Here is a 280723-nt window from a genome sequence, read left to right on the forward strand (position 1 = left end):
AGGATGTCCCTTCCTCACAGCAACAAAACACAGTCCCCTATCTGGCTTTCCGTGACTGTCTTCTACCCTGTTTGGGGTGTCTGTTGTAGTGTGTAGCGGTTCCCCCAACAGCCAAACAGCGTTCCTTTGGTATGTCTGGTTGTCCATCACTATGGTGAACATTTGGTTTGTTTCCACGTTTTGGTTATTATAAGTAAGTTTGGGGTAAGCCTCTGCCGTTGTTTTTCCTAGTGAGTGGTAAACCGTGTGTATTCTGTTGAGAACCTGCAGCTTTTCCTAGTGGCTGCGTCACCTCCTATTCCCAAAAGGACGTCTGAGGCCTCCCCCTTCCACAGTCGCACCAAGGTGGCTTTTCCCCCTCCCCCTCCCCCGTCCACTAGCTGGTGTGCACAGAGTTGTGTGTTTCTGGGGTTTTGTGGTTTTTTTCACTTGGGGATTGTGTGTGTGTGTGTGTGTGTGCACGCACGCGCGTGTGTGTGCGCGCACACCATATATGTGTAATATCCGTGGAAGGCAGAGAGTCTGTGGTATCCTCTGGAGTTACAGGTGGTTGTGAGCTGTCTGGCATGGGTGCTGGGAACTGTGTGTAGCACAACTAATGAAAACCCAGAGACAGAAATTGGGGCTCAGCCTCAAGGTCAGAGAAGCAAACCAGGCAGCCACTGGCTCTTACTTTGATCTCAGTCCAAAAATGGCGATCCTACCTCCAGGAATCTCAGAATGAGACTGTGTGTGAGAGCTGTCTCCTCCTGTTTTACGTTCCTCTCTAATGCTGGGATTAAAGGCGTGCACCACTACCATCCAGTTTCTAGGGCAAACTAGTGTGGCCACTGGGATTAAAGGTGTGTGTCACCACTGCCTGGTCTGTAAGGATGACCAGTGGGGCTATTTTACTCTCTGATCTTCAGGCAAGCCAATTTTAATTCGTATGAAAATACAATTGAAATATCACCATCACTGAGCTCGGTGCTCTCACCAGAGCCATCTTGGTCCTGTCCCTTCGGTTTGAGCTGCATCTCCTTGATGCTTCATGACACGCGAGCTTTTCTCATGTCAGGGGCCATCTGTAATCTTCTTAGAGACATGCCCTGTTCTGAACTAGGTTACGTTGTCTTATTATTATAAGAATTCTTTATTCTGAGCCAGGAGTGGTGGCAGACATCTTTGATCCCAGGACTTGGGTTGAGGCAGGATTTTGAGTTCCAGGCTAGTCTGGCTGACACACTGAGACTCTGTCCCAATGAATAAATAGAAATAATAAAACTTGCATACAGTCTGGCTATTAGGACTCACGTGACTTTGACGCATTCTGTAAGATGGTTGCTTTTTAATTTTGATGAGGCACCGTTTGCTCTTTCTTTTGCTGCTGTTTCTGCTGTCACACTGAAAAGCCCCTTGCCTGACCCAAGGTCATTATCTAGGCCTCTGGTTTCCAAGGCAGGATTTCTCTGTGGAACTTGCTCTGTAGAACAGGCTGATTTGAACTCATAGAGATCCGCCCGCCTCTGCCTCCCTAAAGGCATCGCACCTGGCTTATTATTTATCTTAAGGCTTTGTTCCTGGCTGAGTTAACTCGGTCTGTGCTGCGAGGCTGGTAGGTCTGACTTCATTCTTTCATAAGTAGATGTCCCGCTGTCCAGCACAGTAGGTAAGAGGTCACCACGCTTGAGCAACTGAAGCTGGAAGATCAGGACTTCCACGTCCGCCCACCTGTGTAGTAACAAGAAAACCGGAGATCTGAGCCGTGGTGGCGCACACCTTTAACACGAGCACTTGGGAGGCAGAGGCAGGAGGATCTCTGTGAGTTCGAGACCCAGTCTGGTCTACAGAGTGAGTTCCAGGACAGGCTCCAAAGCTACCTAGAGAAAACCTGTCTCGAAACCTCTTCCCTCAAAAAAACCCAAATGAGGGGGAAGAGGGAGGGAGGGAGGAAGGGAGCGAGGGTGGGTAGAAGAGAGAGAGAGAGGGAGAGAAAGAGAATTTTCCCCACCGAAGTATTCTAGCATCCTGGCAGAGCAATGATCTTGAAGAGCCCCGTGGCAGCGGAGGGCACCAGCCTTATAGGCTCCTGTATTCCTGTCGTAGATTTTGAGATCCGGAACTGAGTGCTCCGACTTCATTCTTTTTTTTTCTTTTTTTTTTTTTTTTTTTTTTTTTTTTTTTTTTGGTTTTGGTTTTGGTTTTTCGAGACAGGGTTTCTCTGTGGTTTTGGAGCCTGTCCTGGAACTAGCTCTGTAGACCAGGCTGGTCTCGAACTCACAGAGATCCGCCTGCCTCTGCCTCCCAAGTGCGGGGATTAAAGGCGTGCGCCACCACCGCCCGGCCCGACTTCATTCTTTTATAAAACCATTTGGGCTGTTGTGGGCTCTGGAATTTCCATATGAATTTTAGGACAAGCATCTCGGTTTCTGCAAAGGAGCCAGATGGCGCAGAGCTCTGATGGAGACGGGGACGCAGCCTGTGGATAAAGCGGGAGTGCTGTCCCGCGAGCAAGTGTGCAGGAACCTTCAGACCTAGGAGCTCGGTCTGCTTTCAGCCAAGTCTTACCTTCCCAGGGTATTGGTTTTGTCAAATTTGCTTTTCTCTGTGTGTGTGGTGCACACACAAGGGGCACATCAGCGACTCTTTGTACTGTGAGAAAACACCACGAGCAAGGCAACTTACAGAAGAGCCCACAGTGGCGAGGGAGGTGTGGCTGCAGGAGTGAAAACCGGGAGACCACATCTTCATCCCTCTCAGAAAGCAGAGAAAGAGCCAGGCTGGGGTGGCGCATGCCTTTAATCCCAGCACTCGGGAGGCAGAGGCAGGTGGGTCTCTGTGAGTTCGAGACTAGCCTGGTCTACAAGAGCTAGTTCCAGGACAGGCTCCAAAACCACAGAGAAACCCTGTCTCAAAAAACCAAAAAAAAAGAAAGCAGAGAAAGTAAACAGGAAGTGGGGAGAGAGTATGAACCCAGAGTCCACCTCACAGGAACATTCTTCCACCAGCAAGCTTCCGCCTCCCAGAGCTTCTGCCAGTGCCAGAACAACACGGCCAACCTGGGACCAAGTGTTCAGATATCCAAGCCCACTGGGGGAATTTCTCATTCAAACCACCACAGGGGCCAGGGCGGGACAGCAGTTGTCTTTCCACTGTCTGCGACTTTCAGCCTCACTGCCTCGAGACAAAAGCTCTCCGTTTTGGGAAGCTGTCTGGCCAGTGCCTCTTGGGTTCTACCTGGCTCTGCTGTCCAGCGCAGGGGTTGTAGGTACGCACAACCATGGTTACGTGCTGTTGAGACACAGTCACTCTATGCAGCCCCAACTGTCCTAGGACTCACTGTGTAGACCAGGCTGGCCTCAAACTGAGCTGCTTCTGCATCCCAAATGCTGGCACTGTAGGTGTGTGCTGCTCTGTGCCCCACAGCCCTCCTGAGCTGTTTGGGCCATTCTCATAGCCCTTAGGATTTTCCAGACAGATCATCTGTCTGCAAATAGATCGTCTGAATTCTCCATTTCCAAGTTGGCTGTTTTCTGTTCCCTTTCTGTGCTGTCTGGGGAAACCCCTCTGGTTTTGGGTAGGGCAGCTAGCCCCGTTTCGTCTCTATCCCACTCCCAGGCCAAAGAGAGGAGAAGCAGGTCAGGGCCATTGTACACAGTGCAGAGTTCCTGTGGGCAGGGTGGAGCCAGGGCCGACGGATCCGGTCAGTCTTGGCGATGGATGTTGCACACAGAGCACTCAAGGATGAGGCTGATGGCTTCGGGGTACACGGGTATCAGCTTAGGGGAGTCGGATCTATGATTTAAAGCTAGGAGAGACGCCAGCGGAGTGAGTGACAGCCAACGCTCAAAATGGGGTCACAGCTCCAGTCAGGCCAGCCTGGGTCAACGTTACCAAAACACAGAGGGCCTGTGAGGGTCAGCAGGTGGAGGTGCTGGGTGCCCAGGTGGATCTCTGTGAGTTTGAGGCCAGCCTGGTCTACAGAGTGAGTTCCAGGACAGCCAGGGCTACACAGAGAAACCCTGTCTCAAAACAAACAAGGAAAGCAAGGAAGCAAGGAAGGAAGGAAGGGAGGAAGGGAGGAAGGAAGGACAGACAGACGGACAAGCAAACACTCCTGGGGTGGCTAGGTTGTAACAGACTCCACAGTGTGGCAATCCTGCTGGATTTACAACTCAGATAACCTGTCACACAGAGGATGGAAAACATGCATCAGATTCCAAGGGAAAAGACAGAGTCTGGGCTGCAGAGATGACCCAGCAGTTAAGAGTGCCTGATGCTCTTGCAGAGGACCCAAGGCAGGTGGCTCACAACCTCCTGCAGCCCCAGCTCCAAGGATCTGCCACTCTTCAGTCCTGGCCCTTCTGGTCACTGCAGTCCTGCCCCTGCCCCTCTTAAAAACCAGGACAGCGATGCAGACGTGGAGGTGACGGGTTATCAGCCACTCGACCACGATCACAGCCACCTCACAGAGAGTGGAGGCTGACGCTCCAGACGTCAAAAGGTGGGACTCCTCAACAGACGAACAGAAGCCACGGAGGAGAGAGGAGGGCCCCACAGCTGCAGATGAGGGAGGTCTGTGATCTCGACCTCCCTGTTCAGTTGGGCCCGCGGACAGCTCAGTCTCTAGGTCATTGCTTGCCAAGTGCAAGGGCCTGGGTTTGATCCCCAGAACTCACATTTTGAAATGCCGGACATAGGGGCATGCATTTGTAATCCAAGATCGCTGAATGGGTGAGCACCAGGCCAATGATAGAGTGAGAGACCCTGTCTCAAAAGCCTTTTTTGAGGAAGAACACTCAAAATCATCCTCTGGTTCCCAACATGTACACACATGTGCTTGCACAAACACACTGTTAAAAAAAAAAAAGACTGGGAACTGGAGAGATGGCTCAGTGGTTAAGAGCACTGGCTGCTCTTTCCGAGGGCTTGGGTTCAAATCTCAGCACCCACATGGCAGCTCACAACTGTCTGCAACTCCAAGATCTGACACCCTCACATAGATACACATGCAAGCAAAACACCAATGCACACAAAATTAAAAAATTATAAAAACAAATTATGAAATATGAAAATAGAAATATGAACAAAAAGGCTAAAATTTAGTAAAAGGTATCAGTTTACAAGTTGAATTTGTAAAAATTCAAGAAAAACTGTGAGTCCACACATCGCAGTCAATATGACAGCATCCAAGACGCCCAGTGGCCATGCATAGGAAAGCTACCCCTAAAAGAGAGGCTGGGTGGCTGCAGGGTTTTCATTGGAAACATGGCAGCCAGAAGCCTGCAACAAACTTACAGAGAAGGCACTTCCAAAGCGAAGTGCAATGATGGGGAGACCTTGGAGCCAGGAGGAAGAAAACCCGAGGACCACTGTGCAGCCCCGCCTCAGGCATGCAGGGAATGCGGCCAGAGCAATCTGTATCTTCAGGAAAAGGGAGAACGGAAAAGGCAGCAGTGCCAGGAGCCACCACCCCAAATCCCTGTGAATTCAGGAAACTGAGGCAGAAGGAGCCCAAGATGAAGGCTAGCCTGTGGTCACAGCCAGACTGTCTCAGAAAAGCAAAAAGGAAATCAAAACGTTAAGTGCAGTGGAGAGATCCTCTTCTGTTTAAACAGCAGCGTAAAAAATGTGCATGATGTGACAGCAACAGAGACGCTGTGTCCTGGAACTTGCCTGGCAAACCAGGCTGGCCTTGAACTCATGGAGATCTACCTGCCTCTGCCTCCCGAGTGCTGGGATTAAAGGCATGCACCACTGCTGCCTGGGTAAAAGCCGTGTCTCTGACCCCAATAACTTTTAAAGAGTTAGCCTGTGAGGGTCGTGCATGTGTGTGCACCTTGTAAGAGTGTGTGTGCCGTGCGGAAACACGACCATGGTTTTGGAGGAATATGGAAGAATCTGGACTAGAAAAGCAGTTGAACCCTTGAGCAGGTCTTAACAGGTCACGCAGCTGGGAGTAGCGTGTGCTGTGGGGGCCAGGCTGAGAAGCTCAGAGAGAAGGAAGGATTTTTTTTTTTTAAGACAAGATCTCTCTGTGTAGTGTTAGCCATGCTGGGACTCTCTATGTAGACCAGGTTGGCCTCAAACTCACAGAGATCCCCCTGCCTCTGCCTGTGCTGCTGCCCCTGGATGGAAGCAAAGACGACAACACCTGGACCAGAGGCCAATCTTGTGATATTTTGGCGGAGATTGTGGCTGCTTTTCTGCCCTTGCCCTCAGACGTTGCTGGAGGCTAGATTTACAGTGACAAATGTCTTTGGTGGAGACTTCAAAGCAACCTAACGGTGACTGCCACGCGGTTATTAGCAATCATGGTAAAAAAAAAAAAAAAGAGCAAGCAGGGCAAGAATAAACGGGAGATGCAGTCGAAAGAAGAAAAGGACACCGGGAAATTTAATGCTGGAGCCAAGGCTTGTGCTGAAGGAGATGGAGAACCAAACCCAGGGCAAGGCCCCACCCAGCTAAACTCCAGCTTGTGAAAGGGAAGACTTTAGGAATGAGTAAAAGCTGCTATAATCAGGACCCAAGGGGACCAGTGTCTACCGTCATCCAAGGATCTACGTGTAGAGGGATTGTGGGATCTTCCTCCAGAGTTAAGAGTCACCGAGGCCAGAGGGACTGTGGGATCTTCCTCCGGGGTTAAGAGTCACCGAGGCCAGGCTGCATGCAGCTGGGCACCTGGTACATGAAGATCCTGCGATGTCACTGCATGAAGCAAAGAAAATGAAGTCTGGCTGCATCAAGGCCCCGTGTGAGAGGCATTAGCGCGGAGGGGCACCCACCAAAAGCTGCAGGCAGGAAGAGGAACCAGCTTAAAAGATGTTTCCTCTTTACTAGTGTGAGTTCCAGAACAGGCTCCAAAGCTACAGAAAAACCCTGTCTCGAAAAACAAAGATGGGTTTTGCAGTCACCCAAGCTGGAAGGGAATGTGGGGGCTCTCTAAGCAAGGCTAAGTGCATCGTGTTAGGGCCCCAAGCCCATGGGGGCTGGAGAGTGGCAGTCTGCATGATAATGGCCCCTGTGGGACCACCTATTGGAACACTTGGATCCCAGTTGGTGGAACTGTTAAGGAAGGATTGGGGATGTGGCCTTGTAGGAAGAGGTGTGTCATTGGGGACAGGCCTTGAATTTTCCATTTCCAGAGTGTCCTCTCTACTACTTGTGTTACAAGATGTCAGCTCTCAGCTGGGTGATGGCAGCGCATGCCTTTAATCCCAGCACTCAGGAGGCAGAGGCAGGCTGATCTCTGTGAGTCTGAGGCCAGCCTGGACTACAGAGTGAGTTCCAGGACAGGCTCTAAAGCTACATCTAACCCTAACAAACAAAATAAAACAAAAAGCTGTGAGCTCTCGGATGTTCCTGCCACCAGGCCATCACTCAGCCATCGTGAACTCTAGCCTTCTAAAACAATAAGCCCCATTATTATTATTATTATTATTATTATATTATTATTATTATTATTATTATTAATGACGGAGTCTCATTATTTAGCCCTGGTGTTCTGTAACTCACTCTTGAGACTCAGATTGACTGCTCTGCTTCCCAGGTGCTGAGATTAAAGGTATGTGTCACCCACCACACCTGGCACAAAAGCTTTTGTCGCTTTTGGGTTTCTCTGTGTATCCCTGGCTAACCTTGGAACTCACTTTGTAAACCAGGTTGGCCTTGAACTCACAAAGATCCTCCTGCCTCTGCCTTCTAAGTGCTGGGATTAAAGGCACCACCACCTCCAACAGAGGCAACTTTAAAAAAAAAGCAAGAGGCTAGGTGCTGGTGGCACACACCTTTAATCCCAGCACAGAGGCAGGCGGATCTTTGTGAGTTCGAGGCCAGCCTGGTCTACAGAGCAGAGCGAGTTCCAGGAGGGGCTCCAAAACTACAGAGAAACTGTCTTGAAAAAAAAGAAAAGAGGGGCTGGAGAGACGGCTCAGTGGTTAAGAGCATTGCCTGCTCTTCCAAAGGTCATGAGTTCAATTCCCAGCAACCACATGGTGGCTCACAACCATCTGTAAAGAGGTCTGGCGCCCTCTTCTGGCCTTCAGGCATATACACAGACAGAATATTGTATACATAATAAATAAATAAAAATTAAAAAGAAAAAAGTTGCCTTTGGCATGGTACTTTATCACAGCAATAGAAATAAGTAACTAAGACATCCTATCTTAAAAGAAATAAAAAGTTAAGTGCAGGAAACTGACTTCCACATCAGATGGAGTCATTTAAGGCGAAACCAAGGCTCCAAGAGCCAGCCAAGCAGACACAAATGTAACAGTCTTTGCTACAAAAGCAGCAGGGAGTGGCAGAAATGACAGAGATAGCAGGGCTAGTCCAGGGGGGTGGACAGCAGAAGCAGAGATGACCATCTGCAGCTGGCACTTGCCAAGTTTTGTCACACTGGGTTTAATGACAAGCCAAGGTTTGAGGGGCATTTGACAAGAGTGGAGTCTGGGCTGAGCGTGGTGATACACAGTTTTAACCCAAGCACTGGGGAGGCAAAAACAGGCAGATTCCTGTGGTTCTGAGGATAGCCTGGACTACACTGAGATCCTGTCTCAAAGACAAAAGCAAGCCAGGGGTGGAGAATGGAAGACCAGTCTCTGTTTCAAGAGGACAAGCTTCCCAGGGGTGGGAGGTGGCAGAGGGCCGGCACCAACGGGAGCGACAGGCCAGGGTGAACCATTTGGTTCTCAGTGCACAGGAGACAGTCAGGGGTTCACAGCACGGGCACGTGGGAACAGAAGCCAAGCAGGGACAGGCAGCCGCGGCAAAGCCAGGCAGCCCTCTAGCCAGCTCAGTAGTGAGGCCTGGAGTGAAGTGGCCAGTAGCTTCCCGCTGGGGCAAGCTAGGCCATCGTTGCCAGCACTACTCGAAGGTACGCTCTGGGAGTGTGGTCAGTCTGTGTCTCTGAAGTCTGCAGTGGCAGAAGTCAGCAGAGCTAGTGAGTGCGCAAGCATGGTGAGACTCTAACATAACTTTATTTACAGAGCCTGGGGAAGTGGCTCAGCTGGTAGAGTGCTTGCCTAGCATGCAAAATGAGCTTCATCCCCCAGTCCCTAAGAGCCAGGAGCGCTGGCTCACAGCTGTGTCTAGAGAACCCGATGCCCTTTTCTGGCTTCATGTGGTGCACATACATACATACATACATATAAGCAAAAGGCTCATACCCATAAATAAAATCTTTTAAATATACATTAAAATATATTTTAAAATACGTACAAACAGAACTTCATTTGCAAAGACCGTGGGGGCCCACAAGCAGCCGTGTGGGGCCCCTGGCCTGGCGTCAGCAGAGTCTACCCCTCAACAGTACAGCCTTGGGAATCGTGCGCCGACAACCTGCGTGCAGACACGGACTTGGAGCCCACTCAGCACCGTTTCTCTTTCAAAAGAGGAAGCAGCAGAGAGCAGATGTAGTGATAACGGAGACTTTCAGACCAGACTCCGAACAGCAAATTCCAGGCTGCGCACCGTAAGCGCTGCTCGTGACAAGTCCGAGCCCACAGCCGGTGACTCAGGCCCGGTCACCTAGGAATGAAGCTGCTGTTGTGCCTGTGTGGCCAGAGGCCCTGGGGCCTCGTCGCTGCTGGAACTGGGAGGGAGGGTGGAAACTCCCTTGGCCCCCAGCCTGAGCAGGCCACAAGCATTCCCTTCCTCCTGAGCAGAGCCTTCTCAGGAATGTCTGCCTGAGCCACAGCCCTGCGGGGGACCACTGCAGCCCTGCAGGGACAGCACTTCTGCAAGGACACTGGCCCAGCTCCCTGCTGCTCAGCCTCTGGGAGGCGTCACCCTTGCTCATTTCTGTGATGACTGTTTAAAAATAGTTTATATTGTCCTCATTTTAGCTCAAGAGCACGGGGACTTCTGAGGAGTTGAGAGACAAGAGTGGAGACTGGGCTGGGCGTGGCGGCGCACACTTTTACTTCCAGGGCTAGAGGCAGAGGCAGGTGTAGCTCTGAGTTCAAAGTTAGCCTGGTCCACAGAGCGAGTTCCTGGACAGCCAGAACCATACAGAGACCCTTCCACTAGGCCAGTGCGGCAGTAAAGTAGTGGACATGCTTGCTGTCAAGCCTGAGGCCTTGAGTTCAATGCTTGGGACTCAATGATAGGGGAGAATCAACTCAGACAAGCTGTCCTCTGACCTCCACTAGTTGGGAGTCGGCGGAGTCCCCTGGGGGCCAGCCAGAGCTCCCCTGCTTATAGGGACAATGAGGTTGGAGGACCATGTGCAGGGTGTGGTGACAGCAGCCCCCCAGGTTAGCAATGGCTGTGGTGGGAGGGTGACACCGGGCTACCGCTCTGCTTCTGATGACTGCTGGTCCTCACGCAGGGGCTAGCTGCCGCTGCTCTTTTCCTGACCTCTCCCTGACACTCTTCCACAAGTTCACTCCTGCCGAAGCCACCACGGCTCCAGCCGCCAGGGGCAGACGGCACAACTGTACCTATCGGGAAGAGGTTGTCTACCACCCATCCTCAGGCTCGTGACTTGGGAAAACCCACTTTGTCCTGGGCCGCTATTCCCCTTCCCTGTGAGTAAGGCTTGCCTACTCCACCCCTCAGTCCTGGGTGCTGTCCCCTGGCAGGGATTGACCTGGCTGCTACCTCTCAGCCCTGCCCATGCTAACCTGGGCTCTCACAAGTGTCTGTAAGGAGCAGCTGGGGACTTCTCCCTCACCTGACTCACATGGCTGCGTCAGTGGGCACTGCCAGAGCTGGCTGTCCCGAGGCACGTGACCTGCACGCTCCTTCCCATATGAAGCGCTGGAGTGAAGGCTATGGCTCCTTTCTAAAAAGAGAAGACTCAGTCAGGCGGTGGGGGTGCACGCCTTTAATCCCAGCACTTGGGAGGCAGAGGCAGGCGGATCTCTATTGAGTTTGAGGCCAGCCTGGTCTGCATAGCTAGTTCCAGGACAGTTAAGACTGTTACACGGAGAAACCCTGTCTCAAAAAACAAACAAAAACAAAAAGACTCCTGTCCAGTCCTAAGAGGTCAGCCCTGGACATATGTGCACAGACTCAAAGCTAAGGGACTCGGTGAATTATTTCTATGTGTGTGTACATATACACATTAAATATAAATGTAACAATAACAACAAAGACAAGATCATGAATGTGGGAGGGGGTATGGGTGGCGCTGGGGGGGGTGACTACATTAGGAGTCATGTAGATGCATGTTCACATATGATGTTCTCCATGGGATAAAGTCATCATAACAAACGACACCCGGAGAAGAAGAGGCTGCAAGCCCCTCATTAGCCACCAGGGAGATGGTAAGGAAATCAATGGCTCCACTCCTGGTTATGGTCTAAAACAACGGGGGGGGGGTAAGGTGTGCTGGTAAGGATAGAGGGGACCTGGCAGCCTCAAGGATCCCCAGAGAGGGGAGAATGGCAGCCAGCTCCTTGCGAGTTGAGCACAGAATCTCCACGACAATCAGTTCCGGGCTGAGGATATGGCTTGTCCGGGGAGGGCCTGCACCTCACACATGCGCGCCACCTTCAATCCCAGCTCCTAGCACTTGGGAGGTGGCAACGGGAGGACTGGGAAGCTCAACCACACCACAAGTTCGAGGTCAACTCGGGCTACATGAGACCCTATCTCAAAAACAAAGGGACAACAACCAACCAAAACCCAAGCCAGCAAACACGAAACTCTCGAGGGAAGAGAAAAAACGACTTTGCACTTGGCAGACAGATGGCGGTGGGTACAGGTTATAAACCACTGCCTGTCACTCAAACGGACAGAACTGCACACCTTAAGAGGTGTGCTCGTTTTAGGTGACTTACCCCTCTCCTAAGAAAACAGCATGAGCAGCATTCCCCGGAAGCCCCAGGTTGGTAGGTGCACGAGCTGCCATGTCCCCTCCACAGGCTCTGGCAGGGCCCACTGTGGCAGCCGTCTGCCTCCTCTCTCTTCCTCAGCTGAAGGAAGAAGTTTAACCTTCCTTCTGGAGCCAGGGCAAGCCAAAGGTCGGCGACTGCCTGGATCATTCGCTTCCTAGGTGCAGCCGGTCTCACAAAGTCCACTCTCACCATGCCAGGGCGACTTTCTTTGACGTTCCACCAGGGGGCAGCAAAGGGAACTCTCAGAAGGATGAAGACATTCAGGGAGTCCTCAGCAAGGATCCCTGATGTCTTTCGTAAAACCCAAAGGGATGAGGTCCTAGATAAAAGCAGTCAGGCTGGAAGCCCAGGAACCACTCACGGGCTCTGCTCCAATTGTTCTCATGTCAACAGCGACACAGTGCTCAAGAACACGGACGGACGGACATATGGATACACACACATACACACACACACACACACATACACACACACACATACACACACACACATACACACGGATACACAAACACACACGCACACACACGTCTGAAGAAACAGCCAGGTCACACAGTTCAACTTCAGGGCTCTGGAGATCTGAGCCTGTGTCCTGCCTAAGCCTCTGGAATCCAGAATATGGGGTGTTCTCCTTGGAAACACTGGGAGCCCGGGAAGACAGGGAAACACCACCAAGTTCACCAAGACCGGCTCTGTGACTCAGAAAGCCAACTCCTCAGGCTGAGCAGAAAGGATTTTGTTGGCCTGGGGTGAGCGTTAGCAGTAAATTCCATGGCACATTGGCAGCTCCGCGTTCCTGCCAGCACTGGCTGCAGAGTGACATTTGGAAAGGCTGGACGGCTGACCTTTGGTTGGACGGGGGTGAAATGCTGCGCCTGTCCTTTTGGAGCCATGGTTTCCTGGCAAGGACAGAGTATTCCTCTCATATGGACAGGGGACAGCTAGCGTTCTACAGTCCTCTGTGTCCCAGCCCCGAGAGAAGACACTGCTGGAGACACGACACTGCCAAGCTTAGCACCCAGGACTCTCCCAGTCATCTTTGTCTGACCAGACTTCTGGGTCTGGTGAGGAAGAGGCAGAGGCGGGCAGGGGAACCTGGCCAGTGTCTTAGACGCTCTGCTGCTTCCCTGGGTGCACACCTTCCTCCTGGAGCCGGTTCTGCCTCAGCCCTGGCCAAGGGGAGCTGTGGTTGTGTGCCATGCACTGGGTGCACCCTCGTGTCTCTAAAGTGCTCATGCCAGGGTGTAGTCTTCTGGGTCCCAGACTCGGGGGCAGAGGACACTGGGTAGATACGACATGGCACTGTCCGCCTGAGAGCAGTCCAGTGTTGTGTCAACACACCAGTGAGCTGGACACGTCCTCTACTGAGCCCTAAACCAGGAGGATCCCTTCTGGGTGGGCTGCATCTCCCAGAAAGCAGGAAGAGCCTGGAGGTGGCTTCCATGGGTAAGGGGAGCTCTGAGAGCCCGAGAGATGACTGAAGATTGGCACTGGGGTCCCAGGCCCTGGGCCACAACAGGCCCTGTGGCAGGGCTGTGGCAGAGATGAGTCAGTACTGTCCCAGTCCGCCCCGCCCGCAGCTCCAGGCAGCAGGGGAGGCGCTGGCCTCTGATCAGACACTCCACACGGCTTCCCCCTGTTTACATGGAAACACCAAACATGTTCGAGGGATCTCCTGAGCCCCATGCTGACGCAACATGGTTGCTGTGAGGGGCCCTGACCAGTTGTTCTCAAACCTCCCTAGACTTTGTGTCCTCTGTGTGTGTGTGTGGTCGGGGGTAAGATCCGCTGCAAGAAAATTTCAGATTTCAGAGTTGAAGACAAGATTTCAAAATCTGGCTTTAAATAAACATGGGATTAAAAAAAGAGAGAGCGCGCACGGAGCCTCCAGCAGCCGAAATTAGCAGCAGCCAGCCCTGGGCAGGGAAGCCATCTGTGAGCATGGGAAGCAGTGTGTACATGTCTGGGCTTCTCACTCTGGCAGGACCAGCTGGGGACGGCTGTGCTGCAGTGGGGAAGGACCTGGCGGAACACCCCAGGGCTCCCAGGTTGGGTGTCTTTTGACTTCAGGGTCTGGAAAACAATGTCCTCTGTCACAACCTGAAAACACCTTTAGACCTGTTCGAGGCAACGTAAGAGGCAGAGCAACAAGGAAGCAGAGGGGATGTTTTGTTTGGGGATGAGCGAATCTGTACAGTGATCAGGAAGCAAGGTTTGGTTTTCATCCTACCCCAGGGAAGGTAAGGGACCACTCAGGCCTATGTAGGGCACTCTGCGGAGCAGGAGGGCACAGCCAGGTCTGCCCAGGATAAGCTGCTGCTGCTGCTCCTGCTGCTCCAGCTGGCTTCAGAGTAGTCTTGCCCTGATACCGGAATAGCACTTTTTCAGCTTATTTACCCATTTAGGGCACAACCCCACCACAAGCGGGGTATGTACAGAAGGAACAGGTGTGCCTGACGTGGGGTGGGCTTTCTGTGTTGCCAAGGGCACCCGAATCCCAGCACTCAAGTGTGGTCTTGTGTATGTTTGTGTGACTGCCGGCTGCACCTCCCCACCAACCTCAGGTCCACTCACGGTCCCATCTCTGGACCGCAGTCCTCTGAGCTCACTGGGCCAGCTGCACAAGGGTTCGGTGCAGAGGGCGCCCGCCGCTGCAGCCCGTCACCTGCCGGAGTTATTTAAGTCTGCATTGTCAGTTAATGTATTCTAATAGGCAAGTGGGTGACCGAGCTGGCAGACGCAGGATTGACGCTGGAATGTAACAAGAGGAGAAGCACCCAAGGAAACTTCAAGGCTTGTTTGCGCCCCTGCACTCACCCCCGCGCTACCTCCCACAGGCACCTGGAGTCATGCCGATGTGATGTGCAGATTACATAAGGGGGGTGGTTGCTGGGGAAGCTTCCCCCCCCCATACCAGGGCGACAGGGCAGGGTGGGAGGGTCTATCTCCCACACCTCTGCCTTCCTGGGACTGCCTGTAGGGGAGGCTCTGTGGGAGGTCGCAGTTGTGAATGGAACTTTCTAGTGTGTTTAAGAGGACAGAGGCAGAGTCAGGTAACACTCTGGAAAACCAAAAGACCAGGCTCACACCTCCACCCACCAGGCAAATGCCCCGCCTGGTCCCTTCTTTCCAGCCACACTGTACGTGTGAGCAGAGACAGGACACCAGAAACAGGTGTGCAGGACTCATCTGCCTCCTACAGCAGAACGCAGGACCCACATGGAGGCTAGAGAAGCAAGGTCCGAACCACATCAGGCGGAGAGTAAAGCCGAGGTGCAGTATGGGCGGAGGGAGAGAAGCACTGACATCTGGGAGAGCAGGAGAGCCCAACTGCTTGCCAGACCTCAGCTCTAGCGAGGCAGGGATGGGCCCTGTGCAGAGCCAGCTCCCAGCACCCTCTGACCTGTAGCCCAGGGCCCTGCAAGGTCCTTTGGTCTACATTTCCTCATTCAGAGCAAAGACACTCCACAGCCTCCTCTTTGTTTTCTTCTTTTGAGAGGTCCCAGGGACGAAGCCCAGGGACGAAGCCCAGCGCCTCAGACATCCTAAGTCGGCCAGAGCCGACCCAGCTATTGTTAGTTTGTTGCCTTAGTGTGATACATTTACTCCGATTCCGGGGCCAGGGCTAACACATTAACTAAAGTCCACAGTTCATTTAGAGTTCTCCAGGCTAGATCTCGTGTCCCTGTCCGGGACCCAACAGGACTTCAGGGTACCTTCCATCTTCCTGTCTCCTCAGGCTCCCCAGGGTTGCGGTCTCTCTGCCTTTAGTCACGATGGGGGACAAGGCACCACGGCGAGCACTGGTCAGAGGCCAGGGGTCTACTGTACTGTCCTTGCTGGGCTTGGGAGGGGAAACTGAGGGGGAAGAGCGCCCTGTTCAGGGCAGTGCCAGTCTCTAAAATATCGTGAGTCCTCCACATGGCTCTGTACTCCCTGACTCCTCCCAACACTGCTCAGCACCCTAAGGTCTGCTTTGGGGGATGGGGGAGGGTTGGGGACCTGGCCAGAGCCATGAAGTGTCTGCCCTGCCCCTGCAAGCTGACTGGTTTCTAGAATGAACTCCTTAAACCCAGGCCTTTTCCTCACACTGCACCCACCCCCCTAGCCTGACACGGTCAGGTCTCAACCTGTCCCCATCCACTGTGGCAGGCTATGCCTTTAAGACCAGGTGAAACCCAAGTGATTGCAGCAGAAACAGACTTCCTGCTGGGAGGAGTGAGACTCCCACCTCAAGCTCCCAGCACGGTTGTGCTGATAAAGTTCTAGGCAAGAAGCTGGCCAGCCATTCAGATTGTCCTACAGACAAGAATGCTTCTGTCCTCAGGCCTGGCCCAGGCACCTGCCAAGCAGAATGGAAGAAGTCAACATGGGTGACCGGGGTGTAGAGGGAGAAAAGGAAGGCTTTTTCTGAAGCCCCAGAAGCACAAGCTCCTGTACCTCTCTGTCTCTCCTACTAGAACTTTCTGGTTACCTATTACAAAAGCTTTAGCCTGGGAATGAAAACAGAAGAGTTCTGATTGGGAGAGCCCTCCCTCGGGGAGAGAAAGAGCTGCCAGGTGGGGTAGGGTGGGGGTGGAGAGCTCCCCCTTAAGAGGCACAGATCTCCCACCATCTTTGGAGACCTTAGACAAATGGCTACCCTCCTAAGCCAAGCTCAGCAAAGTGGCTGAAAATGAAGGAGGTGAAGGCAGGGTGACAGCCTGCTGGGGGTCACTTCCCCAAGGGTGGCTTCTGCTGAGCACAGACTCCCAATCCGTGCCTGCCTTGCCAGGAGAACAGCTTGCTTGAAATGCAAAGGCTGTCATCCTGTAATTAAATCTGAGACCCCCCCCCCTTCCTACATGACGCCGGGATGAAGCCACTTATATAACTCAACTAAAAATAAGCTCGTGGAGACATACACACGGGCGCTCCCCACCCCCAGCCCGTCTCCGGCGATGCCCACCCTGAACCGGTGACCCGCGGCACTGTGGATCAGAGGTTGGTCTTGCCTTGGACCCTGGGCTCAGTGTTACACACGCTGACTACAAGGCTCGTGGCACTCAGAGGAGTGGACGCATGGATTATATGTGGATTACATATGGCTAGGGGACTGCCAATTTCTACTCAGGGAGGGCTGACAGTCCCCAAAGAGGAAAGTCAGCAGCATATGGACACTAGTCTGGGCTCTCAGTGACTCTCCAGAGCTTCTCCCATCCACCTCAGAACTTGGACCAGTGAGCCCCATTCCCACCTCAGCACCGTGGGAGGTCTGGGAGGGTATGCTGGCTGGCAGTCGCCACCCGGGCAGTACTTCTCACTATTCCTCTTGGGGAGACGCAGGAAGAGCGGATGACAATGGTTCCACCTTGACGATGGTTTCCTCCACCCCTGATGGACAGAAGTGGGTGCAAGCCCACACACGAGCCATAATTTCCCAGCTGCCAGGCGGCAGAACCTTTAGGAAAGTAAGCAGATTCCCCATCCACCAATGCAGTGGGAAAAGGTCTAAGATGAGATTTGTAATGGTCTTTGGATGAAGAGGAGCCAGGTAACAAGGGGCCTCCTAACTCCACTTGCAGCCAGTGTCCTGGTAGATCTGGACGCCCCGTTTACAGCGTGCCTACCCACTCAGCGATGTGAACTTTGACCGTTGGTGCCCTCACTACTTTCTGCCTGGCTCAGAAAGGCTCCAGGGAACATCGCTGAAGTCTAGACTCGGGCTAGGATCACCCGCTAGAGAGCTAAAGGAAACCTGTCCTTGTAGGCTGGACGTGAAGACAGGTCCTGACTGTCTCCCTCTTGTCCCCGCCCTGCTCCCAAAGTAGTCCTCTCTGTGCCAGCCGTCGGTCACAGTGCACTGAGCTGCAGGCAGGATGCAGGTTCATTTCCACCCAAGTGTCCTCACACCCCTCTTCCCACTGTGGACTCCCATGGAAGTTATCCAGGCCTGAGGCTGTGGGAAAACAGCTGGCTTGAGTCTGTCACCCATGTGAGTGTGGTCCTTGGACAGAACAGGGTGACTGTGGGTAGGTGGTGTAGGGAAAGAGTCTTGGGTTGTTGCAGAAGAAGGGGGGGGGGTAGCCCAGACCATGGGAACTTTTCTGGGGGAGCCCCTTCTCCCTCTCCCAGAGAGACCTCCTGTTTTTCCTGCCAACCTCTGCCTCTCACTCTCCTCTATGGCCCCGATCTTCTGAGGGCAAGCACGGAGGGGCTGCCTCTACCCCTGTGCACCAGCTCCCTGTTGGCCTTCAGATCAGGGAGGGATCAATGTGTGGCGGGATGGAACGGGATAGACCATGCTGGTCTAGATCAACAGATACAGGGAGGGAGGGGCAACTGTGACCAATCAGTTGCAAGAGTCAATGAAAAATTAAAGTTCAAAAATAAAATTTAAGTTGGCTTTCTGCCACTTGCAACCGAAAGAGCCCGAGAAAATAGATACACAGGGATAGAGATTAAAATGACCCAAACAATAAAGAAAAAGAGGACACTAGGGCCAGTGGCTGAAAGAACAGGAAGCCAAATCTCTGTCCTGTGCTTTCTAAATCCCTCCCTGTGCTTCTTACACGTGTAGCAGAGTGAACGGGACCCGTCTGAGTCCCTGCGAACTGTCTGACAGCCGCGCCACGGAGTCCTCTGGGTTGCTGAAGGAGTGGAGTGACCAGCTGTCCAGGAAATGGATGCTGGAGTGTTATGTTTAATTAAAAGGAAACATTCAGCTCTGGTGTTTTACAATGTAAAGCAAATAATTGCTCTATGCTCGCTTAATTTATGTAAATATTTCTCCAAAGGAACTGTGCTGGAACCCCGCGTGCCAACCTGGTCAGTTTCCTCCGCCAAGCCTTCCTGATACCGCCAGCCGCTGGGCTGGGAGGCTCCTCCCCCGGAGCTTCCCACCCCACTCCCGCCCCCACTCCTTTCCCTACCACACCACCCTCCAGGATTCTCTCCACGCCCCACGCGCCCCTCTCCTGGGTCCTCTTCTCAGAATCCTAAACCTCCGTCCAGCGCCTGCCCTCCTGCGCTCAGGATCCTCCCTCTAATTCAGCACCCTCCTCTGTCTCCACCCACTCCCGCCCCGGGAGTCCTCCCTTCCGGAAGACCGTCCGGGGTGACCGCACGCCTCGCCGACTCACCTGCAATAGCACGGGAGACACCGGCGCACTCCTGCGGGACCCTCGCGGGCCTGCAGCCCCGATCGCTGCCTCCCTCCCGAGTGCCCCCCGCACCGCCCACACCCCGAGCTCGCTCCTTCCTGCGCCACCCCGCCCCCGCTTCCCGCCCCCAGCCCGGCTGTCGCTCCGGCCCCCTCAGGCTGCTCCAGGGCCTCGGCGCGCGCCGCGCCTCCGCCTCCCGGCGGCCGGCCAATCGCTGCCCGCAGCCGGCCTCCGAGTCCCGCCTCTATCCCCGCCCTGCGCCCCCGCCTCCGAAACCCACCAATGGGAAGGACGGCGCGGGAGCGGGCCCGGCGGTTACCTAGCAGCGGCTGGGTTGGGCGGGGGCGGACAGCCGGGGGCGGTGATCCGGGCGCGGCGGGGGCGGGGCCCGGGGGCGGGGTCTAAATGGGGTGGGGCCTGAGCGGCTATAAAAGCCATGGCCGCCGGGCGCTGAGCTCTGTGGTCCTGGTCTGCGCGCCTTTTCCTGTAGCTGTGTCCGTCGCCTTCCTTACTGCCGCCTGTTCTCCTTCTTTGGTCTGTGGTGTAGCCGGGACCCAGGACCATGTCGCTTTCACGCTCGGAGGAGATGCACCGGCTCACGGAAAATGTCTACAAGGTGAGTTTCCAGCGCGGCCCCGAGTGCGCCCCTGAGTCTTCAGGCCCGAGCCGGACACCGGCTCCCGGACTGCGGGTGGGGTGGGCCGATCTTCGGTTGGTCACAGGTGGCCGCGCCCGCCCAGGGTCCTTGCGCCCGCCGCGGTCCGCGCAGTCCCCGAGCACGAGTGGGCGCCCCCACCCCGACGGCGCTCGGCCCCCGCGCGCGCGTGCTCCCTCGGTACGCCTGTCTGCCCCGGCGTCCAGAGGGACCGAGCGGCGCGAAGCCTGGGCTGCTCTGCCACCCCGGAGTGAGGGGAAGAGGGAGCGGGGGCGGCGTGGGGGTTGCAGACTGCAGCGGTCCGTAGCCCTGCGCTTGCTTGGCGCGTTGGCACCGTAGGGCTCTCCTAGGCGCTGTTATGCCAGCCTCTGGGCACTTTCTCCTCAACAGGCTTTCCCTTTCCACAACTCCTTTACGGCTGTTAATGGACGTAGCCCCAAGTGGGAGGTCGAGCGCTGGCAGGTTGGATGGGTGGACAGATAATCCATCATCTTATGTAACCGCAGAGGGAGAAGACTAATTGTGTAGGAGGCTGACGCGCCTGCTTTTGCTTCTGATATGTGTTAAGAGTCGCATGCACATTCTCATCTGTGAGATGACAGTTTCTCATAGAACTGCAGAGCCTTCCTCTGGCCCCCTCGACAAGCCCCCTGCTGTCGTGTTATGTCTGTGCCTTGGGTCCAGATGGACGGGCCATTTCCCGTTTCTTCAGTATGGGTTCTCACAGTCCTGGCCCCCCACCTCCAATAACACAGCCTGGGGCTCCCTGATGGCACCAGGCCCACTGCAGTTCCCAGGGACATTTTCTTTTTTTTTTCAAGAGAGAGATCCCTGCCCTGACCGGTCCGTGGCAGTGCTCTTACAAAGCCAGGCATTATTTCAAAACTGTGTCTGAAGGGTCAGCGGAAGGCTTGCGATCAGACTCTGGTTTTTACAGGGAGCTGCTGGTTCATGGCTGAATGAGACCGTGCTCTGCTCCAGGGCAACAGTTTCTGTTTGTAGGAACCAGGCATGGCTGCGCCTTCCTAGGCAGCGGCTTGTGAAACCCCCTTAGCTGTGCTCACTCCGCTGCCGGCAGCAGACGGAAGCTTCTAGGGTGGCCCCTTAGGTGTCGGCTGGAGTCCGGGGGGCAGTTTATACTTTTAATTTATCCTTTAATAAAGGCTTTAAAGTTGTAGCTACGTGGGTCTGGAGGAATCCTGAGGGTGGGTGGAGGGGCTGAAGGAGCTCCAAAGCTGTGTTGGAACCACCAGCAAACGGGATTCAGAGCAGCCTTTGGGTTTTCTGTTTAGTATCCAAAGACTCCGTGGTGTGCTCTGTGGAAGCAAGCACATGCTGTCAGGGGAGTGAGGTTTATTAAATTATTAGTCATTAGTTCCATTACAGTTTGCTCTTTACTGCAGGGGTGAGAGAGAAGTCCTGGTCACAGTCTGCACCTCCCCATTTTTCCTGGTTCTGCACTGGAACCATTAAACAGGAACTTCCCTGTCGAGAATATGCAGGGCGTGAGGAGTAGCTTCACTCTGGAGAATCCCACAGTCCTCCTTAGTAAGACTCCTGCCTGGGCAGTCAGCCTGCACTCCCAGCTCCAGGCTTCCCCCACATGCTGCTGCGGTGGCAGAGAAACTCTCTGGGTCTTGGCCCTCCGGGCAGGCCGTCCAGCAGTGGCTGCAGGCTAGCAGGCTGGGCACTCAGGGTGGACTCCTCGTGGGTCATTTGCTGTTTGGGCAGTGGTTGGCACTCCTTCCGGGTGAACATGTGGCGTGAGATCTTCACAAGCTTTGGAGGTGTGGGCACAGGTAGGATGCAGACGTCCGAAGGACTTTCCTGCCGGGTAAGCCAGTGGCTCTCGTACCCTCTAGGGGCCCAATACTGAGTCTTTGACACCAGTGCTCAGTTCTCATGTTGTGTTTTGTTCCTCAGAACTCCACGGTGTGTGGTGGCGCTGGTACAGGTTGGGCAGCTTTGGCGTGTGGGCCAGGAGATACCCGGCCCACACAGAGGCACAGTCGGGGAAGAGCCAGAGCTGCCAGTGTGCAGCTGTAGGCTGGTCCAGCCAGTCTGCCATGCGTCTTCTCCTGGGACGTGTGGTGACTGACTCCCTGCTCGGGGCTGTTCCTGTGCTGGCAGGACCTCTTGGGAAGGCTGGGACGTGGCTCTGCTCCGTGTCACCCGCATGCAGTTCCACTGTTTGCTTTGGCCCCTGCATCACTTCAGCTGCAGTTCTGAGCGGTGTTTGCCTTGGCAGAGAGAGATGCTTGTCCTTGGCCCTGCTGATTAAGGATTCAAGAATAAAATGTACAGTTTTGATTTTCCTCCTGGAAGAACGCAGTCTTTGACCTCTTTCCTGGTGGCTCAGTTCCCTTGGGAGCTATGTCCTCGGGGAATTTCATGAAAGATGAAGGAAAGAAAAACAGGACAGCTTCATGCTGTTCACCAGGAGCTTATCCGTAGGCCTTTGGGCCCTGTGGAGAAGGGGAGCCCTAGGCAAAGAAGACCTGCCGCCCCTCCCCCCTCATGCACAGGCAACAGAAACTGGAGTCTGACTGGTGTCCACCCTGGGTGGTACCTGGATTGGGCCTAGATTTCCGGAGGCAGGGTCTTCTGCCCAGGTGAAAGAAAGTGTATCTGTGCTCTTCAGAATAAGTCAGGCTAACGCCTCAGAGCCATTTTGGGTCCCTCTGAGTGTACAGAAGTGACTTCTTTAGCAGCTTGATGACACCCTGGTGGGATGAGAAGAGAGGGTCAGATCAGCTAATTTGTTGATGTTTTCGAGACAGGGTCTCACTATGTAGCCCTGGCTGTCCTGGAACTCATATGTAGACCAGGCTGGCCTGGAACTCATAGAGATCCGCCTGCCTCTGCCTCCCCAGTGCTGGGATTAAAGGTGTGTATCGCCATGCCTGACATTTTTCTTTCCAAATTTTTATTTGTGTGCATGCATGTGTGTGTGTGTGTGCGTGTGTGTGCATGCATGTGCCGCACAGCTCCCACGTGGTGGTTAGAGGACAACTTGTGGGAGTGTGTTCTCTCCTACCAAGTGGGCTGTGGCCACGCTCTAGCTGCCAGCTGGTGGTGAGCACCCTCACCTGCTGCACCATCTCGTAGGGTTTGATGTTGGTTTTCTGAGACAAGGTTTCAGGTAGGCTAGACCTGCCTCAGCCTCACTACGCAGCTGAAGATGACCTTGAATTCCTGACTCTCCTACCTCTACCTTCCAGGTGCTAAGATTATAGGCTCGTGCTCTATGCCTGGCTAAGTTTAGTGTTTTCTCAAGGATGATAGCCCATGAGAAGCCCTGGATCCTGGGTAACCCCATGACCCTTGAGGGCGACAATCACTCCTTCAAGAACGGTGCTACATTCTCCTTTGGTTTGCAGCCTGGCAGAAGCTGCTTTTGGTATTGTGGTCCCAGGGCCGTGGGCCTAATGGTTGGAATTGTTCCCAGCGGCTGTCATCTTCTTCACATTGTGGCTATTGGCAGAAAGCTGACCTGGCCACGATGTAGCCGTCCAATGAAGGTAGCAGGTACCGAAAGGTTCCTGGAGCAGTTGAGCTGGCCACTCGTATTATGATTGGTCAGGTCTGGCAGGGAGGAGCCCCCCACCATTCCTCCTAAATCCCTCCTACTTCTCTAGAAGGATGTTTTGGGGGTCCATGGAAGTGTGGGACCATAAGCTCTCCACACACACCGAAGTGGTACTCTTCCCTTGTTTTAAGACGGGCGGGCTGGGTAGTGACCGTGAAGCAGAGTTTCTCAGACACTAACTGCCAGTGCTGTGTTCTTTCCTGTGTGCACACGTGTATTATAGGCACTTCCGGGTCTGGCCTATCAGTGGGGAGGCTGGGTCTGCTCTCACCGAGCAGACCTGTCTGGGCCTGTCCTTTGAGCACTCCCTTCAAGCGTTACCTGTCCTTGCCCACCGCCAGAATCTTAGGGATGGCAGTTCAGATCTTGTCTCCGTTTCAGTTCAGCCAGGGTGACAGAGGCACCATATTGTTTGCCGTACTGACCTCTGAGTTGACCAGCTCTGCAGCCCACGTCCCCAGGCCTTGTCCTGTAGGCCATCCAGAGTGCTAGCTTATGAAGTGCCTAGCTCATTGTTGTGTGCAGTTGGTGTTCACTGGTGGAGGTGACTGTGGTGTTCCAGTGGCATCTGGGCATCGTCATCTTCGTGTCCAGGTTGGCTTGCAAGAGTGCTTGTCTGTGCCTGCCGAGTGGTTGGTCTTTGCTGGAGTAAGTCTTTTGGGGGAAGGTTGACTTACTGTCGCAGCCCCGAGGTCACAGTGAAGGCTGGTGCCGCTCCCAGGCTGTCAACAACAGGAGGGGCTGAGTGGGTGCTGCGGGGGCTCAGGTCTTGCTGCTGTCCTGTTCTTGGGTTGCAGTTTCCGAAGGGCCAGCCCCTGAGGTCTGCACCCTGCCCTCTGGCATAGGGAAAGGGTCTTGCAGGGGAGGGCCTAGCTTCGTGAGGAGGCAAGCCACAGGGAGGCTGAGGGACAGCCCATCTTCTCGCTGATGAGCAAATGTTAGCCCTGCTCTAGAAAGCTAGGTGTCACGGCAGGAGCAGGGAAGGTGTCTCTGCTTAGCCCCTCATGGTCCCCTTTGTGCTAAATATCCTGGACCAGCATTGCCTGTGGCTGTCATTGTGCCGATACCCGGACAGTTGATTGCTGCTGACTAGGTCTGATTCCTGTGCTGGGTCTCAGTTCCCGGTGCTCATACCCAGGGCCTCCCATGCTGCCTTCCTGTCCTGGTCTTCTGCTGAGGCCTCGAGGTAGAGAAGCTTCACTTCCCTGAAAGGCCTGTGCTCAGGGCACCTGGGCAACTGTCAGCTTACCCCGTTTAGCACAGCATTACACGGTACTGTGTTGTGTTCCCTGCCTGCGCCTGGAATAATTACCAACGGGCGTGGACCATTGGCACCTTCCTCCAACCCCTGCCACCCCCTGCTCTGAGTCATCCCCAGCCCAATTGTGTAAGTACAGCTGCATGATGACTGGAGGAGCCTCAACCTGGGGTGGCAGAGAGGTCGAGGGGTACAGCTGCATCCCTGAACCACATGCTAGGAAGCTTCAGCCTGCAGGTCCAGGGGGAGGCTGGCATAGCTAGTCTGAACCACTCCTAAATCCTCCTGCCCGTGCTGTGCACTCGCAAGGCCCAGGCTTGGAAACTCAGGACCCCTTTATCCCTGTGACCAGGGTGACTTATCTCCCTGATATATCCCCAGGGCCCTGGCTGGGTTCTGATGGGAACCCAACAGCAGTTAGGTCTGAGTAAATTTTATTTCTAGGTTCTGAAGAGGTGACATTGGAGCTACCATCTGCCCACACTCAGGGACAGCTCTTCAGCCCTTGGCCTGAGGAGCTTGGGCCCAGCATGTGCCGTTTCCCTGGAGGTGATGACCCAGGTGTGTGGCTGGCAAGACAGGTCAGAACGTTAGCAGCAAAAGTTTTGTCCTGCTGGGTCCTGGAGTCCCTTGAGGTTGCTCCCTTGCCAGAGAGATGAGGAAGTAGAGGGTGGGAAGGGGCAGAGTGGCCAGGGTGGCGTGGAGATGGTGAAGAAGCGGGACATTAGCTGATGGTTTCCAAGGAATCACCTTGAGAACCTGGGGCAAGCCCAGGCTTTGCGTCTGTGTGGGTATCCTGCAGCTGAGCTGCTGCCGGCATTGACAAGAACCCCTTTCTGCCTGCAGCCCACCTTCCAGGCCTAGCTCAGCTCTTCTCTGCCTGCTCCACAGTGGGCTGCCATAAAACGGTGTCTAGTCCTGTGTGACCTGGGCTGTGGCATGAACACTAGGATAATCCTAGGGTCCGTGGATGCTCCAGAGCCCGGTGGAGCCAGTCTTGATGTCCTAGCCTGAGGTGAAGGCCCTGAATCCCATGCCCTCTGGTGGAAAAGGGTGTGAGAAGTTCCACAGAGAATACCCTCTGGTCTAGATACAGGAGACCCCTGAGCAAGCGAGAACATTCTCCTCTGGCTTGGGAATTATTTACTGCAGTGACTGTGTGTGTGTGTGTGTGTGTGTGAGAGAGAGAGAGAGAGAGAGACAGAGACAGAGAGAGAGACAGAGAGAGAGACAGAGAGACAGAGAGAGACAGAGAGACAGACAGACAGAGAGACAGAGACAGACAGAGACAGAGAGACAGAGGGTCTCAGTCTGTATGTCAGGCTAGCACGTCCTACCTCTGCCTGCCTGGGCCTGGGCCACCACTTGGGCCCTGCAGCAGTTCCTTTAGGATTATGTAGGGGCTGAGTATAGAACTCAGAGGCAGATCATTTTCCTAGCATGCTCCAGACCCCACACAGTGCTGGGGGTGGAGGGGTCGGGGAGCTGAACACAGAGATCCACACCCATAATCCCAGTGTTTGGGAGACCAAGGCAGGAGATTCCTGTGAGTTTGAGGCCTGTCTAGGCTACATAATGAGTCCCAAGTCAGCCAGGCTACAGAGTGAGACCCTGCCTCAAAAACAAAACAAAACAAAAACAAAAAACAAACAAACAAACAAAAAAACCCACAACCTGGATGGGGTGTAAATATTAGATTTTTTAATGTTAAGAATTCTCCAAAACTTACTTGCATTTGAGATCAGACCCTTCTGAGCTGCATTTTAGCTTGGGGGTGTCATCATCTGAGGGTCCCCAACACTCACTCCTCAACATTCAGGGGTACTGATAAAACACTTTTGGGGTGGCTCTGGGATTCTCTTTCAAGCTTCCAAGGTGCTACCATTTCTGTTGCTGGTTACTTTCTAGTGTCCAGCCAGCAACTAGGCCTCCTCCTCCTCTTCATGATCTTGGAGCGGCTCGTAGGCTGAGACACGCTCATAGCAGGGGAACGTCAAAGAGGAGTGTGCCGAGTAACCCCCAGCTGCCCCAGCTGCCACGGGTGACGGAACAGTGCCCGTGGAATGGAATGGGATGTTGGGAGGCAGGCGCCCCACCCACAGGAGCCTTAGTCTTCCTGGACCCTCGTCAGGCCAGGTAGAGCCTGCTCCTAACTGTGTAAGCATACGACTACTTACCGCTGGGCTTTTATACTGCGGGAAAGGGAGCTGCAGGCAGAGGTGCCTGGAATGGACCAAACCCCGGTCCCTCTGCACCCTCCCTCTGCGCCCTCCACCCTTCTTCGTCTTTTATAGAGGCTTATGGAGCCTGGCTCTACCCTGGGTGACCATGTCAGGTAGGTGAGGCCTGGTGTCCATCTTTACCCTTGGTAGACCCATCCTGCCCTGGGACTGGAATCTTGGGCTTTGATGACCAGGGTACAGGTATTGGAGTCTTGGGCTGTGGTCAGGCCTGAGTCCCAGCCCTGCTTCAGGAGAGGGCCAGGTGTGTCACCACTCGGTCCTGTGGCTCTGGGCTGTGGAGGCCTCAGCTTTACTGTCTGTGGACTGTCTTGGGTGCCTTCTACTGTTCCCCAGACACAGCTCTCAGAGTCTCATATGCATGCCTGCTGTGTGAGGGAGCATCCCTGGGGTTAGGGTTAGGGCAGCGCTCTTTAACTGGTAGGAGACTGAGCTGGGCTTCAGACTAGACCAGACTTGGGCTCTGGTATCTCAGGAGGTCCTCCACTCCTGTGACCCCACCTTATCACTGCCCACCAGGACCGTCATCCCATGGGACAGAAGGTTTCTCAGAGCTCTGTCGGGGCTTCAGGCAAGGGTGTCAAGCTGATACCTGGGCACCAATGGTCCTGCAATCCTGTCTGTAGCAGCATCTGTCAGGCCTGATCTGAGGGACAGTTCCAAGGGGGTCTGGCTCCAGTGAATCTGGTCCTCGGCCAGCATACTCAAGGGAGAGATGGGCCAGCGAGTGGCCTTGTGTGTTCTCAGACCTCTTCTGTCATCTGAAGTAATGGGAAGACTGACTCCAGCCCCGCCATGCTGGATGTGGGAGTGACCCAGCACTGGCCGGCTCGGTTCTGAAATTGATGACCTGAGCCCAGCAATGGTCCTCAGATAGCCCTAGGAGATGAGACCTCTCCCTGGCCAGCAGACGGACCTGGCTTCCCTGTGTCTTCATATGCCCCCCCCCCCCCCCGCCGTATCTGTATCATGGTCCTTTCTGTAAAGACACCGGCCAGACTGGCCTAGAGCCCTCACTAGGGACCGAGTTTCACCTTAGTGACCTCTTGAAAGACGGTTCAAATTCAGACAGTGGGGCCTAGAGGACAGGCTTAGCGCATGCAGCCATGGCAACATCTGCCTCACAGCTGGAGGGAGTGCCATCGGAGGCTGGCTGTCTCAATCATGGTGACCTGTCTTTCTAGGCTAATTGTATTTCTTGTTCCTGCCAATTTAAGCAAATTGAGGTCCTCAGCTTATGTCACTGAGTCCCCAGGGTATCATGTTGTGATGTCATTATACAGGACCCAATCAGGAATTTGGATCCAGGAACCTGGCATGGTGGTGAATGCTTTTAATTCTAATACTAGGGAGGAAGAGGCAGGAGTAGGATCTATGTAAGTTCAAGACCAGCCTGCTCTATGTAGCAAGTTCAAGGACAACCAGGGCTATGTAGAGAGACCCTGTGAAAAAGCAAAACAAAACAGGAGTTTGGTTTCAGTTTAATAGTTTGCATGTCTCTCCCTACACTAGCCGCCCGTCTTCCTGAGGATAAAGTCTGTGACCCAGACCAGAGTAACCGACTTCGGGAGCTGTCTGTTGGGAAGCTGTGCCTTTGTGGAGGTTGGCATGAGCAGACATTCCTGTCACAGACAGGAAAGACACGGTTAAGCTGTTTGGTCTCACGTCCAGGCTGCTGGAATGATGGGTGTTGACCAGTTCCTGTAGCGGTGGCTGTCACACAGGGGCAGATGGTACGGATCTGGCTTTTGGATTTCCTCAGGCCTGTTGACCAAGCCCCTCTAGCAAAGCTGACCAAGGGTTTCTTTTCATAGGGCCTAGGCGAGGTGCAAGGCTCTGGTGTGGCTTTTGCCTTTGGGAGCCCTAGCCTTAGGAATCTTGTGCAGGAGAGGTCAGTCCTAGAGTACCCAGCAGCTTCCAGAGTCTCCAGAAACAAGCTGGGAAAGAGGGGTTCAGATGTCAGAGATCTCTGAAAGGAGAGAGCAGCTTGGAACAGCTGTGCTCACCTCTTACCAACTCTCAGCAGGAGAGTAGCTTGGAAGCTCTGGGCCCAGTGAGCTCAGACTGTAGGACTCAGTGGTCCTTCTCAGGGCTGTAAGGCCTGCTAAAAGCAGGCTGAGTGTTGTTTGTGCCTGTCCTCAGCCAAGTGTTTGCTGCCGTCTCAGGGGGTCGTTCCTGGGGGACAGTTGGGGCGAGAGGAAGAAGGCCTTCTGGCTCTCCCTGATGCGAGGCCACCGTTCCTATCACACTCTAACACCCTACCAAAGACAGAGTCTCTTTTTTAATTTTGGCAGCTCCTCCAGGGGAACCTGTTGTGTGACATCTGGGTCCCCTTGCAGCTCCTGAAAGGTCCTGGGGTCTGTCCCTCTCTTCTGATGCTTGCCCACCGATGAAGCGCGAATCCTGATTAGTCTTAACAAGAGGGTGAAAGCTGAAAGATCAGAGAAGCAGAACAGCCAGCACCAGAGACTTCTTACCTCTACAAGTACTTAGACTGAATGGAGGAGACCCCGTCTCTACGAATCCTCAGCCTGAATGGGGAGAGTCCAGTCCTCAGCCCGAATGGTTCCAAGTCCTGTTTCCACCCACCTTATATTCCTGTCTCCACCTCCCTAGTGCTGGGATCAAAGGTGTGTGCCACCACTGCCTGGCCTCTATGGTTAACTGGTGGCTTGTGCTCTGATCTCCAGGCAAGCTTTATTTGTCAAAAAATAAACAAAATCTACATCTCCCCCTTTTTGTCTAAACAAAAAGCAAGGGTTTTAACTAACCCAGAAAAACGATATATAATAAGTACAATAACTATATACAAATATATAGGCAATAATTACATTAGCAATGTCTAGTCGATTTGTATTTGACAAATTCAGAGAAATTATTCCATTATCTATCCTGTCTTGGTGAGTCTGAAGTGTTGTACCTAATCCACTGTTTATCCTAACTTGCATTACCAACCCCAAACTATCTTTTTATGTCTGTCAACCTTATATACTTTACACCTCTTTTGTGAGTTTCTTTTCTGAATTTGTTAACAAGTAAAAATATAACTATAAAGTCTTCAACTCCATCAGAGACCTGAGAAGGAAATAATATTACCTGAATAATCAGGAAGTGCAGAGCAAACAACTTCCAAAAATAAGAAATGACAGACATCTGGCTGCCTGGACAGTCACCCAAGGTTCTTCTGCCTACAGACCTAGAATATCTGGCAGACTTTTCTGTGAAGCAGGATATTTGAAGGGCTGTCCCACCTTGTCTTGGCAAAGTCCAGCAGTCCTTTCTTTTCTGTCCTGCCTGTCCATTAGGAGTGCATACTGTCAGCAGTCAAGGCAAAGGCAGTTTCTTGCCCAGTGGCTAATTTTTGCCACAAAGAAAATTAACTCCATATGGAGTTTCTTTGATACCCACCATCTTCTCTGAAGTAAATCGGTGCTGCCAGGAGCAGAGATGTCTCATTGTCGTTAAAAAAAAAAAGAAGAAGAACCAGTGTTCTTACAATATCTTAAATACCATATTCTGTAGATATCTGAAGTGTTTGAAGACTACCTGTCTATCTATAATATATCTCTTTGACCCTGAAGCACCCTAGGGAACTGAAGCTGGCCCTGTGGTTCTGGTAGAATCACTGCTCCCTGAGGAGCAAGGAATCCAGCCCTCTGCTCTGGAACAGTCCTGGCTTCTCTTCCTGCCTCACATGTCCACATCCTGCCGAGGAGACCCTGTGTGCACATGAGTGTTCTCTCTCTCTCTGTATCTCTATTTCTTCTTCTCCTGCCCAGAATGGAGAATGTTTCGGCCACAGCAAACTTCCTTCTGCCTTGGACAGGGCACACTGTTTAGAAGTGAGGCATGTAGGCAGGTGGCCTCTGCTTGGGCTGCCCCGCTCCTGTGTCCGAGACTCCTGTCCCACTTCATGCTCCCTTTCTAGAAGACCTGTTTCCTTCTAGGAACCTGTGTCTTTTTTAAAATCTAAAATAATATATAAATATTTCTACCTTTTTTGACTCTAACTAAGAGAGGCACAGCCCAGGGCCAAGCCTCTGTGCTCGCTGAATACCTGGTGTTGATTTTATTCCCTGGATATGTGACGTCCTAGGCAGGTCTTGCTGGGTCAACCTGCACTGGAGCTACGGGTGTGTGGGGTTCCCTCTCTCCTGGGTAGTGCCTTGGACTGCAGAGCAGATGCCTGCCTTTCTAGTGAGTTAGCTGGGCCTGAGCAGTTTGTAGCGACACACACCTGTAGTCCAGCTCTCAAGAGGCAGAGACGGGGTGAGCTCTCAGTTCCAGGCCGACCTGGACTAATAAGATAAAAAATTCCAATGCCAGGCAGTGGTGGTGCACGCCTTTGATCCCAGCACTGGGGAGGCACAGGCAGGTGGATCTCTGTGAGCTTGAGGCTACCCTGGTCTGCAAAGCAAGTTCCAGGATAAACTAGGGCTGTTACACAGGGAAACCCTGTCTTCAAAAACCAAAAAAAGTTCCAGGCCAGGTAGGGCTACATGATGAAAACTTTTCTTTAAAGAGAGCAGGGGCAAGGCTGTAGTGACCACAGGACACCCTGCCTGTGAAGGGCCAGTGTAAGTTTAGCTGGAGGGCTGATGCTCTTTCGGTGGGCTTCCTGAGGCCCCGGTTCTGTAGGATGTCTCTTGTGGGTTGGCAGGTACTCCAGAGCCTTATGTGGTGTGTGGAAGGTGTTGCTAATAAATACTGATTGAGCAGGTGAATAAGTAAAAGAATTGTGGTTCTAAATATAGTTCCTGGTCCAGGAAAGCTACCCAAGGAGCCTCTGCACAGCCATGGCCTATTTTGGAGCAGGCAGGTCACTGGCATGGGCTTTGAAGGTACTTGTTTATTGAGTAGGATTCTGTCTTGCCGAGAGAGAGAGAGAGAGAGAGAGAGAGAGAGAGAGAGAGAGAGGAGAGAGAGAGAGCGTGCACCTGAGACTTGCCTCTGGGCCACCCAGCCCTGTGCTTGGAGTCCTGGCTTCAGGCTTTCATGAATGGGAGGTTCTTCCTTCCTGGGAATCTTGAGTTTGTTTATTTTTGCAAGATCAAAACTTGCAGCTTCTGCTTTTCTCTTTTGTGCCCCATGTTGTTGATAAGGAAGATGATCTCTTCTCCCTTTGAGTGCTGCACTTAGCACCTTCACAGTCCCAGGCAGGAGCTGGTTCTCCCAGCCAGGCGGGGAGCTGGATGAGGAGGGGCAGGACCCGCCGCCAGGCATGGCGCACCGCGTCAGAATGACTTCTGCATGAACCCTTGAACAATGAGATGGACTTGGGCTCAGAGGGACCCTGACACACACCAGTGTATGTGTGCACCTGTATACACACACTCTGGATGAATTCCCCCCTTGGTGAGCCACTGGATTTCTTTTTTTTTTTTTTTTTTTTTTTTTTTTTTTTGGTTTTTCGAGACAGGGTTTCTCTGTGGCTTTGGAGCCTGTCCTGGAACTAGCTCTTGTAGACCAGGCTGGTCTCGAACTCACAGAGATCCGCCTGCCTCTGCCTCCCGAGTGCTGGGATTAAAGGCGTGCGCCACCACCGCCCGGTGCCACTGGATTTCTTTTTTTTTTTTTTGGTTTTTCGAGACAGGGTTTCTCTGTGTCTTTGGAGCCTGTCCTGGAACTAGCTCTTGTAGACCAGGCTGGTCTCGAACTCACAGAGATCCGCCTGCCTCTGCCTCCCGAGTGCTGGGATTAAAGGCGTGCGCCACCACCGCCCGGCTCCACTGGATTTCTTAAGGTAGCTGAAAGTCAAGTGACCCAAAGAAAGGTTATGACATTGGCCAGGAGCCTGGAAATAAGCCTCCTTCAGCGCAGGCCCACTTTTCCAGGCAGGGCAGGTGTTGCTATGTAGACCTGGAAAGAAACTGGCCCTCCCTCAGGGTGCCAGCCCAATGGCATTCAAGTCCCTGCCACTGCCTCCAGGCCAAGACAGCAGTACCAGTGTGTCCCCAGCTGACTGCCTGCTCTGGAGCAGGTGGAGGCTGTGGCCATGCCTAGGTGTCCCCGCTGGCATTTCACCACCCACACCGGCCAGCTAACTCCCTCTTACATTCCTCCTGCATGAGCTCAGCAGCACTGAGGAAGTGAAACCTTCCGGCTGCCCTCTCTGTCAGAAGACACAACAGGTGCCTCCACGGGCTGCTCTCCTTGGCCTTGGGTGGTTTCTGGGTGTTACTGGGGCTCACAGGACTGATCTGGACTGAGCCTCCTCGTCCTGCCAGGATCCTCAAGGGTCCTAGGTCCAAGCTCTTGGGTCTACTCTAGACTTAGCATCTCCAGCATCTTGCTCATGTCATGTTCCTGTCTGGTTCTCAGGCCCTCTTTGGATTGCACCCTACCCAAGATGCATCCAGTCCCACCTTAATGTCCTGTCCCCATGTCTGCCTCTCTGGTCTCCCCATTCAAGTCCCAACTGTCCTCGGTCACTGCCTGGTGTACAGAACACAGGAATCCAGTCCTGGCAGGAGCCTCCTTCCTCCCTTCCTAGTCAGAGGGTTAAGCAGCAGGGAGGCTCCTAGCCACTTCCTCTTTGACCCTTGACTAAAATCTGCAACCAGGGCCTTCCTAGTGTATCCAGCATGGCCCTGCTCAGATCCTCCCAGCTTCCTGTCCTGTCTTAGAGATGTAGCTACACTCACTTCCTCTCCTCTTAGCCCTGAGCCCTTACTGCACATCTTGGTTTGGCCTGGGGCGTTTTCACTGCCCTCACCTGCCTGCCTCCTCTTCGTCCTGACAGTCTGCCCTCCTGTGCCATCTGCTGGGCCCCTTCTGCCTTCACCCCCTGGTTGCTGAGTGGTCGTGCATGTGGCTTCTGGTCTAGCATGCAGAGGTGGCTGAGAAGGCCACCGACTCTGTGGATCTGGCTGAGAAGTGTGGCTGTTGAGGTTCCTGTGGGCGAGGAGCCCTCCTGGAGGGGCAGGGTGGGTGGTGGCAGCTTAGAACTGGAGCCCTCCTTTCCCCAAGAGTGGGGGAGGGTCTCAATGCCTCTTGGTGAGGGTATCCTGCCGTACCTCAGGGCAGCCAGTGCAGAATGTGTCCAGTGCTGGGTGTTTTGGAGCCCGCACGGGCCCTGGTGTCCTCAAATGTCCTTGTTTGTCATGTTGGTTCTTTACGGGGGTCACAGGTTGGCCTGAGTTGGTGTAAAGCCAGGTGGCGTCCCTTCCTGTTATCCTCAGGAAGCGTGGGCTCCCAGCGTGGCACCCTCCCCGTGGCTTAGGATAGGGTCTGGTGAGGTTTTCTTTCAAAGTTCCTCCTGGGGTCCTCCCTTGACTGGCGTAGGCTGTTGACAGTTTATGGGTATTCCACTAGTAGGATTCTCATTTGGCTGTTGTTTGTGTGCGCCTGTTTCTATGCCGTGTAATTAAAACATTTATTTGGCCTTCACAATGAAAATCTAATTTCTTGAGTCTAAGAACTGCCGATATTGGCACGGGACTGCAGTCCGTCGGGCAAGCAGATCCGGAGCCTGTTGGATTATTCATAGTACGGTCTTTGTAAATCAGGCTGTACGCGGCTCTAATCAGAGCTGATGCTGGTAATTGGTGTATTGAGTTAGGGTGGTGGCATGGGGGGCGTCGCTGAACATTTGTGTGTGGCCGACGGGTGGCTTCCCACGGCTGACTCAGCCCCGCCAGCTGAGTACTGGCGCCTCGGAAGCCATGCCTGTGAGTGCCGCCTGTGCCATGTGGCCCTGCAAAGACCCCTTGTTGCTCTGCAGACAGCTCTCTCTGCAGCAGGCCCCTGCCCGCCCCAGGGTGCAGTGTTCACAGTGGGCAGAGCTGTGGCTTCGACTTGGGGAGATGGGGCAGCGTTTCTGGATCCCATCCAGGCCGAGCCCTCCCAGCTATGGGTGGATGGCGGTGAGGTAACGTTGCTCTCTCTGTTCATTTCCAGACCATCATGGAGCAGTTCAACCCCAGCCTCCGCAACTTCATCGCCATGGGGAAGAACTACGAGAAAGCACTGGCAGGTATAGCTGGCCCCTGGGTCTGAGGCTAGTGCCCTCACTCTGGTCTCCTCTGGGGACTGGTGCGGCGGTGCTGGACCCATGGCTCCCAGGTTCTTCAACACCGTCCACCCCCAGCTCTTGGAGGGAGGGGACTTTGAAACCCACCATTGGTCCTAGCATGCATCAAGAGAGTCACTCTTCCTGGGCCTGACCCTGTGGTCACTGTACCTGTGAAGGCAAGGCTGCGGCAGCCCCCCATCATGTAAAGCATATGCACCATATCCTCTCTCCTACAGCTTCATCGTGCTGTGGCCCCACGTGTGGGATAAGCCCCTTGCTCAGTCACAGGTTTCAAGTTCAAGGCAGCAGATAGAGCTATGTTTAGTGAGCGGGGTCTTGTTTTGCGCCCTGAAGCCGGTGGTCACTTGAGAACTTGATCCTGGTCACACTGTCCGGCTGGAACTGTCAAGCCACCATTGTCCCCTCCTTCTTGCCTTACCCAGTGTGGGAACAAGGACTTTCCCACCGTAGTCAAACAGTCCTGCCAAGTGGCCCCTGTACCGAGTCCTCCCAGGGAACCTGGTCTATTCTATTGTTGGTAGAATAGCTCCGAGGAGGGCTGACCCTATAGTAGGACCATGGCAACAGTCTCCCACATATCCCCAGCCATCACTGAGGCCACGTCAAGGCGAGGTGTGGGAGGAGACCATCCCGTGATCCTGGTCCATTGGAACTCACAGCACAGGCCCAAAGTCCTGAGGGCTGGCCTCAATCTCTCCTGCTCTGAGCCTGGCCTCCCCCAGCCGCTTTCTGTGGGAAGAGGAGTTGACTCTCTGTGCCTGATTGCAACCCCATGGAAGAAGCCTCCGGACGCAGAAGTGCAGCATCGAGACCAACAATGAGGCTTCTGTCCCATGTCCTGAGTGACCCTTTTATCTCCAGGCACAGCACGCGATGCTCCAGTTCTCCCAGCAAGAGAACTTTCTAGGGCCTTGAATGTAACCAGCTGCTTCTGCCCTGCTCTGATTTCGGGTGGACTGTGTCTGGTATATTGGAAGGCTTGGATGGCTGTGTGCCATAATGACACATTCCACAGCAGTGATGTCCCCTTCCAAAGCCGTTCTGTGTGGTGCTTGGTGACCTAGCTGCTAGGAGTCTTTCCTCCTTGGGCAGATTTCAGTGCCCAGGTGTCTCGCGTTTGAGGTGTGGGCTCTCCTTCCCCGTGGATGTCATGGAGTGTAGTCACAGTCCCCTCCCCTTTGATGCTGCCCTCCAGCTCCTGACGCTCAGGCACTGATTTCCTGTCAAGGCTGCCTGTGGGACAGGCTGGATGCTTACTTCCTCTTCCTGTTTTCCCTGATTGTCTAGGCTGGGCTCTGTCTCACAGGCTACCCGCACCGCTCAGCCCCACAGCCTCCAAGTGCCCAACTTCTCCTTTGTTTTTCCTTCCATTTGTTTTAAGAGGTCCGCCCTCCCAGGCAACTGAGACTCCTCCGTCCCCCAGGGATGTGATCTTGTACCACAGAACCAACTGTGTGCACTTAATTGAAAACCATATAAAGTTTGCCCAGCTACCACCCTCTAACAGAGTTGTGTAGGAAACAAATTAGAAATTGTAGTCTGGCTGCTTTCTGTGGCCCTGCTCTCCAGACCTAGGGGCCTCTTCGGTCCTCCCTCCTTTGAGCAGTGGTCGGGGCCCCTCAGGTGAAGGAGTGTGCCAGGCACTCCAAGGAAGTCTAGACCTGACGCTGGGGCTGCGTGTGCTGTCAGCAGCAGCCACTGGGCTGGTGGGAGGAACAGGTGGATGCTGAGCTTTCCACACCCAGAAGCCCCATGGCTACAAAATGCGGCTGTGATGCCTTTAGCCGGCTTTGGAGGGGGCACCTGCTCCTGCTTGGGGCCCTCTCTGAGACAGAGGACAGTGACTGTCTTCCTACTTGGAATCTTCGGATAGACCAGTGGCTGCCTGCCTTCCAGATCCGCCTTGATCTTTCCCAGGGTCTGTAGGTGCTCTGTCTGGTGTAGTACACCGAAAGCTGCACTCCCTCCCCCTCGTCAAGCAGCACATGACAGGGCGCCACGCTCCGCAGTTTTACTTGAATAGCTCTGGGCCTGCACAGTACACTGTGTTCTTACAAATAAAAGGAACCCTCATGATGGCAGTGGAATAGAGTATCAACAAGAAACAGCGGCGTCCGCAGGAACAGTGAAGCTAAAGCACTCCTTGAACTTGTCCAGGCTTAGGTAGGGCTGGGCGCCACTGCCGTCCTTGTCCTTGTCGGCAGCGGCTCTCTCTTGGGTTCCGTGCAGGAGTTAACCCCACTTTCCTCTCTCTGCAGGTGTCACCTTTGCCGCCAAAGGCTATTTCGATGCTCTGGTGAAGATGGGGGAGCTGGCCAGTGAGAGCCAGGGCTCCAAGGAACTTGGTAAGACCTTTGGCTGGGAAGAGGGCCTGGAGGATCTACCCAGGCAGGTCTGGAGAACTGGGTGCCAGGCTGGAAGCTAGCTTTTATCTATTAAATAAGAAAAATAGTTTTAAAACGGCAGAGCTGGTAAGGGTGTTCTCCATGGAAAGTGGCATGTACCGTGAAGCCTTAGAGTCCTGCTGGGAGCTCACCTTGGTGGGCTCGTCTTCCATGAAGGGCTTGGCAAAGCCACACTTAGAGGCACTGGGGCTAAGGCTTAAGTGACAGATGGAGTTGGACTGACGTGGTCACTAACGGCACTGAAGCAAGTGAAAAGGGTGGAGCCCTTGGAGGGTGCACCCGCCCCATCTGCAAACCTCGCAATGCAGGAGACTCGGGAAGCGCCTGAAGGTGGAACTTCCCAGGAGGTCTTTATTCCTATGCCTGCCTGTGTTTTCATGTGCCCAGTGAGGTGACGTTGCAAGCTGGGCTTGGGGGCAGGATGCTGATGTGGCTGAGATCTCTCTTCCCTCACAGGGATGCTGGGCTGTGAGGCAGGCTACAGTGTGCTGGCTTTGTTTATCTGCAGCTCCCAGGCTGTCCTTGGACACTGAGGAAACTAAATTGGCCTAGAACCGCTTAGTTTCTTCTAGCACAGAGGACAAGCTTCTGCATCTGGGCTCCCTGTCCGTGGAGGCCTCCCTACGGGGACCATTCCAGAATGTGATCCCTGTGCCTTGCTAGCAAGGACGCCAGGTAGAGGTGTTCAGAAGGAAGCAGATGGCTGTCCTGGGAGGGCCAGGTTTGGGATCAGTAGCTCCCCTGTACTGACAAGAGGTCTGGGTTATATGGACGGGTCAGGGACCGGATTTCTTTGTGTATGTGTTAATTTCAGCTCAAAGATGTGTCTCTGAGCTTGCCGGCAGAGACCCTGTGTACACAGCTCTGCCTGCTCTGCCCCCCTTGTCCTTTTGTGCCTTTTCCAGCCTCCATAACAGACATTGAAATGGGGGGGAGAGGAGACTGACTGCTCTGGCCAGCTGGTGGCGCTGTTAGGGGCCCTTCTGTCTCTGAGGTGCAGTGCTAACTGAAAGCCTCTACAGGCTGAGAAGTGAGGGTGCAGGGCTGCAGTGGGGGTGCCAGGTGTCAGGTCTGTAGGCTCAGCTCGCTGTTCTCATTGGCCAGTTCTGGGTTTCATGGCCACATGGAGGTCCCACAAAGCTCCTGAACCAAGTTCCAGGCTCATAGGCCTGGGACGTTACCCTTTTTCACAGTCTGGTTTTTTTAATTCCTCAGAGGGCACTGTAGGAGGTTATGTGAGCCATACATGTCTATGTGGAAGGGTCATTTTCTTTTCTGGTTTTTCTTTTCTTTTCTTTTCTTTTCTTTTTTTTTTTTTTTTTTTTTGGTTTTTTCGAGACAGGGTTTCTCTGTAGCTTTGGAGCCTGTCCTGGAACTCGCTCTGTAGACCATGCTGACCTCAAACTCACAGAGATCCACCTGCCTCTGCCTCCCGAGTGCTGGGATAAAGGCGCGCGCCACCACCGCCCCACTTGGAGGGGTCATTTTCTTATTCTGTGCTAGACCACCAAGTGTTTTCTCTGTGGTCACATGGAGGGCGAGAGTGTGGTCAGAGAAAAGCCAGGCACTGGACGCCCTGTAGTGAGCAGTGTGCTCCTGGGGCCGCTGGGAAATGCCAGAATTTCTTGCTGGTGATTGTTGGACTCCTGTGACACGACAGGACTCGGGGAGCAGCAGGGGAGAAAGGCTCAGAGCTCGATCGGAACCAGGGAGCTGCTGTCTGTGTGAGCTCTGCAGTTCCCTGGGGTGACTGGAGAGCATCCTTCCTTGCGTGCTGCAGAGCTGGTCAGCCGGTGCCGGCCTGGCTCAGATCTTCTTTCGGAAACAGGTTTTCTGGTGTGACTCACGTGCCGTACATTTCGCCGCCGAAAGTGAACGGTTTCCTGGGCTTGGTGTGTTGTGAGCTTGTTCCCACTCTCTAGCTCCAACTTCTCCATCACTCCCAGAGAAAACCGTGTCTGTTAACAGCTGCCCACCTGTGGTCCGCCTTTGGATTCGCCTGTCCTGGACGTTTCCTGTAACGAGCTGTCCCGTGTGTGAGCTCACGTCTGACTCTCTGGCAGCCTATGTTTTCGAGGTTCACATGTGGTGGCAGGTGTCATGCTTCTTGACTATAAGCTCTACTGTAGACATGTAGGGCTCACATACGCTGCTATGGAGTCCTGAGGAGTTAAAAAAACTAGACTGTGAAGAAGGGTAGCTTCCCAGACCTACGAGCCTGAACCTTGGTTCAGGAGCTCCCTTGTGGGACCTCCATGTGGCCACCAAACCCAGACCTGGCCACCCCTGCCAATGAGGCCCCACAGTCAAGGCCTTCACCACCCCATTGTGCTTGCCTGCCAGCTGAGCCCACAGGCCTGGGCACACTGTGATACCCGGTAATCCCCACTGCAGACAATATTCCACTGTATGGTGGACCCCGTCTGTTTATCTCCCTCTGGTTCTGGCTGGCATGAACTCCAATCCTCCCACCTCCTTCTCCCAAGTGCTGGTAGTGTTGCGATTACAGGTGGGTGTCGCCACACCTGGCCTGCTCATCTGCTGGTGGAGTGACTTCTGCCCTGATTGCTGTGAATAGCACCGTGTCGAGCGTGAGCGTGAAGTATCCGTGTGGGCTTATATTTCGTTTCTCTCGGGCAGATACCTGGGAGTGGAATTGCAGAGCAAATGGTTGGAGTCTGTGTGAAAGCAGCAGTGCTTTGCTTTAAAAATAAGTCAGCCCTGCTACCCGCCCCCTCCCTGCCCACGTCTCCCACTCAGTCAGCTGCTCCGCTCCATGTGCTGCTTGCTTCCGAGTGTCTAAAAGACAGGTCCGTGCTGTCCCTTCTTAACTTTCCGCCAAGGGATGCTTAGGGCAGAGTTTGCTTTCTGGTGCCATCCTCTACCTTACCCCGTATTACTATTAAAATCTTTGCTAAAATCAATACAGTGTATTATGATAGTCGTAAACGCCCTCTTCCCAGCTGAGACCCACAATCCACTGGGACCGCTCGCTTGCACTGCTTTACGGGGGAATGAGGCATCAGCTGTGCACTTGGGAACATACCGCGAAGAGAGTTTCCTGTGTGCATGATGGCACATCTGTCGGGCCTCCCCCCATCTTCAGGCCACCACTCTGATTGAGGGACTGGTGTCAATGCAGTGCCATCAGGGCATGGCGGGCTTTGTCGTCTGGCCCCCTCGTATGCTCCTAGGTCGCACGCTCGTAGGTCGCGCCATACTGGTAGTCTGGGGTTCCGTACAGCTCATTGTATGCTTGTCTGCTGAGTGCTATTCAGGTTGTCCTGGTTTAGGTCATTCCCCGATTTACATTTCTCTAATTAATGATGTTCATCATCTTTTTCAGGTGCTTATTTGCCGTTTATTTATCTTTAGTAAAATTAAATTCAAGGGCTTATATCCTTTATTTTATTTGGGTGCTTGTCTTTATAATGGGTTCTGGAAGGTTCTCCACAATTTAGATCTTGTGTCAGGGTTTATCTTGAAAACATTGACTCTGAGCCGGGTGTGGTGGCGCACGCCTTTAATCCCAGCACTCTGAAGGCAAAGGCAGGTGGATCTCTTAATTGGAGACCAGCCTGGTCCTACAGAGCAAGTTCCAGGACAGCCAGGGCTGCACAGAGGAAACCCTGTCTTGAAAATAAATAAATATTTTAAAAGATTATTATACTTATTCATTTGGTGAGAAGGGTGAGCTAGTGTGATGGTTCAAAAATCACTTCTAGGAGTTGATTTCTTCTACAAACTGTGTCCCCGAGAGCTGACAGTTTGTCAAGCTTAGTGACATGATATCCTGATGAGTTAGTTATCTTGCTGATCTGGTCTTTCATTTACTTGTCCTACCTGCACCTCTCAGGAGCTAGAATTACAGGAATGCACCAGCAAGCTGGGCCTTCTGGTATTTTTAGGAGGAGAAACAGGTCAATTTTAATTTTGAATTTATTTTCTTTTTTTTTTTAATTTTTATTTATTTATTTATTTATTTATTATGTATACAATATTCTGTCTATGTGTGCCTGCAGGCCAGAAGAGGGCACCAGACCTCATTACAGATGGTTGTGAGCCACCATGTGGTTGCTGGGAATTGAACTCAGGACCTTTGGAAGAGCAGGCAATGCTCTTAACCTCTCAGCCATCTCTCCAGCCCCCTTAATTTTGAATTTAATTGTTAACTTTAGTTTGGTAGCTTATTAATTTTTTAAAAAATTTTGATGATTCATTTTATGTGCATTGGTGTTTTGCCTGCATGTGTATTGTGCGAGGGTGTCAGACCCCCTAGAACTACAGACAGTGGTGAGCTGCCTTGCAGGTGCTGGGAATCGAACCCAGGTCCTCTGGAAGAGCAACCAGTGCTCTTAACTGCTGGGTCATCTCTCCAGCCCCAGCTTATTGATTTTTCTTATAGCAACTTTCTTTTCTCTGGAATACCCCTCACATTTTTTTTTTTTTTTTTTTTTTTTTTTTTTTGGTTTTTCGAGACAGGGTTTCTCTGTGGTTTTGGAGCCTGTCCTGGAACTAGCTCTTGTAGACCAGGCTGGTCTCGAACTCACAGAGATCCGCCTGCTTCTGCCTCCCGAGTGCTGGGATTAAAGGCGTGCGCCACCACCGCCCGGCCTACCCCTCACATTTTTATTGATGTTAATTGATTTGCTCCCCAAATCAATTTGACTGCCCTTGGAATCATTTTTTTTAATATTTATTTATTTATTTATTATGTAGACAATATTCTGTCTGTGTGTATGTCTCCAGGCCAGAAGAGGGCACCAGACCTCATTACAGATGGTTGTGAGCCACCATGTGGTTGCTGGGAATTGAACTCAGGACCTTTGGAAGAGCAGGCGATGCTCTTAACCACTGAGCCATCTCTCCAGCCCCCCTTGGAATCATTTTTGTTGTCCATTCTCTGGGTTCATCCTCCTCCTGTTTCTCCTTTCTCCCTGGAGCCTCTGGTCACCTGGCTTCTCCCCCTGTTCTCGGGACAGCCTGTCTGTTTTGTTCCCGTGTTGCTCCTGGGAGAGTGGTTTTGCTGCTTTCCTGTGTCTCTGTGGCTGGGCTGCTTCCAGGGGGGGAAGGATCTTTGCTATGTTCGAAGCATCACCTCTCAGCTGTAACAGCTTCCAGTGGTGCTGCTGAGTTCCAGGCCGTTTCCCCCTGATTCTGTGTTCTTGGTCCTCACTCCCCGAAAGCTATTAGAGTCTTCCCGGGAGCTCCTAAGTTATCTAGCTGTGCTCAGGGGTGGGGCTGGGAATGGTGACAGTGTCAGTAGTGGGGGTGGTATATGAGCACCCTAGGTGAAGAGGAGTGGGGAGGGGAGCCTGAGCGGGAGGGGAGCAGAGCTTCAGAGAAGCAGGGCCTTGTAGTCCTCCTGCCACGAGCGTCAACCACAGGAAGGTTGATGTGTACAGCCTGCTTTTCTGTTCTAGAGCCCTCAGTATTACTGTCAGCAATGGGTATGTTCGTTTTCACCGCTGTAGAATATTCCACGAATGCAGAATTACTATCCGTTTCTCCGGTCTTCTCTAGGTTATAACTGAGTTTATTCACACTGGATGTTGCTGTTCTGAGCGAGCTGGTTCATGGGAAATGGGAGATAAATGCTCTGTGGCCTTTGGCAGCAGTGCTGTGAAATAGGGCTTGCTTGCTTCCTGGTACCAAAGAGAGGCAGCTCAGTGCTTTTCCTGACCGTGTCTCTCACATGTTTGTAGGCTGTGCTATCAAGTGCATATATGTGCTGGTAAGGTAGACCATGTTATCATGAGATGACCTTCTCTATATCATTTAGTCTTATCTGTAATTTTTTTTTTTCGAGACAGGGTTTCTCTTTGTATCTCTCTCTGTCCTGGAACTCACTCTATAGACTAGGCAGGCTTTGAACTCACAGGGATCCTCCTGCCTCTGCCTCCCAAATACTCAGATTAAAGGCATGCACCACCACCAGACTTGTAGTCTATTTTTAATACCATTTGGTTTTTCTCCTCCTCCTGTCTACAGCTTTGTTCATTTCTGACCACTTGGTCGGCATGTCCAAGACAGACTGATCTAGATATGGAAGGTCCCCATCGAGAGGTAAATCAGAGCCTCAGGGATGTAGTCCCTTCCGGGGTGAAGGGGTCTCAGGTCTGTCCAAGTGTAGAAACACTACCCAGACCATCCTCTATTGTCCCTAATTACTTGTTTACAGGGGTCACTCTTTCTTTTTTGAGACAAAGTTATGCTGTGCTGTCTAGCCTGGTCTTGGACTCCTGGGTGCAAGAGCTCAATCCTCCGTAAACTTTAACCCGTGAAGTAGCTAGGACCAGAGGTGTGCTTCAACCCCCCTGTGAAGTAGCTAGGACCAGAGGTGTGCTTCAACCCACCTGGCTTAGTGATCCAATCTTGGTGGAGCCTATAAAGCCCACTCTTCACTATGGACTTCCTTCCAGGCCTTTCTGGCCCCGGCCCTGGCTGCACAGGGTGGGATTGGTTGTCAAGCATACAGGAGACCTAACCAGGCTAATTCTTTCCGTCCTGCTCTTTCTGGCCAACCCCTACCCCTTTCCTTCCTCCCAGTGCTTCTTGTCTTTGCTCTCCCACATAGGGTGATGGCCAGGGTGAGCTGCCCATGTCTCCAGCTCTGCTCTGGGAAGACAGCCTTGTTAGGATTGTGTAGCATTTCACAGGCAGTGGGCATCTGCCCCTCCCACCCACCCCAGTCCCCTCTGGAACTCTGTGCTTCATTCATTCTTCTCATGGGTCACAAGGGGTCATACGCAGCCCCTCCCCTGCACACACACACACGTAAACACACACACTCGCATGCACACACGCACACACACACGCACACACCAGTCTCTCCAGAGAGTACCCCCTCGTGCTGGACAATGAATGTCCAGGGAGTCGCTCTTGCTTCAGATGGTCCCCTAGAGACACCTCTTTGTTCCTTTTTTTCCCCTTTGGAGTAAGCGAGTGGCCTGGGCAGGGCCTGCCTTTGATCCTCTGTCTCTCTGTACTACAGACTGACCGCCCAGCCAGGGAAGGGCTGGAGACTGCAGACTCACGCAGGGACCATCCTCTCATCTCCACTTGGAGTGTTATTTTTCCCCTGCAGTGAGAAAGTCTGCAGCCTGTAAGAGCTCTGCTTTGATATAGCAGGCTGCTTAGTCAGGACTGGAGGGTAGCTCTGAGTTCTGCATCCTCACAGCCCTTCTGATGCCCTAGCCGGTAGCCACTCACTTGCTGGTCTGTGGTGGCCTCCCCTCTCTGGATCTCCTGTGTCTGTCTCTGTCTCTGTCAGAGATGCCCTGGTGCAAGAAACAACTCTGAGCAGGTGAGCCCCGTGCTTCCCTGTCACTGTGTGTGATCTGTATGTGAGCTTGGTTGCCACTTCTGCTTTCTTGGGATTTTTTGGTACTGGGGCTGACCAGCAACTTGGGATGATGAGAGTATCCATGCAGGTCTGAGCTCCAAGCCATTCATGAGTCTGCGGAGGTATGCACTGTTCCCTTGGCCAGGGAGCCCTGGGTGGTGGCCTAGGGCTGGACAGGTGCACCTGGAGCCAGCAACTCCGCTGTGCATCCGTCGAGCTCCCACAGAGGCTCGTGCTCCTTCGCCCGTGACTGAAATCTGGAATTGGCTAAGATGTGATAGCACCTGCCTCTCTGATCCATAACCCTGCTGTCCGGCAGCTGTAGGGCTGGCGTGGAGGATCCAGAGCAGGCCATAAATGGCCGCATGCCTTCCTTTATTTCTGGGCCTTGGGTGCCCACCATGGCTGTGGCGCTGGTGCTCTGTGTAGGTGGAAGGCATCGTGGAGCCTGTCCCCCACAGTGGACTGTTCACCAGCCTGCTGGACAGCTGTCTGCAGCTCTCCATCCCAAGATGACCGGGGCCTAGAACTGGGCTGGATCTGGCACGGGGAGAAGACCGGAACACTGATGTTCATGGTAGGGTGCGCACACCGGAACAGGTGGGCACGTGCTCAGGTGTTCTGTATGGACTTGGCATTCCATAGCCTTGTGGACTTGGGAAGGTGTGATGTCCGAAGTTAAGCAGTGAGCAAGGGACCCTCATGTCCCTCGTGTGGTCAGGTCTGTTTGAGGCAGTCTCTCCCAAGGCTCTGCGCAGGGCTGTCCCCTGAACTGACTGTTCTTCAACCCCTTGCCTGTCTCTGGAGGCTTCTTCTGTGCTTTGCTTTAAAGGGCTGCTTTGTACCTGCTGGGGCCTGCAGCAGGCTTGTTTGTGATCACAGGGACTTGTGTGCCTCAGCTGGGGCCCTCCTGGCTGCTGAGTCTCAAAAGGCCCAGGGGGAACCAGCAGATGGTCTGTGCTGACCATAGCCTCCAAGTAAGGATGCTTGAAGACAGGCAGCTCCGCCCTGCCTCAGAGTGTGGGCTTGGCTTCCGTCATGGGTCTCTGAGCAATTGTGATGCAGTCATGTCCTGTCTGAAGTGTCCTGTCTTCTCAAGTGGTCTGAGACTGCCCCGAGGCTATAGCGTGGTTGCTTTCCCATATCAGGCTCACTCAGCCAGTTGCACTGTGTGGCCCCAGGCATCCAGCTCTGGAATGGAGGGGGCTCAGACCTTTACCCCAAGAGGCCTTCCAGCTGTCCCCAGCGGCACCTGTTGGCCTAGGTAGTTTTGAAGATGCCAGCTTGTTGGGCTGCCGTGCTTTTTGTGAGGCCGTGAGGTGGTCTGACTGCATCCTGTTACTCCTAGGTCAGGCGGAGCCCACCCACATCTGGTCAGGGAGCTGGAGTATCTCAGCCTTCCACTTCAGAGAAGAGGCTGTGGTCCCAGCCTCTCCTTGGGGCACGTGACAGCAACTGGGTGTGTTACCAGTTGTCAGAACCTCACAGGGCAGGATCCATCTTAGAGACTGCTAAATCCTGAGAGGCACTGTTGGAGGTCTTGATGAAACCCACTCCCTGGGAGCTGTGACTCTTGTCCATCCCTGAGGAGCCTGACTCTTGAGGTCCTGTCTGGGCCAGCTGCCTGTCAAGGTTAGGACAATAAAGGGATGAAGGGCTTGGCAATGCCTGAGATGAGTGGGGCTCCCCTTCCCAGCTAACGACACTTCCTCTCAACTCGACAGTAAAAAATAAGGATCCCAGAGGTCCCTTAGACTCAAGCGAGGGTCCCATGGTTTTTTGTTTTTGTTGTTGTTATTGTTTTGGGGAGGGGGTTTCCAGACAGGGTTTCTCTGTAGCTTTGGAGCCTGTCCTGGAACTAGCTCTTGTAGACCAGGCTGGTCTTGAACTCACGGAGATCTGCCTGCCTCTGCCTCCCGAGTGCAGGGCCCCATGTTTTACCATGCCAAGTACACTGTGGACGTTGCTGGGCAGTTACTGGGCACCTTGACTCAGCTGAGGCTCTGGGGCTGCCAGCAGGGTAGGCTCAGGTGGCCAGACCTCTTGTGTGGCAGCCCTGGCCACCCTGCTGAGAGCCCGGCGGGGCCTCACTGAGGCTGTGGAGAGATTAATAGCAGTCTGAATTCGATTTGCTGAATCCTGGGCAGTGACTATGTGACAGTCAGGGGAGACGCAGCAGGTGTCCGTGTTCTTCAGCTCCTGGGCTGCTGTGTGATGGGAATATCAATGAGGACAGCCGTGTCACCTGGCTGCAGTAGGGCGGGCTTAGAGCCCAGCCTGGGGCCCTGCGAAGACAGCGGGCTTCCTTGCTGGCTCTGCTCCTGCTCTGAGAAGCTTGGCTCTACCAGGGTCCCAGGGTTGCCTAGAGGTGGGGTTCACATTCCCTTCCAGCAGCTCAAAGGCCCCCAGGGACACCCCCGAGCATAAGGCCAAACCCTAAGGACTGAGCTGCCCAGGAGTAACGGCAGCTCTGGGAGCCCCTCGAAGACTCACAGATCTGTGGTCAGCCTTGTGCCCTGAAGTCAAAAACCTGTTTATCACATCCGCTCTGACTCCAGGGAGGGCTAATGAGGGAGAGCACCAGCTGCTCACTTCTCAGTCAGCAGTTGGCACAGGGTGCTCCAGGCGTGGCCAGCAGCCTCTGCCCTTCCCTGGGTCCCCCAGAGCACTGGCTGTCAGGAGTATGGGCACATCAGGCACCTACATACAGACTGCGCTGGAAGAGATGGGCCACTGGATGCAATAAGAAACGTGGGCAGGTACAGAGAGGGTCAGGAGTCTTCTAGTAGCCCTAGATGGCAAACTTAGAACAGGATTCTTCAGGGCCAGTGGCAGGACTGGTCAAGAGTCCAGTCAGAGATGGGAGAGGTCCGGGTAGCCCTGTCCCCTGAAGAGCGGTTGTCACACGGGTTAGGTCATGGACGTCCTGTGCGCAGGAGGGAAGTGAGGTGGCCTCAATCCAAGGGCCTCTGAGATCATAGGTTTCTGTGACATAGTTTAAAGCAGTCTCAAAATAAAATAAAGCAATCAAACAAAAGCACCAAAAGGGGAGGGGGAAGAAGCATCCAGGTGTGGCGGCTCATGCCTGTGATCCCAGCACCGGGGAAGCCGAAGCAGGATGATTATCAAGAGTTTGAGTCTAGCCTAGGGCTCCATGAGTTCCTGTGTCAAAAGACTAAGAGAAGCCAGGCCGTGGTGCACACCTTTAACACCAGCACTTAGGAGGCAGAGGCAGACAGATTTCTGTGAGTTTGAGTCCAGCCTGCTCTACAGAGTGAGTTCCAGGACAGCCAAGGCTACACAGAGAAACCTTGTCTCAAAAAACAAACAAAACTAAAAAGAAAGAGGGCTGGAGAGATGGCTCAGCAGTAAAGAGCACTTGCCATTCTTGCAGAGGACCTGGGTTCAATTCCTGGCATCCACACAGTGACTTCCAACCATCTGGCGATGTTCATGTGTACATATGTGCACATGCAAACAAAACACTCATATATATATACACATATATAAAATATATATTGCATACACATGTGTATATATGCGCACATGCAAACAAAACACTCACATATATATATAAAATATATTGCACACACATGTGTATATATGCCTATATACACACATGTATATATAATATATATAATAAATCTAAAATGTATATAATAAATTAAAAAATTTAACTAAAAGTAACTGGTCCAAACTTTTAATAACCAAAGGCTTTTAATAACTCTGTGGGCTTTTGTTATACTGCCCTTGGTATATGTTGGTATACATTGGAAGCATTTCACCACCTACCTGAGGTCTCATGAGAACAGTCACATCCCTGGAGACTGGGCTGAGTCTTGTCCCAGATAGACTAGCCAGCTGAAATGAGCATGTTGTGGACGATCAACATCCGCACAGTGTCCTAGAATGCCAGCTCCATCTCTTTAGTGTCAGAGGACAAAGATGAAAGGGACACTGGGCACAAGTCGTCAGAGAGGCATGGTCCATGGGACAGCAGCCCTCAGGAAGGCCATCTGCTGGTCTCCACCCGGGGAACTTCTGTCAGATCCGGAGCATAGTTGGATCCCAGGATGGATTTGGGAGATGTTCAGCAGAAGTTTGCAGTGTCTCCGTCTCAAGAGCACGTCTTTCTGCACAGCACACAAACGCTGTGCATCCTTCAGGCTGCTGAGCTTGTGTTGAGTGCGGGTGACCCGGGTGCCTGTCCCTGTCTGCCCTGTGAAGGAAGGAACTTGCTCATATCACCCCAAGCCTGGCCGGTGTGTTTCGGGGTAACACTGAGTGCATTTCTGGTCGCCAGCGCTGGGGTGTTTCCTCAGGACTCCGAGATGGCGCCACACAGGCCTGACAAGCCACATTGCTAACAAGGGTCTTTGGGGATACACTCGTTCCCTTGGATCAGCTGGTTCTCGGGAAATTAGCCCAGAAAGAATGCAATAGACTCTGTTCTAAGCTGCGGGCAAGAGCTTGAGCTCTCATACTGAGGGTGTCAGACAGCTTCCTGACCTGGTGTCTAGTTTGCTTTACTAAAGGAGCTTGGTCACCATGAATAGGAGTGGGAACGTGGCAGCTGCCCTCTGTGGTCCTCACAGACATCAGGTCCAAGAGAAGATAGACAGGACTGAGGACCAGCAGGTCTTGCTAAGATGCTCTCTAGTGAATGGGGCAGGGAGGGGTCCTGATGTTGTTGGAGCTATGATAAGTCTCTGGCCACTCATCTACGTGGGGAGGACATTGGATCAAGTTCCACCATCTTTGTCTGTCTGTGCAACAGCCACATCAGAGAGAGCCTATAGCTGCTTTGTGTACCATGACTCAGAAGCATGTGGTCCATGGCCAACCAGGATGCACTGAAAATTCCCAGATGGGAGCAGTCCCCTGGATGACACTGGACCAGGGGTCTGAGCAGGCAGAATGCAAATAGTGGCCAGTGACTCAGGACAGTGGACACTGGATTGGAGCCTGGGCTTGGCCCTACCTCTCCCTGCTTTTCTCAAAGTCCGAGCACCCATGGTCCAGCTGTTGAGACAACATGGACATCCAGGTGACACTTTGGACTTGTTTTGTTTCAGAACAACATGCCTGTAAGAGCTGCTGTCTGCTGCCATCACCATGGCAACACAGCCATCGATTTTCTCTCGGTCACCCCCTGGCCACATTCCACTCTGGCCTTTCCATAGGTGGAAGAGGAGCTGTACTTCTGAAGAACTGGCGTCTGGAGAGTAGCTGAGGGAAGGCAGGATTAGTAACTGTCCAGGGGGCCCCTTGACTGTCTCACCTCCTGTCCGCCCCTTTCCCGCCCAGCGGTTTTAACAGCATGGTGTCCTGGCAGCCCCCTCTGTCTGTCTTCACCTAATGAGAGCTCTATATCGGGGCCTTGTTCAGGCTATGTTAATTAGCGCTTGGAGGTGCCTTTCTGCTCTGGAAGCCACCAGAATAATTGAACATTGTGGATATTTGCTCCAGAAGGCTCTGGAAGGTGGAGGTGTGCTTACAGCCAAGTTTGAGCAGCTGACCCCTGGCATAGAGCCCCTCTGCCACCGCGGAGGGGATGCCAGATCTGGCTCCTCCCCGAATGACAGGGGTGCCCAGCAGTCGGGCACTGTTGTGCCTGAGTACCCCCTGATGACACTCCACAGCACAAGCGCCCTGCTCTCAGGCTCTCTCCCCCGTTCTGGGGACTGGAGCTCATTCCAGGAGGGCTGAGGCAGCTAGGGTCACCTGAAGGTTACAGACGCCCCCTCTCCAGGCCCTGCAAAGCTCACCTGGTCTGTAGGCTACCAAGAGCCTGTCTCCTGTCTCCACCCTTGAAGGCTTTGCTGAGGATATGGGGAGCATGTCAGGCACTTCCCTGCCAAGGCGGGCCTGAGGGAGGCTGTCCCTCTCCCAGCACAATGCCCATTTGCCACTGTTACAGCTTCCAAGTCAAGCTGTGCTTGTCTTTCCTTCTGGATAAGGTTGGGCTCACAGGGCTCGTTAGCTGCTGGGTCCAGTTTCCTGACCCGGAAGGATCTGACTGATTCGCCATGTTCTGCTGGTCTGCCCCGACACTCCATTTTCCTATGCTTTGCTCCGGGGAGGGCCCAGGGGCAGAGTCCTGATGGTATAAAGAAAACTTAGCTCTCCTTGATTCCCACCGTCTACTGAGGCTCCCCCATGAGGTGCAGATAGAGTGCCTGGTCCAAGGGTCGCACTGAGCTTCACGACACGGGCAGTTCTCCGTAGACTCCACACTGACTGTGTGAGCGTGTCATAGGGTCTAGCTGAAATCCCTGTAACTTTGCCACGACACTCATCCCCGTGGGAGCATGTCAGAGGGCAGTACACAACCTCCTCTAGAAAGAGGGCACCGAGGCACCTGCTGTTTAGAGACCCTGGGGGCTCTTTACTCTTTTTCTCATGCCTCGCCCACTCTGGCTGCTCTGAAGAGGGGACCGCCCAAGGTCCAGCCCTCAGCAGGGGTGCTGTGCCTGTGGTATTGGAGGCAGGTGTCATCCAGCCCCTGCTCACCAGCCTCTTCCCCGAATCAGGAGACCTGGCCCCGGTGACTCTGGCAACCGGGTATAATATCCACTCATTGCTTAGCCACCTGCAGTCTGCCAGGGCCTGCAGCCCTTCCCTATAGGCCCCGTAGTAATTGAGGTCTGTTACTCAAACCACCCTCTTCTTCATGGGAACAGCTTTAGCCAGCAGATGGGCAGTGGATCTTGCTGCTAGGGAAGGTGGTATGCTTGGGAGACCGTGGCCTCACAAGGACCCTTGTTGGGCCACCCCTTTGTGTTTGATGCTAGCTGTCTTCTCATAGTCTTACCCACCCTCTCGTACCATGCCTGGAAGCCTGGGGTGGAGACCGCCTCCCTGTGATCACCTGAGTTTCCTTCTGGAAACAAGTGCCTGGCAGATCTGCTTGGCTGTTGGCCCAGGCCGATGGCACTAGTGAGTCCCGGACTTTGGTAGTGCACATGGAGAGGGATGCATCTCTTGCCTGAGTCCTGGCCTCCCACAGAATGTGCCCAGCCCTGCAGAACAACAGTCCAGTGATGTGCAGCCGCTCACACTGCACCCCGACCACTGCTTTACCGTAGATATCTTCATGGGTCTGGGCTGCGTTGATAGCAAAGTTTGCTTTTGGTCCTGGGGACTAAACTTAAGTCACTGGGCATAGTGACAAGTGCTTATACCCATAGAGCCATCACACTGAACAAGTGTTTCCTTCTAAGGTCTTTTTTGAAAATATTGTGCTCTCTCCATGCAGGATTAGGAGCCCCTCATCTGGGGACTGGGGCGGCCTTGGGTGGTGTCTGCAGGTGTCTGTACTCCATTCCCCGCCTCCTTCAGTCTCTTAGGTTCCTCCTTCCCTGCAGCATCTTGTCGTCTGCACATTATAAGAACACTGTTGTTTCTGAAAGAGAAAAGTAAGGCTGAATGTTTTGAATTTTTATTACATTCTTATTTTTGTGTGCACATAAGCATGCAAGGTGTTTGGGGGGTGCTGTGGAAGGACAAATTGCCAGAGTGTGTCTCCTTGTTCCGTACACCCCCAGGATCAGGCTCAGGCTGTCAGGCTTGATGGCAGCGCCTTTACCTGATGAGCTGTTTAGCTGGCCCAGGACTGAGTGTTTTAAGGCACAGTTGTTACAGAGAGTACAATGTAGGGGACACTCTGGAGTATGAGGTGAGGGCCCTGGCGTGCTATCCTCATAGGCTTGCCCAGCACAGAGCGCAGGCACATGGAGTGCTGGCTTGTCCGCAAGAGCAACAGGAACAGCTGCATCTCTGCTCTGTGGGTTTAAAGGGGACCCGTGGCAACCCTACTGTCAGGACACTGAAGATGTCCTGATGTGGCAAGACGTCCTTGCTCCTAGGACACAAACTGGGATACTGAGCTCGAGGCAGTTACAGTCTCTGCAACTGGCTCAGAAAAATCACATGCACGTGCTTAACGTCAGGAGGAGCACTGAGCAATGGGCGAGCCTTAACACTTGGAATGGAACTGTGGCGAAACCAGCACTGTCCGCTGTACTGTCTCTGTGGCTCTCCCATAGACTCTAGAGGGTGGGGTGGGGAGACCATGTGCCTGCCTCCCAGCCACAGAGCCACAGCATCCCCCCTTTCATCTCCAGGCAGCTTCCCACCATGGGAGCTCCTGGGAGTGGCTGTAGAACCAGCCTACCCAGGATTCACCCACAGCTGCAGCCAATGGTGTGGCTGAGTCTGCACTGCCAGCACTCAGAGTCTGAGGAGACTTCCTGGTGCTTGCCAAGTTCAAGTGGAAGGTGAGGTCTGCTCTATTTAGAACTGGGAAGAGCAGCAAGGCAGGTCCCACTGCTGCTGCCTGAGGCCTCATCAGCCACTGTCAGCCACAGGTATCCCCAGAACCCATGCCCCACCCCATCTCCCATACCACTCCCCAGAACCCGTGCCCCACCCCTCTCCCGTACCGCACCCCCCCCCCCCCCATTCTGTTCCGAGTCTCTATGGCTGGCCTTCCCAGGCTTCTCTGAATGTATCACAGGCCCTCTTACCTATCAGTCCAGATGGTTTTAAGCACCTGAGTTTGGGTGGAGACGCCTGAGGTCTGCCTCTGCATAGGCTGCTCCCTCAAGTCTAATCTTTCCAGAGTTCTGAAGACACCACCTCTGTCACCTGTTCATGTGCATCTGTCATCCCCACAGTACCCGCCACCTCCAGGGCACTGTCTTCCATGTCCAGGGCCCTTCCTCTGACTGGGGCTTGCTCATGATCCTGCGCCCTACACTGCCTCTGCAGGCTGCCCCCCGACTCTCGCCTTCAGCCTTACTGGAGGTATGAGGACTCCCCTGGAAGCCATGTGCCCCTTAGCCCATTTCCTTCTTGTTACGAACTCACTGGGCACCCAGTGGTGCCAGCACTGCTTCTTGAGTGCCACCACGTCCCTCAATTTCCCAGCTGCTAGCCAGCCTCGGGCTCCGCGTGTAGCTGTCAAAGCCTCTGTGCTTTTCTGTCGGGTCTTGGATACTGCCCACGTTGATCTTGAACTCCTGGTCTTAAATGCTCCCCTTTCCTCAGCTCCCCAGGACCAAGCAGTCTGGGTGTGTCACACTGGGTCTGTGTAATTTTGAAATCGGCCTGAAATTAGTTAGGAATAGAAGCAGACGGGACTGAGCCCTAAACCTCAGAATTCCAACATTTGGCCATCCCAGTTCCTGCCAGGCGAGGGCAAGCCAAGATGAATCGAGTGTTACCAGGAGCAAGCCCTTAGTTTACCCTCCGGGAGGATGTGGAGCCTCCAGGGAGAACTGTGTTCTTGGTTTATCTTCAGAATAGTCTAGGAGTAGCCGGGGCAGGGACAAGGACAGGGTTCTTAGGGGAAATCCAGACCAGTTCAAGCCCCTTGGCCACCTTGGCAAGTTCCACCTCTGTGTGGGGAAACCCTCAGTCTTCTAAAGTTCCTCCAGTCTTCAGATGGCCGTTGTCCTGGCAGAGGTGTCATAGTGGCAGAAGTGAGACCCCTAGTCTGCCCATACACTAAGTTCTGGCTGCCGGTACCCTTTCTGGCTGTATACCTGAGAGGGCCTCAAAAACGTGTATCGTGCCTGGCACACTTCCTAGCACTCAGGAGGTAGAAGCAGGTGGATCTCTGAGTTCAAGGCTAGCCTGGTCAACATAGCAAGTTCCATAATAGCCAGATCTACATAGTGAGACCATGTCTCACAACAATGACAAAAGAAGGTATATCACAGGACTGGAGAGCTCACTAAGAGGTTAAGAACACTGGCTGCCCTTCCAGAGCCCCTGCATGGCCACTCACAACCATCTGTAAGTCCAGTTCAGTATATTCAACTGCCAGTTCTGGCCTCCATGGCACCAGACACACCTGTGGTGCACAGATATCTGTATATCTCAACACGCGCGCGCACACAATGTTAAAAAGCATGCAGCAGGAAGACTGATCACATGAGGTCATACTTAGGGCTGTCATGACCCTGTAGGCCTTCCGCCACAGCTGCCCTGGATGCGAACAATTGAGCTGGACAGTTTTGTGTTAATTTAACCCAAGCTCTCAGAGGAGAGAACCCTCTATTGAGAAAACGCCTCCATAGGATTATGCTGTAGGCAAACCTGTGGAGCATTTTCTTAATTAGCGATTGATGAGGGAAGGTCTAGCCCATTGTGGGTGGTGGCAGCCCTGGGCTGGTGGTCCTGGGTTCTATAAGAAAGCAGGCTGAGCAAGCCAGGAAGAGCAAACCAGTAAGCAGCACTCCTCCATGATCTCTGCATCAGCTCCTGCCTCCAGGTCCCTCCCCTTTTAGAGTTCCTGTCCTGAATTCCTTTCATGATGAAACTCAAGGTTAGACTTTGATGATGTGGAAGTGTAAATCAAATAAACCCACAGGTGCTTTTGGTCATATCTCATCACAGCAGTAGTGACCCTAAATACAACAGAAATTGACACCAGGAGTGGGGTTTAGGAAGAGCTCTTACAGAATGACTCCATATATAGGGATTTGTATATATAGAGAGAGGAAGGAGATTTATTAGAATGGCTTACAGGCTGTGGTCCAGTTAGTCCAACAATGGCTACCTACCACTGGAAGGCCCTAGAATCCAAGCTGGATGTCACTGCTGGTCTTCGTATGCCCCAGAATCCTGAAGTCGATGCTAATGTCGGTGAGAGGATGGACTTGCCAGTGAGTGCAAGCAGTCAGGCAGCCTGTTCTTTCCACCCAAAGAATGTTAATTGGCCAAGGAAAGGGAGTCTCCTAGGTGTGGTTGCATACACCTGTGTCCCAGTATTCAGGAGGCAGAGGCAGGAGCATCGGGAGTTCAAGGCTCTCTCTAAGGCTATATAGTGAATTTGCTCCTGACTCCAGCCTGAATGAAATATGTGAAATCTTATCTCCAGAAATCTTTAAAACTGAGGCTTTGGGGTGACATGCAGGGTGACTCAGACCTTTTAGCTGCTTGACTCACTCTACATTGGTAGAGGCTGAGGAGGGTGTGGCCTCCTGCTATGGCTACCTGTGTTTTTCAACTTTATCCCAAATGTGTTGTCTCTGGCACCCACATGTGCTTTTGGGGGGATCTTACCTCCTATGTTCCCCAATACTTGGGGTCCTGGAACCCTCCTGTGTCCAGCTGTCCTAGCCCCAGTGCCACCCTCTTCGGTTACTGCTCCCTCCTTTGATGCACAAAGGCTGACTCACTACCCTGGCATGCCAGGGGCTTCCGTCTCTCTGGGATCTGCCATGCCAGGGCCCTGGGTTGGGCCACCTGCTGCCAGTCACCCCTGCTGATACTCCACTCCCTGGAGAGGTTCATGAGGTGGCAGCTGTAAAGATTTACCTCCCTCATTCACTGTTTGCTCTGGCACATTGGGCCTCGTTCGTTTCCCAATCTGATCCGGTTTTTCAAGTTTGGGGCCCACCTGTGCTGTGGCCCTGGCGCTCTAGGTCCCCAGGAGATGGGGTGGATTCTTCCCGTGGCTGGAGAGGTGGCTCAGTGGTCAAGAGTCCATACTGCTTCTACAGAGGACCCAAGTTTGGTTTTGAGCACCCATGTCAGCAGCTCACAGCAGCCTGTAACTCTAGCCTCAGGGATCTGATGCCCTCATCTGGTCTCCACTCGTGTGCACATACCCCCAACATCATTACAATAAAACATCTTTTTCTAAAAGGAAGCAAGCCTCTTCTTTGTAGCACAGCACACCTGGAAGGATCTTCCTGGGAAAGGAGAGGGTGGGAGATCTTAGAGCCCACAATGAGGGCCCAGCCCTGCTTCTTTCTCTGTCCCTCCTGGCCTGCAGTCCTTCAGATGCAAGAAGTGCACAAGGGCCAATGGACAAAACTTCTCATGGCCTCTGGCAGAAATCAATACCCCTGGCTGCAGACTCCCCCTCTGCCGTGGGGTGCTCGGGGTGGCTAGTTGTGCCTCTCCTGCATGTTGTGCTCATGGTACTCCAGGGGTTAAGTGCTGGCGGCTGTGCATGTTCAGGCCCTACTGCACGTGGCTTCCTGCAGCTGCCTGTAAAATGCAGTTTAAAATTCACCATGTGGGCTGATCTTGCACGGCACCAGCTTGCATCTCTCTCTCTCTCTCTCTCTCTCTCTCTCTCTCTCTCTCTCTCTCTCTCTCATATGCATGCACACATGTACCCTGTTCTTTGCCTTTGCCTAGGTGGGCCCCTGCATGCATACCCACCATATGTGGGGGTGAGGACAGGCTACCCAGCTGGGGCTCTGAACTGAGGGTTCTAGTGGATAAGGACACTGCTCTGTGTCTGAGTGTTGACACATCCCAGATGGAGCAGTAACTGCTGTCCTCTTGGGTCTGACACCCATCAGCAGAACAAAATCCTATGAGACCCTTCACACACCCGTGGGTATCGGGAGTCCCCTGTAAGGATCTGCGGTCTGATCACACCACTCTCTGAGGTTCCTGGACTGGCGTGCACTGCTCTCTGTTTGGTCTTGACATTGACTCGTCATTCTGGCCCTAAAGAATGTGGCCAGAGGAAAGAGCAACAACCTATAAGGAGATCTCTAGCTTGGTCGCCGCTGCCCCATTCCTCCTCGTGTAGACCTCACAGCCATTTTGAGGGGCTGGTCGCACAGGCCAAAGGAAGGGTGAGTGGGCGTAATCCAAAGTGAGAGAGTAAGGCCAGTGCTGCCAGGGACTCAGGTGGGTTCCCCTGCCAGGCCAGACTGCATACCCATCGTGGTTGCGTGCTTTCCCCCTGGGTGTAGTTATAGCTCATTCCCAGGTGTCTGGAATGTTAAGAGCCAGGAGATAGACCCCAGACCCTCTGAGTCATGAAAACATGATCAAGCAAAGCCCAGAGTACTTCTGGGTCCTTCCTTGTCTTGGGGGCAGCGGGTTTCCATCCTATGGAACTTACAGATGCAGAAAAACACAAAGGACCCTAGGACTTGCTACTCGGGGGCTTGTATTTCTTGCTTGCACACTGGTGGCTTCTGGTCTGAGTGTAGAAAGCTCTGTGGCTTTAGGTTTCCCACGAGCCCTGTTCTAAGCATGTGGGACATTGCCCTGGTGACCTGCTGAACGGTCGACATGCCTGGGCACGTGTGCTGGTGGCAACCAAGGCCGTCCCCATGGGGACCGTGCCTGTGGCCCTACCTCTCCCCTGGCCTCATCTATTTATCTCAGCAGCAATAAGGGACCAGGTTCCTTCACAATAAATTCTGTCCCCTTGTGCTCCCCAGTCCCTTCAGGCACAAGGGAGTCCAGGTCCAGAATGGGCCAGGAGTAGGACTTCCGTCCTCTTTAGAGGGGTCTGGCAAACCTGAGGCCACTTGCCCTGACCCTTGGTGTATAAGTTGTCACTGACTTTGTGACCACAGCTTCCTATTGGCCATACACAGTTATGACAGGGATGCAGTTTCTGGGGTGGTCATTGTCCCCTTGCCATAAGTGTTAGGCTTCATGCAGGTCTGTGGTCATACACCCAGGGCGTGGTGCCGGGCAGACGCCTGTGCTGTTTTTACCCCTGGCATCCACGGTACGTTTATCCAGGTGACCCAGGTGGTTTGCTCACAGCTCCCGCCCAGCTGTTATGTTTGCCCTTTGCCCACAAAGGATGACCTGCAGGGCGGTGGTCAGCAAGCGGTGTGGGGCTGGTATGGTGAGTCGTAGATCTGGCCACTGCCCACCCTGCTGACCTGGAGAGTCCTTTGCTACTGACGGTGGCTGGTGTGGCCCCACACGCGATGCTAACTGGTGTAGGAAATCTGTGCAACACCCGATCTTCAGTCAGTGCTCAGTGTCCCTGTGGTCATTGGAATTAAAACAATAGCTCATGGGCAGAAGAGGGTTCCCCAAGAATCTGGCCTCCCCAGACCTGGATGAACTCCCCAGGGGAAACTGATGTCCCAGAGGAAGGCACCCTCCAGCTAAGGCTTCTGTTGTCAGAGGATTTCTTCTGGTTTCCAGTTGGCGACAGTGGATGACAGAGGGACTCCTGGGGAGAAAAGTCCTGCGCCCGGACTTAGCAGCATACACTCCAGCCTCCAGACACAGACATGGGTCTCCTTCTCCGTGTCTGTCCATAGCACCCAGCCAGGGTCCCGGACTTCCCCAAAAGTTACCAGCTAGTTGCCAGGCAGGCAAGTGGAACTAGACTACTGGGTTTCTCTACACAGGAGGAGATGAGAGAGTCTGCCCTGCAGGCAAGATGGCCCCGGGCAGAGAGGGCAGGCAGCCTTGTTGGTCTTGGTTAGAGGCATTGTGTGCCTGACCCGTTCGTTACATGTCTCCTGTGGCCAGCTGAGCATGACTTGGGGTCTCAGGCCCCTGGAAAAAGAAAGGGAGCGGGAAACTTGTGCTCATTTGACAACGGGAGATACATGACAGGTCAAGGGCTCCTAACCACGACCCTTCCGGCTGCCTGCCCGGCCTGAGCCGTCATCCTTAGGTGTGGAGTGGGAGGCAGGTGCCGGGATCTGATTTGCTCATTGTTGGACTTAAAGGAAAGTGTGCGGGGCCCTTGCTCTTCCCTTCTACTTTCTTCTGTTGTGTGCTTGTCAAAAGCAGGAGGTGGTTATTGGCAGCTTAGTGTCGGCTCTGTAGATGGGGCTCAGCTCAGCTGGGCAAACAGACACTAGTCCAGCCTGGAATGTGTGCCCCAGGCAAGTGATGTCCCAGCTAGAAAGGCCCTGGATGGTATTGACTGATGAACCTCTATTGTTTCAGTTTACCCTTCACGTGTAGGCCAAGCCACATCAGTTCCCCGAAGCATTGGTGTCCTGGGGGAACATTTATGGAGCCGTAGCCATGCCCAGTGCTCCGTGGCACGTGAGCCTAGGCCTCTGCCAAGCCGGTCCACAGCACCAGCCCACCAGCTCGGCTGACACCACGGGTCAAAAGGGCACATTCTTCCAGGGCAAGTGGCTCTGAGACCACTTTGTCCTCCTGGGACTCATGCCAGCTGAGGACCCAGGGCCCAGAATGCCTTTCTCATGCAAACTGGCAGTGAGGCCTTGGGTCAGAGAGGGTGGTTTTTCTGTGCCTTGCACAGGAGGTGTGTCTGCTCTGGTGTGTGGCTCAGTACATCACTGGCTGGTGTGAGGTCTGTGTAGGTGCCGTTTGTGATGCACGCGGTTAAAAGCCTGTCTGCACAGGGCCTCCCGCCACATGTCCCTGCCCTATGTGTGTGCTTCCATGTGGACACCTGAACTGCCCATAAGGATGCCAGGCACGCTAACTCAGATTCTAACCCCTCATCATTTTAGACTCTTCTGTTCCTTCTTCCCCTCCCACCGGGCTTTTTTTTTCCAGAAGCTCCTCTGTCTAGAGTCACGGACCTTCTGTGGTGTCCAGTATTTAGTCCTGGTGTAGGCTCAGTGACTGGAAATATCTAACCCACTTTCTTTCCTCCAGGGGACGTCCTCTTCCAGATGGCTGAAGTCCACCGGCAGATCCAGAACCAGCTGGAAGAGACGGTGAGTGTGGCCTCTGGGACCTCCACCTTGGGTTCCAGGAGCAGACATGGGTGAGCAGTTGAGTCCTCAGCTGAAGAGGACCGGCTATGTTCTTTATCTGTGTGTCTATTGGGACTTCCGTAGCTATGCGGTCAACACTCAGAGACAGGAACACAGGTCACATGAGTTACAGTGATCTGCCGGGAAGATGACTGTGTCTTGGGGTCCCGGGAAAAGAAAGGAAATCAGGGCCTCATGCTCGGGTGGCCACGGGGACCTGTGATAGGTCAGCCGTGGAAGGGTCACTAGTGCCTTGATGATAGCCCTAGCCAGGTCCCCGTTCTTGCTGCTCATGGGTGGCAAAGTCAGAGTTTTCTCTCGATTCAGGTTCAGTTCCTTCAGCCCTTACCTGAATGATCCATCAGAGGGAGGGTGGTGGAAATGGGGTGTCCAGGCTTGAAAGACTCCTGTCCCATCCTCACCTTTGGGAGCCTCCTGGCCCCTTGGGGCCTGCATGGTACCGTGTCCAGGCTGGCTCTGCTCCCGTTGCCTGCGGCATGTCTCACAGCTGCCTAACAGTGTTTCCTCCCTGCCTCCAGCTGAAGTCTTTCCACAATGAGCTGCTCACACAGCTGGAACAGAAGGTAGAGCTGGACTCCAGGTACCTGAGTGTAAGTACAGTCTGCGCCGTGCCTGCTGGGCCGCCATTGCCAGGCCTGCCTCTGCCTCTGCCTCTCCTGGGGATCTGTCTCCTAGCTGGACTCCCACCCTAGTGGCCTAGAGAAGAGCCGTGTGCAGCTCCCCTGCCTCTCAGCCTCTCGTCATAAGCCCTTGGCTTGTACCGTAGGACCCGCTGAGTGCCTTGTCTGTGTCTCACTGTCCTTGCCGCTCAGCCCAGGCAAGTCCGGTACCCACCACCCAAGTTTATGGCCTTGCACCTACCGTTAGGGCCAGGGAATGAGGACAGGCTGCTTCCAGGTCTGATTTTGGTCTTGGAGGGTAGGGATCTGCCAGAGGAAGACAAGGAGGAGGCCTGCAGCTGTGGCCCCTGCCTCACTCTGGCCAGCGGGAACCTGCTGTGGCTAGGGAGTGGGGAGGATGGAGGAAGGGGCATCGAGCGGTCTGCAGCACTCACAGGCATCCACGGTTGTGTCGTGGTTCCCCAGGCTGCACTGAAGAAGTACCAGACAGAACAGAGGAGCAAAGGTGATGCCCTGGACAAGTGTCAGGCGGAGCTGAAGAAGCTCCGCAAGAAGAGCCAAGGGAGCAAGAACCCTCAGAAGTACTCGGACAAGGAGCTGCAGGTAGGGCGGCAGCTGCCAGCACACGGGCGCGTAAAACTCCAGGCTGCAGCTGTGGCTTCATGCCCCTTTCTTGGCAAGGAAGAGCTTCCCTATCCGCCCATGAGCTCACTAGGTGTCTGTCAAGGGAGGGGGAAGCCCCCAGGTGTGGCAAGGCAGGGCTGGATTTCTGGAGTGACAGCCTAAGTCCTTGAGCCAGAGGGGTGGTTAACTCAGCAAAGATGTTGGGAAGGTTCTCGGCTACCATGCAGAGGCTCAGGCTAACCCTCCCCTTGACCCCTTTGGATTCCTGCCCAGGAGCCAGACCCCAGACTGCTTTTCTAACCAATCTTTGGTCACCCACTCCAGGCTGGTTAGTCAAGGTCATCTGAGGCAGATGGCCCTGGAGGCTTCCAAGGGCTGGATTCACGGCCATTTTCTCTGCCACTTACATCAGAATCTAGGACAGTGTCCTGAGACTGAGCAGGCCGAGAAACCCCTCACCTACTCTTGCAGGCCTAGCTGCACAGATAAAAAGGTGTACCGCAGGATACCCAGTGTTTGTAGAGGAGCACAGGGCCTGGAGGGAACAAGGTGTGCTCCAAGGCCTGGGGTCCCCACTCTTACCTGTAGCATCAGACAGCACCCACCACCCAGGCACGTTCCTGCCCAAGACATGTGATTTTCCTCTTGTGCCCATAGTGCCCCTGGCATCTCCCCGAGGCCCAGGGGAGTGGGGAGGGCTGAGGATGCCAAGGTGGCCTAGGAGAGTTGTCGCTTAGCACATGCACTCCTGATGGGGAATTTCACAGGCCCATGGGGGATTCTGCCCTGAGTCCATCTGTCCTAAACAAGAGAGCAGACCTGGACAGCACTCTTCACGGGAAGGGGTTGCCATAGCAGGAAGCTTACAGTCCCTGCAACCTGCCACTGCAATCTCACACATACAGCTTTGGCAACAGGATGCCTTCCACCTCAGGCACATTTTCCTGAGTCCCGGGTCTTTGTTTTGATTATCTGTATATGTTTGTGTGTGTGAAGGTACATGTATATACAGGCACACATTCATATATGTGTGTGCAGAGGCCAGAGGACAACCTTAGGTCATTCCTCCTTAGACTCTTTCCGTCTTCTTTCCAAGAGTCTGGCCGACTTGAAGCTTGTCAAGTAGGTTAGGCTGACTGACCAGTGAACCCAGGGATCCACCTGTCTCTGCTCCCCAGTGCTGGGATTACGAGTATAGACCTAGGTTTATTGTGTGTTTTTCAGTGTGGGTTCTGGGGCCCACACTCAGGTCTTCACACTTGCAGGGCCAACACTTTATCGACCTAGTACAGCTCCCAGCCGTGTTTGGTTTTTTGTTTGTTTTTCAAGATAGGGTTTCTTTGTGTAGCCGTGGCTGTCCTGGAACTCACTCTGTAGACCAGGCTGGTCTCAAACTCACAGAGATCCTCCTGCCTCTGCCTCCCGAGTGCTGGGATTAACCAGTGGTATGCACCACTCCCGCCCAGCTTACGTTGTTAGTATTTTTAATGACCCTCTGTGATCCATGGCTGCCTCCAAGGACATGTTCAGGCTGAGGCTGTCACACAGGGGACGCTGTGAGCCTTCTGGGGTTGTTTGTGGACAGCCCCTCAGGTGAGCTGCAGGATTAAGGAACAGATATACATTCATCAGTGTCCAGCTCTTGGTGCCTTTTGTCAGTTTACTCTCAGACGGCCAACAGACATCGCCCTGCTGCCTGAGAGGGGAGCAGGCTCTTCAGTGCTGGTATGGGCTGTGCAGGTGTGGGCCACGCAGGTGCGGGCTGTGCAGGTGGGATGGCTCCTCAGTGCAGGCATGGACCATGCAGGTGTAGGCCATGCAGGTGTGGGCCGTGCAGGTGTGTGCAAGTGGGATGGCTCCTTAGTGCAGGCATGGGCCATACAGGAGGGCTTTCCATCTGTGAGCACACAACCTCGAGGGAACCTTCGAGGCACCAGTTTAGCAGCCCGGTGATGGGCTTATCTTGTTTACCCCCTGGTGACAGCCTTATTTAGACACTAGACACTGTAGAACACACGTAAAACCTATAGTACAATGGGCTTTAGTAGATCGGTAGAACTGTACAACCGTCGCACCAATCTGCAGCAGTTTACCAACCTAAAAAGAAGCCCGTAGCCAGCAGCATCCACCCCCGTGGCCCCCACCCCCACCCATCACCTACGCTCCCCACTCGAGAACACCTACCTGCTTTCTGTCTCTGTGGATCTCCGTGTTCTAGACATCAGCTGCCACTGAGTCACACCGTGTGACTTTGAGTCTGGCTTCTTGCACCGAGCTTGTTTTCAAGGTCTGTCCATGTTGAGCACGAATCAGCCAATCTCCCCTCGCCAAGTCAGTGTTCTCCCATCCACAGTTGAGTGGCCTGCCTTGACAAGGGTGGCGGATCCCTTTTCTTCTCAGCCCACGCTGCCCAGGCAGCCCACGCTGGGGCGAAATCACTGTGAGTTTCCATCTAAGGCTGCAATGTGACTGGGACCTCACTGAGGGTATCCTGAGACTCAGGGAAGGACAGGCTAAGTGTGAAGGCCAGAGCTGCAGTCTCCGTTTCCATCTTATTCAGGTGTGGCTCAGAGGGCTCATCTCCCCCCTTTCTCTCTTGCTTTCCTTTTCTTTCTCTCAGGCCTCCTCTTCCCCACCCCACTAATGTCAACCGTCTCGAGAAAAACTCAGTCCAGTCTCTGCTGTTGGTCACAGAGCCAAGGGTAGAGCTTGTTCCCCTCAGCTGCCTGTGGCTGTGGCTCTGGACTTCTGTATGGCACCGGCAAGGCTTTTTCTTGCAAGTAGAAAGGCCTGCTGACTACTGTATACTCCGGTCCTCAGCGGCTGCCCAGGACTTTCTGGGTGTCTGCTTCCCTTGGGGCTGTAGTGGCCACCTCCCCAGTGGGTCCTGGTTTGACCTGACAGGCTAGGTGGTGGAAGAGACTTGGATATCTTGCCCTGCTTCAGCACTTATGGGCTTTGTGGTTTTGAGCAAGGTGAGGTCTTTCACTTCCTAGCCCCTGAGTCATACCATGTGACTTTGTGCCTGACTTTCTGCTTTCAAGGCCGTCCATGGCTTCCCTACTGTTGATCACGAGATCATCTCTGCACGGCTTTCAAGGCCGTCCATGGTTTCCCTACTGTTGATCATGAGTTCATCGCTCTTTTTCACACACGTGAATCACGGCTCCTACTACCTGTGAGGATGCTGTAGGTACCCAGCATGTTTCCCTGGAACTGCCGCTGCTGTGGGAGGTCATCCTGATCATATGAAGGTGTCTCCTGGTAGACGTGTGTAACCCCAGACTCAGATGCCTACCCCTCAGGCTCCCGCGTCTGAGTACATCAGCTTAGGTCTGACAGGACGAGGTGTTCCTGCCCCTTCTGTAGGTGTCCTCAGAGGTCAGAGCAGATGCTGGTGCACTGGGGAAGGACAGTGACTTCCTACCCAACCTTGGTTGCCTGAGACAGTGAGAGAGCATGGCTCTGGGCTTCAGGCGACTGGAAGGGTGGCCTCCCAGTGAGTCCACTGCAAGCAGGTGCTGTAGCCATGATAGCACCCTGGGCTTGGGTGCCTCCTGGCTTTCTCTCTTGGAGGTGTCTCACGCCAACTTCTTTCTAGTTTCAGCCTTATCCAAGGCCCCCTTTGGCCTGTCCCAGAGCGTGGTTGCATAGAGTTCTGCCAGGCCCTTCTCTGCCCAAGTCCCAAGGGCTCTTACTCGGCTGCCTCTTGACTCCTGTACACGCCCTGTATTCCTCTGGCCCCTCAGTGGATGGCCTGTACTTACCTCGCTGTGTCGGTTTGGATTTACATGAATTGTTGCTGCTGTTGGCAGGCTGTGGGTCGGGGGGCAGGGTATTAGAGATTGAACGCAGCGCCTTATATATGTGAGGCAAGCACTCTGCCTCTAAGCCATATCTGTCTATACACCTGGATCTATAGAGAAGTTGGGTTTTTTTCGGAGGGGGGGAGCTTGCCCACCCTTCAACTCAGGACAGGTCTATGAGCTTGAATTCATCTGCCTCATCTAGCTGTGTACGGGCTGTGCTACCACCAGCCCTGACTGTTTTCCTGATGCCCAAGCAAACAGGCAGGGATGTTGTTGGTGTCTCTCACCTCATACCTTTGAGAGTAGAGAATGTTCGGTGTATGGCTGCCCTGGTTCTTCTGAGTTCAGTGAAGGTGCACTGACTGCCATATTGGAGTATCCTGTCAGCCTTGCTACAGCAAATCAGGCTACTTGAGAACCTTTGCCCCTGGTGCAGGTCCTACCGACTCCCAGTGCTTTGCAAACAGCCAAGGGTCCCGTCTGACTTATGTATAGAGCATGGCTGCCGGCAGCTAAGCAGGAGCTTGAGGCTTTTCGGCATGGCAGCATCTTCCCCTTCAAGGGAAGGAAATATCTGAGCATGTGAGTTGAGCTGAGCTGAACCCCACTCCTCTGCCAGCTCTAGACCCTCCACGGTGGCCCTATCCCTGCTCAGGCCCATCACTCCAGGTTGGCCTCACAAGGGTTGTTGTGGATCTAAAGACTTTAGCCAGGTGTTGATTACTACAGAAAGATCCTTTGCCTCCCACAGTTTCCTGTTTTGTTTTGTTTTGTTTTGTTTTTTTAACTCCTCCAAAGATGCCCCACAAGTGGGTCTAGTAGCTGAGCCCTGGTCAGCTGGGGGCTCAGAGGTCTTTGCTGGCTCCTGTAATGTCATGTCCACTGAACCTCTAGGTGCCTAGTAACATTATCAGAGACGCCCGTGTTCTGCCCTTGGGTGAGGGCAGGATTCTAGTCTTCTAGGGCTGCTGGAACTGCTTCGTAAGCTAACCGGGAAGTGGGACTTGACCCCACGCTCTGGGATGGCCTGAGTGTGTCTTGAGACCACAAGAAACATGGAAACAGAGGCCCTGACCAGGTCCACCTGTTGCTCCAGCCTGGGAAGGGCTTCCCCGCTCCCTTGACATGCCCTCTGTATATCTGAGGTTTCTCCGTTCTGCATGCCCCTCACTGGCTTGGCCAGAGCCAAGCAGGGTCAGACCATGGTAAATCTCAGGTTCAGAAAGTCAAATGTAGGCTAGTGTGGACATCTCCTGTGTGGAAGACATCCTGGGACAGGCACAGAGGCCCAGCTTGGGATCTGTAAGCCTTACCAAAGCCGGGGGCCCAACAACAGCCACTGCTGGAGAAGGGGGTGCTTGTATTTGGCCACCTTGGTCCCAGCAGCCCTGGTCTTGGTATGTGTGTCGCTGGCCTTAGCTTGTGCTTGTTGAGCATGGTTCCCTTCTCCGTCCCTGAGAAGTGAGCAGAATGTCCCAAGACCCGCTTTCACCGATCTACCAGTAGGGTCCCTGGTGTGGTTGGCACCTGGGACACAGCGGACACAGCCCGGCTGCGTATGCATGGTTCTTAGAGTTCTTGGGAACAGGAACTCCCAGGCAAGCCCAAGGCTGTTGGGCATCAGGAACTCACAGAGACAGACCCAAGCCTTCGGGAGTGCTGGCTGGGCACGCAGCCCCACCCTGTGCTGACCTCGCTCATGGCCTCCGGTGAGGCTGGACCATACCAGAAGGGTGGTCACTGAACACAGATGTTGTAGGGGACGGGACTGCTCGGCGCTAGGGAGGTATGAGGTGGCCAGACTCCGGCACGGGGGATGGCGCCTACGGCAGCACTGTCCGGTCTGCAGGTGAGAATTGCTCAGAACTGAACTTGCATGTTGAGAGCGCCAGAGAAAATTAATTTTAATTATAGGTCAGAGAATGGGAGCTCAGAAGCATTTGGGGCACTAACTGGGACGGGTAGTTTTATAAGAAAAGGGGAAGTTCTGAGAGCCCTCGCTCATGGCCTGAGGGACTGCCCTTCCCTCCAACACATTCCGACACCGTAGGATTGCCGCCAGGCATCGGGAAGCACACGTGAGGTAGGAAAGGGGTACGGTGACCATCTCAGCCCCCCTGAGGTGATAGGGGAGAGGTGCCTGGCTCTCTTTTACCTGGCTGGTATCCCCCATCTCCTCCCCCAGGGATGAGGTGGAGGTGAGGGCCATGCTGGCCCAGTAGCCGCAAAGCCTCCGTTAACTCCATAGTGTCGCCCAACCAGCCGGTATCCCGGGACTTTGTATATGCCTCTCTTTCCACTTGTCCCTCACGGGCTCCCTTTCCCCGCACCCAGCAGAGCTGGGTGTGCCGTTGTGTTCAGGCCTTCATTCCTTCTGGTTTTGCCCCATTTGACTCCTCCCCCAATCTAGCTCTTGTTAGAACAAGACAGGCACAGGTCTACAAACGACAGCCTCTGAGAGTGTAGCACGGCCTTTGCTTCTCCTGCTGGGTGACCCTGCCATCCTGTCCCTCAGATGGCGTGTAGGGAAACGGGGATTAGGACACACTTGGGCAGAGCCTGCCGGTGTGCTGCCTTAGGTGTGTGCTGGGCTTGGGCTGGGGGGGGGGGGGGGCAGTTTGTCTTTCCCTACACCCTTGTGCTTACTGAGTACTGAGGGAGACACAGCTGAGACGCAGCTTCGTGCCAAAGCCCCAGAAACCATGTAAGAGCCCAGAGAGAAGCAACTGGCTGTGGGTAGGCCTGACCCCATCCAAGACACTCTGAGACGGGTCTGTCCCTGGGGAAGGCTCTGGAAGCGCTCCTCCACCCGACCCTGTCAGTACAGGGTCCTCCTGTTGGTAGGGAGCATGCCAGGCTCCCTGTCCAGGCCAGCTGACCTTGGTCCTCCCTGAGCTGACGTGGGGAGGTAAGCAGGTACAGGCTAGCTGTGTAAAACGGGGGGAGTGGTCAAGGTCCTGGGTGGGTGCCTGCCTGTGGGGTGGGGTGGGGTGTCCGCAGTACTCCCACAGGGATCCCTGGGTCTAGACACAGGGGCCACTTTGGTGGCTCGACACTCCGGACCTCTCACTCGTGTCCCTCTGTGGGGTTTGTCTGTTCCAGGGGCCTGAGAGAAGGAAACAATTCTTTCTGTTTAAAGGGCTGTATAATTAACAAAGTAAAGATAAAATAACCGCCGCAGAGATCTTCACAGTACAATAGCAGAGGCTGGCCCGCCGGAGTCTGATGTGGCACAGGCCTGTACCCTTGCTCCGGCAGACAGTGGGGAAGTGCAGGCCTGGCACCCAATGTGGCCTCACCCTATAGCATCACATGGTCAGATGAGTACTGCTGCCAGGTCCTGGGGACCACCCCATACCAACACCCATCCCTTGGGGTCTCCCAGGGACAGCCTTGGCCTGTACCACCTGGCTCCATTGACAGGCAGTTTTGAAGACTGAGTTTCTAACACATTAACTTTTGGGGGTGTTTTAGTCACTGCATGGACTAATATGTCCCCATTAGAATAGCTAGTCCCACCATACAGTAGCCCCAACCCTGTCCTCCCATGGTCAGAATCTGCTTGCTCTGTCCACTGCCCTGGATGCCAGGCCTTTCAAACTGGGAAGGCCTTTCCTTGGCTTCTGTTCTCCAGTTGCTTCAGACAACACGGAGTGTCAGCTCCCCAGCACAGCCCGGGGCCCTGAGTTGTCCCCTTGGGAGTCCTGGCCCTAGTGTAACAGGGGGACCAAGCCTCACGAGCTCCTCACGGGCCGTAGGGAACCTTGGGCAGTCCAGGGATCCGACAGTTGTGGGAAAGCCTCAGTGGGTTAGGGTGAACCACAGCAATTTCAGATTTTTCTAGAACATCCATCCCCCCTCTGAGTCACAGGCTGGCTCTGGAGCAGAGGAGACACACTTTCCAATCACTTCTGCCTTCTCAGATTACAGGGCTGCTGTGCCGGGTGACTAAGTGGGAACCGTTCTCTGTGGGTCTCAAATGCTTTCAGCTGGGCGTTTCTATAGTGCCGTCTCCATAGCACCCAGCTAAGCAAGGAGCTGTGCCGCACCGTGGGGCGGGCGGGGACAGCAGGATCCTGGCCACTGTGGGGACAGGCTTAATGCCATTTTAAATGGCCCAATGCCAAGCCATTGGCAGTGCAGGCTGGGGTTGTGTTCTGTCCTCTGTGCTTTCCAGAGAACGTAGAAGTTCCACCACACCAGAGTGCCCCATCCACAACACCAGTAAAGGGACTCGGAGACCTGAAGGGCAGCCACCACCTGTCCCCTGTCCTCTACTGTCTTCCTCACAAAGGGACACTTAACTTGGCCCAGATTTCCAGGATCTTCCACAGTTTTACTGTCTGTGAGGAGTCAGTGGCCTGGAAAAGGAGGTCAGGGAAGTCGGTGGTTATTCCTAGACAGAAGTGGCAGCCACTTGTCACTGGCAGGCTTCGCCCGATGCCTCCTCTCCCAGGTCGGACTGGAGCTGATGATGTCAGCCCAGATGGGCGTGTGGTCCAGGATTCTTCCCTGCCTCCCAGCTGGGAATTCTTCATAGTCCCTCAATGTACTGTTCTGGGGCGGTGTCTCCCCTTTCCTCGAACCAACCCTAGGTGCCCAGGCGTGACCTGTGCGGTTACATTTAATCCTGGGGGTTCATAAGTAAGTGAAAATCTTCAAAGTAAAACAGCGTGCTCTCCTAACTGCCCGGCTGCCAGACCCACTAATGAGGCCGGGCCCCATACCAGTACCCTGCACCCCAGGGAGCCGAATGCTCTGTGTGAAGGTAGTGTGCAGCCTACAAACCCAGAAACCGCCAGTGGTGGGCTGGCTTCAGCCTCAGTTTGGAAGGTGCTGTTCTCGGGGCAGGGAGACCCAGGGGGCCCCGTGGCCTGGTTTATACTGCTGTCCTAGGTGACAGTTCCAAGTGGAGCCTCTTTCTGAAGTCCCTTGGAGAATGAAATGATGCAGATTATCACCAGGCTCTCTCCCTCCCAGCCAGAACCTTAGCTAGATTCTGCTGGGCCCTCCTGGCTACTGTCCTTGAGAAGGCTCTGGAGGAGGGCGGTGGCCCAAGGATCCACCCTAGCCTCAAGGACCTTGGACATTCCTGAGCTGGCCACCAAGCCAGAGAGCCTGCTAGCCTGCAAGTGCTTGTGTCCTGCGCGCGCACGTGTACATGTGTGTGTGTACATGTGTGTGTGTACATGTGTGTGTCCGTGTGTGTGTGTACATGTGTGTGTCCGAGTCTACCTGTCTGTATCCATATCCTTGTGCCTGAGGTCAGATCTTAGAAACTATTCACAGCCTGGTTGAGCCCTGAAGTCCAGAGTGCCCAAGTCCCAGACGGTTGCTGGGCTGGGGCAGAATGAGTGGGACCCAGGAAAGCCAGTGCTGGCCTTGCCCTCCTGGAGAGCAGCCCCCTCCTCCCTGACCCTGGTCATGCCTGACTTCATCTACCCAGCCTTTCCCGAAGCGCAGGAAGGAGCTAGCACCCAGGCTGAGCCTCCTCTAGGGCTCCCTGGAGTCCCTCCCAGCACAGCTCCTCTGGGGGCAACAAGGCTGAATACCCCGCCCCCTACTTCCCAGAGGACCCTGGAGTGCAGGGGAGGTTCAGGGAGCAGGAAGCCCTGGTAGGCGCATGTTGCATAACCAGAGGAAAAGTACTTGACGCTGTGGAGGAGAGAGAGGAGGAACAGAGAGAGGAGGTAATGGCTCCACCATCACAGCAGCAGAACCCACTGTCAGGCAGAAAAGTCGCTGTCACCCGGGATCCTGATCTCCCTTTACAGGGAAAGAAAGTCCCACCCTGCAGACCTGGTGGCTGGGCCCTGCTGCTACTCAGAAGACCAAGACCTATTCTCAGGGCCCACTCAGGCTGGTCCTGCCAGGGGAGAGGGCTGGAGTTTAATGTGGGGCCACAGGGGCAGAAGCTGCAAGTCGTGTGGGTTTGGTGACAAAGGTGTGGCAGGCCTTGACCTTGGAAAGATTCCTGCTGGCTGTTAGGCAGAGTTGGTTCGTTGGCCACTGTGAAGACCAGCCCCCACCCAGCTGGGCTTCCCCCTCTTCTGTCCCTCCAGCTGAGCCCTGTGTGGGGAGATGCTAAGGGAACAGCCTGCTCCAACCCCCTCTGTCGCCCACGGCTCAGCCGCCCACCCATGCTGAGTCAGAGCTCCGAGGTGGCTGTGAGTCAGCTGTGAGCACCCTGGCAGCTCAGGCCTGCCCCCTGCTGGAAGATGGCCATGCCGGGAAGCGCTTCTTCGACAGCTGCTGCTGGGCAGCAGGGCTGGCCCAGCTCTCTGCTCCGGGCTGGTGGAGTTCAGCCTTAGTGGGGCCTCTGCAGGGTGTGCACTGGAGAGGTGTCTCAGCGTTTTGTAATGGACAATTCCGGCTGATACCTGTGTGTGAATAGATCTGTTCTTGGCATTCAGGCAGTTCAATCATCACAGTTGGGTTTAACAGTTCCATGCGCTGCTACAGGGCCTTGGGTGCACACCCTTCCAGCCGGCTGTCCTGGAAAGACCAGTAGAGAAGTTCGAAGGGTGGGCGTGTTCCTTCCAGAGACAAAGCCCTGGACTGGCCTGCCACTGGTGCGTGTGCCTTCCCGTCTCTGGAAGGACTCAAGGAAAACTGGGCCCGGTGTGTGACCTGGGGCTCTAACACCAGCTGCCACAGCTTTTCTCTCAGACGGTGCTTTCCTGATTTCTTTTGCCTATGGCTGACTTTCTTACAGTGTGGCTCTTTGACCAGTACTTTCTTTCGGTGAGGATGGCTTGTATCTACTTTGAGACTTTCTTTCAAATTGTGAACTACACATAACTGATAGAAACCTCTTCTTAGTCATTAAGTCAACAGTTCAGCGGCGGAAGCGCTTTCTTTGATAGGTTGGTCTAAGAATGACAAGGTCCCATGTATCTAGGTGAGCCTCAGACCCCCTGGATAGCTCAGAAGACCTTCAGGAATGTTGAGTATACGGGCAGGCAGCACTACCTACGCCTTTTGTTGTAGGTTTTTGTGTTTTATTTTGTTTTTTTCAAGACAGGGTTTCTCTGTAACTTTGGAGCCTGTCCTGGAACTAGCTTTTGCTTAGACCAGACTGGCCTCGAACTCACAGAGATCCGCCTGCCTCTTCCTCCCGAGCGCTGGGATTAAAGGCATGCACCACCACTGCCTGGCTTAGGGCCACAGCTCTAATCCCTAGCACCCTCACAAATGCCAGGTGACCGTGGCAGCATGTACCTGTAGTCCCAGCACTTGTGGAGAGAGGGTCCCCAGGGCAAGCTAAACCAGTAGAATTGGGGAGCGCCGGGTTCCATGAGAGACCATGCTTCAGTGAATAGGGTATCAAGGAAGACACCAGTGTCAATCTTCTGCTCCATGTGCATGTGTAGGTATTCACATTGTGTGTTTATCAACCCAGAGGTCTGTCACCCGGGTCCTCCACAGGAGACAAGATCCTGGGCCACATGGACAGTCATGCCGAAAGTGGCCTGCAGGCTTAATTGCATAACTAAACCCAAGCAGAATCTGCCTTCAGCTCACCGGCCTGTCCCCTCTGCCCCCAGTACATCGACGCCATCAGCAACAAGCAGGGCGAGCTGGAGAACTACGTGTCTGACGGCTACAAGACAGCACTCACCGAGGAGCGCAGGAGGTTCTGCTTCCTGGTGGAAAAGCAATGTGCTGTGGCCAAGAACTCCGCTGCTTACCACTCCAAGGTGAGCTGATGCCGTGGCTGCATGGTCTCTGCCTGCTCCGTGCAACTGGCCCCATTTGCAGGAGGGAACTAGCTGGTCATGGACCCAGACAGTGTTATTGAGCATCTGAGCTCCCAGAGAAGTCTGTAACACTGGGGCGAGCATCCTTGTACACCTCAACCTGGGGACAGACTTCTAGAGGGAGAATTGCCGGGTCAGAGGGCATGGCATTTTGAAGACCTGCATTAGAAATGGCTGGGCATTTTGGTTGACTGCAATTGACTGCCTGCTAAGGAGAACTCGCAGTGGGATAGGTGTGAGGGCTTCCTGAAGTCACGCCTGGCTTTTCTGCTCCAGTCAAGGTCTGGCTAGACTGGTGGCAGCTTGAGAGGGAGTGCCCCCCGCCCTCCTGGCTTCTGGAAGTGTTCGTTGTTACCTGCTCATCTGAACACCTGGGTGGCCTCTGGGCCGGGGCTCTGATATTGACGACTCCTGGCCTCTGAGGCTGGACCACGTCACCTGACATCCCGACCTGCATGACTTAATGTCTGCCAGCTGCCGTAGTCCCATAGACAGCCATGTCCCACGTGGAACTGGTCACCCTCATCCCACACCGCACCTCCTAGGCAGCTGTAGGTCCCTCCCCTTCACTGCTCCAGGTGGCCTCTTCTGAGCCCAGACTGGTCACATGGGTGTCCTCAGAGTCCCTCCTTGCCCCCACTTTCTCTGGTGCCGTTTAGCACTAGGCTTTTGGTGGGGTTCATGTATTCAGGCATTCCTGGTTTCTCCACAACCCCTGAGAAACCAACCTCTTTCCACTAAGTCGAATGAGGGCCCCTCCTAGACACCCCATGTTCCCTCTCCCTGTTTACAGCCTATCCCATTAGAACACACACACATATTTCCTGGGCCACATTCCAAGACTTAGCCCAGCCTTGCTAAACAAAGCAAGTCCTTGTGAGGAGCTGCCTCCTCCAGGACGGGCTGCCCCGAGCCCCTGGCTATGTGGCCTGGGCCTGGGAGTCAGAGTTCAGAGGCCCAGGACATTCAGAGGGCTGACATAACCCCCTGGGATAGGGAATGTTCAGGTGATAGACTCTTGCTGGAAACATGTTGGGGTGAGTGGAACCCTGTCATTTACTATATCTGTAGGAGATAAACTGGGGTCAGATTGTGTCCCCTGGAACATTCAAGAAAATTCAAAGAGCTTAGTGTGATTACGTAGCCCAGCTAACCAGGGAGACCTGGGTCCTGCCCCGGTGAGGGAAGGTGGTCTAGAAACTGGCACTATACACACTGACGTGTCCTTCCCACACATGACCCTGCCATCTCTGCTCTGGTCCTCAGGGCCTTTGGCACCAGGAAAAGCCCAGAGACTGCTAGAGGCAGGTACACAGCCAGGCCAGGACTGCCCCTGTGTCCTGGGAGACGCGCTGTCTGTGCCTGCTTCCTACTGTGCCCTCAGTCCCCACTTCCCCACTCCCAGAGCTGCTGGCGTTCCAACTGCCTGGTGCAGGGGCCAGCACTGAGCTTTAAGGCTGGCAGCGGCATCTGCGCCCTCTAGTGGGGACCAGACTTTGTGCTGTGGCCGGAAGAAGAGCTCTAACTTCCCTATCTGGGCAGCTGGCCACACGCTGGGCTGCGTACAGGCTCTGAACAGGGGTCTTGATACTTGTCCTAATGGGTAGCAGGGACAGGGGCTGCCTCACCTGTGCCCAGATGCCAGGCACAGTGCACTGCCCATTCAAGCCTTTGAGTCTCTTCAAGTAGACACAAGACCCTAAAGCAGAATTCAGTGTCGTGTCTATGCCCCCTCATCTTCTGTGCATCCTGTACACTCACGAGATAGGCCTTCATGTGCCCCAGAGGCAAGCCAAGCCCGTCTCCCGGCAGGGGCCACCTTTGCACATCTCCACTCTCCTGGCCTGATCATGACTGGGCAGCTCTGTCCTGTCTCCAGTTTTAACCCCCTCACTCCTGCCAGATGGCTCTTTCCTTGACGTTACGTAGTCTTGTCTACAAAGGGCTGGCTGTGTGAGCCCGTCCATTTCCCCCAACAGGCCCCTGAGGAGGCACTTCAAGAACAGGGCCTGCCTCAGTCTGATTCCATGCCTGGTGTCCTCTCGGGGACCTAGCACATAAGTGCTCGCCAGGCCCTTTAGCAGGAATCCCCTTTGAGACACTAGTCCTCGCAGATGGCCTTTGGGGGACCACCGATGAAGGACGGCACTGGGGCTAGGACAGGCCACATGCATGCAAGGTGGTGCTGCTCAGAGAGACACCTCTGGACTGTGCCCCGCTGCAGGAACCCGGGCTGCAACTGACACCCTTCCTGTCCTGTGCCTTCTACTCTAGGGCAAGGAGTTGCTAGCCCAGAAGCTGCCTCTGTGGCAGCAAGCCTGTGCTGACCCCAACAAGATTCCAGACCGTGCCGTCCAGCTGATGCAGCAGATAACCAGCAGCAATGGCTCTATCCTCCCTAGTTCCCTGTCAGCCTCCAAGTCCAACCTGGTCATCTCAGACCCCATTCCTGGAGCCAAACCCTTGCCAGTGCCACCTGAGCTGGCACCATTTGTGGGGGTGAGTCCTGGGCCTTCAAAAGCTTACGGGGGGCGGGGAGTCCCTTTGCCTGGGGTGGCAGCATCTTCTCTAAAGGGCAAGCCCAGTGTGCTGAGCCCAGGCCCCTGTGGTGGGTGCAGGGTACTCCCAAGCTGGCTCCCAGCGACGCCCTGCCCCTGCCTCTTCCTCCAGCGGATGTCTGCTCAGGAGAATGTACCTGTCATGAATGGCGTCGCAGGCCCGGACAGCGAGGACTACAACCCCTGGGCTGACCGCAAGGCTGCCCAGCCCAAATCCCTGTCTCCTCCGCAGTCTCAAAGCAAGCTGAGTGACTCGTACTCCAACACACTCCCCGTGCGCAAGAGCGTGACCCCGAAGAACAGCTATGCCACCAGTAAGGGCCCAAGGGTACTAGGCTGAGAAACCAAGGCTTGTGAGTGCGTGTGCGTGCTCATGACTGTGGGAGTATGTATGTAGGTATATATATGAACACGCGTTTCTGCATGGCATGTATGTGCATATGCCTGTGTGCATGTCTACAGATACCTGTGCACGGGTATGTTACGCATGTGCGAGCATGTAGTGCGTATTGATTGGGACTGTGGCATGGTGGGAGGAGACCAGAGCCCCGTCTGCAGCAGACGGGCTAGAGGGTGGAGGGGGCTTCCATTGGTCATGGGACGGTTCCTGTGTTTGGTCCGTGACGGTTGTGAATGCTTGTACCCCGGCTCCATCTGACGTGAACAGCCCTCTCACGCACACACCCGTCGTCCCGGCAGCTGAGAACAAGACGTTGCCACGTTCGAGCTCCATGGCAGCTGGCCTCGAACGTAATGGCCGCATGCGGGTCAAGGCCATCTTCTCCCACGCGGCCGGCGACAACAGCACTCTGCTGAGCTTCAAGGAAGGCGACCTCATCACGCTGCTAGTTCCCGAGGCCCGTGACGGCTGGCACTACGGCGAGAGCGAGAAGACCAAGATGTGAGCACGGCTGCAGGGGGCGCGGCACCCGGGGGCGGGGCCAAGCCCGGGGCGGGGCCAAGCCCGGGGCGGGGCCAAGCCGGGCCTGTAGGCCTGAATAGCCTGCGGCAATGTCACGAAGTCTTGGCACCACCCAGAGGCGGCCCACGTCACCGGGAAAGCAGTAGTTTTTTTATCTGGGTCTGTCTTTGACCCATATGGCTAAGCAGCTGTGGCCAAATCGAGGCATAAACGGAGCTTTGCTGTGCCCCAGTGGCAGCTGCGTACTGGGCAGGGAGCCTGCGAGAGGTCTCTGAGGAATAGGAAGCTGTGTTGCCTCTGTCCCAGTGGTCTGGAGCTGGACCCATCATGGTAGTGGGCTGTGTGGCGGGTGAGGTACAGGTGGTCAGACCCATGGCTCCACCAAACAGAGCTGCTAGGCTGCCTCACTCTTGGGGCCAGGTGCAGAGCCAGCTCCAGCCACGTCACATCACGGTCTCCCTGGAACCAGTGGGACCCGGGGTCTGACAGCGGTCAGCAGGGGCCACTATGCTGCATCTGGAGAGCCTATAGAATGGATTCTATTCCATATAGAATAGGGCTGTCTCACCTGGGGCCTTTCTTCTAGGCGGGGCTGGTTTCCCTTCTCCTACACTCGGGTCCTGGACAGCGATGGAAGTGACAGGTTGCACATGAGGTGAGTGTACTGGCTAGGCAGGGCCCCTGGGCAACAAACTGGGCAGGGATTCTACGGCGCCATCTCATAGGCCCTGCTCTATGTTTGAGATCATACATGGGAGGGTGTGGATGCTGCGGTGTTAGGGGGTGCTCTGGGGAGTGGGGGTCCCAAGAGCCCTGGGAGCCCTGCGAAGAACAGGTGCAGTGTGGGGCAGTTGTTGGCCCTTCTTGAGTTCGCCACACCTCACTACCTACCTCCGAGAGCAGGGTTGGAGGGCCCCTGAGTCTCCTGACCCTTGGAGAATCCCCACTGCTCTTGGAAAGGTGAATGGCTGCCTGTCACAGGGCTTCCCCAGAAAGCGTTTGGCCATTCCCCCCACACACACACACATCTGTCCACACAGTCCAGGGAAACTCGGCAGGGAGGGGAGACCTAAGAGTGTCACTGGATGCTGACAGCAGCCCAGGGCAGCTGAGCGAGGTCTGGAGAAGGGACGGGTATCTCCAGAGGACACTGGCCAGCCCGAGCCCCTTGTCCCCACAGCCTGCAGCAGGGCAAGAGCAGCAGCACAGGCAACCTTCTGGACAAGGATGACCTGGCCATTCCTCCCCCCGACTACGGCACATCCTCCCGGGCCTTCCCCACTCAGACGGCTGGCACTTTCAAGCAGAGACCCTACAGTGTGGCGGTTCCTGCCTTCTCTCAGGTGAGCCCTGGGGCCTGGCACCTGGTACTAACTGGTGTCTGGGCCTCTCCGCTGACAGGCCTGAGACAGAGGCTCTGTAGCTTGGGATTTTAGCCACACTTCCTACCAGACTTGATGTACTCAGCACCCTTCTGCTCAGTGGGCTTGGCTGACCTGGGGACCTCGGGGCCAGGGGATCAGAGCTTCAAACTCCTTCCCTGAAGGCTGCAGGGTGCTAGGTGTCTCTGCTGCTGTCCAGAGCTTTCTAGTCAGTGGGAAGCCATTGGTGGCTGGTTAAGGCCTCGAGGCCCTGAGGAGGGTCCCTGGCAAACCCCTGTGCAGGTAGCAGTCAGCATGTCCGAGGTGGGTCTGGCTTTGAGTGTAGGACAGACCCGTGGGGCTGGACAGTGGCTCCTACAAACCTGAACCTGGGACTCCTGTGCCAAGGAGATCGGTCTGTTCTAGCCTTGGGCAGAAGGGATAGCAGCTTGTCTGTGGCTCCATCCGGCCCTACCTCTACCTGGACACGGGGAAAGAAAGAGAGCCCACTATGTCCATTTCTTGGGCCACCTGAGGAGCATCATGGTGTCCCAGAATCACACTGTTGACAGTATGACAAGGGTGTGCAGTCACGTGCGAAGCAGAGGAGACCCTCCTTTCTGCTGTACCCACCCTGCCCTAGAGGGACGGGGATGCTTTGGAAGGGCTCCCTCCAGGGAGTCTGCGGTTCAGGCGCTGTGACTGATTTGGGGGTCTAGACAGTAATGTCCTTGGCTGGAGCCTTCGCTTGCATCAGAGCCACGCTGGAGCTGGCGCTCGAAGCATGCAGTGGCAGCGGGGTGTCCAGGTGGAGTAATGGACCTTGGCCAGCCTCTGGGAAGGGATTGGTTCAAGGCTGGGAAAACCAAGGATGGTGCGTCCACCACTGGATGGAGATGGCAGCTCTCTGCAGCTAGTGTTAGTCCGTGCCCAGAGTGTCCCCTCCTGGGCAGGAGACCCAGCCCGGAGCCAGCCCAGGCCTCTGTGAGGTAGGGTGGTAATCCATCCTGTTGCTCACCTTTCTGTCTGCCTCCAAAGTCAGCCCACCAAAGTCCCTGGCTTTGCAGGAATGCGACCCCTCTGACCCCTCTTCACTGTCCCCACAGAAACTATTTCTTGGGGGAGCCCCAGTGCATGGGCGGCATTTGCAGTGATGTCATTAAGTCACCTGTCCCGTAGGTACAGAGAACACACAGTCTACCACTGGCTAGGAGGTGTCCCTGTTAATCTGTGAGGTCACCACGTCCATTTGCTGCTTGGAATAATATTCCCCAGCCACAGTGACTAAAGAGAGGATAGGGAGTGGTGGGGAAGGAGCCGGCTTTCTGGGGACCCCAGCCTGTACCTCAACATGGGCAGAGCCATCTTTATGAGGACTGTGCCGGGGAAACCTTGTCAGTAAGGGCCTGAGTCTTAGTCACTGGGGCCCAGCGTGATTGCTCTGTCTTTGCTCCCCAGGGTCTGGATGACTACGGGGCGCGGTCAGTGAGCAGGTAAGAGGCTTCAGACTTGGTTGGGACTGTGGGTGGGTGACCACGGGCTTGGTTAGAGTAACCTCTCTCTTGGGGCCTGGAAACTGTCGTTTCTTACTTTGGGAACCCAAGGCTTGATCCTGAGCCTGCCACCAGAGTCGGACCCACCCACCCTTCCCGGGTTCCTACCCTGTTCTCTTCTAAGTAGAGCGAGTACATCCTCCATCCTGCCGCTTCTTGGTGTCTGGGCCTGCTCTGTCCATCCCAGCAGGCGAGACAGGGTTGGGGAGGGTCTTCAGCCACCTCTAGACCTTTTCTCCCTAGAACCAGGTAGGCCCGCACTAAGGGCGGGAGCTGCCGTCCCTGGGCACAGCCTGCGGCTGACGGCGGGCATGCGCCTGGGCAGCTGTCCTGTGCTTTGTTCCACAGTGGCAGTGGTACGCTGGTGTCCACAGTGTGAGGACGCTGACCCCGGGCAGCTGCTCTGAAGAGCTCTTCCCCGTCTCCTCCGGTTTCCCTCCTCAGCTCTCGTTGGTTTGTTCCCGGGTTGTTTTCTTTCCCACCCGCTCCTGCCTTTTGGTTGGTGATCCCAGACTCTGAACTCCCCCAGGGTCCATGGTGCTGCTCCCTGCGCCCCCTGTGCTCATGCCCCCAACAGGCGTCCCTAGTCTTGAGCATTAACTGCCAGGCGGGGCCTGCTGGCTGGGTGGCAAAGCAGTGCCCTCACCCGCTGCCCTAGCCCCGTGGTGTTCACGATGCACATCCCTTTTGTAAGGCTGGCTATGAGCCAGGTCTAGAGTTTGAAGAAAAAGAAAAATCTTTAAAAAAAAGAAAAAAAAAGAAAAAAATGAAAAAAAGAAAAACAGGAAAAAAGGACTATATTTTTTTTCCTAAAAACAAAAACAGATATGCATGGACTCTGGTGTACGTACTGTTACTCTGCATCTGACCGCCAGAGTGCTGGCGTCTTCTAGGACAGGAAGGGGCTCAGGGCCCTGCGGGCTCAGGCCTGGGGACCTTGGCCTGCCTCAGGCCCCTTCCAAGGGCTGCACCGAGTAAAGGGGCTTACACGGGCACCCGGGGAGCCTCCTGAGGAAGCTGGCCACTCCTGTGATGGAGGCTGCACCCCCAGCCAGGCCCTGCCCACCCCAAGGCCAGGCACTGGGCCTCTTTCCTTGGCAGATCCGGCTGGGCAGGTATATGTAGAACGGAGTGCGGCGCCCCTACCCAGGGTGGCGTTACCTCGTGCCAGTGCCCTGGCGGAAGCTGGGGACAAGAACAGGTGCTGCCCGGCCACATGCGGACATTCCAAAGACATCGAGACCAACCCCACCCATCCATCCACACACACACTTCTAGGGAATCACCTCTATAACCAGCCTTTGAGGGAGTCACGGCCCTGTTGCCCCTGGGCTGCAGAGGACCAGGGGAGAGGCAGGCCCTGGCCCAGCTCCTCCTAGGCACGCTCATCTTTTGTGTGTCTTGGTGACTTTAGAAACAGGCACACTGGACTCAGTGGCTACTGGTTTTGTCTCTTCACACACTGAATTCTGGGCTGTGGAGCCCAAGGCCCAGCGGGCTCAGCCCTGCACCTGGCAGGAGCCCTTGGGAAGCTGCAGACGCGCCTCTGATGTGGTTAGCAAAACCCTTCCACAAGCCTGCCGAGGACTAGGGCGTGGCTGCTCGAGTCTGCCGCAGCAGCTCAGACACAGACCCTGTTTTATATTTAAGGAAAACACAGCCAGAACTTGGACCTGTGTAAAGAACTTTCTGTGTTGTTCTAATTTTGCTAAAAGTTTCCAATCCAGGGGATTCCATGTGCAATGGATGAATGTAGACACAAACAGCAAACCTGTATGAAGATGTCAAGTGCTAAAAAATATTTTTTTTCCTTTTTCCTTTCCTTTTTTTTAAAAATCCGAACTGTGCCCTGTACTGCAGTCAACTGTTGGAATAAAGGTTTTATTTATTGCACTGAGTTGGTCTGGTGCCTCCTTCCAGCTCCCCGGCATGTGTGGGGGCTGCGTGGACCAGGCCGCACCTCAGTGCACCCCAGCTGGCCGGCTCGATGGCACCCTGGCTGGTGCAGACTCAGCCTGTGCTGGCTCACTCCTGAGCCCCTCCCCTGCTCTGCCCAGCAGGTGGAGTTGTGTCCCCAAGGACTGCAGGTCCCTTCCTGGCAGCCTGCACCTCCTCCACCCAGTGTCCGTCCTGTCTGGCCTTCTGCTTCCCAGGGTCCTTAGACACACGTCCGCTGCTCCAGTTTGACAATAAGCCTTGTGTTTCCTTACAGTGTTGATGTCGAAGTGGCCAGATTTTGAGCTGCCCCTGACTAGAGTTAGTAAGTTGACCTGGTTTTGGGCCCATCTGTCTACACCTGCAGCGGCTATGGCTGGACCCTCTGGCCTGAATCAGGACAGCCTCTGCAGGGGGAATCTGCTGCCTGGCAGGGCCCCGGGGTCTGCAGAGTTGTCTCGCTCTGGGAGCTGGGCCTTCCTTCCGCTGGTTCCCTCCTCGGGCTTGTGGTTCCCCTACCTTCCTTCTGCCTGGAGGCTTGTGGTTCTAACTCTGCCCCGTGACTGCCTTCGCTGCCCGAGACGGAGCTGGCCCACGTCTATCCTCTCCTTCCCTGCTAGGTGCTTCGTCACAATCAAAGGGTGGCCTGGGGGACAGCCTCCCCCAGTCACTGAGCTTGTACCTGGGTGTTCCTGGAGCGTTGTGGGGGGTGGGTATGAGTCCAACTGTTGAGTGCCACAGCTGAACCAAGCCCGGGCCTAGGGTCATGTGGACCTCTGCCTTCTGATCTTTCTTACCTCTTCTGGTTCCCTCCGTCTCCTCACATGGCCACAAGACACTGGCCAGGCCGCCTGTGTCCCTTGGTGCTGGAGAAGGGCCAACGTGGGCCACTTGGGGCAGGGAGGAGGGCACTGCTCCACGTTGCCCACCACGGCGGAGGGAGCTTTTACTCCCTCACCACACCACAGACAGGCGGCATGAGAAGCCGGGACCTGTGTCCCTTAACAGGAGTGGTCATTACCTCCCTGAGAGTCACAGTGGCAGCCAGGCCACTCGGGCAGATGGGAATCTGTGTAGAGTGCGTTCTGTAGTTGAGTTCCGCTGACATTTGCAGAGAGCATGAGATGCCCTTGACTGACTCTGGGCCGGCCACTTCCTCCTGCCTCTAACTGCACACCCAAGATGTTCTCTGGGAGGCCTGCATCTCCTGCCCAGTTAGGGACCATGTCGTCCTCACCTGCAGCGGCATGGGGAAAGGTTCAGGGAGACTGGAGCAGCTCTTCCTGGGACTGGGTCCCGTGTGCACTAGGCCTGGGACTTGGGTGCAATAGACATAGAACAGAATGGATCTGGAGTCTCTGCACAGTGCTGTCACATGGCCCCTGGACATTCCCCGGCCACAGTCCCCTAGCCTTCCAGCGTACCTACTGGGGGGAAGGGGTATTCTGAAGCTACCTGTGGTTGAGGGGTGTCCGTCCACACATAGCCGCACCCTGAATTTAGGACTGTAGGAGGGTTGCTACCACCCTTGGCCTGGTTCTGGGGGTACCCAGTCCTACGTAAGCCCACAGGTATGCGCAGGACTGTTCTTGGCGGCAGCCAGCCTCTCATCCCATGGTTGTTGAGGAAAATCGTGAAAAACAGAGAAGGGGAAGGCAGGCTGTGCTGATGCAGGGAGTCGAGTCTCTCTAGGTTTCTGATCACAGTGTGTTGTTCATGGATGGCTGTCTGCAGAGCTGGGGAGAGAGCTGGCACCAGTGGTTACCCAGCTGGTGTCTCACCATTCTGCCTCAGCCGGTTCCATCCTGCATAAATGCCATTTGTCGTTCCCGGATCCCAGGCCTGGATGCCTGGTCCTCCTTTTCTATTGGTGTAGGCTCTGTTGTCGGGTCCTCCCACTGTTGGCGATAGCCACTGCTGGGCATCCCATGTGCTGGCCATGTCCCCTGCAGGTTAATTTCCCTTGAAAGGAAGTGTGTCCCTGGACACTGCTAACTAGAACATATGCAGAGTAAGACTTTGCCTTGGCTTTTGGCGTCTCTGGATGGTTCTCTGTGCTCTGAACTGCTCCTGTGGCTTTGGGGGAGGAGAGAATAAAGTGTTTAAGAACAGAGAGCCTTTTGGGTGGGGCACTCTGGGTCTGGACTTCCTCTCTGGTCCTAGCTGGTGATGACTCTTTCCATGAGTTAGGATGTGAGCCAGTGGGCAGTCGTCGGGCGTGTTTTGTGAATACCTCAGCCATTCTGCTCAGGCTTGGTCCCACGATAACCCTGCCCTGGGACCTGCTCATTGCTCTGCTCTGTCCCATCCCCTCAACAGAAAGACCTGTCCTCATTCCAAGTCTCCCCAGAGCTGTTGCCTTTGCCCGGCTTGAGAACCCTTCTGTAGAGTGTGGAGTGAGGCAGGGACAGCCTGGCCATGCCGGAGCCTGCAGCTAGCACCCTCCCCACGATGGCAGGGTCCGGTCTCACAGGGAGGGGATGCAGAGTAGAGGAGCCTGGCGTGGGGCGGACCTCAAGCTGCAGGCAGAGCAGATGGTGGCCCCTAACCTCTGGCTCTCGGCAGAGGTGAGCAGCAACAGAGCCCACAGCCAGCAGGGACCTGCCGGCCCACCCCCACCCCCGGGCTCCACCTTTCAAACCTTCACAGCTCGAGTGTTTCAGATCTGTAGAAAATGTAATCTTCAGGAAAATGTAGGGCGAGACTCTACCTATGAGGTCTTCCTGGGGACCCTGAATGGAGAGCCTGCTCGCCCACCCTGGGCTTCTGAGACCCCACCAGGCACAGAGGTGACATTCCAGGTAATGGTTGTAGAGCCAAGCACGCTTCCCTGGAAGTGCAGTCCTGTGCCTCGCGAGTCCCCGTGTTCACACGCCATCCATGCTGTCACTGTGGAGCTTCCTGACCCCTCCCACCTACTGCCCTGCCCTGTTCCCACCTGAGCGGGTCCTCCCAGGCCTGACAGGGACTGCAGGACAGGCTTCTGGGAGGCCCATTCTTGCTCATCTGTTCCATTCCCACTACTTGTCTTGAGTCTTGTCCCCGTGTATCAGCTGTGGCCTGAGGGGCACTCAGGTGGCTCAGCCACCACTCAGGGAGGTGGCTAGTCCCTCGGCAGAGGAAACTGCCACCTGGCCAAGGCAGTGGCCGTGGTGTCCATCCGCAGCCTGTGGAGTCAGGGCGCGTGCGCCTTGTGTCTGTCGTGTCTGCGTGTCTACAGTGTGCCTCCTGCGGCGCCCTGCATGCCTGGGCTGGTTTGTGTGACCCGCTGAGCTGTGTCCTCTGTGCACGGGAGAACCACTCCTTGGGCTCGGCCTGGGGGTGGGGGCTTACTTCCTTAAGGACTTCCAGCCCGAGGTGGGAAGGGAACAGCTGGTCCTCACCATCGTGCCCACTCTGCCACCCAGCGTGGAGCGTGTAAGGTGTCAGTGGGTAGTCACGCTAGGGGCTAACAGGTCTTGAGACGGCACCCAGCTCCGCCTGGCTCCAAGAATAAGCCGTTGGGGTCTAGTACTGGGGGTCTCAGGAGTAGCTTGGTGGCACAGCTTAGCCGAAGCGCCTGTCCAAACTGAACCTGCTCTTCTCTCCCCAGGAATCCCTTCGCCAACGTCCATCTGAAGCCGACAGTGACCAACGACAGATCAGCCCCTCTGCTCAGCTGACGGGCTGCTACTTGTCACCGCTGCGTCCACCACCCACGCCACCCAGGGCAACCGGAGAAGACAGCCCTGCCCCACTCCCTGACAGTGCTTCACGTCAGCCCAGCCTGGGCTGGATCCCAGGTGTTCCTGGGGAGGAGGCTGCCTCAGGAGGTCAAGTCCATGGATGTGCCCCAACAGAGGGCCAGCACTTAAATGGCAGGCATCTATGACCCCACTGTGGAACCTCGAGTGCCTCCAGATGCAGAAGAGGACAGTCTGTCAGCCCGTAGCTGGAAGGGGGCCCACTCCCATGCTGAATTTTTTTTTTATTTTTAATTTTTTAGCCCACATGTGTGTCCGGCCAATAAACATGTACCCACCTGTTGCGGTGTGTTCTCTTAGCCTGGGAGCATGGCCAGGAACAGGGCGGGGCACACCTGCACCCTTATAAGGGTGATTTATCATGAGCATAGCTGTGCTGTTGCACTAGAGGCGAGCCAGGCTGAGCCCAGCTCCCCTCTGCCTCCCCGCTTCAGTTAAAACGCAGGCCCTTATGAGACCACATCAGATCTTTGTCTGGAGCAGTGCGGTGAACTGAGTCCATGGCAGGAGCTCTAGGGTGCAGAGAAGACCCAGGCGGAACCTCTGGAGCCGCCTGCTCACCATGGGCACATGGGCTAGTTCCCCCACAGGGCAAAGCGAAGAGCGGGGAGTCCAGTCCCCTGCCCCCCTCCACCACTGCCGCCTGAGGACAGGCTAGGGTGGGCAGAGGACTACTCTGCAAGGTGCCCTTTCATCTGACCTAAGAGAACCTTCTGGAGGGACAGGAGAGGGCTGAGGGGCAGAAGAACAGAGATGACTGCTGGGTTCCCAGTCTGCCATCCCCCTGGGGGTGTTAGCTACAGACCCAGAAAGAAAACACCGAGCACAAAGGCTGTTTTTTTTTTTCTTAGCTTGGTTTCTCTTAAAAAACAAGGAACAAGAAAATCATTGCACCAGCATCCTAAGCCTCAAACTAAAAACAACAAAAACAAAACCCATTGCCCCGCCCCCAAAGCGACAATACACTTTACAGGTCTTTGGCAACAATAACTTAGAATCACCCCGTCTCCATTCACTCCAGCAAATTACAAAAAATATTCCCTGTGCAGCCCACCCCAGCCCTGTTTTCTCCCAGCCCTGCCTGCAGGCAGGAGCCCCACAGTGGCTGTAGGGTACACCCTATTCTCTGGCCAGGGTATGGGGCAGGGTTCCGCTCTGTGAGGGAGAGTGCCCACACTACCCTGTAGAGGGCATCTCTGGGGCCGTCCGGCTGCAGCCTGGAAGCCTCTGCTAAGCAGCAGGACCTAGGCCCCTATCGGGATGGGCTTCTGCAGACAAAGTGAAGGGGAGCCAGCCACAGACTCTGAGATAAGGGCTTGGAGCCCAGGGGTCCGACCTTGCTCTGAGCAAATCTAGACCCAAGTAAGAAATGTGGGGGACCCAAAAGGGACCTATAGGCTTAAAGCCTTGAAACCTGGCCAAGTGTCCTTTGAACACGAGGCAGGATGTAGCCAACAGGGCATGCAGGCCCTTGGATTGCATGGTCCTGGCCGGAGGCCAATTCACCACCATCAGCCATATAAGGAAGAGTGGCTGCAGGGAGGTGATGGGGGGGCCTGCCCAGGAGTGCAGAGCCACCTAGGGGTCGGGGGCCCTTCTTGAGTGTGCATGTATATGCTTACAGACACCCATAAGCCATCGGGCTTCAGGTATGTCCAGGGGCTAGCAGCAAACCCCAGTGTCCACTCAGGACACATTCTCCCATCAGGTAGCACAGGAGGACCACGGCCCCACACGTCCAGAGCTAGATAGAGGCCTCTCATCCACCTGCTTCTCCAGGAAGCTGTGGGGGGGTCGGTGGTCCCCACTCATTTCCAGTCACCATCCTTGCTGCTGCCCGGACAGGATGGCAGGGGTTCCAGTGACGCCAGCCTCCGAAGGGCGAAACTACCGGGGCCTCAAGCCTCTGTGCATCGGCCCCCAGTGCTTGCTGCTGGGCCTGGTAAAGGGGGCGCTGTGTGAGTACGTGAGGCCGTAACCAGATAGGTTCTCCCACCCCTGCAATCGCCTGGCTCGCCAACAGGCCTGTCCAATGTGGTGGACCTGTGGGTGGGCAGGAGATGGACCCATTTCTCTTCCCCATGTCACCCTGATCCAGAGCCGGCGATGCTTAGCAAATGCCCCCCCCCCGAGTCCTTGAACAAAGGGAACTGAGGCCCAAACAAAGAGAGCATGGTCAGTGTCATGTAGTCACCTCCCCGTGCCAGGGCTGAGGGTGACAGGTCCTTCTCTCAAGGCTGCCTACCACAGCCAGGACTACTGGGGAAGAGGTATGCGTGGGCAGGGGGAGTCGGCAAAAAGAGCTTGTCAAAACTGGGTAAGGGGAACCTGGCAGAGAGGAGCCTGCCTTGGTGCGGGAAGTGGAGGGGGCTCATGACTGGATAGTGTTGGCTATGGCACCACCACTTGGGCACAGTCCCGATAGGGACACCTAGCAAGAACCTCAAACCAGAGGTAAGCCAGTGGATTAATGACCACCATGCTCGGATTGGTCTTGTAAGTTGTGGGAGGCCAGGGTGGGGCTGAGAAGAGCAGAGCAAGGGTAGACTGGGTGGGCGGTGGGCAGCCTGCTGTGGAGGGTAGACTGGGCAGAGGGTGGGCAGCCTGCTGTGGAGGGTAGACTGGGCAGAGGGTGGGCATCCTGCTGTGGAGGGTAGACTGGGCAGAGGGTGGGCATCCTGCTGTGGAGGGTAGACTGGGCAGAGGGTGGGCAGCCCTCTGTGGAAGGTAGACTGGGCAGAGGGTGGGCAGCCTGCTGTGGAGGGTAGACTGGGCAGAGGGTGGGCAGGTCCTGGGACCTAGGAGGCCGTAGGCCAAGTGCACCTGGACACAGTGTCTGCCCAAAGGCCAGAAACCAAACACCGTTAAGAGGGCAATGTCCAGCAGACCAGGGGCCACCAAATCTCCCCCTGCCGACGCCCCTTATGGATGCCCAACCACAATGTCCCTCTGCTCCACCTCAGCCCCGCCACACTCACCTCCCACCGACTGGGCCTCCGAGTCGGATACGTGAGTGATGGAGAAGCGGGAGGCAGGCGTGGGAGACACGGTGAACCGTGAGAAGGGCGCAGCTGGCGTGGTGGGCGCGGCCAGGACGGGGTCCACTGGGTCCAGTGCAGTCACCAAGGCAGCCTTGCCAGGCACCAGTGGGAACTCATCATCCCATTCGAGCCTACTGCCTGCAAGTCAGGTCCCAGCGTTACTTTCACTGCATCGCCTCCCAGCCCCCACTTCAGGTGACATCACATTCTGAACCCAGCCCTCGCGTGACAGTGATGTCACCATCTGGCCCCCAACACCTGCTCACCCTGTTCAGGAGTGGAGCTGTCGGGCAAGTGGTCAGCCCGCCGCGGCAGGCCCGGGGCACTGGGTGAGCCGGGGCTACCCTCCGGGAACGTGGGGAGTGAATCCTTCGTGTTGGGGAAGGGCTCCCCAGTCTCTCGGGTGGGGCTCTCCTGGAGGGGCAGAGCACCGTGTGACTTGGGCTGCCCACCCTCTCCCAGCCCCGTGCATACCCGCGGCAACAGCCCACCTGGTCGAAGAGGTAGACCGTGACGTCATCAAAGAAGGACACGGCCTTCTTCTTGCGCTCCAGGTCCTCGCAGAAGGCCTCAGACAGGAGGCTGGGCATCTTCAGCAAGCTGCGCAGATTGCGGGCGCTCTGACTCTCAGCCACGACCACAGGCACCGCGAGTGGCTCCTCCTCACTGTCCTCGCTGGGCTCCTGGATGCTGTAGCATCGAAGCTCCTCTTCAGATTCATCACTGTCCTCACTGCCCTCCTCTTCCTCCTCTGGCCGGCCCTCCAAAGCCCCTGGACGGCCAGGTAGGGCCAGACAGAGTGGGGATCTGGGCACGCTAGGACTTCCCATTCTCCCAAGCGGGGCTGGCCCTGGGGGGTCCTGGGGCTCCACGCCATTGCCTTCTGAGCTCAGTGGGACTGAGGCCAGCAGGAAGCGTTTGGAATGACTAGAGCTGGGTCCAGGCTGCCCCTCGACTGGGCCTTGAGCCCCAAGAGGCTCTGGCCTGGGGCCATCCGGCAAGGACTCCTCCTGCTGCTGTGGTGGGGGCAGCACCTCCCTGGGGTTAGTAGCTGGGGCCTCCCTGGGCACCTCAGGCCCGGGAAAAGCCTGCCCAGACTGATGCCCTGAACTAGGTGGGCTCTTTAGGTCTTGCTCCTTTTGGGAGTCCTGGACCCCACCGCGCTTCTCAGGGCCAAAGGTGGGTTCAGACTCAGCATCCAGGTCCGAGAAGTAGGCAGAGTCTCGGTAGGGGTTCTTCTTGCTGAGGCCACCAAGGGAGACAGAGAGCAAAGTCTCGGGCCCTGGGCTCTCACCCTCTGAGGCTAGTTCCCCAAAGGCCTCAGGCTCGCTCGCCTCATGGGCCTCTTTGAGCACAAACTCTGGAGACCCATAGTTCTCTGTATCATAGCCACTGTCTGCGGCACGGGGCTGCCCGGCATGGGGACAAGCAGCTAATGGGCTCAAGACCTCACAGCCACCATCGCTGGCTGAGGACGGGATGTCCAGAGAGTCCAGCGAATCAGGGGTCCCCACCTGCTTCTGCAGACAGCGCAAGGCTGGTACTATGCCTGGCTTCTCAGCGTGAAGGCCATCACTGGACAAGTCGGTGAAGACTCCCGACGTAGCCTCGGTAGCGTCCTCGTCACTGCTGGGTGCCTCCTGCCCCAGAGAACTGCCGCAGCTGTCCAGACTAAGGGCTGGCTTAGGGACAGTCACCCAGCTGCCAGCAGCGGGTGTGGGAGAGGCAGGCAGGATGTGGGGAGCACTTGCCTCCTCTGAAGGAAGTGAGGCTCCTTCGTGAGATGGGGAGGGGACAGAAGGAAGGGATAGCTGGGATTCAGCAGAGGCCTCGGCCTCCTGGGCAAGTCTGGGTTCCAGCTGCGGGCTCTCACCCCCACCTACAGCTGCCTCTGTCCAGGGGCGTGTGGCCAGACAAGCAGCAGGTGCCAGGCCTTTGGCAGGACACAGAGGGAGCAGGCTGTAGCAGCGGCTTGACTCCTGACCGGGAGAGGCTGCTACCACAAGCCCAGGCAGAAATTCTCTGGGATCCTCCTGGGACAGAGGGTGGCCCAGCTCAGGGGAGGCCCGTGGGGTCTGCTCTAGGCTGGAACAGTCGTCCCTGTAGCTGTCTGTGAAGCTGCTCACATAGCCGGGATCCCAAGATTCTGGGTCTCGGCTGCCGCTGTTATTGTTGGCTGAAACATTGGAGCTCCAGTGTCCGCGGTGAGCAGCCCTCCCGGCCTTCTCCTCCTCCAGCTCCTCGTCGCTGGGGGATGGCTGGGCCTCAGGACTCCCAGAGGGAGAGGCACTCAATGGCTCATCAAAGAAGGGTGGGCAGAAGGTAGCCACACCCCAGTCTATGTCTTCAGTCGGCAACATCGGGGTCCCAGGAGAGGGTGAGCGTGAGTGGCTGGGCGGTTCTTGCCTCCTACACGAATGGTGGTCACAGGAGCCCCACAGGCCCCCAGAGGGAGGTGCGTGGCCCAGCAGTGGCTCCATAACGAGAGAAGTGGCGGTGCTGTCCTCGGAGTTGTTATCCTGGTCAGTGCCAGCTTCGGGACTGGGAGCACAGCCAGCACAGTCCGGGTCATGGCCAGCAGCAGGTACTGCCCCTTCAAGGCGGATGAAGTACTCGCTACCCACCGAGGGGCTGTGGGCGCTGAGCACAGGCACCACTCCCGGGGGTGAGCTGTCGGGTGCACACAACTCCTGCAGGCGCGCCGCGGAGTCTGGGCTCGAAACGCCGCCCCCTGGGGGTGGGAACGCCTCCGCGCCACAGCCCGCCTCCCACTTGTACTCGAAGTTGAGGCCGTGGCTTGTCTCGGTTACTGTCAGCACGTCGTCACCGTCCACGTGGAAGCCGTCACTGGTGAACTGCTCCAGCAGCGGGAAAGACGAGGCAGCGGCGAGCTCCGCGGCGGCAGCTGCCGCGCCAGTGGAACCTGACCCCAGGCCCGTGCTGCCGCTGGGCCGCAGGGAGCGCCAGCGCCGCTCAAACTCCTCCTCCAACTCCGTGGTGCCCTTGGCGCACAAGTAAGACAGCAGTAGATGAACCTCTTCAGCCGTGGGCCTCTGCTCCGGCTGCAGCCAGCAGAATTGCATCACTTCGTACCTGCCGGGAGGCCTTCATAGGTGGCCCTGGCCACATCCACGGGCACACTGGCCAGAAGTATAACCTGCCCTCCTGGGATACTCGGGTCCCCCATGCGCGGGGTGCTTTGGGGGCAGTTAAGGCAATCTCCCAAGGCGGACCTAGCAGCCCGGGAAGGGGTCTGGGGTACGGTATCTCCCTGCCTGTTTAGGCTACAGAGACCCAGAAGCCATGGAGAGGTGGACCAACCAGCCGCAAGCTGTAGCCCCTCTTCCTGCCTGTTCAGGGGGGTGGGGTCCTCACCAGCGATCAGATAGACTCAGCTGCAGCTGGGGCTTGGGCAGCTTAAGCTGCTGCTCTCGGACGGCGTAAGCCAGCACCTGCCGGTCCGAGTGCTGGGGATACGGCTGCGCACCCAACTCGAAGAGCTCCCAGATGGTCACACCCAGGGACCTGCAAGGGTAGCCACAGTAGGTCAGGCTGAGCACAGCTGCGCAGGATCCCTGAACACTTGCCTTCAGGCCAGTCCCCCCCCCCCCCCCCGTAGCTGCTCCCTCTAGGGGCACAGGTGCAAGTTAAGGCCCTGTATCCCGTAAGGACACAGGGCCTACGACAGTATCTCATGATGGGTCTCTAACCTAACATGCACCTTGGCCCCGGTATTGGTGAGTGTCTGTTGGTCCTGTCTTGAAGGCCCCACATCCTTGACTGCCCCGGCCGCCTCAGGAACCCACCGGGAACTAGTAGTCCCTGAGTGACCTCACAAGGCCACATGGTGGCAGACGTGAGTATGCTTTCCCTGGGTTCCAGCCTGTCCCTAGCCAGAGAAGGAAGGGGAGTGTTGAAGCATCCGGGCAGGCGGCATCTCAGGCCCCCACCCCCTGCAGCCAGGCCTGCACTCACCACACATTGCTGGCCTTGGTCTGGTCGACCACCAGCAGGTTGCCATGCACCTCGTCCACCAGCTCTGGCGCAATCCAGCGCAGAGGAACCCACAGCTGGTCGGCAGTCACGAGGTAGTCTTCCTGCAACGCCCAGGGACAGGGACGGGATGGGGTTAACTCCGCTTGGCGGCCACCCCTGCTCGCAGGCTCCATCTGCCCTCACTTACCCGGTATTTGCAGTGTGACAAACCATAGTCGCCGACCTTCACCGTCAGGTCAGCTGTTAGCAGGCAGTTCCTCAGGGCCAGGTCGCTGCAGGGTGGGAGGCAACGTCAGCCAAGCCAGCAAAGCCCGCCGGCCTGGGGGTGTCCAGCACTGCGGGTCCTTTACCCACAGCTGTGTGGTTGGCTCCGGGCAGGAAGGAATGTCTGAGGAGCCACCGGCTTGTGCTCAAGCTCTGACTTTATACCCCACACTGGCTATTTTGGGAGGCCTGCGTGGACGGCACTTTGAACGTGGCAATGCACATGAAAACATAATGCTCAAAGAGGCTCAAGGACCCCCAGCAAGTTGCTGCCTGACCAACAGTAGAACTCAGCCCCTTCTACCCTTTTCCTGGTTCTGTGTGTCTGTAGTGCCCTTCCAGGACCACCACCCTTCCAAACCCACTACACCATCACCCGAATCCTCAGGAGGTTAGAATTCACAGGGAACTCGAGGCCTAGAGTGTCACAGCGGGTCCTGCAACTGTCAGAGCCCATGTTCTAGAGTGTAGGCCTGCCCTGTTACACGGAAGTGGAACTCGGGTCTAGAACAGGCTGGGCCACAAAGCAGCCAACCAGGACTTCCTCCAACTCGGTGGCAAGCCTGGGATGCCAGCTTTTATCCTCTTGCTGGTCAGGAGGCCATGTGAGTGTTCGAGGCACAGGAGAACAGAGTGGTATGGGATGTGCCTGCCTCGGCCACACTGCTGCAATGCAGAGGGTCTCTGGGTAAAGATGGAGCCATCCTGGTCTGCCTCGACCCTAGGTGGACTATGCCAGGGGACAGCTGAGGGCGGGGAGGCCTGGGTCCCTGCATTTGGACGGGGCCGGGGGGCTAGACAGGAGGTGGGGCAGGGGCGGGACATGGCGCGGGGCAGGAGACGGGGGCGGGACCGGGCCGGGGAGTGGGCGGGGCAAGGGCGGGGCGGGGCAGGAGGCTGGCAGCTGCCCTCTTCAACAAAATCACTGATGCTGGAGTCAGCTGAGTCATCACTCAGCACCAGGATATTGTTGGGGAGGACGGCCTGTGCAGCGTCGGGGCTGGCAAGGCCACTCGTCCATCGCCACTTCTTCCAGCACGTGTCCCCCGGCTCATGGGAGGCTGGGCAGCCTGGCCAGAGGCAGGGCAGAGCCACCCCTCCCACTGCAGGGCGGGTCCAGCCACTCCCTTTACGAGGTGAGGCCCAAGTGTGACTGACCGTGATAGGAGACAATACGGATTCCTTCATTTAATTGTCTACAAAGTGAGTTTCAAACTCCAGGCTTTTCCACTGTTACTCATTTTTTTTTTTTTTTGAGGCAGGGTCTTCTCTACTCAGCCCCGGCTGTCTTGAAACGCAGTCTGTAGATCAGACTGGACTTAAACTCATAGAGATCCGCCTACCTCTGCCTCCGGAGTGCTGGGATTAGTGTGAGTCACCACGCCCAGCTAGTTTTCACAGTTTTAAGAATTATAAAAGTCCTTACAGAGTGGCCATTGGATGTTATGTAGATGACCTTTTCAGCTCATGAGGCCTGGGGGACCAGGGCTTGGTGACCATGGTCTGTGTGGTCTCACTAGCCCTCACCTGTGTACGTAATTGTGACGATGTAGATGCAAGACCCCACAGGCCACCTCACACGCCATGCGCTGCAAGGTCAGGGGATCAGGGGCCATGGACTCTGTCACCCGGCAGCTCCGAAGGTAACCTTTGAGGTCCCCCTGCCGAGAGAGCACACAGTGACCTGCTAGCAGTCGGTCACCACCAGTACACGGCAACCCACCCCTGAGAGAACCAGGGTCTGGTGGCCTGAGCATCAGCTGGTATCCCGAGCACTCACAGCCATTTCAGCAGAGCCTATATCCCAACTCCGCCACAGCGGCCTCAAGACAGCAGCCTCAGCTTGCACAAAACTGCACATAAAGGGACCCAAGGGCAAGGAGAAGACCCAGGGCCTGAGGGTAAAGAGAAAACCCCAGGATCTGTGTGAGCCCAGTGGCTGGCTCTCATGCTGAACTACCAAGCCCCGACAGGGTTGCCCCTGCTGCAGTTGGAGGCTCATCCTTGCTAAGCAGGCCTCCTCAGAGAGTGCAGGGCTGGAGCTACTAGACAGAGCACTTTGACAGAACGGGAGAGGAGCCCTGCTCAAAAAGGCCTCCCACTTTCCTTCAGGACAACTGCCTCCCACGGACTGCCACTCACCAACGGACAGAACTCCATAACCAGCAGGTAGGGGGTCACCTCAGCACACTGGGCCAGACACTGAAGCAGGTTGCCGTGCTGCAGGGCCCTGGAAGAGCCCCAGACATTCGAGTTAGAAGGCAGGAAGGGGAACAAGCCAACAACTCTCCCCTTCCCACGACCGCCCAGTTCTCCCACCGTGCTGGTCCCCAACGCCCACCCACCTGTAGGGCTGTGCCTCCTCCAGGAACTGCATCTGCTCCTGCACACTGGCGCTGGCCTTCAGCTCCTTCACCACCACCTGCGTGCCGCTGACACCCGAGTGGACCTCCCCCAAGAACACCTGCCAGATGGGACCGGCATCACAGGGGCCCCTTCCAGTCTCCATAGGAAAGGCCATTTGACTCCTAGTGCCTCAGATGCAGCCAGGGTTCCACCGAAACCTCTGGCTGGGACACTCAGCCCAGGTCCACCTCAAGTCTCCCACTTTTCCCACTCTTTGGGGTTCACAGTGAGGAAGGAGTACTTGGGTGCACAGTCCAGTTAGGGGTGTGTGTGAGAATAGCCCCTCCCCAGGGGACTCCCAGGAGAAGCAAGCCCACACCATGCTGTTCCCACCACCCTGAGTTACACTTACCTTCCCAAACCAGCCGTGGCCAATCTCCTTTAGGTACAGGAGGCTGTGCCGGCCCAGGTCCGTGGACTTGAGAAGTTGCACTATATTAGAATGGGAGACTCAGGAACTACTACTTAGCCACTGCTACCTCTCCTTACCAGGCTGTCCGGAGCCCCGGGAACTACCCCAAGCCCCCAGTTAGGGAGGCTCTGCAAACTTGGAGGCCGCATTTGCAGGTTGCCATCGAGGGCCGGTGTCTCTCGGGCTCTGCAGTGATTGCTATGAGCAGAGTCATAGATCTCAATCCGCATCCAGGCATACTTCTGACCAATCCCGGGGAAGGGTACTCAGAGCCACCGGGATAAGTCAAGCCCAGACGGCAGGGCCTGGAAGGCAGTTTTGGGTGAGGCAAGAAGCTGGTACTGAGGTCCGGGAGGACACCAGAGTGGCCCACCCCCCACCCCTGCCACAGGCTGGCATCCAAACACCAGCCACACCAAAGGCGCCTTTGTTGGGGGCTGCTTGGCACAGCCCTGTACGGGACACACTGGGCCTATTCTCCCTGCAGGCCAGGCTGAGTGAAGTCAGTGGAGAAGAAGGGTCAGTGTGGGCAGCAAGGAAAGGGCCAGGGCTCATTGTACCCACTCATGCCCCCTCAGATTCCCTGAATTCTGCTCCCACGCCAATAGCCCAGAAGGCCAGCATTGGAGCTGTTGGGAGGACCCAAGAAAAGTGGGCAGCCCTCAGGGACATTCCTCAGGGAATGTCGGCTTCATGCCCAATTCATGGGAGAGTCTCACTGGGCCCTGTGTCCCGGGACTAGCGCACTGACCCCAGTCTTTCTGGATGCCTGCCTTCCACCCTGGGGCTCTCTAGGACCTTGGTTATCCCTGGGCAGGTTCAGGGTCCGGACAATGGATACCAGGACAACCACGGGGGCGGAAGAATGTTTGCACGTTAGGAGATAGAGGCAGGGGTGAAGGCTCAGGCGGCTTCACCCATCCTCACTCTAGCCTTCCCCCAACTTGAGAGAAGATGCCCCCGCCAAACCACAAAGCTGAACAATGGAGAAAGCATGACCTCTCCTGGGCCCCTGTCCACCCCTGTCCTCTCTCTCCCAGGAGTGGGGCCAGCTAGGATCTGTGGGGTCTCTCCAGGCCCAGTGCAGGGGTGGCAATACTTCATGCCAGCCTCTGGCTCCCCACTCACTCCTAGCAGTGTCTACAGTTAGGCGACACCAAGGCCTCTGGGAAGGTCCAGGCCCCTGCGTGGCCAAGCCTGCCTGCCTCTTAGGAGATGCTAGGGATGGCTGCGGGCCTCCGAATCAGCAGGTAAATGTGTTCAGGCCCTCCATGCTGCATCCTGTCTGACTTTTGAGCTCTCCCCCGTGAGACTCAATGGGATGGGACACTGAGCATGCAGCCTTGGGCCAGGCTGGTAGCCGGAGGGTCTAAGTCTCCGTTGGCTCCCTAGCCCTTGATGGAGGCTGGGCCCCTGATGGAAAGAATCTGGGGGGCTGGCCCAGGGTGGAGGTGGGGAGAGTGACCCACTTGTCACATACAGTAATGAGACCTTGGGGCCAGCAGCACTCTCTGCTTAAATCCCATCTCAGTATCCCTGGAGCCACCAGATGGACAGCAAGGGACAGCCCTTGGCTGAAACTTCCGGCTCGAAAAGCCCGAGAGCTGACTGCTGTAGAGGTAGCCATAGTCCCAAGAGACCACGCCTTGACCAGGACAGAACTGGGGTTCTAGAACCCCATTTACCTGTCACCTCTAGAGCTTGGAGGAGGGAGGGGCCAGCCTAGGGGGAGAGACTCTGGGAGGAAGGCAAATGGGAGAGGCAGGCAGAGGGCAAAGAGGCCATAGGATGGGGCCATGCCTACACTAGCCCTCTAGGTGGGACCAGACCCCTCCTGTTGTTCATGTGCCCTTTGCTGTGTGGGCAGTCCCCATCCAGCAGGCACAATGAGGCTATGTCCCTCTAGGGTTGGGCACGAGGGAGCAGGAGTCTAGGGTAAGTATCCGGGAAACAGCAGAGAAAAGCAAATAATCCCAGAACTAGAGTGCTGGGCCACCTGCCCCCAGTTACTGTCCCCTCGCATAGCAGTCCCTTGGGTGAGAAATGACAGGCACAAGGCTACTCTCAAGCCTGCTGACAGCTGACCACCAGATCCAGAAGGGGATCTGGATCTAACACAGCCAGCCTGAGATGCTGCCAAGGAGGCCTCGACCGCATACACCCCTTGTGTCCCCATCCCCCACCGTATCCACTGCCAGAACTGAGTTCTCAGGCTTCCACAGCCTGTGGACTCCAAGACACAATGGGGGGGAGGGAGACAGGTCCACTTACCTGAGCGACCCGGCTGCTTGGCCATGGGCAAGGAGACCTCCGTGAGGGGCAAGACATACACATCCGGGCCGTTCTGCGCAGCTGCGGCCGGGGAGCCCTGCTCCGAGAAGTCGGCCACATACTCGTCCCCCTCAGCATTCTCAAACTCCTGCAGGTTGGACCAGCACAGGGGGGCGATCAGGCACCACAGCGGGTCAGGGGTGGCGGGACAGGGCGTAAAGGCTCATTTCTGGGAGCTCAACAGGACTAACACAGAGCTAGGCCAGGTGCGTGCTTCTGTCTGATGGCCTCTGCACACCTGTTCAAGTAACTAATGCTCCTACCCTAGCTGTCACAGGGAGCAAGGGACCCAGGGACACGTTCACCATCCCTGTCTCTACTACCTGCCTCACCCCACGGTACCACCCTTACCACCACCAGTGCCCCAGATCCCCTAAAAGCCTGCTGTTGGGTACCCCGGAGGCTACTCTGAGGACAGGCTGCTATTCTGAAGAACAGAGATCACCCCACCCCCACTGCGTCTGGAGCAAGGTCCAAACAGGGTTAGTCTAGGATGGGCCGCAGCCTAGTTTCAAGCAAGGACAGGATTAGTGGCAGAACACTTGCCGAGAACCACAAACAAACAAAACCAAAACCAAAACAGGGATAGAGCGGAACAAGGCCAGCCTGTCCCCGGCACTGGGCCGCAAGCCCTGCCCAGGTGGGGAACTGAGGATCTGAGGGTTGAGGGCCGGGCACTGACTAGAGCCTGTTACCCACTCCAGGTCACATCCTGTGGACAAGCAGACAAACATACCCTGGGGACCTCTTCTTTTTCTAGGTCATTTGTCTTGCTATGTTTCTGGTGGCAAGCCCAGGTCGGCGCTTTGGGTGGCAGCTCTCCCTCCCCAGAGCCTAGAAGACCTCCTTAGAATTTCCTCTGGTCCCACACACCCAAGCCTGAGATGACCACTTGCCCCTCTGCGTTTGTTCTGGCTCCAGCCATTACCTTCCCTTGCTGGAGATCCAGCCAAGCCAGCTGGGCTCCCCCAGCACAGCGGGCAATCAGGTAACACAGAGTGAGCATAGGGGCTGCCAGCCCCTGCCCAGAACACCTCCGGCAGGGAGCCCGCTGTGGACGCAGGAGACGGTGATTCTGCACTGGTGCTGGAATGTTCTGGGCACCATGTTCCCGAGGAGGTGAGAAGGGCACGGGTAGGAGGGGCTGCCGCTAGCCCTTGTGTGGGGCCTTGTTCTCAGTGCCCCAGGAGGGGCTTACTACACAATGGCCACCAAAGCCGCTCCCTGGGTTCCCATTCCCACCCCCACAAGGTCCTCTAGGAAGGCAATTCTCCTTGATTGTCCAGTCTGTGGTCAGGAGACTGTCCCCTGGGGTAGGGGGCACCAGGGCAGTGCAGACCTGCAGCCTCTGGGAGCCACCACGCTGCCATTCAAGTACTCAACTCCCCTGCTTGGCTGGGGGCCTGTGCTACAAAGGGGTAACAGCATTTAGTGCAGGGTACCCAGTAGGAGGTGTCCCCCAATACACAAGCCTTCCTTCTGCCTTGACCTCTGCAGTGTGGAAACCCCACCTCCTGACCTGCCCAGCGTGGGTGCGGGAATGCCAAGGGCTCTGGCCAGGCCTCCGTGTGCTGACAGGCAAGGCTGTAGCCCTCACAGGCCGGGGTGGCGCCTACTCTGGGGGTCAGCTCTGTGCTTTCTGTCCTGTCTTCCTTGTTGAGAGCCACAGGGTGACAGGAGTGGCCACAGAGCTGGACAGATGAGGGATGCCCCTGGGCCTCTGTCGCTGGAGTGGAGGCCTCAGCTGTGGCGTCTGGCTGAGGAGTCTAGTCCTGGGGAGGCCTTCAGGGGACACGCCACAGACAAGATGGCGGCTGGAGCTACAAACAGGTGCCCTTGTCTCTGGATCCTGATGGATGCTCTCTGAGCAGAAGATGCCCAAGTTAGGGAGCTCCCAGATGATGGTCTGGGTTCTGGGGAAGGGGGTCTGTGTGGCTTTGCTTTCCCTGTGACTCACTGAGAGTCTCCTCGCTGCCAGAGAGAGCACTGTTGAGAGCCCTTAAAGGCTCCTTATGGTCACTTCAGCCTCCCTGGACACAGACAGGCCCGAATGCTGGAATGCGACAGTGTGGGGCCATGTCTACAAAGGGGGGTCCCTAAATGGAGGGCAGGGGATAGGGTCCCAGGATCCCCCAGAAGAGGGGCTATGGGATACCATCCCAGGGATGCCCCTGGATGAAAGGGAGCCGGGTGGTGGGTGGGTCCTGCGCCCTCCTCACCTTGAACCCAATGCCGCCCTTCTTACAGCACAGGCAAGCCAGCATGAGGACGATGACAGTGAAGAGCCCCGAGAAGGACACAGCAACCACTGCAAGGGACGACGACCAGGACAGCTCACTGAGCGGGGCACCGTCTGCAAGGAAGTAGAACACACGCCTCCTTTCAGCTCAGCACGTGACCCCATGCTCCAACCCTGCACCTGGACAAGGCCTCACACTAAGGGACGGAGGAATGGCCTTGTTAGCCAGAGCCTACTGTCCTAGCGAAGTGGCCAGGGTGAGCTCAGCTCCCAGTTCCAAGGTTCATGGACACCTCTCTGCTACAGCAGGGTCTTAGGTCATAGGAAGACTCACTATTGGGGCTGGAGAGATGGCTCAGCAGTTAAGAGCGCTGACTGCTCTTCCAGAGGACCTGGTTCAATACCCTAGCCACCTACATGGTGGCTTGGAACCACCCCAACTCCAGTCCTAGGGGATCCAATGCCCCATCTGGATTTCACTGGCAGCAGGCACACACATGGTACACAGACGCGCACTCAGGCAAAAACATCTGCACACACAGAAATTTTATTTAAAAAAATAAGATCTGCACTCATGTCTCTACCTGCTGGACCCGCACTCGTGTCTCCACCTGCTGGATCTGCACTCGTGTCTCCACCTGCTGCACCTGCACTCGTGTCTCCACCTGCTGCACCTGCACTCGTGTCTCCACCTGCTGCACCTGCACTCGTGTCTCCACCTGCTGCACCTGCACTCGTGTCTCCACCTGCTGGACCTGCACTCGTGTCTCCACCTGCTGCACCTGCACTCGTGTCTCCACCTGCTGCACCTGCACTCGTGTCTCCACCTGCTGCACCTGCACTCGTGTCTCCACCTGCTGCACCTGCACTCGTGTCTCCACCTGCTGGACCTGCACTCGTGTCTCCACCTGCTGCACTCGTGTCTCCACCTGCTGGACCTGCACTCGTGTCTCCACCTGCTGCACCTGCACTCGTGTCTCCACCTGCTGCACCTGCACTCGTGTCTCCACCTGCTGCACCTGCACTCGTGTCTCCACCTGCTGCACTCGTGTCTCCACCTGCTGCACTCATGTCTCCACCTGCTGCACCTGCACTCGTGTCTCCACCTGCTGGACCTGCACTAGTGTCTCCACCTGCTGCACCTGCACTCGTGTCTCCACCTGCTGCACCTGCACTCGTGTCTCCACCTGCTGCACCTGCACTCGTGTCTCCACCTGCTGCACCTGCACTCGTGTCTCCACCTGCTGCACTCGTGTCTCCACCTGCTGCACCTGCACTCGTGTCTCCACCTGCTGCACCTGCACTCGTGTCTCCACCTGCTGCACCTGCACTCGTGTCTCCACCTGCTGCACCTGTACTCGTGTCTCCACCTGCTGGACCTGCACTCGTGTCTCCACCTGCTGCACCTGTACTCGTGTCTCCACCTGCTGCACTTGTGTCTCCACCTGCTGGACCTGCACTCGTGTCTCCACCTGCTGCACTCGTGTCTCCACCTGCTGCACCTGCACTCGTGTCTCCACCTGCTGGACCCACTCCACCACTCGGCCCTCTTTGGGGCTGAAGCACACCAAGGGCCCAGGCAGGCAAGGAGATCAAGGAGCTGGTTCTCGAAGGTGCAGGGAGCCTGCTAGCACTGAGAGTGTCCCTGCTTCAGCTGGGCAGTAGAGCGCCCCGTATTCAAACCTCTGCTTGTCCCCCAAGTCCCGTGGTGCTGGTTCCAACTGGAGGAGCCTTCTTTACCCCTGATGCCAATAAACCACCACATTCAGATGGGGAAACCGAGGTGTTTAGGACAGCAGAACATGACTCCCCAACCCCTCACTGTTGGGCTCCCAAACTGGGGCTCCTTAGCAGACTACGGCAGGGGGCACCAGCTGTGGTGACTACACCTGGCTTCTGGGGCCAGCCCAGTGTGTCCGCTGGACGGCTCTGCCTCCCGGGCCTGCCCTTCCTTACCACACAGACTCTGAGTCACCCTCTATCCCCAAAGACCTTCTCTATCCATGGGTTCTCATTAAACCCTTAGCACTTGGGAGAACCACGGCTCAGCAAAGGGGAGGGCTCTCTGCTTCTGCCAGGGATTTTGGCAGATTTTGGCGGATTGACAAGGCATCTGGGAGGGCTGCCTGGAGGAAGAGTGAACCTGAGGGCCAAGAGGCCTACAAACACAGGCTAGAACTTCTACTTGGGAGCCCGTGAGTACTTCCCACTCTACACCCAGAGATGAGAGAGTCCTTGTGAACTGGAGTAGAGGCCAGGCAGGGCTAAGGAACAAGGGGACGGGGCAGCCACCAAAGCAGAGTGTGGTAACGACATGGCAGGGTAAACAGGAGCTAAAAATCCACAGAAGGCAGCTACTCTCAAAAGATCAGTTCCATATCCTGAATCAATGATCTTCCCGTGGCCTTGACATGCAGGGTTTCTGGGCATTCCTGCGTGTGTGTGCCTTGAACATGTGTGTGCCTTGCATACATGTGGCCCTGTATGTATGTGTGAGAACTACCCCCATACCACGCAAACGGCACTGTGTGCTCGCTCACATGTGTAGAATCCACAACAGGGGGGATACATGAGTGAGTGTGCTGTGTTCCTTCTGCGGACCATGCCGTTGCCATGGTGAGCCATCTCTTCTCTCTCCATCTGATGCTGCTATGGTACCAGCACGCTCCCCCCCCCCACACCCACTGCACTCATGGGCCCACCAATGGCCCCAAGGCCTGGGGCTGGTCTCCTAGTCTTCAGAAGCCCATCTGGTATCTCAGCTCGCCCCCTGCTAACTCCCTGGGTTGCGTGGGCATATGCCAGGTAGAAGCAGCCTTGGAAGGGGTTAAGCTCAACTTCCCTTGCAACCTTGCCCTGGCCCCGCATCAGGGCCACTGGCCTTTCTGTGGGTCCCTTCTGACCTCCAGCAGGTCAGGGCCACAGAGGGGTGTGGCAAGGTGCTGGTTGTTAAGAAGCACTTGGTGGGCATGCCTGGGCAGCACGGAGGCCCTTATGCACTAGATAAGCACTAAGGGGACCAGAACATTCCTTCAAAAAAGGAAGGCATAACCCTGCAGCTGGCACCCAGTGTGGGGCTCAGCTCTCAGAGAAGGTAGGAAAATTTGTCTCTAAATAAAAGCGGGGGCGGTGGTGGCGCACGCCTTTAATCCCAGCACTTGGGAGGCAGAGGCAGGCAGATCTCTGTGAGTTCGAGACCAACCTGGTCTACAAGAGCTAGTTCCAGGACAGGCTCCAAAACCACAGAGAAACCCTGTCTCAAAAAACCAAAAAATAAATAAATAAATAAAAGCAGGGGGTAGGAGTTCAGTCTCTCACCCAAGCAGTCGGGGACAGTGAGAGTCAAATAGTATGGTTCCTTCTCAATCCTTGAGGCAAAGCATTTTAGACAGTTACTGAGATGTTCGTTAAGACCCAAAGGAGGAGACGCTCAGAGCCAAGGTTCCGCGGCTCTGTACAGAAGTGACTGTGAATTCAGTCTTTGTGTTGAAACTGGAAACACGTGGGCACTGATGCAAAAACAGCCCTTGAAACGGGGGATAAAATCAGTCAGGTGTGGTGGTGCACGCCTTTAATCCCAGCATTAGGGAGGCAGAGGCAGATGGGTCTCTGTGAGTTGGAGTTCAGCCTGGTCTACAGAGGCAGCTACAAGCAGGATAACTAAAGCTACATAGAGAAACTCTGTATCAGAAAAAAAAAAGAGGGGGTGTCAAATCCCTATCAATTATTTTGCAAGATAGGTTACAGTAATGCATTACTTGACTGAGCCCTCTCAGGAAGATCAGAAAAGAAAATGTCCCTGCCATACCCGTCTTGGCAGGCCTCAGCAGGGCAGAGCTCAGAGCCCTCCAAGCTCCCAGGGAGGCCCTGTTCTGCCAACTCTGCTTCTTCCAATCTGAGAGGCAGAAATGGGTCTTCAAAAACCAAATTCCTCGGTCTGTCTAAATTCAGGTGGCAGCTTATTTGGGTGGACTGAGGAGGACAGAATCTCCCAGTCATGATGGGTAGCTTCGGAGCCGCAGTGTGCATATCCTCACCCATACGGGGTTACCCTGAAGGAAGACCTCGCGAGGCTCCACATGAACTGACTTCGCATATGAATTAGCACATGAAGGACGGAGAGGCATGGAGAATGGGACGCTGCAGAGGTCTGTGGATGTGGAGGGGTGGAGTGGGGGGATGGAAACATTTGGGGTGAGGCCCTCGAGAAGGGAGTCCAGCAAACGGAAGTAGGAACGAGTGGGACGTGAGTAGCTTGCAGATAGAAACGGAAGAAAGGTTCGGCATCTCTGCAATGAATCCTGCCCTAAAACTGGGTTTTTCTGATTCTGAAGTTTTCACCTAAACTTAGTTATGGTATGGCCTGAGAATCCATTACATCAGACTGCCTGTGAACTGTAGTAAACTAGAACCTTCCAGCACGCTCTTCTTCCACGGAGCTATTATACTTGTGATAAAGTTCACGATTTTGTTTCCTTTGGCTGGTATGCACAACTGTTTTCTCCTTCGGGATTTTCCATGATTCTTTCTTGGGTACTTCTAAGTATCCTGACATAGTAGGAGAGCCTTCTCGGGCTCAGAATTAAAATTGCCCTGAATTTGGAAGATCCCAGATCATAAGTAAATAGCCTTAGGTTTAAACCTTTAGAGGTTAATGACCATTGTGAATTTTAAAAGTTTGTCTGCTGTTTAGTTTCGTGCTTGCCGTTGGTCTGACATAAACGATCGGACTCTGGCAGAAGCTAGAGGGGCTCACGAGGGCCTGGCCTCTATAAGGCACATTTTACACAGTACTCCAGCTCCCGTGCATACAGTGATCCTCACATCAGCTTGACGTCGGGAGCCAGGGTGTAAGCGTCTGGGGCCTTCTTTGCCGTCAGGTATCTAGAGACACGTGATGCAGTAAACTCGCACGGTGCTGCTCCTAACCCTGACTCCTCCCCCCTCCCTGGCTAGCTGCAGAGCGTGGCCCCAAGCGTGACATGGACCCCTGGGCGGGGGTGGGGGGACTCCAGGAAAATGTCATTGTGTCACATCTGGAACCTGGCTTTGTCAAATAGCTCTCTATGCATTCCCTTTCTAGAACCCCTCCCCCATTACAATTACAAGCTGACAATGGCCCTATGTATCTGAGCACGACTTAGAGAATTTTGCAATTTATGGAATATTAATTATGTTCCTGAAATTCCTTACAATCCACAGGGTCAAGCTATTGTGGAACGACACCATCCGATACTTAAACAGGATTTTAGAAATAAAAAAAGGGTATAGATTCCACCTAAATCCCCACAGGCTAGGCTACGTCTAGCCATGCCAACTTTAAAGAATAATGCTTCTTCTACTGCCCCAAAGCATTTTGCCCTAAAGGGGACATGGCCGAACACGCATGTTAAACAGACAGATATAAGAACTAATCAATGGAAAAGGCCTGATGTTCTAACATCCGAGTGAGGTTATGTTTGTCTTTTTCCAGAAAATGAACTCAGTCTCAGATGGCTCCCACTCTGACGCATCGAACCAGGATGGCATCCCAGAGACCACCGCACAGATGAAGTGTCTGGAGGTACAAGGCAAACCCATCAAGACGAGATGTCCCAAGAGGAAGAGTAAGCCGGCAACTTGCGGAGAAGGCAGGGACACAGTACTACTGACCGAGAAATAATTGTTACCTTTACTGACTATGTTACGTGCTAATTCTCAACTTTTCGATGCAGAATCCGAAGGCGTTGTGTGTGTGAGGGGGGATAAAAGCTGCACCTTATTATTATTATTATTATTACATATACCATATTCTGTCTACATGTATGCCTGCAGGCCAGAAGAGGGCACCAGACCTCATTACAGATGGTTGTGAGCCACCATGTGGTTGCTGGGAATTGAACTCAGGACCTTTGGAAGAGCAGGCAGTTATGGGCAACATGGAGGTCCTTGTGCTCACAGATAGGCACTGGGGGAACCAAGAATGTTAACCACTCAGGGTTGTTCCTTCAAAGGAAGGGAGGCATAACCTGTCATCCACCCAGAAGCTTGGGAGCAGATGTGGTTAATGGCCTGGTGACCTCTGCGCTACCTGTGTGGCTGAGACCACAGCAGATTGTCCCCCAGACCCTTATCACGAGCTTGTCAATCTATAGAACCCATCCTCATGGACGATGTCACGTGTACTTTACAATGTACTCATGCTTTCAGCTTTACTGTGTACATGGATTTCTTTAATTATCACCAGGACAATTTTCACTAAACCGCACCACTTAAATATGCCTAATGTAAGTCAGGTGGTGGTGGCTCGCGCCTTTAATCCCAGCACTCAGGAGGCAGAGGTAGGTGGATCTCTGCGAGTTTGAGGCCAGCTTGGTCTACAGAGCAAGTTCCAGGACGGCCAGGGATGTTACACAAAGAAACCCTGTCTTGAAAAACTGGCAAACAAACAAACAAACAACAAAAAATATGCCTAAAATAAACTACTTGGGGTCAGACTCTAGGAGTTTGAACCAACACCAGCTGCTCAGCCATGCTGAACTGAACTCGCTTCTTGTGTCCTGCAGATCATCACTCCACTGGCTATGGTGGTCACAGAGACTCCACACAGGCCTGTCCTTTGTGCAGTGCCCAAGTCCCTGAGGGTGATAGGCAGGATAAGGAGGCAACCAAACAGGCTGGCAGGAACCACATGGCCAGGGAGAGTCTGTTTTATTGTTTTTGTTTTTTGTTTTTCGAGACAAGGTTTCTCTGTGTAGCCCTGGCTGTCCTGGAACTCGCTCTGTAGAGCAGGCTGGCCTCAGACTCAGAGATCTGCCTGCCTCTGCCTCCCGAGTGCTAGGATTAAAAGTGTGCGCCACCACCACCCAACAGCCAGGGATTGAACTCTCAAATCTACACGTGTGCCTGGGTTTCTGAAGCCCTGCTCCTTCAGGGAAGCCCCAGAGACCCACACCCGGAACACATGGAAGTCAGGAGACCTAGCCAGAGTCACCCCCAATCCAGCCATCCCCACAGACACCCCATCCTCCATGCCCCATCTCAGCGCTTAGCTGATGGTGTTTCCCAAGTCAGGAATCGGTACCCTCCAATAGTGCTCAGGGGGGAGGATGTGGCTTCACAGGGCCACGTCCACACGGCAGCAGGACCTGACTATGGGGGTGAGTGTCCCAAACACTTCATCCAGTTCCTACCAGACTCAGCTACTTGCACCCAAATCTTCCACTGCTCGGATTCCCCGGGGCATCCATGTCACTGTTAGTCCCGTAGCTCCGAGGTGGCCTCCACTAGGGAGCTGGCCACCCCCTTCACTCTGCTTGTCTCGGCCCTCAGAGCACGAGTTCTCTCTCCTGCCATGGGCGTCCCCCTCACAGCTTCCTAGACTTTCAGGGAACTGAACCATGTTGAGATAATGACTGGCTTTGTGTCTCACAATGCCCAGATTTGGTACAAGTGCACCTGCGGTTGGCAGAGCCAACTGCAAAGCTGCCCACCCGCTCCTCCCACAGCCTCCAGGGTGGCCCTTGCACTCTTCCGTGCCAGCCAATGGAAGTGACTTTAACCTTCTGACCCCAGTTGTCAGGGCAGCCAATGAAAAAAACACAGAGGCCCTTGCAGCTGGTTTCCACCTCAGGGGAGAAAAGTCTCCCAGGCAAGCCAGAGGTAGCGCTTGCCTCCGATCTCCTTCGCCTGCCAGGTGACACAGGACAGGCCACAAGGGGAGGAGAAGGTACCCATAAACAGGCAGGCGTGCCTTGCTAGCAGGGCAGGTCCACGGGGGCCCTGACTGGACCATGGCTTCAGGCGATGCTCAGAATGTGATGGGTAAGGCTGGCCGGCAGCCAGCGCTGATGTGGGTGGTGTGGCCTTCCCCCCACCTTTCTTTTGTAGGCTGGGCAGACGCTCTGTGATGCTGCTACCTGGAAGGTTCTGGGCCAAACGGTTTGCCTTTCAGACCACATGCGTGTTAGCTTGACCAGACTGGCCCCTCGTGTGTGCTCAGTCACCATCCTATTCCGGGAGCAGCTGAGATGCAAGGGGAAGAAGGACAGGCCAAGGCCATGGGGAAAGGCCAGGGAGATGCCTGCAGTATAGTTGGAGCCCCTGAGAGGGAGCACAGCTTTGGCCTGGTTCTGCCTTCCCGGGTCTATCCGACATGCTCCTGCCCCTACCCATGCATCCATGCCCAAACTCACAGCTACACTTTTGAGTAACCTACAGTCCAAAATATCTGGGGGCCAGGAGGCCACCCAGGTCTCCTCATTGCACAGACCCAATTTAGGTCACAGCCGATACCCACTCCTGCCACCAGGTGGCGATGCCTGGACATTTTACAGTAACGGGTGAGTGGGGTCAAGAGCCTCTCAACTACTTGGCAGGGGTGTGGAGGAACCCGGAGGCCGCCTTGGGCCGGATGCAACCCCGGTATCTAATGTGTGGGCAGACCAGAGAGTGGCCTGCGGGAGGGCAGGGGTCAAGGACAGGAGCTTGGAGTGCATCCTGGCACAGAGTACTTCTTAGGCAGCTGGGAGGTGACTCTGCCAGTTGGGGCCACCTGCGTGGTCACCTGCTCCGTGTAGTCATCTGTCACACCAGATGCCTTCAGGCCCCCCATTCCACAGCCATCAAACACCCTGGACCTGGTTCTCAGACACTGCCTTCAGAAGAGCAGGGATAGCCAAGACCCCACAGAGTGGTGGATGGCACCCAGAGCCCGGTCCCTTCCCTGACCGGCTCCCTCTGAGGGCCCCCGGGGAGGGGCAGTACTCCCAGGCCTGCGGGGCCCAGGGGTTGCTGGCAGGTGCTGTCTGCTCACCAAGCCCAGTGACTTCACCATGCATGACCAGGGAAAGGTGTTTAGGGCAACCTCAACCCAATAAAGCCGTGGCGCCTCCAAGAAGCCACCTGTGGTCTCAGGGTCCTGGGTCACTGTGGTCTCAGGGTCCTGGGTCACTGTGGTTGTGTCCTCCATCCATTCCAGGGGCCAGCCCCTGAAGAAATGTGTGTAAAAGGCTGCTTGACCACTGGTCTCCACGTCTTTTCTCAGATGACAGAGAGGCTCCTGGTCAGAGCGGAGATCAATACCCGAATACCCACCTGTCCTCTACAGGATGGGATGAGCTCACTCCAGCAAATGCCATTCTACCCGGGGCCCACCAGCCAGGATGTCCTGCCAGGCTAGAAGGGCAGGCGGAGCAGAAGTTGGTGCCGGAGCCCAGTATAGGTCAGGACTGCCACCTCCCACCACGAGGCCCTTAGATCAGCCTCCTCTCCAGATGGAGGATCCTGTCTTACCAGGGTTGCTGAGTAAGCAATAAAAACATGTCACCTTTGGTGTCACCTGGGCCTGACCTCTACCCCAGTTTCCCCATACTGGAAAGCCCTGTTGCCTTACCTGAGAGCAAGGCTTACATCAGTCCCCTGTGTCCTGGACAAGTTCAGATGAGAGGATAGGCACTCCCCAACCCCTCTTCAGTGCAGCCCCCGATGGTGGGGGAGGGGCTTGGCTTGGGGCCTGAGCCCTGAGCCCCAAGAGCAAGGGGTTGTGCCCTTTTCCAGGGCCCTGTGACTCACGTCTGCTCAGCACCACATGAAGGATTAGCCAGACACACACGGGCCACATGCTTAGAGCTGGGGACCTGGATACCACCACTACCTTGTATGGTCTGTCTAAACTTGGTCTGTTTGCCCTGAGATCTCCCAGAGTAAGCACCCCACAGATATTCACACATGAAGATAGCAAGAACGTAGAGCTGGAGGACTTGGTCACCCACCCACAGATGCGGGCATACATTCTGGGCACTTTGTCCAGGGTGCCCCAGACAGGTTACCTAGCCTGCCACATCTCTGCCTGGTTTATTCCCAGGACCACATCTACCAAGGGTGTTCTTTGCATCAGAGAATCCTCTGTGGAAGATCCAAGTCCACTCCTTGCAGGCCTGTAGCGGGCCACCTGCACATTAGGCTTCATCAGGGAGGGACCCAAGAAGAGGAGGCTGGCCTGGTAGCCTCTGTGGAAAGGCAAGGCTTTCAAAATTGGAATCTCGCCTCCATGGTCCTTTGATGGAGGAAGGTCATTGGCTAATAAAGGAACTGCCTTGGCCCATTTTATTGGTTAGAGGATAGGTGGGAGGTGTAAACAGAACAGAACGCTGGGAGGAAGAGGAAGTGAGCTCAGTCTCCACAGCTCTCCTCTCGGGAGCAGACGCCTGAGAGAGACCCCATGCCCTGCTCCCGGGATGAAGCTCCGACCCAGGATGGACATAGGCTAGAATCTTCCCGGTAAGCGCACCTTGGGGTGCTACACACAGATGATTAGAAATGGGCTAAATTAATATGTGAGAATTAGCCTAGAAGAGAATGGGCCAAGCAGTGTTTAAATGAATACAGTTTGTGTGTTGTTATTTTGGGCATAAGCTAGCCATGCGGGCGGCTGGGGTTCTGGGGACGCAGCCCCGCCGCTCCTATTACTACAGTCCTTGACCTTCAGGGTCTGCAGGAGAACCTGGTCATCAGGCAGAGCCGTGAGCTTCCGGTACAGTGTGAGCCCTCTAGCCTGGCCTTCCTAGGCAGGGCAAGCCTAGAGTGGGCACCAGCCAGGCCTGGGAGGCCAAAGTACGCTCCCTCCAGTCACGCACTCCCCTCATGCCAGAGCAGGTGCCGGGGAGCCACCACAGAAAAGAGCACCTTGGAGCTCTGGGGTCCCTTGGAAGTGTCTGATGACATCCATGTTACCTACTCAGAGACAGAGGGCTACCCCTCCACATGAGGTGAATTACAGGGAGTTGGCCCCGGTAACTTGGAACTCGCTGTGCTTAAGAGAAGACTACTCTCCAAAATTCAGAGATCTGTCTTCCTCAGGGACACGAAACTTCCCCACAGTGATAGGGGTTCCCATCTGTGCTGATGAAGGCTTCACTTCAGTAATACAGACTCCCCTCCAGGGACACGAGACTCCCCTCCTTGGACACGAGACTCCCCTCCTGGAACACCAAACCCTCTCCTGGGACCTGAGACTCCCCTCCTGGACACGAGACTCCCCTCCTGGACACAAGACTCCCCTCCAGGGACACCAAACCCCCTCCTGGGACACCAGGCTCCCCTCCAGGGACACAAGGCTCCCCTCCTGGGACACCAGGCCCCCCTCTAGGTATACAAGGCTTCCTTCCTGGGACACCAGGCTCCCCTTCTGGACACGAGACTCCCCTCCTGGACACAAGACTCCCTTCCTGGACACGAGGTTCCCCTCCTGGACACGAGACTCCTCTCCAGGGACACAAGGTACCCTCCAGGGACACCAGGCTCCCCTCCAATGACACCAGGCTCCCCTCCGATGACACCAGGTCCCCTCCTGGAACACGGGACTCCCCTTCAATGACTGGAGTGTCCCCTCCAGGGGTATGGGACCACCCTCAAGTGACATGAGGACCCTCATCAATGGTGCAGGGCTTCCCCTCCTTTCTGCCTGGTGTGGCCTTAGTAACTAGGGTCCCCTGACACAGACTCGGCCTGGACCACACCTACAGTATCCCTCTAAGTGCCCCATGTGGATAAGTAAAGTAGGAGGTGAGAGATGGAGCTCAAGGGGTTGGGGTTCCTGGCAAGAGGGTGTCCACAAGGTCACCCTCAGGGCTCATGGGGGACCCCAGGGAGTGCTGCTGCAGTCTGTGGGCTGCAGAGGACGGGAGGACAGGGGTCAGCATCCCGCACACTCAGTGTGCCCATAGGTGGGCGGCAGAGGACGGGAGGACAGGGGTCAGCATCCCACACACTCAGTGTGCCCATAGGTGGGCTGCAGAGGACGGGAGGACAGCAGTCAGCATCCTGCACACTCACTGTGCCCATAGGCGGGCTGCAGAGGTGGCCAGTCACAGGAGTCTATACCCTTTAAAAAGGAAGGAAGCAAGGGATAAGACAGGGTGCTTGCAGGCTACGCTTCAAGGGGATCTAACAGGGAACAGACACAATCCGGCTGGAGCAGAGAACCAGCACTTGGTGGGACAACGGCGGTGGAAGCTCCTATACCTGAACTGTACAGCACGTCTCCACAGATCACAGGAAAGAGGGAATACTGGAGTCAGTGTACAGGTGTTCGGCAGCTCTGGGGATGAACCCAGGGCCTCTGCAGGCTCACTGACTGCTAAACCACTGAGCCACACCTTGGCCCAGCTTCCTCAAGGAAGGTAGAATGTGAAATTAAATATCACAGAAGCAAAACACACACACACATGCAAAGGATGCTGGATTTTTCTTTCTTTCTTTTCTTCTTTCTTTTTTTTTCTTAAAAAAAATAAAAGACACCTGTAATCCCTATACTGGAAAGGCAGATACAGGAGGGTCTGCTGGCTAACCAGCCTAACCAAATTGGTGAGCGTCAGGTCCAGTGAGACCTTGTCTCAAAACTAACTGTTGAGCAATTGAAGAAGACACCTCATGTCAATTTCTGGCTTCCATACACACGTGTGCATACATACATGTGCACATAAACATGAACATGTATATGCAACACAATAACTGAAAACACTTAACTGAAGTAGCCACAACCAAAGATATAAAAAGCAGGATGATTCAACACAGTGACCATCAAAATCCCAGCAAAATTCTTCACAGACCTCAAAAGAACGGTACTCAACTTCATATGGAAAAGTAAAAAACCCAGGAAAGCCCAAACAATCCTGAACAATAAAAGAACTTCTGGAGGCATCACAATCCCTGACTTCAAACTCTACTACAGAGCTACAGTACTGAAAACAGCCTGGTATTGGCATAAGAACAGACAGGAGGTCCAATGGAACCGAATAGAAGACCCAGATATCAATCCACACATCTTCAAACACCTTATCTTTGACAAAAAAGCAAAAAGTATCAAATGGAAAAAAAGAAAGCATATTTAAGAAGTGGTACTGGCATAACTGGATATCAACATGTAGAAGAATGAAAATAGACCCATATCTATCACCATGCACAAAACTCAAGTCCAAATAGATCAAACACCTCAACACGAAGCCAGCCACACTGAACCTTATAGAAGAGAAAGTGGGAAGTACACTTGAACACATTGGCACAGGGAACCACTTCCTAAATATAACCCCAGTAGCACAGACACTGAGAGAAACAATAAATGGGACCTCCTAAAACTGAAAAGCTTCTGTAAAGCAAAGGACATGGTCAACAAGACAAAACGACAGCCTATAGAATGGGAAAATATCTTCACTAACTCCACATCAGACAGAAGTCTGATCTCCAAAATATACACAGAACTCAAGAAATTGGACACCAAAAGATCACATAATCCAATTTTTTTTTAAAAAAATGGAGTACAGACCTAAACAGATAACTCTCAACAGAAGAATCTAAAATGGCTGAAAGACACTTAAGGAAATGTTCAACATCCTTAGTCATCAGAGAAATGCAAATCAAAACAACTCTGAGATTCCATCTTACACCTGTAAGAATGGCCAAGATCAAAAACACTGATGACAACTTATGCTGGAGAGGCTGTGGGGAAAAGGGAACACTTCTGCATTGCTGGTGGGAATGCAAGCTGGTACAACCCCTTTGGATGTCAGTGTGACAATTTCACCTTCCTCAAGACCCAGTAATACCACTTTTGGGTATATATCCAAAGGATGCTCAATCATGCCACAAGGACATGTGCTCAACTATGTTCATAGCAGCATTGTTTGTCATAGCCAGAACCTGGAAACAACCTAAATGCCCCTTGACCGAAGAATGGATAAGGAAAATGTGGTACATTTACATAATGGAGTACTACACAGCAGAAAAAAATGACATCTTGAATTTTGCAGGAAAATGGATGGAGCTAGAAAACATTATTTTGAGTGATGTAACCCAGACACAGATAGACAACTATCACATGTACTCACTCATAGGTGGCTTTTAAACATAAAGCAAAAAAAGCCAGCCTACAAACCACAATCCCAGAGAATTTAGACAACAATGACGACACTAAGAGAGACTTACATAGATCTAATCTACATGGGAAGTAGAAAGTAGAAAAAGACAAGATCTCCCGAGTAAACTGGGAGCATGGGGACCTTGGGGGAGGGTTGAAGGAGGGAGGGGAGAGGCATGGAGGGAAGCAGAGAAAAATGTAGAGCTCAATAAAAAAGAACAAGTCACCCAAATCTCCCAGAACAAAGGCCACACTTACACAGATGCTGTTATGGGGACTCTCTTCCTGGAGGAACAAAAGTCACCCCTGACCTAGGGACTTGGAGTATGTGGCAGTGCCACTGTGGGGTTCCAAGGGCACAACATCCCTAACTGTCAGTGAAGCTAGGCTCCAGCCCACTTCCACCTGGAGTGAGACCCGGGAGCCCCAGACATCTGAGGACCCAGACCCCAACCCCACTCTCCCCAGTGATGCAAAGGGAACCTCAAACAGGAAGAAAGCAGCAGCCAAAGCAGACACAAGACTGAGCCAGAAGACGCAGGCAGCAGACGTCCTAGGTGTCCAGGACCAAGGCCAGGGCCCAGTGTATGTCCCAGAAGCCCCTTCTTGTGCCTGCTGTAATGTATTAAAAGTCAGGAGTCTTAGGCAGAGGAGAGAGGAGGAAGGAAGTCCTTCCCCCGGGTGGGAAGAGTTCCTGCTCAAGTAGGGACACAGAAACTAGTTCAGCACCACTGTGTCCCCTACAGCATGAGCCCCACAGTATCCTACAGCATCAGCACCACTGTGTCCCCTACAGCATCAGCACCACTGTGTCCCCTACAGCATGAGCCCCACAGTGTCCTACAGCATCAGCACCACTGTGTCCCCTACAGCATCAGCACCACTGTGTCCCCTACAGCATCAGCACCACTGTGTCTCCTACAGCATCAGCACCACTGTGTCCCCTAAGCATCAGCCCTACTGTGTCCCCTACAGCATCAGCACCACTGTGTCCCCTATAGCGTGAGCCCCACAGTGTCCTACAGCATCAGCACCACTGTGTCCCCTACAGCATGAGCCCCACTGTGTCCCCTACAGCACGAGATCCACTGTGTCCCCTACAGCATCAGCCCTACTGTGTCCCCTACAACATGAGCCCCACAGTGTCCTACAGCATCAGCCCCACTGTGTCCCCTACAGCATCAGCCCCACTGTGTCCCCTACAGCATCAGCCCCACTGTGTCCCCTACAGCATCAGCCCTATTGTGTCCCCTACAGCATGAGCCCCACAGTGTCCTACAGCATCAGCACCACTGTGTCCCCTACAGCATCAGCCCCACTGTGTCCCCTACAGCATCAGCCCCACTGTGTCCCCTACAGCATCAGCCCTATTGTGTCCCCTACAGCATGAGCCCCACAGTGTCCTACAGCATCAGCACCACTGTGTCCCCTACAGCATCAGCCCCACTGTGTCCCCTACAGCATCAGCCCCACTGTGTCCCCTACAGCATCAGCCCTATTGTGTCCCCTACAGCATGAGCCCCACAGTGTCCTACAGCATCAGCACCACTGTGTCCCCTACAGCATCAGCACCACTGTGTCCCCTACAGCATCAGCCCTACTGTGTCCCCTACAGCATCAGCACCACTGTGTCCCCTACAGCATCAGCCCTACTGTGTCCCCTACAGCATCAGCACCACTGTGTCCCCTACAGCATCAGCCCTACTGTGTCCCCTACAGCATCAGCACCACTGTGTTCTCCTACAGCATCAGCACCACTGTGTCCCCTACAGCATCACACCACTGTGTCCCCTACAGCATCAGCACCACTGTGTCCCCTACAGCATCAGCACCACTGTGTTCTCCTACAGCATCAGCACCACTGTGTTCTCCTACAGCATCAGCACCACTGTGTCCCCTACAGCATCAGCACCACTGTGTCCCCTACAGCATCAGCACCACTGTGTCCCCTACAGCATCAGCACCACTGTGTTCTCCTACAGCATCAGCACCACTGTGTCCCCTACAGCATCAGCACCACTGTGTCCCCTACAGCATCAGCACCACTGTGTTCTCCTACAGCATCAGCACCACTGTGTCCCCTACAGCATCACACCACTGTGTCCCCTACAGCATCAGCACCACTGTGTCCCCTAAGCATCAGCACCACTGTGTTCTCCTACAGCATCAGCACCACTGTGTCCCCTAAGCATCAGCACCACTGTGTCCCCTACAGCATCAGCACCACTGTGTCCCCTACAGCATCAGCACCACTGTGTCCCCTAAGCATCAGCACCACTGTGTTCTCCTACAGCATCAGCACCACTGTGTCCCCTAAGCATCAGCCCTACTGTGTCCCCTACAGCGTGAGCCCCAGTGTCCTACAACATCAGCACCACTGTGTTCTCCTACAGCATCAGCACCACTGTGTCCCCTACAGCATCAGCACCACTGTGTTCTCCTATAGCATCAGCACCACTGTGTTCTCCTACAGCATCAGCACCACTGTGTTCTCCTACAGCATCAGCACCACTGTGTCCGCTAAGCATCAGCCCTACTGCGTCCCCTACAGAGTGAGCCCCACAGTGTCCTACAACATCAGCACCACTGTGTTCTCCTACAGCATTAGCTCTTTGGTTCCTTGTTCTTGGTCCTGATGGCCAACAGGACTCAGGTCCTCTCCACAGGACATCCCAGGCTCAGAGCAGAGATGCCCAGAATGTTTTCCCAGCATCATGGGCCTTTCCTAGGCTCTCCTTCTGCCCTGACTACCAATAGGGGGTAACTGAGGCAGATGTAGCAAGGTGTAGATGTCCCCCAGAAGGTAAGATAGTATTTGAGGGGCCTGTGAGAGAAGACTGTGCCATCAAAGGCCAAAGACTTTTTGTTTGGTTGGTTGGTTGCTTTTTCCAGACAAGGTTTGTCTGTAGCTTTGGAGGCTGTCCTGGAACTAGCTCCCTGCCTCTGCCTCCCGAGTGCTGGGATTAAAAGTGTGTGCCAACCCCGCCAGGTAGATCAAAGACTTTTAATACTGTCCGGTGCCTCCCCGGCGCAGGCTCTCACACGAAATGCTGGGCAGTGAGCAGGCTGCTGGGTGGGGAGCTTGAGTTACAGCACAACCTCTCCTAAATAGCAGCACACTGGTCCAATGGCTACAAAGTTGCAGTATTCTGCCAAATGAGGTGCAAATAAGCACAAAGTATCCTTAGACCACAGCCCACCGCCTTAAGGACCACCCCTCTGCAGACAGACCGGCAGTCAGGCTTCCAAGCAAACAGTCGGGTGAGGAGGGGCTGCAGGAGACAGACACAGCTTGGCAGGGCTACAGGGACAGCTGGTTGGCAGGTGGATACAAGAAAAAAGACGACATGAACGCCTGACCTGGTTCTTTGTTTCCAGACCATGGATCAGCTCCAGGAGGGCAGGTTATTTGGAAGACCGGTGTTGGCACCCTCTCTGCCATCCATGTGAACATGGAATAATATGATCATCTGCACATAGAAGCCCAAGAGAGCAGTTTGGGACGGGGAGGGTGGAAGGGTTCTGGGGGGCACTCACTCCTCCGTCCTCACACTTGCAGTCAGATGCATGGACACATATGCACTTACACGGATACACATGTGTACCCAGCAGCTACACACGTGCTCACCGCCCCCATCCCTGGGTCATCATGCACTTGTGCTCACATAGATGTTCACAACACGCTTACATTCCCTCATGCATACACAGGCACACAGTACCTGTGCTCCACAGGCACACACACTCTCACAGACATACATGTGTGCACAGGTGTTCACATGAGCACTCCCCCAACAGACCTCCTCACAGGGCTCCCCTGGGAGTGCTCACACACACACACACACACACACGTATTCTCGTCCTAAGGTCTCCATGAAGCACTCATTGGGGTCAGCACCCCCCCTCTCTACTTTTGGACTGGATACAGCATCCACTCATTGCGGGGACCCCCACAGGGTCTCCTAGCAATCTCCTTCGAGACCCCAATGCCTGCCTTCCCGGACCCTCCAGAGGTCACCTTGGAATCAAGTCTACCAAGAGGACCAGGAACAGATAGAAGTTCCAGGGCATGCCGCTCACAGGTGACGTCACCTCCACTGACAGATATCAAAGCCAAAGCCAAGTCTGACCTTCCAGCTGTCACCCCTTTCTCTAGTTTCTCAGGGCCCACCCCCAGGCAAGTCCAAGGTGGAGTGGTTTTCAGCATATCCCTGTGCCCCACATCCCAAATCCCCGACAGCCACCCAGCTCAGGTCACATAAGGTCCCCATAGCTCCATTCCCAAGCAGTTCCCTGTTCCACACACGCCAACTTCAGCTTTCTGACACACACCCCTTGGCCTGATCACACCCCTGGTCATCTTGGAACTCTCTAATTCTCACACGTGAGATGCCCAACCTAAGCCGTGGTAGGCCAAGAGAGACCCAGCTGGACTGAAAAACCCACCGAATACACGGCTTTGGCTATGTTCGGACAGGACTTGTAAGGAAAAAAAAACAAAACAGATGGACACAGACAGCAGTTCCAGCTCCTGAGCAGTGGCCACAGCGCCACCCTCGGTAACAGGAGGCGCTGGGTAGAGAATGAGGCAGCTCCATGCCAGCAGGACGGGCAGGAGAAGGCCTGTGTGGGCAGGACAGGCTAAGGGCAGTAGCGGGTCATCTCTTCCTGTCATCCGCCCTCATGAGCCAAGAAGTGCCCCTCAGCTTAGTGAATGCAGCTTCAGGATAGACAATGACCGGTACCCACTGGTCCCGGGAAGTGATTAGCAGAGTGGTCAGTGAGGCTCCCTAGAACAAAGAGGGTAAGTGTGCCAGTGTCCGGAGCAAACACTCCCACCGTGGCCATCAGGCTGGCCAGAGGTACCCACCCTGCCTTACACTGCACTGCAGCCGTCAGACAGATCAGGATGACAAGGAGGTGGACAGGTCAGGATGACAAGGAAGTGGACAGATCAGGATGACAAGGAAGTGGACAGGTCAGGATGACAAGGAGGTGGACAGGTCAGGATGACAAGGAGGTAGACAGTCAGGATGACAAGGAAGTAGACAGGCCAGCAGCTGTCACCATGCACACAACTGAGGAAGGCGAACCAAACCTACAGATGTGTCCCCAAAGCAACCAAGGTTTTGTGGAACCCACACAGAACCACGGGGTAGACTCCACACGGCCACGGGGTAGACTCCACACAGAACCACGGGGTAGACTCCACACAGGGCCACGGGGTAGACTCCACACAGAACCATGGGGTAGACTCCACACAGGGCCATGGAGTGGAATCCTCACAGGGCCACGGGGTGGAATCCTCACAGGGCCACGGGGTAGACTCCACACAGGGCCACGGGGTGGAATCCTCACAGGGCCACGGGGTAGACTCCACACAGGGCCACGGGGTAGACTCCACACAGGGCCACAGGGTAGACTCCACACAGAACCACGGGGTAGACTCCACACGGCCACGGGGTAGACTCCACACCCACGGGGTAGACTCCACACGGCCACGGGGTAGACTCCACACAGGGCCACGGGGTAGAATCCTCACAGGGCCACAGGGTAGACTCCACACAGGGCCACGGGGTGGAATCCTCACAGGGCCACGGGGTAGACTCCACACAGGGCCACGGGGTGGAATCCTCACAGGGCCACGGGGTAGACTCCACACAGGGCCACGGGGTGGAATCCTCACAGGGCCATGGGGTAGCCAGGCAGCCTTGGAGAGGCTCTCAGTGACTAGAGAGACCTTCTGTAGGGGTAGGGCGAGCCACAGAACAGTATCAAGGTCAGCTCCTGTGGTATGTCCTCATCAGAAACAGACCAGGGAGGCCAAGTGACACAGGACATGGGACTATGCTGTCATGAGATGGACAGGAATGGCAGGGTGGTAAGAGGAAATGGGGAGTCATGACCATCAGGGTGTTGGGTGATTACTAAGGAGACAAAATGTCCAAAATGAGCTAAAGTAAAGACCGCACAACTCTAAAAATACTAAAAGCCTTGAATTCTGTGTTCTCACAGATGAATGTACGGTATGCAAATGAAGTCACAGTAAAAGGGAGGGAGGGGCAAGCAGACGTAAGTGGAACACGCTAGTGGGGGGGAGAAGGGAGGGAGAAAGGGAAAGAGGGAATGAAGGAAGTGGGGTGTCTCTCCAGAATACTCACAGGAGTGCCACAAGAGACGGCCCAAAGTGGACAGAATCCAACGCTAACCTCCAGAGCAGCCGCCTCTGGTGCTCTGTTCCTAAGGTGTGGCTGACCTACAGAGGCCTGGGGCAGCCAGAACGTGGCTCCGTGGGGCAGGCCGAGGGGGCTGCCAGGGCCTAGAGTGTGGCCTAGTGGCTGTGTCCAGCTGGACCAAAGCCACAGAACCTCATCAACACCTAAGCATGCGTGCACCATTTAGCAATAGGTGGGGAGCTCAAGGAAATCCCGCATGTGGTGTCCACGAATAGCCCCGTATCTCCAGTTGACAAATCAAAGAACCACGGAAGCCCTCCTGCCTAGGTCAGCCCACTCAGGTACCCTTGCTGCTGCTCGGAGCGAGGCACGAGCTGCGGGATCGGCTGGGTGCTGGGAGGGATTGGCTGGGTGCAGGGGAAAGGGAATGCACCTGGCTACTGTCAATTTCGGGACCAGATTGCAGCTCAGAGATGAGTTCCCAATGGGCACACACCATTCCTAGGGTCCCCCCTAAGGGCCACAGAGAGTGGAGGAGAAGCTTAGGAAATAAGACACATGGGAAGGCAGAAGTCCCAGTGAGCAATGGACCCTATGTCAGCCTTGCAAAGATAAAGGACAGCAGCGTCCACGGATATCCACAGACCTCAACGCTCAGCCTCGGTGCCCAGCCTGGGAGCCTGGCTCCCCATCCCATCAGACTCACAAAGCAAGCAGGTGAGCCCTACAGGAGACCCAAAACCAGCTGGTCAGGGCTACCAAGTCATGTCCCCAAGTCAGTAGGCCATTGACAAGAGGAGACCTTCCCAGGGACCCGGGTGGGTAAACAGTGCTGGACTCTGTCCCGTAGAGAAGGTGGTGGCTCATGCAAACCTTGGGGCGGTGGTATAGGGAGAGGCAAGGCCATCCCCATTGCGAAAGGTGCCTGCTTCGTCTCATCTACCTGTGACCGATGACACGGACTGCCCAGCCCACCGACTACAGAGGCCTTGCCCACTCTGGGGACTGCTCAGGACTTCTGGTAGGGTCCTTGCTGGACCTGAGTTCTGATGAACTATGTGTCCTCCCTCCACCCCCAGTCCAACAGGGATAGAGTAGCCAGAGCCCTCCGGCGTCCCCACATACCGGCTGCGGTGCTGCTCCTGTGAGGTCCCAGCTTTGCTCCGCCCACAGTGGCCTTCTTGAGAACTCCAAACGCCACCCCACTCAAGTCCCAGCCCCTGACCCTAGCTCTGGCTCTGGCCCTGACGGAAGTAGGCAGGGGATGCCACGTGACTTAACCTTCTGTGGCAGTCCTCAGGCAGCCATCCACCCAGACAGTCAGCCTGGGAACTGGCTCCGGCCTCAGCCACTGCCCTCATTTCCTCTGCTGGCTTCCTGAGCTGGGGGTGGGGAAGGCCACAGCCACTGGTCCCATTGCCACTAGTTCCTCTGTGACAGGCAGGCAAGGCCCAGACTACGGGGACCTGAAATCAGAGCCCCAACAGGCACGATGACCCAGATTATCACACGACAAGAATACGGGGTGACACAGGGGTCTCCCCACCATAGACATAGCCTTCAGCCTACCTGGGAACAGACATCAGAACCACTGTCTTTTGAACAATAAGAGCGGGTCCCCTTATGGTCTGCCTCGGGCTTCCGTCCAGTCGCCCCTAGTCCGTCCCTGTCCCAATAGCCATGAAAGAAAGGCAGGTGGCCACAGTCCTGGGAGGAGGGCCTGGCAGAGCACTGGGCACAGCCCACCCTCAGGAAGTACTCCATGAGTCCAGGACAGGTGCCAGAGACATCAAGGATGTTAGCCACCAGGACCCACCACGTATACGCAGATGGGTGGCCGACTGAGGGCTTGCCAGCTCCTCCTTGGTCCCTGGGCCTGAGGGGCACTATACCTAAATTCTTTGGCTGCCTGGGTAAAGATCCCAAACTGGTGGCTTCTGTGGGAATGGTTCTTTCCTGGCCCCGAACAAGTCTGGCAGTGGCAGGTGTTCGGTGAGGACCGGGCAAGGCCTTGCTGGTTCTTCCAGCTTGGGGTCGGAGCCCTCTGCTTGTAGTGCTTTTGTTTGACTCCAGTACCTCTCCCCACACCCCTCATTTCTGTGTCCTCTTAGCAGGATATCTGCCACTGGATTTAGGGCTCACCCCATTCTGAGGTTCGGGGGGGTCATAGTCCCAGTGATACCTCTCAAGTGAGCACACACTTGTAGAACGCTTGAGACAGGACAGTGAAGCTCAGGCAAAGAACCCTGTGTCCTGCAGATCGGGAGCTCACACCCACAAGACTCCCCCACGGAAGTGCCTGCACACTGTATGTGCACACAAGGTACATGTGTGCAGGTACACTTGGACATGGACACGCTTAGGTCCTGCCAGTCCGACTATGCCCGTCTCATTCGCCATGTGGGAGGTGCGTGTTGCAGGTATGTTTGTGTCCATGTCTGTGTGTGCCAGGGAATATTGGGGAGAGCAGCAGAAACCCCACATGTCTCCTGCCCCTGCCCCTGCCCCAGGGTTCTGTGACCGCCCTCTGGTGGTTTCGCTGAACTGCTTCCAGAGAAGCAGCCTGTATATAGCCAGCACGCCACCTCTCAGACCGGTCACCCCTAACCTACAGGCTTTAATGGCTCATCAAGAAGAGGTCATACTGAGGTAGGGTTGGCCTTAAATCTAGGCCCATAGCTTCCTGTCACGGGGCCCACAGGCAGGGTGACAAGCCAGAGACAGCACCCTGGACCCTACATTCAGCTGCTATGAAGGCCTGGCTAGTCTGTGCCTTCAACCAGGTCCGTTGACGGATCAGGTTTGTCACTCAGTGAGTCACAACTTTCCATATTCCAAGTCCATCTGTGAGCCAGGGACTAGTGCTCCTGGGGACCCCCTGGCTCGTTTTCAGGGCCGCCTTTGTCGCAAGTCCCAAGTACACCCATCCACATGCCACTCAGATCCAGGTCTTCTGCCACAGTCACTATGAGCCCAGGAATGCCAGTCCCGTACCCTGTCCCATGTGGACACCAAGGAAACAACATCCCAGAAGGGCACAGCCAGGGTCTTCATTCGGAGCCCACCGTGGGGTAAAGACTTGAGCAGGGACCAGGATGTAGGCTGAGAGGCTGGAGACAGCAAGCAGCGGCCACCGTGCAGGGTAAGCGGGCAATGGCAGACAGCGGAGTGGGACAGCCATGCCTTCTCTGAGCTTCTGCAAGCTGCCAGGGTGGCTGCCAGCTCCATACCCCCCGCCTCAGACAGGAAGCCGGCAGAGGCCGCCCTGACCAGCCTTGCCCGATGCCCAGTACTCCACAGCACCACGTGGACCCACCTTACAGATAAGCAAACTAAGGACCAGAGAGGGTCAGACATCAGGGAGTGAGCAAATAGTGTGGGGGGACACTAGGGCTCCCCCAGCCCCAGCGTGGGAGGGCAGTCCCAAAGTATCATGGGAGTGCAGGTTCCTCCAAGGGAAGCACCTCACTGGAGTCCCTACACCACTGCTAAGGGCCCTGGCCACTAGCGACACTAGCGACGGTACCAGGCCCCAGCAAACATCCCTGGCCTATATTAGCTCCCTTAGCTGCTCCAGGCACACTGAGGAGGAGAGTGAGAAACAAGGTCAGTCCCCTGCCTCAGTGCAACCTGACTGCCATTCACTCGAGGTCATCAGCTCCTACCCCTTCCAGCTGCTCTTGTCCTCCGTGACCCCCTGTGGCCCCTTTTCCTTGACTATCATGCTCTGTCTGCCTGGAAAGCGGTCTCAGAGAGACTTAAGGAATGGCCGAAGAGCACACAGCCAAGAGGCCACTGGGTAGGGTCTGCCAAGAAATCCTTCATGGTCACCCACATCCTGGGTGACAGGGAATGGGGCACAGAGTCAGACTTCACAGCAGGCCCGTTTGGGCGCTTGTCCGGCCATGACACCCCACGATTATGTTCAGCCCCAGCAACCTGTCCTGTCCAGGGACAGGGTGGCTGTGTAGCGAGGGGCCCAGCATGCTAACAGCTGCCACTTCAAGCTTGCCTGCCTACTACGATGCTTGCAGACCTGGCCATAGGTGCAAAGGCTCCTTAGGGGACTGTCGGGGAGCACTGGACAACCCATAAGCACACTCTTCGACCACACAAACATGAGCCTTCCTTTGAACTTTGGTGGCTCTAACAACATCAGCTAGACCATCTCTCTCTCCCTACTGTGAAGAGGGAGAAAAGCCATTCAGCTTCTGCGGGTACAGGGGCCTTCGGGCACCAATTATGCCCATACTTCCTCACCCTCACAAATGGCTCACCAGGTTCCTCCTCCAACCCAGACCCAGACATAGGTATCACCATCCCATCTTCCAAAAGGGGAAGCAGAAGCCCAGAGAAGCAGACACAGGGACTCTGATGGCAGAGAGTGGCTCGTGAGCACAGTCTTTCCCTCCAGCACCCAGGTCTGGCTTTGCTCCCCACTAAGTCCCCCATCGCCACCATCCAAGCCCTCGGGGCAGCAAAGGCACCATGCCCACGGGCACACAGCTCTCACGTCCCGCTAGATCATTACACCAACACACTGTAATTACACAGATCAACTGCGCAAGAGCTGCCTGCAGTCCTGCCGGCGCTCCGAGGTGGGGGAGGGGCGCTTCTGTCCTGGGTACCCCGGAGGAGGAAGGGGGAAGGGGTGACAAGCCACCGGGGCGAGTCCGGACAGATGGGAGGATGCAGGGCTTTCTCCCTCCCTCCTGTCAGCAGCCTAGGCCCCACCCCTATCCAAACAGCTCCAGGGCCACCTGTCTGGAGTCTGGAAGGACCAAGTGCTGGGTAAGGCTTGCCATGGGGGACATCCTGGAGCCCTGATGCTGGGGATATCTGTCCCTAAAGGGGGTCTGGGCCTGAAGCTGCTGCTCAAGGCCATCTCCACTCCTGCTGTAGTTTCAGTGGGTCACAATCACTGCTGCTAGCTAGGTTCTGTGCCTTTGGTTGGACAGTAAATGATGACCTTCAAGCCCCTTGAGTCAGCCAGGAAGTCACTTCTGAGCAAGGGACCTGACAGCCCTAACTAAGCCCAGTAGGCAGCGCCTATCAGCCCCCCTCCCTAGGAGCAAATGCCTTCAGATGGAGTCCTGCCCAGGGGACCCGGTGCATCACAGCTCACACTGGCCCCACTCCAGGAGGGAGACCCAGGAGAGCCATCACGTGTGAGCTGGGCTTTGTTTGGGCTGTGCAGCCCAAGCCAAAGCCCTGGGGGGGACATGTGGGTGGGACTAGCTACCCTCCCACTCAGGACAAGCAAACAGAATACTGGTTAGAGACAGCTGCCACAGCCCCCTCTGCCCTCCACAGCTGTCCACCCTGTTCGGGCAACCGTGGTAAACACATTATCCCTGTGTCCACAAGCCAGGTGGAGCAAGAGGCCCACCCCCAGGTCCTGTGCGGCCAGCTGGTCGGTACCACCTCTCCAGAGGGGGATCTCAGGTGGGCTCATGTTAGGGGTCTTCATTGACCCCCCCCCACACCCACCACAAGCTGCCGGGGCGGGGGTGGGGGACTGGCTGGACAGGGATTTGCAGAAACCAGCGCAGGTTTGGGAAGGGGCCTTTTGCAGCAAACCATGGACCAGCAAGCTCCCACAGTGGGCCTGGGCTCCTACCCTGCCTTGCAGAACACCCCTCACCTCCCCAGGGCCCTGAGTCCTGGCAACCTCTCTCCGGGACACCTGGGGCCAACACAGGCCCTCTTGTCCCAGTTACCTGCGCCAGGGAGGCATCCAAAGAGACAGGGGCTGATGCTGCCAGCCAGAGCTGAAGGGGCCGGCTGTGCAGAGGGTCTGGCCCCAAGGCCTGCCCACCTCCGGAGACCTGTAGTGGGTCCTCGCCGGTCCCTGTTCTTCTGCGGGGACTCAGGGCAGAGAAAGGGTTAATTTCCAGGCAAAATGGGAAACCGTGGCTCCAGCAGCATCATGTCGGCAGTGGGAAGACAGGTGGGGGGGCAGCTGCAGCCGCAAGGCCGCCTCCGAGGGCGCCGCGCGGACTCACCCGGGTCGAAGTGGGAGCTGAAGGCGAAGCTGGGGTTGAAGAAGGACGACGACATGGCCAGGGCCAGCAGCGCGATGGGCATTCCCGGGGCCGGCGTTGCGCTCAGGCTCAGAACGCCCGCGGCCTGGGCCAGCGTCCCGGCATCATCGCCCAGCGGCCTCCGCAGGTGCGGAGCGCACGGTCCCCCGCTCCTAGCGCCCCCAGCCACCGCCGCAGCGCGGGCACCAGTGGGGGCGGCGACAGACGAGGCGCCTCCGCCCGCCGCCGCGGCGCCGCGGGGCTCCGGCTGGTGCAGTCCGAAAACACGCGGGAGCGCGCGCGAGGTGGGGGGGACAGAGTGGAAGGGGGGATGGAGGAGGGGGTACGAGGGTTCTGGGGGTACGGAGCCGGGACAAAGCAGGGAAGGGGCATGCAGGTCGTGGACAATGGGGGAAGGAAAGGGGTCTCAGAGGCAGGGGGGCTATGGGATGAGGGGGATGCAGATTGAGGGCACAGAGGCTGGGGACAAGGAGTGGGGAACAGAGGCAGGGGAGGGGCGTGGGTCGTGGGACACTAAGTGATGGGAGGGGGCAGGCAGGATGAAGGCTGAGCGGCACGGAGGCGGGGGTTAGGAGTGCACAGATGATGAGGCTATAGAGAGGGATGAAGGCTGGGAGCACAGGGACTGGGGAGAATGAGAGGGGTCAGAGGCAGAAAGAGGGGCATACAGGTTGTGGGACACTAAAGGATGTAGGGGCCCGAGGCTGATGCTGCGGGATCTGTGGAGCCCAGAGTGGAGACACAAGCACAGAAGGGACTCGCAGGTCCCAGCAGACGAAGGGTGTGGGCGGAGGGAAGGGGTTTGTAGGCCCGGGCTACCGGGATGGAGACGAAGGCACAGAGAGGGGAGGGACACTGAAGTGTTGAGATGCAGGCAGTGGGGGGCACTGAAGCTGTGGGGACCCGAAGGGGTCGGCACGGAAGTGGGTGGTGGGTGGGGGGTTGGAGCAGGGAACTGCGGCAGAGGCGGGAAGCATGAAGGTCGGAGGTCGGAGGTCTCAGGGGCCTGAGATGGAGATCCAGCCCTGGATGAGGGGGAGACTGGAAGCCTGCCAGGCATGGACGCTGTGGGCGTCTCAAGAGGTCACTGAGGTCGTGGGGATTGTCACAGAGGCCAAGAGTCATGGAGGAGGTTATGGACAGGAGTGGAATGGAGGTGCGGAGCCGGGGTCCTGCTGAGTAGCGGAGGGTGCACGGAGATAGACGGGGGCACCCAGGAGCTTGGGGACACCGGGTCACTCGCAGGTTTGGGGGGGGGGGTGGCTTGTCGGGAGGCGCTTGAGCTGGTGGAGGCGGGGGAAGCTGTTTTTGTACTAACCGCCTGCGGCTGTGCCACGCTGCGACGAACGGCCGCCCCCACCCCCACAGATCGGCCAGGGCGCTTGGAGCGGGCGGCGGCGCCGGGCACGGACGCTGCTGTGCCCTGCGCCCCTCCTCTTCCCGCCGCAGCGCCATCTTGCAGCGTTGCGACGCAGCTGCGGGCCTTGCAGCAAGTAGGCGGAGGCACGAAGAGGGGCTGTCACCTGCAGCTCTGGGGTCTTGGACAGTCATACGGTCACTCATTCATCCAATCTCGGGCCAGTTACAGAGACCCTTGGGGTCCACAGTTGAAGAGCAAGGGGATTATGCTATCTGGAAGCCTGAGAGAGTGGAGTGTTTGAGCAGAGGGTCCGCAGCGACCCGAGCAGCAGAATGGTTAGGGTCAGCAGAGTCAGAGAGATCAGGGTCCACCCTGCTTTTTCCAACATGACGCTTTTGAAATTTGGGGTAGTCATCTCTGCCCATGTTGTCAACCAGTGAAGCAACCCAGCTCAGCTGGAGGGCCAGCGGGCTTTGGGGTTGGCCTTGAGTTTATGGCTGAGTTTGTGGTCCTTTTGGAATCCCATGGAAAAGTGGTCGAGGCAGCCCCGGTATTCTTGGAGTCGCCAATGATCATCGGTTCATGAACTAGTTTCATCCCAGGTTGGGGGGACGGGCAAGCAAGCACCTCTAGATAAGAGGACCTTGCTGTGTGGCTCTTCCCTGTTCCTTGGCCAGGGTTGCCGTGGAGTTCCCACACGCTTCAGTGTGTATACTCTGATGTCAGAGGACATTCTGTAGTTCCGCCCCCAATCAAGGGAGGATGCGATCCCTAGAAGCAGCTGACCTCAAGAGCGTGGCCTGGCAGGGGCCAGGCTTATGGGAGAGGTAGCAGACACATCTAGGAAGGAAGGCAGAGAGGAGGCCCTGGAGAAGAAGGCTGGGCTGAGAAAGAGGGGGATGAGCAGGTTAGGAGCCTTCAGCGAGAGGGCGAGGCTAGATCTAAAAGACGGTGAGGTAATGAGGCCCCCCACCTCAGAGAAAAATTGGGGTGGGGACCCCAAAACCTAGCAGTCATGTCCATGCAGTTACATCACACTGTCCAGTCAGACTTGAAACGCTGACGTGTGCTGTCCCAATGGGGATGAGCCACAAAAACAGGCTACTCGGTGAGGAGGCCAGTCAGAAGGTCAGAGGGCTGTGGTTCTGTTTACAGGAACAAATGTCCAAAGCAGCCTGGTCCACAGAGACCAGCTGCAGGCGGGGATTGCCGTAATCCCCAGAGAGGGGAAGTGCGGGGTGACCACGAGGCTCCTGTGGAGCTGAAGACAAATGTGCTGGACTTGGGTAAAAGTGGCAGCTACAAGCCCAACGAACCCACCGACCAGCACGACCCAACCAAAGGTGGAGGCATCGACAAAGCCCCACCCAACTGTCAACTCTAAAAAGATTCTCCATTATTTATTGTGTGTGTGCACACGGGTATGCCTATCATGGCGCACACGTACAGGTCAGAGAACGGCTTTTGGGAGTCACTTCTCTCCTTTCTTCTGTGGGTTTCTGGGATCAAACTCGGGTCAGCAGGACCGGAGGCAAGTGCCTTTACCCACTGAGTCATCTTGCCATCCCTGAATTACAGACTTTAGAGCGGTGGTGACGCACACTGTCAATCCCAGCATTCATGAGGCAGAGGGAGGTGGATCCCTGAGTTCAAGAGGGAGTGAGGTCCAGGATTGCTAGGGCTACACAGAGAGACCCAGTCTGGAAAGACAAAACGACAAAGTGTTCGACAAAGTGTTCTTCATGTATTTTTGAAACAGGGTGTTGGGGAGCCCAGACTGGACACAAGCCAATGTTAATCTTATTTTTTTATTATATATATATATGTGTGTGTATAAAATATTATATATGTTATATATAATATAGCATATTAATGATTTAATTATAATATAATCTTTATATAATTATATAAAAGTCTATATATAATATATGATATAATAGACATATATAATATATGTGTTATGTATGACATATTATATGTAATAATTTAATTATAGTAATATAATTTTTATATGATATATAATCATATATATATATAAATCTATAGATAGAGAGAGATAGGTTTCTCTGTGTATCCCTGACAGACCTGGAACTCTCTGTAGAACAGGTTGGCCTCTACTCTAGAGATTCAGCTGCTTCTGCCTTCAGAATGCTGGATTAAAGGTGTGTGCCACCACCTCCTCCACCACCACCACCACAGCCTGGCTTGACCTTGAACTTTTGATCCTTGTGCCCTTACTTCTAGAAGTGTTGGGATGACAGGCAGTGACAGCTCTTTGCCCAGGACAGTGGCAGTGAGTCTGAGGTTTTGACATCTTAGTAAAGTTGGTAGGAACCTAGGGATAGAGTGATTATGTCCCAATGCAGTATTCTAGGAGGCCATTTTTATGTTAAAGGACATAAAAAAACAAGACAAGTGAAATATTCCATTTTTTAGTAACTGCAAGAACAGAGAGACAGCTGAGCCCCCAGAGCCTGAGACTACGGCCACCAACAAGAATCCACTGCACCTTCATCCTGGCCATTCTGAGCAGAAGGCACGTGCTAAAGACAGCATGGGAGGCCTAGTGTTCTCGGTCACCTTTCCAGACCTTCTAGGCCCCATGGTCCCATCCCAGTGGAAAGAAGTCCTTTCTTAGCATAGGATCCAAACCGTCCTGCATCCTGCCTTCCTCCTGCCCTGGGATGCTCCACCAGGGTCCCCTGAGGCCAACTGAGACCACGGTGCTCAGCGGGGAGGCATGGACGGGGAAAAGAAGGCATGGAGAAGGAGCATGGGGAAGAGGGTGTCCCAAAAGTGTCCTGGGGCTGCCAGAGAGAAAGGACACAATGGTGGCTTGGGGCCACAGGACTCATCTTTCCAAGTCTCAAATTGAGGTGTCAGGAGGACCACACTCTTTCCAAGGGCTTCTGGCCAGGGTCCTTGTTCTCCTAGAATTCAGCTGTTCCTTCTTTGGCTGGAGGTCTCAGTGTGGCACCAACCTCTGCCTCTGAGGTTATTGGATTTAGAGAGTACTTTAGACTGACCTCTCCCCACCCCACTCTGTGTGTGTATGTATATGTAAGTGTGTATAGTACAGAAGTACTTAGGATCAAAACCCAAGGGCCTTTTGCTTTCTATGCAGATGCTTGGCCACTCAGCTGCTCTCTGGGCACGCTGAGTATTTAAACCCCAACACATTAGCATTTCTGTGTGGTTGCTAGGCTCCCCGAGGGAGCAGACAAACCTGTGTGCTGGATAAAGTGGACACAGTGGACATCCCATGCCTGGAAGGTCCACACCCCACCATGGGCACCTCCAGGCACATCGCGGACTCAACGAGTGAACCTCCTGAGAGCACAGAGAGAAACTGAGGCACTGCAACATGTACAATGCAAGATGACCCCAGCCCACTGCTGATGCTGACACCACGGGGTCCCAGCCCACTGCTGATGCTGATACCGTGGGGTCCCAGCCCACTCCTGATGCCGACACCATGAGGCATAGCCTCTAGGAGGACAAGAAGGATGCACGGTGACCATTGCACTCATATTGTCCCTGTCTTTGGGGAGGGGACTGTCTTTGTCCCAACATTCTCAGAGATGGCCCTCAGTCCTGGAAAAAGCCTCACCTATCACAGAAGCTGGTGTCCAAGAAGCTGGTGGCATGGCCAAAGAGACACCAGATGGCAGGTACAGCCTGCCAAAGGTGCGAAGACTCCTTAGCCTCTCCAGGAAGGTAAAGCCCTTGCTCAGAGCTCAGAGCTAGGCAGGAGCCAGAGGACAGCTCCCTAGGAAAGAGCTTGTTCCCCTTCCAGTAGGGCAGGCTGCTGGGGACACTGGTGTCGGGGGACAGACTGCATCGGCTGCTCCAGAAGAGAGCGTGTACAGTATGAGCTCCTTAACAGCTTCCCCAGGGGGACAGGGAAATAACAGTCTGGTGTTTCCACTGCTGTGGGCCAAGGCCAAGCAGTGACCAAAGGAGCATCTTCAGCAATAGTGACACTAGAGACCCGTAAGAGTCAGGCCAGCAGGGCTGGGCTGGGCGTGGTGGCACACACCTCTAATCCCAGCACTTGGGATGCAGAGGCAGACGGAGCTCTGAGTTCGAGGCCAGCCTGGTTTACAAAGTGAGTTCCGGGACAGCCAGAGCTATGAAGAGAAACCCTATCTTGAGGGAGGTCAAGGCTAGCTTTAGGACCCTTGAAGGGCTGCCTGGTGCCTGTCTCTTGCCTCCCCTCCCTGAGATCATTTCCTCCCTGGCATTCTTGGCCAGGCCAGGTGCTGCTCCTAAATCTTCCCCTGGGGACACTTGTTTCTTTGACTTTTGTTTTCCTGAAGACATCAGCCTAGTTGTTGGAGAGCCCTGAGAAGACAGAGGCTGAGGGCTTGCTGCAAATTCAAGCTGAGACTATTCTACAGAGCGAGTTCCAGACTACCCAGGGCTAATAGCAAAACCCTGTCCCTGTGAACAAGAATAAATAAAAGAAAGAGCTGGAGGTGTCATTCAGCTGGTTAAGAGCTTGCCTAGTACTGATAAGGACGCCGGTCCCATCCCCGGTACCTTGTAAATCAAGCATGGTGCTGCATACAGGCCAGCCTAAACTAGAATAAAATAATAAAAGGAAATAAAAGCATCCCTTCCCACTCTGCATGCTATGTGGTGAAACCCACATAACATAAAATTAACCATCTCAAGGCAGAGAAACTAGCAGTTCCTAGTATTTACACACTCAAACTATTGTGTGACCATCACCACTGCCCCTGCAGAGCCGTCCTCTCCTCCCAGAAGGGAACTGTCCCTGGAGAAAACCCATGGCCCATCCCCCTCCCTGAGCCCCACGCAGCTGTGACCCCTGCCTGGTCCCTGTGGATCTGCCTATTCTGGACATTACTTAAAAATAGAGTACTATAGCGTGTTGTGTTTCCTGCCTGGCTCCTTCACTCGGCACGGAATTCCCAAGGCTCTGCCACATGACGGTGCATGGCGGACTGACTCCTTCCGCAGTTGAATTGGGCTGTACGGGTTTGTGTGTCTCCGAGGCAGCTGCTGGTGCCTGGGGAGGACGAAGCGTGTGAACCTGTGAGATGGAAGCAAGGCTGGCAGCTCTGCACCAGGTGACGCGTAGAAACGAACACGATGGGGAGGGTGCCACCTCGTAACTTTGCAGATCGCAAGTGACCTGTGCAAAGATCAGTGAGGTGTTTGGGCGGTGGTGGCGCAAACTCTTAATCCCAGCACTGGGAGGCAGAGGCAGGCAGAGCTCTGTGAGTTCAAAGCCAGCCTGGTCTACAAGAGCTAGTTCCAGAATGGGCTCCAAAGCTACAGAGAAACCTTGTCTCGGAAAAAAAATAAAAATCACTCTGAGGCTTAATTTTTTTTTGTTTTGTTTTTAGAGAGACAGGGTTTCTCTGTAGCTTTGGAGCCCATCCTGAAACTTGCTCTGTAGACCAGTCTGGCTTTGAACTCACAGAGATCCGCCTGCCTTTGCCTCCCGAGTGCTGGGATTAAAGAAGCGTGCCACCACTACCCCCTGGCTGCTCTGAGGCTTAATATTAATTACATACACTTTGGCCCATTAGCTCAGGCTTCTCATTAACTAACTCTTACATCTTAAATTAACCCATTTCTATGATTTTATACTTTACCATGAGGCTAATGATTTGTTACTCTCGCTTCTTGGGTGGTTATATGATGTAGGGTGACTTGGTTTCAATCTCCGAGGTCTCACTAGTGTCAGTCCCCAGTTAACCCCAGAGGAGCACTGACAAGTTGTCCATACTCCACTAAATAGCCCCACGCCTATGCTCACCTACGCAAGCAATCCTACTTAAACTCAACTCAACGGGTGATTAAAAAAATAAATAAAAGGGGCTGGAGCGATGACTCAGTGGTTAAGAGCTTTGCCTGCTCTTCCGAAGGTCCTGAGTTCAATTCCCAGCAACCACATGTGCTCGCAACCATCTGTAATGAGATCTGGTGCCCTCTTCTGACCTGCAGGGATACATGCAGACAGAACCCTGAATACATAATAAATAAATAAATCTTTACAATAAAATAAAATAAAAAGGTTGGGCATTGGTGGTGCACACCTTTAATCTCAGCACACAGGAGGCAGAGGCAGTTGAATCTCTGTGAGTTCGAGGCCAGCCTGGTCTACAGCGTGAGCTCCAGGACAGCCAGGGCTACACAGAGAAACCCTGTCTCAAAACAAAGAAAGACATAAAGAAGGCCAGGGGAATGTTGGGAAGAAAGGGTAGGAGAGTAGAAGAGGGTAAGAGAGAGAACAGAGGGGATGATCCTGGTCAAAATACATTATACAAATGTATGGAACTGTCAGGGTCTAAATTAAAATCATAAAATAAATATTTTAAATTAAAAATAAACAGAATAAGACAAAATGGGCAAGGACTAGAATCGCCTTGAACCAGAAAGATTGGGAAATGCTGGAAGCAGACAAATGCCTGGAAGTACAGCAAAGTCACCCAGCACCTTCAGCCACGAGGGAACAGCAAATGTGACCAAACATCCCACCTCGTACCCACCAGGCAGAGTCTACCACACCCAGGAAATAACCAGTGTGGGCAAGCCACGGACAACCGAGCTCTTGTGTACTGCTGGTGAGATGTGAACTGGTGTGGCCGGTGTGGAAAAGAACACCAACCTCTCCAGACACTAAAGTTTGGACCCCTAAACCATCAGCAGTCCCATTATCTCGTAACAGAAATGGGCTCCAAGAAATGCCCGCTGCCTTGTTCCTAGAGCCAAAAGGTGCAGAAAATCTCAACGCTGTCCACGCAGTGGACTCTCACCTGGCCTTAAAAACAATGCTGAGGGTTGGGGGTCTCGCTCTCTTCATAGCAAACACGAAACCCTGGGGCAGTGCTCAGCTTGGCATAAAGGGAAAAGACAAACTCACAACAAAAACCAATTATGGAATTGTTTGGTTCTAGAGAAAATGTTCAGTAGTTGGGAACATTTGCGGCTCTTCCAAAGGACCGCATTCCCAGCACCTGCGCCAGGTGATCCCGTCATTCACAGCCACCTGTAACTCCAATTCCAGAGGGTCCCACGCCCTCATCTGGCTTCCAAAGGCACCAACATAAATACAACTGAAGTCTTTCAAACAGTTCTGACACACACTACAACATAAATAAATCTGGGGATGTTATGACAAATGAAATCCCAGCCACAGATGGGTAAATGCCATACATCTCCCTAAGGTGTGTGTGGGTCCCCGGAATTGTCAGGTTCATAGACAGGGAGTTAAACAGGTTTCTAGGTCCCAGGGGAAGGGTGAAGAGTACAGTATTCAACAGGGACAGACTATTCATGTGGAAAGGGAGAGGGCTCTAGGATGGGCGTTGGCTGGCGGTGGCTACGCAGCGCTGTGAATGAGCTCAATGTCATGGTCTAAAAGGAAGATTCGTCATGCCTCTAACCCCAGCGCTCAGGAGGCAGAGGCAGGTGGATCTCTATGAGTTCAAGGCCAACCTGGTCTACAGAGCAAGTTCCAGGGCAGCTAGGACAGTTACACAGAGAAACCCTGTCTCGATAAACCAAAAAAAAGAAGGAGGAGGAGGAGGAAGAAGAAAAAGAAGAGAAGGAGGAGGAGGAGGAAAAAAGGAGGAGGAGAAAGAGGAAGTAAATGGATTGTACCCAGCCTAGCAGGAGTGAAGACATTGATATTCTAAAGAGACATCTGAGTCCTTCCCCTTGGGTGTCAGAGTATGGAACAAGAAATCCCAGGGGACTGGAATTCCCCAGGAATCTCACTCTGGGAGAGGGAAGGGATGAAGCCTGTGGCAGCTAGGAGAGGCCGTCTGGACTTCTGCAGCAGAACCTGGAGCTGAGACAGTGATGATGGACCACACCTTGGGTACCACCTAGCTACGTGTGACTCTGGCCTCACTGACACCTAAACCTTGCATTCCTGCTATGACAGGGAAGTTGCTCAACTCTCGGCAAAGTGAGCTGCGGGGACAAGCTGATGTCCCCTACCCTGCTCTGAACTGTTTTTGAAGTCTTCACTGCAGCTCTGGGTGGCTCCCTTCCCCACTTAAATGTGACTAGGCCGGGCCTCAGTCTCCTCGGGCACCCGAGATGGGGCTTGTTTTCTTACCTTCCTGCAAGAGTGACCACAGAGGCTGCCTGGGGGCTGCTGTGAGTGTCGCTGAGGCCTAGGTGGACATTCCTTGTCCTCTGCTGTGGTCATATGCGTCCTTCTTTAGTAACTACGGAACCCTTAGACCACAGCTCGGTAGTCACCCATGAGCCAGGGTCCTCTGAAGGAAAGCCACGCTCCTCCGAGGACACAGCCCTGTCAGCTCAGAGTGACCACCAACAGGTGCCAGGCTCTGTGCAGGGTGAAGTGATCCAGAAGATGAGTAACTGGTGCTCACAGACAGCCAGGGGAGAGAGTGTGGCTGAACTAATCTCTGTATAGTCTGGGGTTCTCACGGAATTGCTGCTGAGGATTTGTGGAGTGACTGGCAGGCTCTGGAACCAGCCAGCTCTGATGGTGCCAGCTGACGGGGGACAGAAGGGAAAGGAGGGGCTTCCTAGGTACAGAGAGAGGCATGGGGATCTGGGAAGGATCTGGGGCTATTTGCAGGTGGGGAGCCAGTGAAAGTCCACCCAGGCCTGGTTGCTGGACCCCAGGTCCTGGACCCCATTGCCAGCACCATGGGAGAAGGGGCACCCAGGCAGCAGTCCAATGGAAAGTGGGCAGAGAACCAACACAACCCAGGAGCACCAGGCACTCCAGTGACAGGACATCAATTCCTGGTCTAGCTACCTCCGTACAAGGGACATGTCTCATGGCAGACAGGCATTCCTGCCTGCAGAAGAGACCTCTGACATTCGAGAGTCCTCACTGACCACACGTCCTTAACTCTCAAGGGAGAATTTGACCCTTGGAGCTGTGTACCAACCTGTCCCCATCCCCCAACCAATTTCAGGTCTGTTGGTCACTACCTTCTCACTCCTTCCCCAGGCCACGCCCAGGGTTAGGAAGTAGGACCCCATCCTAGAGCCATATCAGGAGACTGGAGATGGCTGCTCACCTGTTATTGCCCCATTAGGGCAGGGCAGACAAGGACTGCTCACCCCAATGAAGATGGTTTTAGCCGTGGGCACATCCTCAGACACGAGATACCATAGTCCCATGCCTCAACTTGACCCTGCCCAATGGGGAGGGTCCCTATCCTTGGCCCCAGGTCCAGTGCCACCCACCAGGCTGCCCTGTAGTGGGTAGGAGGTTGGCGCCAGGTGACCAGAGCCTACAGCGTCCTTCAGTTACTTCAAGTGCCCTGAGTATATGCAGACATTCCAGGCCTCTGGAGAGCATCACCCAAAAGACCTTCTAGACCCTGGACAGGGACAAGGGTGTTTGATTGGGTGGAATGAGATCAGGTAACCGTGGTAGCAGAGCCCAGGGTCTGCCCAGGCAGCTGCCATGCCTGCCCCCTTTTATGCCTGTCTATCCCTTACTACTGACCTGACGGTCTGGAGGGGGTGAGCCAAACAGCTTCAGGGTGAAGGCCTTGCCTGGATGGAGTCTCACAGCAGCTAACGGACAGGAGAAAGACTCTCAGGGATGCGGAATGGTGCAGGTTTTCCCTAGCCTGGTTTCTGAGCAGGGGAAGTTGGCTTTGCAGGCCTGGGAAGGTCTGTTGGGGCAGAGCCAGCATGGGAATCTCCGTGGCTGCCGAGATCTGGCTCATGTTGCAAATGCCTTCATGCTGGCCACAAACCTAAGGGGCTGTTAGGGACCTACTTGGGGCATATGAAGCGGCCATGAGCAAAAAGTCCCCAGGGTGCCCTACCCAGCTGTGGCCCATCCCTGCCTGCCTGGCCCAGTAAATGCCATTATCTCAACTTGCAAGGTTTAAAATAAAGGCAGCTGGGGTCTGGGAGATGGCTCAATGGTTAAGAGCACTGGCTGCTTTTTCAGAGGACCTGGGTTCAATTCCAGCAGCCCATAGCTGTCTGTAGCTCTAGTTCTAAGGGGTCCAACACCTCCATACAGCCACACAGACAGGCAAAACCACCAGTTTTTTGAGACAGGGTTTCTCTGAAGCTTTGAAGCCTGTCCTGGAAATAGCTCTTATAGAACAGGCTGGTCTCGAACTCACAGAGATCCGCCTGCCTCTGCCTCCCAAGTGCTGGGATTAAAGGCGTGCGCCACCACCACCATCAGGCTAAGATAAATGTTTTAAAAGTCAGCTGACCGTGGGGTCTACTCAGGCTTTCAGCTGTTCCATGCCTCAGTTTCCCTACTGAGAAGTTGGAGGTGATTTCAGGGCACCTTTTCAGAAGGGTCTGGTACAGTGGCTTTGGTAGGATAGGTGCCAACAAGTGCAGCCTCAGAGGCCAAGCGGCGTGTGGCCGCCAGGTAGTTGGCTTCTGGACTCTTAGGCCTGGCAAGACCCTGGCATCCAGTCCTTGGGCCTCTGATCCACTCACACTCGGCCCCGCAGTGGGCTCTGTCTTGTGGCAGGAACACCACCTCTAGGCTGACGGTTCCTAGACAGGAGCCTGTCCACTCTGGCTGTCCAGAAGCAGCAGGTACACAGCTTCTCTCCTCCGAACTGAGGAGCTGGAATCAGGAAGGCCACAGATGTCTCAATGCAGTGAATTAGCCGGGCCTTGGGGACACAGGGTGTAAGAATCGCACTATGATCCGAAACTGTAGCTTATTCTTTTATTTTCCTCTTTGCATGTGTCTGTGTGTGTGGTATGGTTGCTTGTAAACGTGTTCACACACATGTACGTGCAAGTGTGGTTGCACATACAAGCATGGATGCGGAGGCACAACGCTGATGGGGTCTTCCCTGGTCACTGCCTGCGCTCTTCTCTAATGCAGGATTTCTTAACTGAAACCAGAGCTCCTTGATACGGCTCGTCCTGCCAGCCACCTTTCCGAACGCTAATCACAAGCCCTGTGCCCAGCCCATGGCTGTGTTTTAACACCCCTCCTCCCCGTAAATGTGTGTGCGCGCGCACGAGTGTGTGTAACAGTGTACATGTGAAGGTTCTCTTCCGCCTTTCCGTGGTGTTCCGGTTAGTTTATATCAACTGACGTGAGCTAGAGTCACTGGAGAGACGGGAGCCTCAGCTAAGACAACTCCTCCACAAGATCAGCTGGAGGCAGTCTGCAGGGCATTTCCTTGATTAGTGATGACAGGAGAGGACCCAGCCATTGTGGGTGGCGCCGCCCCACACAGCCCCTGGGCTCCTCGAGAAAGCTGGCTGAGCAACCATGGGAGCAGGTCGGCAAGCAGAACCCCTCCATGGTCCCTGCTTCAGTTCCAGCCTCCAGGTCCCTGCCCTGTCTGAGTTCCTGTCCTGACTGTCTTTTGAGGACCCGTGTGGGAATGGAGGCTGAATTAACCCTTCCCTACCCACATTGTTTTTGGTCACGGTGTTTCGGCGGCAGTAGTCAGTCCAACTGAGACATTTGGGTTTGGGGGTTGAACTCAGGCTGGTAGGCTTCTGTGACAAGCCTTTTACCTGTTAAGCCACCTCGCCAACCAAACCAGAACCACACGCAAGTCAGAATCAGGCTGCAGCCTCTGAGGCACCCTGAGGCTGGCCTCTGTTTCCCCCTGTACCCAGGCCCTCAAGTACTACCTGTGCCCTGAACTCACATCTGCCTCCAGATTGTGGGCACAGCCTCACCCTGGTCCTGCCTCTCCCTTCTGGTCTGAACCCCTGAGCTGAGGGCCCTGGAGCCCACATACTGAGCTACAAGGAGACGGGGTGTGGGGATATGATACCACACCGGCACAGAGCAGGCCAGGGGCTCGGTCAGCAGGTGGCCCTTCGTAGAGCAGCTGTGGACTCGTCAGGTCCGCACAGGTAGCAGCTTCTAGGAAACAGCAGAGTGGATTGGTAGCCAGCTAAAGCTACTATACACTCCACAGAGCCTTCCAGGGCTCTGGCCCAGGGCCATGCCGGTTTGTGAAGGCGTTGGTGCAGTGAGGCCTGCTCACAAGACCCTGGCCACGCCAAGGCTCTAGGATTCTGCCTCCCGTGTGTGGGCCGAAGTCTTCCCAACTGTGTGGGCAGGCCACTTAGGTTGGGAAGGAACAACAGCCCACCAAGCAAGGTAAAAGGTACCGAGAAGTTCTGGGGTCCCAACACCCTCATGGGTGGCTCACAACTGTCTGTAACTCCAGTTCAAGGGGGGTCCTATGCTTTCTTCTAGTCTCTGCAGGTATCAGGCACACTGGTAGGACACAGACATACATGGAGGTAAAACACACACACATAAACTTTTTAAATGAATAAATAAATATTAAAAAAGAAACTGCCAGGTGGTGGTGGCGCACGCCTTTAATCCCAGCACTCAGGAGGCAGAGGCAGGCGGATCTCTGTGAGTTCGAGGCCATCCTGGTCTACAAGAGCTAGTTCCAAGACAGGCTCCAAAGCTACAGAGAAACCCTGTCTCAAAACCAAACAAAACAACAGCTGAGGTTTCTGGAGTGGGCTAGAGACACAGCTCCTTCCAGGTGAGTCCGCTACACTCTGGAGAGGTCACGGGGGGGGGAACACATGGCCACTGCCTGCTGGGGACTGGCGCTGAGAGCAGAGAGGCTGGCTGCAGGCCACTTTCCTGCCAGCTTGGACAGGTGGGACAGGGAGAGGTGAGAGTCAGAGCTAGTCCTACGGCTACGAAAGGGGGCTCTTTGGGGTCTCCAGTTCCTTGCCCCCCAAACCCAACCCAGTAGAAAAAGACAAACAGGTGACACGAAACATTAAAAAAAAAACCTAAAAAACTAACTTATTTTACTATAAAACAGCTGCAGGACGCTGACAGTGGCGTCCTGAGCCCCGGAGTTCCATGGAGGGGAGGGGTGGGCCTCTCACGCCAGCCGCTGCTCTACCCTTAGCCCTGGACACCAGCTGCAGGGCTGAGCGTCTGCTCAGGTCTGGGTTTCCGTCCCAAGGGTGGTGTCATTTAGCATTCAAGGACGGCCGTCTGTGTTGCTCCAGCAGCTCTTCGAGGTGGTTGACCCGCTTCACAGCAGCCTGCGACACAGTCCAGTCAGGCCCTGGATGCCCCCACCCCAGGCTAGACCATCACAGACCCAAGGAGGGACCCACCTCATGCTGCTTCCGGAGACTGTTCACGGCCTCCTCCTTCCTCGCGAGAGCTATCTTCACCCTGTGATGATGTGCAGTCCCAGGTCAGCCTGGGGGCTGTCTCCTACCGCTTGGTCTCAGCCCTGCTGACCCTGACCTGAGCAGCCGGCCCTGGGCCACTGTCTCCAGGAGAACCAATGCTAAAGTGGCCCTAGGAGGGGGCTGGGCATGGCGCCGCGCAGACCAAGACAGATGAGAAGTCACCTCATGGCTCTGCCTTACTCTCTGTTGGTCACGTAGGCAGGCAGCCTCAGAAGGACTGAGAGTCTGGGTGCTCCAGCCAAGACCCTGCCCACCTCCCTGGAGAGGTACATGTGGGCCCTTGAACTAAGTGACACTCGGGCGGAGGACACCCAGCGTTCCTGAGCACAAAGCTATGTCTACGTAATGCGGGAGACAGTGTCAGGACTTCAGATAGAAAGCCGCGTGACTGCTCCCACCGTAACTGCTCCCCGTGTCCTTACCTGAAGTCCTGACCACCCACCTCTGATGAACCTCATCTAGCTCCATCTGCTGGTGGGCACGCAGCTCAGCAAGCTCCGCTCTCAGCCTCTGGTTCTCCTCCTGGGAGGCTGCCAGCTGGTCTGTGAACTCCTGCCGGACCACCTGAGCCAGGCTGGCCCGTTCACTGCACATCTGTGTGTTCACCTGGACGGCAGGGGAGGCTGTGATCGGGCTGCAGGGACGGAGGGCTCATGGAGAAGGGGCCTGAGGCTACTCACCGCCCGCACGTCTTCCAGCTCCTTCTCCTTCTGCCGCACTAGGGACTGCAGGCGCTCCTTCTCCCCTTCGGCCTCCCCAAGGCGCCCTTTCAGCTCCGTGCACCGTTCCTGGAGTCTCCGCTCGGACTGTTCCAACTCGGAGAGCTCCACTTCATACTTGTCCCGCACACGCTTCACACTGGCAGGCGGAGGCAGGTGGCGGTATGAGGATGAACTGCAGCTCCCACAGTCCAGCTCCGGCCCTCCCCATCGGCGGAACCAAAGGCAGGAGGCAGCTCACCGGCTCTCGGCGGCCCGCTCGCTCTCCTCCTTGGCCAGCGTCATGTCAGCCTCCAGCCGGTGGATGACCAGCTCAATCTCCTGGTCTCGGCCTTTTCGGATCTCCTCCTTCAGCTCCCGCTCCCTGGTCAGCAGCCACGCTTCCTGCGGGACACACAGCGGTGAGAGAATCCGCCACCAGGACAGAGGCAGAACAGCCTCGCGGGCTCTAGGGAATGGTCCCTGCTTTGAGCCACAGGGAAATAAATACACCCATAGGTCAGGGGTGAAGGACTCCAGGCTGCCTAGACCCCCAGAGGGCAGCATCATGTCTTCAGGACCTCCTGGGAGCACAGAGGCATGGGATAGCCTTGGCTAAGGAGGCTGTTCCTCTCTCTCAGGTAACTGGAGTCCGAGACAACTACTACTACTGCCTGCTAGACAGGCCGAGCCAAGGTGGCAAACCTGCCCTGTGGCCAAGAGGCACAGGGTCTTAAGGGCACAGGTGGGGTGACTCCTGGAGAGAGGGACACGTCCTCTCAGGTCCCATTTCCTCCTGTTCTGCTTCTAACCTTCCTGGATCCCTATGTAGGCAGCGGGCAGCATGGCACAGCTGGGGATGAACCACCATGCCCCCCAAGCAGTTAGGAGTGACCCCCAGAAGCCAGCGCCCAGAGGGCCCTGAACAGCAGCCCACCCTGGCTGGTCCTACCTCCTTCTTGGTGCAGTTGGCTACCCACGCCTGTCTCTCAGCTTCCAGCTGGTCCTTCAGGGCTTTCAGCTCCATCTGGAGGGGACAGGCTGTCAGCTGACTGAGGGCCACTCCAGGACCCTGGTCACCCTGCTGAGGGGTCGGGCAGAAGGGACCCGTCCTCCACTGGAGGCCAGCTCGCTAACCTGGTGCCTCTGCTCTTGCTCCTCCCGGCTCCTCTCAAACTCGGCTCTCAGGGCTCGCGTTAGCGTGGCGCTGCTCTCCTCCAGCTCTGCCCGCTGCCTGCAGGCCAGTGCGTCAGGGAACAACGGGCCATTGTAAGAGGGGTTGGGCAGGTCAGGGGCAGCTGAAAGAACAGCCCGCAGTGGTACCTGGCTGCCTGCTGGCCCAGTCTCTCCTTCTCTTCCGCCACCTCGTTGTAGAGCCGCCGCCGCTGCTGCTCCAGGGCCCGATGCTCCTGCTCCAGGTGCTGCTCAAACCTGCAGGATGGTGAGGATGCTTACACCCACAGTGGGCGGCCATGGGAGTCAGCGTCTGCAGTTGGGGGGCTGCAGCCCCCTTCAGCTGCAGTCTCATTCAAGGCTGTGAAAAGGCCTCAGCCGGTGGCTCGCTGTGTTCCACACACTGGCCTGGCTCTGCTTAGTTCCACTCTCGGAGGAGAGCCAGGGACCAACCAGAGACTTGATCCGAGCAAGCCCCTGCCATGGCTGGTACCCTTGTCCTTCCCGAAAGTGGGAGAGCACAGGTCAGCCAGACGTGTTTCGAGGGCCAGTAGGTCACGTGGGAGGAGCCAGGCTGGAGGCACAGACAGTGGAGGAGGGGTCGTATACTGCTCACTGGTCCCTCGGCCACCAAGCCCAAGCTGGACATCACAGCCTGGTCACACCTTAGGAGGTGAACCCTCGGGCTGAGAAAAGGAGGCAGCAGAGCAGCCTACCCATCACCCACACATCACCCACACGTCACTCTGGGCTCAGCTCAGCAAGTCCGGCTATCTGAGTTTCATGTGACCCCATGAGGGAACCTCACAGCATTGGCCTGGTAGGTGGGCTGCATGAGTTCTACCCAGGCTGCTGCTGCCCGCGGGAAACTCCAGTGCCCTCCTACCGCTGCTGGGCGCGCTCCCGCTCCTGCTTGCCCAGCGCCTCCTTCTCCCGCTCCAGATGCTCCCGCAGCTCTTCTGCCTGGCGCAGGTGGCGCTGTGCAGCCTGCTCATCTCTCTGCAGCAGCTCGGCCTCGTGCAGGCCCCTGAGCCTCCGCACCTCCTGCTTGTGCTTCGCAATGAGTTTCTGGATCTCGGGCTCCAGACCTGCAGAGACGGAGGTTGCACTGGAGACAGGGCTGCAAGGCCCCTCCGTCCAGCCACAGCTTCAAAGCATAGCAAGCCTGGTATACTATGGAGAGAAGAGCCAGGGACTGCATCCCAGAAACTTACCTCCAGGAGTGTCCTGAACACAGTGGCTTTCCCAGCCTGCGGTATGCACGGCTCCCCAGCCCCTTGGTGTGTCTCCCAATGGCACAGTGCCTAGGATCCTGGTCAGGCCAGGTTAAGAGTGCTCCCTAAAACCACCTAAGAGTCCATAGTTTCTTCACATCCCAACTCTGTCAGCTTGAGGGGTCCTGGAACTTCTTTCCTATGGTTTTCTCTAATGTCTGCGTGACCCACACGACTGCCTTGCTGTTCCCACACAAGCCTCCACAAGGTGGAGGCCCCCCTCAGGCATCTGGGACTGAGGGTCAGCAGCTGAAATGGAGTTTGTATCTACCTGCCACCGGCAGCCTTAGCCAGGGACAGCTCTGCTCGGTACCACAACACATGGGACAGGAGTTACCATTCTCTCTGTAAAGTGAATGAGGAGTGAAGGCCCCACCTCTGACTGTGATTTCTTTGATCTTTTTCGTCTTCTCGTTGATCCACTTCTCACGGCGGATCTTCTCAGTGGCACTCATGAGCTCTTTGAGTTTCTTAATCTCCTGGGTAAAGAACACAGGAAGTCGGAATGCAGAGATGAGGGGGGCATCCCGAGCCCTGTTCCCTTGCCTTCTCCTGGGCCTGTGTTCTGCAAGCTCCTTCCTCTCCCCAGGTAGGGCGATTACAGCCACTGGCTTGGAGAAGTCTCATCCCGAGAGGGATGCCACCACACCCTGGAGCTGAGACCTTACCGACAGGCAATGAAGGGGACACAGGGAGGAAAAGCCCCTCTGTCTGGGAGCTGCTGTGCCCTTCCTGCTGACAGATGCTAACCACAGGGACGAAGCAAGCTTTCCTAAAGACACCGCCCACAGAAGCATTAAAAGCAGCAAGGAGACTAAAGGCAAACATGATCACGACCTTGTTTCAGCGGCTCTCTCTCATCCCGAAATCTAAGCCTCATATATTCATCCTGCAACCTCACTTAAGAAAGAAATTCTTTGACCCTTCCTTCAGCCTTGCACACTACACTCTCACGGTGTAATGCAGAAAACTGCGGGCTCTCACAGTCACCCACTGTGAAGAGAGCCCAGGTCCGCTTGCAGGAGCCCGCTCACACCTGTAGGTCTTTCAAGCACCTCTATCAACTTCTAATAAACCCCGACTCTGATGGATACCAAAGCTCTTTTCTACAGGGAAGCCAAGGACCAAGGCAGAGAGGGAGTTCCTTGGGCTGCGTGGATGGTCTGGAGCAGTGACTCCATTCCTGCCACTACCGACAGGACCCAGGACCGCCTGAGAGCTGCAGTCTCCAACCCTGGCTGCGGGCTAGGGATGCTGGGTGTCTTTAACAGAGCCAGCCCACCCTCACTTGGGTCTGGGCTCCAGCCTACAGGGCCTTTGGGGATGCCGAGCCTATGCTCTGGGGACAAGTGCAGCCAGGTGGCTGAGACAGACTTTTAACCAGCTTCTGCTGGCCAATCAGGTGGGAGCTGAGGTGCCTGGTACTGCGAAGATGGGTGGGTTCTGTTACTCAGGACTTGACTGGAGCAGGCCAGGCTTGGACTCCTGTGAGAAGCAGGCCACTGTCCTGTGAGAAGGGCCAAGTGGGCCGTGCATGCTGGCCCGGGATGTGGCAGCCCACACCTTAGGACCTGTCCCTGTTGAACTTGGATACAATTCAAGAGGGAGAGAAGAAAAAAAAAAAAGCTGGGTATGGTGCCATAGGCCTTTAATTGCACACTCAGGAGGCAGAGGGAGGCGGATCTCTGTGAGCTCAAGGCCAGCCTGCTCTATAAAGTGAGTTCCAGGATGCCAGGACTGTTACATAGATAAACCTTGTCTGAACAAACAAACAAAATCTCAAGAAGAGGGGAACAGGAACAAAGGAACCGGCGCTGGCAATCCTGACCTGCATCCTCAGGCCATGATGCCGTGTGCCCAGAACCTGCTCACAGCCTGGCACCAGCCAGGGGGCTCACCAGTTCGTGCTGCTCCTGCATCTGGGCCACGCGCTCCCGACACCGCTGGTCCCCTTGCTTCAGCTCAGCCACCACCGCCTCGCACTTCTCGCTCAGAATCTTCTTGTCTTCGATCAGCTGTGATGGGGGTGGGGTGAGGCTCTTGATGCCACCCCAAGGCACCTCTAACAGGCCCACTGGAGAACCACGCTGGGGCCTCGGCCACAGAGGTCCTGCGGTCAGCATTACGCTCCAATCTCGGGACAGTGACACCAACCCTGGGTCTGCAGACCAAGTGCTCTCACCCCACATGGCCTCCCAGAGCTGGGTCACCTGGTCGATGAAGGACAAGTGCCGTTGGATGGTGGCCTCGTAGTGCTCCTTCTGCTGTCGCAACTGCCGGCTCAGCTCCTTCTCTGTCTCCTTAACACGTCGGATGGTGAGGTCACGCTGCTGCTCCTGCAGGGGGTCACCAGACCATGTGGGGCATAGCCTCAGGGGTGACGATGGCTCAGACCTCTTCCGCAGGGTGCTGGCAGTCCCCAGCCCACGCACCCTGGGGTGACGGCTGATGCACTCACCAGAGCTCTCTGCAGTAGAACCATGGCCTGCTTCTTCTCCTCCATCTCCAGCTTCAGCCGCATCATGGATGCGCTCCCCTCAGACCCCAGTGCCGGGGGCCTTGGGCCCGCTTCCAGCACTAGGCCCTAAATACACGACAAGCCTCAGGCAGGCCACCCAGCAGCTACTGCCCGTTTGATGCCCACCCTCCACGGGGAGTCACTGTGTCACAGCTCCACCCGGCTGTGAGGGAACAACATCTACACAGGGCATCTGGTCAAGGGGCAGTGGGTGACAAGCCAACCCTGGGAACTGTACTTGTTCCTCGGTGCAGAGAGAGGCTGCAGCCTTGACACTAACACAAGTCACCAGATAGGAGCGATCTGTTCACCCCTGACCTTCTTGCCCCCACGGAAACAAGACATCACTTATCGTTGTCTCTGATGTTCGCTCAGGAAAGACAGCCCCAGGAGACCAGAGCCCAGGATGTCAGGACCACCCACCTGGACAGGATAACCCCGTCTAGACAGGAGCCCCGAGAGGGACAAGAACTCAACAGTTGGACTGCCTTCTGCATAAGGTCCTTGCAGGTGATCATGTCCCACTGGGCACCACCCGGGACTGGCGGCTGGCTACCTCCCGCTGGGACGCCGGCTGGTCCTGCCCCGACTTCTCCATCTCATCCAGGAAACTCATGATGCTCTGGAGCTTGGCCTCCGAGAGCAGAGTCCCGTCATCAGGTGGGCCCGGGGGTGCACTCAGTTTCCCAAATTTCTCCAGGTTGTCGGCTGTCAGGGAGTTGGTGTCATCTTCCTGCAGGTGGCCCAGCATTGGAGGCTGTTAGGGAAGCTCGAGTACCTGGGGTCCCTCGGGAACAGCGGGCAGTGAGGTGGGTCATTGTGTCTCAACCTCAAGGACCAGACAGGAAGGGAGAGCAGAGGTCAATAGGCCACACCTGGCCCTTGTTAGGGCCTTGACTAAAGCAGGGATATGGTGGCACCAGCCTTCCCTGACCCCTGTGGAGGCCTCTCGACCTATGCAGATGGTTGTCAGCGCCAAGGGCCTACTCGCCTCGTCGATCCAGGCATATCTGTCTTTGTGATAGGTCTTGGGGCGGGGCAGTGGTTCGGGCTCCTCCTCCAGTAGCCTCAGTGTGTCTAGCAGCTCATCCAGGGTAGCTCTGGCCCTGGCCTTGCTTCTGGAAGTGCCCAGCGCTCCCAAGTCCTCTCTGACTCCATCCTGGGACGGGACGTCCTATAGCAGAGAGGCAGGAAGGGAGACCAGCAAGGCTGGTGGAGACCAAGAGCCGCCCCACATACAAGGCCCACCCAGTGCGGAGGGGCAGGAGCCTTTGTACCCATCCCCAGTGGTCAGCACATCTATGTAGCATCTGATACACATCGGGAGAAAGGCCCCGCCCAGTCTCACACTGAGCAGCCTGTGGCCTTGCTCCTCTTTGATGGGAAGGAACACAGGAATCCTTCCCCAGCAATGTGAACTCCTAGCAGGATTCCAGAACAATTCTGTGAGACCTCACCCCAGCGAGACCACCAGGCTGCTATCTGGCATCCCCCTGGGTACCCTTTCAGGACACAAGGAACCCCAAAACTGAAGAGAGGGCAGGGGAACGGCAGCTTAGGTCACCCAGGCATGGACATTGCCCCAAAGCCAAAATCAGAGGGGAAAGGAAAAGGCGCTATGTCCAGACCTGTGGCTTGTCCTCTGGAGGCTGCTGGGGCTCTGGGGACGACTCAGAGACAGGAGGGCAGGGGTCTCCAGGGCCTGTGGGGCAGACGCTGGCATCTGTAAAACCAAACACTGTGTCATCTCTCCTGGAGATGCCCTGGGAAGGAGTCTGGTATAAGCTCAGAGACACTGAGGGGTCCCCTGGCCTTCCAGGGTACAAAGTTGAGGGGAACAGGCATAATCCCACAACGCCGGGCCTCAGCTAAGAGGCCCCACTGCCAGGATGATTTGTCGAGGCCTGGGCACGCTCCAGTCCAGCGCCACAAGTGACCCAGGCAGAAGCAGGAGGGGAGCAGGCCAAGATCCCAGTTCTGCAGGGAGAGTCACAAGCCTGGCCACATGAGGCCCGAAGCTCAGCAGAGTGCGCAGTTTCTCCCACAATCGGGTAGACTGAGAACCACTCACGAGCATTGTTGGCCTTGGGGGCCTGGTGGGTGCTGCTGCCCAGCATCAGCGGTGGCTCCTGGGTGGGTGGAGGCTGTCCTAGTGCTCTGGTCTCGGGTCTGTCCTTAGACAGCCTGCGCTCAGCCTCGCTGGCCTTCTGGGCTCGTTTCTGCTGTAGTTCCTGTCAGAGTAGAGCCACGTGACCCCTCACCCTATGCAGCCCACCTGCCCTGAGGCTCGGTGTCCCCAAGCATCAGTGTCACGCAGAATGGGCCGTGAGATGCTACCTGGGGTACCCGGTACCTGAATGGCTGCCTGCCTGGCCCGGCGAGCCTTTTCCTCCCGGGCCTTCTTCCTTGCCGCCTCCTCCTGCCGGTGCAAGTCCAGAAGGTTCCCGCTGCCCAGCCGTTGCCTCTGCCCCTGCCAGGGAAGCCGAAGCCATGAACTTTACACAACTGGAGGATGACAGAGCCCTGGAACGAGCTGGGAGGTCTCCACAGGACCCTGAGAGTCATGGGAATCTGCAGAGTTCACTAGTGGAGAAGAAATGAGAGCCGAGGGCACTGGACCTGCCACCTTGGCTCAACAGAGAGCCAGCCCCACCCTGAGATGCAGGGAGGCACAGCAGGGTGACAGCTCTGTACCCCTCAGCCAGGACTTGCTCCGAGAGTCATCCTGCCAGGAGCCGGTATCCTGACACATCAACCCCAGCAGCAGCCTCAGGAACCAAGCAAGGCCCACAGAGGGGGTACGTGCTTGAGGGTAATCCCAGATCTGTCTTAACGACTCCACTGTATGCTGTGAGACCCTGAGGACCCATGCCCAGCCCCTGGGTGAGCTTAGGCTGACTTACACAATCACACTGACCTCTCGCTTGGACGCCAGCAGGTGTTCAAGGTTTGCTGCTCCTGCGCAGCGCTTCTGTACCTGGCGGCGGTACCAGCGTTGGATGGTGACTGCGGCCTGGTTTACCTGGTGGATAAACCTGTCCAAAGAACCAGAGTCAGGATCAGAAGGGGTCCCCAAATCCCTGTGCCCTAGAACAAGAACCTGTTAGTCAAGAGTCCATGTGGAAAGAAACACCGGAGGCTCACACAGTCCTTTCCCATCAGGCCAGGATGTGGAAGGCCAGCTCCTCTGGGCTCCTTTCAAACTTAAACCCACCCTCCTGTGAAGCTGCCCGGCTGGCTTTGTGCTTATCATCAGAAAGGGAAAATGGCCAATGAGAGCTGACCACAGGGTGAACAGGGATGATTCCAGGCCACAGGATACTGCTCGGGAGCAAGGGCAAGCACCTGTGAGTCGTGCTAAGCACAGAAACCCTGGGGCCACAGACAGGCCAGAACATCAGAGCACATGAAAACAGGTCCGTGGCTGCTGAGGTCAGGGCGGACCAGGAGATACAAAGGGTGGGTGGGCCGGGCGGTGGTGGCGCACGCCTTTAATCCCAGCACTCGGGAGGCAGAGGCAGGCGGATCTCTGTGAGTTCGAGGCCAGCCTGATCTACAAGAGCTAGTTCCAGGACAGGAACCAAAAAGCTATGGAGAAACCCTGTCTCGAAAAATCCAAAAAAGAAAAAAAAGAAAACAAAGGGTGGGTGGGCTGAGGGAACTGAGGGGAGATGAAATAGTCTATTTTAGTGCTGTTTGTTTGTTTGTTTATTTTTTAAGGCAGGGTCCACGTAGCCCAGGCTGGCCTCCTCCTCCCCTGCCTCCTGAGAGTCAGGATTAAAGGCGTGCGCCACCCAGGGTCTCGTATTTGTTTTTTTTTTAAATATTTATTTATTTATTATTTATTTATTATGTATACAATATTCTGTCTGTGTGTATGGCCAGAAGAGGGCACCAGACCCCATTACAGATGGTTGTGAGCCACCATGTGGTTGCTGGGAATTGAACTCAGGACCTTTGGAAGAGCAGGCAACGCTCTTAACCTCTGAGCCATCTCTCCAGCCCCTCTTATTTGTTTTTTGAGATGGTCTCGTGTATTCCATATGGCCTCTAATTCACCATGTAGCCAAGGATGGCCTTGAACTCCCGATTCTCCTGCCTTTACCATTGAAACGCTGGGAGTGCGAGCACGCACCACCACACACGCTTGTCAAGTGGGTACATCCTACAACTGAACCCCACGGGCTGGGAACAGAGCTCAGTGGTGTATCCCCTGCTGAGCACGTGCAAGCCTCTGGGTCTCAGCCCAGCACTGGAAGAAAACTGATTAAACAAAAACCCGTCAACCCTGACAGAGGGCGGAGTAGATCCATTTACCACAGATGCCAGCAGAGGTTCAAGTGTTTTCGGCTGCCTGCAATAGCAGCCCTGGCTGTGGAACAAGGCCCAACCACAGAGGAACACCAAGATGGAGCTTTGGGGAGCCCACGGCACCCCCCCTCCATTGTCTACTTGCAGGACCCCTCCCCTATACTCAGTCTTGAGTCACAGGCCAGGTAGGTGGTCTGGGTGGAAGTCCCGAGACCACCTAGGAGGCTCCAATGCAGCTATTCACCCGCTAAGGGGGCCTGGCAGGGAGCCACCATGGTAGCTACAGACCTCTCCGCCTGTGCCCACCCCTGTAGCCCCAGAGGGCACTACCAAGGACAGCCCCACAGGCAGGTGTTTGGTTCTGCTCCGTCTTTTATCTTCTTTCTGCTAAATGTGTTTTTAATTACCAGTTCTACCGAGGTGCAATTACCACACTATAAAACCCTCCCGTTTGTGGCGTACAATTCAATGCTCTTTACAGCAAATTTACAGGGTTGTGCATCCATCAGCACAATCCAATTCTAGAACATTCCCATCACCCTAAGAACAATCCCTGTGGTATCCCGGTTCCTGCCAAGTCCCAGGCAACCGCAGCCCCCTTCCCTGCTACATAACCATCTTGTCTTTGCATTTTATACACATCGAGTCTCACCAAGTGTGGCCTTCCCATCCCTGTTGTCTAAAAACCATCAAGTGGAAACACTGATCACTGGAATCATAGGTACCAAACCCTTGCCCCTTGCCCCCCACCCAGCAGTCACCTCTCAGCTTCCTCCTCGGTCACCTCCTTCCGCCTCAGCAGGCCGGTGGCGCCCCTGATGGAGTGATTGGCGCCAGAGAAGTTCTTCCGCGGCTTCCCAAAGTCGCTGCCCTCGCTGGCCTCGCGGGCTGCAGCCTTGATGAGGTTGCTGACAGAAAGGGAGAGAAAGGACCCTGACTCTGTCCCCGGCTCCAGGCAGGGTCCCTGAATCATCCCATGGCTCCAAGACTGGAGGAGACCCACAGGCCATGGTGCCCAGAACACCCTGCATCCCCAAGTCCCACTGACTGCCACCCCGGTAAATGTTAAAACAGCAAGAGGTTCTCCATATAGGTGTCCAGAGCCAGACAGACTCAAGAATTCCGAGGGTCACTGACTCTAAGTAAAGCCCTGGCAAGGGTACAGGGCTTCTCTGCTGCTTGGTTACCCCAAACTGTGGTCCCTTTCTGGTTCTGTGTGTGGGTAGGGGCTTCCTTCCAGGGCTCTACCCTGAGCAGAGGCCTGGCTTCCCCAGTCAGCTGCTGTTCTCCCTAGGGAGCTGCTTTAGCCCAGAAGGGAACAGCACCATCACTGAGAGCCAAGAGCCCTGTCACATCCCTGTGCTCTCGCTGTGCGCCCTACCTGGGGCCCAGCCCAGCCCACATGCTTCCTGCATGCATGCAGGCAGGCCTTACTTGAGGGAGGGGGCTGTCTGGTTGGAGCTCTTGGGGGGTGACACCTTCTTCAACGAGCCATAGTGGTTATGCACCATGGTTGTGACACAGTTGCCCACGGCGCCTTTGTTGCTCCTGCCAGAGAGATGGTAGGGAGAACACGATCAGGCTTTGTCTGCAGCACACGTGGATAGAGAAACTTGGTGTGTACCGCGGCAACGATCAAGCACACCCAGGACCCCATGGCCTGCACTCCAGTGGCCAAGCCTTTTTTGGGTTAGAAAAGCCCTTTCTTGTACCCAAAGGAGGGGGATGGTGTCCCCTGACCCCCAAGGTCAAGGGACACACAACTGCTTTGTAGGTGGCCTAGCCTGTGTGGCTTCTCCTGTCTACCAGGGAGGCCTCCCATCTTGGCTACTGCTCTCAGACAGGCTTTGATCTGTCATGTCCCTGCTGGGCCTGACCCCAAGAGTGACAAGCACAGCTCTGATACAGGCTCACCCTTCCTTGGCAGGCAGGCTGGGAGCCCAGAGGTGACACAGTCCCACCTCCCCAAACCTGATAAAGCCTCCAAGTCAGATATAGCTGGCTCTGAAGGAGCCTCCTAGACCTGAAATTTCTGGAAAGCACAGCTGGGTGACTCTGGCCTCTAGAAGGAAGGACAGAAGAGGGGCATTCCCGGAGGTCCCTTCTGTGCGGGATACCACCTGAGAGCCCCTCCGCCACTCAGTCACTGACTTCCCCAGTCATCACAAAGTAGCTTCATCCAGCGACATAAAAGACAGGAACGACAGAGCTCAAGGACCAGGAGTGTCCCGTGGAATGATACCTGTTGTTAACGGTGAAGCTGGGAGCCAGGGTACACTCCTTCTTCCGTGGGCCCAAGGCAGAGTCAAGGGTGCTGGGACTCTGGTCATTGGCTGGCAAAGCAAAGCCCCTAGGCTGGTCATCCTGTGGACCACACAGACACTTCTCAGCCTGGGACACTGGGGACACAGCCCAGCCCAATACCAACAGAGGGCCCTTAGCAGCGAAGCCCAAGGGACCAGTGTCAGGATCAAAGCTCACCAAGCCCAAGAAACACCCTCTCTGCGGCTATTGCCCCTTTCTTTGCAGAGGCAGGAAGAGTGTGGAAGGAACTGGATGGTGATCCTGGCAAGAATACCAGGACTCACGGCTGCCGCAATCTACCCTTACCAGGACATTCCATGAGGCTCCCTTCTCACTGGGTGCCTTGCTGAGACTGGCCACCCTCCTTCTTCCACTGGTACCACCCTCAAAGAGCATCAGGAAGTCGCTGGGCTCTGCTGGCCTGTGTCAAAAGAGAGGTCAGCACACAAAGTCAGTCGTCAGAGATGCCAGGAAGGAAGACAGGCCTGCGTCTTACAGAAAATAGGAGGGCATGGCTTCAGGACAGGAGTCTAGTCTCAAGGCCGGTTTACGAGCTGTTTCTTGGGGGCTGGAGAGTTGGCTCAAAGGCTAAGAGCACTTGCTGCTCTTGCACAGGACCGAGGAGGTTTGGTTCCCAGCACCGACACAGAGGCTCACAACCCTTTGTAACTCCATTTCCAGAGAGTCTGACACCTTATTCTGGCCTCTGTGGGCAGCAGGCACAAACGTGAGCACATATACTCATATAAATGAACCTGATGGCAAGTTCAGGCTGTGCATAGGGCGGCCCGCTGCAGCCATGCTTAGGCGAAGCCCGGGTGCTATCGCCTCGAGCCTGGAAAGCACGACACTTCGGGAAGGGCCAGACACCGGAGGCTACGCTGCATCTGACTCTGGTTATGAGAACGTCCCAGGGACAGGATGCAGACTGTGGCCGGCAGGAGCTGGAGGACACAGACGGCCTTAGCAGACCTGGAGTAATGAGCTCTCTCAACAGGACACTGAAACTAGAGTCTGGCTCAGTAGCAGAGCGTTTGCCTGGTGCCTGCATGGCCCTGGGTTCCATCCCCAGCACCAACAAATTAGCACACCTGTGAGGTGCCCTCGAAAGGTGAGCTGTGCGGCACAAGAGCTACATCCCGACAAAGTGGACAGGCAAAAAGCAGCAAACGTGGCACCCCCCAGCTCTAGGCTGCCATGTCCACACCCCCAGCTCTAGGTGGTACCACAAAATCCACTTCCCTGCGGAGAGGGGTGGACTCACTCTGCATGAACACACAAGGCAGGGAGGTAACAGGGGAGGGACAACTTGTCCTGAGTCACAAACAGTGGAGGAGACTAGACACACTGTTGATGTGGGAGTGTCATATATCAATCTGTTGATTTCATTGGTTAAGCAATAAAGAAACTGCTTGGCCCTGTGGGTGGAGTAAACAGAACAAAATGCTGGGAGGAAGAGGAAGTGAGGTCAGACTCCACAGCTCTCCTCTCAGGAGCAGACGCTTCAGAGAGATGCCATGCCCCGCTCCCAGGCAGACACACGCCATGAAGCTCCGACCCAGGATGGACTAGGCTAGAATCTTCCCGGTAAGACCGGTTCTCACAGATTATTAGAGATGGGTTGATCGGGATATCAGAATTAGCCAGTAAGGGCTAGAGCTAAAGGGCCAAGCAGTGTTTAAATGAATACAGTTTGTGTGTTGTTATTTCGGGCATAAGCCGAGCAGGCGGCCGGGGTGCTGGGAACGCAGCCCCGCCGCCCCTATTTACAACACACTGTAGTGCTGACATCCAGCATGGCCGCTGGGCACAGTATCAACCCTGAAGCCCATCAGACACAGGTGAAGAAGACCCAGCACACAACAGCAGCAATGTAAGGCCCTAGACCATCTAGTAAGAAAGATGCAGACTCTCATGAACACTTGGGCTGGTGGAAGATGGATCAGAGTGCACACGGGAGTGGAAACAAGCAAGGCTCTTCTCTACTAAATAAGCATGGGTACAGAGGCCAGGAGACAGAATGGGGCCGGCACAGTTAGACACAAAGGGCAGGGGATAAGACATGAGGCCCTCCAGAGGCCACGGCACTACGGAAGCAGAACACTGTGGTCTGAATCCGAAATGTCCCTCATGCATTCAGTCCCCAGCTTGTGGGTCAGCAGGCCCAGCCTTTCTGACATACTCCCACCAGGCGGACCCACTTCCTAAAGGTCACACTTCCCGTTCAGCATGCTCCTCCTCACCTCTTGTCGGCCACAGCCCACGAAGTTGCCATCCCAAGCCCCCACTGTCTGGTGACAGCCATGCGGTACACAAGGAACACAGAGAATGGGTACAAAAGAGGGGGGCTGTTCTGTGGTGAACGGAGCCATGCTGGCCTTGGGAACCGGTGTGGGAACATTTGGATTTGGGGCTGTAGGCAAGAGAAGCCCTAGGATGCTTTCAGCAGACCCAAAATGCTGATGGAGATAGCAAAGACAGCTCCAGGGGCTTCAAATGGAAACAAGGACCTTGTGTCAAACGGAGGCAATCTGTGTTACACTGTAGCGACAGAGATGGCTACATTTTGCCTAAGTCCTGAAATCCTAGGTGAGGCTCAATTCAAAAGCAACAGACTAATGTAGTTGGCGGGAGAAATTTCATGACAGCATAGCTGAGACTTTTAGTCAGATTTACATTGAAAACTAGTGGGGGGAAAAGGCCTGCAGAAGAGTCTCAGGGATGCCCTGCCCCAAACAACCAGCTAGGGAGGCATTTTTCTGCATCTGGCTGCTGAGGCCCTATGAAATCCAGATACACCTGGAGTTGGCAGAACTTGGCGCTGGCCTCATGGTGTCGGTATTATAGCATGCGGAATGCAAGAGTCACAACGGTCAAGGAGGCTGTGTGAAGTGAGGGTGCATGGAGCACTTGAGCCAGCAACGTATGAGGACGTCATGGTGAAGACTAGGTTGCAGTGTGGACCCAGAATGTGTGTCTGGGAACCAAGCCTTTTGAAGTCCAACTGAATACACTATGAGCCCCCAATGACAGATACGGCTGCAAGACTCGCTGTCTGCCCTGCTGGGTTGCGGTTTGCACTGCTGTGACTGTTTCTTGCTGTGCACTTCCATTTTGGAATAGGGATTTTAAAAAAAAAAAAAAAAAGATTTATTTATTTATTTATTATGTATACAATGTTCTGTCTGCATCTGTGCCTGTCCACCAGAAGAGGGCACCAGATCTCTTTATAAATGGCTGTGAGCCACCATGTGGTTGCCAGGAATTGAACTCAGGACCTCGGGAAGAGCAGCCAGTGCTCTTAACCTCTGAGCCATCTCTCCAGCCCTGGAATTGTAATCTTACTCTGTGCTCTCACGTATTAGATATATGTAACTTGTTTTTTTATTTTACAGGAGCTCACAGTTAAATTTATAGCGACTTTTAAAATTGGACTGAATCCAGGCAGTGGTGGCACATGCCTTTAATCCCAGTACTTAGGAGGTAGAGGTGAGCAGATCTCTGTGAGTTCAAGGATAGCCTGATCTACAGAGCAAGTTCCAGGACTGGTTCCACAATTACTGGGAAATCCTGTCTCAAAAAACCAAATAAATAAATAAATAAGTAAAGTTGTACTGAAAGCATTTTATATGAGGACACGGTCAGGAACCTAAGAGGATCAGGAGAGAGACCGTGGCTTAAGTGATGTGTTTGGCTGTCACGCCGATGAGGGGTGGAGTTGTGCTAGGGTTTGTCGTCAGCCTGACAAAATCCACAGTTACCTGGGAACCGGGCCTGTGAGCCTGACCGTGTGAGATTATCTGTGATCCATTAATGTGAGGGAGGGAAACAGGCCCACTCCTCCTTCCCAATGTGGGTAGCACTGCTCTGTGACTGCGATCCTGAACTACACGCGTGGAGACGGGGCTGAGAAGCAGGTGTCCTGAACTACACGCATGGAGAAGGGGCTGAGAAGCAAGCATCCGTTACCCTCCTCCAGTTGCAGAGGTGACGTGACCAGCTGCTTCAGGCTCTGCTGCAGTGATGGACTGGATCCCTGCACTGTGAGCCAGAATGAACACTTTCTTCTTTAATGGCTTTTTGTCAGGGTATTTTAAGAACCAACAGGAAAGAAACAAAGCCAGACATTCAACTGCTCACACAACCAGGCCTGCTCTCCACCAGCCCGAGAAGGGCAGGTGTGTCTGCAAAGGGTTTCCTGGATGTCATTTAATAGACATAACCACAGACCACACACATGCACATGTACACAGACAGACGCAACCACACACACCACACACACACACACACACACACACACGTGCGCGTGTGTACACACACACACACGTGGGCAGACCCGCACGCACACTACACATACCGAGCCCACTACAAAACACCACGCAGCTGCACATTCACAACCCCACCCACACCACGCAAACACACCACAACTATGAATGCTCACACCACACACGAAGCATACTCTACAAACCCACATGCCACAGACATGTGCATGTATGCATCCCGTGTCTGGCATTGTCGCGTGTGCCCACCCAACACCCTCAGTGGATCCTGCACTTTCAGCCACCGGCAATCTGGCAGAGTGGACATCCTGAGTATGGCACACTGTGGCACACTGTACCAGCAACAGTCCCAGCCTATTCTCCGCTACGTCCACCCTGGCCCCCGAGGTTGCTGCCTCGTGGACACTGGTGTTGCGGAGGCCTGCGTCTGCAGTTCCCGTGGGAGGGCTCATCTCTGTTGGCTCAGAACCTATGAGCATATGATTTGTCACTGCTTGGGAACAGTTCATGCACGAGGGCCTTGCTGCACCCTCTCAGCTCAGTAGCACTGGCCACTGCTGGCTTTCTGCTGGCCTTCCCAGCACTGAGGTTCCAAGACAGCTACACTGGTTGAAAACATGCAGGGGGTCTGACGAAGGTTCAGAAACGTTCCGATACCAATGCCTCCTATCAACAGTGGGTTTGACATCCAAAGGCCAAGAGAGGCTACGGATGAAAGATGTGGAGATAAAGACCCACTTGCATAACCAACCTCACTGAGTTCTCTTGAGAAGGTAGGACAGAGAAGAGGTGGAGGAGCAGGAGGGACCAACCCAGAGCGCCCAGGATCTAACGTCCAGCACAGATGTAGCGGAAGAGGATGAATGCTCTTACTGCCCCCAACCCTCCTAGCTCAAGAGAACAGAGTGGGCCACCAAGGCCAAGCAGTGTGAAGGTCACCAGGCCCCACTGCCCAGCAGAGACCATGGCCGATAGAGCTGGAGGAAGAAGAGGGGTAACTGGCAGTTGTGGGTGACCCGGAGTCACAACAGATTACCTGGGGGAGCCGGTCCATGACTGGTTGACCTGTGTGGTGCTGTTAGATCTTCGAAGATTGTTGATAGCCCGAGAGCCCCCAGGCCCCGTGGCCTCCTGTAGAAGGGGAAAAAAGAGTCTAGTTAGGAGAGAGGACCTTAGACACTTGCCAGGATGCTCAGCCAGACCAAGCCTTAGGGAAATCACTGGGGAACAAAAGAAAGCTCTGGGTTCCAAACCAGCTTGGAGTCTCTGAAGGAGGACATGGTCACAGGACAGGATGGGCAGTAAGCAGTGTGAGGCCCAGCGATCACTGGGTGTGGGACACTGGGCTCCAGCCTCTGAGAGCCTGGGTATATTGTACAAAGTAGGGAGCCCTTCGCCCCTGCAGCGGGGAGGGCCCAGGAAGAAGCACAGGGCCCGACTAGGACCTGTGCGCTGTGCGCCTCTGCTGTCATCAGTGGTACGCTTAGCGCTCTCAAGAGGTGGAAACGCTGCATTGCCGGGACAGGGAGAGCAAGAAAGCACAGCGGAGCATGCGCCGTCTGCAGGCCAAGACTGGCTAGGCGACTCTAGCAGCAGGCTCACCTCTCCCTTCTCTGGCCCTCTGCACTTTAAACAGCAGCACGTCTGACCGACCCTTTTGTTTCTTCCCCCCTGGTTTTCTAAGACAGGGTTTCTCTGTATAGCCCAGGCTGTCCTGGAACTCGCTCTGTAGACCAGGCTGTCCTGGAACTCGCTCTGTAGTCCAGGCCGTCCTGGAACTCGCTCTGTAGACCAGGCTGTCCTGGAACTCGCTCTGTAGACCAGGCTGTCCTGGAACTCTCTCTGTAGACCAGGCCGTCCTGGAACTCACTCTGTAGACCAGGCTGTCCTGGAACTCACTCTGTAGCCCAGGCTGTCCTGGAACTTGCTTTGTAGACCAGGCTGGCCTTGAACACAGAGATCCGCCTGCCTCTGCCTCCCAAGTGCTGGGATTAAAGGTGTGCACCACCACTGCCTGGCCTGACCTACTGTTAATAATTGCTGACTATATCAACACCCAGCATCAGCACCACAGCAGCTGGTCCAGGGATGCCCCCCTTTCTTTTCCATTTTCCTCATGGCAGGTTTATGGTCTTCACACCAAGGAAAGAGGTGAGCCTTGTGATCACCAAAGTGGAGAAGAAGTGTATGTTAGATAAAGAGGGTCATGGGCTATACACCTGAAATGCCTGACTGACTTGACGCCTCAGGTCCTTCCTCCACTGCAGGAACCTGTCCAAACCAAAGGTCCTCTACGGGATGGCTCTCCCTATCCCAGAATTCAGCCTACCCCACCTGACACAGGGATGTAGGCCTACCCCCACCTGACACAGGGATGGTTCTTTCAGGAGTTAGGGGAGGTGAGCCTTTTATCTAGGAAGGAAGCTCAGACTGTCAACCAGCCCTTCACCCTCAGCAAGGACTACAGCCAGCATCCAGGCCACGCCCAGGCTCCTCCCTGTTCTAGAAGTTCAGGCCAGACTCAGGCACAGCCCTGGTCCCCAAAGGACTTGGCCTGGCTACAATGCCTAGCAGACAGCAGCTTTAGGTGGCAGGAGTCCATCTTGGCCACTCATGGTCACCTTATGGATCTCTGAGTGACACCCTGACCCATGCCCCACAGGAACAGGCTGGGGAAGGAAAGGTAGCTATCCCCAAAGCCCCAGTTCCTGCCCATCTGTCACCCACCCAGTTTCTACAAGGCCACAGTAGCTTGTCACCCTCCCAGTGGTCCACTGACTCAGAGAACCTAAAGGCAGTAGAGTAGGAAAGGCAGGATCCAACGACAGAGGATGAGGATGAGGGTCTGCCCCAGGGCAGCTCGCTAGGCTTGTGTGGGCCAGTACTCCTTGTCCACATGATGACCATGGATATGACACAGATGCTCTTGTGAGGAACCAGAGACCAGATGCCACCCCAAAAGGGCCTGGCTCCCACACTCACCAATGCCCTTTTCCTCGGCTCACTGCCCGTGACCACAGACACGGATCGGACGATAGACTTGGTAGCAGAGGCACTGCTGGGCCTCTGGGACACGGGCGGAGGGAGCCCAACCAGACTCAAGTCCATACCTTCTGGGCTGCCTTCAGGGGGAGCACTAATAGTCCGTGAACCTTTCATGGTGGACCAGGCTGGCCCTGAGAGAGAAACGAGAAGAGATACAATGAGACATCTCCGTAGGGGCCAGGGATGTGGCTTAGGCTAATCTCCAGCATGGTGTAGAGCCAGGTATGGTGGGATATGCATGTAATAATGGTGCTCAGAGGTGGGGGGAGGTGGACCAGAAATTCAAGACGATTCTCAGATATATAGTAAATTCAATTCAAAGCTAGCCTGGGCTACAAAAGACCTTGTCTAAAAACAATGGGGATGGGGCTTAGAGACGTGACCTGGTGAGTGCCTGCCGCTCTTCTAGAGGGATACAACCAAACATGCATTTTAAAATACGGCAATTATACCTGCATATTCATATTTTTTAACATAAAAGACAGTCCCTGTTCCTATTTTACAACCTCCTAATTCATTAAACCTGGTAACTCCAGGACCAGAGGATCTGAGCCTACACTATATATAGTCCTGCCTGGGCTGCCATGCCTGCCCCACCACAGAACAGGGCTCATGGGTGCTCTGCGGTCTCTGGTCTCTTCCACACGACATCTCTGATCCAGCCACTGGGTCCTTGCCTTGCACAAGTCAAGCAGCCCTAGCTGGCCAGGGCTCAATCTCACATCAGTCTGGCATTCTCCTAAACTGTGTCCAGCTTACTCCACACCCTAGGGGAAACGGCTTCTCAAGACAGCAGAATAAATCTGAGCACCTGGCATGTTCAGCTCTGACCCGGTCCTCTGCACCCGCAATCCCCCTGCGCCCACACTGCCCATTGGATTTCCTTCTATCAGACTTTGCTCTCTAGGACACCCTTGAAAGGGCAGGGATCAGGTGGTCTCAGCCCCTGGCATGTGGGGCGCACTGAAGTGGTGAGTTCTCAGGTGAGAGATAGGGACACGGGGCACATGCTAAGTGATTGGACCCTTGCAGAGCCCAAGGGTCAAGAGGATACATTCACTATGGTCCAAAACGATGCTGCCTTGGTCCCAACATCCAGGTGTGTGTGACGCGGGGCAGTGTCCCCACTCTGAGGTTGTCCTGCCATCAATCTGGCCAGCGTCCTCAGTTACACATTTCTGGTTGTGTGGGTGAAGCCTAACACCTTCCCCTTCTTGGCACTGGTCACACCCGGGTGGACTCTGGCTGGCTTCTGAGCTGATAGCTGAGGGCTTTCCCAACCCCTCGTGCAGCCAGTGAGGTTCCGGGCGGTAAACATAGCCTCTCCCTGGAAACCGCCAAGCCAGATGAAGGAAAGGCTGGTGAGGCCAACCTCACCCTGGACAAAATCGTGCCGCAAGCCCGCAGAACCCAGAGGGGCAGGAGCCTGCTCCCAGGCCCTCGGGGGGCAGCTGACCCCCGAGCAGGGCCCTTGAGCAGTCCAGTGCTGCGCTCCCCCGCAGGCAACCCGCATCTCCCAGGCCACTCGGGGTTTGAGGCAGTAGTTGCGGGCCGCCTGAATGGACCCCACGACGATCTCCGGGGGCGAGGGGTACTGCGCACAGGCCATCCTCGCTGCAGGGCCCGATCCCTCACCGCGCGATGCCCCTCACCTGCGCGGGCCCGGCCTGGGGCGCAGGGCTCGTGGGCTCGGCCTGGCGGGTACGACTGCAGAGCCACCCGGGGCCCCACGGGGCTGGCCTCGGCCGTGGGTGACAATAAAGAGGCGTCCGCAGGGGCGAGTGGCGGCGGCTAGCAACCAGCCTGGCGCCTCCTCCGCTGTCCGTCACGCCGGCCCGCCTTTACAAGGCGCGCCGCTCGGGGATTGGCTCTCCGGGCGCCCTCGGCTTGTCCGGCAGCTCATTGGGCCGCTAGGCTGTCCTGTAAGTTCCGGCGTGGGAGGAGCAGCCGAAAGCTAAGGTGGAGAGGAGGCTGGCGGAGGGGCGGGGCTTCGCGGGGGCGGAGCCTGCAGGCTCCTGCTCCTCCAGAGGCTGGGGTTCTAGAAAGCCAGGCTTCCCGCTTCACCCTGTGTCCTCTCCCGGGCTTCCCTGGACCACGAGGTGGTGTCTGTTTTCGCCTCTTCCATTCTTTACTAACTGCTTTCAAAAATGCTTGCCGAGTCTCCGGTGGCCCCACTCGCTGCCAGGTGTGCAGTTGTGGGCTCTCCTCCCTTTGCCCAAAGGTCTCAGGACACCGAAGCTCAGCTGCCCAGTTCAACAGAAGTTAGTTAAATAACAAGTTTATAAATTCAAATGCTTAAAGAAATTATCCGTATATAGTTATTGATTTGTGTGTGCGCGCGCGTGTGTGTTTGGGATGGTGACCCAGGGGCTTGCACATGCTGAAGTAGGGCTCTGCCGCTGGCCTCAGCCAAGTTTGCTTTAAGAAAGGTCGCGGGTTAGTAGTACACGCCTTTAATTCCTGCACTTGGTAGGCGGATCTCTGAGTTTGAGGCCAGCCCGGTCCTCAGAGAGAGTTCCAGGACAACCAGGATTACACAGAGAAACCCTGTTTCAAAAAGGAAGGAAGGAAGGAAGGAAGGAAGGAAGGAAGGAAGGAAGGAGAAAGAAGAAAGAAAAAGGGTCTCGCAGCCGGGCGGTGGTGGCGCACGCCTTTAATCCCAGCACTTGGGAGGCAGAGGCAGGTGGATCTCTGTGAGTTCGAGACCAGCCTGGTCTACAAAAGCTAGTTCCAGGACAGGCTCCAAAACCACAGAGAAACCCTGTCTCGAAAAACCAAAAAAAAAAAAAAAAAAGAAAAAGGGTCTCATGTAGCTCAGCATGGCTTCAAACTCACCACGTTGCTGAGAATGATGCTGAACATCTCCCAAGTCTGGAATTACAGGCAAAGTGCCACCACACCTGGCCTTTGCGTTCTTTCTTCTTCCTCCAACTCCTTTTAAGATTTATTATGTAGCCAGGAGGTGGTAGCAGCGAATGCCTTTAATCCTAGCACTCGGGAGACAGAGACAAAGTCTGAGTTTGGGGGTAGCATGAGCTACAGAGCGAGTTTTAGGACAGGCTCCAAAGCTACAGAGATACCCTGTCTCAAAAAAAAAAAAAAAAAAGTGTATGTGTTTTACCTGCATGTATGTCTCTGCTGGGAACCAAACCCTGGGTCCTATGCAGGAACAGTGTATGCTTTTTTTAAACATTGGTGGCTTCTTTGTTAACAGAAAGCTTTGATTTCTACATATTAACATTCGCATCCTTTTGTTGCGGTAACCATCCCATCCGCTCAGACGTAGTCACTCTTCTTCCTCCATGCACAGCCCTGTGGAGACTTTGTCTCACGCCCCACTTCCAGCACATAGTGTTTTCCTGTCACCCCACTGGAAAGCTCTGGGGCGCATGCTGTTGCCGCTGTCCCCAATATTCCAGCCCGTGATGACGTTACCTTTCTTATCTCTAGAATGACCCAGGGTTTCATCCATGTTTGAGTAAATATGATGGAAGCGGGTGAGGACACTGACCGACTTTTGTATAAATATAGCTTTTCACTTGTCTGCGCAAATTCCTAGGACAGGAATCAGTGCTATTTGAGAAGCTGCCGAGTTGTTTTCCAGACCCCGCATGGCCGGTGTCACATGAGCTCCAGCTGGTGTGTGCCCCTCAGCTCTTGGAGGTTAAGATCCTGTTCTTTTAGTCCATTAACAGGCGAGCGGTTGTAAGTCACGTGGCTTAGCTGAGCTACCTGCTTAGATGGTGATGATCTATGTGTGCCCTTACCTGCCATGCTTCCAACACATTCCTGCATACGTCTGTCCAGATCTTCTATACACTGTGATCTGGGTGGTTTTCTAGTTCACACCATGGGATCCATGTAGAGGTGTGGGTGTCAGTCTAGGTTCTCTGGGGCCACGGAATTCACAGAACAAATTAATCTTTCTCTTTCTCTCTCTCTCTCTCTACACACACACACACACACACACACACACACACGCGTAATTTATTGGAATAATTTACAGGCTGCTAGTCCAACAATGGCTGGCTGGGAAGGGAAAGCCCAAGAATCTAGCAGTTGCTCAGTCCCACGAGGCTGGTGTCCCAGCTGCTCTTCTGTAGATGCTGGGATCCTGAAGAAGTGGACTCCAATCTGAGGGAATGGATGTGCTGGCAAGGCAAGCAGGCAGAGAGAGAAAGCTTTCTTCTACATCCTCTGTAGACGTCCAGCAGAAAGAAGGCCTGTGTCTTCCCATTTCAAGATCAGGATCATGCTGAGTGGCAGGGTGGTGGTGGCGTATGCCTTTAATCCCAGCACTCGGGAGGCAGAGGCAGGAAGATCTCTGTGAGTTCCAGACAGCCTGCTTTATAGAGTGAGTTCCAGGACAGCCAGGTCTGTTATACAGAGAAACCCTGTTTAGAAAAACAAACAACCAAAACAACAACAAAAGATCAGAATTAAAGGCGTCTCTGTCTTCCCACCTCAGAGGTCTGGACTAGAAGTGGACTCAACCACTTCAAACTAGCAGAAAATCTCCCGCAGGTTCGGGAGAAAACCTCCACTATTCTGGATTGTACCTCATTCCAGAAAAGCTGACAAACAAGAACAGTCAGCATAGCTCAAAGGATGACCCTCGTTTTCCTCTTCCAGCACGCAGGTGCCAGGCTGTGTGCAGGGCAAGCACCTTTACCAGCCTGGCATTATAGTGACCCGTGTTCTTGACAAGTTTTCGCGTTGGTCTACGTGAGACATCTGACCGCCCTAGAACTCCCTCTGGAGAGCAGGCTGACTTCAGATCCACAGAGAGTGGTCTCTCTGCCTCCTGAGGGCTGGAACTAAAGGGGTGTACCACTACAGAGCGTGTCTGATACTTAGGCTAAGGCTCACTTTAAGTCTGAGGGGTGGACCAAGGCGTTTTAAGTCTTTTTTTATACATTGACAGCTCCAGCCCCACTACTGGAGGGCACTACCTCATCGCTGAACTCCTGCAGCTGCAGAGAGCCACCTGACTAGGAGTGTGACAGACCGTGCGGGCACCTAACACCCCAGGCTCCACCTCCAGGATGTGGACGCTGTTGTTGACCCTATTTGTGTAGATCTAACATCTTGTTTAAGACCTGTTGCCAGTCTTGGCGAGCATAGCTGTGGTGAACCAATCAGCCACAGGAGACCCTTACCGTATCCGTTACCATTTCTCACAGGAGGGGAAGGACCGCAAGCACCTCCCCCCACCTGTCATCAGCAGTTACTAGAAAAAACACTCCAGCAGTTCCCATGAGCCTTCCTCTGCTCTTGCAACCCCGATGGAACCCTGATTCACCACCTGAACCTGTGTGGAAATGTTTCTGTATCCAGGGTTAACAGAAAGACTCCCAGAAAAAGCCACACTGTAGAAGTAATATTCTGGGGCTGGAGAGATGGCTTAGAGGTTAAGAAGACCTGGGTTTGGTTCCCAACACCATGACGGCTCACAACTGTCCGTAACTCCAGTTCTAGTGGATCTGACTTGCTCACGTGAACACACCCACAGGAAAACACCAATACCCATGAAGTTTTTCCTGTAAACTCTGGTGTCTGTTCACTACATAAACATGAAGCTAGGGGGGCTGGAGAGATGGCTCAGTGGTTAAGAGCATTGCCTGCTCTTCCAAAGGTCCTGAGTTCAATTCCCAGCAACCACATGGTGGCTCACAACCATCTGTAATAAGGTCTGGTGCCCTCTTCTGGCCTGCAGACATACACACAGACAGAATATTGTATACATAATAAATATTTAAAAAAAAAACATGAAGCTAGGACTACAGCTCAGGGGAACAGCACTTGTGTCTGAGACTCTGGTGGGGTTTGGGACAACACCTCACGTTCATAGCTCATCCTGAAGTGGGGTACCCACAGCTTCCATTCACGACATCCTGTTGCCCCTTGAGGGTGAGCACAAAGCAATACCAAACACTTAAGGAGAAAACATCCGTCTCACTCAGGAAAAGGAGTCCCTGAAGTGCGCCCCTTATTAGTAACCACCAGCCAGAGCGGTCCGTGTAAACATTGGTGTTTATTGGGAAAGTGCACGCCGCCGCCTCACAGCCGCTTCTGAGATGGACAGGAAGGTTCACTGGACTCTCCCAGGGTCTGCAGATAACTGTGACAAGCTGAGCATCCAGAGCAGGGTCCAACAGGGACCCGACACTGGACATACCGCAGGGCACTTGGCTAAGGAAGCTGAGAACCAGACCTTTGGATCACAGGCACAAGCCCCCAGTGCCCTACCCTGAAGGCTGTGGCTCCCAGCTGCTGTGACCTCCCTGCAGGAGGATCCGAGGTCAGAACAGAGTCAATGTTTCCAACCCTGACAAGTGCTCACTTCTGAGGGGCAGGCAGGCAGGGCTTGCCCAGGGCACCCAGGTCAGCACCTCAGCCCTGCTACCTGCCAGTTGCTACCATAGGAACTCAGGTCCACACAGCCACTGCCAGCACCTAGCAAAGGGACCATCTGGACAGGGACTGAGGTAGTGGGGAGGGGCGAGGGAAGGGTCCGCCTCTGTGTTTAGCCTTCTGGAGTCAGAGCAGCATGGGGCCGAGGCACTGTGGCCAACAGCCCTGAGGAAGCCCTGGCCTGGAGCTGTACCACATGAAGAAGGAAATTTCTGAGGTGGCTCCAGCCATGGCAGACCTCTTGCCAGGAGGAGAAGGGAGGCCAATCCCAGGAGCATGGCCAGAGTCAACTTCCCAAGAAGCCACGGGGATCTAGACACCCTCTGAGGCACCATGACCCTCTTTCCCACACTTCCATCTTGGCTGGTCAGCACTGAGGGCCCATGTCTTCTTCAGTGACTTCTGACCACTGGATGGCCCCACGGGGCTCGGCTGGCTCAGAGACTGCTTTACCACAGCTTCCAGGTGAAAGAGAAGGGCCAGAGGGGGCGAGAGGACCACTCTGTGGTGGACACGAGGCCATGAGGTCCTCTCAGTCCTCAATATGAGGACCAGGGAACTCTGAACGGCAGGGCCCAGAGAGTCACATGTTTAGAAACGAGAAAGCGGATGGCTCCGTGGTCGCCTTCTGTGGACCCGGCTGGAGATCCTGCAAGCCGGGGCAGGGCAGGCGGGGACAGGCCACCAGCTCCATCCCCTCAAACAAAGAGTTGGGGCTCCACAGGCACGTACTGGAGTTTCCCTCTGGGGTATCTGTGCTCTCCAGGTCCTGCTCACATCCTGGCCCCTGTTCACTAGAACATACTGACTGGGTTTCGACCGCACTGGCATCCTCCAGAGCGGGAGGAAAGGTGTCTGGAGAAGGAGCAGGCACAGGGTTCCTGGGCTCAACTGTGGTAGAGCTTAGAGGCTGGAGGAAGACCTGGCTCCCAGGAGGAGGCACAGGGCTGGTCAGCAGATCCGCTGGGCCCATGAGGGTAGCTGCAGAACTGGGCTGGGCACAGGGCCTTAGGGCAGGGAGCTGCTGTCTGCAAGAGGCTTCAAAGTGTCTCAGGATCTAGAGGAAAACAGGAAGGAGGGGGTTCCTGTTTAGTGCTGGGAACAGTGAGGCCGAGGCAGACACCCAGCCGTGTGCTGCTGGAACGGGACACATGAAACAGATCCCACTGAACAGACGCACGGGCAGTCCCAGCCTCAGAGCCCTCCAGACATCACGGGAACTGAAGGTCCCGAGGAGACCCAACGTATCTGGTCACTCTGGACGTGTGTTCCTGTGATGTCACCCCAGGTTTACTTGGTGGCGTGACCAAAAGGGAGTTAACAGGTGCTAACGGCATAGCCAACCTGGACTAAGTGTCTGGGACACTGCAGTTTAACAACGACAGAGAAAACAGTAGACCCCATCTAGGTGGCACACGCCTTTAATCCCAGCACTCAGAAGGCAGAGGCAGGGGCAACTCTGGGAGTTTGAGGCCAGCAAGGTCTGCAAAGAGAGTTCCAGGACATCCAGGGCTACACTGTGAGGCCCTGTCTAGAAAGGTAAAACAGAAGCGGCTAGGGATGCAACCAAATAGCCAGGAAGGGCATGAGGGAGACTCCCAGGGACATGGCCAAGACCCTGGTTTGTGAAAGAACGGAGAGCTGCAGCCGAGGGAGACTTTCTGGAGAAGGTGGACCGTGTGTCCGACAGGCGGGGGAAGAGCCCAAGGCACCCACAGTGCCAGAGCCCAGGGTAGGCGGGCACCACACACTGAGCAGGGCTGTAGGAATGCGCCCACCAAACACTGATCGCGGCCAGCTAAGGAACCACTGCCAGGGCAGTGGGTGCTGAGAGAGACTCTGCTGTTCCCAGGGTCCACTGCCCACCTTAGTAGCTTTGTTCGTCACAGGTCCAGGGCTGCCTGCACCAAGTTCCTGCAGCTGTTGCCGGCAGAGGAGAAGGACTTGCTCCTGAGGCAGGAGGTCAGCTCCCCCAAAGGAGGCAATGGCGCACAGCGCCCTCTGTGGGTAGGAAGCGGGGTGGAGGTGTGGCCAAGTCAACTCTCCATGGCTCTACACAGAGGATGCCTGGGGCCCAGCATCCCTACCATCCTCCACAGCATCTCCACCATCCTCCACAGCATCCCCACCATCCTCCACAGCATCCCCACCATCCTCCACATCTTCCACAGCATCCTCCCCACCATCCTCCACAGCATCCCCACCATCCTCCACAGCATCCCCACCATCCTCCACATCGTCCACAGCATCCTCCCCACCATCCTCCACATCTTCCACAGCATCCTCCCCACCATCCCCCACAGCATCCCCACCATCTTCCACAGCATCCTCCCCACCATCTTCCCCACCATCCTCCACAGCATCCTCACCATCCTCCCATCCCCTGCTCCCTCAGGCTGGTCCTCACCATCTGTTCGCACTCACTGGTCCCGACCAGCTGGCGGAGGAGCAGCTCCAGCACAGCCTCACAGTTGAGCAGCCCACACCTGCACAGGGATGGGGACAGTCATAGCCAGCTCCCCCACCCCTCAGGGGCCAGGCGCAGGCGGGCAGCTCACTCTTTGATAAAGCGCTGGGTCTCCTCACGGCTCAGGAAGACACGTGATCCTTGTGTCACGGCTCTCACTAGGCTCAGCTCTTGCTGGCAGTCATTTTGGGCCATGGCCTCAGCCCTGGACAGAGCAAAATGACATGGCCAAGTCAGGATATCAAGGTCTCAGGTAAACGGGTGGGACAACAGCCCCTAAGCTCCCACACTGGGGGTCAAGGAACCTGCTGGCAGCCCCTCTGGGAGAGGCGGTGGGGTGGTTTGAAAGAAAATGGCCCCCAAAGGAAGTGGAAACATTAGGAGGTGTGGCCTGGTTGGAGTGGGTGTGGCCTTGTCACAGGAAATATGTCAGTGTGGCTTTGAGTTCTCATATGCTCAAGATACTGCCCAGTGTTTCAGACCACTTCCTGTTGCCTGCAAGATGGAGGACTCTCAGCTACTTCTCCAGCACCACATCTGCCTGCATGCTGTCACGTGTCCCACCACGATGACAATGGACTGAAACTCTGACCGGTAAGTGAGCCACCCCAATTAAATGTTTTCCTTATAAGAGTCGCCACGGTCACAGTGTCTCTTCACAGCCATAGAAACCCTGAGACAGGTGGCCACGTATCCCACACACCTTTCGGTCAGGTCGCTTGGCTCGCGGCTGGCCCCAGAGTGGCTGTCGCTGCCAGACCGACTGCCTGAGTCCGAGGCCCTGCTCGGGTTGCTGGTGTAGGAGGAATTCTGGGAACTGGGACCACTGTCCAATTCGTCCCAGCCTCCTCCAGCCTGCCCAGGCTGGTGTCTCACAGCTGAAAGACAGAATGGTAGACAAGACCCCAGGGCTTTCCACAGGCCTCATGACGCCTCCTTCAGGCTCTGGCCTAGGAGACAAGGGGCTGTGGCCTAAGCTTACAGGGCAACTCCAGAAACTCCAGGCACAAAAATGGGTGGGTGTTTCCTGCTGGGTAGGAAGCCTGGGGCTCCTGCAGTCAGGGCAGCGTTAACATTCATCTCCACACCTGTAAAGTGTCTCACTCTCTGCCCTAACACCTGACAAAAAGGAAGGACCCAGATCCACAGAGAGGCAACCCTTGCCTCCATACCTTTGGCCCCAAGGATTAGATTCCCAGCGCTGGGATGTGTGTGGCCAGTTGAAGGTGTCACTGCAGGCTGGTAGGTGTCACCGCGTGGCAAGGGCCCCTGGGTGCTGGGATTCTCAGGCCCAGAGCGCACAGCATTAGCCACTACCTCTGCAGCCCTCTGGATCGTGGAGAGGAAGCTTTCACCCGCAGAGCCTGCAGACAGCAAGCTGGCATCAGCAGGAGAGGGTGCTCGCACCCTGGCCCACCTTCCCTACCTCCAGTCAGGCTCTCCAGGATGAGGCCAGGGCGACTGCCTGCTCGGATCCAGGGAGGTAAAGGCATGTGCTGCGGGTACCAGAGCTGCTACCATAGATACTGGGCATCGTGGTCTGGACACTTAGTCTACAGCAGCCACGGTGAAGGGTGTTCTAGGGGAGCTGCAGGAACTGAAAATGTCCCAGGCCCTTCACTCAAGTGTTGGGGGCCCATCCTCGCTTTTGAAGAAGGGACAAGTGAAAGCATCAGTCAGAGGCCCCGGAGATGCACAAAGGCCCATCTGTAACAGCTACAACACACAGCTGGACACAGCTGGACACGGCCTCGCATTCTGCCCCAAGGACAGCTGAGGTTACTTGCTCCGTTACGTGCTACTCTATAGACCTTCGACAAATAAACTTCCAGTGTCTGATGGCACAGGTACCCACATACACAACACTGTTACAGCCTGCACAGGTGACCCTCTAGGTCCCTGTCACAGCCTGGACCCTTGCCCCTCAAGCAGCAGAAAAGGCCGACACAGCCAGCTGGACTTAAGTCTAGTTTCTCCTTGTCCATCAAGTAGAGCCGGCCAGCCTGCCTTGCCTTCCTCCCAGCTGGGCAGAGGAAGCACAGGAGAGTGCACCGGGAGGTGGGTCCACAGGTGTAGCTAGGAGATGCTCGTGAGATACCAGTGAGGTCTGACTCTGGTCCCTTCACATCCCTACCCAGGAGCCCTGTGCCATACCTGTCCGGCCCCATGTCTTTGTGTAGCCGAAGCCCTGGAGAGCACTGTTAGGTCTGGCCTGGGCACCCATGCCTAAAAGAGGACACTGGCATCAGTGTAGGCGTCCATGCAGACCAGCCCACGTGTACCAAGAGGGATCACCCCCGATGGTGGCTGGGGGTGGTCACCAGAGCGGCATACCTGCTGGAGGCAGGGCCTGGGGAGGCTGGGAAGGAAGCAGAGGCACGGCGTCTGAGAACAAGGTGCTACCCAGGTCCTAAATGAAGAAGTGGTCGCTCAGAGTCCCAGCTGAGATTGCCACTTGGCCCATCCCTACCAGCTCTGTCGCTTTAGACACCTGTCCTGAGCTGCCCCACCAGGCACAGGGGCTGTGGCCCGGCAAGGAGCAGAGCCAGTTCTGTGTGGCAGGACCACAGCAGGCCCCTCACAGACATCCTTCCTCTCCGTGTGGCAGGGCCACAGCGGGCCCCTCACAGACATCCCTTCATTGCGTGTGGCAGGACCACAGCAGGCCCCTCACAGATATCCTTCCACTCTGTGTTCTGTGCTCTGGTCCTGTCCTGGGCTCACCTGGGCAGCTGCCCGCACCTTCTGGTACAAGCTGTTCCCATGAAGAGGGTCAGGGGGGCCCGAGAAAGCTGCAGGGCAAAAGTCAGACGGGACAGGCTGAGCCTGGGCATTGCTTACGACCCACAGAATCCAAACACAACCTTCCCAGACGGGGTGACCCTGAGACCCTCCTCGGGACCTTCAAACATGGCCTCTTGACATGTTTGAAGCAGCAGCTCCACCATCTACCTCCACAACAGTCACTCTGTCTGCCAGAGACCACGCCGACACCCACACACACTGGAAGGAACTGCTTCCTTGGGTCCATTCCCTCCCACCTACCTGCAGCAGGAACCTTTCAGAGGTTTCTCAGGGCCTGGATGGTAGACCTGAGGTCTCTATAGGGCCTTCAGGTAGGATCTATACACTGACTCCTAGGCTGGTGCGGCCCGAGCTAAATTTCCTCTGCTAAAAAGTTTCCATTATGGAAAATCGGATTTTCTTCCCTCACACCAAGCCACCCCCAAGCTTTCCCTGGCTCAGGCCCTTGCACATGCCACAGCCCCTGTCCATGGCAGTTCTGCGTCATCCTTCCAGGGCTAGGAGCCACTCCCCAGAGACCCTTAGTGGGCCCCTCCAGCCCAGACACATTTCCATTTGTAAGCCTGGGCCAATGGCGACCCCAAGCCCCAAGCCCAGCACGAGGCTTATGTCTCCCCACCCAGGGCTGCTTGCCCTGGGCACACCTGTGTCTTTGCATGCCTGTGGCTTCCTGGATGAGAGCAGAGTTTCGTCTGAGGATGAGCAGGAAGGAGGAAGAGCCATGACCACACAGGTAAAGCAAGATCTTCAGCACCTGGAGAGTGGACAGATTCTTGGGGCTGGCCTTGGCTGGGCAGTGGCTGAGCCCTGTTCTGCTGTCTACTACGCGGGGACTCACCTTGAGCTTCACGTGGCCAGAGCTACTGTCCAGGCGGTTCAGAAGGTACTCTAGCAGGCACTGGCTGCTGCCCAGGGACTCGTGGGAAATTTCTAAGAGTCATCTGGGTTAAGGAAGAAGCAGACAGACACCCACCAGGCGAGACAAATCCTCCCTCCTGTGACCATGACCCTGTTTAGGTCACACGGCCTGAAGATCATTACCATCTGGATCCTGAGAAAGAGCACTTGGTGCTCCTGGGATAGCAGAAGAACCCACCCTTGTCCCGGTAACACTTCCCGCTGTTGATAGGGTGCCACTGTTTACTCTCCCCTGCCCCTGCCAACGCAAACAGTGCAGAAGGATACTGGCAATCTCTTCAAACAGGTAGCCTGGACATGGGGTGTCATCATCTGAGGTCCCCTTCAAGAGAATGGGGAGCTGAAGAGGAATGAGGATCGTGAGGAGCTGCCACCTTACACAGGGTAGGTCCCAGCCACCAAATGACACGCAAGCAAGTCTCAAGCTTACTGGCGCTAAAAATGCCCAGGAGACTGCCTACGAGGGACCAGAATCACCCTAGTACAGCTTTAGCCAGGCTCTGGCAGGGATGAGTGACCCCAGGAAAGAGGGAAATCAATACAGGCTCTCTTAAGATCAAGATGAGGTTTAGCCCCAGCCTCTTACAGTCCTAAATGGAAGGATATTTTAAATACACCCATTTATCAACCAGCAGCAGCAAGAACCTCAGGGCTTTCCATGTACTGGATGGGCACAGTACCAGACCCAACGAGTTAGAACTGCTCAGCCTGATGGGTTTCGTGGCTCCTCAAGAATGGCTAACTTAAATTCTATATAGTCATGCAGTAACACGGCCGTGTTGGCCTGCTGGCAAGTGTATAATATTTATTTGGTTGAAATCTGTAAACATGTGTTTCTCATAACTCAGTATCTGGGCAAGAGGGTGGGGTTTGGGAATATTTCAGACAGACACTGCTAGGGCCCCACACAACCTCACCAAGCTCTCTGTCCACAGGGATGGAGGAGGCGCTCTGCAGAGTTCAGTACATAAGAACCTGCCCTAGCCCCTACATAAAAGACCTGACTTCTGCAGCATGGCTTCTTAGCCGCCTAAGAAGGATCCCCGGGGCCACTCAGTATCCTCAAGCTCCAGTCAGGAAGCTTAGGGCAGTCAGATTGTTTCATTCAACAGCTGACCATAGGGCCCAGTCTTGACAAGCTAAACAGAGGCCTGAGTTTCGGTGGTTTACCCTAAGGCAATCAACACCTGGTTCCGACAAAGACCACAAACTGAGACTACCCAGGAACAGACCGTCCAGAGAATTCCTAACGTTCCAACCTGTTGTGGATAGGGTCACCCGCCAGCACACACCCACCGCTTTTCACCAGGACACCCCTAGACAAATGTCAGCCAATCAGGGGTCCTGAACCTTATAAACCCCTCAACCCCACCTCTGCTACTATAAAAACCCAGCTCTAACTGAGCTCGGGGCTCTCCGACCCCTACAATACGTTGGACACACGGAGAGACTGAGTTTGCAAACTTGTGTAAGAATAAAGGCCCTTTGCTTTTACACAGGACTCGGGTCTCCTGGTTGGTTTTGGGGGACTCCGTGATCTGGGCATAACACTGACAACAGGCTCCGCCTTCCCCACCCTGTAGCTATGGCCTTCCAGATGCCTCCTGTCCTCCAGAGATGTGCGAGTTTCCAGGATCATTCTCAGGAATGAAGCCTGGGAAGCCGAGCGGGCCCCGCCGGAGATCGCCCGCCGCCCTTGGCCTCCTAGTCCTCCTGGCAGAGCAGGCTCGCTCGTTCTCGGCAGCTGCTGGGCAGCCCGTCCCCGCTAACCTAGCGAGATCCCCGGGCGCCGGGTGTCAGCAGCCCCTGCGAACTTCACTCACCCTCTGGAGGAAGCTCAAGCGGTCCCGGAGCGGCGGCGCTGCCGCCATGGTCCATGGAACTCCCCCCAGCCTGCCCCGCTTCCGCCAGGCTTCGCTCCTCCAATCACCGCGCAGCTCTGGCTCCTCCAGCCAATCGGCCTCAGGAAGGGGGTCCCGTCCGAAGTCCCAGTTAGAGACGGACAAGGACTAACACCAATGACTAAAGAACAGGCCAGCGACTCTGACCAATCATAAAACAGTATGGGCGGAGGGGCCGGATGTTTGCCGATTCGACGCCGGAAGAGGCGGGAGCCAATATGGCGGCGTCCACAGGAGCCTGGGAAAATCGCTCATGTCCGCCAACGGAGCCGTTTGGGGGCGCGTGCGGAGCCGCCTCCGAGCCTTCCCGGAGCATCTGGCGGCCTGCGGGGCCGAGGTAAGCAGCAGGCCGAGCCGGATAGCCGGAGGTGGGGAGGATGGTGGCCCTGGGGAGGCCGCACTACCGTCGGGTCTTCCCTTAGGCTTCGGCGTACGGCAGGTGCGTGCAGGCCTCCACCGCCCCCGGAGGCCGCCTGAGGAAGGATCTGTGCGCGCGCGAGTTCGAGGCCCTGAGAAGCTGCTTTGCCGCCGCGGTAGGTGGGCGCGACCCGTTTGGTTTTCCCTTTCCGATGTTTGGTGGGTGCCGCCCGATAATGGGGACTTGGACTGCAGAAGTCTTAGGTCCTCATTCTAGGATAGGTTCCTAGAACGACACTAATGCTGGCCGCCTCCCGGAGCGCCACGAGTGTTACCGAGGGCGGCTAATGCAGAAACAGCACCCAGTAGAACGCCCACTCAGTCACAGGGTCCAGGCTTTCATCTTTTAGGTGAGCTCAGGTGCCCCACGTACACACCAGCACCTCAGCTCTTTAAGGTGTTTGGAGACTGCAGTATTTGATGTGGTCGGGGCTTTTAAACTATAGCTAACTTGGACATTAACCCTTTCTCTTTCAGGCCAAGAAGACCTGATGGAGGCACCTAGGAAGGGCTGTGGGCACAGGTGCCTTGTACTGATGACACACGGAGAGCTTTGGGGACTGAAAGAAGGTGTGGCTGGAGGCGGTCCTGGTGTTTATGTTTCTTCTAGGCTTGAACCTTGGGCAGGGCAGGGTTTGTTTATCGATCTGATTTCGATTAAGATGTAACAGAAACAGCAATGAAGATTATTTAATTCGGCACAGTTTCATGTTTTTATACACAGAGCATGGTGTACGGAACTGGTTTCTCCCAAGAACAATGTATCCTCAGCACACCTGCCCCTCTCCCCCCCACACACAAAAAAAGCAGGTGGCATGTCTGGATCATAGAACTCTGCCCAAGGATCCCACTTAGAACTGTTCTCACCAAGGGCCAGAGAAATGGCTCAACAGTTAAGTCAAAATTCATTGCTTTCTTAGAGGACCCAGGTTCAGTTGCCAGCACCTACATGGCAGCTCACAACCATCTCTTAACTCCAGTTCCAGGGCATCCAACACCCTCTTCTTGCCTCTGCAGGCACCAGGCACACCCACGGTCCAGACATGAATGCCGGCAAAACATAAGATTAAATAAATCTTTTTAAAAAAATCCAACTGTTCTCTCATCAAAAGTATTTATTCTCAGCCTAGCATACCAGGTCCTGGATCCAACTTCTTATGGGAAAACCCCGAAGATGCCTCAGCAACCACACAAGGGGAGCGAGCCCAGTGTGACAAGTGCCGTTCAGATGGCGGTCCAGGAATTGGGCAGAGGCTTTTCTGGACAAAAAACAAGGAGGTTCTGCTTCGGACTTGCAGTGCGGGGACAGCCATCCCTGCAGCCTGTCCTGGGTGATGGCTCCTGGCTTTCCTTCTTCCCCTCTTCATATAGTAAGTTTAAAAATTCAAAGTGTAAACACACCTTTAATCCCAGCACCTGGGAGGCAGAGGCAGGCGGATCTCTGAGTTCGAGGCCAGCCTGGTCTACAGAGGGAGTTCGAGGCCAGCCTGGTCTACAGAGGGAGTTCCAGGACAGCCTGGTCTACAGAGGGAGTTCCAGGACAGGCTCCAGAGCCGCAGAGAAACCCTGTAAACAACAAAAAAGCAGAGTGCAACAAGGGATTCCGCGGGCACGAGTGCCACCTGCTGGGAAGCATGGGAAGTGCACGAGTGCCACCTGCTGGGAAGCATGGGAAGTGCACGAGTGCCACCTGCTGGGAAGCATGGGAAGTGCACGAGTGCCACCTGCTGGGAAGCATGGGAAGTGCACGAGTGCCACCTGCTGGGAAGCATGGGAAGTGCACGAGTGCCACCTGCTGGGAAGCATGGGAAGTGCACGAGTGCCACCTGCTGGGAAGCATGGGAAGTGCACGAGTGCCACCTGCTGGGAAGCATGGGAAGTGCACGAGTGCCACCTGCTGGGAAGCATGGGAAGTGCACGAGTGCCACCTGCTGGGAAGCATGGGAAGTGCACGAGTGCCACCTGCTGGGAAGCATGGGAAGTGCTCGGTCCCACTTCTCGGTGAGGAGGTTGTGCTGCTGTCCTTGAACCAGTTTGCACCTGTCTGAGAGCCTGGGTTCTGGGAATGGGGCCAGAGGCCGGCGTGCCCTACACTTTACGCCAAAATCGGCCTCCCTGCGGCATCCAACTGCTACTCTGGAACTGGCCTGGCTTAGCAGGCTGAGAAAAGCCAGATTTTCTAGTTTGAAATGTATTTAACGCTTATGGGTATTTTAGATGTATGTGTGTGCACTGTGTGTGTGCTTGGTGGCTGGGGGAGGAGGGCACAAACAAGATGTTGGATTCCCTGGAACTGGAGTTAGAGGTAGTTATGAGCTGCCACATGGATGATGGAAATCGAACCTGGGTCTTCTCTAAGAGCAACAACTGAGCCATCTCTTCAGCCTCTAGGAAACTGTGTGATAGATACTCTTGAGTCCACCTCCAGACATGACTTCTTGGCTATTGCAGACAGCCAGGTCAATTAGTTTCTGTCTCAATGGACAGTGGTGTCTGTTCTCAAGGGACCTGATGGTGTGACTGGACGGTTGCCCAGGGATACCAGGTTGCCCTCCATAGAAGCACCACCTACTCAGAGTTCTCTTCCCCACTGTTGAGACTTCCCAGCCTTCCACAGCATCCTGAAGTCCTCGTGACAGCTCAGAGTATAGCTCCTTTCTCAAGTCTTCCAACTCGGCCCCACTGAGCTCAGGTCCCCTCAAGCTTGTCTGGCAAACTGTTCTCTCTTGCTGTCTCTTCATCCTCCCCTCTGAAGTGGCAGGTAGACATCCACTGCCATTCCCGGCCCAGCACAGTCCAGGCCCACAAACTCCGCAGCCCGGCCTCCACTCCATCATTTGAATATTACATTCCTGTACACACCCAAACCCAATTCCCTTGCACTAGTCCCCAGCTAGTGGTTCTATTTTGGGAGGTTCTAGAAATTTCAGGAAGTAGGTCACTGCAGGCATGCTCTTGAAGGTTGTGCCTGATCCCCAATTCCTGTCCACTGGGCTGTGAGTAGAACCCTGAACTAGGGGTTTACAAAGAATGCGATGCATTCCTCGCAGCCTGGAAGCCCGGAGGCTAAAGGTCAAGGTCAGTACTGTGAGGCCCTCCTGCTCAATGTTCAGGGGACCGAGGAACGCAGTACAAAAGATGCCTCAGTGAGGGTGTACCTTTGTATCCTAAGCTCTTAAAGCCTCCTGGTACACTTACTTGGAAGCCCCGAGCTTTAGAGGGGCCATACTGAACCACAGCAGATGTCTTGGCCTCAGATGAGATCTCTTGTTCCTTTTTGTTGTTTTTCTGGAACTCACTCTGTAGACCAGGGTGGCCTTGAACTCAGAGATCTGCCCGCCTCCTAGAGTGCTAGGATTAAAGGTGTGCACAGCCACGTCTGTTGTTGCTGAGAACTTTAGCTCCTCTATGTTCCTGTCCTGCTGTTGCCCCGGGAACAGAAGCATCCCTGGCCTGTAGCACGGCAACCAAGAGTACCTGTTCTATAGCAGAACCATCACGGGTAGGCACCACATCGCAGTAGCCTACGCCAGGTGACCCAATACCTAAAGACTGCACTGGCAGGTGGCTCCCTGGTGCCCCAGCCTTACAGGACCCAGATGGAGGTGCTGTCTCCTTCAGCACTTCTGCAGTTCAGCAGTAAGCCCCCACCCGCCGGTCTGTGCCTTCTGAAGGAAGTATTCTCATCTGAAAGCTGTTGGACAAGGACTAGGGGGGCAGCTAGGAGGCAGAGATGGGGCAGGGGCAGCGCCGCCTGCTCTACAGCAGATGCAGACCAGGAAGAACCCGTGTCAAGGGGGATAGTCAAGAAAATCAAGCTGTGTGAAACCCCAGTCCCAGCGAGGGGACGAGAGTTACAACAGTCCAAGAGGATGACAAGGTGACATCTAACCACCCAATAATCGCTCATCTGGAAGCGTGTTTAGTCAGAAAGGCCGCGAGGAAGCCTGAGACCTGCCTTCCATTGGCGGGTCCCTCCGTGAGCCACACTTAGTCCGCCCAGTGAAGTTGCAGAGGGCCCCTGGAAGCTTCCACTGCTGCCATCTGCTGGTTTTCAAGCTGTCCAGTGACATCTTGAGAGAGAAGTGTCTGAGGGCACTGTTCTCACAGAGGGTCCAGGTTTGATTCCCAGCAGCTCAGAGCGTTCGTAGCTCCTGCTCCAGACCTCCAAGGGCACCGCATGTATCTGATGCAGATATGGGTGAACAAAACACTCATACACATAAAAAAAAATCTAAATTAAAAAAATGTAATAAAATATATCCCAAGAGATGGGCTGGAGAGATGGCTCAGAGGTTAAGAGCGCTGACTACTCTTCCAGAGGTCCTGAGTTCAATTCCCAGCAACAACCATCTGCAATGAGTTCTGGTGCCCTCTTCTGGTATACAACAATACACCCAGGCAAAACACTGTATACATAATAAATAAATAAATTATATATATATATATATTTATATATATATATCCCAAGAGATTCCTGCAGAGAGAGCACACAGTGGGGTGTGGCCTGGCTCACCTATGACCCCATTGAGACTCCGGGGCCTTCCAAGCCCTTCATGGCAGGGCTTGGGGACAAACCAGATTCTTGTCCCTCAATCTCTTACTGGGCGAGGGGTTGACAAAACAAAACATTGTCTCTGCTCAAAGACAACACCATCATGTGTTCCACCCTGACAGCTCTATCCTGAGTCTCAGGCCACGCAGATGCATGCGGCATCCCAAGGCTCGTCCTGGTGGTGAGTGTATCACTGTTCAACCTCCTTGTCCTGGTGGTGAGTGTATCACTGTTCAACCTCCTTGTCCTGGTGGTGAGTGTATCACTGTTCAACCTCCTTGTCCTGATGGTGAGTGTATCACTGTTCAACCTCCTTGTCCTGGTGGTGAGTGTATCACTGTTCAACCTCCTTGTCCTGGTGGTAAGTGTATCACTGTTCAACCTCCTCCTGTCCTGGTGGTGAGTGTGTCACTGTTCAACCTCCTCCTGTCCTGGTGGTGAGTGTGTCACTGTTCAACCTCCTCCTGTCCTGGTGGTGAGTGTATCACTGTTCAACCTCCTCCTGTCCTGGTGGTGAGTGTGTCACTGTTCAACCTCCTCCTGTCCTGGTGGTGAGTGTGTCACTGTTCAACCCCCTTGTCCTGGTGGTGAGTGTATCACTGTTCAACCTCCTTGTCCTGGTGGTGAGTGTATCACTGTTCTACCTCCTTGTCCTGGTGGTGAGTGTATCACTGTTCAACCTCCTTGTCCTGGTGGTGAGTGTATCACTGTTCAACCTCCTCCTGTCCTGGTGGTGAGTGTATCACTGTTCAACCTCCTCCCTACAGCAGGGATCAGCATGACACAGAAGACTGAGCTGCCTGTGGGCTGTGCTCACCCCTCTGAGTTGAGGGGACCCCATGACCTCGAGGCCCCGTTTGGTGCCATCCAGGATCCTTTAGGTAAACAACTGATTCACTAGATATTAGTGGTGTTTTATTTTTTGTTTCATAATCAATTTCAAAGAATGCAGATGACAGGAAACCAGGAGGGCCTTGTTCCTCCTCCCAACCCAAATCATACCCAATCCTGGGCCTCCCTGTGGGGAGACAGAGTCGCCTATGGCAGGCTTCCCACACCAAAGAGAATATGGGACATCAAGTCAGAGTGGAATCTGGCTGTGACGGGCTGTAACTGCCCGCCCTGCTATCAGTGCTGCTGCTGGTGAATCGGGACAGGCAGGCGTTGCTACCGTGCAGCGGTGAGGCTGACCCTCGATGCTGCCTTTCCAAGGCCGACCTGGGCAAGTGAGTGCCCTGATGGAGCCTTGGAGCAGGTGTTCCACAGAGTGTGGTAATATGTCTGGGGGCATAAGAAGTGGCCTCCAATCAGGTGTGGCTGGATAGCACCAGCTACTGTCCGATGCCTGGTTCTCACGCTTCTTCCAGCTCTCCAGGCAACTGTTTGATTTGCCGGCTGTGTACCACCTGTAACGCAGCCCCTGCAGCCTGCCGGAGCTGGGAGTCCAGGGCGCTGTGGAGGTCGTTCACCTGTACGTTAGGCAGGGAGTTAAAGCTAATGATGACTCCATCCTTCGGAGCCAGCTCCTGCTCTGGGTGAGAGGAAAGATCCCGCCGTCTCCTCCGGAGGTCAGAGTCAGCCTGTACTTTCAGGTCTCGGTTGGGTTTGACATTCTCTGGCTTCTGACCCTCCGGCACAGCTAGCTCTGGCCTCTTCTTTGTCTCCTGAATGGTGGCATCCCCCTTTCCTCCTTGCTGCCCCTCAGCAGGTATGTGAACCCCTCGGGGAACCTCACTTCTTACCTCTGGGTGAGAATCCTGACCTTTGTTAGGGATGGCCTGGGGTTCTTGCTGAAACCTGGCCTGGGGCTGAGAGCCTCTGTCTGCTGGCTTAGCTGAAACCATGGTGGGTCCTGAGTGCCTGGACTTTGTGCGAGAGTCCTTAGCCTCTGCCCCTGCCAAGGGCTGCCCAGCCTCTTTGGGAGTATCGGCACCAGCGGCTAGCGCTTCCTTTACAGTTTTCTTCCTTCCTTGGGAACCTGCACCAAAGGCATCTTGGTGCTGCCTGGCGACTTCCTCTGCAAGCTGCTTCTCTGGACTCTTGGGGGCCCCAGCAGAGTCTGGCTTGAGCACTGGCTCCAAGTCCCCAGGGACCAGCTCCTTCACAGCTCCGGCCACCTTGAGCGCAGCGTCCTTCTGGTCTTCTCTCAGCTTGGTCTGGGCCCCCTGGGGCTCTTTGTCAGGGCCACCAGGAGGAAGGTCAGCTAGGTCTCTGCCCAGCGCTGCCTTAACTTCCCCCGGGGGTTGCTGGCCCATCTCTTGCGGGAGAGCAGGATGACCCTTAGGCTGCAAAGGCTGTGGAGGGCCACCTTCCAATGTCTCATCAGCACGCTCGTCCCCGGCTTCCTCCTCCTGTCCTCTGAGCGTGTCCACCCCAGGCTCTGGCTGCAGGTCAGCTGCAAATGAAATGAAGGTGAGTGTCAGTTTGACCAGAGTGAGGAACACAAGCTGCTGGGTCTGACCAAAAAGAAACTTTCAAGCAGCTAATCACTAAGAGCTGGAGAGATGGCTCAGTAGCGAAGAATGCTCGCTGTTACTGCTGAAGACCAGAGCTGCATTCCAGCAGCTACTCAGGCAGCGCACAACTGCCTGTAACTCCACCTCGAGGTGATCTGACATCCTCTTCCAGCCTACACACATCCATAATAAAATATGCAAATAAACTAAAATTAAATAGGTAAATGAATGGATGAATGGATAAATAAAAAGGATCACTCATCAAAACCAAAATCCTCCTCCCACACTTCTGGCCACCCAGCCTGAGGTCCAGCCCCAGACCTGGCCTGGCTGGCTGTCTGCTCCCCAGGGTTCTACCTACCAGGCTTAGCCTTGTCCTCTTCATCCTCCTGTCGCTGCTGGCGGATTTCCTTGTGCTGCTCCTCGATCACAGCCAGCAGCTTTTCCTGCTGGTCCAGGAGGCGTTTCTGCTGTACCTGCTGCTCTTTGATCACCTGCAGCAGCACGGCGTGGTCCAGCATCTCGGCCCTGCCAGCTTCTGGTGGGGACACACGCAGTCAGATGCACTCTCGGTACCATTGCCAGAACCCATGGGACTGATGGCCCCGCCACGCCCATCTGTCTGCATCACCTCAGTCCCACTGGCACCAGGCACAGAGTTAAGTGAGGCTGGAGGGAGAAGCCCTAGCCAGGGTGGGCCTCCAGGACAGCCTCCTCAGCAACAGGGCTGCCTGCTTTTACCCTCACCCTCAGAGCAGAGGCACGGGCGGATCCAAGCCCCCCGCCTGGCTGCTGACGAAACTGAAGAGGGAAAGGACTAGGAAGTTACAGGTTCCCCGAGCTGGCCAGTCTCCTCCTGCCTCACAGCTGTTCCAGGACTAGCACAAGAGAAAGGAAAACCTAAAAACTATTTAAAAAGTTTTAATATTTTAAGATTTCTTTCAAGATGAGGAGAATCTTAAAAACAAAGGAAGTCTTCAGGTGGTGCATGAGAACCTGCCACTGTGGCCCAGACATGGGGGAGGGGTTCCTCAGGAAGGAGGGGAACGCCATCTTATTAAGGGGGGTGAGCGGGGGGGGGGGTCTTCCTAGACACATTTGCTGTGTCCCACCCATGCGACACTGGCGGTGTGGCCCAGTCTCATCCCTGCTTTTGGAGGCCTCCTACAATACGGCAGAGCTGGCTGGTCTTTTCCTACAAGCACTTCCGCACTGGCCAGTTCTCCACAGCAGGCAGCCAGGGCAGGTCAGCTCCACAAGTCACACGTTTTAAACCAGTCATCGTGAGAAGACGCTGGGTGAAGGAGTGGGTGTCAGAGCCTAGGGACGTCTTGTGCAGAGGTGGGCTGTGCAGAGGTGGGCTGTGCAGAGGTGGGCTGTGCAGAGGTGGGCTGTGCAGAGGTGGGCTGTGCAGAGGTGGGCTGTGCAGAGGTGGGCTGTGCAGAGGTGGGCTGTGCAGAGGTGGGCTGTGCAGAGGTGGGCTGTGCAGAGGTGGGCTGTGCAGAGGTGGGCTGTGCAGAGGTGGGCTGTGCAGAGGTGGGCTGTGCAGAGGTGGGCTGTGCAGAGGTGGGCTGTGCAGAGGTGGGCTGTGCAGAGGTGGGTTGTGCAGAGGTGGGCTGTGCAGAGGTGGGCTGTGCAGAGGTTGGTTGGAGCCTGCCTGTAATCCTAGACAGGAGCACAGGCAAGCAGATCTCTGTGAGTCTGAGGCCTGCCAGGGCTATATAGCTCTCAGACGCAGGGCACACACTCACAAGTTAACTCTCTGAAGCAGGTCATGGTTAGTGACATCCAGGGGCAGTGATAAACTCCCATGAACACCCTAGGTCTCCTCAAACCCCTCAGTGGCCAATACAAGGAAAGAAAGACAAGTTGGAGGCCAGGTAGTGGTGGCATAGGCCTTTGATCCCAGCACTCAGGAGGCAGAGGCAAGTGGATCTCTGTGAGTTCGAGACCAGCCTGGTCTACAAGAGCTAGTTCCAGGACAGGCTCCAGAGCTACAGAGAAACCTCAGGAAAAAAAAGAAAAGAAAAGAAAAGAAAGAAAAACAAATTGGACAGCGGAGAGGATCCTGGGGCCCACCACGAAGAGAACAGACCTTAGATTCAGACACTGGCTTGGGAAGGAAAGGCCTCATAACACAGGGCTCCTTTTTCTCCCTTCCCATAGAAAGTTCAAAACGTCTCTCCAACAGGCTACACGGCACCAGACTGCATGATCATATAACCAGCAGTTGTACGGAGACAAAGCTACACGTGTTGGTGGCGCTTCCACACCGTGAAGAGCAAGGTTCTGTTTGTTTGTTTTTTTTTTGTTGTTTTTCGAGACAGGGTTTCTCTGTGGTTTTGGTTCCTGTCCTGGCACTAGCTCTTGTAGACCAGGCTGGTCTCGAACTCACAAAGATCCGCCTGCCTCTGCCTCCCGAGTGCTGGGATTAAAGGCGTGCGCCACCACCGCCCGGCCAAGAGCAAGGTTCTGAAAGAGCAACCCAGAGCTTAGTGCTCTGAGTGGACTAGCCGAGTTGGTTCTAGCAGAGAAAGGAAGGAGCCATGTCCAGCTGGAAGCCCCATGTGGCAAATGCAGACAGCATGGTGACTGGCTTTTCCCAGCCAGAACCTACCAGGACAAGGTGCACAGATGGGATGAAGATCCCACACCAGACACAGTGGGATTTATGGGTGCAAGCCACACACGGCATCAGCAGGTAGATGCAGCCCACCCTGTCTCGCCACTCAGCTGTCCTCTGGGGCCACAGGCTGAGAAGAACTGAAGTTGAAAGGAAGAGGGAGCTGGAGTGTCAGCGACGCCACCTGGGGGTGCACTGTACCTGGAGGGCTGTGCTGCACCTGGAAGGGCACGCTGCACCTGGAGGGTTGTGCTGCACCCGGAGGGGGGCACTGCACCTGGAGGGGTATGCTGCATCTAGAGGGGTGCTGCTCCTTGGGCCGGACACACATTCACGCAGGGCCCTCACAGGTGTAGGATGCTACCCAGGTGCCGTCCCCACACTGTCAGAGCCTCCACACACATGCTTCTTTACAACACAGTCCTGAGCCGTACCTGCTACTAGCTTTTTAATCTCAGCTGTCCGTCCCATTGAGAGCATATGAAAGAGAGGCACAATAGGGAATAATGAAAAGTCAGAAAGAAAAAAACAGAGAATCAAACATGTTCAAGTGACAGATTACAGAACTGGAACCAGCAAATATAGTCGGACTAAAACCAGAGAGGAAAACAGCAAGCATGGGGAGTTTCCCAAGCAATCTGGGAGCTGCAGCCAGGCAAAAGGAACCAGAAGCTCCATCTTCCAGGCTTCACTGAGACATCAGCCTGGAGCAGCCGCTCAAGTCTGACCTTCAGGGCTGAGTGAGAAGCAAACCCTGGATCTTTTCACACCACTGCGAGGTGAACCATGAACACGTAAGGAAGGCCCGGATCAGACGGCCTGGGTAGTCCTGGGAGTTCGATCCAGGAGAGCCAAGCAGTCCACTGCCTGCTCCTTACAACAGACCAGGGGTGAGACTTCAGGTGGGCTTTGTGAAAACAACTGGACAGGTGGTCACTGCAGGGCTTCTGGGCATGACCACCACCTTCCCCATACATAAAATACTATAGGATCAACCATAAAGATTCAAAATGGACATGAAGTCCGTGAACTCAGGGCAAGTCAGCCATAGCAAACTCCGTGTGCCAGGGCAGGCCTTCGCTTCAGGTGTGGCAAGGACTCAGGCCATGCTGCTGACCACCAACGCCACGCCAGCCCCACCTAAGGCACAGCTTTCAGATGAGCCTTCACACCCGGTGCTGTCTTTACACACGAGTGGGGTAAACAGCAGCACGCGTGCTTTAAGATGGAGTGAAAATGGAGATTAGAAGCCATGTAACTATGTGACACTTTTCTTTAAAGGGAAAATGGGGAGATAAAAATAGTCCCGACAGGTGTGGAGGAAAGCCACTGGCAGGAAATAGCAGGGTTCACTGGCGTGCGTCCTTAGCATAGAAACCAAGGGACAGAAACCATGGAGTAGGAGAGATCCAGGAGCGCCACCCCACCCAACCTCACTCTGGGGCTCCTTCCGAGGGGCGGTGCAGACTCACCTTCTAGCTTGCTCCCCGCCTGGTCTCCACCTGGTTGCTCAGCCTCTTTCTGCTCCCTCTCCTCTGCAGCCTCTGGCCTTTGTGCAGGGAGGTCCGCCTTCCCACCTGCACACAGGGAGACTCAGCTGGTTTGTTGAAAAGTCAAAAAGTCAGGGGTGGGGTGAGGGGCTGGCAGATGTTTCCGAAAACGACTCCATAGCTAGCCCCCCCAACACAGTTTATATTCAACCTGATGATTACCAGGAAAGTAATAAAAAAATATTTAACAATCTCACAGGCTGATGGCAGCGAGCCAATGTTAACCACCTAAGCCAATTAAAATGCAAGCACCGTCCTAACCAGCTCTTAGACGGGCACTTAACAATGTGTTACCTGTCAAGCGTTCCTGCACTGTCCCCCGTGTGCGCCCAGACACGCGAGAACAGCATGGCACCTGACATTTAGTGGTCTGGCAAACAACCGCGTGACAGATATTACAGGAGCTGTCAAGGCACCAGGCTCTTCTCCACTCCACCAGCTGCTGAAGGGGCTGCGACATTCACATGCTAATCTTGTGAATGAGAGAGCCTGGACTGAGGACTGAGAGGGACTAACCGGGACTAACCGGTTCCTGTGGCAGCAACCACAGGAGCTGCCCCCCCCCTCCCCCCCCAGAGAGGCAGACACTCACCAAGGTTGCTCTCGGTGTCGCTCTCTGCGGGCTTCTCTTGGACCCCTTCAGCCTTCTGGGCAGCCTCTTCACCGCCCTCACCTGCCACCACAGCATTCTGTTCCACAGAGAGCCTGGACTGGGGCACTGGATGCAGATCCCTAGTGTCTGGTCTGGAATCTTCCTTCCTGGGCTGGACAGGTGGCTGACCATTTGCTTCTGGAACCTTTTGGGGATGCTCGGCTTCCACCACTGCCGGGGCTTGCTCTAGTCTCTTCCCTTCCTCTGCCCTCTCAGGCTCCTGCTCCTCCCTCTCTGACCCAGGTGGAGGTGGTGCCACCTGGCCCCTGGCCCCGGGGTCCCCTTCATCTGTGAGCTTGGGAGGTGGCTTTTTCTCCTCTGGCCCTTCTTGGTCTTGCCCTTCATCCACCACCACCTTGTCATGAGGGATGGGAGGCTCATGGCGGTGGGCCTCGCCCACAGGGACAGCAATACCTGGAAGGACACAGGACAGGCTGGAGTCATACTGGAGAGAGACCCCACTTCACCTCCACAGCTCTGAGGACTGGCAAACCTGGAACATCAACTTTACAAGAGGAGCAGCAGCGGTAGTCCAGGCCTCTCGCGAGGCTGCTGAAGCCTTTCTCTGTCAGGGCGGCTGATGCTTTAGTCACTCACCTTGGCCAGGCCGATCCAGCTGTGCAGCTTCCTGCTTCTCCTTATGGGCCTCCCCTGCAGGCACATCCACGGGACCCTTAATCTGGGCCTGCTCCAGTACCTCTTTGTCCTCTTTGTCCTCGGGCGGCTTTGGCTTCTCTTCAGCGACCACGACAACCGGATCCTGGACTGCAAGCAAAGCACAGTGAGCCGCCAGCAGCCAGAACAGACTGGGTGGTTCTCCTAAGATCAGGACCACATATCAAAGCCAAATGGCAGAGTGGAGGTGGGTTTCTTCCTCTTCGGTCATTATTATCAGCTAAGCAGCAAAGAAAATATTTTTTCATTCATAGTAAAAAAAAAAAAAAAAAGGTCAAAATTCAACTTCTATCTATAGGCAGATGGCCACTCTATGTAATACGTGTCCACAACCACCAGGTGGCAGCATGAGCACACAGCCAGGCAATGTCCCTAGGGTCTCCCAGCAGGCACCAACTGCCTGCCCTAAGGCCTAGACTGAGGCCTTTAAGGAAAAGAGGACACTGGCTATGGTTGGGCAGGCCTGTCAACCTCTTGCTGTTGGTGAGGAAATTCACACCCCAGGGTGAGAACAAAAGGAGAGGCTGTCAAAGCCGCCCTTCCCATGCCCACAAATGCATGAACTCACGCCCCACCAGGAGCAGTAGTCACAGGACTGGAGAAGCCGTTTCGTTGAGAAGACTAGTTTTGAGAGCTGGGGATCTAGTTCAGCTGGTAGCATGCACAGACCCCAGTCAATCCCAGCACGGCATAAACTAGCATCACCCCAGTACTCGGGAACATTATAGATTCAAGGTCATCCTCAGCTACAGAGAGTTTGAGGCCAGCCTGGGTTACCTGAGATCCTATCTCAAAACAATAACAACAAAACAAGATGGCAGTGGTGGTGCATACCTTTAATCCCAGCAATTGAGAGGCAGAGGCAAGTGGATCTCTGTGAGTTCAAGACCAGCCTGGTCTACAGAGTGAGTTATAGGACAGCTAGTGCTACACAGAGTAACCCTGTCTTGAAAAACAACCAAAAAGGAACATACGCTGTTTAGCACACCCAGCTCCCAACAGCATTTGCATGCAGTTCTATGGTTCTGCATCCCCCAGCTCTGTCAGTCCGGCCACACAGAGCCAGTTACACCAGGACAGCTTTCCTCATTGTCCTCCTCCAAGGGAGGTGATCCTACCACATCCGCTACTCTGAGGGGCCATCATGTGAACCCCCTGCACCCCCACTAAAGAATCCCTTGGATTCCTGGCCCTAGGACACTTTGCCTTTCCAGCATGGAGTCTAAGAGGCACAGAGATTGTTTTGGGCCTCTGAGAAGAGATGATTCTGGGTTTTTGTTATTCATTTTTGGTTTATCAAAACAGAGTTTCTCTGTGTAGCCCTAACTGTCTTAGAACTCGCTCTGTAGACCAGGCTGGCCTCCAACCCAGAGATCCACCTGCCCAGCCTTCCAAATGCTGGGATTGAAGGTGTGTGCCACACCACCACCTGGCAAGCAGCACCTTACGTAATAGGCAAGGAACTCACTTGTTCCGGGGCACAGCCTGGGCTCCCCTGCACTGCCCAGGGGTGCAGGCAGATGGAGCACACCAGTCTTTATCACACAGTAACTCCCTGCACCTATCAATCAGGAGGGAGAAGGAGACAGACGCTCCCCTGACCAAAGCACAGTCTATTCTGAATGGTGTCTTTTTCATCTTCAGGTGAGGGGCAGCCAGCAGCTCATTGTGTGGAGCCCCGGGGAAGCACCACGTAGCAGCACAGGGTATGAGTGGCCATGCAGGCATGGAGCTGCCCTGAATGAAGCTCCTCTGGGAGGCCTTGCAGGAACCACACCCATCCGTATTCTAGGACAGGAACTGGACTGACAGAGACTGTGACCAACCAGATGCTAAAACACTGTGTCTCATGGATGTGCAAGAACAGCCCCACCTTTACTGGCTCAGCAATCCAGGGTTCTTGAAGAAGCAAGAGAAATGGCCCAACACTTTTCTGAAAGCCAGACTTCTCTGGGAAGCTACTGCTTTGTTCTTCAGACTTCAGTGAGAAAATGTCACTTGCTGAGGTCTGACTTCCGGGCTTAGCTGGATAGTTCCATACCTCACCTTTCCAAATATGTTCACACCATAAGCTCCTGGAGCTGAAGGGCTGGGTTGATGGCTGGGACCAGCACTGTGGAGCCCTGGCATCAGCAAGGAAGCCTCCCTTGTTCTTCATTCTTGGCTCTTCCTCAAACTGGCGTGGGTGGTGGGTGGCAGGGGAGCCAGTGAGGCACCTCTCGGGCAGCGCCACGGTCTCAGTGCACTTGGATCTGACCAGGCCAGCAGCTGCCCATGGGAACCCTTCTAATCTGGCAGGTCCTGTGAGTACCATCGCCTCAGGGGAAGTCAGTGGAAGGAGCCCACTGCTATCTCCTGGCACACCAGCAGAAAAGGGAACAAGAATAGAGTAAGAGCAAGGGTCACATGACACAAAGAACTTTTAAAACCTCATCAAGGCACAAGGCAGAGGTGACAGGAGCCCGTCAAGGGGTCAGCCAAGGAGAGACCATAGCAACAGGACTCTCCCAGACACTATCAAAGAGTTGCCAAGGCAGGCAAACACAGAAAGCATGGAAGGTCCCAGAAAGGGAATGATAGCAAGAAGACAGAGGAAAGGTCTACCCACTGGAGGATTCCTGAAGTCACCCCATGCTTGCACAGCATGTCCCCCTAACTTCTACTTTCGGCTAACCAGTGCTGCTCCCATGCTGGGGAGAAAGGGAACTGGGGTGCAGGCCTGAGTGTTGCTGCCCCACGGTACACACGGTGGGTGGGTGGGCAAGAAAGGGGACAACAGGATGCAGTGGCACCCAGAGAAGGAGCTGGGGCACCACAAAATCCAAATCCATCCCAGGACCGTCTAGGGAATCGTCAGGCACAGAGACAAATGCCCTAATTAGACTTTTTAAATGGATAATTGTCTCCTCGAGCTTTCAGATGGGCTCAGCCAGGCTCACCAAAGGCCCCAGGCTGCACCTGATGGTCACGTGTGCCCTGAGAGGGGACAGCACAGGCACAGCACATGCTGGGCTCTCTCTCACCAGAGCAAGCAGACTGTGACCCCATAACATCAAAGAGACCAGTAAACACGATGGTGCAGCTGACAGGAGAGCCAGAGAAGCCCCAGCCCTAGCCCTGCCAAATGAGGCACGCCCTCAGTGGAGAGGCTGGGTGGCTAGAAAACAGAGCTAGCTAAAAACAGACGGCGTGTGGTTCTGAGAGGAGCCGCGTGTGTTGTTATAGCCTTGTGAAGAAATGGAAACCAGATGTGGCCTTGGAGAGCACAGGTGAGCAGCGGCCCATGCGTGCTGTGGAGATGGGACACAGCTGCTGCACGGCGCGGCAGCCACAGGAGTCTGGGTGTGGACTGAAGAGAAACTCTCCACCACCCCAGTGGGGCACCACATTCGCCTTGGCTCTTCAGGACGCTACCCTCACCACCACACACCTCTTCCTCTCATGTTGCTGTTCCCATGCCAGCACCTGTTCTCTGCCCGGTGGCATGCACGGTGACATCAGGTCGGCTCTTCCAGAAGCACACGTCCATTAGCCAGGGAGGGCATGCACACGCACCTCCTTCCTCAAGCAGACTTCCTCCCAGTCCAGATTACCAAACCCACTGCCACACCGTGTAGCTTCTCAGCATTCCGTCTTCAACCTCTGAGAATCCCAGCTCTCCACCGGGGTCCTTCAGTGACCTTGTGTGTTTCTTTGCCTCTTGATTCACGGGATCTGGGACAGGAGGACTCTTCTCTGCCTTTGCCAATCCAAGAAGACAGAGAGAGCATCCACAGCTACTTCCCAGTCCAGGGCTGCACGAAGAGGGTAGCCCAGGAGAGCGCCTTGGGCAGCCAATAAGGCGACGGCAGAGAGGACAGAAATCCGAGGATCTCAGGAGCATCCAGCAAGTGCATCACATTGTCAGAGGACTCAACAGGACCTTCTCTTCTGCACACTACAGGCACTGTCTTCAGGACATACGACTAACCAGCACCCATACAACAGCCTCAACTTTGCCAGGAAGGATGGATCTTTCTCTACCCATGCCTCCCAAGAGCCAGAACTAGACAGGTGTTCCATAAATCTGGACCCAAACCTCACTGACCTTTAGTCTAATGTATGACACCCACCACTGCCAGAGACAGAAGCCCAAGATTACTGTTACCCAAGGCAATAGCCACCGCAATGCCCAGAGCTACTGCCACTCACAGCCACTAGGCAGGCAGGGGGCTCAGCCCAATGGCTAATGCTGGCCCTGTGTTACCTAGAAAGGCCTGGGGGCACCCCAAACAGACACACAGAAAGTGACACTCTGAAGTATACATTCTGTACCCCAGTGGCCACAGATGGGGGTGATGGAGCCTCACCAAGACTCGTGCTGAGGTAGCCTGCCACCGTGTGATGAACTCGTGATTCTGCCAAGACTGTAAATCATGAAACAGCAAAGAAGCTGAGATATACTACTAGCTGGTCCTGTCAAGGGCAACACTGGCTCAAACTTACAGCCTCAAAAAAAAAAAAAAAAGTGGGTAACACTCGTAAATCTACATACCTTTTAGTGTCCATGATGACCAGGTGCGGAGATCTGAACCCAAGCTGGCTCTGAGCCATCCCCATGTCACCTGCACAGAGGTGGCAGCACACTGGCCAGCTCCCGTGTCGAGAGCAAACCCTCATGGAATGGAATTAGTGGGGCCCAAGGCTAGAACCTCCCACTAGCTCCATCACTCACAGCACAGAGGTCACCAACAGGGAAAGCAAAATCCTCGAAGAGAAACTAAGGGGATTCTTGGAAAGCACCACCTACCCCCATCCTGAGTTCATGCCGTGGATACACACAGAGACAAGTTCAGGGGACATGGGTGGGGCCTGTGTGTGTACCTGACAGCCGAGCCGCGTCCACTTTCACCCCGCCCTCGGCATCTCCTCGCTGGCCACTTTGGGCTTGTTGGGTCAGGTCCAGAGGGGTTTCTTCGCTCACAGACAGGGTAGTGAGTGTGCTGACCACCAGGACGCCCAGGCCGACCCAGAGCACAACCTGGACCAGAAACCCCAAGACAGGGAGTCAGGACAGTCCCTGGACCACAGACCCCAAGACAGGGAGTCAGAACAGTCCCTGGACCACAGACCCCAAGACAGGGAGTCAGAACAGTCCCTGGACCACAGACCCCAAGACAGGGAGTCAGAACAGTCCCTGGACCACAGACCCCAAGACAGGGAGTCAGAACAGCCCCTGGACCAGAGACCCCAAGACAGGAGTCAGAACAGCCCCTGGACCAGAGACCCCAAGACAGGAGTCAGAACAGTCCCTGGACCAGAGACCCCCAAGACAGGAAGTTAGGACAGTCCCTGGACCACAGACCCCAAGACAGGGAGTCAGGACAGTCCCTGGACCAGAGACCCCCAAGACAGGGAGTCAGGACAGTCCCTGGACCAGAGACCCCCAAGACAGGGAGTCAGGACAGTCCCTGGACCAGAGACCCCAAGACAGGGAGTCAGAACAGTCCCTGGACCAGAGACCCCAAGACAGGGAGTCAGAACAGTCCCTGGACCACAGACCCCAAGACAGGGAGTCAGGACAGTCCCTGGACCAGAGACCCCAAGACAGGAAGTTAGGACAGTCCCTGGACCAGAGACCCCAAGACAGGGAGTCAGAACAGTCCCTGGACCAGAGACCCCCCAAGACAGGGAGTCAGGACAGTCCCTGGACCAGAGACCCCAAGACAGGAAGTTAGGACAGTCCCTGGACCACAGACCCCAAGACAGGGAGTCAGGACAGTCCCTGGACCAGAGACCCCCAAGACAGGGAGTCAGGACAGTCCCTGGACCAGAGACCCCCAAGACAGGGAGTCAGGACAGTCCCTGGACCAGAGACCCCAAGACAGGGAGTCAGAACAGTCCCTGGACCAGAGACCCCAAGACAGGGAGTCAGAACAGTCCCTGGACCACAGACCCCAAGACAGGGAGTCAGGACAGTCCCTGGACCAGAGACCCCAAGACAGGAAGTTAGGACAGTCCCTGGACCAGAGACCCCAAGACAGGGAGTCAGAACAGTCCCTGGACCAGAGACCCCCCAAGACAGGGAGTCAGGACAGTCCCTGGACCAGAGACCCCAAGACAGGAAGTTAGGACAGTCCCTGGACCACAGACCCCAAGACAGGGAGTCAGGACAGTCCCTGGACCAGAGACCCCCAAGACAGGGAGTCAGGACAGTCCCTGGACCAGAGACCCCCAAGACAGGGAGTCAGGACAGTCCCTGGACCAGAGACCCCCAAGACAGGGAGTCAGGACAGTCCCTGGACCAGAGACCCCAAGACAGGGAGTCAGAACAGTCCCTGGACCAGAGACCCCAAGACAGGGAGTCAGAACAGTCCCTGGACCACAGACCCCAAGACAGGGAGTCAGGACAGTCCCTGGACCAGAGACTCCAAGACAGGAAGTTAGGACAGTCCCTGGACCAGAGACCCCAAGACAGGGAGTCAGAACAGTCCCTGGACCAGAGACCCCCCAAGACAGGGAGTCAGGACAGTCCCTGGACCAGAGACCCCAAGACAGGAAGTTAGGACAGTCCCTGGACCACAGACCCCAAGACAGGGAGTCAGGACAGTCCCTGGACCAGAGACCCCCAAGACAGGGAGTCAGGACAGTCCCTGGACCCAGCTGGAAGCTGGGGAGGCTGAAGCTTCCTAGAGGAGTGGGGCTCTCTTTTCATTTTCCTGACACAGGGTTTGCTACACACTCCAGGCTGGCGTCAAACTGCACAGCGCTGTGCAGGGAATCTGGGTTACACAGACTGCACATCCAGCCATCATGTTACCCACAGCAGTGACAATAACAGCTGGACACGTGAGCTGGCGAGGGGGGTACCCTACCGGACCAAACACTAAGACAACTTCACCTCTCACCCGAGGTGGGGTGATCATGTTGCTCGCTTTCCTAGGGCCTTTTCCTCCTGACGGGCCTACAATCGATGGATTCTGCCGCACTGCAGACCCTCGTCATGCCCCAGGCGCCACCTAAGCCCCTCTCCACTAGGCATCTGGGATGACCCCAGTGCAGCTGCTGCTATTTCTGACTTGGCCTGGCCTCCTCAAGATTCCTGAGAGGCACTGGTTCCTGGTTCCACAATTCTGTGAGAGGAAATAGCGAGGTGGCCTCATGCCTAGTCAGGACCTTTACTGGTTCCCTGCTTTGATATCTAAGAGTCAAAACTCAAAAATGGCTTCTGACTTGTAAAGATTTATTTGTACATACATGTGTGAGTGCCTACACATGTGTGTGTGTGTGGCACATGCATGCCTGGTACCTGCAGAAGACAAAAGGTGCCAGGTAGCTCTGGACTCAAGTTATAAGCAATCGTGAGCCCCCAGGGAATGGAGCCTGGGTCTTCTCTAAGAGCAGCGGCATTCCTAACCACTGAGCCATCTCTGGCCTACTCTTTAAAGTAAATCAATAAAATCAGCACCAAAGAAGCCAGGCGGTGGTGGAGCACGCCTTTAATCCCCTGGAGGCAGAGGCAGACACCTCAGCAGGCCAGAGCCTGGTGTGCCTCCTAGATGTGTGGGGCTCTTTAGGAAGCCCTGACCTTTCTGTCAGGAACCATGTGGGGATGCTATCTTACCTGTGTCCTCTTAAGTCAGCACTATGTCCTACAGTACCTGGGTTCAGGGCCCCTGGCCCCCATCACACCCTAAACTCCTTGCTTAAGCTCTGTGCAGCCCCCGCTTCCTGAGATTCAGCATCCTAATCCTTCTCACAAAGAAGGAAAGACTCAGGGAACAATGCTTATGGGGATGGCTAATCTCAGCACACTAAAACAGGTCCGGCCACAGCCTCCACAGGCATCTGCTCCCTAAGGAGCCGGTGGCAAAAGCTTGCACAACTGAGGGTGGCTGGCGCTGAGGCTGTCATCAGAGCCCTGATGACCCGGCTGTGCCCCCATGGGCTGTCCTGTATCGAGGCTACCCTCGTTTTCAAGGCTCCGGTCCCCTAGCACCGCCACGGCAGGGAACAGAAACCAGGCTCTGGACACAGAGGCCAGGACCTGGATGGAAGTTAAATCAACCACTGAAGGAGTCTAGAGAAGCTTCCTTCCCATCACGGTCTACGGGCCTGGAAAGCCCTTCTCCATATGGGCACGAACTCTTGCAGGAACCAGAGCCAGCCTCCCAGGTCACTTTCTAACCCAGCTCAATGCATTCCATGTTTCTTCCAGCAGAAATGACTTTTCGCTGAAGCCACAAGAAAAGTCGCGTCTCCCCAGATGCACTTCCCACCAAGCAGTGGGCAAGGCAAGACCTTGAGGCGTAGCGTGGGCTGGAAGACAACAGACTGCTGCTGCATCCTGGGTCAGAGATCCCTGACGGGAACAGAGCCCAGGGGACTCTGGTAGGCCCTGGTGCTCTGCCCCTACGGACCCAGTGAAGTAGGCTCTCCTAAATGCTCTGAACCAAAGAGAAAAGCACCTGCTGGTCATGTTATGTCGGTTGTTTTCAATGGGGATTATCATTTACCAGCTCCACGGAGACCGACGAGGAAAGAAAACATTTCCTCCGTGACTTTGAATGATTTATTTCAACCTTCAGCTTTTTGAGCTTAACCAAAAAGAAGAAAATTAAATCACCCAGAAATAAGAAACGTTAACTCTGCAGATGCTGGGAGACAGCTTCCTGGAAAACTCCATCAAAGGCCCAGTGTGGTAGGGCAGAGGCAGGGGGATCTCTGTGAGTTCAAGGCCAGCCTGGTCTACAGAGCAGTTCCAGGACAGCCAGGACTACACGAAGAAACTCTGTCTCGAGAACAAAATGAAAGATCCCCATTAGGATCTGCCTTGGAAAAGGAGTTCACAGTACAAAGTTCCCACGACCGAGTAGAGCTGACAAGAAGCCCCAGTCCCCACTTGCCCTCCACTTCCTGGGCACAGGTTGGCGAGCCAGCTCAGACCAGACAGGCACAGTGAGAGAGTAGCAAGTTCTGGTTAACTTACCCCGGGGCCGTACAGGAAAGGGCACTGTGCAGTATAGTCCAACCACAATCTAAGGAACCCAGAAAACAGACTCCGCTCCACCTCAACATACCCCCAGCTCCATTCTGAAAGCAGATGCTGGCTCCTGTAAGCCCAGAGCCAGCGGGATGCACATCAACTGTTTCTGGAGTCCAGGGAAACAGGCTCTGCATGCTGGACACCACACACGCCCCGTTGATGGTCTCCAGCCTCCCCTTGCTGGGCTTGTCCTCCTCCTGTTACACAAAGCTGCCAACTGCTGGCTCTGTGGGCAACTGCTGGCCAGGACTGCCTCACCACTGACAGTGAGACCCCAAGAGAGAGCTCTAGAGCTTGAGAGAGCCGAGGGAACAAGGCTAAAGACAGAGGCTGTCTTCTCACCCAGGGTGACAGCACCTATCAGCAAACACCTACGGGAGCTCTTGGCGACACTTCTGCCAGAGCCACAGCCAGAGCAGAACGTACCAAAGACAGCACTCAATGCCGCTGACACAGACACAAGGTGTCCCTTAGTGAACGCGGCCAAGCAGGAACTAACTTCCCGGGGCAGTGTGGGAGGCCAGGGGTCCAGATTCTCCTGAAGCCGTCCTAGGCTGAGGGTCGGTACCCCTCACTGCCGACCATGTACGATGAAGTCCTCTGGACTCCAGCCCTGTCTGCTAACAGCCTAGCAGCTGCAAGGAAGACTGAAAAGTCAGGGAGGGGATTCCATCCCAGGCAGCCGCAGGCTCAGGGAGAGACTGGCATGGCCTCAGAGCCAGGCTAGCTCCCGCTCTGCTACTGCTTCCTGCAGCGGAAGAGCCGCTTTGGAAGCGGGATCTCGGTCGATAAGCAGGATCCGGTGTGCCAGACATCTGATTTCAGAGCGCCCTGCTGACTGCAGTTCTGGCATCGATCCATCCTAATGTAGTCCAGAGCCGGCCAGCAGAAGAGACACAAATCCACCCCCTACCGTTCACTACTCAGGCTTGGGAAATAAGAGGTCTGACCAAGGCCGCGGTCCACAAACATCCTACAGCCCCTCCCCCCAGTTACCCGAAGCTGTGGCTCCACAAGGAGCCCTGACTCCTAACCCAGTAGAGCCCCAGAAGTGGACAGGCAGGGGACATACTTTTTCACTCAGGATAAAGAAGTTCAGAGACAGAACATACAGCCGAGACCAGGCTCCAGTCAACAGTGTGGGTGTCTATGCCCCCAGGATCAGGCAGCCTCACTCCGGCTGTGGGACAGAAGGCTAGCTCACTCTGGCTGTGGGACAGAAGGCTAGCTCACGGCTTTATGTGCAGTGTACACCACTCACACTCGCCCAAGGGGCCGCAGGCACCCACATGGTGTTCCTCTACGGGGCCTTCCCTGCTAGAGGAATCTACTCCTCTTGTAAGCTTCCCTGGGGCTCCAGCACCCTCTGCTGGTTTCATGACAGAAGAGGACAAGGCCACCCAGCCTCATTCAGGATTTGTTGTTGTCCCCACTGTCCTGCTCTCTGATTATTCTTACTTCCACCATCTTCACGCCAGCTGCCAGCAGACATGGACTCCTTTTCTGGCTCATTGTGAGGTCCCTAAGCAGAGAGCAAACCTGGACCATTCAAAAGCTCAGCTGAGCTGCGGAGCCGCTGGTCCAGTTTGTTCTTTCTGCAGGAGCAGCTAGAGTTCCCAGGACAGGGCCTGGCTCCCAGAAGGGTCTCAGACCCAGCCACACTCCCAGAGCGTGTTCCTCGCAGTATGGCAGCTACTACGTGCCCTAGCCGGCCTGTTTGAGAAGAGTATAGAGGTTGTGCGTGCGTTCATGGCAGAACTACCAGTATCTTCCTACCTCAGTCAGAAGATACTTCAAGCATTCTCAATCCTAAGAAACATAGTTACACAGGCACAGATCAAGCCTTGGCATGATGTAGTGTGTTTACAACTGTGGCACCTCAAGCTGTGGCCATGCTTGCTCATTCCTGTACATGAGCTCAAAAGGCCAGGCAACTGAGGCAGGCCCAGCTGGGTAAGGACAACACCACAGTGCCCGCTCCTGCCACAGGCACCATGACAACAGGCACACTCTGACAGAACGGACAAAAGAAATGGAAATGTAGGGACGGGAAAGAAGGAAGTGCACCAAGAGATCCAGGGGGGGCTCAATGAAGTGAGCAGGAAAAAATGACTGCAGGAAATCCACAACTTCCCTGCACACAAACAGCCAGTCAGCACGCCAACAAAACAGATCACACACAGAAGCCAAGTCCAGAAGACCTGAGCTGACAGCTGAGTCATCAAACCGCGGCCACCTGCTGCACAGGAAGCTGCGATGTGCAGGGCAGAAGAGCTGCCACACAGGCACACGCTCCTCAGCTCCTCCACAGAGTCAGGAATTCCAACGAGAACAAAAACAAAAGGGGACTGCCATCTCTTAGATTCGTGGATACAAAGATTCATTCATAAAAAAAAAAAATCCAACAGCATCCAGACCATTATTAACAAGAACAACGAGGAAAGAGGAGACCTTAGTGTTAAAGAGCCAGGCTTGGGGGCGACCACCTTTAACCCCAGCACTGAGGAGGCAGAGGTCAGCCTGGTCTACAGAGTGAGCTCCAGGCCAGTCAGGGCTATGCAGGAAAACTCTATCTCAAAACAGAGAGGAGGAGGCAGGGCTAGCCAACAAATGAGAGAGGGAAACGCAGGAAGCCGGCTAAGGATGTGGCTCAGTTTAGGAATCGAGTCCAGCACGCATGACGCCCTAGGCTCAGTCTCTAGCACCGTGTGAACCAGGCACGATGGTGCGCACCTGGGAGACCGAGGCAGGAAGAGCTGAAGCTCACGGTTATCTTTAGTTACACAGAAAGTTTGAGGCCAGCCTGCGGTATATAAGATCCTATCTCAAAACCCAGAATAGTAAAAATAAAATGCAGCAAGGTCTGTGATGCCACAGTGACAAAATCAACAGAGAAAGGGGAGTCCAACCAGCAAACTAAAGTCCCTACTAGGGCCAGAGAGAAGGCTGCTCTTCCAGAGGACCTGAATTCAATTCCCAGCACCCCAATGGCAGCTCACAACTGTCTGTAACTGTACTCCCAGGGGATATGGTATCCTCACACTGACATACGTGCAGGGGAAACAACAATGTCCCCACTAACCCCGCTCTCCAAGAATATATCAGATGACACAAAGTTCTCTCTGTGAGCGCCCATGTGGGTGCTGGGGACCAGGGAGCCAGTCTCAGGTCCACTGGAAGAGACCTTTTTTTTTTTTTAAACTCACTCTGTAGTTGTAGACTAGCCTCAAACTCAGATTTGCCTGCCTCTGCCTCCCAAATGCTGGGATTAAATTGTGTGCACCACTACCGCCCAACAAGAAATAAATACTCTTAAACACTGAACTACCTTCCCGCCCTGAGAAAGTCTTTCTTTAATTTTTATATTTTAAATTTTATGTATGAGGGCTTTGCCTTCACATATGTGCACCATGTGCATGCCCCATGCTCTGTGGGGTCGGAAGGTTACAGATGTTGTGAACCACCATGCAGGTGCTGCGTTCTCTGCAAAAGCCACAAACCTCTTCTGCTGGCCCGGCTCTTCAGCCCCTAGAAAGTCTTTCTAACTAGGACTCCCTCGCACCCCATTCTCCCCAGACCACATGATGGGGTTAAAAAAATCGAGGAAAACCATTTGCAGTCTGACAGGCAATGGGTTAATCTCCCTAAGCTCACTATCAAATTGCTACATCAAGCTACAACAGAAAAGCGGTGCCGTGCTGGTTTTCCCATTTAACTACAATGTTAGACGAAAATACTAAGGTCAGCCCGCTTGAAGACATGGGCAAACAACTCCAGGGAACACGGGTAAACATGCAAGGAGAGGCCAGACTTGCATCCAGGACACTCAGTCAGGAGTGCCAGACAACACAGTCTATAGTCTAGACTCCAGAGTGACTCACCAGGCTGGCACTGAGAACAGGGAGCGGGGGCTCCAGCAGCCGCAGCCTGAAGAAGGAAACAACCCCACATAAGTGTGCGGCCCTGTGTATGCCATTCTTCTGAGGTATGAGCCAGCAGCACGCAGAGCACATAGGGAACAGGGCAGCTACAAGATGAAAGCTAAGTGAGGGCCAAGAATCTGCAGCCAAGGTCCTAGCAAAGGGAGTACACCCAAGCCCTGTTTACCCCAGCTTCAACCTCCACCATGCTGTCATTGGGCACACCAGGGGCCACACCACTCAGAGCCTGCATGGTTTCTTCAACACAATGACTGAAAAATACCAACCATGCCAGCAGACAGGACTAAGGACCAGCAATGAAACATCAACTGGAACTGAGGGCAGCCGCTCCCAGATTTACAATGGGTTATGTTGTGATGAACCCAACATCACCTGAAACTACATAAAGCTGGAACAGCAGCTTACCTTGGGCTGACCACCTGCTTTCGGTTTCCTTCCTGTTGCTGTGATAAAAAGCCCTGACTAGAGCAGCTGAAGGGAGGGTTTATCCTGACTCACGCGTGGTTCTCGGGTATGGTCCACCATAACAAGGTGTGTAGCAGGAGCCTGAGGTAGCTGATCAACCCCATCCTGGGGCAGGGAGCACAGTGAGGACAGTGCTCTTGTTCAGTTCACTTCCTCCCTTCCATGCAGTCCAGTACCCAAGACCAGGATGGTCCTGGCCCACTACTGCAAGGAGACTGGGACTGAAGAGAGAGAATCCTTCACAAGCATGCAGATGCTAACCTAACCTAAGTAACCCACCATGCATGCAAGCGTGCGTGCGTTTGTGCATGAGAGAGTGAGAGAGAGGGGGGGGGGATTACAGATGCTGTCGAGTTGACAGCACTAACCTTCATGCCACCCTGGTCTCAAGAGTCACTGACTTCTCTGTTGTGGACCAGGAGGGAGCTGCAGCCACTGTTGCCCAATATTGTTGTGGGGTATTTGATCACACTGTGTGAGGATGGGGATGAAGGATGAAAAGAAAGAAAAGGGGAATACAGAAATGGTAGGATAAAAGGGTAGATGATTGAATCTACTAAAAGCAACTACCAGTTCAAATATTTTACATTGGTAATGGATTTCTGTATACTGGCACAAATTTAAGGTTATTCTTGTTATAACATACTGTATATATCTACTCCTCTTGAAGGCATTGTACATATGCAGCTCATTTAAAAATGAAATCTAAAGTTCTAGTCCTTGAAAGCTCATATTACAAACTGTTTGGGATAATTAGGAAATGAAGGTTAGGGGCTGGAGAGATGGCTCAGTGGTTAAGAGCACTGGCTGCTCTTCCAGGGGACCTGGGTTCAATTTCTAGCACCCACATGACAGCTCACAACTGTGTAATTACATTTCTGGGGATCTAACACCTTCACACCAATGGACACAGAATAAATTTAAATAAATTATTTTTAAAAAGGTTAGTAGTCATCTATGACACTCAAACCTGTAGTTATATTAGGTATGTGTTCAAGGTTAAACAGATATTTTTAGTTAGAGAGGTAATCTTCAAACGCTTCAGAGATCTACAGAATGTGGGTTTAAAATGTTTTAATAACATAAGGCTTTTCATGACAGTGAGATACATCTGCTCCTGGCAGCACCAATCTACTCCAGAGAAGATGATGGGCATCAGAGAACCTCCATATGGAGTTTGCTTTCAATATGGCAAAGCTAGCCACTGGGCAAGAAACCGTCCTTGCCTCAACTGCAAACTGGACAAGCAGTACAAAAGGAAGTTGACTGTCAAGCTTTGCCAAGATAGGGTAGGCCAGTCTTTCAAAATCCCTGCTTCACAGAAAAGTCTGTCAGATATCCTAGGCTTGTAGGCTGAAGATGGATGCCCCAACATTGCAGAGGAACCTTGGGTGACTGTCAGACAGCCAGCTGTCTCTGACATTTCTACAATTTTGGAAGTGGCCTGCTCTGTACTTCCTGTTTACTCAGGTAATATCATATCCTTCTCAGGTCTCTGATGGGGTTGAAGATGATATAGTTATAGTTTTACCATTTTCTTTGTTACCAACTTCAAAAAAGAAACTCACAAAAGAGATGTAAAATTTATAAAGGTTAACAGATATAAAAGCTTGTTTATATAAGAAAATGTTTCAAGACCTAAAGCATATTTTTAGGTTGGTGACACAAATTATGGTACGAAACTTTGGACTCACCAAGATAGGATATATAATAGAATACTTTCTCTGAATCTGCCACATACAAATGGACAGGACGTTGGGAATGTAATTCTTGCCTGATAATAGTTTTACTGTGTTAGAGTTAAGAGCTTTACTTTATATTTTAGATCAAAAGGGGGGAGTGGGGCAGTGGTGGTGCACACCTTTGATCTCAGCACTCGGGAGGCAGAGGCAGGTGAATCTCTGTGTTCGAGGCCAGTCTGGTCTACAGAGAGAATTCCAGGACAGGCTCCAAAACTATAGAGAAACCCTGTCTCGAGCGGGGGGTATTATTGTAGGATATGTGACCATGCTGCATAAAGATGTATCTCTGTCCTTCCTTGCCTTCTGGTTTGTTGACTAAAGAGCTGAACGGCCAATAGCTGGGCAGGAGAGGATGGGGAGACTTCTGGGGAGAGAGAAGAACTTGGGGGAAGAATCTGAGAGGTGGGGATTCACCATCCAGACATGGAGGAAGTGGGATGTACAGTATTCAGGAGAGATAATGAGCCACGTGGCAGAACAAAGATTAATATAAACGGGTTAAGTTAAATTCTAAGAGCTAGTTGGGAACAAGCCTAAGCTAAGGCCAAGCATTCATGCTTTCACACTTAATAAATAAGAAGTCTCTGTGTTGTCATTTGGGAGCTGGCAGTCCAAAGAAAGACTCCTCACACAATGCCACGAGGGTATTGCAGATCACTGGCTTCGGAAGAGCAAACTTCCAAGCACAGCTTCTGTTGAGTGTGTGACCTTCACACCACTGAAATCAAAAGGCTGTGTGGGCTGCTAGGAGAACCCATCCACAGCAGAAACAGTAACAGTGCGGGGGGTTGTGAGCGAGCTTAGCTGGTGAAGTGCTTGCTGCACAACCACGAGGGCCTGGGCTCTAACTCCAGCAGTGAGGTGAAGGCCGGAGACAACGGCACACACTTCCACCTCCAGAGACATATGGATCCCCGAAGCTCTCCGACCTGCCAGGATCCCCAAATCAGTGAGGGAACCTGTCTCAAAAATAAGGTGGAAGCAACTGAGGACGACGTCCAATGTCAGCCTTAGCCTCCACACACACACATGTACACACAGAGTGAACATGCACACACACACATGTACACAGAGTGAACATGCACACACACACACATGTACACAGAGTGAACATGCACACACACACATGTACACAGAGTGAACATGCACACACACATGTACACAGAGTGAAGATGCACACACATGTACACACAGAGTGAACATGCACACACACAGATGTACACAGAGTGAACATGCACACACACAGATGTACACACAGAGTGAACATGCACACACACATGTACACACAGAGTGAACATGCACACACACATGTACACACAGAGTGAACATGCACACACACACATGTACACACAGAGTGAACATGCACACACACACATGTACACAGAGTGAACATGCACACACACACAGATGTACACACAGTGTGAACATGCACACACATACACACTCGCAAGAGGGGAAATGGCTCAGTGGATAAAGCATGTGCTAGGTTTGGAAACTGTAAAAACTGAGCATGGTGGCATGCACTGCGATCCTGGGGCTCACTGATTGTCTGGTCTTCCCCAAACAGCAAAGTCCAGGTTCAGTAAGAGAAAAGGTAGAGGAAGATGGAGGAGAAGATGCCGGAAGTCAACCTTTGACCTGCATACACACTAGCAAACACAGCACACACATATGTATACACCCCCACCCCACCTCCCACACTGATGAATAATGACCTGGTGTGGCTGGAGCTGCCTTTGAGCCCAGCAATCAGGAGACAGAGGTGGTCTGGTCTACAGAGTAATGACAGAGAAACCCAATCCCAAAAGACAGAACAAAACAAAGAAAGCAAATGGAAATTCTAGCCTAAATCAGTGACCGCACCGGCAGTCAGCATCCCCGGCTCTGTAGGCAGCGGGCAGGGCACCAACATTCGCCCTCACCCGTCTGCCCCTGCACATCAGAGTATGAGGAGGAAGGAGACACAGAGGCCTATGCTGCTCTTCCTGCCACTGGGACAAGCACCGGATGAAACCCTTAATGACAGAAGATTCATCGAGGCTCTGGATGGAGGGTAGGCCAACACGGCAGAGGGCATGGTGGCAGGAGCGTGAGGCGACTGGGCACACTGTGTTAGCACCAGAGCAGAGAGATGAGGCCTGATGCTTAGCTCACTCATCTTCTCTCGTCCACCCCAGACTCCGTCGGCCCCAGACCCTGTCAGTCGCAGACCCCCGGCCCACAGACGGCAGGGAAGAGTGTGGCTCTTCGCACATCAGTTTTGCCACACCCAGGTTTGTCTCGTGGATGATTCTAGATCCTGTTGACAGTCACTTTAATCAGAGAAGGCTAAGCTGGGCAGAGCAGAAATAAGGTACCTACGACACCGCCTCAGAGGAAGGGTTCCCAGATGCAGGGATGCTTCACAGGCACCGCACAACTAATAACAGCTTCCGGCTGAAAGCAGAAACTGGAAGAGTTACAAGGAGAAATAAATCTACAATTAGGAATATTTTACATTTCTCATAACTGATAAGATTTTTTTCTTTTAGGAGACAGAGTTTCACTGTGTACCCCTGGCTGTCCTGGAACTCACTATATAGACTAGGCTGGCCTTGAACTCACAGAGATCAGCCTGCCTCTGCCTCTCAAGTGCTGGAATTAAAGGCATGCACCACCACCGCCCAGCTAAGATTTTTAAAATATCAGTACCAAAATGTCAAAACTGAAGACTTCAGTGTGTGACCTTAGGACTAAGCATCCACAGAGTAGGCCACATATCAGACCACAGAGCTCACTTCAACCCATGTAACGGGCTGAAACTCTCCAGCGTGCATTCTAAGAGGCCCTAAAAAAACCCCCAAATGTCTAGGACTTATTATGGTTTGTATTTGAAGTATCTCCGCAAAAGGTTCATGAGCCGAATGCTTGGTCTCTGATGGTGACCACGAAGGACAACAGGCTCACAAAGGCTTTCTGCCCCTATCAGGGGATGAGGCGATCCGCTGACAGACACTGGTGGCATTATGGAGGTGGTGGAAACACCAGGCGGTGGTGCCCCTGCCCCTCTATCTCGCTTGCCCTCTCTGCCTCCGGCACACCCTGCCATCACTGCAACAACTGTAACTCGTACCTAAAGATGAGGCCAAGGGCCACAGCCCAACTCCGAGACTGTGAGACAAAATATATCTCCCTCCTCCTAAGCTGCTCTCTGAGGCATCTGTCGCAATGATGAGAAGTCTAAGAGGCTGTGGGCAAGAGGAAATCAGCAGGAATCAGAAAACACTGTGAGGAGCCGAGAGCGGCTCAGCAGTTACAGCACACACTGCTCTCAGAGGCCTGAGTTCTGTCCCTAGCACCCACGACAGATAGCTCACAACAGCCTGTGACTCCAGCTCCAGGGGAAACAATGTCTCTGGCCTTTGTTCACCCTCGTACTCAACACACACACAAACCCACATATATGCACATAACTTAAAATAAAATAAATCTCTAAAAATACTGTAAGCTGAAGGATGAAGTCACATCTTCGATCTAGTCTTGATGCAACCCCAATAAAAATGTCAGCAATTATTCTGGAAGAACCAAAGGCCATTGCAGGAGCTGGCCAAGCATGCAAAGGAGCACAGATGAGAAGGAAGACCTTGAAGGGATGGGGTGGTATGCCTCCCACCACCAGCCATGGGGGGAGCACAAAGGCTCAGAACATGAAGCAGGCAGAACTGGTATGGGGGACCAGCATAGCAGTGAACACAGGCGTCCCCAAGAGTCTCAGACAACAGGGACTGAGAAGGACACAGCAGGGGACAGAGCGGATCAACTGGACAGCCACATGAGTCCTGCCTCACTTAAACTGATCCCAAGTGGGGTGAAAAATAAAAGCCACCAGAATAGATCTTTAGAATTTAAGGTAAGCAGATATTCCTACTTTTCTTAAATAGAACCAAAAAAGCACCAAAGGGGGAAAAAGTCAATAAACTGGGCCAAAGTAAAATTCACAACTTCTGTCACCAAAAGATGTCCAATGCCAGGTGAAGTAAACTAACCCTGTAACCCAGCACCCAGGCTACAAAATGAGATGGTGCCATCGAGATGACTCAGTAGGGGGGCTGGAGAGATGGCTCAGTGGTTAGAGCACTGGCTGTTATTCCAGAGGGCCCGGGGTTCAATTCCCAGCACCCACACAACAGCTCACAACTGCTTGGAACTCTAAGATCTGACACCCTCACACAGACATACATGCACACAAACCATCAATGCACATAAAATGAAAATAAATAAACTATATGTGTGTGTATAAGTTTTAAAAAAGCCCAGTAGTTTGGGGACACATGGGTTCAGTTCCCAACATCCTCATGGAGGCTCACAATTGTTTCTATCTCCAATTCCAGGGAATCTGACACCTTCTGGCTTCCATGTACACTAGGCACGCCCATACATACATATTAATCAATAATAAATTTTAAAAACTTAAATGGAGCCAGCAAGATGGCTCATCGCACAAAGGTGCAAAGCCTGACAACTGAGTTGAACTCTGACCCTCAGAGAGTGGAAGGAGACAAACAGCTCCACAAACCCTCCAGCCTCCCATGCGAGCACATGCACACTCAGGCAGACAAAATATGTAAATGGAATTAAGGGGGAAAATAGATGGTCTGTTTTTGTTTTTGAAGACAGGGTTTCTCTGTGTAACAGGTCTGGCTGTCCTGGAACTTGCTCTGTAGACCAGGCTGGCCTCGAACTCACTGAGATCCACTTTCATCTGCCTCCCGAATGCTGGGATTGACGGCGTGCGCCATCACCGGCAATTTCTAAAGGGGACAATGGTACGTGTGGAATCGGGGTCACTCTTAATGCTATAACTACAGGCACCACTTCTGGAACCCCAAACCACTGCAGAATCTACAAAAGCTAACTATGACACCACAGGACCCAGGTACCTTCTGGAAAGTACAGAGTGACAGAGCTGCTCACCCATGGCGCCCAAGGGAGCAGCCAAGCATCAGAGTCTGACTAGATATGACATGTCACATGACAGTGGGTGGGTGTGACAGCTTGCCTGTATCTGGAATCGACTGAAATTCAAATTGCTGTGCACTCCTGTGTAGGACTGTCTTAATCCGATTTGAAGCAGAAGACCCGCCCTAATCTGTGCCACACCCTCTGGTGGCCCTCACCCTGATGGCAAGTTCATCTTCCTTAGTGTTTAGGCTTCCATCGAAGACTGCAGACCAGCAGCAGCTCTCCCAGGACCCTCCAGGTCTCCAGCACCAGACTGGGACTGCAGAGACAGCCATCCTCGGGGACTGAACAACTACCAGGTTCCTGGCTCTCCCTGGATCGGCCACTGCTGGACTGACTACCCAGACACAGCTGTGGCCATTCCCATACGCTCCCTTCTCTAGACTATCATCCTACCAGAGGTTTCCAGGGGGTGAACACGGTGAGCGAGTGAGCAAGCCCAAGGCCTTCTGCAGTAGCTCTGACCACCACACAGCACAGGCACAAGATGCCACTTCCTCAGGCTGGAGCCTCCAGAAGAGACAACAGTCACCTGTGAGATGTGGGTGAGGTGACGAGAGGGGCTCACAGGGAGCTTTGGGGGAGGCAGGATATCCAGCTTGCCTGGATGGTTTTGGCTAGGGTTACACTGACCCTGCAAAGATATGTCAAGCTACATATAAGAACTATGCTTTTCTACACACATGTACATTTCTTCCGTGTTCGTATATGTGAGTCTTCTTCAACCACTCTCTACTTTACTGATGCAGGGTCTCTCTCACTGAGCCTGGAGCTCTCTGATCAACTACTCTAGTGCCTGGCGTGCTCCTGGGATACCGACTCTGCCTTCTGAGTGCTGGGATTGCAGCTGCCTGGCCCACCCAGATTTTACAGGGGTTCTGGGAATCTGAGCTCCAGGCCTCAGACTTGCACAGTGCTTTAACCGCTAAGCCACTGTCCAAGCCCACACCTTATTTCTTCCTTTTTTAATAAATAATTTGTCTTTATTTTATTTCTTTGGTACTTTTGCCTACATGCATGTCTATGTGAGCGTGTCGGTCCCTGGAACAGGAGTTACAAACAGGTGTGAACTGTCAAGTGGCACACACGTAAGCACTATGACTATGCACCAATAAGGAAACATTCAACACTCCCCTGAAAAGGAAGCAAAACACAGGCAGTACAAAGAGAAAAAACATATGCGGCATTTGTGTCCACAAAACAACATTTCCACTCATTCAGGGAAGCCAAAAGTGCAGAGGACAATGTAGACATGGTGACAGACACACTGTGGAACTGTGACCTCACCAGGCACAGGGCAAAAGGAGTCTCATTTCTGGAATACTTTCTATAAACGCAGTCCCGTGTATGGAAACACCTGTGCACTGTAACAGCAAAGGGCTGGACGGCTGCGTGGGAGACCAGGCTATGGAATTTCCCTATAGGAGCTCCTGGGCATCAGCTACAATAGAAGGCAGCACGGATGCTCACACCTGCGGTTGAGCAGCAACCGGCTATGGGTGCTGAGCGAAGACAGCAGGAAGCTGTATTACTAAAAACAAACCAAACCCAAACAAAAACGCTGTCATCCTAGGACCGTCACCAATCTAGCAGTGGTGCTCGCTGTGGGAGACGGTCTGGGGGCGGCCGATAGTCACAGCATGAACACACGTTAGTGTCCAGTGATAGGTAAGGAAGAGTAATCGTCCCCTCTGGGGAAAGCCCTGATACACACGGGGCACAGACTGAGCCACCTGTCTGGCCCATTTCCCGCATCTCCTTGACCAAGTATCTTTTGGTAATAAAACACTGAAAATGAGGGGAGGAACCTGCCTAAAGATCCCAGGTGGTGACTGTATTCAAAGGACCTCTCCCTGACTAGACTGACGGCCAGGGGCCAGGCCGTGTGGCCAACATTCACCTGCATCCAAGGCACAGGTGCACAGAGCTGAGGGGAGGGACACACTCACCTGGGCTGAGGGGGCATTCTTGTGGGCTTTCTTATAGATCAGAGCTGGGCAGATGAAGCAGATGAGACTCCCCATGGTTGCCCCTGTGAAGCCAAGGATGGTTTCCACTGCAAATGAACAGACAGCAAGGTGTGACTGGGAGATAGTGCTCACCGGGCATACGGGTGGACAGGACCACTGTGAAGGCTGCCTGAGAGCCCGTGAGCAGACATCCACGGTACCCATGGGGTCCACTACCACCTCTCACTGGGCATACAGGTAGACAGGACCACTGTGAAGGCTGCCAGAGAGCTCGTGAGCAGACATCCACTGTACCCATGGGGTCCACTACCACCTCCATGTTTCTCCCCCTCCTCATACACTAAGATTTGTCAGAGCAGAGCAGAGCAGTCTGGGAAATTCTGACAGCCCATCTTTAAACGGTCAAGAACAAACTGGGCAATGATGCAGAGGCAGGCAGATCTCCGAGTTCGAGGCCAGCCTGGTCTACATAGTGAGTTCTAGGATAGCCAGGGTTACACAGAGAAACCCTGACTCAAAAAAAAAAAAAAAAGTAAATAAGTAGACAGACAGATAAACAAATAAATAAAAGGCCAAGCACAGGGCGTTTCCAACCAAAATCAGAAGCTGGCTCCACACGGCCTTACACTCTGTCTTCGCTCAGCAGGAACCTAGCGCCTTACCCTAAGATGTGCGACAAAGGGCACGATGTGCTGGCTAAAGCCATTGCTCCTGTGTTTGGTGACAGAGGAATGGGTAGGACCTTGAATTTCTAGGCAGTTTTTAGCACACCAGAGAAAATGGCATAGACTTTGTGGAGTAATCTTAGCTAAATGCTAAGCATAGGCTAGGGACATCCCTGGGCTCCCCACGCAACAAGAAGAATGAGGGAAACCAAAGGCGGACAAGAGGCTGCAGGGCTTACCATTGGGGATCAGGATCCCACCGACCATGGTTCCAAACACCACCGAGAGGGTGAGGACTTTAAACCGGAGTGGGGGCATGTAGCCCCCTGCAGCAAAGGTTCCATCTTTCTGCTACATGAAAGAAAGCAAAAACAACCAGTTTGGAAAGGACCACACAGGGCTCTACCGAGCAAGCCTATCTCCGCTTGAGTCCAGTGGGAGCTACCTGACAGGTGAGTATTCCAGCACAATCAGATCTGGTTGAGCAGCTTTAGTGGAGGGAGCCTGCAGACTGCCAAGAAGCCATAAGCTTTGCTCCAGGCATGGGCAGTACATCTCACAACTTTGGTTTGAAATGTTAGTATTACGCTCTTCATTTTCATATTTTCTCTTAGTGCAAAGACATACAAACTGGACAGCAGAGTAAACTCCAGAGGGACAGTCCTGCGGAGTGAGTCAGCCTATCACCAGCATGCAGCTTCCAAGTCCGTGTTGAAGCCCTACATACACACATGCGACATACCTGCACTCACGCACACATGCGCGCTTACCTATTATCACCATTCCCAACAGATCCACGCTGGGCACTTAACAATTCTGAAGTTCAGGAAGGAGGAGGGAAGTGGAGAAGGATTTGCTGGGGCCCAGCCCAGTTCCCCACCACACCTAGTGTGCAGGACGTCATCTCAGGTGTAGCAGCACAAGAAGAGGTAATGGCCTCAGACTCCCACACAGCCTGGCTGAGACCCTGGCTCTGCCAGCACCGGCTGTGTGCTGTTCCCTCTCTGACAACAGACGTATCTCCCCATCGAGCCGCTAAACCTCATGTGAACACACACACAGGAAGGGATGACCATAATGATCTTTCTTGGGCTAGGAAAAATGAGCCTTCCAGGACTAGAATTCCAAAGCAGTCTATTTTCATAACAGACAATGATGCAGGATGAACCTCAGTGGCTGGATCCTTCGTTAAATAGGGATGAGCTTATCCATAGCCCAGGAATCCCAGTCATAGCACTGGAAGGTGACGAAGAAATTCTCTAAGGGAGGAAGAGAGAACCTGTGTGCAGACAGGCAGAAACACCATCAGCAGGAGAGCATCTAAAGATGGGAAGAACAACAGATAGAGATGCTGTGGTTTCCATGAACACACAACAGGTAGAGATGCTGTGGTTTCCATGGACACACATACAGGCCCCCAGTACAGCTACGGACAACAAAGGGAAAGGAGAATGACACTGTAAACAGACACAGATACGGGGAAGTGTACACATGCACATGAAGGAGAAGCTGGGGAGTAAACGCTTTTTCTTTTTTCTTTTTCTCCTCTCTCTCTCTCTTTGTGGTTTTTCTGAGACAGGGTTTCTCTGTATATTCCTAGCTGTCCTGGAACTCACTCTATAAACCAGGCTGACCTTGAACTCTCAGAGATCCTCTAACTCCTAAGGGCTAGGACTAAAGGCCTGAGTCACTACAACACATCAAGAAAGTGGTGAACTTTCTTAACACTTCCCTTTGTTCCATTACTGATCTTTAGCACTTGGGAAACAGAGGCAGGCAAGTCTCTGTGAGTTCAAGATCAGTTTGGTCTAGTTAGTGAAGGTGAGACCAGCTAAGGTTACACAGTAAGACACTGTCTCAAAAACACAACAACAACAAAACCTTTGCAGAAGCCCAGTGGTGGTGGCGCAGGCCTTAATCCCAGCACTCGGGAGGCAGAGGCAGGTGAATCTCTGTAAGTTCGAGGCCAGCCTGGACTACAAGAGCTAGTTACAGGACAAGCTCCAAAGCTACAGAGAAACCCTGTCTCAGAGGGCGGAGGGGACACTTTGCAGAAGAGAGGGACATTATGCAAAAAGCACTAACAGTGCTTCAATCTGCAGCATACGCACACACCACGCTCACATGAAGCATTGAGGGGTGTTTGTGTACCCCACAAGTGGCAGTGGTACAGCATGAACCAGGACAGAGAAGGGTGAGCCTTTGCCCCTTCTGGTAGTTTGAATGTAACTGGCCCCCAAAAGCTCACAGGGAGGTATGACTTTGTTAGAGTAGGTGTGGCCTAGTTGGAAGCAGTGTGTCACTGGGGGGGGGGGGGGGTGGGCTTTGTTATTTCCTATGTTCAAGATGTTGTCCGGTGTCTCAGACCACTTCCTATTGCATTCTGATTAAGATGTAGCCAGCACCGTGTCTGCCTGGTTACTGCCATGTTCCGCACCATGATGATAATGGACTGAACCTTTGGAACCACAAGTCACCACCTCAATTAAATGTTTTCCTTTATGAGAGTCGGTGTGACCGGGCAGTGGTGGCGCACACCTTTAATGCAAGCACCCAGGAGGCAGAGGCAGGCAGATCTCTGTGAGTTTGAGGCCAGCCTAGTCTACAAAGTGAGTTCCAGGATAGCCAAGACTGTTTCACAGAGAAACCTTGTCGCAAAAAACCACAAGAAAAAAGAAAAAAAAGTTGCCGTGGTCATGGAGTCTTTTGACAGCAATAGAAACCCTACAACACCCCTCAAGGGGCAAATCCATCCTCCTTTGCACGGCATCCAGGTACATAAACACTGGCAGACGCAGACAAGAGACCGCCTGTGAGAGGCACTCTGCCCGTCACCAGCAGTGGATCTGTAGGAAGGGGGCGCAAACAACAGCGCTGCCATGGCTGGAGCAGACTGGGAGCACTGTGCCAGCTGTACCACTCTTTCCGCTGGACTCTACTCTCTGGGACCAACACTGCGCCCCTGACCACTCTTTCTACTGGACTCTACTCTCTGGGACCAACACTGCGCCCCTGACCACTCTTTCTGCTGGACTCTACTCTCTGGGACCAACACTGTGTCCCTGACCCTAAGTGTTTGAGGGACCTTGTATTTGTGGCCACGAGGAGTCCTGGCTGATCAGACAAGCCAGGTACTAAGATGTCACACACTGGAATAAAAGACGTCATCATAGGAAGCAGGCCAGCCAGTGAGGCTACTTTACTGGATTCAGGAAAGGGGGCCCTGTGAACAGAGGTGAAAAGCTGAGATGGGCAACAGCAAGCAAGGACCAGAGCCTCTCAATTTCAATCCCTGTAATCTGAAAGCTCTTTGTGGGGGCTGGAGAGATGGCTCAGTGGCTAAGAGCACTGGCTGCTCTTCCAGAGGACCTGGGTTCAATTCCCAGCACCCACAGGACAGACAGCTCATCGCTGTCTATAACTCCAGTTACAGGACATTTTGTATCTTCACACAAACACACAAAAAAAGAAATTATTTTTAAAAGTTTCCTGTGAAGGGCACACACACACACATACACACGTGTGTGTGCACACACACACTGTACAGGGCCTCTACCAACACGCCGCACAGAAGTCACTACAAAGTACAGACACAGCACAAGCCCATCCCATGACACCAGTTGTCATCAACGTCAGCCAAGGGATTTGTGACCCTGCTACGTCCTCCCCAGGACTATTCTACAACGGTCCTCATGTCTCAGGGTCTCCCTGACTTGAGGTTGCTAGGCCAGAGATGAATTGAGCTGCCTACATAGGCGGCATGGCCCAAAGGGCACTCCTCTGTGCTCCTTTTACCAAGGCTAATCAAGCCATGCCTAGTCAGGGAATACACACAGCTCAAGAGCAGTGAGTGTGTTTGAGCACAGACAAGACCTTAGGCTCAATCCTTAGCAACAAGGAAGAAAAGGAAAGAAAGGAAGGAAGGACGGTCTCTACTGAAAGCTTCCTGCTGGGGTCGGCAAGAAAGGCCCAGCAGGTAAGAGCACTTGGTACCAAGCCTGACAGCCTGAGTTTGGTGATGGGAAAGAACTGGATCCCGCCAGTTCCCTCTGACCTCCATTCAGACACCAAGGATTGTAAGCCCCACTACCACACTAAATAAAGAAAAAATTTAAATTACAAACAAACAAAAACCCCCGGGGCGTGGAGGACACACCTGTGATCCTAGCACTCAGAAGGTGGTGCTAGGAGAGAGAGGAGAACCCTGAGCTCAAGGCCAGCCTGGAAAACTAGCAGACTCCCCTCATAACCCGAGACCTCATTTCACTTCATTGGTCAGCAAGACGGCCCAGCAGGTAAGAGCACTTGCCACACAAACCAGACTCTGGGTTCAACCTCTAGCCCCACAACAGGAGAGAATCAACTTCTAAACGATGTTCTCTCTCTCTCTCTCTCTCTCTCACACACACACACACACACACACATACACACACACACACACACACACACTAATAAAAGTTTACTGATAACTAGAAAAAGCTCCACCTGCCACTGTCATAAAAACAGAGTTAGCCCAAGGGAATGAAAGCTCATACCTGCTGCTCAAACAGAAGTGTGTTCAAGGCCTGCCTGCATGGCAGGATCATCATGGGGAAGCCCACGGCCACGGACATCATGAAGCCCACTCGGATCATCTCTGTCACCAGGTTGGAGGGGAAGTGGATCAGCACGTTGCCTGCAGTGGCATCGGTGAAGCTGACGTAACCAAAAAACCCCACCTGTCAGAGGACGAGAAAGAGCAATGTGGCTAGCTCAGTCTGCCAGAACGCCACCAGCCACTCTGCTGCCTGCCTGTCTGATTATCTGTCTGCCTTTGTCCCAGATCGGCCTCAGAGGACCTCCCCAAGGAAGTTGGCACAAGATCCACCTGCCTGGGGACAAAAGCCCTGCTCAGCTCCCCAGTCATGAAATTCTTGACAGCCAGAGGTGAACTGTTGAAGTGTAACGTCAACACAACCATAAATGAGGCAAAAATGGAGCTGCCTATATGGAAAGGAAGGTTCTAAAACGCCTCCAAGCCCTTCAGGAGCTGCCTTTTCTTCTTTTTTAAAGATTTAGTTATTCATTATGTATACAGTGTTCTTCTTGAACGTAACCCTGCACGCCAGAAGGGGGAACCAGATTCATTACAGGTGGTTGTGAGCCACCAGGTGGTTGCTGGGAATTAATCTCAGGACACTTGGAAGAGCAGTCAGTGCTCTTAACCTCTGAACCGCCTCTCCAGCTCCCCCCCCCCCTTGTTTTTCTTTTTCTTTTTGGTTTTCCAAGGTACAGTTTCTCTGTGTGGTCCTGGTTGTCCTGGAACTCACTCTGTAGACCAATCTAGCCTCAAACTTATGGAGATCAGCCTGTCTCTGCCTCCCATGTGCTGGGATTAAAAGTTGTGTATCACCGGAACCTAGCTCAGAAGAGCCTCTCTCTCTCTCTCTCTCTCTCTCTCTCTCTCTCTGTCTGTCTCTCTCTCTCGATTTTTTCATGACAGGGTTTCTCTGTGGCTTTGGAGCCTGTCCTGGAACGTGATCTGTAGACCAGGCTGGTGGCAAACTCACAGAGATCCTCCTGCCTCTGCCTTCCAAGTGCTGGACTTAAAGGCGTGCGCCACCATCAGCTAGCAGAAGAGCCATTCTTAATCTGATTTCAAATCCAATCAGGAGTTGGATATAGGGCACAGGCCTGTGATCCCAGGTTTCGGGAGGCAGAGACAGGAGGTTAGAGAGAGATCCACGCCAAGCTGGGCCACACAGTGTGACCCTGCCTCAGTCAAACAGCTGTGGAGTGAAGAGGACAGAAGATGCCCCGCCTCCCACAGCTGGATGATGCTCCAACACCACAGCAAAGGAAGGGACTGAGCCACAGCACTGACACCCTCATTTCAGACAGCATCTTCCCTCCGCAGCTCTGGGGGTCAAAGCCAGGGAGGCAGGGACACTAGGCAAGTCCTCTCCCCACTAGGCTGCACACCTGGCCCTGTGGAAGGCAGACTAGTGTAATCCCAGCTCTTGGGAGGACGAGACAGGAGGATCATGAGTTCAAGACCTAAGCTACATACTACGAGAATCTGTCTCAGATAAATAAATACAGAATGAGAGGGAGAGAGAAAGAAAACAGTTTATTAATAAGAGCCAGGCAGTGGTGGTGCAGGCTTTTAATCCCAGTGCTTGGGAGGCAGAGGCAGGCGGATCTGAGCTGAATGCAAGACTGACCTACAGAGCGGGTCAGGACAACCAGGCTTACGCAGAGAAAGCCTGTCTTGGGGATGGCGGGGGTGAGATGTTTATAATGTTTGTGAACTGGGATATTCTCTCACACTGGTATCTCATGTACCCTAATTTCTTTTTACTGGAATGTTCCTCGGTAGAGAATTAAGAATGGACATGGAGGCCTGACTAACATGCCGGAGCTCTTCAGACTAGATAATGTCAACACGACTGGGCATGGTGGTGCTCACCTATGATCCTAGCACTGAGGATGCAAAAGCAGTAGGAGCACCCCAAGTTTGAGACCAGTCTCATATGCATAGCAAGTTCAGGCCAGCAGGAATACAAAGTAAGACCCAGTCTTAAGAACCAGAAAAAGATGCAGCGTGGTCCAGGGCAGAAGCCACTCATGGGTGCCCAGGCCAGAAGGCCAGGGCCGGAGGATCTGAGCTGCTCTGGGTCTGGGTCTGCATCTGCAGACACTGGCATGGAAAAGGTGAGAGAGAACGGTATGTCTGCAACCCGGAGAGACGGACAGTGGAGGACAGATGGACAGTGGAGGACGGATGGACAATGGAGGACGGAGGAACAGTGGAGGACACATAAACAGTAGAGGATAGATGGACAGTGGAGGACACGTGGACAGTGGAGGACAGAGGGACAGTGGAGCACACATAAACAGTAGAGGATAGATGGACAGCGGAGGACAGAGCGACAGTGGAGGACAGAGGGACAGTGAAGGACACGTGGACAGTGGAGGACACATGGACAGTGGAGGACACGTGGACAATGGAGGACACGTGGACAGTGGAGGACACGTGGACAGTGGAGGACACGTGGACAGTGGAGGACGGATGGACAGTGGAGGACGGATGGACAGTGGAGGACACGTGGACAATGGAGGACACATGGACAGTGGAGGACAGAGGGACAGTGAAGGACACATGGACAGTGGAGGACACATGGACAGTGGAGGACGGATGGACAGTGGAGGACACATGGACAGTGGAGGACGGATGGACAGTGGAGGACACATGGACAGTGGAGGACACGTGGACAGTGGAGGACACGTGGACAGTGGAGGACGGATGGACAGTGGAGGACACGTGGACAGTGGAGGACACGTGGACAGTGGAGGTAATATGAGGTCTTACATGCAAGAGGCAGTGTGCTGTGCTAATGCACATCAAGGAGAAATGTGGAACAGCTCCTACCATGACATAGAAGGCGGTGACCACGTTGAGGGAGGAGGCAAATATGGAACTCATGGTCTTCACCGATGGTTCATCCAGGCTGTCATAGGTAGGCAGGACCTGGCTGTGTAAAGACAAGCGAGTTACACAGACTCCAGACAAGCAGGTTCCAGAGCCTCACCCCCTCCTAGCAACTCCTAGGCACTCTACAACAATCCAGGCAACAAGCCCCTGGCACTTCCTTGCCAAAACATTCTCCACAGACCATGGTGCCACAGGCAGCAGTCGGGTGACACTATGGAGGGTGGCATCGTGGTAAAACCCCAAACCTACACCCTGGAAGGCTCCACACTGACACCTGTACAGCTAGCCTTTAATCCCAGCACTCGGGAGGCAGAGGCAGGGGGATCTCTGAGAGTTCGAGGCCAACCTGGTCTACAGGGTGAGTTCCAGGACAGTCAAGGCTGCACAGAGAAGCACCACCTCCACCCCCACAAAAACAGAAAGCAGATCTGTAAGCAGCAAACAGGAAGCCACTGCAGTACCTCTGCCAAGGGATGGGAAAGTTAAAGAAACACAAATCTGCTGGCCACGGCCACCTCGGCTGTGAACAGACACAAATCTGCTAGCCGCGGCCACCTCGGCCCCGTGAGCAGACACAAAGATGGGCAGGACGAGGAGACAACCTATGCACATTGCCTGACTCACAGCCTCTCATCAGGGTGACGAGAAAACTGGCTTCTGTCCTAGGTCTGGTGCCAGGAGTGTGCTTCTGCTGGACAGGTGGGAGGGACCCACATCACTGGCAGGACAGGGATAACCTCATGAAGGTTCTCACTCTGAAAACAGCATGTCTGAGGACTTGGAACCAAAAAAAAAAAAAAAAACACTGAGGAGCATATAAGCATATACAGAACCGGGGCACCTGCAAGGTGTGGGGAGCCAAGGTCGGAGAGGGGACCTAAGAGGAGAAGCAGGAGCTGCGTTTGAGATGTCTTTACACAGCCAGGTCCTGCCTACCATAAAGAATTAAGTTAGAACAGGAGGAAAACCTGGTAGCCACCCTCATGCACTTCCCAGGTGGCTATAACTTTCCGGGACAAGATCAAAGGCACTAAGGAAGTCGGACTAGGAACAACCAGGCAAATGGGTCTGCGCATGTGTGCAACCAGACATCTGCATGCTGGAAACCAGCAACCAATAACAGATCGGCACAAAGATCAGTGGAGCCATGCCCAAAAATGTCTTCAAAAAGTCCAAGAAAAACAAAGAGACAAACTAGCTTGATCAAAAAGCAAGCAAGAATAAGTGGGAGGACAAGGCTGCAATCCTGTCTACCCCAGGCTTCCAAGTCAACCTCAGCACAAGAGGCCACCAGAGTCGTCAGCTAGGAGGAAACGAGGCAGCCGCACTCCACACAGCTTCAGGGACAGTGAAGGGAAGCTAGCATGAGCCCTGTCTCAGCTCGGAGGCCAGCAACAGCTCCTCTGGCTGACCCGGACACACGTGCACACACACAGATGCATGTGTGCATACACACAGACACACATGCACACACAGGCCAGGGCACTGCGGTGCTGGGACACGGTGGATGTGCCTCACACAGAGAGAAAGCTGACCCATAGGCTTCCACTGGGTCCCAGCTGCCCTCCCACCTCACGCCCCTCTACAGAGAGCAGCTTCTGTGGCACCACACAACTCTTGAGGTGCCCTCACTACTCCTAGGCTGCAAGTGAGATCTCTGGGTGCGCTCTCTTCTACAGAGACTTTCTGCGTCCTATGTGGACACTTCTCCAGACACATGATCAAGGTTCTGAGTAACACAAGATTCACTGACCACCAAGAAAGATCAAAGGGTCAGATGATGACAGCAAGAACTATACCAGGCAGAAGGCAAGGGAGCCACTGGCTGCCATCCCAGGAGGGACAGGCCTACTGGGGAAGAACTCTTGTCACCTCACCTAGCAAACACTCCAGGGCTTATAGCCTGGGAACAGCAGGTGACCAGCGCAGAAGAGAGCACACTTACGAGCCCAGGCCTTCGTGGAAGGAAGACGGACCCTGCACTTAGACAGTGGAGGGCGTCCACCCTCCAGGAACCCGTCATTTGCACTGAGAACCAACCCCACAGATGTGCGCGGCCTGCTAGGAGGCCACCGCCAAAGAAGCCCAACCGCAGGCTTGTTTTCTGAAAAGCAAGCACGCAGGCAGAAGGGACAAGTGGTAACTAGGTACGCTGCACAAGAATGTAACTTCTGTCACCGACGATAATGGGGACATTACACAGCGAGGCTGGAGCTCGTCTGGCGGAGGCAGAGCTGCCAAGAGGGAGCCGGTGAGTGGGAATGACGATTTGGAACTCGCATGTGGGTGTAAACACAGCAGTGTGAGCAAATTTTCTGTCACACTAGTTTACGATTGGCACAAGACATGCTCACTGACACCACAGGAGGGGGGGCTTCTCTGCCAGCCCCCCAGCACACATGCCGATGGTCTTTTCCCACTGATGTCACATTTACACGTACTGTTCCCACCCGGGCACGCGTCACAAACTCCTGCCACCCTGACGGGGAAGGTAGCGCGGCTGCGACGGTGGAGCAGCCCGTTCTGTGCTCACAGAGCTCCACATGCCAGCGCCCGCCTGCACACACAGCCTCAGCCATCCGAGCAGCAGCCTGAAGTCAATGTTTGTGGAAGAAGAACAGCTAAATTCTGGCAAAACCCTTGGGACTCTGCACAATCAGATGGCTGGGTTGCTGCTGCACCCCATAGCCAGCTCTCCTCTCGTGGGAGCTAGGAAACTAGGTGCCCTCGCCAGCTAGTCCAGCAGAGTTCACTTCCAAGAGAGCACAAACTCTCCTTCAGCCTAGAGGAAACGAAACAGGCCACTAGAAAAAGTCATCATTCCTCAGTGGTCAGGAGTAAGCAACCCAAGAAACAAGCAAAACAGGGCTCTCTACCCCTCCACACCCTCATACCCACCCCTCCACTCAGTGGCACTTACGACTGACAGGCAAAGGACATGCCGAAGATAGGGACGCAGCGGAAAATGCCCTCCCAGCGGATGTAGCTGACCCGCTGCAGCCACTGCCCACTGAAGAGGCCATGCTTGAGGGAAGACAGCACAATCTAGACCAAGGAGAAACAAGGGCATAGGGTCAGTAGTCAGTGTGTAGCTCTGCCCACTAGACAGACAGCATGCCTCAGAGGAGGCAGGAGACACGCAGCTCCTCTCTACATCAGAGATGGCTTATTCTGTAAGCTGAGCTGTGTGGAAGGGCAGGGACACCCCTCGTCTGATTCTCTGGACCCTGGCTCATACTCAGTCCATACCTCAAGCTGAGCACTGCTGAGGGGTGAACCCGGCTGCAGGGCTTTCTCTGCACTTGGTGGAGCTCCTCCTGTCAGGTCTCTCAGTGGAGACAGAAGCAAAACCTCACTCACCATCCCAGCCCTGATGTCTCTCTCAAATTACAGAATGCAGACCTCTTCATAGGGCATGTCCTCCCTCTTCTCACCCTGACCCAGGCAGACACAGTCATCTTCTAGGAGGTCAGCCACTGAGGATGTGGCTACCTGAGTAAGGAGTTAACTGTCACTGGGCGGGTCCTCAGAGTGCTGAGGGGCACTGGCAGGCCACGGCTGCAATGAGAAATCTACAGCCTCAATTAGTACAGACCTCCTGCAAGGACACATGACCCTGCTCTCAGGAGGGGCGGCTTCTCCCCTGGCCAGTGAAAAGGAGTCCTGCGGGTTCAGCGAGAACGGGCAGCCATGGGTGAGGACCCTCTCGGAGGTCCCCACACGTCATCTTCCACGCTGTCCTCCACAAAGCTTTTAGGAAAATGACAACTGGCACCAAAAATGACAAATGCCACCATGGCGGCATCATACATCTGGTTACATGTTCCACATGAAAGATCTTCCCATAAAACACATAGCTGCTACACTTGCATTTTCCAGAGCCTTGATAGAGAGATGTGGTCTCAGAGCCCCTGGTCCTGCTGTTCAACTGCCCTGCTTCAGATGCTCACTATCGGATACACATACGGCCTCCGTGACATGACAGTAACTCACCATCTTGTAAGACTCGGAGTCCCCCCTCCCATCCCCCATAGGTAGCTGATAGCTGCCCCAGACTCAGGCATGAACGCTTAAGGTTACAGGAAGGGCTAAGCCACTAACACCCCCTTAGCAGTGTGTGTGGCGCTCACCACAAACATGAAGATGGTGTAGAAGAGGAGCGCCATGGCGCTGAAGGACTGGATAGAGGCCATCACGTTCCTCTGCAGGCTGAGCGGGAGCACGATGCACAGGGACACTGTGAAGAGCAGGAACACGCGGAAGCTGTTGGTCACCTGGAAGGGAACCAGCAGAGTCCTCTGGGTCTGCGGCCTGAGCTTACTCGCTACCAAGGCTCAGCTTGCCAGTGGCGCCAGGACAGGAGCCGCTGCAGGCCGAAGAGCACCTTGAGGCCTTACACAGAAGGTGGCGGGGTCAAGCCTGGCATGTCACTCTGAAAGCTCCCCTCCCAGCAGCTGTGCCATGTGGACCTAAGTGCTAACCACCTCTGGCTCCGGTGTGGATCAGCCAAGCTCCACAATGAGACTCCCCTGTTACACAAGAGCGGGCAGGAACCATCCTGCTCTGGGCATTCCCTGCACAGCTAGTGCCCAGGGTTGGGGGAAGGAACCACCACTTCTCCACATAACTCAGAGCCAACTCTGCTGCAGAAGGAAATTGTGATCCAGAAAACTCATCGCAAAACCCCAGACAGCATCTGCCAGCAAGCAAAGGTCTGGGGATATCTACCATCTAAGTCAGCTGCAGCCAGCACTCTGACTTCCGGGACGGGATCCTTCTGCACAGCTGACAGCACAGGTGCAGGTGAAGAACTCTGCCAAACCCTTGAAGCATCCACTCTCCAGCTACAAATGCCTGCGTATCCAAAACAACCCCACGGCTGAGCGTGGGAGCAAAAGGCAGACAGGCTCTGTGCATGCCGGCTCTCTGCGCAGGAGGCTTGCAAGGCTGCAGAGGGCAATACTGTCCGTCCTGTAAGTCTCTCAGATGCCTGGCCCCAGCACAGGTCAGGAGGTTTTGAGAAAGGACCCAAGCATCTGTGTGATGGTCTGCTCCGTAGCTCCGCTGGACCCACAGGAAGAGTGGGGGGATGGAAAGCAAACTGGGCAGATACCTTCAGAACACAGACCAGGGCTAGGCTCACAGAACACTCACTGAAAACTTCTCCAGCACCGTGTAAATCCAACACATTGCATTCCAGAGCAGGGCCTCCCCTCAGCTGTCATCTTTACAAACTAAATCCATCTCTACCATCGTCATATCTGGTAAACAGGTGTGAAGGACTCTCACAGGAGAGACCCTCCAGGGCCATGTGCACCCTCCCTAGGCACTCACTGGCCACAGCTGTTGCCCAGTAGGGGAGGAAGACCATGTGGGGCAGAGTTCACAGGTGGGGTCCACCAGGGACAGGGAACGGCAGGTTTGGAGAATGCACAGAGCTACGTCATAGGCCCGGATTGGCAGTGTCTTCACGCCTTCCTCAGCAGGGTGGTGACTCAGCTCCCTGACTCAGCGTACTGTCAACGGCCAAGCACAGCAGCCACATGAGCACCTGGCCTGTTTTGCCATTTGATGGGCAGCAGTGGAAGGCTGAGGCCCCTGGGCTGCACAGCGGTGTGACCTGTCATGCCTCTCTCCTCCTTCCCGCCCTTCACACTACAGGCTGTCTCACAGCCTGCTTTCCCTCTCCTGGAGCCTCTCAGACACTACCCCAGTAAAGTCTCTGAAATCCAGGCCAGGAACCTGAGTAACAGTTGGCAGGCATGGGAAGCTTCTCTGGGCCACGTACACTGGTCTCAGCTGGTTTCAGAAGAGGAGACACTGGGCGGCAACCACAAGCATTTAAACAGACCAGACAGCTAACAGTGCCTTACCCGTAATCCAATCAGTGGAGCAAAGAAGTTGGAGCCCAAGTCACCAATCACGACGTAGAAGGTAATGCAGGTCCCCAGCATCAGCCCAATCATGCTGCAAAGACAGAAACCAGGCTTTGAGATCGACTTGAAAGAAAGCGCTGCTTGGTGATGAGAACACAGCACCTTTGCAAGACGCACGACCCAGGCGCAGCCAGCCTGGCACCTGGGGCAGAGCTGTGCCGACATGGCACTGCCAGAAAACTGGCTGAGTAAGAGGCAGTTTTATATGTCCACACGCACAGGGCTGGCTGTTTGGGGCTCTCTCCATTGCACTGGGGGTGACTACTGAGTCACCCTCAACTATTCTCTGCGGGGTACCCTATTTTCCTTCCACAGGAGCTTCAGAAAGTCTTCCAGGTGCAACAAAAACTCACAGTGATATCAGACAAGTTAAAGGAATAATCAGCTGCTTCCAAAAAATATTTTCTTCTGTTTTTACAATTCCCTGATTTAGAAGCCTAAAAGTGTAATTCCCCGACAATTTTTTCAACTCATAAAATTTTACTCTCAATGAAAACAATGTGACATTTCAGTTTAGTGCCTCCCTTGTGCAGGAGAGTTGGGGACACAGTTTAAAGAACAGCACTGAGATTAGCTATACCAGGAGAAACGTTTCGCTATGCTCGCCAAGTTTCCCATTCTCACGTACTAAGTCTCAGCAAGACTTAACTACGGCTTTCAGCTTTGACAGCTATCATTTCGGGGTACAGTGAAGGGATTCCAGCTATTCTCTAAGTAACTCTTCAGGAGCATGGCAGAAGTGGTGAGTCAAGCCACAAGGGGAAGCAGCCGCTCGCTTCCCAACAGCTCCAGCCCCTCCACTGCTGCAGGAAGAGGGGTGGGACCCCACACGGCTCACTGCTTACCTGGTCTCCACCAGCATCTTCCCGGCCTTGCCGTAGGCATGGAACGCTGGGAAAGAAAAGAGAAGAAAGCTCAATCCACAGTGAGAAAGACTGGTAAAAAAGCTGCCGAGGAAAGCTGTGGATGAAGTTTGACAAGCATCGTACGCTAGAAGTTTCGTGGATAAGGAAATACATTAAAACTCTAGTCCCTAGACTTTTTTAGGACTGCCAACCTCAAATAAAACAACGTGAACCATAACAAAGCAAAGGAAGCATGGGCAGGGGTTTTCGCCATTGTTTCACGTGAGATTTTAAGAGGAGGAGAGGAACCCAGGACCCTTAAGTAGTGCGTTCTGCCCACGGCGGCTGGAGTAGCCTGCTTGGAGCAGTGCCAATACAGCCCCATTTAAAGGCAGGAAGGGAGACCATAAGAGGGGCCCAGGAGGTTCAACCCTGCTCTAGAACTGGTACTTGTGCCCTGCATCACAGGGATACTGCCAAGGGCTTCGTATTTGTCCTCTGGTTATGATTCACAGAAAATGGAGCCTTTGCAAGCATGATGCTCCGGGAGGAAGGAACAGGAGCTCTGAGACTCGCCAGCGCCCAGGCCAGCCAGTAAAAGGACGCTGATCATGGCCAACATGCATGGCACAGCAGTGTCCTGCCAGGAGAAGGGGCTCTGTCTTTCACTCCTGACCCAAAACTGTTTCCAGCAGATGAGAAATTAAAAGCTGACTCAACAAGGTCCTTCATAGGACCTTAGCAGATATCCGGTCACCCAGTGCTTTCCCCATAGTCCAGCCAGATGAGGGCAAAGGGAAGTTCTGTTCTTCTGGGAGCAGCCAAAGGCAGCGCATGTGACAGGATGGCCTCAACCTTGTCACAGCCCCAGCTTCCTGCCCGTTTCCTCCCTCACTCTGGGCCAGCAGCCCTCTGAGGCTGAGGAGCAGGAAACACACATCCACTGGGTATGAATGAACCAAACAAAATCCGTGCTACTTTTAACTGAGGAGGAGGCAGAGTTGGCAGAAGCCAGACAGTTGGCACCAGCCTCAGCCTGGCCTGGGAACAACAAAGACTTCGGCCTCCAGGGGTCACTCTGGCCTTTCCCAGACTCAGTTGGGAAAGAACCTAGCATACCCATCAAACCCAGTTCAGAAAGTTACCCAAGGTCTAGACCAAGAATTTCAAAAAACTAAACTCCAGAGGCGATGATATTCACAGCTGCCTGTCATGTCACCAAAGGACACCCTCCAAGCCCTGGGCCAGAACACTCAGCATAGGACACAGTCATTCCAACGGCCACTCTCAAGCCTTCAAATACAGAACAGCCTGCCCTAGAAAATTCCAAAACACACATGCTTCCCGTCATCAGCTAGCCAAAAGACCAGCGGGAGCTAGCACTCTCTTCTCCCAGACCACTCTCAACAGGGCCCAGCCCAAGACCAGGCTTTCTGCCCACCATGCCTGTCCCTAACTTCCCTAAGAAACAGGGCCACAGGGGGCTGGAGAGATGGCTAAGCGGTTAAGAGCACTGACTGCTCTTCCAGAGGACCCGGGTTCGATTCCCAGCACCCACATGGCAGCTCACAACTGTCTGAAAATGCAGTTCCATGAGATCTGACACCTTCACGCCAACAAACATAATAAAGTTAAGTAAATAAATAAAAAAAAAGTTAAAAAAAAAAAAAAGGCCGGGCGGTGGTGGCGCACGCCTTTAATCCCAGCACTCGGGAGGCAGAGGCAGGCGGATCTCTGTGAGTTCGAGGGCAGCCTGGTCTACAAGAGCTAGTTCCAGGACAGGAACCAAAAGCTACGGAGAAACCCTGTCTCGAAAAATCAAAAAAAAAAAAAAAAAGAAACAGGGCCACAGGACACCAGGCAGAACTGATTCTTCCTCCACCTGCCCACAATATCCAGCAACAGCAAAGTGAGAAAGAGGTGCTATTCAAGATGGGACACAGAAGAGGCAGGAAAGAGGCTGCTGTTCATGACTAGGGCAATGCAAGGCAGGGAAGGCTGGCCAGTGACTTTAACTAAGCCACTCCTGGCACAGTGTAGGAGGAACAGCCTTGAAGAAGGATCCCCACTGTAGTATGGGCACGGGGCCAGCAGAACTGGGCAGGTGCACAGTAAACATCTTCAGCTCCAGGAGGCTAGGGCAGCATAAAAAACCAGGTGTCAGAGAGCTCCACTTGGCAGTCTTGCTCACCAGCCCAAAGGGCAGGAACATAGGCCACGGCACTCAAGAACGTGCAAGAGACACTGACCCAGCATGCCCTTGCAGGTACCACTCTAGGCCCACGAAGACTGAGAGGCACACTGACCAGGAGTCATGGAGACACAGCTCCAGCAACATCCACAACTGACGTGGAAAACTCCAGACGCCAGGGGACTGGCACACAGTTTCCACTGCTAGAGAGGTGGCGTCCCCCGCCAGAGCACACACTCCCAGGGCGGGGTCTAAAGCTCGAGTGTCCCAGGAGTCCCTGGTGTGTCTGTGTTAGTTTCCATCATGGTTGGGTTTTTTTTTTTTTGTCAACTTGACACAACAACATCTAGGAGAAGGACTCTCAGTCGAGAAAATGCCTCCATCAGATTTCCCGCAGTAAGTCTGAGGGCATTTTTCTTAGTCAACGATTGATGTGGGAGGACCCAGCTCACTGTGGGTGGTGACACACCGGACACGCGGTCCTGAACTGTATAAGAAAGCAGACTCAGCAAGCCAGTAAGGAGCACCCACCATGGTCTCTGCTTCAGTCCCTGCCCAGACTTCCCTCAGTGATAGAGACAACCTGAGAGTTGTAAAATAAAACAAGCCCACGGGGCGGGCAGTGGCGCACACCTTTCATCCCAGCACTCAGAAGGCATAGACGGGTGGATCTCTGTGAGTTCGAGTCCAGCCTGGTTTATAGAGCAAGTTCCAGGACAGGTTCCAAAGTTACAGAGAAACCCTGTCTCGGAAAACCAGAAAGATAAAATAAACCATTTCCTCGCCAAGCTGATTTGGCCAAGGTGCTTTATCATGCACTAGCAACCCTAATACACCTTCTGAAATGAGATGAACTCAAAAGGCCATGTGGACCGTGACAGGCTGGGCACAGAAGCCACCCGACAATCGCAACAGCAAGAACAAACTGGTGCCCAAATCACCAACAACCCCCACTGTGCTGTGGCTCTCCACCCTGTAGACATCATTCTCCAGGGCTGGAGGGGAAGGTGTCTGTCAGATAAGAGCGGCCACTGCCACAGCTGGTGACACCTAAGACTTAAATGCAAAGGAGCCCATGTGAGAGAAAGGTCCCCAGACTCCCCTGCAGCACAAATGGTTAACAGGCTCCTGCTGAAGACACGCCCACTACCCTGGACATTCTTCACCTTCATCCATGGCCTCCACATGAGGACACAGGCCATCTGCACACCTCATCTACAGAGCCTCAGTCTGTGACCCGAACCAGGGTCCTCTCATGCATCCAGATAGAGGCCATCTGTCGGGTCTGCTATACCTTGAGGGAATGAGGGCCTCACTGTCCGAGCACCCTGACGGGTTATGGCATAAGCACACAGGGACTCCTGGCCCACCAAGAGGACAAAGGACAAGGGAGAGAGCTCCACACTGCTGGTAGGGCTGGCCATGGCAGGAGGAGGCACAGGAGACCCTCCTCCCTGCTGCTCTGGCCCCCACACACCTAGTCACACCACCTCATAGACAAAGGTAAACAGTGCTGAGCCGACAGCCCTGAAGACTGTCTGGGGACCTAGACACTGGGACCAGGGAGACCAGGATTCCAAGGAATTGTCTAGGGGTTCAGAGAGCTCTGAGGGCCCAGAGAACTATCTGGGGTCCTGGGAGACTGAGGGCCCAGGAAAGAGACTGAAAGTCTAAGAGACTCACATGGAGCCCACACAACTAAGCCACGTTGTCCAAGATCTGGGCAGTGGTGGTGCACACCTTTAATCCCAGCACTCAGGAGGCAGAAGCAGGCAGATTTCTGAGTTCAAGGCCGGCCTAGTCTACAGAGTGAGTTCTAAAATAGCCAGGGCTACACAGAGAAACTGTGTCTCAAATGAACAGAAAAAAAGGAAGAAAAAGTTGTTTCCAGTAAGTTACCACACAGTCAATCAAAGCCCGAGCCCTAGGAAGCCAGCGTTTAGGTGTCCATTTGACAATTTTCCCTCCATCTCCCACATCTAGACAAACCAGTTTGAGCCCTCAGGGACTTTCGAAGAATGACTGGCTGGCCGGCCAAATGTAAGAAGCCATGGCTTCCCCAGCCCAGGGCCTCACGTCTTCTTTGAGGACACAGGAGCTGGAACCCCAGCTACAAAACATGGACAGAGATCTCAGAGGGAAAGGAACACACACTGCAACATGGCTCCCTACCACTAAGGGCATGCCCATCCATCTCACCCCTGCATCCTGGTAGGCAGAACTGGCTGCCTCAGTGGGGATCAAGTTCCACTGACAAACCTCACTTCCTCAAGTGACAGGAAAAGAGAAAACCACTGTCAACTCAATAGAGAAGGAACTCATCCCTTGGGTTCTGAGGCCAGGAGTGGACATCAGGGTACTGGTGCCACTGCAAAGCATGCTGGGAAGAAAAAAGCGGCCACACTGCAGAAGCCCATCTGTGCACCTCCAGAAGAGGACAGGTGGAGGTGTGGCACCTCCCGCCTCTCTCTGCACTTCCAATTCGGTTCTCAAGAACAACTTCATCTCATTCACTCCAAACCCTGCACCGTTTTCCTCACTGGACAGCGAGTGCGAGGGTCAGAGGCCAGGTAAGAACAGCGGTCCAGAGGCTGGCTGGGGGCCAGGAACATCCCCAGGAGGCCGGGAATTTCCTTCCCACTGTCCCCCACGAGGCCAAGTTCCAACAGCAGAAGAGTGGCCCTCTGAACCCCAGGTCAAGGAATCTCAGAATGAGCTAGACAGCAAGAAAGTCCAAACCAGGTAGGCAGAAAGAAGCAAAGGCCCCCTCAGTGCCCTTGAACCCACACTACCCAGAGAAAAGCGGGGTGCAGCATTTAGTCCTGTGGGTGAAACTGCTCGAACTGAAAAGATCTAGACGGACAGAACGCAAGCACCAGTCCTGGGGGAAAAGCCTACCCCTCGGGCAGATGGGCACCGAGCCCCAGCCACAGCTGACTGAAGGGCGTCCACCGTGGGCACCTGGTCCCAGTCACAGCTGACTGAAGGGCGTCCACCGTGGGCACCTGGTCCCAGTCACAGCTGACTGAAGGGCGTCCACCGTGGGCACCTGGTCCCTGCCACAGCTGACTGAAGGGCGTCCACCGTGGGCACCTGGTCCCTGCCACAGGGACTGAAGGGCGTCCACCGTGGGCACCTGGTCCCAGCCACAGCTGACTGAAGGGCGTCCACCGTGGGCACCTGGTCCCTGCCACAGGGACTGAAGGGCGTCCACCGTGGGCACCTGGCCCCAGCCACAGCTGACTGAAGGGCGTCCACCGTGGGCACCTGGTCCCAGCCACAGCTGACTGAAGGGCGTCCACCGTGGGCACCTGGCCCCAGCCACAGCTGACTGAAGGGCGTCCACCGTGGGCACCGAGCCCCAGCCACAGCTGACTGAAGGGCGTCCACCGTGGAGTTCTAGGAGTTGGAGGTGTTCCTTTCAGCAACCCCAAGGAAGGGTTCAGGGTACTGGGAGCCAGAGGCAGCAGAAGGCTATGGGACAGTGAGTCTACCGGACCTGGAGGGCAAGTATTGCATCTGTTTGTGCAAAAGAGGCAGGAGTGCAAGGGCGAGAAAGAGGCCTGTTGCTTGTACCCTTCGCCTCGGTTCACTTCTGAGACACGATTTCTCTGTGAAGCCCTGGCTGTCCTGAAATTCACTCTGTAGACCAGGCTGGCCCCAAACTCAGAGATCCACCTGTCTCTGCCTCCTAAGTACTAGGATTTAAGTTGTGACGGCCAGGGTTTTTTTGTTTTTTTAAATTTTTGAACAGTGTTATTATTATAAGTTTTAAAAAATTATTTTATTCAATACTTAAACAGCAAAGGCAGGGAGGGGGAGGAGAGAGAGTAGCAGAGAAAAATATATATAGCTCAATAAAAACGGCCTGGCAGTAGTGGCACACGCCTTTAAGCCCCGGACTCAGGAGGCAGAGGCAGGCGGATCTCTGTGACTTTGAGGCCAGCCTGGTCTACAGAGCGAGTTCCAGGACTGGCTCCATAGCTACTGGGAAACCTGTCTTAAAAAACCAAATCAAAACAATGGATAAGGTCCATAGTTCAAAATAAAACAAAAAACAATTAAAAAAAAAAGAAAATACAAGGAAAGGAAAAAAAAATAAGTGGCTTTAATTTTCTTTCATTCATATGAAAAAGCAAGTAGGTCTCTGTGAGTTCTAGGCCAGCCTGATCTACACAGCAAGTTTCAGGACAGCCAGGACTGTTACACAGAGAAACCCTCTCTAGTTGTAGTCATTATGGTGTGTGTATATGTATGTCTGTATTTGGGCCATGCTGGACGCGAAAGTCAGAGGACACCTGTGGAGCTGGTGCTCACCTCCTACCGCTATCACCTGAATGTGGTTCCAGGAATTGAACTCAGGCTGCCAGGCTTGTGCAGCAACTGACGTACCATCTCACCAGTCCTGATTTCGTTTCACAGAGCCCAAGCTGGCCTCAAACAGGCTGTGAAGCCAAGCATAGGATGGCCTAGAACGGCTCATCTTCCTGCCTTTCCCTACCAAGTGCTAGGATTATCAGACAGGCACCATCATACCCACTATGCATTAAAATTAAAAAAAAAAAAAACCCAGAGTGTGGTGGCGCACAACTTTAATCCCAGCACTTGGGAGACGAAGCCAGGAGGATCTCTATGAGTTCAAGGCTAGCCTGGTCTACAGAGCAAGTTCTAGGTCTCGTAAAAACAAAACAAAACAAAAAACTCCTTAGAGGAAATAGAAGGGCCGGGCAGTGGTGACACACGCCTTTAATCTCAGCACTCAGGAGGCAGAGGCAAGTGGATCTCTGTGAGTTCAAGGCCAGCCTGGTCTATAAGAGCTAGTTCCAGGACAGGCTCCAAAGCTATACAGAAACCTGTCTTGAAAAAAAAGAAAAGAAAAAAGAAAAAAAGAAGAAGAAACTCGGGAGGCAGAGGCAGGCGGATCTCTGTGAGTTCAAGGCCAGCCTGGTCTACAAGAGCTAGTGCCAGGACAGGCTCCAAAGCTACAGAGAAACCCTGTCTCGAAAAACTAAAAAAAAAAGAAAAAGAAAAGAAGAAGAAGAAATAGAAGAACAATAACTAAACCAGAGGAATAAGATTTCCCCTAGACTCCCCAAGCAAGAATAATCGCCTTCGCCAGCACGCTGAAAGTCGGGCCTTACCCAGGCCAGCATAGGTTCTCCTCTTGCTCAGGCTGGCCGACTTCACCAAGAACATGCATGACTGGTGTGTCATCCAGGAGCAGAAGACCAAGAGCAGGGCCCCCAGGACGATGCCACACTGTAGGGTGGAGAGAAAAAGACACATTTGCAAAATCAGACCTTCTTCAAGTCTCCAGTTCATACATCCGTAGCAGTTGGTGCTCATGCAGGACCTCACTGCTCCGTCTGCATCCATGGGAGGCCCTGACTTCCCGTGGGTGGCACCTGAAAACGGTTCCCTAAAATACAAGCCCGAACATGGAGTACTGTTTTAAAAGAGGCTTGTTAGTCCCAGGTCAACCGGGTGAGACCGTCAGCAAGCAGCCCATGCTCCCTACACCCAGCTCACATGGTCTAGAAGGACTAGGAATGAGTGTACCTTCCTTATAAACCGAACTCTCAGGCCTTTCCCTAACAGAAATGAAATGTCCACGCACAAACCTGTACATCCGCAGTGAGTTTAGTAGCCATAACCCCGAAACAAGAAAGCAAGCCCATGGCCTTCAAAGGTGATGGAAAAACAAGTAGCCCAGCCATGCAGAGAAATGTCACTTAGCATTTCGGTCTAGAACCCCCAACCCTTCCATGGCACGGATACACCACGCTGTAGGAGAGAAGGGGCCGGGAAGGCAGTGTACATGTACAGTGTGTTGTCACATATACAGGAAAGACTAATAGTGGGGACAGACAACACGTCCTGCAGCTGAGGGAGGGAGAGCTGCTGACTACAGAGGGGCAGAGGTGACATTTGGGGATGACAGAACTCTGTTCCATGTCCTGACCACAGGAGCAACACTACTGTATGCATACATCAAAACCCAAGAAACCACACCCTGAAACAGGTGCAAGAAAACTACCCCTCAATAACTCTTAACACTCAAGGCATCAGGGGTCTGGGCCAGGCATGATGGTCCACAGTCTTAATCCCAGTACTCAGAGGACAAAGGCAGGTTCCTCTCTGTGGGTTTGAGACCATCCTGGTCTACATAGCCAAAACCAGGCTAGCCAGGGCTATATGGTGAGACCCTGTTTCAAAAAAAAAAAAAAAAAGCCAGTTGGTGGTGGCGCATGCCATTAATCCCAGCACTCAGGAGGCAGGCAAAGGCAGGAGAATGTCTGTGAATTTGAGGCCAGCCTGGTCGTCAGATAAAGTTCAAGACAGCAGGGCTACACAGAAGAAATCCTGTCTCGACATCAGTGATCTGAGGGTGCAGCTCAGCACTAGAATGTTTGCCTGGGATCAGAGTTTCAACACTACAAAATATTTAAAAAATAAATAAACAAAATAAAAAAATTAAACAAGACAAAACACCACTAGACCAGTTCAATCTGCTACCAAAAGGGGAACTGGGAAGAAGGATATGGGGGCTTCCTGTACTTTCTACTCAGTTGGCCACAAAGCTGAAACTGCTAAAAATAAATAAACAAATAAATAAACAACAAACCACAAGGTAACATCCAATTCTCACCAGTATGGCTCCAAGACCCATGAAACCAAACACTGCGGAGGACACCTGTGCTGGCAGCCTCCCCACCCTCACCCCCTAGGTCCCTAGGGCACAATCCATGTCTCCCAAAGGAACACAGGCATGGTCTGCACACAACATGAACTGACAACCAGATGCTGGCTCATACACATGATCCCACCTCCTCCAGGTCAAACCACCAACCTCTGGCACGAGCCCGTGGTAGGTGGTGGTTCTCTGGCGGGCAGGAGCAACTGGTAAGTGTGCCAGCGTGGTGGGATTCCTTCGTGTACAGCAAGGTGCTCTATTTCCCTTCATTTCATGAAAATTCAAGAGTACACCAAAAGCATATGCTGTTTTCTACACACTGAATGACCATAAAGTGTTTCTCTTTTTTAAATGGCCAGAATCACTAAACAAATTAGCATTAAACCCTGGATTTTTTTTTAACACATACACACATCCCCAATACTCTCTCCCCTGGATCAGATGGCTGTGCCCCAAGGTCCCTGGAGGAGATACCAGTCCGGTGACAGGCGCAAGAGGTGTGACTGTTTCTAGTTTGGCTTGCACACCAGACTCCCCTACTACATTTCAAGCTCTTTCCAAGTAGTCTCCAGGTGGCTCATCTTCACAGGTTCCAGCAGAGGCCTAGCAGCCATGCATAGCAATGGTCCAGCCTCGAATCTGCTCAGTCACCGCGGCCCGGGACATCTACCTTCTCAGGCATCTACCACAGAGCCCAGGGAAGGGTCACACTACACAGATAGGCAGCAAAGATGACAGGGTTCACGTGGAGATTTGAAACCAGCCAACACTCCCTATCCCAGGATGCAGTTTTGCTGACAGGCCAGTTGCCATGGACACTGGGACACGTAGACACTTCAGAAACACCCAGAAGTGGCTGACTCAACACTGGGGTTCACAACACAGATGACAGCACAGAGGGTCTAGCTCTGTCCTTCCACGTTCATCAACCATATCAGTCCCCACACGGGAACCTCAATGCCGTCTCAATCAGGAGAATATACAGAGGATCAAAAAAATTTTTTTCTCTTTAACCCTGGAGATGTGAAATGTAAGATATTCAAAGTGGTTTTAATCTAATATTAAATTATCAACAACCCACTTTCACTTCCAAACGTCTATTACAGAATCATTCTCCACATCACCTCTTCGGTTCATCAGGTGGAAGTAGCGAGTCTTTGCCCTGAGGTCCCACTGCCTCCACAGCAGAGGACCACAGCACACGTGGCATCAATGAGTGGAGAGCGGACGGCTAAGCCCCACCACGTCTTTACACGATGTGACGTTTCCATCGGCTTCCGCAAAGCATTGGTAGATTAAACAGAGCCACGTAGAAATGGCCATCTTTTCGTGTGGCGCTCAACGCTGAAATAACTCCAAACTTTTCGGTATGCCTGTTTTTCCAACTAGGGTGGCATAAGCACAGAGCGGACCAAACGTACAGGGTTTGTGCAACAGAGCTCTTAGAAGAAGTCAAACCTAGGCAATGCTTTAAATCACCTTGATTAACCCTGTTGGAAGCCGGAGCCGAGGATCTGCGTGCTTCCGTGCAGTCGGTCAGAGTCACTTAACAACAGGATGAACAAAAACACCATTAATCCGCTAATTTCTCTTTCAGTGTGCCCTTCCGTGGGCTGTTGTTAGTGGACACGGAGCGCACAGATACAGACGACAACACGCGGCGAGGACGTTGCCTGGGAGCCCCTTCCCTGCCCGCTGGGCTCACACAAGCTTCCACCAGCCGAGCGCTTCAAACCGAAGGCCCCCCCGCCCCGATCCCGACTCACCTGTTTGAAGCAGAAAGGCATGGTGAGGACGCTGACCCCCACGATGCTGTTTACGACGTTCGTGATCAGCCCCCATTTGGAGGTGGAAGCTGCGGTCATTTTGAGGGTCTGGGGGCCGGGACAGCTAACGCGACCCTAGCTAACCCTACACCCGCAGCACCGGGTCCGTGGACAGGCGTCGCGGAGATCAGCCTCCAGACCCTGCCAGGCTACGCAGCTGCCTGACAGCCATGGTTCCAGGTTCCCGCCTCCACCTCGCGGGAGTGCAGCAGAGACCCGGAAGAGCCGCAGGCAACGCCAGCGACACCTCAGCTCCGCTTCGCTGCCTCCGGCGCACAAACTTCCGCCTTCCAAGTGTCCGCTGCCAGGAAGTGACGGTGTCATGGGCGGTATGAGGCGGGACGCCAGCCAACAAGAAGCGAGTGTGTGTACGCAGGGAGCTTGGGTGGGAGGAGGCGTGGCTTGAGTGGGAGCCTGAGGCGGGGCGAGATGAACTCTAGCCAATAAGAGGTGTGTAGGGGCGGGACCTGTGGGCTGATGGGCGTGGCCGTGGGGCTAGATCGGCGGGGCGGTGGGAGGTGATGGGCGGGGTTTGTTGCGGTGGGCGGGGCCGGAGTCAGGGCGGGGCCCACACGTCAGTGTTCCGGGTTCCACGCTCAGTCCATGAACTTTTGCTCCTTCTCTCTGGGGCGCTGGAGGACAAGTGATTTGCGGGGTACAGCCTCTTGCCGGAAGAACAGGAGAGAAATTAAAGAACTAACCTCCGGGTGAGAAGTGGGATCTTAAGGGTTTATTTTCAGGTCTTAGCCCACAGGAAGGATTTTTGGGTCGCGGTTGGCGGGAACCGTAACTGTCTAGACTGAAAACCAATTTATTGGGATAAAATTAGCATGTGTGTTTTACTACGAATGAATCTCCGAGACACCGAGAGGATCAGAGACTCCGCCAAAGTCAAACAACTTGTAGAAGGGAACATGGGAATGTGTCTGCTTGGTACCCAGAGCACCAAGAGGAAATAATCTGCTATCCTAATATGAAAAAAAGCAAAGGAAAGAAAGAGGGAGGAGAGACCAGAGAAAGCTAGAACTTCAAGAGACGGTGGCTTCTGGACTTGAAGGACTATTGATAATTCTTCCTGGAGTAATGGACACTAAGGAGACTTAGAGCAGAAAGAAATCCATCCATCGCGTCTATGGGTTACTGGCACCTGGCAGCATCTGAGGACCTGAGGTCTGAGAGATCCCACAATAATTCCAAGTGGCTAGAGTCGCTAGGCCGCCCTCGCAAGGCCATGCATGCATCTTAGACGAGGAGCAGATTCTTCAAGCATCAGGCGAGCAGCCTCTGGGTACAGAGTTGTACTCCCCTCAGATGGGAGAGGAAAAACCAGGGTAAGGAGTAATCGAAAACAAATAAATGTATATCTGAATACAAATAAATGTCTGTATTCATTTTTTGTCAGTGAACAGAAATTGTACTTGTCCCATTAATGTGTGGCTGTTAGTTTGTCTCAGGTAAACCTAGAAGTAGAGTTGCAGACTCAAGAGCATGCATGATAATGACCTCGCTTGGTCTTGCTGAAGTTGGATGGGTACTGCCCCTCTTCCTCAGTAGCTCAGGAGCACAGCACTTGCCCTGCATGCACTAGGTCCTGGGTTTGATCCCAGGACGGCAATTAATTCAACACTGAAATGGACTGCCTTGGGAATGGCCTCCTGGGAAGAGTCGTACCCCTCAGATGTTACGGTCTATTCTGTTCTGTAGCTCAAACACTGCCATGAGCAACATATAAACAAGTGGGTGGGTATGCCGGTAAGACTTTATTTATAACAACAAGGCCTTGCCCGATTTGGCCTAAGGGCTCTAGGCTCTAGGCCCCCAGCTCTGTAGTGTCCCCAATACTTGTCACCATCAGTTTGTCCAATCTGAGGAATCAAACAGAATCTCGTTCTTTGAATTTCTTCTTTCTAATCACGAGTGAGGTTAATCATCTATTCATATTTTTACCATCTATTCATTGTTCTTTGGTGAAATGCATGCTTTTTTTTCTTTTTAGCAATTTGTTTTTTGGAATTTTGAGTTCTTTTATGTGCTTGATAACTAACCCTGTGGCCTCCTTGCGGGTTTGTCTGCTGTCTCCCAACATCACATTAGGTTTTCATTGTTGCTATAGCAGACAATCACAAATTCAGTAACCAAGGGGCTGGGGAGATGGACTCGCGGGTCAAAGTGCATGTTGCAGTGCTATAGGACCAGAGTTCAGATCCCTAGGCCCGCCTGTAATCCCAGCCCTCTGGCAAGAGAGACAGGAGATCTCCAGAACAAGATAGCTAGTTAGATTAGCCAAACCAACAAACGCTGGGTTCAGGTAAGAAGCTGACTCGCCATAAAAGGCAAAGAGAAGGAAGACACCTGATATTAACCACTGGTATGCGTGCACACACCCTCACAGAAGTGTGCCCACCTGCACGTGACTGTGAACACACAGTTTTAGCAACTGGTTACAATCTCTTGATTCTGGAAGTCAGCAATCAGTTCACTGAACTAAAATCAAAGTGCTGGCACAATTTGTTCCCTCAGAAGCCCAGGGGAGAGTCTGGTTCCTGCTCTTTTGGCTGTTGGCAGAGCGCGGTTCCTTCCTTAGGGTCTGGGGCCGTTTTCTTGCTGACTGAAAGCCGAAGGAATTTACCAGTGTGCCTAGTACAGGGGTTCCTACCACAACCTTCCAAGTTAGCAGCAAAGGAGAGACAATCAAGTCTTTTATATGACATCTTTGGCTCAGCTGGGGACAGTTTTCTGATTTCAGGGTTTCTTGCAATCCTCAGATGATCCAAGAGAATCTGCCTCCAGGGCCTAGCACCTCAAATATGCAAAATCTGCATGCAAAAGCGCATGGGCATGTTCTCACGGGCTCCGGGAATTAAAGGGTGCATATTTTCCAGGCGCTCTTCTCCTGTAATTGCCCCCGTGACATGATTTGGGCTGTGTCCTTTTCCTGGAAGGTTGCTGCGTTTTATTGACAGGCTCCTGTCCACAGGACTCACCCCAAGCTTCCTGCCATCCGGTCTGCAAGGGTCTACCATTGATGAGGAGCCTCTACCTGCACCCCTGGATTCACACACTGAAGTCTTTGTTACCTCAGAATACAACTTTCTCCGGGAACTTGGTTCTTTGCAGATGTCCTTAGTTAAAATGAGGTCACAAGGTCATTCTGAATTAAGGTGTTCGCTACCTGCTGTGTGACTGGGACCTTTATGAAAACAAAGAGGCTTGGGAACTGGGGAATAATAGCTCAGTTAGTAAAGTGTTTTGCGAGCACGAGTAGCTGTGCTCAGTCTCTAGCACCATTGTAAAAAAGTTACTGAAGTGTGGGGGTGGCACATGCGTGTAACCCCAGTAGCAGGGAGGCAGAGGGAAGATCCCTGGAATTTATGTCAATGAACTAAAATCAGGTTTACTGAGAGACCCTGATGGGGAGGGGGGGGATATTAGATCACACTGTAAGCCCCAAGTTTGCATTTGCATTAATTAAATAAAATTAACCTTGGGTCAGGAGGCTGAGTGAGCAACTAGTTGACAGAAAGTAATCACAGAGCACCAGAGGGCAAGGGGAGAGATAGAGAGACACAGGAAGTAGTAGGGAGGGATTAGGAGTCCCAGCTTTTTCTGGTTTGGCAGAGCTGAAGAAGCCAGCAAGGAGAGAAGGTTTGCTATTTGCTTCTTGGTCTCTCTGAGCTTGTAGGTTTTCACCCCAGTCTTTGAATCTCGAGTCCTATTTATAATTAGAACGATAGAGATTCAGTTAAAGCTACCTTTAGCGGCAGCAACAGGGCCAGTGCCTGCAGGAGCAGAATTCCCGCCAGGCGGCTACCTGAGCAGCCAGGCCACTTCTAGAGAAGCCAGCTGGTAACTGGAGTCACAATTGCTGGCTGAAAGAGCAGATTAGGGCGCAGCCACTTGTGCCGAAGTTCAAACAATAAGACCCTATCTCGAAACACAAGGTGGGGCTGGGTAGATGACTCAGAGATTAAGAGCACCAATCTCTCTTCCAAAGAACCCAGGTTCAACTCCCAACACCCATATGGCTACTCACAGCCATCTGTAACAGCAGTTCTAAGGATTCCAGTGTCCTCTCTGGCCTCTGTGGGAATTACAAACGTGCACACAGACGCATGTGAGAAAAACACTCAGAAACATACAGTTTAAATTTTTTATTCTTTTAAAGATGGACGGCTCCTGAGGAATAACGCTTAAAGCTAATCTCTGATCTACGCACATGTATGCTCTGTACACACACACACACACACACACACACACACACTGAATGAATGAATGAATGAGTCAATAAATAAATATAATAGAGCCGGGGTAGATGGTTTAACAGGTAAGAGGTCTTGGTACTAAGCATGAGGACTTGAGTTCAAATCCCAAGAACACATAAAAAGCCAAGCATGGCTGCACATGCCTTTTGTCTTGGGGTCCACTATGACTGACTTTACCCCACAAGGCCAAGGCAACAAAGCCAAGTGACCATGGACTGAACCCCCTGATACCAGGAGCCAAAAACAAACCCTTCAGGTTGGTAATCCAGGATGTACTGCACAGTAATGGGACGCTGACCAGCACAGGTCCACCTCTCTAGGACTGGCCCTCGCTTTGCAGGGCCTCTTCTGCTCACCACAATAGCCAGCATTAGTCTCCGTCCTTACACCCCCAGCTAGGGCCCTGCAGGTGTCCTGCACAGTCCACAGTCCACCCCAAGATGTCCCCAGCATCCTCTCCCCACCTAGCCCACCTCCACCCCAGTTGCACTGGTGGGTCCTTCCCTGACGTCTATAGATGAGAAACTGAAGCTTAAGAAATTGCTCTAACCACACAGGTCACTGATTCTACAGTTGCCGTCCCCGTAGGGACACCCACATCTAACCTCTCTGTAAACTGAGCACATTTCCAGTGACTTTGGCTGCTGCCCTGTGCACTTGCTCACTGGCTGTGCCCTGTGCTTTGGGAAGAAGAGGACAGAGTGAACGCACCTTTAACCCTTCAGACTCCATCCTGCTGGTCTGGAGCAATGCCTAGGACCTTGGGGCCCAACTTTGTGGGCCTCCAAATGAAGTGGGAATTGGGCCCTAAACAGCCTCCTCTGCAGGGGTGTTAAGGTGCAAGCCCTTGCCAGGCCCAGAGGGTGAGAGATTGCTGTGTTCCAGAGGATGCAAGTCTTTGTCTTTCCAAGTGGGGCCTGAGAGCTTGGGTGGCCTTCCCCCACTCCTACCCAGGAAGCCACACAGGGGAAGCCTGACAGTGTGACCTTTGCAGATGTCCCCTGCTCAGACAAAGGCTGCAGATTATAATCTTGGCCACCAGGAAGAAATGTCCCCTGAACCTTCCATTATCACGCTGTAATTAGTGGGGGGCCGTTGGGAATTGACAAGATGGAAAACCTGCTTTGCTTTCATCTACATGTTTTTCTCCTTTTCTTAAAATTCCAGGCGAGAGAAAGGAGAAGGCTTGGGCTCAGTGTAGTCAGCCCGCCGTCCGCTCCTTGGACACGGAGATACAACACGGTGCATACACGCAGCTGCCCCTGAGATTCCTGCAGACAGATCCTGATGAGAAGGGGCGCCATCTCAGCCCCCCGCCCCAGCCCCAGCAAATTCAGATGCCATGAGTCTTGAGGCAGAGCCTCAGGGGCACAGGTTCGGAGAGGACAGAGTATGAGCACACTCTCCTCCTGACAACCTCAGCAAGGGACAACCGTGGCCCAGAAATACCGCTTCCAGCAGAAACCTCAGTCCTCCCCATGCTAGGGCAGCAGGCTGGGGCAGCTGGGCCACCCTGGCCCAGCCTCAGTCTCAGAGCTTGAGGGGTTGGTTGCCATAGCTGAGATCCAGCATGCTCTCAGCTTTCCGTGTCCCGCCCCCATCCCCCACCAGGGACCCTGTGGCCCAGGAATGCCAGGGAGGAAACATCACAAAATCATAACTGAGACTTCCTACTCCTCAAACTGCACCACAGACGATGGGGTGGAATAGAGGGATCAGAAAGTAATAGTGGACACCCCCCAACACACACACACACACACACACACACACACACACACACACGTCCAGGAGTGCCCCAAGGGCTCTCTGGCCGTGGATGGAAACCGTGAAGCTGCATTTAAGAAAGAACCGGTTACCGATGCCTCCCATGCCTTGCTCAAGGTTTCCTGAGGTGTGGGTGGGGAGAACCTGGGGTCCCTACCCACTTCCTCCCCCACCCCACCCCACCAAGGGTCTCACCATGTGCTAGGTACCTACTTTATACTGAACTATATTCCAGACCTTGAAAGATTCATTCTGCTGAGTTCTGGCTCATCCCATCAACAGACAAAGAGCAGAGAGCTCTCCTGTCTCCCACAAAATTGTGCCCCAGTCAGGACTCATCTAGAAAACCTGAGTACTATAGCTCCAGGGAAGGAATGACCCTATGGTACAGAGTGGCTGGCTAGACCTCAGAGAATCCAGTCTTGTGAGGGAATTTCTGAATGTCTGCTGGATCCTCACTGTCAGAGCGTCTGGTGTCAAACCCTCAGGCCTTCTCCAGGTGCCCCTTCACTGTTAGACTGCGAGATGGGGCAATGATGGGGGTCCACGGATCAAGCAGACACAATTGAGAGTCCTGGGGCACAGTTGGGCTGCATCCAGGTCCCTGTGCAGCAGCAACTGCAGCCCTGAGCTCCCTGCACCTCCCCTTGCTCTCAAAGGTGGCTGCACAGTAGCCCCAGGGAGGTATGCAGGAATGTAGCAGGCCCAGGCCCAGCTCCCCAGCCTCCCCAGATGTGCCAAGGACCACGCAGATAGAGCTGGTATGAGAGCCAGAATAGGAAAGCAGATGGAGCCAGGAGAACACAGGGCCCCAAGACGCTGGGGTCGGGGCTGGAGGGACAGGGGAGGTGGCAAGTATGGAGGCTTAGGGCAGGGTGTGATCAGTGGGTAGGGGGCCTAGAAGCGGCAAAGTCTATGTCAGGAGATTATTTATGCCAGGCCTGCCCTGACTCTTGTCCGGTCTGTATTCTGTCTGGTATGTCACCTAGCGGCTTAGTCAGGAGCCATGGAACATCTGCCACCAGCAAAGGCCTGGGTCACATATGAGTCCTAGCAGCAGGGAAGTGAGCCCAGTATCTCACTTGCTTGTTTCCCACTAGAGACCCCACAGCTACAAGGGTCCTCTCATAGTCAGGAATTCCCCTTCAGTCCCCAAGGCAGAACCCAGTGCCCCACAGTGGGGTCTCCAGACAGACAGTCTGTTATGTCTCACAGGGAGCCCTGGGAACGAACTTTCTTTTTGGATATGCCCACAAAGCCCCAGTGTTAGATGACTAAGTAGAGGACAGAAATTGGTTGGTTATGGACTCCTGGGCACACAGACAGCTCCTTCCAGGAGAATCTCAGGCCGTAGGGAAATGTGCTGAGTGTGGCGTCTCCCCTGCCTGGGAAAGATAGTCAAGTGGGCATTGTGTTCAAGTCTATAACCCTAGCAGCATTATTGAGGTGGGGTGGAGGGATCAAAAGTTCAAGGCCAGTCTTGACTTCATGAGATCCTATTTTGTTTTTTTTTCCTTCCTTCCTTCCTTCCTTCTTTCCTTCCTTCCCTTCTTCTTCTTCTTCCTCCTCCTCCTCCTCCTCCTCCTCCTCCTCCTCCTTCTTCTTTTGTTTTTGTTTTTTTGCTTTAGTTTTTTGTTTTTCAAGACAGGGTCTCACTGTGTATTTCTGGCTGTCCTGGCATTCACTATGTATACCAGGCTAACCTCGAAATCATACTACGCCTGGTATAGTTTTTTGTTTTTTCATTAATAGTACAATCCCATTCAGCACCCCAGGAGGTGACAAGCCACAGAGAGCTAGCTGCTATGGAAGAAATAAGATCTTCATCCTACGTTCTAGAATTCTCCTCGAGAAAAATTAGGGCATCTGATAGCAGAAGAGGGTTGTGCAAGGGTCTGCCCAGAGCCAAGCCATTTTCCCTCCCGGTATCCACTTAATAACTTTCTAAGTATGGACTGTGCCGCTCCATAAGAAATCAGAACCGGGGCTAGGCAATGGTGGTGCACGCCTTTAATCCTACCACTTGGGAGGCAGAGGCAATCAGATCTCAGTGAGTTAGAGGCCAGCCTGGTCTTCAAAGCAAGTTCCAGGACAGCCAGGACTGTTACATAGAGAAACCCTGTCTTGAAGAAAGAAAAGAAAAGAAATTAGACCCACAGTAGAAAGTGGTTAAACACACTTGCTCTCTTGCAGAGGACATGTGATGGAGGAGGCGGCTTGTTGGTTCCTGGCTGCTCAGCCCAGAAATCATCACACAGAAACTATATTATTTAAAACATTGCTGGCCCATTAGCTCTAGCTTCTTATTGGCTAACTCTTACATATTAATTTAACCCATTTCTATTAACTGGTGTATTGTCACATGGCTGTAGCTTACTGGGTAAAGTTCCAGCGTCTGTCTCCTCTCCGGTGCAACTCCATGGCTTCTCTCTGACTCCACCTTCTTCCTCCCAGCATTCAGTTTAGTTTTCCCCGCCTACCTAAGTTCTGCCTTGCTATAGGTCCAAAGAACTTTCTTTATTAATCAATGGTAATCACAGCACACAGAGGGAAATCCCACATCAGGACCTGGGTTTCATCCCCAGAACCCACGTCAGGTTACTCACAGCTGCCTTTAATACTCCTTCCAAATCTGATGCCCTCTTCTGGCCTCCATGGGGCGCTGCATACATGTGGTATACATACACTCAGGTACACACACAGACACAAAAAATAAATATTAAAAAATTAAAAAGAAGCTGGGCAGTAGTGGCACACACCTTTCATCCCAGCACTCAGAAGGTAGAGGCAGGCTGATCTCTGTGTTTGAGGTCAGCATGGTCTATAAAGCAAATTCCAGATGGCCAGGCTACACAGAGAAATACTGATCTGAAAAATCAAAGATAAATAATAAATAAATAAATAAGATCAGAGCCTCCAACCAAGGACTGCCTTTTTCTCGGGAGTAGTTGGGAGCTGCCCACTTCAGAGAAGAGTGGAAAGGGTCCGTCTATCACTCTTTTTTTTTTAAATATTTATTTACTTATTATGTATACAATATTCTGTCTGTGTGTATGACTGCAGGCCAGAAGAGGGCACCAGACCTCATTCCAGATGGTTGTGAGCCACCATGTGGTTGCTGGGAATTGAACTCAGGACCTTTGGAAGAGCAGGCAAAGCTCTTAACCACTGAGCCATCTCTCCAGCCCCCCCCCCCTTTTTTTTTTGGTTTTTCCAGACAGGGTTTCTCTGTGGTTTTGGAGCCTGTCCTGGAACTAGCTCTTGTAGACCAGGTTGGTCTCAAACTCACAAGAGATCCGCCTGCCTCTGCCTCCCGAGTGCTGGGATTAAAGGTGTGAGCCACCACCGCCCGGCTCGTCTATCACTCTTGATGGGCAGGGGCCAGGTATTGCAGGACAACAGAGAGCTCTGAGTTCAAGGAACAGAAACTTCCCCCGTACCATTTCTTCAGTACTCCCCACAGGCCAGGCTAAAGGGGAATTCGACTGTGACATAACGCCAGGCACTATCGAGAAAAAACCACCCCCTGGACAAATACACAGTTGCAAAGCAAAATGTGGTAGGATCTGTCTGTAACCCCACACTCGGGAGCAGAGACAGTTGGATCCACAAACACTCAAAGCCAGCCTGGGCTACAGAGCAAAACCCTGACTGAAAACAAATTTTTTAGGATGCTGGAGAGATGGTTCAGCAGTTAAGAGCACTGGCTGCTCTTCCAGGGGACCAGGGTTTAAATCCCCGGCATCCTTATGGCAGTTCACAACTGTCTGTGACTTCAGTTCTAAGAGACCCCGACACCCTCACACAGACACACAAGAAGGTAAGGCACCGATGCACTAAAAATAAGAATAAAGTTTAAAATTTTTCTCTTAAAGAAAAGAAAAAGAAAACATGCCATGAGGGCCACCGTGGATGCTTTATCATGTTCCGTGTCAGAAGTGACCTCTGCACCTTGCCGTCAGGGCTTGTCCCTGGAAGGAGCTGGGGCAGGAATTCCCTCAGGAGAAGCGCCCTCAGACTTTGACAGGGTGGGGCAGGAGTGAGGGTTTGTGAACAAAGACCAGGTGAGGACATAAATCAGCCGCCCTATCACATTTCCTGCCCTGAAAGCTCCTGTAAAACACGGGAGAAAATTGACCTGTCAGGGGGATAGATGGGCAGTACCGGCACTACCTCCACAGTGGCTCCCAGTCACCCTGAGGTCCCACCTGCACTGTGTGCCCCCACACTGAGCAGACCGCCACTGCCCAGCGGGCGCTAGGGAGAAGTGGCATGGCCCAGGCAGCCTGGGGCGCCTGGCTCCCAACCCTCGCCCCTCCACCCGCCCCTGGCAGACAGGCCCAGCTGCTGAGCCTGCGAGCTGTAAACTAGATGGAGACCAGGCATGGTGTCAGGAGACAGCTAGAGTGCCTTTTAAAAAATGTAATCTCTTTCTATTTCCCCCACTCTGCCCTCCCTCCCTCCAGACCTTAACCTCCAGTCACTCCTCCTTGCTTCCTGTGCCGCTGGAGGTGACCTTGGTGCCCAGACCTCGGTGTGCGGCAGCTACAGCCAGCAAGGACGCCCTTCTCACCTTGGATATCTGTGTTGGGAGCCTGCTTACACTGTGGGAGCAGAAGGTGGCAGTCTGTGGTGTGGCAAGAAGCCTCCCCTTCCAAGGTGACCCACCACCTGCAGCTGCCCAGTGCGAGGGCCTGGACACCTAGGATGGAGCCCTTGAGGCTTGCAGTGAAGGGCAGGGGCCTTCTGCAATGTACCCCTCTGGACAATGGAGGCTGACACCTCTGGACTCCAGGAGCTCGGCAAGGCTGGGCCTGGCCTCTTGCAAATTACTACCAATACAGCCCAGCTGTTTGCTCTCAGCCCCTTTCAGGTAGAGAAAAGGCAGCTCTGGAGGTTGCCCGTGGCTAGTAGTGGCATCTATCTGTGTCCCTCACGAATGCCCAGGGTCTCAGCGCTCCACTGCTGTGAGTGCCTAGCTGATCCCTCTAGCCACTAGGTCACAGCCACAAGGCCCCCAATGCCTGAGGAGGCCATGTTCATACACCTCTCACCCTCTAGGGGGACCAGGTGACAAAACCCAAAAGGATGGGAGAGAAGACCCTTCACCTAGCAGCACAAGGCTTCCCTCGGGACCAGAGATCAGGAAGAAAGTGTTGTATTGGACTAGTCTAAAAAAGATGCCAGACTAGAGCAAAGCTCCCAGACTTTGGGGGAGGGAACCATGGAGCCCATGATCTTCCAGGCAAGACTGGGTGACCAAAGCAACGGACCATGGAGACCACATGACCAGAAAAGGGCTGGAGTTGAAGAGCCCTTCAAGCTCTACCAAGAGACACAGACAGATGAGAACTCAAGAGGCAAGGGCTGGGCAGAGCCAGGAGTCAGCCCAGGTGCCCTCCCAGGTGCAGAATTCAACACACAAACCCAGTCCTCCCAAGCCTGCGTGTGTTGGATGAATCTCCAAGACTCAAGGAGACAGATGCCTAGCCCTCCTCTCCGTCCTGTCTCCTGAAGCCTCCATGTCTGGATATGGAGGGCTCTGGAACCAGCCTGGGGCTTGGGTGTAGGACATTGAAGGTACAGTCAGGAGGGCATTATCAAAGATGACACAGCTTCCACCCAGGGAGCTGAGGTACGTCCCTCTCAGGGCTCAGCGGGACCAGCGTTCCCACCAGATTTGAGCCTGGACTCTCTGCAGGTGCTTACCGGGGACCAAACACACCATCGTCTCATTCCTGCATCCCTCAGCCAAGAATAAGGAGGCACCTCCAACACAGGCTCTCTCCACAGATGCTCTAAGATCTGATTGGTCTTGTGATTAGCACCTGCCTAGGGCATCTTATCATAGCCATAGGCTCCCAGCCTTTCCAATGCTGTCCCCTAATTACTGACCTGCAAGGTCCCCAGACATCCAGGTTTTGATACCTCATCCTTAGTATTCCCAGCTTCCCAGGCTGAGGTCTCTGGGACCCTGAAACAGCCCTAATCTCCTGGCTTCAAGGTTCAGCTTCTCCATCTTCCTGGAAGCACCTAGCCTCTCCTGTGGTACCCACTCTCCTTCCTCAGCTCTTTCCCCAGTGCCACATGGCCACATGGTTGTGCCTAGACCCCAGTGGGTGTGCATCCTTCTCTCAAAGAGAATGCATATATACAAGTGCACACATGTGCACATACATGTATGTATGCACACCTGCACACCCATTGCTCCCTGTTCTTAGGCTGTCACACATACGTTGAGGATGTCCTCAGGTTCGTGGAGACTTGTCCTGCGGGTATGTGTGTTCAACAAGAACGGGATATTCTGGAGGCAATGAGGTTATGAAGCCTATGCATTTATCCCACAAGATGGTTACTTGGGGTGCAGGGTAGAGGAGATTCCTTTGCTTATCTTCCTCCCTCCTCCTCCATTTCCGTTCTTGCCCAGCCTCTGGTCAATAGAATGCCTGAGGGAACCTCTTAGGACTAAACGCATGCCCACAGTGGTCACTGTCCTTCTGTCAGTCCAGCTGCCCCCTTTTCTCCGCCAGACCACCTCATCCTGCGCATTCTCCTCTTCTTCGTCAGCTCCATCTGAATTCCAGGATATTAAGCAGCCTCCGGACTCCCCACAGCCCAGGAATAGACTTATGTAGGGCAGCTTTTGCTCATGGGGGCCCCAGACATGGAAAGCAGGCTTCAGCCACCACGCCTGAAGCCAGCATGTGCTAAGAGACAATGAATAGCCATGAACAGACCCTGGGACGTGGAGCCGGTCCAGTTTGTCTGAGAAAACCCAAAGGTGACTGGGCTTGAACAAACAGTCATGCCAAGGTCACTGGGGACCTTCTGAGTTCCTGAGTGTCCTTGGCCAGCCCAGGGCTCTAGGGCATAGTCCCATCTGGTTCCAAATTTTGTTTTTGTTTAGTTTTCTTTCTTTTTAAATTTAATTTTTTTCTACGTCTCAAAAATTGTAAGTTTTCTAACTGATGGAAGAAAAGAAAACTCAGGAAACCTGCAAGGTTGGAGCTCACGTTAGCTGGTGTTTCTGGTTTGGGAGGCTTCAGCGCAGGTGGTGGGTAAGGAGGCTGAGACCAAAGATCTGAACCATAGTGGGTTGTGGTCTCTGCTTCAGTCACTAGGGAGGGAGACCTAGGGGCTCTTTCCCCTCCTCTCTCAGGACTGAAGATCTGAGCCTGAGATTCTCTCTTAGCCACCGGGCCCCTCCTTGCCTACACCTGACTCCTGTTCCTCAGTGGGTCTGGACAAGGTTGCCGGAGCTCTTTCTTCCCAGATACACAGCTCTCTCCCACAAATAGTTTAATGCAACTTAATGGCTTGAAGTTGATGTAAAAATTACAGGCACACGGCTGGGGTGGGGTGGGGGCCTCGTAAGAAATCCTTTAGAAAATATAATTGAGTTAATGGAGCCATAACTGCGGCTCATTTTGGGGGTAATTGGCCCGCTTTTTGTCACCCCGTCCATTTACATACTCCTGTTTTCTTTTCGCGATTGATTTTTTCTTTATAAAGTGGGCCACTTTACTGCAATTTTTAAGGCCCCAGTGATGAATAAAACCTCATCTTCCCGCTCATTAAGACGCTGGAATTAGCCGGGCCCAGGGCCCCACCAGGCAATTTGCTTAACAATCCCAAGGCTGCCGGCAGCAGGAGGGGCCAACCTCCGGAAGGTGTGTCCAGGACCCCGATCCACCTCCCAGGAAAGAAAGGAGAACAGAAATCTCCAGCCTCCATGCCCAACCTTGAACTTAACACATCCTTCCTCTCCTCCCGCCCGGCCTTCCTCTCCTGCTGGAAGGTTTCAGCCTTGGACTCTCCGCCCTGCAGCCTGCCTACTGAGGCTGTCAATCAGAGGCCCCACCCACCTGCTTCTGCAGATCAAGGTCACACTTCCTAGAAAATATGTATTTTTTAAATTATAAAATCCATATACACACAAAGTGAGTCAGATAGCACAATGAGACAGAAAATAGGAACTGAACTCTGTGGAGAGCCTAGGCATTCTCTCTGTAAATGGGGGACGGGGTAAGCAAGCACCCTTGAATGTGTCTGACCCCACTTACCCACCACTGACAACCTGGTGTTTGGTTTTGTTTAACTTACTTTCTTCTCCTTCTGGTCCTAGAGATCAAGCCCAGAGCCTCTCGGGTTCTGGGTAAGCGCTTTACAACTGAGTTCTGTCCCTCCTCTCTGTTTACCTTCTCTTTGGAGTCGGTGTCTTGTTAAGGTGCCCAGGCTGAGCCTGAACTCTCTGCAGCTGGCAGGCCTTGAACTTTCCACCCTTCTGCTTCAGTCTCCCAAGAGGCCTGCAAACACCGGTTCCAAGTATACCCATTGTCAGTTGGCCAGCATCCATACAGCAACTGATCTTCTGCACAGCGAGTTCTGGGACAGCCGGGGCTATGCAGTGAGACCCTGTCTCAAAAACAACAATAACAGCAACAAACAGACAAAGTAAACGCTTACAAAACCAACTTAAAGAAGGAATTCCTATGGTCAGTCCATTCTGTGGTAACCAATCAAACCTCCCCTGGCCCCAGACACTGACCAAACAGAGCATTGCTCAGACATGTTTATTTCTTAATTTCCTGGCCCTGTGTTTGGATTTTACAAAAATACCTGCCTATTCCGTGCAGCCTCTCCAGTCTCAGCCCCTTGGAAGTCTTTCTGGACTTTAAGGGGCCCCACCTGTCACCCAAACACAGTTCAGACTTGAACGACACCAAAGCCCAAATACAGGCCCACCCAGCCATTTCCACTCCGTAGGTCTGGGGAGCAGACTGGAGCCTGCAATAACAGGGCTTGGGTGATACTCTGAGCCGTCAACACGGTGCACAGTGGTCCTGCCAATATCCCCTCTTCACCTATGCTGGGGTGGTCGGGGAGGGGGCATCCTTAGAACCCCCAGAAATCCAACACTCCGCTATGCAGGAAAGGAAGATGAAATTCAAGGCACCATAGGCCTTATCTCTGCAGCCCCCAAAACTACTGGACCACCCGCAAATGGCGCCCTCTGCTGGCCACCCCAATCTCTGGCGGAAAGGCTAATTGGCTCCGGACTCAAGTATAGTTGGCTCTGATTGGTCACACTAGGCTGGTGGGCTAGGACACCGGTGACGGACAGCCAGGAAGCAGTCAGTAAGAAAAGCAGACTTGTGGCTCTCTTGTTTGGATCAAGCTCTTCCTGTGGACGCGAAAGCCCTTCTCCTTCCCACCTGTGCAGCGCCAGCCCTGGCCAGTCAGAGTTGGAGGTGCTTCTGACCCAGAAGCCTCTAAGCATGCTCCGTTTATGATAGTGTCAGGAGGGCACAGCCACCCCAAGAGAGCTGTTTGGTTTCCAGTCCAGAGGAAAAAGCATTGCAGGTTACTACATGCAAAAGCGGACCTAGGTTACCACTTCTGATTCCTGTTCTCCTGCGCAGTGTGGGGTACCTGGGACACCCAGCGTGTCTGTACACTAGCAGGCAGTGTGACAAACACTCCTCCACTTTGTGGGATAGAGAATGGGCGGTTCTGTCCCCGGGGATGGCTATCTACTTCCTGGACCAGGGTGTGTGGATGGAGGTGGTGTTAGTTTCATTCATGGGGAGTCCTAGAGACATCGGGGGTGTAGGATGGCTTTGCCTATGCCACTGGGAATCACCTCCTTTGAGATCTGAGTGGAAGGGTTCTTTGCCAGGTCTGCAGTGCAGGTCATCCATCCTATACCAACCAAGGCTCCTCCAGGCTGAACTCCCTGTTAAGAGGGACAAATATCCCCTAGCTTTCTGTGTTCTGGTCCCCAGGGTAGAGGAGCACAGAAGTGCTGCCTTACCAAGTCGTACCCATTTCTAGGAACCTGACCCTCAGTGGATGGCCCTAAGTCTCTACCCACAGTCCCCATCCCATCTCCTGTCCCAGCTCCTACACAAAGTAAAAACGGAACCTGTCAAATAGGCCTTCAAGTTCAGCAAGGCTTCAGACAGTGGTCAGGGTGGGGTTCAGGAAGGCAGAGACCCAACCCAGATCTGGGACTGGCAAGGATTGCAGAGATCCCACATCCTAAATCTCAGGCCCAGAAATGGGGTGGCCCAGTCAAGTCTAGCACATGACCCTAGACTATGGTGCTCAGTTCATGGAACGCCAGCAGGGCGAGCAGGACTCGGGCTGTCTCATAGAGTTTATCAGTGTCTCATAAGCTGCCGTGAGGTCCCGAGCGGGTCTCCAGATCTGGACCCTCAAATAACAAGTCAGACTTGATCAGGCCCTGTAGCACTCAGGGACAAGATGGACTGGATACAGCCAGGTCAGCCCTACTCACCAGCCTTCAAGGAAGCTTCAGGCCCAGTATGGAGTCCCAGCTCTACAGGGTTAGCATCAGGCCCTCACCTGGAGGAGGCCTGAAAAGCTCAGGCTCAGGCTGGGCAAGGGAAAGCCTGTCTCACGGAGGGAGGCTGCTCCTGGGCCTGAAGACTGATTGAGTGGGGTCTCGTCGATGTCCATACCGATCCTACTGCATCTCATGAAGTTAGGATAGCTAGAGGCTGGCAGGCTGGCTCCACAACCCAAGCCCTGTGCCCCAAAGCCAGGGGCCCCTCAAGATGGAGCCAGTGTGTTGCCCCCAGGCAGGAGGGAATAGTGGAGCAAGGAGAGAAGGCTCTGGAACCCCGTGGTGACACACAGGCTCAGCCCACCATTGCCCCACATCTGACCTCAACTCCTCCCCATACTTTCCCTCCGGGTCGGGTGAGTCTGTGTCACACAGCAAGGCTCTCTGGGCAGGCAGGGCAGAGAGAGCTGCAGACCCTTGAGGAGAGGAGGCCAAGGCTGAGGTGGGGACATGAAGGACTACAGGAAAAACCCATTCCACAGTGTTGCTACTGTTCGGGACACTGTAGTGACCGCAGCGAGCACCAGACCTAAGGAGAAGCCTGAGTCTCACGGGAAGCCAACACCATGCTAAACCTGCCTGGGGCTGGGGATGCTGAGACCTCCCTGGCAAGCAATCAAACTTCCCACACTCCACCCAGAATCTATCCCAAGGTGCTCCTGGTTGGGCTGGTTCCCTACAGTGTGTCCTGACACCTTAGACCCCTTCACAGTCACTCCCTGCCCTCCCCCCGACTCCCACCCCTGTCCTTCTGCTCCACAGTACCCCCTCTATCCCTAGATCCCTCCACCTGCCTCAGATGGGTCCACAGATCCAAGTGGGCTTTGTGGTCCCTGGGTTTGGAACCCCAACTGCGGCAGCCCTGTCCTGGTATTACTACTGATCCTGCTGCCTGGGGCAGGTCTGGTTCTCACTCAGACCCCTAAGCCTAGTACTTGTCGGCTAAAATTCCAAGGACCTCCCTCCTCAGAGGACAGAGCCTCTGAAGAGACAGCAGAAAAGGAGGCTCCCCTACGGTTTCCAGTCCCTCTGCCCAGTGCTAGGGGTAAAGAGAGTGTGCAGGAGAAGACGCCACCAGACATCTAGTCTGTCTCCACTGCAGGATTCTGATCCACTTTCCTGGGAAGGTGTGGTGGGATGGGGACACTGGGTAGGGCAGGAAGGAGTTTAGTGTTCTCATCTTGGGGGATGGAGCGTTGGTGTGACTGTTGAGAGCTAGACATTTCTCCACACCCAAATCCTACTCAAGCCCCCTGGCTGCCTGTCCCCACACGTCCCAAGCAACTCCCAGTGAGGCCTGGCCTGGAACTTGCAGCAATCCTCCTGCCTCAGCTTCCTGAGTGCTGGCATTACAGGTTTGCACTGCCATGCATAGGCTCCAGCAGCTGTTTTCTGGAACAACTGGAGGCTGAGGTCACCAAGAGGCCACCAGGGTGGGAGAGGCCCGACCCCTCCAGCAGGAGACTCCCCCCTTCTGCCCCCCTGGCCTGGTTGGCCCTGGGCCCCAGAGAGCTGGGGGTGGCTCCACAGCCCAGGAGCCGCAAAGGGCAGAGAGAGTGCAGTGTGGCGGCCAGCCGCCAGCAGGGCCGCCAACAATGTGGTTTCAATCTAATTGTCCCAAAATATTGTTACAACACAAACCACGTGCCATCCATTCACCTGCAACTGATCAGTTGCAAAGCTACCGGATAAATGGGCTGCACACCCCGGCTGGGCTCTCTGTCTGGCCTACTTTCTGCCAGGGCAGGGCTGGTCAGGACAAGGGGCTGGGCTCTTACTCTCCCTGTGGTCCTTTAGCCCTGTGGTGGCGTAGAAATTCAACACTCTGAGTCTCAGAGGGTCAGAGAGGGAGCCAGGGACCGCAGTACAACTCAAACTTGGTCAGCAAAGGTACATCCAGGTTGTGTGGCCCAGGAGTGGCACTGTTTTTTCTTCAACCCATCCCAATGTGGCAGTGTTAGGATCTTGAACCTGAATGTCCTTCGCAGTAGCAGGAAGTCAGGCTGCTAAGGTCCCCAAGTCAGAGCTCTTGATCCATACTTAAGACTGGAGTGACCTTCTTCATGGCTGGAGTAAGCTGAGGACAGCTCTACTTAGCCAAGAAGGAAACTGAGGCCCACGGAAGGCCCAATGACAGAGGGCTGGGGTGGTAAACACCAGGACCCTGCTGGTACCTTGCACTCCCAAGACACAGGCCCCCATAAAGGAGCCTGGAAGCTTGACTTGCAGGGGCACAGGTTACAGGAAACATCAGCAAGTGGTAGAGTGGCCAGCACCTCTGATGTCCTCCTGGGGACAGAGAGCAAGACCTTAAGCTCTAATGGTGTGAGAGGCGGTGAGAAACAGGAAAACAATGACCCAAACAGGTCACAAACAGACACTGTTAGGTGGTGAGGGACAACCCAGCGCTTCACAGGGACTTGGGACCTTCCAGAAGGAAACGCCATCAGAGTGAGCAGCGATGGCCACAAGCTTTGGAGGGGAGCTGGGCGACCGTGCTGAGAAGGAGGGCTGGATGTGGAACCCAGGGGGCTTACACAGATTTGTCCTCTAAGGAGCATGGAGCAGAAGTCCTGCATTAGGGTGCTATGATAATGCCGGCCCCTGGGGAGCTCCAGGAAGACCTGCTCCTGTCTATCCCAGCATCTGGAGAATCTCAGAGTCTCCAGTACCCTGGGTCCTGTCACCGGCACTCCAGCCCTGGCCCCAGACTTTACGCAGCCTTCTTTCCTGCTGTGGCCCTTCTCTCCGTCTCTCCCCTTATTAGAACGTGTCCTGCTGGATTTAAGGACCACTCTGACCCAGCAAGACCTCATCTCAAGATCCCTAAGCGAGAGACTAGAAAGACAGCTCTGCAGTTCAGAGTGCTTGCTGCTCTTACAGAGAACCAGAGTGCAGTTCCCAGAACCCATGTCAGAAAACTCACAAACACTCCAGCTCCAGGAGATCTGACACACCTGCGTGTGCATGGGTGCGCATACACGTGTGTAAAATAGGATAATGTTGGGGTTTTTTGTTTGTTTGTTTTGCTTGTTTTTGGTTTTAATCCTTACGTGAGACTCAGAGATGCTAAGCGATCCACCTGGAGCCAGCACAGCCAGGAAGCAGCTGATTTTGAGGTCTGTGCTTTGCTGCAGGATAAAGTCTGAAAACTACCAATAGAAGCTTGGTGCCTCCAGGTGCTGGAAATATGGGCATGGGTGCTTGGCAGAGAGGAGAACAATGTCTCCAGGTGCCACCGTGAGTCTATGTGTCTCGGGTCTGTACGTGGAGGTAGTTATTCATCCGAACAGCTCTGTGCAGACTAGGCAGCCCAGAAGGGCTGTAACACGGCTCGGCATCACACAGGGGGCAGAGACAGAGGAGACACTGATGCAGCTCACACTCTGGAGTCTGCCTCCCAAAGTCACGGGCCAGGACAAGCCTTCAGGATCACCACAGGCAACTCTCACATGGATGGAGCTGAGCACCTCTTCAAAGAGGTTGCCTTGCAAGTGGGTAACAGTGAGATGTGGGTCATACAGAAAAGAGATGCAGCCGGGGGATGGTGGCGCACACCTTTAATCCCAGCACTCAGGAGGCAGAGGCAGGCGGATCTCTGTGAGTTCAAGACTAGCCTGGTCCATGACCAGTGTCCTGGAAGCTGCTTGGGGTGGCAGCAAAGACAGAGCCCCAGCAGTGGACACTGCATGAGAAATCACAGAGGCCCCAGACCCCCATTTGTGCTACTGGCAAACTCCCCTTTGCTTCCAGTCTCTGGACACAAACCAAAGCAGGCAGGGCTGCTTTGATCTCCTGTTGAAGCAGAGATAAAAGCTGGGGTGGGCTAGGAGGAGGCTCTGGACTTCCAGCCCTTAGAGGGAACCCAGACAAATGCCTCAGGAAGCACCCCTGCTTCTCATGGGCCTCTGCTTTCCTTTCTGAGACTGGCTCTCGTAGTCATGACTAACCTCAAACTCCCAATATAGCTGAGGATAGCCTGGAACTTTTAACCTTCTTGCTTCTACCTCCCAAATTCTGGGATCACAAACAGGTACAGGCACATCAGCTTCAAACTAGACAAGCCCCACAGGAGAGTGATGGGGGCCAAACTCAGGTCCTCTGCAAAAGCGGTCTGCACTTCTAACCCTGAACCATCTCTCCAGCCCTGACTGCAGTGTCTGGACCACCACATTTGTTATCTTCTCTTCCGTGGGTGGGCAGGAAGGTTGTTTCTGTCTTTCAGCTCTGTGAATGAGGAGCTCTGCAGAGGACAGTGAGGTCTGGGCGGCTACACGCAGGCAGCATTTGTTAAGTTGTGATCATTCTATGTTGAATTTCTTAGGTGACACCAAACCTTTTGTCAACCCAGATTTTGGTTTTTCTCTTTATTGTTAGGTTCCATCCTTTGCAGCGCTGGGATTACAGGCATGTGCCACAAGGCCTTGCCTGTACCTGCAGGCCACAAGCCCTGGGTAACCGTAGATGTGGGAGGCTCCCCTCCAGCTCGGCACCTTTCCCATGATGCAGGTGCCTGGCTGGGGTGGGAGGAGGGTACCTGCCCCACAGGAGCTTCCTGCCCCACCGCCCAGCCCCCAGAAAGGTTGCAGACCCTTCCCACTGGTTTTGCCTGTTTGTCAGGCTAGTGGATGGATGACTCACGGCTAGCTGGGTGCCCCCTTCCTTGCACCCCTGCCCCAGGTGAAGTGAGGAGCAGAGGAGCCCGCGGCAGGACAGGTGTGGCTGGCTGCAGCCTCCCTCCCACACCCACACAGGCCTCGGGCCAGTGTCTGGGGCCAGCTTGCCTGTCTCCCAAGCTCTGAAACGCCAGCTGCCTCTCCCCAGGCCTGGAACAGAAGTCTGGGTGGGCCTCGGGCACTCATCGCAGGCTCTACCTCTCCTGGGACCACCTGTCTTGACTTCTGGCCATGACCTGGGACTAGAGCGGCCTTCCACCTGTGAACTCTGTGGTCTTGGACAGCTTCTGCCCCTTCTCTGGGCCTCAGTGTCTTACCTCTGGGTGGTTCATTGGTTTCATAATCACCTGTGGGCCCCTAAGACCCAGAGCTCCTTCCTCCTACCCCCAAACCCAGAAATCAGGCACCTTCCTTACCTGGATCATGAGGGCAGGTGTTCTGGGTCAGGAAACCAAGCCAGTGCCAGGTGGAGGGGTCAGGAACAGTGTCTAAACTGTGGGGTAACGAGTGGCAGAGCACCCCAGGATACTGCACCCCAAGACCCTGCAGTATTAGGACCACCAGGTTCCAGGGAGCTGGAGCCTTCAAAAGGAGAGCAGGACAAAGACCGCATTTCCACAGAGGAAAAGCACAGGCTCCTCCCAGCCCAGATACGGCCTGCTGCAAGGATCAAGTTGGGGATGGTGGGGGACGGTTATTGCTCAGTGCCTACCGGCTGCCTTGGCCCATGCCCAGCATCTCCCTTCCCAGGTTTAATCTAATATTTTTAGGGCATCCAGTGATAGGGTGTCCTAACTCCTGGTGAGGAGAGAGGCAGGACTCAGACTGCGGGATGGGTTTGGGTTTGTGTTCTGTCCCTGCCTCTCTTCCGTCACCAGTACTTCAGGGCAGCTACTGTATTCCTGGGTTCCAGGCTGGCTGCCACTCAGAGAACACACACTCCTGCCTGGGGAGACGATGCCAGTGGGTGAGGTGCTTGCCAAGCAAGCATGGAGACCCGAGATTGAGTCCTTAGCACTCATGTGAAGGCCAGGCACGGCAGAATATCTGTGATCTGTGGGAGTCAGGCGGAGGGGGCAGGGTGATGGTGTGTTCTTAGGAGCTCGCTGGCCGGCCAGTCTGGGTGAAATGGTGAGCCCCAGTCCAGATTCAGTGAGAGATCCTGCCTCAAAAAAATTAGGTAAAGCAAAGGTTAATAATTATATAAAATGGGAGAAAGGGATTTTGATATCAATAAATGTTTAAGAAGAAAGGATGGAGTGGGGGCTGGAGAGATGACTCAGCAGCTAAAAGCACTTGCTGCTGCTTTTCCTGAGGATTCAGGTCTCAGCACCTACATCAGGCAGCTCACAGCTCCAGGGAATCAATCAATCTCTCTCTTTCTCTCTCTCTCTCTCTCTCTCTCTCTCTCTCTCTCTCTCTCACACACACACACACACACACTATAAATAAGGTGGAGAGGAATAAGGGAAGATATCTGGAATTAACCTTTGTTCATCTCATGCACGTACCCTTGCATGCACACACCCATGCACCCTTGCATGCACACACCATGCACCCACGCATGCACACACCATGCACCCACGCATGCACACAATGCACCCTTTCATGCACACATCCATGCACCCTTTCATGCACACACCATGCACCCTCACATACACAACCATGCACCCTTGCATGCACACATCATACACCTTGCATGCACACATAATAATAGGAATGTAAGCTTTCTCCTGAGCCTGCCAGGTGCTGCCAGGGGAACACACACAAGAAATAATACCTACTTGTTTAGGGCACTGACCAGGGCTTGAGATCCTCAGTAGCATTACCAGAAGTGGACTAGGAAGAGACTGGGAGGGGTGAGGCCAGGTGGTCAGCTGGTGTGGCCTTAGCAAGCAGAGTGGTCCTGAAGAAGGACATCCCACATGTCACAGGACTAACCCAGAGTAAGGATGCCACATACCTGCCCGAAACTGCTGGCCTCAGGGAAGCCTGCAGAAAACACTGGAAGGCTTGGAGGCTGGACCTGGACCTACCATACGCATCTTTCTGCCTCATCATGGATCAGACAAATATCAAAGGCAATCCTGGCATGACCAGGCCCTGCGGAGGGCTAGGGGCTTCTCCACGCTCACTGTGAACTGAAGGAGCTGAAGGCCCCCAGCCTAAACCTGGCAGTGACTGAACAGAGGTGGAAGAGCGCACATCACTGTGGGGGAAAGCACACTCCAGAGGCTGACCCTCCTTAGAAGAAGTAGGCAGGCTTTGGGGGTGCTGACCACACAGGACTCAGCCCCTACCTCCTTGCTGGGATCCTTGGGCACTGTATTGTAAATCTTGACACTTGACCTTTCTGATCTTTGTTTTGATTTTTTTCTTTTGTTTTCTCCCAGACACGGTTTTTCTCTGTCATCCTGGAATTGCTCTGTAGACCAGGCTGGCCTTGAACTCACAGAGATCTGACTGCTACTGCCTCCTGAGTGCTGGGATTAATGGCATGAGCTACCACTGCCTGGAGAACTTTCTAGTTTTTGAATTGGAAATACCTGTAACAAGCATATGGCGCCAGACTAATGATGGTTTGACTTAAACATTTTCATCTTGGGGCTGGAGAGGGAGGAGGCTCAGTGGTCAGGAGCACTGACTGATCTTCCAGAGAATGCAGGTTCTAGTCCCGGAACCCATATGGTGACTCACAACCATGGGTAACTCTGGGTACAGGGAATCTAATGCCCTATTCTGGCCCCTTGAAAAAGAAAAAAGGTGCCTTAACTCAGGAGGCAGGGCAGATCTCTGTTAGTTTAAGGCCTGCCTGGTCTACGGAGCTAGTTCCTGGACAGCTACGACTGTTTCTGTTTCGCAGAGGAGACCCCGCCTTGAGGAAAGAAAGAGAGAGGGAGGGAGGGAGGGAGAGGAGAGGGAGGGGGGAGGGGAGGGAGGAAGGAAGGATTTTTATCTTCTTGATGGTGTGAAAGTGGGGTACATTCAAAAGCTCTTCTTTGAATTTTGACCTTTTTCTGACTTTTGCTAAGAGGTCTAATCCTGGAGACTAGAGGGGAGGCTTGCCAGGGACCCCGGTTCAGTTTCCAGCACCCACACGGTAGCTCACAACTGTAGCTCCAGTTTCTCAGCACCCAGGGCTCCAGCCACACGGGCTGGCTCAGGCCTGCTAGCATTGACAGGGTGGGAGGGGATGACCTGAGCCTGTCTCCTCTGTCCACTCGGTTCCTGAGACTCCTCGACAAGCCAGGCCAGCACTGCTGCCCTGTGCTTCCACATGGGAAAGATCTCCCTGTGCCTAGGGAGGGTCAGTAAAGCCAGACAGGACCGAAGACCAGTGCCATAGAGCGGTTTGAGGGAAGCCAGGGCCAAGTGGGGCACTGACTCCTTGAGGCACGAGAGACAAGGCTGAGAAGTGACCTTGAGTGTAAAGAGACAGCAGGGGCCAAGCCAGAGGCTAGATAAGGACAGGGAGGCCCCAGCGTGGAAGAGGGCTGGTCTGGTCTTAGGGTCCTGGTCTGGCTGGGCTCTAATGTCCTCTAGGAATGGTGACTGAGCTACAGCATCTGCCAGTGCCTGTCAGTGGCGAATATCCTTTTGAGGCTGGAGACACAGAGAACTTCAGCCACCCAGGGCAGCGGGTGGGTGAGAGAGGGGCAGACCAAAGTCTCTGTGGTCTGGAGCCAACGCTGTACAGGAGCCGCCTGTCAGGGGATCTCCTTCAGATCTGGTGGCATAGCATGGGAAGAGGTCCGAACGCGCCTGTGTTACCCCAGGGGTCTCAGGCCCCAGAGCTGACAGGCAGGGTGTGAGCTATTGTCCCTTGGGATGCCGTTCCAGACGGTCTTAGCTTAGAAGCTGGGAAAGTTGGAGGCCCCAAGGCCATATGCAGTACTGGGCAGGAGCCAGCATTTGTTGGGGGGCTGAAGAGGTTCGACAGTTGGAAGTGATTGCTGCCCTTGCAGAGAAATGGGGGTTTGCATCCCAGTGTCTATGTCAGGTGGCTCCCAACTGCTGCCAACTCTAGCTCCAGGGTATCTGATACCCTCTTCTGGCCTCCACAGGCTACACATGTGCGTGTGCACGCGTGTATATGCACGCAAGCGCGCACACACACATAAATACATCTTTTAGAAAGAAGGGATGTGTCAGGTGCAACGATGATCCCAATTAATCTTTAAGATTGTGTCATGCAAAAAGGGGGCATTTCTCAGCCAGACAGACTTGCTTCAAATTCTACTGCATGGCCTTGGCCAAGTAACTTGACCTTTTCCGTACTCCTGTGCAGTGATATGTCTCTGTTGCAGAACAGCCACGGGGCCCTGGGGTTCTGTTGCTGTAGATATATCAAGCCAGGCAGTGGTCAATGAGAGCTTTCTCTTTCTTCATATTTGTATCCCTGTGGCTGACGGACACAGGACTGCCAGTCTCCAGAAAGCTCTGGGCTGCCGCAAGTCCAGCAGATCCCAGGAGGGTTGGGACTGCCTGGGGTGGACCGGCACATCTGAGGTCATGCCCCGCCCTGCTGTGGTGCTCACTTGGAGCCTGAAACTGGAGGTCAAACCTCTAACCACACCTGATGTGATCTTCCCTCCCGCCTCCAAGAGCACGTCCTAACTCCTGCAGGGTCACATTTACCCAGGTGGAGCTACATTCAGGCCACCCACATGCCTGTGCTCTGTCCCTGTAAACACGCAGAATAATCCCCTAAAGGTTGACTCTGTATCTGGTAGAATTCCAGCTGAGGCCTGGAGGTCAGCTTGGTTGGTAACAAGCAGAGTAGCCCGTCAACAGGGGAGGGGGTCACCTTCAGGCCTCAGAGACCCCCACCATTAATCCATCTATCCATAGCCGGGAAGTGGTGGTGCACACCTTTAATCCCAGCACTCAGGAGGCAGAGGCAGGTGGATCTCTGAATTGAAGACTAGCCTGGTCTACAAGAGCTAGTTCCAGGACAGGCTCCAAAGCTACAGAGAAACCCTGTCTTGGAAAACAAAACAAAATTCATCCACACACCCATGCATCCACCCTTCACTCTCACGCAACGTATATGTGTGATCTTCCCCTCCCTATGCTGGTGTCCAGTCCAGTCCAGTCCAGGTCTTATGGGGTGGCTCCTGGACCGCCTGGGTCAGAACTACCCAGGTTCTTTAGTCTCCACACCTGTGTCTGATAGGCCGGATTGTCCAGATGTGTCCCTGAGAAGCTGTCCCTGAGGATATAAAAGGTGCAGCCGGGAGTGGGCAAAGCAGCCGACTGCAAACGTCTGTTGGGAACTCAGCTGTGGCTCCTAAGGGCACGGAGAAGTGGCCACCTGAGCCTCATACACAACTCCATTCCTGCTGGCTGCGCCAAGAGGCCCAGTGGGCACTGATGCGTCAGGGATAGGATGCAAGTCACTGGGGCTATGCGCCCTGCAGAACAGATGACTGGAGGCCAGTTCTGCCACACCTCACGCATCTGCCTTGGGGGGCGGGGAAGAGGTCGTCTGTTTCAGGAAGGAGGGGCAAGGGTTGAGTGTATGGGGGGGGCGTCTTTCTGGCTCTCCTTAGCCCCTTTTCTGGGGCGCAGCCGTACCCAGCCTGCAGCTTTTCAGGGCCCCTCCTTCCTGTCTGCTGGCACTGGCGAGGGGTTCTCTGGGGTCAGGGAGAGAGCCAACTGTTAGTACCTGAGGTGACCTGCTGACCCAGATCATGTGGCCGGGAAAACAGGCTGTCTGGCCCCGGGGCAGGGATGGCTGGACTCATTCCAAAGCACTCCAACCCCCAATGTTGCTGTGCCCAGCACTGGAGCTGCGGAACGGCTAAATTGCACGGGGGACTCCTCAACCCTGGAAGATCTTGCTCATGTTAATGGCTTTTCCAGGGTCCTCTCGTAGGCGCAGGCCCCCTCCCCCAGTTGCCCTGATTAGCAGTGGGTAAAACACCGGGAAAATTATTAATTCTCATCCCTCAAGTTTACTTCTGGGAAAGTTGGCCAATTAACTTGGCACACCAAGACTCCCAGAGTAGGAGGGAAAAGGAGGCAGAGGCCCAGACCAGCCCCAGGGGTAGGGGCAGCAGGTCAGACAAGCCCAAGGCCACTGGTGAGGAGGTTGTCCCAGTCTACAGCAGATAAGGAAGGGTAAGGCTGCCCCAGCCCAGCTCCTCCAGGGCTCTGTGATACTCTGCAAATGAAAAGGAGGGGGGCTGGGGCCCTTGGCTCTCACGGCTCTGTGGATATTACTGAAGACAGGCCTACTGCTGGTCTGTAATACTGGAACCAACCATGGTTGAGATGCTATGACCTCCATGGCCAGGGTACTTTAGGCACTTAAGGATGACCTACCCAACAATCTCCAGGTCGGTCTGGCCCTTCATACACTTTATCCCTTTTCTCTTTCTTTCTTTCTTTCTTTTCTTTTTCTTTTTTTGGTGCTGGGATTAGAATCCAGGTCCTTGCCCAGCCCAGCAAGCGCTCAACTCTGAGCTACATCCCCAGCTCCACTTTCTCCAGTTCTTGTGTGACTATTTAGCATCTCCAGCGCTGGTCCAGGCTCTCCGGGTGACCCCCACCTCTCTGGCCTGCTGGGGGACAGTTTGCTTTGGCGCTATGGCCAGAGTTTAAACGTTGCTGCCACGATCAGGGTTCATCAGGGTCCGTGTGTGGTTGGGGCGGGTTCAGAGGGCAATGCTCCCTTCCCAACAGAATTCAGGGAGTGGCCCAGAGTGTCAAGGAGACCAATGTGACACCTGCAGAGGCTCTTAAGCCCCAGAAATGCATGCTGCATCCTGGCCAGGCAAAAGCCCCTGAAGGAGACACTGACTTCTCTGAGAGACTAGAGGAACCAACAATCCAACTGCACAAGATGGAATCGCAAAGCAGGGTATGGACTGAGAGCTATCCCCTTCTCCTCACCCCTTCAGATCCAAGAGAGGTCTCTGATGATGGGAGAGAAGGAGATCTCTCCAGCTACTTCTGGACCAAGGAACCTGCCCAGCAGCCTATGGCGAGAAAGGCAAGCCACCTTGCCCAAGGCCTGAGTATCTGTTGGGCCGCTGTCTTCCCGATGTCGGCTCAGGAATGCTACCCCAGGCCTGCAGAGCAACCCACAGGACAAGGCCACAGAAGAGCCTTTCTCTGCTTTCTAATCCATAATGGTCCCCTCCGAGCTGCCTCAGGGCAGGGATGCCCCAGCATTCTCGACCCATCCTGCTACTCTGGCCACTTCACCGCTGGTCCTTGTCACCAAGTTCCAAAGGCTCCCTTGTACTCAGAGACTGAACTGTGTTTTTAAGTTGCAAATTGGGGCCATTTTATCTTCTTTTGTTACCACACAACCATTAATGACACATAGTGCCTGCCCGAGCCATCAGCATCTCTAGTGAAAGTTGGCTTCCCTGTCCTCCATCCAGCCACAAACCTGGTGAGACATTGTAAATAAGTTCCTAGGCAGGACCAGGTATGGGGGAGTAGCCAGGAGGGCCAAGGCATCTTTCCACACAACGATGGGCACGCTGGAGTTACCAGGAATACATGAAGGTGGTCAATAACCAGGGCCGCCAGCTCCCTACCACCCACAAGGGGCCAGCAACTGTTGGGTCCACACTGCTCAGTTCTTCAGGTGGGGCTGGGGGCAATGACACTGGGGAACTGTAGGCAGAGGCCAGGTTTCTTAGGGAGGGGCCTAGGAGGGACAAAAACTGAGCCAGAGTCCCTGGAAGGCCTCTTCCCCTCCCCCAGTTCTCTTAATCTTTAACTGCTTCGAGGCTAACCCTGACCCCTGAAACAAACAGGGCCGGCTCTTCCCAGTTCTAGGCACCTCCCTTGGGAAAGGGGCTGGAAAGGGACCTCTTAGAGAGGGCTGGAGGGGGGAGGGACCACGTGGAGCTGAAACAGGATAGGATACCCTCACAGGTGCTGGAGGGCACAGCTAACTTTACCCTGTTTTCTTGGTTGAGAGTGTTATCCAAGAGTGACCAGTGGCCAGCAGGCATAAGTGGGACAAGGTGGACTTAGGACCCTGACTGGAGTCTGAAAGCCAAGAAGACTGGTCCTAGTAGGGGCGGCTCCAACTTCAGTCAGAGGATATCGTGGTCCCTGGAGTATGCAGGGGAGGGGGCTTCCTCTAAAAATCCGCTGGGCTATTGTTGCACTTTCCCAAACCATGGAAGATTTCCAGGAGGCAGTGACAAGCCCAAATAATAATAACGCCCCTCCCCCAGCAGCAGGAATTCTGGAAAAAAACAGCTGCTGCCGTTATCGCCCCAGGAAAAAACAAGGTCAGGTGCTGCAAAGATTTAATTTAAGGTGCGCCCCCGCGGCCTGCGGGCCACGCACCAGCACGCACGCGTCCTTCGAGCGCGGGGGTCGAAGCCTGTGGGAACCCGGGGGCACCCGTCTGTCTCTGCAGCCACCGAGAGTAGGGCACACCAGACCAAGCTCCAGACGTCTCAGCAGGGAGTCTGGGGCCGGCCCACAGTCGCCTGGGGCCGTGAGCGGACCTCACTCCGGCTGCTTGCTGCCCCCGAGCTTCTGGGGGGCTAAATCAGTCGCCAACAAAGCACACTGAAATGAGGGGCTCTGTCAGGAGAGCACAGCCCGACCTTAATCAGAAGTGACGGCGGAGTGGGCCGCGGGGGCTGGCAGGCCAGGTCGGCTGGAGCCCAAAGACCCTTGTCCTTGTCGGCTGAGGCTGGCAGGGCTGGCTCCGGGAGCAGAGGAGGGGGCTGGAGAGCTCCTCGAGCCGCCGCCCAGTCCCCACCGGTCACACTAGGCTGTAGGTGGAGAGAGCTCAGGTGGGGATACACAGAGCGGCTGGGGCCGGCTCTGGGCAGGCAGCCTGCAGAGAGAGCCTTGGCGGTGGCCTTGGGTGTGGAGGACAGACGTTCCACGTCCCGCAACAGTCGAGAGGAGACTCCCTAGGACGGTGAGCGCGGTGCGGCTAAAGAGCGCGCTTCCTCGGCGCTCTGCGCCAGCCTGGGGAAGCCGTGAAGTCACCAAGGTGGACAGAGGCTTCAGGTCCTGAGTACCCGGAGATTCCCCGGCCTGTGTCCATATTCTCAACTACACCGCGTGTGCCTGACTCTCCAGGCCGCCCAGGCACCGCCGGGGTCGCCTATCTCCCAGGCAGAAACCAACCAACACCAACGATTCCCTATTTCCCAAACTGTGGAATAAAAGCAGGGGTTAGGAGGAAGACGGAGGGGGAGGGGACAGGGTCGAACCCGTTGGTTTTTTACTTTAAAATTATATATTTTATGTCACAATCACTTTTCGTTAAGACCACAAACATCCAATTTGGCTCGGCGTAATAAAATCAGCCGGAGCTCCCTTAAACGGAGCCATTGCGGAGAATTAAGTTGTGAAATCTAATCTATTATATCCATAAAGGAGAATGCTTTCATTGTAAATTCAGGTTATAAAGAAACTATACCTGGGCCGCCAGCCTCCCTTTCGGATTTGCGACTTGAAGCCTTATCAAATTACTTCGAAATGCTGGGCTCCCCCTCTCTATCTCATGGCAACCAAAATTAAATGTGGCAACATTTCTTTAATACCTAAGGTCGGAAACAACCGCTTCAACAAAGATATAATTTTTAAGACACCTCTATTCGCGTTGGGAGGCACCCTACTTCCCCAATTATCTCAAGTTTTTAAAAACTCTAAACGTACGAAGACTCCTTAAATTCTCTCCTGCTCCGATGGAGGGCTCTGGGGTGCAATCCCGGGTGGACCGCACAGCATCTGCAGCGCGGGGAGCTGCTGGCACTGCACACCTGCGGGGCTGGGACCGGTGCCTCGGAGCCAGGCTTCCGCGCCCCAACCCCAGGCACCCCGCTGGTTCCAGGGACGGCCGGACCAAACAAAGGAGTCGCCAACGAGGGGTTAAGCCGCCCCTCACTCTTCTCAGAATACACTTCCAGAAGCTGGAGCAAGGAAACGTGGCACCCTAAAATTCCTTTTACAAACCGGGTGGGGGTATTTGCTGCCCTTCCCGGGAGGGGGTTGGGCCCAGGCTGCTCCCTCCCCTCGACATCTTCTATTTCTGAAAATTAATTAACTCCGGGCTTGGGCTGGGGCGTCCTAGGCTGGCCAGAAGTGTGTGTGTGTGGGGGGGGGGGGAATCACCAAGGACTCTCCGTCCTCGATCTCAAAGAGGGATGTTTGGGGGACGTCGAAGAGATCGATAAGTTTCTGGGTTCCCAGGGAACTGGCGGACGTGGCTTTTGTCAGGCCTGCGAAAAAGATTTATGAGGCGCCGGCGGAGTGTTGGGCCGACTTCGCCCCGGCGGCCAGCGCACCCCGTCTAATCTTTGATTTCCATCTGATTATTTTTTCCCTGCCACCTTCAACTCAGTGTCCGGAGAGCCGAACAAAGGGATGCGGATGGGGGATGGGAAGGAAGGCAGCGGTGGTTGGGGGATCCCTCCCATCAGGTTGGAACCCCCAGAACGCCCAAGGTTCGTGCTTCTGCGAGCGTTTTGGGAGGCGGAGGGAGGAAGGGTGACCGGACAGGAGCTGAGACAGTGGGAGACTCGTCGCAGGGCCTGGGCGGGCGCTGCAGTCCTCGGAAGGAGCAGGGAGCCCGAGCCCAGCCGCGTTTCTAAGGAAGGATCTGCAGAAATGCCCTAGTTGCGCGAGAAACGGTGGGAGCAGCTTTCCCCTAAATTGCAATTAATCGGGGAGTTGGGGGCGGGGAATGTCAGCCCTTGGTGGAGGCCGCATAGGAAGGATTTTTTTATCCCTCCCCGCCCCCGCCCAGAAAAAAGATCCGCACAGGCGGATGAAGGGCGAAACTTGAATTTTTCATGTTGGCGAGGAAAAAAAAAATCCGAAATGGAAAATGATTTTATTGGTCACTACCCATAAGTCAACTAAAAACAGGAATAATTAGAGAGTGGGGAATTCGGGGGGCCATAAATCCGCGGCGCCTTCTCCATCGGCGTCGGGAGGCTTTATGGCTTGTTGAGTTTTATTTTGAGAGAAACGAAGCCAGAGTTTTGGTGGAAGCGGGACTACCCGCCGAGCGCCGCTCCTGCGCGCGCAATGAAAACGCCCGGGTCTTTGGAAGGTGGCCACAGTTAGGGCTCGCTTTGTCCCAGAAAGAGGGGGCCTTTCCCGACGCCGGGACCCTTCTCTCCACGGCGGAATCGGTGCCCAACCCGCCTCTGGGCAGGGGAGTCACCCAAACCGCGACGAGGGCAGACACTAGGTGTGCCTGGGGTCCCGGAGGTTTTATAACGAGATTCATTCCACTCGCGGCTTCCAAACGTCCACTCGGGCCTGCACGCTTGACCTTTTGTTCTAATTTACAGGGAGGAGGGGGATAGAACAAAAAAACAAAACAGATAACACACAACACAAAGACAAAAACCCACCTTACTTTGCAATCTTCTACAAAGCGGCTGGGAGTCGGCTGGGCGTCCTTTTCATTCCATAGGGGTTTCTACCCCGCCGGCCTGAGGCCCATTTCCTCCTCTGGAACGGTCTGCTCCTGAAGCCACCCTTAGCAGACCGTGTAAAATCCCATTATCAGGTAAGACACTGGGGACACTTCGGACTCAGCGGCGGCTAATTTGGGGAGAAAAGAAAGTGAATTCTTCAGGAACTCCGGAATAAAAGCGCCCCTTTCCCTGCTACGCGCGCCCTTTGTTTTAAACACACATTACAAAACCCTTGTCCTTCCAAGGAGCGGGGGCGGGGAGAAACGCGCGTCCACAGCGAGCAGCACTCGCCCCCTAAAATACTATTCTCCGAGGAGCTCTTTTGTTTGAAGTGGGTATGGGGGAGGGGTCGGGGTCGCTCCAGGCCCGCTACCAGGCTCTTCTGACCCGGGGTGGGGGGGGGGGGGAGAAAAATAAAACAAAACCCCAACCTCTCCCAAACAAATAAACAACCAAACAAAAAACCAGTTCAGGCGGTGTCTCCTAACCGCGCAAATCTGAGGTTCCCGGGTCCAAGGAGGGGTTAGTTTCTGGACACCCACCCGCTCAGCAGCAGCCAAAGCCGGGTCTTCCTACTGCGAGTTCCCTCCAAGTGAGGCCCCTAAACCTCCAAAGTAAAACACCCCGGATCTGAAAACGAAAATCCCGGCCGGGTGCGGAGGGGGATAACCGTTAAGATGACCAGGAAACAGCCATCGTGCTGGGGTACCCACGGTGTCCTGGGTGAATTCCGTGGGACTCGGAGGAAAGCGACGCGTGTTCCCACCTGGGCTGCCTCCAAGCCCGGCGGTGCGGACGGTGGAGACCCCGGTGGGGGTTCCAGAACACCGCGCAGGGGCTACCCCAAGTTTCCGATGCCGTCCCAGGACCCCCTCAGAAAGACACGTTTGCTGCGAAAATCTAGTCCACACCAGCTAGGTTTTTATTCGTCCCTCCCCAGAGAAGGCTCTGGGCGCGCGGGAAAGGAAAACGCACGTACCTGGCGGCGCTCCGGGGGCGACCTCGCGGGTCCCTAGGTAGGCTAGAGAGCCCCCCAGAAGCCACTCCCCGCCCGGATGGTCGCCCCAAGGCCTGTCCCTCCCTCCCGGGCCACGCACAGCGCCGAGCTAATTCTCCAGAAAGCAAGAGCTAAACACTCGGCCAGTCTTTCCGGGAGCAGGATCCATTTTCTAGCGCCAAGGCCAGCGCCAACTCTCGGGACGCCATCCGCGCGCAGGGTTCCCCGTGGTCCTTCCTCCGGATCAGGAGAGAGTGGCGCGGCCTAGACGCAGGGCTGCGGTTCGTGCTGCAGCTCCAGGCTCCCGCGCGCCCTTCTGCATGCAGGCTCCTGTGTGTCCACGTTCCCAACCGCGAGACCGGGACGAACTCCAAGGCCTCCGGGAAGAGGAGGCCGCGGTCCAGGCAGAAGCCCCGGGGCGGGAGGGGTACAGGGCGGAGGGGCGGGAGAGCTACCAGCGCCCCGCGGCCACGGCCCTCGGGGGGCGCCCAGCCCCACCCACGTGGAGGCCCCCGCCCCGCCTCCGCGAGGGCAGGATCCCCGCCCGCCCCTGCGCTCCCGCCTAGCTCCGCCCAATCGCCTCCCGCAGCGGCCGCTCCCTTTGTCTGGGCAGCCGGTGCAAACCAATGGCATCGCGTGGGCGGTGCACATCTTGGCCAATAGGTGATCTAGGAGGCGTGGCCGAAGGAGAGGCTTTACCGGGAGAAGAGGCTGCAAACCCGCAAGCTGCAGAACCGGGGCTCTGGGGCCCGCAGGTATCTGCAGATTCGAGCTGGGTCAGCCATGGAATTTGAGTTTAGAATCGCTTTCCGCTACGCGGAAGATGCCCCAAAGTCGGGAAGGAAGTGTGAGGGGATGATGATGTCCGACCTGTGGAGAGCAGGAAGGTGGTTTAGACGGATTCAGTCCCGAAGCCCCAGGGGACTTGATTTAAAACAACCCTTTGCACCCTGTTCGTGCCTCGCCTTGCATTTTGAAATTCAGGCGGTGCAGCATCTCCGGAAGTCAGGAAGGTGCCTTGAGAGCGAATGGTCCATAATGTGTGTTCTGATTCAAAGGCATGCCAGAGTTGGGGCAGAGGTGTATAGGCATTCCCCGGGAGGACTAGAGGATTGGGGCCACTGCCCCAGGCTCACCTTAATGGGCAGAGCTTGCCTTCAGAGCTGGGAAATATCGGGTCACGAAGGAGACTCAGACCAAAGTGACCACAGCCAGAGCTATGTTGTTGGCTTGCCCCCAGACAGAGACAGCGATCTCAGGCGTCCTCTTCAACAAGCCCTGTGGGGCAGCAGGTGCAGAAAAAAAGGCAGCGCCAAACCGATATCTCCTCGACAAGCAAGTACATGTCTTCTCCGGAAGGCTTTGAGTAATAAACAGGAGCCGCTGCTTAGTCCTGGTCTCAGACCTGGAGGTGTTTCCCAACCTTTTCTCATTTCCTACACCTTGGCTCAAAGTGAAATCACAAACCAAGCAGAAAAGGAAACAGCCCTCTCTCGTGGGGGCTGCAATGTGCTGCCGCCCACGGAAAGCTGAACTCTGGAGGTAAATGAGGTGCGTTATGTCCCTGGACCCGCAGGGCTCTGCCTGAGAACTATCAATCCCCACATCTCCCACGCTGTTGTCACCGAAGCCAACATCTAATTCCTCCTTGCTAAAGGCAGTACTCAGCCACCTTTAAGGCTCTGTTTTGAAAGTCCTCATCTCAGAAGTCCGGGGATCCTGAGATGGCCTGTGGCTAACTAAAGGGCAGGTTGTAGCACTCAGGAGCTGGGTCTCCTCCAGCTAGAGATGCAAGCCACAAACCTGATCAATATGGCCTCCAATCTCCCAGGGCTTAAACATCTCAGGCTGGACACAAACTGGAATTTGAGGCCAAGAGGGATTGAATCAAGATAGTGATCTAGATAATTCCTAACAGCCTCCCTTCCCACCCTAGAAATGATAGAAAAATTTAAAAATCCATTACAACCAGAGAATAAGAAAGGTGCCCTGGGAGACAGGCAAGGGCAGTGATCCCGCCAGAGGAAGCCATGGGGCGCAGAGGGGAAACTGCTGGCCAGTAGGAGGGGTCCCAGGAGAGTCGCTCAGGGGAAGTTGTGGGATCCTGGGATAGCAGTCAGGGTGATGGGTGGGAAGCCTCTGGGGGCGTTCTCTTCCTGGCTGTGCTCAGCAGCTGTAGGCTGGAAGTAAACAGACGCCAGGGGCTCTCAGCAGCACAGAAGGCCCTACGAGGCCCAGTGCACAGTCTAGACACTGACCGCCTGCAGATGGGCACCCCGAACCTGACACACAAAGAGGTTAGAACCACTAACCCTGGCTGGAGAGTCGGCTCACGGGTTAAGATCACTTGCAGAGGACCCAGGTTCGTTTCTCAACGGCTACATTGTGGTTCACAGCTGTCTGTACCTCCAGTCCCTGGGGAATCCGGTGGCCTTGTCTGCTTCTGCAGAAACCAAGCACACGCACTGCGTGTGCATGATACAAACACATACATGTAGGCAGAACACTCATACATAAAAAATAAATAAATCAAAATATTAGAAAAGAATCACTAGCCGGGCAGTAGTGGTGCAGGCTTTTAATCCCAGCACTCTGGAGGCAGAGGCAGGCGGATCTCTGTGAGTCTACAAGAGCTAGTTCCAGGACAGGCTCCAAAGCTACAGAGAAACCCTGTCTCGAAAGAAGAAAGAAAGAAAGAAAGAGAGAGAGAGAGAAAGAAAGAAAGAAAGGAAAGAAAGAGTCACTAACCTAAGAGAAGGGCCAGGCAGTTCAACCTGAGACACTAACACCCCAGACCTGCTGAGCCTGAATCCTCACCCCACCATCCTGTCTCCTTCCTCCTGCAGGGGTGGGGGGCTGGACTACACTTCCCAGGTTCCCTTACAAAGAGTGTGGTCATGTGAACACCTCCCCCAGGCAAGGAATACAGAGTGCCTCTTGCTCTGCTACACCCAGGGACCATTGCCAGAGTGACCCAAGAAGTTTCAGGTAGAAGGGAAGACCAGCGCCAGTCTGGGAGCACCGGTGACCTTAGGAGTTGAAGCTAAAGAGAGGGCCCTGGCCGCACGTCTCAAAGGAATCTTGGCATTTGCTTGGGCTATTTGCCCCCACAGTCTGTGCCCTGAGACAACTGAACTCACAATTAACTCAGTTTAAATTTATCTTAGGCCGGGCGGTGGTGGCGCACGCCTTTAATCCCAGCACTCGGGAGGCAGAGGCAGGCGGATCTCTGTGAGTTCGAGGCCAGCCTGGTCTACAAGAGCTAGTTCCAGGACAGGAACCAAAAGCTACGGAGAAACCCTGTCTTGAAAAATCAAAAAAAAAAATTTATCTTAGGTTAACTCTCTGAGCCTAGTCCTTGATTCTATGTCTCCTTCTTTAACACCACGGTGAGGATCACTGCCCCTCCTCCCGACTTTGGGTTTGGCAATATGGCTCCCTCTGGCACGTGGGATTGTTACCAGATGTGAAGCGGGTAAAGTTTGAGATGTTCCAGCAAGGTCAGCCTTGTTCTGTTGAATGCCAGGAAGCCACCGTGAGGAGAGAGTCTCGTGGAGGACGGTACGGGGTGGACCTGGTCTCAGGAGGAGACAGCAGACCTCAGTATCTGGGCCTGGGAGTGTGAATTTGTCCCTGTGAGTCATTTTCTGTGGCTGTCCAAGCAGCACTGTTGAGGTAACCGGTGACCAGAATCCCCGTCCTGACTAAGGCAGATGGGGCACTGGGGGAGGGTCCTAGAGCATGTAGTTTCAGCTTAGAGGTTGAGTTGTGGACGGCAGGCAGTGAGGAGGCAGAAATAGTGACACCTTGTCCTTCTTACCCTGCTGCAAACCTGTAAGATGGAGAGAGGGGATGTTGCGGGCTGTGAACCCCCAGACCCTGAATTTCCTGTAAACAACTTGTTATGCTTGCAACTGCTCTGAGCAAAACACTTTGTTTTCCTGTGCTTGCAGCTGCTCTGAGCATGAGACAGGGGAATGGTTTCTGGTGGGCTTGCAGCTGGAAAACCCCAAGAGTTGGGGCGTGGCCATTTAGTCAAGGAGATTCTATATAAGCTGCCCTGGAACACAATAAAGTGGGCGTTCTTGATTCAAGGAGACCCGTGTCTGTCTGTGTGTCTGTGTGTGTATGTGTTTCAGTCTCCAGCCCCTTGCCCAGCTCACGAACCGTGCCTTAGCACATGACACATAGGGCAGGTGCTGTGCTACAGAGGGCGGCAAGGATCAGGATGTTAACCTGTCACCTGCCCCTTGCAGAAAGTGAGGTCAGATGCAACCTCAGTACTGTGGAGTCACAGGTGGGAAGGGCCACCGTTTAACCTCCAATCCTGTAGGAGCAGACATTATTGTTCTGAGGGAAATGATGAAGACAGCTTGGTCTAGTGGAAACACTAGGCTTCCCTGGGCAAGATGGCTACACAGGGAAATTCCTGCTGCTGGGCTTGATGACCTGGGTTTGATCCCGGGACCCACACAGAGAGGGAGAGAACTGATTCCCACAAGTTGTCCTTTGGCCTCCCCATGGATGCCATGGCACTTGTGTGTGCACGAGGGCATGCAGGCACATGTGGGCGTGCACACACACACACATGCACACACACACACACACAAACTTAAGCCTGCAATAATCCTGGAGTAACCGTTAGATTACAGGGGAGAGAGTATCAGCTCACTGAACGTGTTCCCTGCTTGTTGGACAGACTCTGTGTACTTCAGTGAAGCCAGGCTACAGGCTCAGTCATCTCCCTAAGGCAGGAGAGGATGGGGGCACTCAGAGATATCTGGAGGCCAGAGGGAAGACTACTAAATGTCTATCTTCCCACTCAAAGGTGTACTTCTCATGGATCCTCTGGCTGGGCTCAGTTTCTGGTTTTGTTGTAACAGGTTCTGTGTCAGGCACACGTTAACCTCTCTGATGTCCCTTTCCTACACAAGAGTGCAGAAGCCACTTCCAGAAACCACATGGGCAATGACAGGGCAGTCATCAGTTCTCAAACTCCATTTGGCTACTTGGAATGCCAGCTCCCCACACCAGAGCCCTTGCTTTGGGTGGCCAAAAAGAGCAAATTGTTGCTGATGTGATGGGTAGCCAAGTTTGGGGTCTACTGTATACAGAGGTTTAATCTGCACTAACACCAGAAAAAATGAGTTTCCAAAACACACAGGATACTTTATTTTTAAAGATGTATTTATTATCTATACAGCATTCTGTCTGCATGTATCCCTGCAGGCCAGAAGTGGGCGCCAGACCTCATTACAGATGGTTGTGAGCCACCATGTGGTTGCTGGGAATTGAACTCAGGTCCTCTGGAAGAGCCGCCAGTGCTCTTAACTCCTGAGCCATCTCTCCAGCCCACATAGGATATTTTAAGACAAGACTGGTAATATTTTCAGAGAGAAAAAATATAACAAGAATGTGGCCGCATAAAGAGACACATACTTATGAACCCAGCACCCAAGAGGCTGAGGCTGTAGTGTTATGGATTCAAGGGCAGCCTGGGTTACTCAGTGAATGTCAGGCTAGCCTGGGCTATGTGGTGTGACTATATGAGATTGAACAATCTTCAAGCTAGGGTTTGGGGATGAAACTCCATGACAGAGTGTGGCCAACATAAGGGAGGCTCCACCCTGTATTCAAAAAGAATCTGAAAATAAGAAAAAAAGCCAAAATAATAAAATAATCTGGGGAATTGAATATTCTGGTGGTATTTTGCTTTCTTCTTTACGATTTTATGTATTATTCAGAAATTTACGAGAATATATTATTTATGTATTCAGGAGAAAACAAAATCATATTTTGTGAAAAATAAAAATAACCTAAAAAGATACTTTCCAAAAGTCAGCTAGATGTCTTGGGAAATAAAATATGTCCCTATTGAAATAAAAAAAATGTTCTTAGCCAGCCAAAGAGAGGATGGGCCAGTCCATGGGTCATCAGTGAGGCGGGGAGGTCAAGCTGAAGAATTTTCTAGAACATGTGATAAAGGACCCCCCCCCACACACACACACACAAAACGTGTGAAGAAAAAGCTTAGCAACATGGGATACAGGCTGTTTAAATGAGATTCCGGGGATGAAAGAAGGAGAGGGGATAGTTAGGGAAATAGTAAAACCATCCAGGGCCAGTGGAGACACTAGGAAAACATTTCAGAACACAGGGAAGAGAGGCAGGCTCCCGTGGGAAGGCATGCTACCTCCAGAAAAGAGAAAGGAGCTGACATCTGATGTTGGGAACTCAAGATCCAAAGACACGGAGGGCACCTTCGCCGTCCATAGGGAAAATTAGCTGAGCCTAAAGTTCCATGCCTGGCCTGAGAGCCATTCAGTGCCAGGGGAAAACAAACGCCATTTTTGGTTGTGCCGAGTGTTCAGAAAACTTATTTCCAGCAAATACTATCTGAAATAATTGCTAGATGGTGTACGCAATCTAAATAAGCAAATAACAAATCCAAGAGATAGGCAAGCAGGGACACAGGAGCTGAGTCCCCTTTCATCAGGGACTGTGTTAGAAAATGCTCTTGGTGGCTTGAGGGGAGGATCTCAGAGAACTCAGAATGGACAGTGCCCTGGGACAGAAGGGAACTGACTCCGGAAGAAGCTGGTTACACTGGGTGGTGGTGCACGCCTTTAATCCCAGCACTGGGGGGGAGAGGGGCAGAGGTAGGTGGATATCTATGAGTTCGAGGCCAGGCTGGCCTACAGAGTGGGTTCTAGGACAAAAGCTACAGAGAAATCCTTTTTCAAAAGAAGGAGGAGGAGGTGGAGGAGGAGGAGGAGGAGGAGGAGGAGGAGGAGGAGGAGGAGAGAGAAGAAGAAGAAGAAGAAGAAGAAGAAGAAGAAGAAGAAGAAGAAACAGCAGCTGTTGTTGTTGTTGTTAGGGAAGATAGCATAGTGGTCGTGTGCTTGCTTCCTAAGCGACAGATATGAGTTTGCTTCTAAGCACCTGTGAAAACCAAACATGTTTGTTCTCAGAGGTGTGCATCTGAGACCTCAGTGCTGGCGACGTGGAGATGGGAAGATCCCTGGGCTCTCATGAGCAGTCAGTTGAGATCCAGGTTCAGTGACATACTGCATCGAAACAAACAAATGGACACACACCTTTAAACCCAGCGCTCGATATCTGTGAGTAGAGGCCAGCCTAGTGTCTACATAGCAAGTTCTAGGACAGCAAGGGCTACACAATAGAGAGATAGAGAGACCCTGTTTTAAAAGAGGGAGAGATCAGGAGAGGGAGAGAGAGAGAGAGAGAGAGAGAGAGAGAGGGCCCATGAGACACCTTAACAGGTAAGAGAACTTGCTGTGCCAACCTGGCAACCCAAGGCCGATACCTGGATTCAGATGAAGGGAGAAAGACAAAACTGATTCCCAAGAATGTCTCTGACCTCCACATGTACTGCCCCTAATAATAAACAAATAAAATTTAAAAAAAGAAAAGAGAGGAGTGAGAACTTAAAAATATTTAAGGTAGAGAAAGATTGAGAAAGACACCTGATGTCAACCTCTGGGTAGTCATGTGTATCTAACTGAGTACATACACATGAACACATCACACACACACACAGACATGAACACACACGTGTGCACACACACAGACATACACACACGTGCGCACACAGACATACACACACACAGACACACACACGCACACACACAGACACACACATGCACACACACGCACGCACACACACACAAAATGACTAGGGTTGGCTGGTGCAGCGTGGAGCACTTGCTTATCACGTACTATGCCTGAGTTTCATCCTCAGCACCGTAAAAATGATCAATTAGTTTAGAAGTATTAACTAGTAGGTGAATAGAATTTGATGTAAATCTTCTAAATAAATGGAGTGGAAACTTGACATATCTAACAGAAACAGGAAATAGAAGACAAGCTAGGTCACAGAGACAACAAGATACCGTGGCAAATGCAACCTAAAGCCAATCAGGTGTGGTAGAGCATGCGTGCAATCCCAGTATTCAGGAGGTGGAGGCAGTGCCAGCAGGGCATTGCTCAGTGACTGATGATGTGAGTGCGATACCCAGAATCCACAGGTGGGAATGGAGACCTGACCGCTGCAAGTTCCCTCTGACCTCCACATGTGCTCCCCTTAGTGTGTGTATATATGTGTGTGTGCACACACGTGTGAGTGTGCATGCACTAGCTCACATACACGTGGACATGTATACACACAAAACAAACAAAACTAAAAAATCTCAATAATAGTTATTTATGAATAAACAAACAAACAAACAAACACGCATGGGCTGGAGAGGTGGCTTAGCGGTTCCATAGCAAGACTTGTACTCTGTTCTCAGAACCTAATGGTGGTCCGCTACCATCTGTAATCCCAGCTCCAAGGGACCAGACCACTTCTGGACGTCCCAGGCACCAGGCACGCCTGTGGGTGTACATGTAGACAACACACACATCAAATAAATGTCTTAAAAGAAAAAAAAAAGATGAAGTGTCATCAAGAGTTCCAAACCGCAAAACCCATGTTGGAGCCTGGAGGGGAAGTTAAAAATACAATGTTTCAGGTGCATTTTGGAAAGCAGACAAGGCAGAAAGGGACAAATCAAGCTGTAATTGCAGACACGGGGTCAAAAGCCAGAGTGAAGCCCAGCGTACTTTCGGAGATTGTGTATCTGTGTTCACAGGCAGCTAGAACACAGACTTTATCTATACAATTCTTTGTGCGGATATCTGTGTGGGGGTAGGTGGAGCTGGGATAAAAGGTGTGTGCCAGCACACCTGGCTGTCTCTCATTCTTCTATCTTAAAAACCGTAAGTCTGAAGCACGGTGTAGCGGCACACGCTCTCAATCCCAGCTCTTGACAGAAAGATCTCTGTGCGTTTAAGGCTAGCCTCGTCTGCATAGCAAGTCCAGGACAGCAAGAGCTGTGTGGTGGGACCGCGCGTCTTGAAACAAACAAACAACAATAACACCAGCAACAAATCATCTGTCTGAGGTCGGGGCTGTGTAGCTCGCTGGTAGAACGCTTGCCTAGCACGTATAAGGTACTGGGTTCAATCCCCAGCACTGAAAAACAAAACAAGCTCCCCCAAACCTTGTAAGTCTGCCCTGTAGTTTTGATCTCCTGTTGTCATTCCTAGCTTAGACGGGGTGGACGCACAGGTGTGCACGGGTGACTGCACACACTCACAGACACGGCTGTGCTTTGTTGTTGTTGTTGTTTTCTGTCCCCATCTTAGGAGGTGATTTTATCCCATCACTTATGTCTTTCACTGCTGCCTGTCCTCTTTTTCCCAACTACTTTTCTCTCATCCTATAAACATATTTAAATTTCTCCATTCCTTAGGATAAATATCATCACCATAAGCAGCAGTAAGCCATTGCCCTTCCCTCCACACCAAACACCCCTCCGGTCAATGCCCCAGGCTTCCGGCTCCTCTCTCATGAAAGCATCTGGAAAGAATAGACCGCGCTTGGCTTCTGTTTTGTTTTGTTTTTTTTTTGTTTTCCCGGTCCATTGCAGACAAATACTCTTGTAAAATAAAATAAAAAGTATTACTAGAAAAAACGGGGGAAAAATCCCCAAAGACATCCAAAATGCAGGCCCTAATTTTTTATTATTAGGTCCAACAAGCATGGCGCGTCCTGTCAGACTGCTATAAAAATGCTAAATGCTGGCTTTCAGTTCCCGCACTTATCTTGACACGGACAAGGAAGCAGCGGCTTGGGTGGGCGTGTGTCTGAGGCCACGCAGGGCCACCAGAGCTGTTCTGTGCCACCCACGTGTGTGCCGGGGATGCAGCTTCAAGCATGCTTGGCGGGTCCTCGCTGACTGAGCAGCACCCCAGCCCCGCTCCACACGCCGATGTCCCCTTCTATCCCTACATGTGCTCTGAGAAAAGTCCCCAGAGCGGACCTATGGCTGCTCAGCTCCTCCCCGGCCCCAAGCAATTCCTTGCCGGTTTCTGTACCTTTTCGCTGACATTGTTTCCATCAGTCTGACTTCTGTTGCTGTGACGAAACATCTCAGACTGGGTAATTATAAAGTGTCCTTAGCACCTGGGGCAGGAACTGGGAAGTCTGTGAGCACAGTCTGGCATCCTAGCATGGCAAGGGCTTCGGGCGGCAAGACAGATCAGGAGTGCAGCCCTGGGTCTCTCTAATCTTATGCCACTGTGGGAGCCCCATCTCCGTGACCTCCTTTAACCCCAATGACCTCCAGAATGTTACCTTCAGATGACTTTGGGAATTAAATTTGCAACTTGAATTTTGGGTACATGTTCAACAGCACACGCTTGCTTCTCGTGCTCTCTGAGTTTAGTGACTTCCTTTCTCGGCAAACCCCTGGAATGACTGTCTACTCCATTCTGTTCCTTCTCTGAACGCTCTTCCTGGATGGTTGTTCTTTGGGGTTTGAATTCTCAGCCACACCTACAATGTGAGAACTTGCCGATTCCAACCACAGCCTCTTTCCTTTCTGTCCCGTCCTTTTGGTTACTTCCACTGGATATCCACAGCGCCTTGTGGCCAAGCCCAGTGGTCAGGATTCCTGTGGTTCACAGGGAGGGAACTGGACAGGCTTGTAGGTCAGAGGAAAAGCAGCGAGTTCCTGAGATCAGGAGCCTAGGGCATCCTGTTTGGGTCACCCTGTTCTTCTTATCTTCTGAATAACAGCCAATCCTAAACTCACAGTATAGATCCAGCCACTGCAGGTGACTCAGGGCTGGAGCCATCTAGAAAATTGGTGTGGACCTGGGCATGGACTGCCTCACAGCAGGATGCCTTCACTGGGCTCTGGTTGAAGACTTCTGAATCCAGCAGCTGGGCCAAAGTTGCAGGACTTTTCTAGACCCGTTCTACAAGCCACCACTAAGTCCAGCTTCACTCAAGGGGAAGGGACACAGGCTTGCACTGTAAGAAGCTGGGATGGGAAGTACCAAAAAGCTGGTGACCAGTGGTTCGTTTTCAAACTGCTGCTGGCAGGAAATGGTTTTCCCGTCCTTCTGCCTTGATCCCAGGGACAAAGATTCTGTGTGGCTACCTACAGGTGGGTTTAGCATTCAGATCCATGGCTAGGAGTTTCGGGCCTTGGATGGGACCCAGGGGGCTCAGAGTGTGTGCTATTCTGTGTGACCTGGATGTGGCTCCTGGGCACCTCATTTGAGAAACATCTACATCTCTTTTCTTGTCTGTGAGTAGCACAAAGGCAGGGGCCCTACTTTGGCCCAGTGTCTTGGCCATTTCACTATGACAGAGAGAGAGAGAGAGAGAGAGAGAGACCACAGTAGCCCATGGCCTGGTCGGGGTCTTCCTGGACCTCAGACTGGTGTGCACTCACGAATAAACCTGAAAATGGGTGGACTTTAGAATCTTGACCAGCGATTGAGAGGTTCTGGGGGACTCCAAAGGTTTTTGTTTGTTAGTTGGGGGGGGTGCTTAGAGACAGGGTTTCTCTGTGTAACAACCCTGGCTATTCCAGAACTCACTTTGTAGACCAGGCTGGCCTCGAACTCTCAGAGATTTGCCTGCCTCTGCCTCCCGAGTGCTGGGATTAAAGGTGTGTACCACCACCACCTGGCTTAATCTTGTCATTTTAAGGCTGTTGTATCAACAGCCTTCTACAACATGAAACTTTTTCTGCCCCTTAAGTCAGGGTTTCTTTGCCATAGCCCTGGTTGGCTTGGATCTCGCTATGTAGACCAAGCTGGCCTCAGACTCACAGAGCTCCGCCTGCCTCTGCTTCCCGAGTGCTGGGATTAAAGGCATAAAATGGCACAACTTCGAAAAACGGTCTAACAGTTTCCTCAGAAATAGCTGTGAAATATGACACAATTTCATTCCTGGGACTTTATCCCGGAGACATAGCGGTCCACGTTCACACACCATCTATGACGGTGACATGCTCTTATCCTGGAACTGGAGGATCAGATAAACCCTTCCTTCTATAAGTCACCTTGGACATGTGTTTTCTCTTTCACAGCAGCAGCAAACAGCTAAAGCAAGGAGCAGAGCTGCTGTGTGCATTTTGTTTTTTTAAAGATTTGTTTATTTATATTGAATTATAATTCAATATAAATAAGTCCTAGTTTGCCCAGATCTAGCTGTATCATGCCTCAACAGGCTGGCCTCAAATTCATAAAGATCCTCCTGCCTCTACTTCCAAAGTGCTGGCATTAAAGGTGTGCACCACCGCTCCTGGTAAAGATTGTTTCCAAGAGCCGGGCGATGGTGGCGCACGCCTTTA

General features: G+C 54.2%; 6 protein-coding genes and 1 long non-coding RNA gene across 20 annotated transcripts; 2 read left to right on the plus strand and 5 right to left on the minus strand.

The window, feature by feature from the left end:
* The first annotated feature begins 19421 nt into the window (after positions 1-19421).
* LOC121444607 (brain-specific angiogenesis inhibitor 1-associated protein 2) lies at positions 19422-85146 on the plus strand. 6 transcript variants are annotated; one of them, XM_041646467.1, is made up of 15 exons: positions 19422-19577; positions 34603-34678; positions 36997-37083; positions 59867-59928; positions 60507-60578; positions 61074-61211; positions 72589-72741; positions 75076-75300; positions 75472-75673; positions 76059-76260; positions 76868-76936; positions 77462-77624; positions 79101-79135; positions 81408-81455; positions 84723-85146. In XM_041646467.1, exons 1-14 carry the CDS (start codon positions 19524-19526, stop codon positions 81433-81435), a joined length of 1566 nt encoding a protein of 521 aa, XP_041502401.1. In that variant the 5' UTR covers positions 19422-19523; the 3' UTR covers positions 81436-81455; positions 84723-85146. The 6 variants fall into 6 exon arrangements, with proteins under 6 accessions (XP_041502401.1, XP_041502402.1, XP_041502399.1 ...); XM_041646468.1 differs by having other exon boundaries at positions 81408-81451; XM_041646465.1 differs by lacking the exon at positions 81408-81455.
* A 573-nt stretch (positions 85147-85719) lies between these two features.
* LOC121444610 (serine/threonine-protein kinase LMTK1) lies at positions 85720-125965 on the minus strand. Of its 2 annotated transcripts, none has more exons than XM_041646475.1 (14): positions 125635-125965; positions 99543-99676; positions 97264-97411; positions 94933-95012; positions 94520-94638; positions 94317-94404; positions 93702-93835; positions 92098-92182; positions 91890-92011; positions 91290-91439; positions 88406-91007; positions 88181-88328; positions 87852-88052; positions 85720-86812 (listed from the first exon to the last, which is right to left on the minus strand). In XM_041646475.1, exons 1-14 carry the CDS (start codon positions 125714-125716, stop codon positions 86772-86774), a joined length of 4134 nt encoding a protein of 1377 aa, XP_041502409.1. In that variant the 5' UTR covers positions 125717-125965; the 3' UTR covers positions 85720-86771. The 2 variants fall into 2 exon arrangements, with proteins under 2 accessions (XP_041502409.1, XP_041502410.1); XM_041646476.1 differs by having other exon boundaries at positions 125350-125965.
* Positions 125966-139407: 13442 nt separating this feature from the next.
* On the minus strand, positions 139408-161614 carry LOC121444609 (centrosomal protein of 131 kDa-like). The gene is made up of 26 exons (XM_041646473.1): positions 161459-161614; positions 159744-159937; positions 157798-157892; positions 152788-152902; positions 152420-152541; positions 151612-151725; positions 150939-151085; positions 148784-148901; positions 148220-148336; positions 147938-148097; positions 147495-147589; positions 146858-147040; positions 146423-146599; positions 145807-145932; positions 145559-145684; positions 145247-145363; positions 143725-143827; positions 142961-143162; positions 142225-142332; positions 142039-142135; positions 141854-141928; positions 141164-141306; positions 140884-141061; positions 140646-140809; positions 140123-140183; positions 139408-140047 (listed from the first exon to the last, which is right to left on the minus strand). The coding sequence occupies exons 2-26, from the start codon at positions 159918-159920 to the stop codon at positions 139973-139975; spliced, it is 3195 nt and encodes a 1064-aa protein (XP_041502407.1). The 5' UTR covers positions 159921-159937; positions 161459-161614; the 3' UTR covers positions 139408-139972.
* Positions 161615-165827: 4213 nt separating this feature from the next.
* LOC121444657 (AP-4 complex accessory subunit Tepsin-like) lies at positions 165828-174319 on the minus strand. Of its 3 annotated transcripts, XM_041646557.1 has the most exons (13): positions 174234-174319; positions 172678-172750; positions 172331-172422; positions 172153-172246; positions 171412-171479; positions 171022-171097; positions 170842-170913; positions 169860-170051; positions 169391-169565; positions 168779-168892; positions 168628-168706; positions 168087-168221; positions 165828-167277 (listed from the first exon to the last, which is right to left on the minus strand). In XM_041646557.1, exons 1-13 carry the CDS (start codon positions 174279-174281, stop codon positions 166804-166806), a joined length of 1692 nt encoding a protein of 563 aa, XP_041502491.1. In that variant the 5' UTR covers positions 174282-174319; the 3' UTR covers positions 165828-166803. The 3 variants fall into 3 exon arrangements, with proteins under 3 accessions (XP_041502491.1, XP_041502492.1, XP_041502494.1); XM_041646558.1 differs by lacking the exon at positions 174234-174319 and having other exon boundaries at positions 172137-172246; positions 172678-172721; XM_041646560.1 differs by lacking the exons at positions 171412-171479; positions 174234-174319 and having other exon boundaries at positions 172678-172721.
* A 205-nt stretch (positions 174320-174524) lies between these two features.
* On the plus strand, positions 174525-175427 carry LOC121444648 (NADH dehydrogenase [ubiquinone] 1 alpha subcomplex assembly factor 8). 2 transcript variants are annotated; one of them, XM_041646543.1, is made up of 3 exons: positions 174525-174648; positions 174734-174848; positions 175206-175427. In XM_041646543.1, the coding sequence occupies exons 1-3, from the start codon at positions 174565-174567 to the stop codon at positions 175394-175396; spliced, it is 390 nt and encodes a 129-aa protein (XP_041502477.1). In that variant the 5' UTR covers positions 174525-174564; the 3' UTR covers positions 175397-175427. The 2 variants fall into 2 exon arrangements, with proteins under 2 accessions (XP_041502477.1, XP_041502478.1); XM_041646544.1 differs by having other exon boundaries at positions 174734-174844.
* A 4758-nt stretch (positions 175428-180185) lies between these two features.
* On the minus strand, positions 180186-235324 carry LOC121444622 (putative sodium-coupled neutral amino acid transporter 10). 5 transcript variants are annotated; one of them, XM_041646503.1, is made up of 17 exons: positions 234955-235324; positions 231636-231753; positions 224304-224349; positions 223396-223489; positions 221653-221796; positions 220443-220567; positions 217460-217562; positions 214584-214766; positions 210288-210399; positions 209363-209469; positions 192103-192259; positions 187162-187329; positions 186505-186978; positions 185835-185939; positions 184797-184820; positions 182101-182274; positions 180186-181678 (listed from the first exon to the last, which is right to left on the minus strand). In XM_041646503.1, exons 1-17 carry the CDS (start codon positions 235051-235053, stop codon positions 180636-180638), a joined length of 3276 nt encoding a protein of 1091 aa, XP_041502437.1. In that variant the 5' UTR covers positions 235054-235324; the 3' UTR covers positions 180186-180635. The 5 variants fall into 5 exon arrangements, with proteins under 5 accessions (XP_041502437.1, XP_041502436.1, XP_041502439.1 ...); XM_041646502.1 differs by having other exon boundaries at positions 182101-182277; XM_041646505.1 differs by lacking the exon at positions 184797-184820.
* Positions 235325-267450: 32126 nt separating this feature from the next.
* On the minus strand, positions 267451-268394 carry LOC121444642. The gene is made up of 2 exons (XR_005973807.1): positions 268054-268394; positions 267451-267638 (listed from the first exon to the last, which is right to left on the minus strand). It is a non-coding gene; the product is annotated as an uncharacterized LOC121444642 (long non-coding RNA).
* Between the last annotated feature and the right edge of the window lie 12329 nt (positions 268395-280723).

Source organism: Microtus oregoni, unplaced genomic scaffold, assembly GCF_018167655.1.
Source record: "Microtus oregoni isolate MIOR12 unplaced genomic scaffold, Mior012 000134F_ref0000037, whole genome shotgun sequence".
Taxonomy (NCBI): Eukaryota; Metazoa; Chordata; class Mammalia; order Rodentia; family Cricetidae; genus Microtus; species Microtus oregoni.

Coding starts and splice junctions, on each gene's coding strand:
- LOC121444607 (XM_041646465.1), top strand. CDS start 19,524: ATGTCGCTTTCACGCTCGGAGGAGATGCACCGGCTCACGGAAAATGTC. Junction 59,929..60,506: donor AGAACCAGCTGGAAGAGACG/GTGAGTGTGGCC, acceptor CCCTGCCTCCAG/CTGAAGTCTTTCCACAATGA. Junction 60,579..61,073: donor TGGACTCCAGGTACCTGAGT/GTAAGTACAGTC, acceptor GTGGTTCCCCAG/GCTGCACTGAAGAAGTACCA.
- LOC121444610 (XM_041646475.1), bottom strand. CDS start 125,716: ATGCCCATCGCGCTGCTGGCCCTGGCCATGTCGTCGTCCTTCTTCAAC. Junction 91,440..91,889: donor ACCAAGGCCAGCAATGTGTG/GTGAGTGCAGGC, acceptor CTACCCTTGCAG/GTCCCTGGGTGTGACCATCT. Junction 88,053..88,180: donor CAGCTCCACTCCTGAACAGG/GTGAGCAGGTGT, acceptor CCTGACTTGCAG/GCAGTAGGCTCGAATGGGAT.
- LOC121444609 (XM_041646473.1), bottom strand. CDS start 159,920: ATGAAAGGTTCACGGACTATTAGTGCTCCCCCTGAAGGCAGCCCAGAA. Junction 151,086..151,611: donor CAGACAGCCCCCTCCCTCAA/GTAAGGCCTGCC, acceptor CCTTTCTGTCAG/CAACCTCATCAAGGCTGCAG. Junction 143,163..143,724: donor CAAAGAAATCACAGTCAGAG/GTGGGGCCTTCA, acceptor CCGTCTCTGCAG/GTCTGGAGCCCGAGATCCAG.
- LOC121444657 (XM_041646557.1), bottom strand. CDS start 174,281: ATGGCGGCAGCGCCGCCGCTCCGGGACCGCTTGAGCTTCCTCCAGAGG. Junction 171,098..171,411: donor AGGTGCGGGCAGCTGCCCAG/GTGAGCCCAGGA, acceptor TTCTTCATTTAG/GACCTGGGTAGCACCTTGTT. Junction 168,707..168,778: donor ACCCAGCGCTTTATCAAAGA/GTGAGCTGCCCG, acceptor ATCCCTGTGCAG/GTGTGGGCTGCTCAACTGTG.
- LOC121444648 (XM_041646543.1), top strand. CDS start 174,565: ATGTCCGCCAACGGAGCCGTTTGGGGGCGCGTGCGGAGCCGCCTCCGA. Junction 174,649..174,733: donor TGGCGGCCTGCGGGGCCGAG/GTAAGCAGCAGG, acceptor GTCTTCCCTTAG/GCTTCGGCGTACGGCAGGTG. Junction 174,849..175,205: donor CTGCTTTGCCGCCGCGGTAG/GTGGGCGCGACC, acceptor TTTCTCTTTCAG/GCCAAGAAGACCTGATGGAG.
- LOC121444622 (XM_041646502.1), bottom strand. CDS start 235,053: ATGACCGCAGCTTCCACCTCCAAATGGGGGCTGATCACGAACGTCGTA. Junction 192,260..209,362: donor AGAATGCCCCCTCAGCCCAG/GTGAGTGTGTCC, acceptor TTTCTGGTCCAG/GTTGTGCTCTGGGTCGGCCT. Junction 184,821..185,834: donor GGCGGGGAGCAAGCTAGAAG/GTGAGTCTGCAC, acceptor TGGGACGGACAG/CTGAGATTAAAAAGCTAGTA.